Source organism: Homalodisca vitripennis, chromosome 1 (assembly GCF_021130785.1).
Source record: "Homalodisca vitripennis isolate AUS2020 chromosome 1, UT_GWSS_2.1, whole genome shotgun sequence".
Classification (NCBI taxonomy): domain Eukaryota; kingdom Metazoa; phylum Arthropoda; class Insecta; order Hemiptera; family Cicadellidae; genus Homalodisca; species Homalodisca vitripennis.
The window spans coordinates 184,376,913-184,665,270 of record NC_060207.1 but is presented as its reverse complement, the minus strand read 5'-3'; the positions used below and the strand labels follow the sequence as shown (position 1 = coordinate 184,665,270).

The following is a 288,358-nucleotide window of genomic DNA, read 5'->3' as shown; positions in this document are numbered from 1 at the left end:
GGTACATTGATAGCCAATGTTTGTGTGATATTATATATCAGTAGCCAGAGTAGGTTACGCGGTATTATGTGTCAATACCAATATCCATAATACTATCTCCGTAGCTTTGGTACACAAGATATCGGTACATTGATAGCCAATGTTTGTGTGATATTATATATCAGTAGCCAGAGTAGGTTACGCGGTATTATGTGTCAATACCAATATCCATAATACTATCTCCGTAGCTTTGGTACACAAGATATCGGTACATTGGTAGCCAACGTACGTGATATTATGCTTTAATATTTACGCAAAAGCAGCCAATTTACGCAATACTATAGATTAATAAGCCGATATAACATGTGCGCTATATAGTGTAATATAGCGCACACTATATAGATATACAAAATACAAGTAAGAGATATTATGAGTCAATACGTCAGCATCCAAAGTGCGTGATGTTATGAGTCAATACTTAAGTAAATATATCACGTAATTTAACTCTGTATCTGCTCGAGATACAATCATATGTTTTCAGTTTAACATTATATTATATACAGATCATAGCACTCGCAGTGTTACAAACTGGCATAGGCTACAACAAATTTCATCATATTTTTATTTGATTTCCTTTTAAAAATAGTTAATTGTCTTCGACTTTCTATTGTAAAACTTTCTTAAAGTATGAGAAATTAATTGTTCGTTTAAAATAGTAGTATTTTTATCCATCCTCTCATTCACCACGAGGTTGTTGGGGATTTCCAGGCGGGAAAGCTATACGCGGAAGCTCAATCCTTCAACCTCCTAACTCTCGTAGATAAAAATTGTGAGCCTATGATTTCTTCAATGTCATAAGCACAATAATCCTAATGTCTTACGACATTTTTCTTGAGCCATGTTTTATGTAACAAACGTGTATTATTGAATAAAAACTTTGCAAGAAGCATTTAATATGTTAAATGTAAGGGAAGATCTTCTCAACATTGAATTAATACTCTTTATACGATTTGTTTGGTTGCCAATAAATTTAACTACTGAAGGAAGTCAATTCTATCCTCTAGTAAAATAGAAAACGTCCTATGGTCTACGAAATTTAAATTTGTACAGCCATTTAAATATGCCTTCCTTTCACAGTCAAAACAAAGTCAGCTGCAATTTGCGGCTGTTTTCGAGACATATTAAATTAAAGCAAGGTGCCCTTGAAGTATATTTTTGGCAAGTAAGGAGCATTATTTGTTTTAGTGGTTGATTTATGCAGGGCTCTGGTTGAGAATTAATAACATAAACCTTCTGTAGTAGGTTACATTTTCAACAGCCATACTTTAGATCAACTGGCCAGAATTAGCAACAAGAACCCTTTGTAGTACCTAACGTTTTCAACAGTCATATATTTATTCAACCGGCCAGAATTAGTAACATGATCCTTCTGTAGTACATTTGTTTTCAACATCTATAATTTAGATCTACTCGCTAGAATTTGCAACAAATACCTTCTATAGTACGTTATTATTTCGACGGCCATATTTTGGATTTACTGGCTAGAATTTGCAACCAGGATGGTCTATTGTACTCATACGTTAAATTTATGACAGCCGTATTTTAGAGCAACTAATTTCTGCTCTGTTGTTCGACTTTCTAGTACTTTAATGGTTACACATTAAATGTTATAAATGGTTACTGCATATATACACCCAGTGTAGACTACTAACCAGAATTTACAACAAGAACGTTCTGTTGTACGTTACTTTACGACAGATCTATTTTAGAGCAACTGATTTCTGGACTGTTTTTTTTTTTTTACTTTCTAGTACTGTAAAGGTTACACATTAGATTTTATAAATGGTTACTGCATATATACAACCAGTGTACGGCTACTGGCCAGAATTGGCAACAAGAACGTTCTATTGTGCGTTAAATTTACGACAGCCGTATTTTAGAGCAACTGATTTATGTAGTGTCGGTTGACTTTCTTGTAACTGTTACACACTGAAGGCAGTTAACGCTGACTAAGTAAACATTTTCTTGGTTTAAAAAGAATGAATGTGGAACTTTACTTTCGAATTGAGATTTTGCTTGGTTTAACCGATGAAATCTAAACATTCGTTTTAGATTCGGTGAGATAATTTACCAGATCAAATCACAGGTGTTTGATCGCAGAAAGACATATTAAGTTTACTTTTCACACACAAGATCATTCGACGAAGTACAGAAAGCCAGTAACAATGGCATTGAAAAAAGAGAAAACATCTTCCTGAAGAAGAGTATAGAACATTATAAGTAACAGTTCAGTTATTTAATCTAAAACATGTCACTTAACTTTAAGATTTCCTCACAAGTTTTCAATTATTTATCAATATTTTTGGTGCTGTACAAATTATTTAAATATTATTTCTATCTATAGATATTCCAAATATATGTAATAATAATACAATTGGGAAACCGTTTTAACTTTTTCATGTACCTAAAAACTTTATTTTTTATTTCCTCAAAAAGGCTCTTTATTTTGCGTTACGACAGGTAGGGTGATCATTTCTAACCTATTGGTGCATGTTTCTTAATACATCCGAGTTAAAGTTTGAAAAATACAATGCTTTTATTTAAAGGCTCTTTTATATCTTCCTATGTTTAATATAATGGCAAGATTTAATTCCTTTGTTAGCCTGCGTTTAAATCATGCATTAAACTTCATACAGAATATAAGAGTTTCTAGTGTGCATATATTTTCAATTACGTTTTTAACTATTTTATAATTATGCTATTGATAGGGGTATATGAAAAACAATATAAAACTTTTTTTTTTTTTTTAGAAAATGAAACACAATTCATTAAGAACAATATTTTAATGTTCTAATCTTCATTGTATTGGATAATGGATTTTTTGGGGATTTTCTCTTTAAATTAAATTTCAAAGTTCGTGCATTCATGGTTTGTATGTACTGTTTAGAGATGACAATAATAAATACCCACGACAAATAGATGACGATTTTATAACTTATTACTCGTAGTAAAAGACAAATTTGAAGATATACTGAACAGAAAAATGTATTGTATGACATTTATAAAATAAAAGTATAATTGTTCAGTTGGTGACCGATTTTTATTGGTGACTAATATTTAGTATTTCCTTAACAAAAGCAAATTATCGTTTACATGAGATTTAAAAGGTTTAGAAAACCGACTTTGAAATGTATTTACCATTTAAAAGTTTATTTATGACTGGGAAAACTAGGAATATTACAATATACCGATAAAACCTGTGTAACGTAAATTATTATCACTATACGACGTTTATAACGGTTTAATCAATTCTAGGTATTTATCTTTCAGGTGGTGCGGTCAATTCGGCAGTGGTCAGATTTCCCTCGAGGATAGGTCACGTGATTACACGGCCTACTGATTAGAGAATAGAGCGTATCTATAGAGTATTAATTAAGTTGTACCATCGTGAATATTAATGGTTTTTTTTATAAATGGTTTGTTTTGTAATATTTCACTATTATGAATTATAAATACCATTCAAACTATTGTTACCACAGATTTATTCCCATTCTGGACACTGATTTCAAGCCTTTAAGGGTGAAGATGGGATATCAAACAATACGTGTGATTGAGTGACAATGATTTTGTCGTCTCAAATCACCTGTATCTTGGCTATAAATAAGCAGTGATCATATAAACAGGCAACGGTACGCACGCTTATCTAAATCTTACCTATCCGACGTTCTTTATTTTTCGGATGTTTGCTGCTCGTGAAGACGAAAATTTCTAAATATCGTCTTGTTTCCACTTTACTAAGCAATTAAATAGAAAATCTAATTCGAAATATAGTTTTAATTTTGTGTTTTTGTACAAAATAAAAATAAAACATTTTTTTAATAACTTTAATTTTAAGTTTCTGTGTCTGTCTGAGCCACAAATATTTCCGTTTGTATTAAATTCTGAATACCTACAATAAGTAACCATATCTAGCATAAACCAATACAAATTAACATAACAATTAACAATTTAAATTACTTTGTCTATCCTAATTAAAGCTAAAATGTATCTGATTCTTATGCAAACGGAACAAACATTACTCTTTTGCAGTTAGAATAAATCAAGATAAACATGCTATAATCATATTGTAGCAAAATTTGAAAAAAATTTAATGTTAGAAAGTCAATCCACAATTTAAAAAAATTAAATATTATAAGTCATACACTCAATATTTTTACGTTTCATTTTCCTACAAAGGATAATCTGAGGTAAAGTCATATCCATTGATATGATCCCCATATCGGCTCTACCGTATGTTTGAATGCCGCAGGACCTGTTTTAAGCTCAAAAGGACACCAATCAGAATTTTGACAGAGACACGCTAAATCCAATCTTGAAAAAACCCACATCTATACAGCTTAACCCACATATTGATCCAGGACATCCTCCAAAAAGAGAGCCACCAAAGTGACTGACATAAACTGAGAACTTGTTTTTCTATCACCATAAAAACAAAGGAAAACACGTTTTCCCAACCTACAGCTATTTGCTGTTCAACAAAAGGTTTGAAGCTGTCTTCAAAACAGACATCATCTGAAACTCTGATATTAAGGATTAAATATTCCCGATAATAATTTAAGACTAAAAAAGTTAGCCATGCTTATCCAAGAATGACCAGATACATTTTTACATATTTTACGCATAAACTCATAAAATGTAAGGTATACCTACCACACAACAACTGACTAAAATCATAGTTACCGGTACTGAAATATATAAATATCAGCTACCAGGACATCAAGGACACAGGTGCATCCTAGAGGACGATCGCTGGTATGCCGCAGGTGAATAGCGAAATGGTTCTTAGTTATCTGCGAGGTGAATAGTTGAGTGAGTGACGGTGATTGGAAGAAAGGTCAGAAACTTATTCAGACTCGTTTATATGGGAGCCTCATCTGATTATTCAGTGATTTTTAGCATTTTTACCCTAGCATTTTTGAAGTAAGTTACGGTTCTTCATATATCGAAGCCAAAGATGAAAAGTGAAATTTTACGGTACCAACATTAATTGCTATTTAAAGAAAACATCATCTGTGCAAATGATTTTTCTGGCATTATTCAGGCTTCCAAAATTAAACTACTGCTAGTAGAAGTGGAGTGAAACCCTCAGAGATTCATCGCAATCGGCCCAATAGTTTTGTAAGAATTTTTGAACAAACATAAGAAAACATAGGTACAAATCAAATAATCCCCTTTCTTTAAAGTTGACCAAAAAGTAATGATAATAATTCTTTATTGCAGTAAAAACAATTTAACAAAATTGCATTGCAAAGCGTCATTTTAACGTATTGATAAAACAATCTATAAACTAAACCTATCATTCCATAGGCACATTCAATTCCACATAATTAATGTGTGAACAATATATTGCATTTTTGCATGTTTTGGATATCAGAAAAGGATAAATAGAATAATAATAATAAAATGCTAATTTTCATTTAAAGTATAACTTTAACTAATAACTATAAACAATTATCAGCTAAAACTAAATTTAACACTGTTACAGATCGTGCAAAACTAAGAGAGTTTCTTTCAACTTTCTAAAACACAATACTTGGAACGCTACTTTGTGAACTCTAGTCGAGTTGTTGTGATCTCAAGTATCTCATTACGTATTACTTAGTTTTTTACTTAGTGAAATGTTGATTTTCGTTTCGTGTTATATCGTGAACTAAACTCTGTAGAAACAGACAAGATTGGATTGTTTCGTTGCTTGTAGTTTTCCTTATTTGAATTCACGGGCACAACGGCACGAGCATTCTGTTTGCCTATGAGCACAGAAAAGAAATCTCTAGTGCTACTTATTACACAATTAAATTAATAATAAATTAATTTGTCCTTCAAAATTTTTTAGTGGGGAGGGGGACATGATGCCCATGTCCTTATATAACACCTATGCTTGCAGTTTTGAGATACACCAAATAGCGATACTGAACGTTATAAGCTACTAATTTGAGCTACTCAGTAGTTCTTAAATATTAAAAATATACATACACAACAAAAAGTAACCATAAGTTTAATATTTAAGAACTACTGAGTAGCTCAAATTAGTAGCTACCATATTATAAAATATATCAAAAGGGTTAATCATCTGAAACAGTTACAGGTTACAGGAAAAAATAAAGGGAAAAACATTTATTAAATGACTCTGCTCATTCAAAGAGATTTCAAATTTTGAATCCTTCCCGGTGACACTGCTCCTGGACCATTCTACATGGGCTCCAACGTGGATGTCACCCGAAACTAAAATTGAGGGGGGGGGGGAATTTAGTTTCCTTCGGAGAAATCATGACAATTCATAGAAATTCTAATTTATCTCCCGGAAAATGTTTTTGTAAAAAATTAAAAAATATTTCAAAATATAAAATTTCGCTTGTTTTTCAGATTGCACATAACATTTCAGAAATGAGATGTATTATCTATTTGGCTGTGCTGGAGTATATTTATTGTTATTTACAGTACCTCCTCCTGTAAGATAATAGTTTATGAACGAATTTTTCACCTTCAAAATGCTCTTATTATTTCGAATTAATAGCAACAGATTATAACCAACATAATAATATTTACATACGTAATAATTTGTTCATTTCAATCTATACGTTTCGACTTAATAACGTTGTTTTGAAACATAAGTACAAACAATTAAATTCTAGTATCCGTTCCCTACAACTTTAACACACATTCACACGCCTTTTCTGCATTATTTTAACTATTAAAATAGATGCACACCAATCAAAACTAGTCAATAGTTAGTTATATGAATAAGATTATAAAGTATTTATATTTGTCGAAAGTACGGAATAGTACCAGATATGCAAAGAAACTTCACTCAAGATCACGTAATGCTGGAGAATCTGATCACGAATGCTTGAGAGAGGTAAACAAATTAAACTCACATAACAAACATCACTCAAGTTACTAACCCAATCACGAATCAGAGCAAAAAAGTCTGGAGAGGGTCTGATCACGAATGTTGGAGAGAAGTAACAAACATAAAATATAACACCTAATCACGCAGTAGACCAAAGTTCTGTTGGGTCTGATCACGAATGCTTCAGAGAGGTAACAAACATAACTCACATAATCACAACTTCTAAGATAAGAGCATTAACCTTTTTAGAACTGATAACGAGGTCTAAACCATAGGATTTGTTTAATACAGACTAATACAGTAAACGTTTATACTCAATTAAATTCTAATAAAATCAAAGTACTATAGTAGGCTTTCTTTGACTTATTTTGTTAGAATTGAAATTTTCAAACAGTGGTGTAATTCTTTTTGTCTCAAATCAGCGCATATAGTCACTCTTTAACATGCTAAAATAATTTGGTATAAGTATTATACTGTATTAATTAAAAATTTGTGTACTCAAAAAACTGTATTAAGTAGAATTTGTGTACTCAAAAGCAAAATTTGAAAAAAAATTTAATGTTAGAAAGTCAATCCACATTTAAAAAAATGAAATATTATAAGTCATACACTCAATATTTTTACGTTTCATTTTCCTACAAAGGATAAACTGAGGTAAAGTCATATCCATTGATATGATCCCCATATCGGCTCTACCGTATGTTTGAATGCCGCAGGACCTGTTTTAAGCTCAAAAGGACACCAATCAGAATTTTGACAGAGACACGCCTAAATCCAATCTTGAAAAAACCCACATCTATACAGCTTAACCCACATGTTGATCCAGGACATCCTCCAAAAAGAGAGCCACCAAAGTGACTGACATAAACTGAGAACTTGTTTTTCTATCACCATAAAAAACAAAGGAAAACACGTTTTCCCCAAACCTACAGCTATTTGCTGTTCAACAAAAGGTTTGAAGCTGTCTTCAAAACAGACATCATCTGAAACTCTGATATTAAGGATTAAATATTCCCGATATAATACTTTAAGACTAAAAAAGTTAGCCCATGCTTATCCAAGAATGACCAGATACATTTTTACATATTTTACGCATAAACTCATAAATGTAAGGTATACCACACAACAACTGACTAAATCATAGTTACTGAAATATATAAATATCAGCTACCAGGACATCAAGGACACAGGTGCATCCTAGAAGGACGATCGCTGGTATGCCGCAGGTGAATGGTCGAAATGGTTCTTAGTTTAAATCTGCGAGGTGAATAGTTGAGTGAGTGACGGTGATTGGAAGAAAGGTCAGAAAACTTATTCAGACTCGTTTATATTGGGAGCCTCATCTGATTATTCAGTGATTTTTAGCATTTTTTACCCGTAGCATTTTTTTAGGTTCTTCATATATCGAAGCCAAAGATGAAAAGTGAAATTTTACGGTACCAACATTAATTGCTATTTAAAGAAAACATCATCTGTGCAATGATTTTTCTAGCATTATTCAGGCTTGCAAAATAAACTATTGCTAGTAGAAGTGGAGTGAAACCCTCAAAGATTCATAGCAATCGGCCCAATAGTTTTGTAAGAATTTCTGAACAAAGACAAAAAAACATAGGTAAGCCTACAAATCAAATATTCTCCTGTCTTTAAAGTTGACAAAAAAGTAATAATAATAATTGTTTATTGCAGTAAAACAATTAACAAAATTGCATTGCAAGCGTCATTTCAACATATTGATAAAACAATCTATAAACTAAACCTATCTTTTCATAGGCACATTCAATTCCACATATTAATGTGTGAACAATATATTGTATTTTGCATGTTTTGGATATCAGAAAAGGATAAATAGGATAATAATAATAAAATGCTAATTTTCATTTAAAGTATAGCTTTAACTAATAACTAGAAACAATTATCAGCTAAAACTAAATTAACACTGTTACAGATCGTGCAAACTAAGAGAGTTCTTTCAACTTTCTAAAACACAATACTTGGAACGCTACTTTGTGAACTCTAGTCGAGTTGTTGTGATCTCAAGTATCTCATTACGTATTACTTAGTTTTACTTAGTGAAATGTTGATTTTCGTTTCGTGTATATCGTGAAGTAAACTCTGTAGAAACAGACAAGATTGGATTGTTCGTTGCTTGTAGTTTCCTTATTTGAATTCACGGGCACAACGGCACGAGCATTCTGTTTGCCTATGAGCACAGAAAAGAAATCTCTAGTGCTACTTATTACACAATTAAATTAATAATAAATTAATTTGTCCTTCAAAATTTTTTAGTGGGAGGGGGACATGATGCCCATTCCTTATATACACCTATGCTTGCAGTTTTGAGATACACCAAATAGCGATACTGAACGTTATAAGCTACTAATTTGAGCTACTCAGTAGTTCTTAAATATTAAAAATATACATACACAACAAAAAGTAACCATAAGTTTAATATTTAAGAACTACTGAGTAGCTCAAATTAGTAGCTACCATATTATAAAATATATCAAAAGGGTTAATCATCTGAAACAGTTACAGGTTACAGGAAAAAATAAGGGAAAATCTCTGAAACATTTATTAAATGACTCTGCTCATTCAAAGAGATTTCAAATTTTGAATCCTTCCCGGTGACACTGCTCCTGGACCATTCTACATGGGCTCCAACGTGGATGTCACCCGAAACCAAATTGAGGGGGGGGGGAATTTAGTTTCCTTCGGAGAAATCATGACAATTCATAGAAATTCTAATTTATCTCCCGGAAAATGTTTTTGTAAAAAATTAAAAATATTTCAAAATATAAAATTTCGCTTGTTTTTAGATTGCACATAACATTTCAGAAATGAGATGTATTATCTATTTGGCTGTGCTGGAGTATATGTATTGTTATTTACAGTACCTCCTGTAAGATAATAGTTTATGAACGAATTTGTCACCTTCAAAATGCTATTTATTTCGAATTACAGCAACAGATTATAACCAACATAATAATATTTACATACGTAATAATTTGTTCATTTCAATCTATACGTTTCGACTTAAACTTAATAACGTTGTTTTGAAACATAAGTACAACAATTAAATTCCAGTATCCGTTCCCATAACTTTAACACACATTCACACCTTTTCTGCATTATTTTAACTATTAAAATAGATGCACACCAATCAAAACTAGTCAATAGTTAGTTATATGAATAAGATTATAAAGTATTTATATTTGTCGAAAGTACGGAATAGTACCAGATATGCAAGAAACTTCACTCAAGATCACGTAATGCTGGAGAATCTGATCACGAATGCTTGAGAGAGGTAACAAATTAAACTCACATAACAAACATCACTCAAGTTAGTACCCAATCACGAAGCAGACCAAAAAAGTCTGGAGAGGGTCTGATCACGAATGTTGGAGAGAAGTAACAAACATAAAATATAACACCTAATCACGCAGTAGACCAAAGTTCTGTTGGGTCTGATCACGAATGCTTCAGAGAGGTAACAAACATAAACTCACATAATCACAACTTCTAAGATAAGAGCATTAACCTTTGAGAACTGATAACGAGGTCTAAACCATAGGATTTGTTTAATACAGACTAATACAGTAAACGTTTATTCTCAATTAAATTCTAATAAAATCAAAGTACTATAGTAGGCTTTCTTGACTTATTTTGTTAGAATTGAAATTTTCAAACAGTGTGTAATTCTTTTGTCTCAAATCAGCGCATATAGTCACTCTTAACATGCTAAAATAATTTGGTATAAGTATTATACTGTATTAATTAAAATTTGTGTACTCAAAAACTGTATTAAGTAGAATTTGTGTACTCAAAAGATAACATGTTATAAAGGTGTAGCGGAATGTAATAACTTTCCACCAGGATGTTAAAATAAGAGCAGAAAGTAACTCTCAAAACCACTGTATTACATTAAGCAGCGGCCCCACTTCTGTCGTACTCTGGGGAAATTTAATCTTCAAATTCTTTGCTTCTGTCAAATATCTGCCCAGCTCCATTAGCAGAAAGGCGTGTTGGTGAGCCTCGAGCTCGTTTCGTAAATTATTTTTCTATTAAGTTACCACATTTTACTGTTGCTAACTTAACAACAATAATGAAAGGTGTACAACTTAAGAAACTGGATAAGTTACACTAATTAATAGCTTATACAGTACATAAACATTTTTGTACAAGTAATCTTTAAAATGAGGTAAATTTGTATCGCTGTTTTGAAAGTCTTCAATACATAAATTGAAAAGTGTAAATAATAACTAACTTTAAGCCAAAACCGTATTACAGTCCAATGTTTACTGCGTATGTCTTATGAGGAGATAAAACCCATTGCTAAAATCTGGTGTGACTTGAAAAGTTGGCGTGCTCTATCTAGTGAAAAGGAAATTATGAGTATGTTACAAATAATATTGAGGAAACTCTTACATTAAATGTTCAATATTTAATACATAACAATGAGGTAACTACTACAAAATTAAATTGAATTACAATTGTAAAGAAGGTTTGTATCCCTCTCATCTCCCCTCTAGATACGCCACTGCTCGCGAGTACTTTATTAACATTTTCCTAAAAAACTCTACAAAATAATCATTGAAATAGTCCTTGAATTATATATGAAAACAGGGCACATAATAGGCCGTCTTGAACCATGAATAATTTTATATTTTAATTATTTTAAAACATTTCGACAAAAAGAAACATTATATTTATTATGTAATATATTTAAGTCACTACTGAAGTCAAAACAGGTGCGCGTGAGACTAATGATTACGTATTAATAATTAATTTAAACTCCGTTACCTAAATGTCTGTGTAGTCAACACACATATTTCCAAAAATTTATATATGTTTCAAGACAAGCCTAAAATATGTTGTTATTGTAGGATTAAAACAAGTGAGCTAAAAATGTAAGAATAGATAAAGTAGATGATAAAGAAGTAGAAACCTAACGTTATCCTTCTTATCTTCGGAAAATCACCAAAAGGGTAAAGACTAAGTTAAATACAGTCTATTCAGAATATCGTATTACTAAATAGTATATATAGAATAGAATACTAGACATTTTTTGTATACTTCCACATAAAATTTATTAAAATAGCGCTTTCGCCGGTTAAGGCATCATCAGTTTCACATTGTTTACAGAAAAAAACATATGTGTAAAATAGAATAAACATATGATAAAATAGAATAAAATTTAAAACTAACTGTAAAGACCAAAAACTAATAAAATTATAAAAGAATTATGTAGAAAAATATGGTTTGCAATTCATAATTTTGGAATGGATTTCTTTTTTCACTAATGGTAGAAAAATATCACTGAAATTTACGGAAGGTTGGGAAATACGAGTACAATTAATTATCTTTTAAAACTGTCATACACGCACTTTCAATTTTATTTCTTTTAGTCCAGGAAGTTTGTACCTGTCTCTGAAGCTTTGTGTCTGATTAGACAACGACTTTCTAATGATAACAACTTCAGTATGAGAACAACATTATCTATTAACTGTGTAATAGATGAACTTCTTACTGTATGTGTTAGCAACAACTATTTTCAGTTAAAAGATAGATTTTACAATCAAGTATCCGGTTTACCTATGGGTGGTGTTCTCAGCCCAATAATTAGCAACATATTTATGGACCACTTTGAAGACATTCCTTTTGAAAATTGGAGTATTAGACCCAAAATTTGGTTACGGTATGTTGATGATGTCTTTTGTGTGTGGGAAAATAAAATTAACATCCAAGAAGAATTTTTAAAACACATCAATTCAATTAGACCATCGATAAAATTTACTATTGAAAATGAGGTTAACAGTGAAATTCCATTTCTTGATATTTTGATAACAAAAACAAAAGAAAACACAATTAAAACAACATTATTTTACAACAAGACTTTGAGTGAACAGTACCTTAATTATAATTCAAATCATCCTCAACATGTAAAAATTGGATTAGTACAAAATTTGTTCCAGAAGATTAATAATTTGGTAACTGATAACAAAGATAAAATTTTAGGAAAAAATTATACTACAGAACTTTTGATTAAAAACAACTACCCTCCATCAATTATTGAACGAGCTAAGGCTAAAAACAAAATTTGCAAGCAAATTACCAAAACAGACAATCCTAAATATCTCACTACCGTAACTATTCCTTATGTAAGAGGAACATCAGAAAAAATTCGTAGGATAAATTATAAATTTAACATCCGCACTGTTTTTAAGTCCCAAAATAATATAAGAAGCTACTTAACAAAATTAAAACCGAAAAACAAACATCAAGAAACCAAGAATGTGATATATAAAATTGACTGTGGTTGCAACAAGACGTATATCGGCCAAACATCAAGACCTGTGGAAATTAGGGTAAAAGAACATATTTATAATTGAGGCGTTAAGAGCTCATCTGACTAACTCCATTAAAAACAGAAAATTTTCGTAAAACTAACAGTTAAAGTTACTTAAGAATTTAAAAAACTTCTCTATGGTTTTAGCACATTTTAAGTAAACTCATTCACTTTTTACTGTAAAGGGAAGCCTTTTAACAATTAATTAAAAAAAAACGAAAAAAATATTATATATTTAAAATAAAATTAAAAAATACCATTTGATATGGAGTTACATCACATTGCAACTGAAAGGGTTGGTGACAAAAAATTCTGAGTGGTTTGTATACAAGTTACTTTTTTAAACAAATACAAAAGCAAACAAATATCTGTTAAATAATCAAGTAATCAGTGTTAGATGATAACAAAAAATAGTAAGGCTGAGTTTGGAAACTAGGAAAAAATAAGTCCTAGCCTAAATACAGATAACATTTAGGTTCTTTATCATTAGTTGAGTAGGTAATGCAAGTCATCATCACTCCAGGTTCACTTTCCAGAGACACCTCTTTCAGTTTTTAAGTTTTTTATAATAGTTGTGATGAAAACTCGGAGGTATAAAACTTCAACTAGGGTCCATCATTGTCCTTCTTTTTTGCCATGGTGTACGGTCTTGATCGTGTGATAAACCAAGAACTCTTGTGGCACATTGGCTAGGTTTTTCCAAGTCCGGGACGCCTTGTTTCTTTCTTTCGGATGTTTATTTTTCCAATTGGCATGTATTGGTGAGAAAATTAACTTTATACTTTACAGCAAATGGTTCGGTCCTTCTCAATTCTGGATACCCCATTAATTTTCAGGCCGGTTAACTGGTTCACCTTCAACATTTTTTTTTCCTGTAGTGATAGATTTTTCTAAAGTCTACTGTTGAATAGAAGTCTTCATGGTTCATTTCAGGTGAGCAAATATTTGTTGTTTTCCTGAAATAGAATAATATCATTACCAATCTCTCGGTGAATAGATGTTGCTACTAGTTTATGCTCTCTTTTCAAATAAAAGAAAAATCTGTCGTTTGGACGGTCAATATGACTGTACAAGGAACTTCAAGTCAATTGTTTCCAGTAGTTGCCACGTGATTTTGCAGGTATTTTCATAAGAGATAAACAACTTTGAGATGATTGCGATTCTGACCCGCCCACAGGGTCTGAGTACATGACAATATGTTTTGCATTCATTGCACATGGATTGTCAGGTGTTTTGTAAGGCAATGAACTTATTTCCTGAGAACCCCTAGAACCTTTCGGTTACAGGCCATCATAATGTAAGGCCTTTCTTATTATTAAAAATCAGTGAAACACCAAGTCATAAACATACAGATTTACTCTTTATAGTATGCTACATAGGTAGACAGTTTTGGGGAAAAGCCAAAGCTTTCTGGAGATCGAAAGTTAAAACGTAATAGTCATCCCGAACTATGTTTTACCCTGGTCTTCCTTTAAACTGTCTCTTGCCTGTTCTGCCTTTCTTAGATGTAGCTCCTTCTCAATTTCTATAATTTCCTTAATCTTCATTTGCTAGTGTAAGTCTATTTTTAAAACAATCACACACTTGACAAGTGTTCTTTAAGTGGTGTTTTATAAATTGAAGAATTGAATTCTAGTTGAAAATTACATGATAATTCATTTTTTCTTTAAACAGGAGCGTTTTGGTTTTTCATCACACACAAGACATAAGAGTCATCACATTTTTTTAATTTTTGTTAAGTCAGGTGTTTAAATATTTTCTTTGGGGTTTGTGTGACCTTTATAGTGGCTACCGTAAGCAGGGAATGAATTTTATGGTTAACACATCGGGAAATGTCAATTTTATTTCCTCGGAAGTTACGAGTTAGGTTTTATGTTCAAGATAGTTAAAGTAGATAGTAGTAATGAGGTTATGTATTTTTTAGGGTAGTTGAACAGTTAGTTACGTTGGGTTAGGAGTGGACTCAGATTGTTAGGTTTAAGTAAGTTAACTGTTACGTTAAGGAGACTGTTGAAGAGTTGACGTAGGTTTAACAGAGTTTAGGTTGTTAGGTTAGTTGAGTTAAGTTGGTTGAATACAGGTTGACGCCGGTTGAACGTGATTGCGAGTTGGAGTTGTTGAGAAGAACGTTGAGGCTTAGTTGGTTTGCAGTGAGTAGTTGAAGTTTGGCGGGTTAGTCCGTTTTTCTGGATAGTTGACACTCTGTTGATGTTGAATATTGTAGTTGTGTAAGTTGAACATGTTGAGTCAGTTGAATTTCATAATTCCCATCTACAACACAGTTTATTTCATTCTTAACACAACAATTTGGAATTGGCCCATCACACACTTGAAAGGTTTGGTCTAAAGTATGTTTTTACAAACCCGAATGTCGACAGTTTTGACTCTGACAAAAAACGAAAAAACTATGGCTTCTTGGTGTGCTTAGGAATGATTGGTAGGTTCGACGTCTGATAATACTATTTGATTTCACACTCACAAACGTGGACTAACAATTTTTTTTGTTGGGTTTCTGATTACCTAAAACTGTAAAAAGACTTGAAAGAGGTTTCACCTGTCTTGGTGATATTTTGTCATTGAATTTTCATTGCACACACTTGCACTGTTTGTCATTAAAGACTTTTTTCAGCGATTGTATGCCCCCTCCGTGATCTAGTTTTATACTCTTTACCAGGAAAAAGAAAGTCTCTTTTTATTGGTGTTTTGTCCTCTTCCAACTTATCAGGGTCTTCTTTTACGGTTTACGCCCTTAACAGCTACAGGGCTAGGCCTAAACCTCAACATTTAAAAATACAGATTCACTGATTTCCTCACCTAACCCATCATTTGACTGGGGTGGTGAACCTCATTTGAGTCTGTACTTGAACCTTTTTAGGCTTTCAAAATTAACCGAATGAAGTATATTAAGTTTGAGTACTGTCTCTAAATATGAACCTGGTATAAAGTGGATCCGAGTCCATGTTGTCACCAAAAATGTCACTTTCACTACTGAGCTCACTCTTTGTTGGCTTTTTCTTATTGAAATAAGCTCATAATAAATCATTACAAACATAAAAAACATTGTAAAGGTGTAAAACACCGTTCATATTGCCACAAACATAACCTTTTACACAAGCAGTTCAACAATAAAACAACAATGCAATGGGACACATGGAGTTCATCACTTTGGCTTACTGAAAAACAACCAGTAAAATATTCAGTTGTCAGAGTAGATAGCGCATTCTAGCAGCAAACCATTAAAAACTGTGGAGTTAGCCATTTTGCCACTGAAAAATTATTCAGTTGACAATTTCAACCCTGTTAAACCCGAAAATTAAAAAAAAAGGGAGGGTTAGTCAGATTTGGCCTCTGAAGCCTCTATTATAAAACAAGAAAACATTGAAAAATCTAAATTAGTTGAACATACAGTAAAGGAAAATCATCATATAAATTTTGAATCGTCTAGTGTAGTGTTTAAAGAATCTTCCTGGAATCTTCAATTTTATAGGAATAAAATTGAAAGTGCGTGTATGACAGTTTTAAAAGATAATTGTACTCGTATTTCCCAACCTTCCGTAAATTTCAGTGATATTTTTCTACCATTAGTGAAAAAAGAAATCCATTCCAAAATTATGAATTGCAAACCATATTTTTCTACATAATTCTTTTATAATTTATTAGTTTTTGGTCTTTACAGTTAGTTTTAAATTTTATTCTATTTTATCATATGTTTATTCTATTTTACACATATGTTTTTTTCTGTAAACAATGTGAAACTGATGATGCCTTAACCGGCAAAAGCGCTATTTTAATAAATTTTATGTGGAAGTATACAAAAAATGTCTTTTCCATTAAAAATATATTGATGTCAACGTACAAGAAAGAAGGAAGCGTTGCTGATGATTTTGACACCTGCAGAAGATAAGAAGTAATTTCCTGGGAAGACCTCAGTACAATAGAGACGAAAAGTCGGCAAGACATAACAATTTCCTAAATGAGAAGTGAACACTTTTAATCAGAGTAGCTTCAAGTAATTCTTTTTTTATTTTATAATTTAAAAGGATTTATTGAAAATAATTTTCTCTTACTGAATATTAATATCAAATACAAAAGCAATAAATTAACACACACGAGACAATAACTTAATATTATTATCAAAACTATACAAAAACTTATTCATACATTTTGGGATGCCATCTAAATTTTATGATTAAAGATTTTATTTTTTGTTGAACGTTTTTTTACGCACGATTGATAAACTAAAAGGGTAACAGGTTTTATGAATTTTACTATCGTTAATGTAACATAAATAGAACAGTTTGTTTCGAGGTTATCTAAAGCTTTTCTTCAGATATCAAAAAAGTACTTAAAAATCAAATTTTTGTTGTTGTTATAAAATGAACTCCCTCAAATTGTACACACGGTTAAGAACAAAACAAGCTTAACGTCAAAAACTGTAGTCGAGTGTCTAGAGTGACTAGAGCAATCATGTTATTGCACATTCCTACGCACTGACAACACACACGCACACAACAGAGAAGACGAGTGATTAAAGTATGCATACACTGAAAACACCTCCGAAAACACGGCAGAAAAGAAGAAAGACCAAGGAAAGTAAAATGTGCACTTCCCATGCCAAAGCTGAATAGACACAACTTATATGAAACAAAGAGGGAATAGACGTTTCCGCCTCGTGGCGTATCAAAGCCAAAGTGGGCACGAATATGTTCTCTGTTCAGTAAAGCATTGTCATCCTTAGGCTTCATGTTGGCTTCATTAGAAATAGCCACATTGTAAAGTGTGTTATCTTTGAACGTACCTATATCCTATATCTATACTATTATACAAAAATCTAACGGTGCATGTTTGTGTGTACGATTGTGTGTGTTACTCAAACACGTAAAAACTACTGAACAGATTGTATTGAAAATTAGATGGACATTCTTAGGGTCCCTGGGACGTTCATAATACGATTAGGCATACGAGTATATCGCATTACGAACGTCCCTCTGCACTACGCCCCACTGGTCTACAAAAACTACCTTTATGGCTTAATCAGCATATATTAAATGCGTATACTTTGTAAAAAAAATGTGCCAACACAATTAATTATAAGTTTAATTAATTTAAGAACTATTTAAAATTTCTTTAAGTTTATAGTATTGTAAACATAGATTGAGCTTAAAAGTAACAACAGTTTTTATTTGAACCATTACAGGTGTTATCCATAAAGTATAAACTAAATTTTAACAAATATTAAGTATGCAATGGTTTTATCATTACTGTAATTTAGATATCAAAGACAAAGTTACTATAGAATTTTTGCCACAGATTTCACTGCTATTATAACACACATCATAGTTGTTTTTGACTAGTAGGACTTTTATACATACACAACTATGGTACCAAAAATAACTGAAACTATATGGTGTATGGTATTACTATATATGGTAATAATAAACTACAATGGCCACAGGTATACACTTTTTGACTAAAAGAGGCTTCTCAGACCTGTGTACGTGTATATAGTCTCAGTCGGGACATCAACTTCAAAATCGATTTCCGTTTCAAAATGACATAGAGCCCCTTTCTTTATTATATTACGAGTGTTCATTACATCTGAAAATGCTAAGAACTTCGATTTTAGAATTCCTCCAAAATGACCTAAAATTGTTTAATTGTTACTTAAATCATTTATCATGAAATATTGTAGAGTAATTAGAATTATTTCACGGTACTGTTTCACTCTGCGACTTTGAGGGTCCCAAATACACTGCCTTTTAATCTTAAATCTAAAATAGATCAGACGGTTGGAATATTTTCCAGTGATTATCACCTACACAGGTGTGTTTAAAATGTTATTTAAAAGGAATATGGCTACGATGTTCCTGTTTTTTAATAGGAAATTACTTGCGAAGCCGCGCGTAACTGCTACTTATACTTTGTCTGAGTCGTGTGAATTAATTGATTTACGAATGTTAATATTTCAAAATAACGGGATATAAAGCGTCATAGATCACAGAGAATTAAAATACAGAAAAGATAAAACACAGAAGTTTTACTGTAACAACATTTATTAGCGCGATCCGACCGCCAGGTCTAGTACTACCTATCCGGTGATAGGACATATAGCTCAAAACTAAAGAATTTTGTTAATTGGGTCAGTAGTAATAAAGTGTAGGTTCTGGGACAGAACCTTTGACCCCTGTTATCTCTCTGCGGGAGGTCCTTATCAGTGATAACCTTTGACATTTCCGCATATTTTAAGATAAGCACGTGCCAGATAACCTTGACCCCAATTAAAAAGCAATTGACCCCAATTAAATAACAATTAGATAAGTCTTATCTGACCCGCGAGGTCGCTACTATTGTTTACGTTTCGTTATCGGCACGCGTCGGTTCGTATCGCGCATTCTTGACCTCTAGGTCATGGACCTGATATCACTGCCAGGCGTCCGCCAACCAGTCCATCAGACCGATAAGGTTTTTTCTCTTTAAAACTAGGTGATGAATAATATAATACAACGTTATCCAAAAAACAATTCTTCTAACTATAGTACGATTGACTCGAGAGTGTTTCGAGTTATATTTTTCTGCTTACTATGCATTTTGTATGAATATAAATGCATTGACTCGCTATTGATTTATTATTATTATGTGTGTTAATCATGTCGGGAACAATGTCGTATGCAATCTTCCTTTATGTTTTGAGTGTTGTGTACAGTCAACAAAATTTCTCTTCACAACACTGGAGCAATGGAAGTACACTTGTAGCTCACGCAATATCAAACAGAACAAGGATAGATTTACATTACTCACCTAAATCTCCCCATCAAGCGTTGTTCACTTTGAACTATTTCAATGTTAGTAGCCAAGAGACAACTAGTGGATCTGATGGAGAAGAATCGTTGTCATTTTTTAATGAAGAGACTATAAATGATGCTCCCTCAGAACAAGGTGATGAAACGTTTTCTTTTGACGAAGACGGCTCTACATTTAATGAAGACAACTATAGTGATGACACGGCTACACTTGAAATTTTAAATGAAACAAATGACTGTTGTCTGCAAGCTGATGATTGCACATATGTTAAAGAATCTTTACAAAAAGACATTGAGGAATACATCGATAGAATAGGACAGTTAAATAATGAAATCTCAAGATTGAATACAACAATTCGTGTCCTAGAATATGATGCTGAATTAAGAAACAAGGAGTTGTACGAAGTGAAGTCACACAAATATAGAAGTCGAAGATGTTACTGTCGGAGAAGAAAAGGAATTTTAAGACGCGGTGTCTAAGTCTTAATAAAGTTAGAAGAGCAGAAATAATCAACAGTTCAGAAGATTTACTAGTAAAACAATTTTATATATATATATATATGTGTGTGTGTGTGTGTGTGTGTGTGTGTGTGTGTGTGTGTGTGTGTGTGTGTGTGTGTGTGTGTGTGTGTGTGTGTGTGTGTGTGTGTGTGTGTTTTAATATAAATATAATTTTTACTAAGGTATTAATTTTATTTGTGTTAACGTCCCAATAAAGATAGAAGATGATTGGTATAATATTCATTATACTAAGCTTTGATATCGATTGACCTGACCTCTGATAAATGTTTTATCTAACAACCAATTTAATTTTAAAGGAAGCGCTATTTGTCCTTTATTTACCCTTGTTTACTTAGATTTACGCTGAGAATAACAAAGCGCATAGTTCAGATTGATAAATTTTTAATTATTTGCAAACACGTGGTGACCTTTAACTGTAAACGTCAGTTCTGGATGGGTATATAGCGTTCTCCTCTTCAGAGAGTTAATCAAGTCCAAGTTTCGACTTCCAAACGTCTGCTTCTCACTTAAAAAGTAAGTAGTAATCTTTCACTTAATAGTCAGTGTGATAGAAAATGGAAACCTTGCGGTGTTAACACAAGTTTTCTATTGCACTTTAAAGAATTACAAGTCTGTAAATACTTAGTGCTGTTGAGCAGAGAACGTAAACCTTGCGGTGTTAACGTAAGTTCTCTGTTTTAACAGCTTGTTTTATGTTAAAATATTAATAAAAATTCACTTTATAGTCAGGTGTGATAGAAAATGGAAACCTTGCGGTGTTAACACAAGTTTTCCATTGCACTTTAAAGAAAATTATAAGTCTATAAGCACTTAGTGCTGTTGAGCAGAGAACGGAAACCTTGCGGTGTTAACGTAAGTTCTCTGTTTATCAGTTGTTTTATTTTAAATATTGATAAAATTCACTTTAAAGAATTACGAGTCTGTAAATACTTACTGCTGTTGAGCAGAGAACACAACACTTTCCAAAAAAAAACGTTAAAGATGTAAAATAACAACTGTTTACAATCTTACGCTTTCTAAAGTTTAAAGATTAAAAAGCAACTTTACTTAGAATAATATTTAGTGTAACACTTATTTGTTATTAATTCTTTCTTTTTTTTATTAGAGAAAAATGGATTCCGACAACGGTGAAACAGTCTACTGACGTCAGAGAACCACGTGATTTTACAGTTCATCACTAGAAGAAGATGGAGTTCATAATGGATTTTCAAGGGTTTAAAAATAGTAACAATGAATTTATAGTAAAAGAAACTGGCTCATATTTCAACTGATGCACAAATATATGGGCTCCATTTATTTCAGCCTCCATGTAATTTTCATGAACTCACACCACAAATACAAAAACAGGTGCTGTGGTTGGAGAGACAATACCATGGACTGTATTGGGGATCTGGTTTTACAGAATATAATTCAATGAAAGATATATTTTCAAATGTTAAAATAACCGGAAATGTGTATGTGAAGGGAAACGAAAAACAAAAGTTTATAACTAGTTTACTGTCAGATTTTTGTGTTAATGTTATTAATATAGAAGATCTCGGTTGTCCCAATTTGTCTATATTGAGATCTCAATTTGTACAACCGAGTTCGATGAAAGAATTTAGTTTTAATCACAGTCCACACAATTGTGCTTATATTAATGTACACGTATTGTTGCAATGGCTCAATGCACAAAAGCTTGTGGAGAACAAATGGAAAATGTCAATTTAGCCTTCAAGGAGTGTTTTCAAAAAGGATACAAAGATATGTCGGCTGGTATGGTCAAGTTTATCCCAAAACATTTCATTGTAAATCACTCTGAGGATGTGGAAAATATATATGATAAACTGCCCAGCAATTTGAAATGTGATATAGACATTGTCTTAAGCATGACATGTAAAGAACACTACCCGCATAACCTTAAGAAAAGACATTGTACGTACTGTTTAAATAAAGTTGTTACATCATTATCTGTTCAAAGTTAATAGATAACAAATGTATTTTTAATAATTGTTCTTTTGAAATAGTCTTTAGTACGCGCGCTGTTCATCAGAGTGCTAACAACAATGTCAGTAGATACCGTTAATGGGTGTTGTAACATTTTCAACTGTTCTAAAAAGGACTTAACAAACTCTGGATTTTATCGGACAAAGTATTTTGAGAATGTTATTTGCTGCGGATGCGGATGGCAGTCAGACAGCACCAGACTAACTATTAGACATTTAAACTTCGTTCATAAAATCAACAATCCAGATTGTGACCTGAGTAAATTTACAAAGGAGGATTATAACAACTATTGCAAGTACAAAAGGTCTGTTGCTGAAACTGAGAAGGTTATGAAAGAGACTTTTATGATGTGGCCTAAATCATATCCTGCAATAGAAGAAATGGTAAGCACCGGGTTTTACTACATTGGAACTGGTGATTCGACTACCTGCGTTAGCTGTGGTGTTACTTTGGATCAGTGGAGTCCAGAAGACAATCCGCAAGAAGAACACAAGAGAGCATCACCTTTTTGTGAACTTGTCAAATAAAATACTATATCATGATATATTGTTGTTTTTTATTTTTCACTACCAGAGTATAACTCATGATGAATACATTAGCTGTTAGAGCTGGTATTGCAAGAGAATTGCATAAACAAGCACGTAGGAATTTTCATACTCGTCATGTTGAACTTAAGGGTATTAATGATCTATATCAAGCAGATTTAGTGGAAATGATTCCATTGCAAAAGGAAAATAAGGGTTTTAAATATATAATGACAATTATTAATTGTTTCAGTAAATTTGCAATTGCTATACCGTTGAAGTCTAAAAGTGGGCTTGAAATTGAGAAAGCTCTAAAACCAATATTATTAAAATATCCTATGAAACATTTTCAGACTGACCAGGGAACTGAATGGTTCAATTCTAGAGTTAAATCGTTACTAAATAAGTACAATATAAATCATTATCATACATTCTCAGATAAAAAAGCGGCAATCGTTGAGAGGTTTAACCGCACACTGAAAAGTAAAATGTGGAGAGCGTTTAGTGAACAAGGTAGTTACCGCTGGCTCGGTTTATTACCAAAGCTTTTAAACGTATATAACAATACTGTTCACAGAACTATAGGAGTCAAACCTGTTGATGTAACAAATCTAAATGAGAGAGATATTTTATTAAGGATTGTTAAAACCCGTAAAACTCCTCAGTTAAAACAAAGATTCAAAGTTGGTGATCCAGTTAGAGTAAGCAAAAAATCTAAAGTGTTTACTAAAGGTTATTTTCCTCAATGGAGCAATGAAATATATACTGTATATAAAGTACAGTTAACGAAACCTATTACATATATATTAAGAGATGATAAAGGAAATGTCATTAAAGGAGGATTCTATGAAGAGGAACTAAGCAAAACCAATTACAAAGACACTTATTTAGTAGAAAAGATTGTTAGGAAAAAAGGTGATAAAGTTTTAGTGCGTTGGTTAGGATTTGATAAATCACATGACAGTTGGATTGGTAAAGTAGATTTTCTATAATGAAGTTTGAAAAACAAAAAAAATAATTTTTCTGTTATAAATTTAGATATGATAATAAAGAAGAATTCAGAATACAAAAAACATCATGGTAAATTATTACCTAATTCTATAAGATGTATAATTTGCGGTCCTTCCAACTGCGGAAAAACGAACTTAATGTTAAATTTATTATTTTCTCCGCAAGGTCTGTTTTTTGAGAATATTTATATATTCTCGAAATCATTGTATCAAAGTATGAGTTTTTGGAATGTGTGTTAAAAAAAACTTCTTGAGATTGGATACTTTTCGTTTTCAGACAACGATGAAGTCCCACACCCAAGTGAAGTGAAACCGAATTCCGTAATGATTTTTGATGATGTAGCTTGTGGTAAACAAACTAATATAAAAAATTACTTCTCCATGGGAAGACATAATGATGTTGATACGTTTTATATTTGTCAAACGTACAGTTACATTCCAAAACAGTTGGTACGTGATAATGCTAATTTTATAGTTGTTTTCAAACAAGATGATCGTAACTTGCAACATATCTACCATGATCATGTAAACCCTGACATGAGTTTCGATACATTTAAAACTATTTGCTTTAGGGTATGGGATCAAGGAAACAATAAATTTATTGTTATCGATAGAGAAAGTCAAGTTAATAAAGGACGTTATCGATCAGGATTTGATACGTTTGTAACACTATAAAGGGAGAGGTTACAAATCGTTTTGCATCTCATTTACTCCTTCAGTCGATGTTTGACGATCAAGGAGTAAAGATGGAGAGTAAAGCAACAGAGGACAATCAATGTGAACCAATTGAGAATGAAAAAATTAACAAAACAAAAGAAGGTATTATCAAAGAAATTACAGAACTCCGGAAAAATATAAAACGAAAACATAGAACACTTAAACGTGACCTTATAGAAACTGAAGATATGTGGAAAACAAATTAAAACCAATATCAGAACCGTTACAAAAACTAGTTGAGGAGGGTGAACAGCTTCAACAACAGCAAGAAGTTAAGAAAGAACTTAAGAGGAAAAGTTTAGAAGACCATGAAGAAACACCTAGGAAACGTTACTTACCTCAACATCCTCAATGAGTTAAGAGAAAGCCTCACCTAAATCTTCCAACTCAACCTGATTATGAGAGTGATTATGAATATGATGATGGTAATAGTGAAGAGCTTCCTTCTGCAAAACGATTAGCAAGTCATGATTCTTATATGGAAACTGAATTAACAAATGATAATAACGATATTGAAATGAATACACCACCGCCAAAGCAATTTGACGAGGAAATGGTATACGAGTCAACAAGTGGACAGGAATTATTAAAAACACCTCAAGGAAAAAAACTTGCAAAGGAATTTGTAGAACTTGAGTTTAAGGGGAAAATTGCTAGAGATTATTTTCTAAAACTTATACAAGGAGGTAAAACTCTAGACCATAATTATGGTATTCGTATCGATGGTGATTCTTGGATGATAGGAGACAAACGAATATATATTCATGTTGATGATATTTTAATAGATGGAAAAAGATATAAAGGTACACCCGGTCTTTATGAATTAATAGTTATGAACATTCCAAACGATTATATTTATACTGAAGAGGATTTAAATGCATATGCTAACATTTTGAGAGAAACTAACGTTTATAGAGTGAATTATTCAGCAACAGGAAAAATCAGATCTAAAAGAGGAAGTAAATATAAAAATATAATTGCTCCTCTGATTAATCGTGTACCAACACTTGAAGACCATCATATGTCAACATATTCTGATTTGGTAAATAAAGCAGCTACCGGGAGCGGTATTAATTTAACAAACACCGCACCTAATTATGTTTATTTTGACGATCCAAATGAACTTGTAGATAGATTGAGGTTATTATTAGCATCTCAACAAGCAGGGAACACAGGTCATTCAAATGAAATCAACTCAATCATTGAAGAACTACTTGAATTAGAACCTGTATTGTCAAAAAACGTTGTAGTGAAAAATAAATAAATATTGTTATCAAGTTGAATATTGTTCATTTTATTTCTATTCCTCACATGATATACATGTATCATGAGTGTTGATAAATTTGGTCACCATTCACGATCGACTAAGGTTCTTAGAGGTCCAAAAGGAGAAGGGTTCGAACTTACTACCGAAGGCAATTATGATATGCAAAATAAGAAACTGTGTAATGTCAGAGAACCTACCGAGAAGAACGATGTTGTAAATTTAAACTATATCAAAAACAATAGTCTGTTAAGGACCAAAGATGGGAGTTTGTTTAATGCAGAAAATCTAAAAATATCAAGTGTTGGAAAACCTTCAAATTTACAAGATGTAGGTTAACGTGCAATATTTAAAAGATTCCATCGAAGACTGTTTAAGGATTGAAAATGGAAAGTTTGATGCTAAAAATAAAGTTATATGTAGTGCTAGTGAACCGGTTGAGGAGTATGACATTGTAAATTTAAAATACTTCAATAAACATGCTGTTAATGTGCAATATTTAAGAGATAACACATTAATACTTAATAAAACGACTAAAGAACTTGATGCAAAGAGTGCTACCATATCAAATCTGTCTAAACCTAAGTTTCTGTACGACGCTTTGAACAAATTATATTTTCTAGAAAATATTGCCGACATAACCTACGCAATTTATTATCAAATTCACAAAAGGAGTAAGAAAAAGATGACTAAATCCGAATGGTTAAATAAAGTGTTATAAAATATAAAAACATAAATTGGCTTGATCTTTTTTTAGTTAAAGTAGAGTCCCCAGTAAGTGAAGACGTCTCTTAGATGTATTTAAGTAATGGCTGTGCGAAACAACCGCTTCAGTCGTTATTGTGGCTCTGGGCTGTTAAGTACATTTGGAAAAACTGCAAGTGCTATTATAAATCGAGGGATTGACATTTTACCTTTTGAATTCCATTTACCTGGAGGTTATCAGTACTGCGGCCTGGTACAGATTTACAAAAGAGATTAAGTAGAAACGATCCAGGAATTAACGGTTTAGACGCAGCTTGTAAGGAACATGATATACCGTACTTAAAATATCAAGATACTAATCACAGAGCATACGCTGACAGAATCTTAGCTGAAAAGGCTTGGAATAGATTTAAAGCATCAGATTCAAGTGTAGGTGAAAAAGCTGCAGCGTGGGCAGTTACAAATATTATGAAAGCGAAATCTAAATTAAGTGGTGGATCAATAAAGAAGAAGAAGAAGAAAGCAGTACAGAAGAGGAAACAGATGAAAACAAATAAAAATATAAAAAATTATAAGAAAAACAAAGACGAACAAGAACAAAACAAAGCAAATGAAAAAAACCTTAAAGGGAAAGGGGTTATATTTAAAATCGTATTCAGGTTCAGGATTAAAAAAAAAAAAAAAAACAAATATATATACTCATCGGAAATAATAGATGAGCTTCCAAGTAAACCACTATCACAGTTTGACATTCTAAAATGCGCCAACCTTCTAAAGTTACCATACTTTAGAGGGGTATTTATGAGATACCTGTTACCGCTTAAAATTAATGAGAATGAATCTGCAGTTGTTAATTTAGATAGTATAAATGGAAAAGGTACACATTGGGTATGTTATGTGAAACGTGGATATAACGTAGAATACTTTGACAGTTTTGGTAATTTAAGACCACCGACCGAGTTAGAGGATTATTTTAACAGTGGACCTCATCACGTTACAATCAAATACAATTACTTTCCGAGGCAGAAGGAAAATACTTTTAACTGCGATCATTTGTGTTTAGACTTTTTGTTCGTGAAGAAATGATTTGTGTTACAGGAAGATCGTCTGATCTCAAGTGTACGTTATTTCCTCCTTTAGATTTATCAAGATCTAATGACTGGGAAATGGGTTTTTTGGATTTAATGACTTACAATTCAATTCCCAATATTGAAGAAAATATCAATAACGTACTTTACATCGGCTCCAATACAATATCTCTTCCAACAGGATCTTATGAAATAGAAGACATTCATAAGTATATTAACAATAAATTGAAAGAAATAGATCCAACTACAACATTCAAGTTAAAAGCAAACAACAATACACTTAAAAGTGAAATATTGTGTTCTAAGAAAATAGACGTTTCGAAACCTCACAATTTAGGTTCGTTACTTGGGTTTATAGATAAAGATACCAAGATATTGGATGCAAATAAATGGCATGTATCATCAAGTCAAGTGGCCATTAACAAAGTTGATATCATACGAATCACTTGTAATATTGTAGGAGGTTCATATAGAGACGGAATCGAAGGACACGTATTACATGAATTTTATTTAGTGGTTGGACCTGGATTTAAAATTGTTAAAAGCCCTGAATCAGTACAATATCTTCCAATTTACAAACAAAATAATTTATCAGAATTTAACATAAAACTAGAAGATCAGAACGGAGATTTAATTAATTTCAGAGGTGAAAACATTAATTTACGCGTTCACATTAGAGAGAAAGCAGGAAAATAACTATGGGCTTGGTGTTTAACTCAACCTCTACATCTTCTAAAAAGTTAGTTAAAACCTTTCATACTACACCAAATGTCAGTATTCCTCGAACAGTGAAGCCGTTAACATTGAGGAACCGCATATTTCTTAACTCACTAGGAATATTTAAAACTCCTTCATCATGAACGGGATACTGGATATTGGTGAAAATGTAAATTTTGATGATTCAGTAATTAATATTGAATGTCATTCTCACAATCCATACTCTTCGAATTCATTAAAGAATAGTGATGAAATTAGAATACCAGTTCACCAACAAGATGTATACACATTACCAAGTCGAAGTTTCCTTCTGATCGAGGGAAAAATTATAAAGTCTGCAGACAATTCTGATGATATAACTACGGAGTTGGTAAGTATTGCTATGTCATTTTTGTTTGATGAAATACGATACGAACTGTGTGGTACAGAAATTGATAGAGTTAAAAATGTTGGTATTACGACTACAATGAAAAATATACTTACATCTCGCCCAAGTGATGCCAACTGGATGGAAAATGCTGGTTGGAAAATTACATCAGTAGAAAATTTAAGTGATAAAACTAACTTTTCTTTTTGTGTACCACTTAAATTGCTTCTTGGATTTGTAGAAGATTATAATCATATTTTATTAAATGTTAAACAGGAATTGGTACTTTTGAGGGCATCAAGTGATAAGAATGCCATCATTCAGAGTGGAGCTGCTTTACATGATTTTAAAATAAATTTGACAAAAGTTATTTGGAAAGTACCTTACGTACAAGTTGAAGACAATATAAAATTATCTCTTTTAAAAGTTGTAGATAAAGATCAACCCATTTCTATTCCTTTTAGAAGATGGCAATTAAACGAATATCCATCTTTACCAACCTCGCAGTTTCAAACATGGACAGTTAAAACTAGTTCAGTTATGGAAAAGCCACGCTACGTCATACTAGGTTTTCAAGCAAATCGTAAAGATAACGCTGCTAAAAATGAATCTCATTTTGATTTTTGTCATCTAGAAAATGTGAAACTGTACCTCAACAGCAAGTACTATCCATATGATAACTTGAACGGCAACAAATCATTAATGTATGACTTGTATACAAGATTCCAATCTTCTTATTATTCAGGATGTGATGACCAACCTTGCCTCGATAAAACAACATATTTAGCTAAAACTCCTTTATTTGTTATTGACTGTTCTAAGCAAGTGGAAACGTTAAAATCAGGATCACTGGATATACGACTGGAAATTCAAACTTCTGCTGCAATACCTGCTAATACAGCAGCTTATTGTTTGATCATTCATGATGCCTTAATTGAATATTTACCATTGTCTGGTATTGTTAAAAAAATTATGTAGATTTCTGTATTTATCCATAAAGGAACATGTTACTCTATTTCGATTTTTATTCTTTCCTTTTTTTCATTAGAATATTTTAATTGCTCTAATCACCTTGAAAGAAACATACAAGCGTATCTCATATATGGAAGGTTAGGAATTAAAAACAAAGTTTTTGATTAAAAAGCTGTTTATTCTCACAATAACAAGCACAAATGACAAGTCAAGAACTTACAAGCTATAATGACCATATGCCAGGGTGTTGATGTTGTTTGGACAAACATATCTCTTATCATCCTTATTACTTAAAGCTAACTTGTTAATTACTACAGTTTTTACATTGTGCTTCTTTGATTGAAAAGTTCTTACATCTCTTCTCATATTTTCATTTTTAAACAAACAATCTAAATAGTTTTGAAAAACTATAGTTTTATCCACGACAGCCTTTGAAATTGCTTTTGCTTTTTTTAATATTAGTTTATTGGATTCCTGTAAATAATCATCATTTGTTGTGCGGTAGGTATAAAGTTTAGGTCGTAAACCTACAAACTCTACAATTGGAATCCCTGTACATTCGTCTTTAAATTTACCTAATGCTTTTTTGTTAGATGCATCAAAACACTTATGATCAAAGGGATAGTTAGATAAGTCAAGGTGTTGCTTTAGAATAGGATTCTCAAAGTCTTCATACAAGTCCTCAGTAAATACTTCATAAAAAAAAGAATCTGTATCAAGATATAAAATGTTGATTTGTTTGTTACCATAAAAAGGTTTTACAATGTTGTAGTGAAAGTTATACATGTGAAGTTTGGACAACTCCAAGACAGTGAATCCTACATAAATTGGTTTGTTAAAACAAATCTTATCTTTGGATAGCTCAATAGCTGCAATATTATCACCATATATTATTCTATTCTTAAAATTAGGCTTTGAAACTAGCTTATCTACTCTTTTGCTATTAGTAACTAGTTCTAAATCAATTCTTTTCCTAATGTTTTCAATTGTTTTTCCAAACATTGCATTGTTTAGTAATTTGTAAAATTCTTTTTCAAAATCGTTTTTTGATTCTTTTCGTTTTTTAGTATTAAAATCTATGTAAGGTTTTAACCAACAACTCTGGGAAAACTTTAGAATTCTATGAATCTTTTTCAACACAAGACCGTTTTACAAAGCTTGTTTTAAGTTTAAATAATGACAAACATATTTTTTTATCCGTTAATGTTGTTAACAGCTTGATCTGTTTTGATCCTGGAGAACGTTTGTTTTCAGGGAGAAAAGGTAAATCATTATGTTCCTCATGAAGATGTTGTGGATAAGATAGATCACACTCTAGAATGTAACCATTTTCTCCTTCATCAGGCTTTGTCATAACATCAAAATGTTTTATCGCTCCCTTTTTTTAACCATCTAAAGTTTTCTTTCGGTATTGGTTTAGACATTGAGAAACCATACAAATTATTTGCATCAATGTAAGTAAGAAAACTAACGTCTTTACCAGGATCAAAAGATGATCCTAAATAAATATTGTTACCTTTTGCATAGCGTTTAACACATTGGGTAATTCCTCCTCTTATTCCCTTTTCGATAAACATATACATATCATAATCATGAATCAGCTCAAGTTCAACTTTAGTATACTTTAGCATAGCATCAAAGGTAAGACTAGGTAAGGTAAAATAATGTGCTGGATCTAATTCATAATTATTTAGACAAACTAATCTAAAGTTTTCAAATACATCACAGAGTAACAACACATCGGTTTTCAGATACAGATCGCTATAATCACCGAGGGTTTGACAGTTAAATGTATTCCATACTTTTTCAGCATGTTCATAGTCCGTGTCCGATATTTCGCTTAAACCCATACTATTGCTCTTTAGCAGGGAGTTGAGTTACATCAAGTTTCTCCCAACTATCGGTAAACTCATACGGATACACTCCTTTTCTTGTTACAAGACACAAGTCTTCGTCACGAAAAAACATTTTTGTGTTAATAAATTGATCATTTTTCAAAATTTTAACCAAAGAACTTAGACTACTTGCCATAAACCTAAAGCTATCTATGAACCTTAATTTAATACCGCTATCTGTGTGTTTTACATAAGAAATGTATTTCTCTTTGGTGTTAGGAACGACATCAACTTTATTTTGATCAAGTCCTAAATGTTTAATAATAAAATGGGTATCATAATTAGAACTACCGTGAATTATAACGGGAAGAGATTTTTGATCTTGTCTTTTTAAATTACAAGAACCACATAACACTGCTCTGAATTTACCAGTTAAGTGACAATGGTCTCTATAAGGAGCATTAAAAGCCTCACTAAATTCTGTGTTACAACATTCACAGTGGGTGGCTGACTTAAATCTATCACTTTCTTCCCTAGTAAGAGGTAACATGGGTACGTTTACATTTAACAAATCACCAATCAGATTTGATATAGATTTCATGTACTCTACAAATTTTAAACCAGCATTGGGACCTCGATAGAGATAGGGCTCATTAGGCAAACTGTTTACAATTTCTAGTGGTAACATATTTTCGTTGATAGCAAAATATGCACAGAAGCTCATTGGTTCATGTATTTCTTTTACTGTTACATGTTGAGATTGCTTGTTACATTCTTCAGAGCTAGGTTTTTTTAGAATAGACTCAAAATCACAATAACACACTATAGGTACTTTATACTTAAAATGAAAGTTATTAAAAGATAAATAAGTAGGATCATCCTCATCATCTGTAAGATGAGGCATAACAACCTTTACGGGTTTGTTAGGAACACAGTCTTTTCTATGTTTTTTTAACAGTTTTTTAGCACGTAAGCCTTGAAAATGTTTTAAACAACTTTTACAAAAAGCTGCCTTTACTTCATGTTTTGTCATTTGTACACGTACTAATCTAGAAAAATTATTAATATAACAATAGTGGCTTACTCCTACATTGTTAGAAAATAACAACAAATCTATGTGATCTTTCTTCTCAGTCGTAACCACTTTCAGAGGATACACCCCATTATTCTTGTTAAGTCCATATACGTTTATACTAACAGTTGGATTGTTTTTTTTTTCAAATTTACTGACTTCATTTAGAGGTGTTGGAAACTGAATACCGTTAAAATTAAATTTATTTTGCAGATCAAAGTATCTGTTGTTTACGCGCTCCCTGTGCACACATTTAACATAATGACATAAAATTGCCCACTTAAAGCACTCGTTATCATGTAAGTTCATTGGATTGATTACTGCTTTTTTAAGCGCTATTGCTGATGGTAAAGGTATGAAAGTACTACCTCTAAGCGGTTTGTACCTGCTGAATCGTACTATATCAAATACCATCAATATGTATAAGAGTCCACCCACTCCCTTTGCTTAACTGTTCACTCTCTTCTCTACAAATTTTTCTAAACATTTTTTGTACAACTCTGGAAATGGAAGTTTCTTCCAAAACCTTCTTGTTTCTGGTTTTGAATGCGCGAGGTGTTACCTCTTGGCTAAGAGGTTTTACATAAGTACACTCAAGCACAATATTAAACTTAATCGCATCCCTTTCAGCTATGACCCTGTTAATTAAACGTTCGAGTTTATCCTCATGTTGTTGGAGAAAATCACAAATATTTAATAAATTCAAATCACTGTTTTTAAGGAAAAAAGTTTTAAGTATTCCCTTGAAAGCAGTTTTTATCTCGATAAACTCATCAACACGAGTAACAACTTCAAGACGTCTCCGCTTAGTCAATCTTGTAGGTAGAGCATCAACTTCCATAGCCTGTTCATCACCGGCTAAACTGGAGTGTGATCTTTTAGCCATTGTGAAATTTGAATGTAAACTAATCTGAAAAAATTTTTTTTTTAATATTATTATTTATGTTTTTCCTTACTTTTTCTAAAAAGTGGTTAAGATAGAAGAAAGAAATATCACTTAACTAACCCTATTTACATAATATGTTTACTTCTTTACTTTCTGATCAATCACCGTTAATTTTGTATTTTCAATGTTTTTAACCTTCTTACCAAAAATAGTTAAAATAGAAGACAGATTTTTTAGAGCTTCCTTTTCATCACCTTTAGTGGAATCAATAAAAAAACAAGCCTTTTTTGATACCATCTGCCAATACATGCTACTTGAACTGCAATACTTTAGGTCTTTTGTTTTAGAAATTTCAATTTTTATTAAATGCGTACCCTGCTCTCCTGGAGAAGTAAACCTTAATCTTTTCTTATTTTTTAAACATTGAAATTGTTGACTTAAGACTATTGGTCCCTTCCCTTTCCTACTTCTAAAAAGACTATCAAAGTCTGATTCAGATTCCGTGTCTTCACTGCAAGAAGATGAGTCTGGTGAAGACGATGAACTAGAAGAAGATGAAGAAGAAGACGAGGAGGTTGAGGCTGATCGAGATTTCTTAAGTTTTTTGACAGATTTTTGTTTTAACTGTTTTGATCTACCTCTCTTGCTACTCTTCTTTTCTTCTTCTTCATTTTTAGACGACCCCGAAAGAATATAATTTAAACATTGAATTACAGCATTAACTATTTCAGGTGTGTATTTTTTCCCTTTCAACGGTTTTTTACTAATAATTGGTTTAAAAAAAGACATTACTTCATCGTATGTTTTAACTTCTGCAGTAAGCAACGGGACCTTTTCTTGACTAAGATCTACTGGGTTAATATGTACATTGGAATAAAAAACGTTCATAAGTTGTGTTAAGTCAAACACTAGGGCCATAGCGTCAAAGTTGTTTTTCAAAGTTTTACATTTTTTTAGTCCGTTGACTGCCTTCTCCCACATATCCAAAGAATTTAACCCAATCGTATACAAATTTTGAATTAAAACTATCAAGCTGATCAACGCACCCTCTACTTTTGAAGAAGAAGTGCTTTTCTTTGGTTGGTCAACCACGGCATCAGATCTCATGGATTCATTGTCAGAATCCACGGTTTCCACGACATGATGGGCTTGCTCCATTTTCTGCATTAAAAGAAAAAAAAGAGAATTAGTTAACCTGTTAAACGCTTGCAAAAGTTAACAAAAATACAATATTTTATTTTAACTTAAATAAATGTTAAAAGTTTATAAATATTTTAATACTGTACACCACTAGACCCAAACCCATGTGGCCCTCTCACGGTCTCTCCCACGTCAGAAAGCTCACATAACTCAGGATACAGTATTAATTCACAAATTAGTTGTGCTATCCTGTCTCCTTTTTGAATAACAAAGTCTTGATTTGAATGGTTAAATAGTACAACACCTACATTCCCTGTATAGTCCCTGTCAACTACACCTGCTCCAACATCAATGAAATGATGTAGAGCCAAACCGGATCTAGGTGCTATTCTACCATAACAGTTTTCAGGTAGTTTAATTGCTATATCTGTCTTAAATAATTGTCTGCCAAATTTCTGTACTACATAATCATAGGCACTACATAAATCAAAACCAGCAGCTGAAGGTGAGCTTCTATGTGGAGGAAAAGCGTTTTCAGTTAGACGCACGAACCCTAGTTGAGACTTCGACACTAAAAAATAATAAGTTTTACATTAATTAAAGCTGTTTATGATAATAAATTATGTATGTCTAGCTAGACAGAGAACTTACGTTAACACCGCAAGGTTTCCATTCTCTGCCCTCAAAAACTAAGTGCTTATAGACTTATAATTTTTTTTAAAGTGCAATGGAAAACTTGTGTTAACACCGCAAGGTTTCCATTTTCTATCACACTGACTATAAAGTGAATTTTTATTAATATTTTAACATAAAACAACTGTTAAACAGAGAACTTACGTTAACACCGCAAGGTTTACGTTCTCTGCTCAACAGCACTAAGTATTTACAGACTTGTAATTCTTTAAAGTGCAATAGAAAACTTGTGTTAACACCGCAAGGTTTCCATTTTCTATCACACTGACTATTAAGTGAAAGATTACTACTTACTTTTTAAGTGAGAAGCAGACGTTTGGAAGTCGAAACTTTGACTTGATTAACTCTCTGAAGAGGAGAACGCTATATACCCATCCAGAACTGACGTTTACAGTTAAAGGTCACCACGTGTTTGCAAATAATTAAAAATTTATCAATCTGAACTATGCGCTTTGTTATTCTCAGCGTAAATGTAAGTAAACAAGGGTAAATAAAGGACAAATAAAATGTGATATTATCAGGAGAGCAGAAGTTGCAAGCATGTTTCGGTGCATAATCACTGTTAGCGGTGGATCAAACAATACCGCTTCCTTTAAAATTAAATTGGTTGTTAGATAAATCATTTATCAGAGGTCAGGTCAATTGATATCAAAGCTTAGTATAATGAATTGTACCAATCATCTTCTGAACTGTTGAATCTTTCCACACTTCTATCTTTATTGGGACGTTAACACAAATAAAATTAATACCTCAGTAAAAAGTTATATATTATATATATATATATATATATATATATATATATACATAAAATTGTTTTACTAGTAAATCTTCAACAATCTTTTTTCTTTCTCTCCATTTGAAGTTTACGAATGAATTGTACCAATCATCTTCTGAACACTGTTGATTATTTCTGCTCTTCTAACTTTATTAAGGCATTAAGGGGACTGTTACCGCCTATCTTAGTCCATATAAAACTTAATGCAGGTTTCTAAAATAATGAGTCATGATAGAGCTTTGATTTTTTTTGTCTTTAAAAGCACACCTTTTTATAGTTCGTGACCAACCAAAATTACAATTTATCATCTTTTAGTATTAAAAAAATAATTTTATAAAGTTCACCTTTTTAAAACTAAAAAAATCACAAAATATATTTTATTTCTAAGATAATACTTTTTATTTTGTAAAACCCTTTGGTCAGGACCTAGATTATAGTACAAAGTACAAGTGGTAAAAATTTGAGAGGTCTGAGTTCATAAATGGCTGAGAAAACTTGCATCTAAATAGAAAAAAAACCAACTTACGGGAATCGAAGAAAATGTCTTAACTACAATAGCCTAGTAGTTTCCTGAGCTGTAGGATGGATTATCTGGGTCTTCACTTTGTGTAAACATGTCTTCAAGGCGTTTTATTTTCAAAGCTCTCTTGTTCCTTATTTTCTTTTCTAGTTCTTGAACTTTCTTGTCCGCTTCCTTCACTCGCACTATTTCTAGGCGCTTCATCGCTTTTACAAAATTTTTCCCTGGACGTAGGTTTAATGCTTCCAAAACTTGTAATTTACTAGAAAAGCCGTCACTAAAGCTACAAACTGCAGAGTAAACACCAAATTTAAGGGTAGGCAGAGTTACAAAAGTTCTTTTTGGTATTAGGGACCAAAATAACACTATTCAATGACTCATTTTGGTTTTGAGTTTTCCCTTTCAAACATCGCTCCAACAGTTTGGTTTCTGAAAGGTCTTTGAATATGGATTTTATAAGACTCATAACACACTCAGGGATGTGAAAATGTTTATCATGGTCATACATTTCATTGGTCAGTAAACTCAGGTTATATTTACACCATGTCTCATTGTCTTTAGGGCATAGCTGATGAGTAGGTTTATCATTTGATGACATCGTGTGAAAGTACACTGCCCATATTGCCTTTCTCATCTCATCTCTTCAACACTCTGCACATTTCGCCTTATAGCCAGGCCATAATAGGTCTGCAGTTTTTGAATATTAGGCTCACTTAGCCTACCCTGCACACCTAATCCCTTACCATCCTCAAGTTTTACTTTACCCGAGACAGATTTTAATTTTAAAAGCCGCTTTCCCATCCTCTTTTGACAGTAGTAACAATAATAGTAACCTGAAATAAAGATGCTAGACAGTATAGCCAACATAAAAAGTTAAATACAGCAAAACAATAAAATATATGAAAGTGTTAGCTAGTGGAACATAACTGATGTTCAGTTAGTGTCGAAAAATGACATGCAAGGGTTTCAATAATATATTTTTTTTACCAACTTATAATAATAGGAAAAAACATTACTGCAATGAAATCAAAAAAAACTAATTACAGTCCCCTTAACACAAAATAAAAAAAATATTAACTTATTAAAAGTTACATTTATATTTTCACACAAAATTATAAAATTATTTTTTTACTAGTAAATCTTCCACAATCTTTTTATTACTCTCAATTATAAGTTTATGAAAAGTTGTAACCGGTCTCAAATCTTCATCCTTAGAGCTAGCTGCTACTTGAAACTTGAGAGTCTTGTACGCAGTTGTTTGTGTCCGTTGGAAGTGAAAGCTGTGCTTTGTAATATTTTGAATCACCCCACGTCCAAGTCGAAGATGAAACGAAAGAGCTCTGAATTCGTCCACCTTCATGTCTCTCATAGAATATTTGATACCTATTTCTCAAACCTCTTAAATTGTAAGCTTTTCTTTGTTCTTGTGACATTTTAATGTTTTTCTCCGCCAAATTGGGCTGAAAGTAAACAATAATATCAACTTCCATGACCTAGAGGTCAAGAATACCAACCGGCGCGTGCCGATAACGAAACGTAAACAATAGTAGCGACCTCGCGGGTCAGATAAGACTTATCTAATTGTTATTTAATTGGGGTCAATTGCTTTTTAATTGGGGTCAAGGTTATCTGGCACTTGCTTATCTTAAAATATGCGGAAATGTCAAAGGTTATAACTGATAAGGACCTCCCGCAGAGAGATAACAAGGGTCAAAGGTTCTGTCCCAGAACCTACACTTTATTACTACTTGGGTCAGATTCCGTTATATGCCCCCAACGCCTAAACTTTTTTCAATGAACTTAGAACGTTATAATACGATGTAGTTGAGTAACAGAACTACCATTATGCCCCCAACGCTAATTTTTCATTTACGGATGATTATAATGAATTACAATTGGTTACTAGCTAAGAAAAAAGGGTACTTACGTATTATATGGACCACACCCCTACATTTCTCCAAACACAAAAATTCAACAAAAACAAACATTACCAAACAAAAACTAAACTCTTTATTGAAAAAAACACACAAAACTTGTTTTTATTCTTGATCACACTCCGCCACCCAAAATGCGAGTGCCTCGGGCCAACGAAAGAACGATGTAAACGAAAGAAAAACATCCCTCGAGATAGTACCTATCAGTAAAATATCAAATTCTAGAGGGGCTGATCAGAAATATAAATTTAATTGTAATGGAAAGGCTATATACCGTGCAAAAAAAACTTAAATAATCATGTGATGCCGGGCGGCCTGCCGTAATCGGGATTCTCGAGAAAGATAAGATAACAGCTACAACAATACCGATCGCAATACCTGGAAATGCTTTTTGATTGATGGAATGTTAGTTCTGTTACTCAACTACATCGTTTTATAGCGTTCTAAGTTAATTGAAAAGAGTTTAAGCGTTGGGGGCATATAACGTAATCTGACCGTTAATTGTCTCTAATTACTATTTTAACTTAGTCTAGTATTGAATTATTGTCTTTGATTTGTATAAATGTAAACAGAGCTTCACTGCTATCACATTACAATAATAAAATTGTACTCCAGTTCAACCTATGTTACAATGGAACATCTATTTGTATCATAGTTACAATGTAGTAGTATAATATGTTACAATGGAACAACTATTTGTATCATAGTTACAATGTAGTAGTATAATATGTTACAATGGAACAACTATTTGTATCATGTGTTTAAACGAGCAAACCATTCGTTGTAACATAGAATATTGAGCATACTCTCATACTAGACCATAACAAAGTAGTCTGAAATAAAAGTAATTAAATCAAAACATACTATTTTTAGGTTGTATATAAAATACTTATTCTAACTGACACGCTCAATTAAATAATTAAATTTATATATAAATGATATTTTCAACATATTGAGTCCGTCTTAACCTCAATATTTTCAACGTCGTAGTTGCTATTTATATTAAAATGAATAACTCTTTGATATACAAAAGTACATTTTTTTAATCTTGATGAAAGTAGAGAGATTCTTAGAAAGTGTATTTAATTCAAGATGATTAAAGTTGAAATCAACGTCAAGCTGAGAGCAAATGTTGATGTCTGAAAGTGTTTTTGACAGCAATCTCATGAAATATTTACAAAGTAAACGCTATTGCGTGCTATGTCAAAAATGTAAAGACATTGTCAGAAGCACATGTAGTCTTTCTTTACTCTGTCAGTCTTTTCCAACAGTAGACTATTTGTTTGTTTAAATGTATATTTTCATCATACAGTCAAAGAACGTGACAGCAGAAAACTGTATCAACAATATTTACGTACGCAGTATTTCTCGATTCTGTACATTAATTATAATTATGTGTGTTCGTGTATATATATATATATATATATATATATATATATATATATATATATATATGTATATTATACAATTTAGTTTTAATTCATTTTACAGTTGCTACATGTATTATTACATTTAAATTCCATCATATATGTCATTAGGTGGATTATTTATACAAAATGAACCTATTGCAATCAATTGTCGTCTTGGTAGCACTTAGCGCTACATATATGTGTATAATTAACGAGTATAATAACGAGTGTATACCTTTGACCATTGTGGTTTATTATTACCACATATATATATATAGCATTTATACAAATTTAAAATTTAATTAATGTAAATAAAAGTCGTTTGACAGGTATTTGGTCTTCCGATAATATGTTAGTTTGGTTATTTGAACGCATAGGAGACAGATACAGCCAATTACAAAATAATTAAATCGTAAAAAGTAAGGGCTCTGTGGTGTAATGGTAGCACATTCACCCGGCAAGTGAAAGATCCGGGTTCGAATCCTGGCGGGGAAAGTACTTTTTGTGATTCAATGTTTATTGAAATTATAAATATATATCACATTATATTATACATATATGTCATACTATAACCCTGCTTTTTAAAATTATAACCGTTCCCAAACAGCTCACACGAGTTGAACATTAATGCAAAAATCGATCATATAAATATCTCAGCTAAGTTCTTAGCCAGGTTGGTTCCTGATTGCGTTTCAATATGGCGGCCGTCTATTTTTTTAAATTCACAATTCCATTACTTATGAAAAACTAAAAGTGTCTGGAATGCTTATAATATTTCCTAAATATTTTGCAATAAACATTGTTATGTATCTAAAACGGATTTCGAGATATGCTGAAACAAGTTCAAACTCCGAACCTTAAAACCTTAAATTAACCTTAAAAAACGTCTCGACTATGTTCATAGACCAGCTCGATACGCAATTTAGTTTCATTACGGTGGTCGTTCATAGTTTAAAAGTATTTATAACTCCAATATTTATTAAATCAAAGAAAATTAAAAATTAAAAGTCTACTGGACTGCTTATAGAATGAATTGTTTCTAAACTTTTTGTTATAATCAATGTTTTGTATCTCGATCTATTTTCGATATATTGAGTACATGTATATCCCGTGAGACTAAATTGATATTATTTCATTTGCCACAAATCTACTTACCTTTTCCGAGTGAGCCGGAAGTTATTACATGCATTATAATTACATAACCTAGTAGGTAAGTGAAATATATAATCTACTCGTTTTAAATAGGTCCATACGCTCAGTGTTATTAATAAAATCCACATCAGCTCCAATATATATATATATGTATATATATTCAATTGATCAGAAAATTTTCATTGATCATATTTAATTTGTTGTAACATCTTAACCTTATCATTAATTTTAATTTATTATAAACAGAAATTGTATATATATATATATATATATATATATATATATATATATATATATATATATATAGTGTTTGCTTTGTTACCTCGATCAATAAAATGTATGCATATGCAGTTCTAAAATCCCCATTTCTGCAAAAAAACAAACAAAAACAACCCATCATGGTTGTTCTGTGTGTGTGTGTGTGTGTGTGTGTGTGTGTGTGTGTGTGTGTGTGTGTGTGTGTGTGTGTGTGTGTGTGTGTGTGTGTGTGTGTCTTTTTGCAGAAATATGGGGGGTAACTATATGGCAACAAAATAACTCGCAGAATATATTAATTTGTAAACTATTAAATATAATACGTTATTGCTTAATAATTGTATATATTTTACTGTATAAAATTCCACTTAATTGTTTAACTATTTGGTCCTGGGAAAATATGCAGAGTTGTAATTGGATTCTTAAGCTGTTCCCGTTCGGATTTTTATTATGAAAATTCGTTGTAATAATGGCTTCTGATTTATTATTCATACGTTTATAAATGCTACAATGAAATGTACAAGCGTTTGTATAAGTTGCTACATATATAGTAAATGTTGTATACGTCCATAATATAATGTAATTGTGGATGTATTAATTGTATAATGTAAATGTGTACTCGTATTTATGAGAGACGACAGGTTACACGCTGTCAGAGGGCCTATATGTCATCCAATCTCGCCAAGGACGTTCCAATATTGTTTACTCTGCAATATGTACGAACTGTGGGATACTTTTAAATCTGAATTTCACCTCAACGAATGGGTAAGGATGCAGCTCTATAACCGTGAGGTCACGGGTTCAAGGTCTTAGAATTCCACTAGCGTATAAAAAAACAAAACAAGTTAATCAACATATTTCTGATGTGTATTGTATCAGGTTGAGTCTTACAGTTTAGTAAACAAACTAATTTCATGCAAATTATAGTTTTTTTTAATTATCTAATTTGGTTTTTCAAATTCAAAATTAAATTCATAAAGTTTTATACATTTTTTGTCTACAAAAATGAGCTATGCACAAGTAAACATAGGAAACGTCAAATTAGAAACATTACATCTGTTGTAACAAGTCAATCATTTACAAATTCTAGTAGCTAAACTAACTCAAAATATTTGTGGCTGTGAGTGAAAAGAACCTTTAAATTACATTCTTTATACTCGTTTAAAGTTCCTCAACCGTGTAGCAGGCCGGTCAAGGAGATGGTGTTTTAGGGAACTTTGAATTGTTGTGGACTTTTGAATTTTTAGATGTGGGGGAAGCTTGCTATACAATTTCAGATCTGAGTAGTAAACTCCAGCTTCATATAAGGTTAATGGGTGGACTGGATACTGAAAGTCGTTGCGTCTTAACTGATAGTTATGTTCATACCAAGCCAAAGTTATAATTCTGAATTAAATAAAAAGGATATGCAGGGCTGCTTGTATTCATCCTGAAACATTGTCCGAATAATTCTTTTTTGAATAATGAAAATCTTATTATAGTCTACCGAATTTGCCCAGAATACCACTCCATACCAAGGTTCGAGAAGACATAGGCGTAGTAGACAGTCCATAGTAGACAGCGTAGTAGGTTGAGGCTGGAACAGAGCTTCACTCCCTGCTTTCATGATAATATAACTAAAATATATAAGACTCCTTATAGGATCTTGAAACCGTACCCATCCTGAAAAACCCCTCCACAATGAAGCCCAAAGGTCCTAGTTTGAGTGCAATGAGAAGTTTCTTCAGTTTCTTGTCGTAAGTGAACAAAAAGCCTCAGAATTAAAACCATACACTTATTGTTTAATTCGAGTCTTTCAAATTTCAGTACGTTTTATTATTTTCTTTAGTATAGAACAATATATAGTGGTATTATATTGTCAATATATTAGTAACGCAATGAGTTAAATCGGTCTGCTAACAAATAATGCTTTCACAACTATTCTATTTGCATTACTTACCTGGCTGTTATTTAAATTTTATTATAAGTACCTTACATCTTGTAAAACGTAAGTATTATTTTTTCAACTGCGTTTTCCACCATAATGTATATGATTTAAAACTTGTTGGTAAATAATAATTTGTTTTTCAGTCGAGTACTGTTTTCAAACCAAAAGAAAACCGAACAGACTGTTTATTCTCTTTACAATATAATACTTTGAATTTTTTTAGAAAACAACCATAATATATATATATATATATATATATATATATATATATATATATATACATATATATATATATATACATATATTGCATCACAAGTATATGATAAAACAAGCTGATGCTAAGTGATAAGAAAAACGAAGTGACTTTTTTCCAGAATTTCAGCCACAATTGAAGGTCTTCCGCTCTTTTGATCGTACACAGACGTACTTGGGCACAAAGCTGTTTGTCAGAGAAAATAACTCTCCATTAAAAAAAAATTAAAACTTAAAATAAATGCGTTAAGAAACATAGGGCATGGTGTATTACGTTTTAAGATTTATGTTTGAGAAAATATAGGTGTGTTAATTTTAGAATGTTATAAACTAATTTTCAAAAGACTGTATAAATATAATAAGCGTTTAGCTAATACTTATATACACATGTTTTAAGTATCGTTTTAGATCGTTTTTAAATCTAGTTTTACAATAATAAATATAATCTTCATATAAAATACTAAAAGATTGTCGGATAAAACCTTCACCATAGCCTAGAGGTAGGGCAGGGCTTTCTAACCTATGGGTAACGGATTCCAATATCAGAGAAGTGAATAAAATTTGTAATTTGGGTTTTGACGGTTTAACCGTAATAACATTAAATATGATCAGTAAAAATGTCATTGGCGTTTAAAGATCTTACTTAAAAAAGATAGAACTATGCATCGTCAATAGTCGCTTCAATACCCTCTGCATGATTTTCCAGTAAAGACTCACTTTGGGAAACATCTTACTTAAATCCTTAATATTAATCCTTATCACATCAAAATGTAAAGGATAAATTCTTTACTGCTGCTCATTTACTAATGTTCAAATTAATATACATCCAAACAATTCTTTCAAACTTTTTAAACAATTTTGGAATTAAAAAACAGCAAATGGTACTGAAACACTGTCCTCCGCAATAAATCACTCAAAATTATAAAAATTTAAACCCTTTTACAAAGTTTTATATATATATATATATATAGGTGCTCTCAAAAAGTTACAATGCCACATGTTATATGATTTTACTCATGTGTTTACAAATTTATTGATTATGCGAATTTCTTGTTGCAATCATGGTTATCAATAAGACCAATGTAAGAATGTTTGCTAAAGATCAGCCAAATTGCATGAAGTGACATGGACCATAATTAAACTCGAGGTTGCTTATATAGAAATGGAGCTACATGAAAAATTTCAAGTATACAGACCACTTTTTCTCTCTCAAGATTTCGTGTGAACGGACAACCGAACAGACCGAAATGACATTTTCCATATCATCTAATTATAAAGCTTAACTAATTATTAACAATTAAAGTAATGTAGATTAATAGTAATGTTCTGAAATTTTGTTTCGATTTATATGTAGTTACAATAAATACGAATACTCTTCATAGTTGTAATATCTACATATTATATAATATTTCAACCACTACATATACAAAATTACTACTTCTTCAAATCGTGGGTAAGCAGTGAAGCTCGTATTAATAACGAAAGAACAAAACAATAAGTAGTTGTAATCCATATACGAGTATATAATCCATAACATATATACCTGTCCATCTGCCTGATCACCTGGAGTGTCCTGTTGTATGGACTGTATTGTTGTAATCCCAATCATGTTATTTCTAATAATACAGATTATAATGCTGAACTTAACGAACAAATTTAAATATACTTCCTTATTATAACTGTTCAAGATAATTAAAGTTTTTATTAAATCATTGTATATTTTAAAGCACAATGAATAAAAACAAACAACTGTCAAAATAATAGACTAGTTCATTACACATTTAAAAGCACATACTCGAAACATCACAGTAATATAATAATAAAAAAACGAAAACAACTAGATGAGCAAACAACGGGGTACGTCCACGAAAGCAAGCTTGCTCGCAACGACTGAGGTCTGGGGTCTCTAATCGCCGAGTTGAACCTGACCTCGTAATCAGTGACCTCTGATCAGGTTATGCTTACAGTCTCACACAAGCACGTGCTTCACACTTGGGGTCTGCTTGATAATACTTACTCGGCCAGCATCCGTGGTGTACTAATGTGATCTATATACTCCTGTAAAGTTGCATATTGCTGGTTTAAAATGTTGTGTTAAAATTAGTACCTAATTATTACCAATTACCTAATTATTACCGCTCGGGAACAGGACTTTCGAACCTATTTCATTAGCACCTAATGTGTACCAAGTTATTAGAATTTCTAGTTTTCAGGAATGTTGGAGTTTTCAATTGGAAGTACATAATGGTTGAATTAGCATATATTCGATTATATTAACTTCTTTGGCTAAATATATATATATATATATATATATATATATATATATATATATATATATATATGAATGGTTTATTTGACAGAATTGCGCAGAAGATAAGTTTAAAACACCCAGTACTTCTAAGTACTCAAGAAAGAGTCGTAACAAAGGAATTTGGCTGAGTCATTGTATCACGTCACTCAGTAGGCTGACGCAATTTCTCTTTTTTTGCCGGGGTGATGTAAACTTTCATATTCTGAGGAAAAGTGAACATTGAAACTCAGTATTTGTCAGTTACATGTGCGTTACAATCCCTTTGAAATACGTCCATGAAATATTATATCACTGGTATTGAAAGAAAGGATCAAAAGCAACTCTAAACCAAAAAACAATGTTTGAATTGGAAGATACCGTAAAAACTGCGGTTTTGTAGACTTCAAGTACAGGTTCATCGCATCTGCCTTTCGTCATTTGGACCTTTGACTGTCAAACAATTCAAAGACCTCCCCTCAAGCTCATCTAGGCGCTTTGTGTCAAGCTGATGGAAACCGCGATTTCAACGTCCGTTTTCTTCTATTTAAATTAGTGAATGATGGTTTTCACAATGTCAAACACAGTGCTTTTAAAGTATTAGTTTTGGTTCGTCAACGACTTATAAAGAAATCCGTTATTTAAAACATGTAGGCATACAGTTAAAAATATTAACAAATAATGTTAGGAAATTTTTTGTTACATTGTATAAAAACTATAGTCTTATGATTCTGATAGATTAATATACTAATTTAATTTCAATTGGAATACAAATTAAGTAGTAGATAGTTTACTAGGTGAGCCAATAATGCATACATCGTCCACGAGGAACGATAAAGGTAAAGGTGAAAATTAAATCTACCAAAATTTAGAAAAAATCAAATAACATGTGTGTAATATAACTAACACTGTCAACTAGTTAGTTACAGGTAGACAAAGATTGTTGATAAATGTTAGATGAATAGAAATATCTAAATCATATTTCTGGGACTGAACATTACACATCAATTTATGATACATTGAAGTATTCGATGGCAACGAGTAAAATCAATAAATGAGTAACAACTGAGTACAATCACTATGAAATTTTATCACTGTGATATTAACAAATGTAGCTTAAATAACCCATCACTACAACTTCCTCTTTTTGGTGACATAGTGTGTAAGCAAATAGTAAAAGGAGAAGCGTGCAGACTTTTATTGTTTATTCACTACTATTCTTAAGTAATGCATGAAACTTCATTACTAAATAGACGAGAATCAGTTCTATGATGGTTCATTCCCAACCATGTAATTTGGCTGAGCGCCATTGAAGCCTATCAGTGGGCTGACGCAATTTCTATGTTGCCTAGGGTGTGTAAACATTATTTTCTGTATAATTATCTACCTGGAGGACATTTTGAGAAACAAATAAGTTATAGACTTAAAATTTTGTATGCAACCTCGGCGAAGCCTGCTAGGTGACACGTGGTATACATGCTGCAGATGGAGCTTATATTGGTTACTGTTAACTAACATTAAAACATAAAACCAATATGAATTACTTTAATTTTTTTTTGTGAGGCCTTTCGATAGCGAGGCCTCACGAAAAAAAATAAAAGTATTAAATACTGGTTTTATGTTTTAATGTAAGTTAACGTGGTATATACTTTATAGTGTTCCTTTCAATATTTATTATATTTTATTTCATTGGGTTTTTATAAACAATAATATTAATTTATCATGTTATTTATACGGTTTTATTTCTTCACTACTTGTAATTGTTCATGTACCACAAAAATAATTAAATGAAAACAATGCTTATACTTATCATGAAATATATGAAACTGTCCATTAAAAAAAATTCTAAAGATCAAGCAATGTAAAGAATCAAAACCTACTTTGGTGTGTGAAGATTATCGAGAAAGTCATTAGTATACTATTTTATTTATTATTAGCTTTTAAAGATAGATCGGTCATTATAATTTAAGCGAATGATACATATTCACTGTAATTTAATCAGATTGAGAGTTTATACAGTAAGAGATAATATTCTTAATAAATTTGTTTGAATAAAACCCTAAATTCTTTGTGACGATGTTTTATGTCTCTGGAGGAAAAGTTCCAAAGACCAATTTTTCAAATGAAATCAGCGTCTCTGTTTTCTATCTCTTTCAGTTTTACTTCAATGGGTTTGAATTATTCTGTCTCAATATACTGAATCTCTGAACCCCACTTTCGATCAGAATTTAATTTTTAGCTGGTAATTTTAAAAACTGCATGCCTTATCTTTTGTAAATATGACTAAATTATAACATAAAATGTTTATTTAATTATACCTTAGCTTATTTTAGCAACTAGTAATTACTGTCGTGTTATAATTATATACTGTATAGATATTACTATCAATTAATTAATTTCTAGACAAAAAAACTTGATCTATGTATAATATAGTATATAGTTGGCATAATCATTCAGAGTGAAGAAGACTACCATAACATTAAAAAAGAGCGATATTAAAAAAGTCATGACAATTATAGCTGTTATAAAGTGTAATTAATTTGGTTGGTTGGTCAATCTGTATTAAATATTATACACAGCCACATAATATTTTTTTCATTATTAAACTTTTCATCGGGTAATAAATAACTTGCATTCTCCCTGTTCTTAGAGACCTTTCTAAGAACCCTTCAAAGAGTAATTAAAATGTAATTTGGATTATTTTCAAATTTACTACCACTCCTAAAATAGGATTAGGGAAAATAGAATATATTGGTTTGTTTAGAGACATTAATGTATTCTTGTTCTTGATTTTCACTATAACCGAATCATATATAATATCTAGCTAAACATAAACTACCAAGCATTCAGCATAGTTAAATAATTTAATATAATTAACATACAAATTTGGCGTTGCACAAAATGCTTGCTCACCCTTAGATTAAGTTGAAGATGCGTTAGTTAAAACACAAAGGTATTTTCCCAGGGTTAGATGATGGGTCGGCGGCAATGTCGTACGGACCATGACCAAACGCTGTGACACATAGATAGAATAATGACTTCGCCCAAAAATATATGTAAACTCAAAAAATAAAGTAACATTTTTTAATGTACTTTTTAAAAACAACTGTAACCACTTATAACAAATAATTAAAGTACTTGCTCTGATTGTTCTAGCAGGAAAAACTAGTCAATACTCCTTGTCATTCTGTCGGACGCCGCGCCGTCAGTGTGTGTGGATTGGATACAAAACATTTGGATTTTATGTTCTGGAGTTTGTTTCCAGCATCAGAAATGGTCAAGTCAAAGCTAACTCGTTCGTACTAGATTCATATAACGTACAGAGTCTTAAACATCCACTGAGCCGTAGTATTGATTGTCCAATATTTGAAACTCACTTTTATTATTCTTAAAAATGAATAAACACAAATTGTATGGTGTTCATTTTGATTGTTATATCATAACTATAACAATATTTTAATGTGGCAAAATATTCGTGGCTAATTTTGTGGTAAACGATAAAGAATAATGATAGCAATGGGTTGTAAAACATACTAATATTACAATTTTTTATACAAAATTTCCACTATTTTCTATAATAATGGTGTTCTCAGATACGCTATTTTATTTTGAGGTATATGGACATATTTTAGACTGCCAAATTTGCTAAAGAAATAAATGAATACTATGATTTCTTCACAAGTCCCTACCTGTTCATTTGTAGGTTAAGGACATGAAATCGGTTTTTCTTCACGAAATTATTTTTCAGAAAACAGAAAAAGTAGACGAAAATAAAGTAGAAAATTTTACATTATGTACATAAAAATAGCCTCAGGGATTATTACTAGGGTTCTATTCAATTGTAAGTTAAGGATCTATTTTTAAATTCAGTATTTTTTATTATATTAATAAAATAGTTTAATAACTTTTTGTTAAGAATTGAATTTTTTATAAATAAAATCATATCACTCCCTACGGTTATCTTCCATTACAAACTGTTAAAAGTTCGTATCCTTAACGTTAACCAATTTTATTTGAGCCAGATCACAAGATGACCCTAATTATAGGATGATGTGTTTAAAAATGTCATCTAAAAGAGCTGACTAAATTGTTCTTTGAACTTTAAAGAAAAGTATTTTAACTGATTGCACCAACTCAATGATTATATAGGATTAATGAACCCAATTTAAATCTATTAAAAGGTCAGTTCATTCCCTATCATCAGATCTCCCGGTGATTGGCTGATAATTAAAGCTTCCTATTGGACAAAGTTTCATGGAACCTTGATGATTGATGCACTAACTAAAGTTCAATTAACAATAGATCAGAAAAATTTTCCAACTGTCGACAAGAACGTTTAATTTAGATATTTAAAATAAATATTTTATTATTTGATTGTAAAGAAGTGATAATCAAAATGTTATGATGCAGACAGGCAAAATGAAGAAGAAAAAAAGAAGAAAAAGGATAACGTGCGTTGTACAGAATTAATTTGGAGATACGACTAAATTCATACATAATACGCTGTAGCTGCCAGTATTAGCTGGACCCCTGTCACCACACGTTGGAGTCCGAAGTTTCTTATGTAGCGATCTTCTTTCGGCCACCTAAAAATCTTGTATTCTAGAGGAATTTATGTACAATTGGTAAATTGCTTATATTAAGTTTGGTTGGTTCTAGTTGTGTACCTAGTCTTCGGACCTTATCTTTTATCATCAAATAGAGGATTAAAAAGTCATTATTATTATCAAAATGAAAATGTAACCATCACTATGATGTTTTTCATCTTTGGCCAACAACTAATGAGATGGTTGGATTTACGGCCTTTATCATCCTGCTGATTTACTGGATAAGCGAAGCTGTATTGAGATTGTGGAAATCTATGAACAGTGCCAAGTTTTTTATTAAACGATTGGTTTGAATGATATTGACAATTTACTACTACGTCTTTGACGTCAAATAATCTGTTCACCTTTTCTACCTAGCCTTGTGGGTGAATTAAACAGAACTCATTGATTGGTTTGGTTACCAACTTCTATCTTCTCATCTCTTTTCTTTTCTTTCCGTATTCTCGTTCTTTCCTCGCAACGCAATAGAAGTTACGCGAAATGTACCCCTGATACTGAGAATAGTCATGGTAAGAGATTGCTGCCAGGTACTGTCAATATGACAAGATATATCTATCTTTACCTATGAGGTACTTTAATACACTTCTATTTACGTAAGGATATCAGGTGAGCTGGCTGAGACTTCTATGTGTTATCCGGAAGCTGCTAATGAGTGCAGACCATTCAAATTTGTGCCTATATGATCAATTATTGATCAAAATTAATATCATATTGGATTTTAGTTTAAGTTACAATAAAATTTAAAACATGGTAATGAATATACAGATTTAATCTTAATAAATAGTGATTTCTTGGCTATTATTCTATGGTCTAAAAACATTTTTAGAAGCTCCCACAAATTTCATTTCACATCATGTATAACCTCTCAAATGAATAACATACTCTTAATATTGAATTAATTCTTAATATTTATTAACATTTCTTTAAAACACGTGCATACAAATTCACTTCAACAGAGATTAAATTATTGTTTTGTGTAAGGACCCAATTGAAATCCTGAGCACGTCCTCAGAAACAGCGTCGCAACCAAAATTTGCAAACAAAAATATAACATCTATATAATTTTTGCACCAGTTCGTAAATATAGGCTTCAATATATTTCGGTGAATTTAATGGGAGATTTGAGAACAATTTTCTTAATGATTCTAATTTTGAGTTTCTTACAAGCTAAAATAAACAAATAGAACTTTTAGTGTTTTTTATCTATTTCAGTTGTATTTGCATTTCCTGATTGTGTAGAGGAACCAGGACAAAGGAAGAACCAAACTTATTCGAATAAGCAAAAAAAAATGAGATCTCCACTGTCACTCTGTATCGCTACATTGTTTTCATCAGTGTTTCGGAATACAGAGATCTCCTTTGTATCGGAAGAAGTGAGTGACAATCTAATTTATCGTCACAGAGACAGAGTGACTCTTATTGTCTGTCTGTTCATTGTGTCTGAAAGAAAGGGTTGACGTTGAGTGCATTTCACTCAAAATTGGCCAACAATACAACTCTCCTAATTTAAATGTTATATTCAAACCCTGTTAAAATGTCGTAGGAAACAGTTTAAATATACACTCACTAATGTTTGGAATTAAGTGTTATACAACATAAATATCCTTGGAACTTCCTTCTTAGAATTAAAACCAAATAAATTAAATTTAAAAAGTCAAATCGTCCAATTTGCCAGTAGCAGATTTTATTAAATGATGTCAGTAGTCGATGGTTTTTCTAGTACATAAAGTCATTACCAATTGCCTTACCTTGGGTAAAAATAAGGTGCACAGTTGTTACCACTGCATGACCGCCGCCAGAAGACAAAAAGTCATTAGTCCTTCCGGTTTGTTTCTATAGAGCATTGGTGGAATAAGTTCTAATTTGGCTCAAACTTCTATTAGTAATATGATATTCGTAATTAAAACTAAGTGCAAGTATTTTTCAATTGGATTGAGTTTCAAAAAATCAATGAGAAACATTGAAGACAATACATGCTTAAATGGAAACGCTTTTTGCTACAAAACGTGAAATTTGGAAAACTGTTATTTTTGAGTATCGAAAATCATAGCTACTTTTTCAAGATATGTGTTGCCACAAGAACGTACCCAAAAGGGTCCGCCCCCCCCCCCCCCAGTTTGTAATGTTTTAAATTACTTTTTTTAGTAAACTATTATTATTATTTAAATAATTTAATATTATTGATATGTACTGCTGAAGAATCATTCTCAACAAAGAAACTGGTCAAGAACTTTTAAAGGAACAAAATGGGGTCTTACTCTCTGTCCACTACGGGAGAATATCAGTTGTCTGGACATCCCCAAAACCTTTTCTCTCTATGTTCTTGTGTTGCCATATCCATAAAAATCCAAATACCCAGATTCTATCATGTATACAGGCGAGATTCTTTAAAAATGTTTATAGTCATGGTTATTTTCATCAACTACCATTTTTTAAGTAACATAAGGTTTTGGCAGATCCTCCAAACATTTATTTGTGCCAACTGTACTAAAATTTGTACATGGAATTAATATAAATTTGTTCAATATAAAGAAGCGTGGGTAGATTTTAATTCTTTATGCCTTAAGAATTGCGAAAGAAAGAACACCATCATCGACATTATGATGACAGTAACATACTTTATTACCATGAGGGTTGCATTTTCACTCATTTCACACAAGTACGTAATAGCACTATGAATGTTTCAATATCAAAATACACTTTTTAATATTTAAAGTACAGTAGTGTTGTTGATTTTACTAGAAAATTAACTCAGACTACTAAATGTTTTGACATTCTACTTGGTAATAGTTTAAAATGGCAATAGTAATTGATCATGTGAATGACTTTTTCCAGATTACTGAAAAATGCAAAGTGTTAAGTGTCTTGTTGAATTTGGAACCAAATTTTCCATCCCGGGTTCTTCCCAAGCTGCCTTATTTCGAATTGTTCGAACCCATACTTAATTTGTGCCTGGTTTTCTAGCGCTCTTGTAGCCACTTCGTAAGGCTTTTAAACCCCAGAAAAGGACACGAAGGATCGTGTAGAGCCTGGGCAGGAAAGAAAATTTCGAAGGAAATGTTTGAAAGCAAATAGCATCCATAATTTACCTTACTAATTTCTTATCTATGCTCCAAACATTAACTCTTTTTTAACTCCCAACAGTATTCATATTATTGGCCGGGAATATTTAAATTGAATTCAAACCAATTAAAAATACGTCAGATAGAGATTGAATCAGTGTACAATTCAGTGTTTTATTTTGACGCAAAACAATCAATAAGTTTACGGATTTATAAACATTCCCGGTACTAGAGGGAAAGAGTTTCATTATAGCCATCGTTGTATACAACTGACATCGTTAAAATGTTAGTTTATACATCAATGATTAGCTTACAGGATTAATTCGAAACTAATAACATTAATACGTGATATTACACTTGAATTCTATTACATGTAATTGAATTAAATTAACATTTTGATATTGTTATTTTAATGGAAATTTTATTGTACGTATAATACTTAACATGCACAATACTATTACTGTGACTTGCAAAAACAATTGTTTTTTACAATTTTGTCAATTGTACAGCTTGATATTGTATTTGCAAAGTAGCTCGCAATTACAAATATCACTGGTAGTGGAAAATATAGCGAATCATTTCTGGGCATGATTTATGATAAGGTGTGATAATAAGGAAATTCCATACTATTTATATAATGCCTATGCTGATATGTGGAGTTTGACCATGAGAACCTAATAAAAAGTAAAAATATTTTTGAAAACAAAATACTTGTTTGAGGCACACCCATTTTGTGCATTGGTAACAAACTGTAGTTTTTATAAAAGTCCATCTTTTATATAAACATTTTGTTCTTAGTTTGATGTAAAGAGTTATTCAACTCTATTATATATAAATGTGCAAAAGAAGTGCAGTAGGTAATTTCCTGTATTACACAAGTCGCCTAGCTGAGGAAACAATAGAGGTTATATTGAAGTCGTTTCCGTTTACTTTGTCCCGACAAAAAGTAATTTGAGACAAAATGAAGCTTTGTTCATTGGCCGGGACGCGTATATTGGATCCCGACGCGCCGCCACCGGAAGATTGGCTTTAAGGAGTTAATGTCTCATTAAACTTTATCTGCTTGACATCCTATTACGCGTGGGATGTTAATATTGTTACGTACTGCAATATACAGCCCACACTATACGATATTGCTGCCACGTGAACGTTAAAAGAGCATAACAGACATTTTATCGTAAAACAGTTATAACATAGAATATAATCAATGAAAAAATTGAATGTATTCTATAATAGAATATGTATGTTAGAATATGTTTAATACAAAAATTATATAAAATACGTAAGTGAAAATACAAATAATATAGTTAATTATTTACTTCTTAGGCTTTCGTTGTCGGTTTTATAACTGACACCTAAATTTGAAGGTTAACACTACGTCGAGACATTGTAGGGGAGACCGGGGCAAGTTGACGACCGGGGCAAGACGACGAATGGTTAGTTTCTCAAATTAGTTGCTAGGTAGTAGCACCGGTCGAATGTCAGTAGCGCTCCACACGGATGGCCTCTGAAATAACTGGCAGTGAAGACAAGTTCGCCATTGTGTGTGTTGTTACAGCGGCTTGTTGTTTTTGGAGTGCGTTTTTGTAACTTTCGGCCTTTGCATCGTAAGGTTTATTGAATACGCAGGTAAGATATGTTAATTTTCAATATTACCTATATTTACCTTATGTATTAGGCTACTCATAAATACCATGTTTGTTTATATTTATCTTAAACTTAATGCCAATAAAATTTACCTACTCTATTACGGCCGCTCGGGGCAAGATGACGTGGGGCAAGATGGCGTGTTCGTCATCTTGCCCCGGTTAATTTTACTGGTGCAAAGCTGAAACTTTTAAGAAGTATGGTTATGCATACAATTTTGATTTAAGTAAACTAATAACTGACGACACTGTGAGACTTAACCACTTATTTAAAAAAAATTTAATCTACACTTTTGTTTAACAATTTTACTTTAGAATTGAATTTTTATTAATTTAATATGCGGGTACAGATTTTTTAGTTTTACTTTGGTTCCAGAGATGGTGAGAAACTACAAAAAGACTTCCTCTAGAGGAGAGTGGGAAAAAACCAACATGGATACTGCTTTCACAGAGGTCAAGGAGGGAAGAATGACTTGCTTGGGAGCAGCGAGAACTTACAATGTTCCAGAGGCAACACTTCGACGCCGACTGAAAAAGAACGTTTCGGTAACTATTTTCACCTACACCTTGCACCACGTTTATATTTACAACTTGTTTTAAGTTAAATTATTTACCACCTTGTTTTTGATATTAAAACAAAATTTACTTTGGTATAACAACTTCTCACGTTACAAAGACAAGACTATAATCCGTACCCCAGCTTTTTACGCAAATACACATAACATTTTCATTTACTTCATCACAACATTTCTAAGCAACCTACAACGATTATTATTTACATTTTCCAAACCTTAAAAAGTACCAAACTTTAAAATAATGAAATAAAATAAATATAAATTTTTTACCTTTCCTGCTCCCCTTAAACAAGTTTTTTTTTTAGGATATGCCTGTCCATGGAGGAAGATATAGAGAAGTATTCAATGAAGAGCAGCTCCAAGATTTACACAACTATTTGGACGGGTAATGGACCAAATGTTTTTTGGAATGACCAAGTTGCAGTGCAGAAAAACTCGTTTTTGAATACGCAGAACACTTAGGGATTTCTCATCCGTTTAATAAAGAAACTAAAATGGCTGGTGAGGATTGGCTGGCTACCTTTATGAAAAAACACAACTTTAGTATGCGTAAAGCCAGAAGCAACATCTGTTGCAAGAGCAATGGGTTTCAACAAACCTAGTGTTGATAAATTTTTCTCCATTTTGAAGGAAGTGCGAGAAAAACACAATTTTCCGCTGCTAATATCTACAATGCAGATGAATCAGGACTATCTACTGTGCCCAATAAATTACCTAAGGTAATTTCACCAAAAGGAAGTAGAAGAGTTTCTAAAGTTGTGTCTGGGGAGAGAGGCAGGAACGTCACTATTATTTGTTGCATCAATGCTACGGGAACTTACCTACCCCTTTTTTGGTATTTGCCAGAAAGCGAATGCGACCTGAACTCATGGTGGGGTGGGGGGGGGGGGGGGTGGGGGGGGGGGGGGGTGGGGGGGGGGGGGGGTGGGGGGGGGGGGGGGTGGGGGGGGGGGGGGGTGGGGGGGGGGGGGGGCTAAAGAATGCTAGCTCGGTAAAATCACTAATAGAGATTTCTAGTAGAGAGGTTGAATAAATCTATCAGTGGTTTTGCTTTTTGTGACGATCACATTTACAAATATTAATTACAATTCAACAGTAGAGATATTTCTAAGTTTATTGTAAGTTATTCCTCACCAGAAATTGACCCCCAGGGCATTGGAATTGATATATCATCCCCGTGTTTGTTTCCCGTTACCGCTTGCGAAGAGGACTCTTTAGTATTTGTATTCATTTTTGCACAACACATACACAACACATCAACATGTAACGATCAACATTGTGTCGGCCGCACCAGATAACTGTAATTATTATTACCTCATATTTATGGCCGAGGAAGTCGACTACAGTAAATATAACGTTAAAGATAACGATCTGCTTCGAACGTGTAAATGAGACGATACCCTACAGTACAATGTTCAGTACGTTATAACTATATTTGCAATACCTTGGCTAATAAACTACTTAACCATAATGCATCAGTAGTTCTATCTAAAGGATGATGTCAAGTTATAAATAACTCGGTTAACATATTATTTGTATATATCTCCCATTATGAACAAGTCTGAATGCCACAAATTCTGGAAAAAACATTCCTCGTGATTTGGCAGACTGATGTAATTCATTTTCTGCTTTGTATCCTTGGTGGAAGTAAGTTGGTTTTAATGTAAAAGACATTTTTTGTATACTTCCACATAAAATTTATTAAAATAGCGCTTTCGCCGGTTAAGGCATCATCAGTTTGACATTGTTTACAGAAAAATCATATGTGTAAAATAGAATAAACATATGATAAAATAGAATAAAATTTAAAACTAACTGTAAAGACCAAAAACTAATAAATTATAAAAGAATTATGTAGAAAAATATGGACTACCGAAAATTCACAAAGATTTAATTCCTCTTAGGCCAATAGTAAGTTCCATTGACACTCCTGTATCAAAGATATCAAAATTTTTGTTACCTATTATTATTAGTACATTATTTGGACAAGCTAATTCTTACATCGAGAATTCAGAAGATTTTATCAATAAAATAAAAAATATTAATATTGATTACAGTGATATTATAGCCAGCTATGATGTAAATAGTCTGTTTACAAATGTACCTGTCTCTGAAGCTTTGTCTCTGATTAGACAACGACTTTCTAATGATAACAACTTCAGTATGAGAACAACATTATCTATTAACTGTGTAATGGAACTTCTTACTGTATGTGTTAGCCACAAATATTTTCAGTTAAAAGATAGATTTTACAATCAAGTATCCGGTTTACCTATGGGTGGTGTTCTCAGCCCAATAATTAGCAACATATTTATGGACCACTTTGAAGACATTGCTTTTGAAAATTGGAGTATTGAACACAAAATTTGGTTACGGTATGTTGATGATGTCTTTTGTGTATGGGAAAATAAAATTAACATCCAAGACGAATTTTTAAAACACATCAATTCAATTAGACCATCGATAAAATTTACTATTGAAAATGAGGTTAACAGTGAAATTCCATTTCTTGATATTTTGATAACAAAAACAAAAGAAAACACAATTAAAACAACATTATTTTACAAGAAAACTTTCAGTGGACAGTACCTTAATTATAATTCAAATCATCCTCAACATGTAAAAATTGGATTAGTACAAAATTTGTTCCAGAAGATTAATAATTTGGTAACTGATAACAAAGATAAAATTTTAGGAGAAAATTATACTACAGAACTTTTGATTAAAAACAACTACCCTCCATCAATTATTGAACGAGCTAAGGCTAAAAACAAAAGTTGCAAGCAAATTACCAAAACAGACAATCCTAAATATCTCACTACCGTAACTATTCCTTATGTAAAAGGAACATCAGAAAAAATTCGTAAGATAAATTATAAATTTAACATCCGCACTGTTTTTAAGTCCCAAAATAATATAAGAAGCTACTTAACAAAATTAAAACCGAAAAACAAACATCAAGAAACCAAGAATGTGGTATATAAAATTGACTGTGGTTGCAACAAGACGTATATTGGCCAAACATCAAGACCTGTGGAAATTAGGGTAAAAGAACACATTTATAATTATAAAAAGGAAAATATTGAAAAATCTAAATTAGTTGAACATGCAGTAAAGGAAAATCATCATATAAATTTTGAATCATCTAGTGTAGTGTTTAAAGAATCTTCCTGGACTAAAAGAAATAAAATTGAAAGTGCATGTATGACAGTTTTAAAAGATAATTGTATTTCCCAACCTTCCGTAAATTTCAGTCATATTTTTATACCATTAGTAAAAAAAGAAATCCATTCCAAAATTATGAATTGCAAACCATATTTTTCTACATAATTCTTTTATAATTTATTAGTTTTTGGTCTTTACAGTTAGTTTTAAATTTTATTCTATTTTATCATATGTTTATTCTATTTTACACATATGATTTTTCTGTAAACAATGTCAAACTGATGATGCCTTAACCGGCAAAAGCGCTATTTTAATAAATTTTATGTGGAAGTATACAAAAAATGTCTTTTACATTAAAAGACTGATGTAACTGAACCAGAGCCGCCCTTAGATTTAACTATGACCCCAAAAATGAAACAAACCTTTACAAACAAAATGTTTTAAATCAAATTTTGTTACCAATATCGAGTATGTTCAAACTAAAAGGAACTTGTTCATGAATCTTTTATCCATGGGAAAATTATGAAAAAATAAAATGATTTTGAAAGATTAAAAACTGATAAACAAATGTTAATAGAAAAGAAAGTAAATAGATATCTGTTTTTGTTCCAAATATGCCATTTTGGAGGATTTTATAGAATCTGCTTATTGCAATCACCACTGAGACAAAATTTTCTGGAGATTTTTTTACATTTTACTTATTATTGCCCCTAAAATCCAAATCCACCATAACCCGACAGTGTACATATCAACTATATAAGTTTCTAACTAGGTGAATTTAAATCCTTTCAAAATTATGTACCATATCTCAAAAACCATTAACCCCAAACAGGTTTACAAAAATAGTGATTGATAGCAAATTAATTAAAACCCCAATGGTATTATATTATCTAAATAGGTTGTCAAATAAATAGTTATAGCTATTTTAGTTGTTGGGTTTGTATGTATTCTTACATGTGAAAGGGGACCCATAGATCCAAGTTTTGGATTATTTTAATTAACAGTCTTTCATCATTAACATTTTTTTTTAATTAAAATAGGAAATTTCTATCCACAAAGAAATTTATTTTTTACATATAATCAAATAACTAAAATAACCGTTGCTCTTTTATTTTTCAATCAATTTACACATAAAGGATACCACTGGATTTATCACCATTTATCACCAACCACTACACTTTAAAATGTATTGTAGTACTAACGGGTTTTCAGATATTTAATTTAGAAAACTTTAAAATTTCTCCATTTTAAAAGAGAAAGTTATTTTTTATTAATGGTTTTTAATTAGTTTAACATATATGCCAAGTTTCATGTTATTTTTCAATAGCCCTTTCTAAGACATGATTTTAATAAAATAAAAAGTATATGGACAGAGTTTTTGCCTCTATTTGTGCCTACTACTATTTCCTGAAGTTGTACCAATCTCTAACAAAACATTATGTGTATCAATAGCAGTCTGCATGGTTGCTGCTAGTTCACCGACAAATTAAGTAGTAATGCCTGCTAAAAGCAGTATTTACTATAAAGGGAAATCCCAAATCCAACTATACAATCATTCATTATTCCGCACAGAACACAGGATGCTTTCAACACTCTATCTCAGCACGTGTTTGGATTGCTGATTGACTAATGCATTGTTGTTCTTTCCACTAATCAAGTTTGAATTGGAAGTACGGTAACAAAATTTACAATTTGACTGAATGAACAAAACATGGGAAATGTTAAACATATGAAGCCAGAATTAGTGTATATATATATATATATATATATATATATATATATATATATATATATATATATAAAACAGGTGTCTTAATAGTCCCACCCTAGTAAATCCATCATTAACTTTCTTATGAATAGAGGTGGAGTGATTTACTTTGGTTTACTTTGGATAAGGTTTATAAAACCAACTGAAGATTATTTTTATGTGGGAAAATTTATTCAATCCCCCCCCCCGCAAAATGGGGTATTTTTGGGTTAAGTAAAAAATTTTAAATAGGAATCCCTCAGCAAGTGACTCCTCATTTTAAAGGTATTATTAAAATAAGAAGAATGGCTCAAACTCTATGTGTCTAATCATCTTTGGTGCCCAATTAAAGTTTGAATTGTTTTATAAAACCTCCATAATTAAGTTACATTTCAAGTTATTGCAAGGCAGGCAAAACATTCACTCACTAGGTATTTAGAGAACTTATGACACTAAATCATGTGGGAGGGAGAGAGAGCGGGGAGGAAGGGGTGGGAAGGGTGGGAGGGATTGGCGAGAGATGGAAGGAGGGAGGGAGGGGTGGAGAGTTTAAATTGTACAAATCATTGTTGGTCTTTGCATAAATTAAATATTCCTTCATCGGCTTGCTTCTTTTGTATGAGAATATTGTTACAATGCTTCCAATAGTTGTACAAGAAAGAGAAATAAAAACAGTACTCTCCCTTTCTCTCGCGGATGTAGAATTAATGACAAGTAATATTTTGATAAATAGGTAATAAATTAAAAATAGTTTTTTAAGACTCTAGTGCAGGATAAAATCTGTTTATTTGATGGATTTATGTTTTCATTGTTGTCCAGAAGCTTTTGGAGTAGTAGTTTTAAAATCTGACATCTGGTGTGTTTCTTCAAGACTATCTCGTTTCTGTTTACCTGAAACAAACAAAAAATGTTCTGATAATGTTTTTTGGAGTATTTCTGAATTCATTCTTACTACATACTGAGAATAAAATCAATTATATGCAAAGAATTGTTATAATAACTAATTATGTACCGTACTAATATAAAATAAGCAGTGTTAAATGACAATGCAGCTTTTCTGATTTGAATTCAAAGTCTTCAAGAAATCAACTTGGAATAAAAAAGCTTAACTGTAATAGATGTGAAGTTTTAAAAACATTTAAATTTAGTTATAATCTTAAAGATCCAAATTAGACTACATTAGATGGACTTGTAATAGACAGCAACAACTTTTATTTCAGATGAAAAAAGTTTATCTATATGAATATAAATCATAATTGTAACTTTTAAAACAATAAAATCTCCTAGATAAATTTAAAACTGTTAATTAAATATCTAGTTATAATATAGATCAGATTAGTTATTTGATATACAACTTAGTAGCTTTGTAGGTAACTATAGAAGAGCAAAATATAAATGTATAAGCTTGAAATAAAAATTAATAATTTCAAAAAATTACCAGTTAATATCTATAAAATTTGAAAAGATAAAATGTTTTCCAAATGACAATTATAAAAGCAATAAATTTAATAATTAACAAAAGGGCAAGATATTTGACAAATTAGCCAACCGATTAATATCCACATTAATTGAAACATTACTCGGTAGTATATAGTACTTGGTGTGTATTTTAATGTAAATTTGAAAATAGATAATAGTATAGAAGGATTAATTAAAATAGCAACAGAAAACGGTCCTTTTTTTAATTTTACATTACATGGAATGGTTCTTCTACTGAAGAAATGCGTAAAAGCAATAAATTGATAAGTGGTAACAAGTGGTTATTATAGTAATCTTGTTGCTTTGCTAATACTTTAATTTGTATATTTCCTTAATAAATCTGTAAAGAATTGAAGAATTTGATCAGATGAAGTGAACATTGAAATATTTTAGTGAACATTGAAATATTTTACTTCATATGACATGAACATTGAAATAGTTTGCTTCACTGAGTAATTGATAGCTAAGAATCGCTTATGGAATTATAGTGAATTTTGTATTATATAAGCTATAATCAGCTCTCAACTCTTGTTTCACTGTACAAGGAGGAAATCACTTAGGGCTTTGCAAGTCGAATAAGATAAATCAAACAATTGTTTTCGTCAATTCAATTGAAAATACTATTTACATTTTCTCAAGAACTATAAAGCTAGAAGATGAAAAATATTGAGGAAATATTTTGGAACACGTTACTTTAAATTTTACTGTACCAGGAGATTTTGTCTATCAATACAACAAAAAATAATGTTTAGGAAGCAATTACGTCCTGATAATGAAAGTATAATGTTGAGCTAAGTTAATTTTATTTTTATGGTTACACTACCGGAATGATTAAAATGTTTCACAAAAGTGTTGTTTTTCAAAATCCCTGAGGAGGCTATGGCCCATGTCCTGGATCCGCTACCGAGCACCAGGGTTTGGAGTAAGTTAGGATTTGTAACCTCTGTGATTCAGTATCTAAGTTTATATTGTAAGAATTAAAAACAAAAATATATTACATTTTTCATTTTTATTTAATAATAATTTTAAGTAGAATTATACTTTGTCCAAGGTTTTTAGTATTTTTCTGATACGGTGTGGGGGGTTTGGCCCCTCCCCCAACCCCCTCAATACACTGCTGCCTAGGCTTAGTAACAAGTTAATCACAATATCTTAAAGTAGTATTTTTATTACCTCTCAGGAGGTGAGTCGCCAATCTACAGCAAGGTTTCTCCACTGCCAAATAGAGAACTTTAGCTAAAGTGCAACTAGTGATCAAGTCACCTCCAAGTAGATATGTCTGTGTATAACATGTCCAAGGATTAGGTACAGATTAAGTGAGCAGTGTTTTAAATACACTTACTCAATTAATTATCTGAAAATAACTGTTGACCAGCCTAGAGCCATAACTATGACTATTTTTGTCAATTCAGTCATTCAACTGAAAGTTGTAACTGGATGTTGAGAACATATTTAGATTGGTGTTGGAGGGTGGTTGATAAGGGGTTATCGATTTATCTTGCAATAACTATTGGTTACAAAGAATAAATGAATATTCAGTTTATTTTCTAGTTTTCTACTTAGCTTGTTATATTCTGATTCTTCTAGTAAAACCCTTATAGATAACAATCAGTTTCATTTTTGGGTCTTGTAGGCTGATTGTTAGATTACTTTCACTTGTGTTATTTTTAAATAAATCTTTTTTGAATAATTGAAACAGAGATTCTTATTTTAGTACCACAACTAAAATAAAACTCATATTAGTCTAATTCTTGCAGAAATTCACCTTATAGCCTCTATGGGTATGGAAATCAAATTAGCACATGATTTGATTTTAGACTAAAATAATTTAGTTATAAAACTTACAATAAGAGAAGATCATAAGTTACTAAAAATTGTCAGGTAGTATCCAATAAACATAGTCAAATAAGGGAGTTACTATACAAAACAATTCTCTTAATAATAAGTTGTACAGTACGATTGTATGGAAAATCAAGATTTTCCAATGCATCCAACTCGTTGGGTAAATAACTAACAGATTTATTCCAAATGTTATATACTCGTATTTTCACCTATAATTGCAATTTTTAAATTGGAACCTATAATCAAGCATGAAGTGTTTTTTTCATCTATATACCTACAAATTTTCATAAAATTTACTCTAGTAATTTTTAGATAGATTCAAAAATTAATTATAAGTTTTGTTCCTGTAAAGGTACCACTATGTAAAAAACGTTTTGTCCTCCAAAAAACTTTAAATTAAAATTTGCCGAAATGTCAATTCATCAATTAATTTGCCTACATTATAAATGTTGTGTTTCTAGCTCAATAACATGTCCCACACTTGTGTTAATAAGTCACTTTAGTCTTTAGCAATAAATACATATTAAGACAACAAAGCTTGAGCTTCAGTTGAGCTTTATTACAATACAACAAAGTTTGTAATAATCTATGTTTATCTAGGAAGGAGATCCATCCTCCCCTCTCAATTCTATATAAGTAGAAATAATTAATTTGAAATTTATTGGTTATAATGTATGGTGTAAATTGTTTATTACAGATGATGTAACTGTATAAGTAAAGCTTATGGAGATTTTTTACAGAATGGACTTTTAAAGGCTCCACTAATTCATCTGTTAAATTAAATTTCAAATCTTATTCTAGAATATTGTAATCCAATAAATCATTCTATTTTGCCAATAATTAATTTACATATTTGAGTGTAGTTTATTATTCTGGCTTAGATAACATCCAAACACTTTTATTCGATATTCTTATAGGTTATTTAGAAAAATCTCAAACCTTTTTGTACTTCATTCTTTAAACATTAAAAAAAAAAGCTAAAAGGCGTATCAATGCTTTATCATCATTATCTTCAAAATGAAATCTATCATAATGCTACAATCAAAACTAAGAATGTGAAAGTCCAAAAGGTTAAACATTGTTTTGATGGGGTAAAAAGCTCAAGGTCGTTTACTACACCCAGGTCTTGTCTATCAAACTTGTACTGCACCAGCTCTCCTCCTTATTCTGTTTGATAATATCCTCAGACGGATCTGAGTATGATCCTTAATGTTTGCATATGGATGGGCAAATAAGGCTAAAAAGGGATCTGCCTCTTCTTTTTTGCACAAAAATGTTTTTATTGAAGTATTAACTGCTCAGTTATATTTTCAATAACATTTTTTATATAGGATTTTTTTGACATTGAATAAAATAAAAACTTAAATATTTATTTAAATCTAGAAAGGAATCATAGCTATGAAATATTATAGACTAGTATTTTATTAAATATTTTTTGTTCTCTCAGTCTTAAAATTTATTAAACGGTGATACATGATCTATTAACTTACATAATCAATGAAGCTGAAAGAGAGTGGTACTTGCATTCCATATAACTGGTAGGCAAAACTGAAGTAGTGGATCATGTACACACTATAAGTAAGCCTGGCTAGAGGTCGAAATCCTGCCCATGACAGGAACCGATTAACGGACCCTAAAAAACACCACAATATTAAAAAAATGTTGTATTTAATATAAGGCCTTGTTTAAGTAGACATGAATAGTTCTCTAGACAACGCAAGTGTTATGTTTAGTTGGACATAAAATTAGGGATAGGCTACAATAGGCATTCACTTTTTTATTGATTAATTAATATATATTACACCTAGAATCTGTTACTTTATAAATAGTGATTCCAATTTTTAATTTTAAGTAAAAATCCCTCTTCTAAGAATTCCCACAAAGACAAACCTCCATATCCAAGCGTGCAAGCCAATATGATCCAGGATAGACTGAGACAAAATAATGGACGGGAGAGTCCCACAAACAATGGATCCAGCCAGGAGCTGTACTGGTGGTCTGGATCTACCAATATGACAGTCATTGCCACCAAGGCTGCCAATATACTAATACAAAAAACCCAGCCAACTTGCCATAGACGCTGTAAAAGAAGTAATTTCACAGGTTAGAGCAAGTTATAAAGATTACGTCCTATAATTAACAACTTAACTCCCAACATCCAGTTACTATAATGGAAACATTCTTTATCACTAAGCAGTGGCGTAACTAGGACTTGGCTTTAGGGGGGTTGGATCTGATTGAAGAGCGCACCACACAATAGGGGGTAGAAATCTGAATAAACCATAATTTGAATAAATTAGATAAGCTTAATTCAAATTTAAACATTTAACTATTGTATTTCAAACAATTTGGATGGTTGTTATGTGACTATTTTTTTAAAGGATTTTGGGAGAATTTAAACTCCCTCATCCCCCCCCCCCTTAGTTATGCCACTGTGAGATTATGGGTCTTTTAGTTCTAATATTGGAAGGGCTAAATACTAGAGATGGATTCAGAAGGACCTGGACCTGGCCCCTCTTTTTCTTAAACTTTGGTATTAAATTGTATCTTAAGAGTTTTGTCCTGGTACATTAATGTTGAATATAAGCAACCAATAAAAATCTATCTCTGAAGCAGATTTTTAGACTGTAAAAAGATAAAGTTGTCATTTATTTTCAGTTATCATGTATCATAAAAACGTACAATTATGTTGAAAGTAATATTGCCTTTTTAATACCCAAAAACTGTGTACTGGTCAGTACAGGTTCAGAAATCTGCAGTCTAGTGTAGTCATTGGTTCTAGCAGTAATTTATTATTGCTATCCTGCATATGGGAATAGGGAGGATGTTCAAAGAATTTACGTCTACAAAACCTAGTTCGCTTTTTTTTTTTTTCATTACTTAATTCTTGTGCCCTATCGATGCTATCAAAAATTTTCCCAATGGACACTATTTTTATGATTCTGACTAATTAAATGACTGTCAAAGTACTGATTCATTGGGAATCGCAGTACGGTACTTATGTGAAAAGTAAAAGTTTTAAAGTTTTGGGATGAGGTCTCAGAACGTAGCACCTGTAATGACCACTAGCTCCATTTTTCTCGTGTAAGACTTGAAGCTGGCAGGAAGGATTTCCCATACTTTGGGCCGATCATATATAATGAACTCCCTTGGTGCATTAAAATTTTTGTCCCAAGAATCTGTTGTGCGTAGGTTAAGGAAGCTTGTTAGAGATTATAATATTTTGTATCAAAATAGCAATACTTTTAGATTTAAGGGGCTAGTGCTGTTCTGAATATCAGTTGTAACTGGGAAATCCCTGCAATGAAAAGCATTTTTATTTAGTTATTCAAGCACTTACAAGATAATATTTGTAAAACCTAATTAAGCCATATTATGTTCACAGCAACAGAAATAGAATTTTCACTTTCTATTGTTTGTATCAAGAGACAGATGTAATGAAAATGACTTTAGTTTTACCCAATAAAAAACACTGATAATCTCATACACCTTTATGCCCTTACTTTTCAATCCAGGACTATGGGAAATGTCTCATTTTAAATATATTATTAATAGATATTCAAATGCTTTTTAGATCTTCTAGTAAAATTATTTTTATAAGTATATAATTGAAACAGTTCAAAATAGTTTAAGATTTCTTTACTAACCAATAAAAATGTATAAAAAATCTATAGAGGGTTTGCATATCCTTTAACATGAGACATCTCACACAAATCTATAACCAAAGTAAGGATATAAAAGTGTTTTGATATTAGTTCTAAAATTAAGATTGTCAGAAGTAGACCCACATTCTAGTATATCCAACTAGGTGAAATTTCATTATACTATCTTCTTGAAATCTATTGATCTGTAATGAAATTTAAAAACACATTATTCAGTAAATTGGTGTTTTACAAAAACTCTTTATTGACATGACAAATCCTAATTATAAACAGGTTGCGTATTCTTTTGTAGAAAATCATTAAAGTTTTGTAATGTGTTTAAATTAGCATATACCTTGTATATTTTGGAGTATGTAATAACACTAGTTATTAATATCTAGAAATTTATTTAAAGCAATTTCTTGTCATGGTACTTTATAAATAGAAGATTTTTATTACAGGGGATTCAGGAAATTACAAAGATGTGGAAATAAAATAATGTAGCAACAAGGGAGGAAATTTAAGTGAAGAGAGGGGTAAGAGAATACTAATTAAAGTACATACTTTATTGTTTATAAATAAATCGTAATGTAATGTAAATGAATGATTTGAGTTATTGCACCTTATTGAATGGTATGAAAGGTCTTTTTCCTTAAAATTTCCATACCAGTGTTTGACACTTTTTCCTTAACCAAAATTACTCTAAGGATGAATTAATGTTTTTACTACCTTGGAAACATTTTGAGTGGTTTTATTTTGCTTAACGGTGAACACCAAGTAACCTAGACAGATTCCCATTAAAAATGTGGAGAGTCTGTAATGAATTCCCTTGTGGTCCATAGGATATGACAGATCAGAGGTACGACTGGCTGAACTGAAAAAAATCAAATTATAAAAAATAAAAAGGAATTCTCACGGTATAGTATTAATTTCTTATACGTAAACTGCTTGTAAAAAGAGACTGGGCGATTATGTTACAATTAGTATAAACATCAAATAACATTCCTGACATATCTTAGGAACAAAGAGGTCAAATGATCAAATTCATCAATACATACCATACCAAAAGTGGTTTTTAAGAAGTTGTATCAAGTTTTTTATAAAAATGATCATGTTATGTAGTATAAAAGAATTTTCCATTAAAATTATTGAGACTTTATGATGTATCTTTCCTACTTACAACTCACTGAGCATGAAGCCACTGCCGAGTTCTCTCATGTAAGCATTAACAGTGGCACCCACGACAGATGCAGCAATACCAACACCCAACAGTATTAATCCAATTTTCGGTCGTCTATGGAGTGGGATCAAGAACAATGGAGCGATTATATTCAGTTGGAAGTCAGAGGCTAGGTACCAGCTTTGGCTGACACACTGGAAAGAATTGTGCAATTCAGTTATTCATGTGGTTCAAACTTTTATCAGTGCTTTATGCAACTTTTGTACATAATTAGGACACACTATGAGGTGAAGATGTAGATCAAATAATAAAACTACTTGGTTCACCGACTATCCCACAATTTCTTTTTGAATGATTCACACTAGTAGATTCATTCTAGTATGACCCTAATTACAAAAAATGATTAAATGATTAGACAACTATCTCTATAGGCAATGTAAAATTAAAGATTAAGATCAACTTTTAAAAAGAGATTGCCTTGGAATTAATTCAATGATTGAATTGAAATTAAATTGATTATTGTAGAATATTATTATGATTACTTAATTAATGAAATATTCATTGTTCATGCAAAAAGTTCAGAACTAATTGCTAAAAGCTGAGCTTTAGGAAAGACTATCACTCAAGGGGCTGGAAAAGTTTTATTTCTATTAGTTTGTCAGTCCTCATTTCTCAAAAACAAAATTTATTAATAGACTTGAAATTTTGCATGAAGCTTCATTTATATATAAGCAACATCAAGTCAGATAATGGTGCATATCCCAACATGTGATTTAGCTGAGCATTGGTGAACATTTTTACAACGGTCCAAAGAACGTAGCCAACAAGGAGGTCAAAGGGTCCAGACTCCCTCCCCCAATTTTCGATTTTCAATTACTTTTTTAGTAAATGATTATTATTATTTAAATAATTCAGTATTACTGACATGTACTGTTGAAAGATCGTTCTCAACCAAGAAATAAGTCAAGAACTTTTTAAGGAACAAAATGGTGCGTTACTCTTTGTCCACTACGGAAAAATATCAGTCGTCTGGACTCCCCAAAACTTTGTCCTGGCTACGTTCTTGATCGATCCTATTGATAACAACGAGAAAATTGCTGTATTATTAATTTGTAAACAAACTGATTACAATCATATGACATTTTAAAATGTGACATAGTAACACACTTAGTATTTTACAATTTAGTAAGCAACCTTAGCGAAGCCTGTCATACAACTCTACCTTTTTACATTTATGAGTATTTAATTGATGTTATAAAACTGTAATATAATTTGTATTGATTTCGGAAAAAATCGTAAATTAGTGTGCAAATCAAATAAATACGAGTGAACAACACCAGTATTATCATACCACCGCATCAGGATTGACATAGTTGCTGATGTGAAGCAGGCCAGTCCACCAGTAATGTTGGCAAGGTTTCTCGAAGGATCCTACCATTCTTGTCCAGATCGGTCCTTGTGTCAAATAGACAGCCAAAGTACAGCTGAACAACATGAGCAAAGCCAGCACTGCAGTCAGCCTGTGTAAATAAACAGACTATGGTGCTTACAATAGAAACTGACCATTTGTGCAGTTTGTCTTTATGTTGCGACGATCATAAATCTACTTTAGTTAGAATTCTGAATTTGAGTGTTAAAGATAATATTTGCTATTGAAAGGAACTAGATTATATGGGATTCTTTAAAAATGTGTGTTTCATAATAGATAAATAAATATTTTTGATACAAAAACTTAAATAGAGAAATATTTATAAGAATTTATTAATAAATTAAAAATAAATGTATTATAAACTAGTTCCAACATTAATGAAAGTTCACTAAATTTATTGATGGCAACATTAAACACTGTATGCATTATTAATTACATATAGAAAACTCAATCTTAAATACGAGTAATTCAATATAACTTAGGTTAATAATACATTAATATGTGTTCAAGATATGAACTTTATTTGAAAGTAGAGTTATAGAACAAATAATTGTTTCTACTGGTAGTCTTAGATAAAGTGGTTTGAGCTACATATATGCTGGTGAAGAGAAATACACTTTTGCCCTATATCTAATTAAATTTCATTTAAATGTTATAATTCAATTTAAATACCATAAATTCGAAGATTTCATTTGACATTCAGAATGACTTGTGATAGTAAAACTTAGGTTATATTGTTGTTTAGAGCACCACATTTAGTGTATGTGATCATTGAACCCTAAGATAACCTTTTACCAGTGTTAATTATTATGTATATTACTATGACTATGCACAAAAGTATTTTTTAAACTATTCATCCAATGATTTTTTATCTCAGTTAACCCCCAGCTGTTGGCTATGCTGGCTTGTCTGGGTCACTTTGGCTGTTATTCCTGCACGATGGGACCTCCCCAGGATTTGAACCCGTGATCTCTCAGAGAGATATCCACTATAGACTATATCTACTAGTCTACGGTGGAGGACATATCTAATATTTATATTGTACTGAATTTCTTCAAAATGGTGCATCAAGTATATTTCTTGCTTAGTACATTTTTAAATAGTAATTTGAAATAATTGAAAATTTACAGTTTGAATCCTGTTAAGATCATATTGGCATAGTGTGGACTGTGTTTTTTAATACCTTTTGACAGTAATCACAAAATGTTCAGCATGAAAATTATGTGCTACTCTTCTACGACTGATTTTTGTTCAGATGAGATTTAAATGTATTCTTTCCCTTATCATACACATTATTTTTGGAGGGAGACAATTAGTTTGAATATAAACATTCTTTTACCTTCTGTTTGGATAATTATGTCTTTAATATAATTACATTGGGACTATCTCTCTGTCTTAAAATCCACCCATGATACAAGACACTAATGTTAATACTAGAGAAGATGTTTTGTGCAGGATTCCAAAACCTACAATACATAAATCAAGGGATTTAAAATGCCAGCAAAGAAATCTCTAGTTTACCACTATGCTGGGAAAGAAAAAAACTTATAGTCACTTTCTTAGATTGTCAGAGTCACCACCAAAACAAAAGTACAAAAAGAGCACAGAGCATCTAGCCATTCCAACTTTGTCAACGTTACTTTTTCACAAAACTAAACCATAACAAAAGAAAGTAGAAAGGATCACATTTTAAGTGCTGTTAATGTTTGAAAGAAAATCCTCCTCATTATATTTATTATTAATGCCAAGATTTATCTTACTAGTTCTAATTTTGTTTAAAATCTATCTCCACCTAATTGAATCCTTCTTGGAAGACAGTTTCAGGTGCACGTAAGATCATCCCTGACATGGCTAATACTGTTCCTGTAAGGGTTAATTATGTGTGCTAGAACTGTTAAATATTGCAGCAGTGGTTTATGTAGAAAATTGTTTCAGAGTGGGACTTGGTGGTTTGGGTGGTACAAAATACCCTTCAAAAACAGGTGTTCAGAAATTTTCCTTCAGGAAGTTGTTGAGCTTTAAGACCTCATAAATGTGTTTTAGTTTGAAACAAACTAATAGGTAAAATTGTTGTTCGTCTTTCAAAATTTGGGATGCATAAGTCCCCCCACCCCTTATATTTGGCCATGTATTGTAGTATAACTTTTTTAAGACCATTAAAAATAACAGATACTTAATATTTTTCATCCATAGTAAATTGGAAGAGATCACACCTATACTGTACGAATTAAACTATGAAACATTGTATTATTTGTAAAAAGAATCCTTCTTACCTACACTTACCTCACATATCTGTTTATGTAGAAACTTATCACATTGAAAGGAACTCCTTTCTGTCTCTTGCAAAAGAAGCCGTAGCTCAACACTGTACCACCAATCAAAAAGAATCCATCAATAGCTTTTGGTATTACTTCAAATAAAGCAATAGTATTTGAGTCCAATGCCTACACATATAATTGACACATTGCTGCATTATATTTTTAGTAATATTACAAAACTTCCAGAATTACACCAAAAACAATTATTATTTGTTATTATAGGAAGTATACTATTATATAAATATTATGTTCTATACCAGTCTTCAAACACTAAAAATAATAAACATAAAAACAAGCATGCATGCCTCTATTCTTTATCTATGGGGCTGTTCTCAGCTTTGGTGGGCTCTGGAAAAGATATTCGTCCGGGCCCCATCATGTCACACTGCTTCACCCCCTCCCTCAAACTGTTATCACATTAACAACATCTTATTATTTTGTTAATGATAATTAATACAGAAATTCTCTAATCAGGGTTTGAACGTGATCGTAATGATTTTAAAAGTAGTAGTAATGAACAATATTACAAATTTAGTCTGTAATAGTGTTACAGTTATTAGATTGAATTATCTTGTTCGTCGACACGGTTTTTTCAAATAAACGTGTGGTGGAGCACGGCCCGGGACAAAGTAAAATTGTTAAACATTTATAATCTTGAGATATTTTGGTCTTGCTGTGACCAAAAGAAATTTGATTAGATTAGATTAAAGAGAGGGTATAAAGGACTCTTAGTTCCCAATGTGTCAACTTAAGCTTATTGCGCACCCCAAGTTCTGTTAGTAGGACCTGCTCACCCGAACTTTCAACGAGATCGAAGAGCTTCTACCTATGCTGATGTCAAATTCATCACCTGGTTGTGAGGTTCCAAATAGGATTCTTCTCATAACCTCAAGCCTCTCACAATTCAAAATATTTAGCAGTCTCTTTCTGCTGATTACATAGCCTACACTTAGGTATTCATTCAGTAGTGAGTCCTAAAGTATGCAAATGTTTTCTGAATTGAGCGTGTCTAGTAATAAGGGCAACTACCTGTATCAGAATGTCTTTGTTTACTCATCAGCCAGTTTTTAGAATGGATGTTAGTACATCTAATGAGTTATTAGTCAAATGAGTGCCCAGAGACTCTGTCTATCACTGAACCATTTCCTAATAGCTTGGTAGGCAGTTGATTTGCTTATATCACAAGCCTCCTCAACCAAAAGAAATTAAGTCAGATACTAATTCACCATCAGATGTTAAACCAGTGATGCATGTCTGTTTATATATAGTGTGTAGGATGAATGGATATATAGCTCAACGTGATTCAATAGAGCTTAACCAATCAATATGCAAAGGCAGCCAACTTTTTGATAATCTATAGCTGGTTTAACAGTTTCAATGACATATCTTATGATTAAGATGGGCCTCCACATCGAGGCAAAAGTATCTCAAGATCATTCTAGTGTTACCAATGGTGTGAACCTGAAAACTTAAATGATTTCATTGCATATAATGGAACTCTGAGAACCAATGTAATCATTTATGAGTTTTCCTCACCTCAGTGGTCTTTAGTGTACGATACATTAACTAAGTAAAACACAGTAGTCACAAAAATATTATTAAAAAAGTTAATTTGCTAATGGGACTTTAACTGTAATAGAATCAGGGAGCTGGGTGAATAACGTAACTACAATTTGAGATGGGTCCAATCAAAATATTTAGTGTGGTATAACTAATATTTTTGTACTCAATTAATTATAAACCTGGCCTTAACCAAGATGTCTGACCAATAGGGTGGCGTATCAAGAACATAGAAACAGTGTAAAACCCAATACTCTAATGAACATAGTTATATGATTTTCTAGGGTTAAACTTTTTATCAAATTTTGGAAATATTAAGAAATTCATTATTTGAAGTTTGTTTTTGATGATAGAATTATTTTAAAGGAAACAGGGTTTTTTCCGGATATTTGCCATCATCAGAAGTATAAAAATCAGTAGCACTATGTTTCAAGATCTGCAATATAATATCTTCTTCAGGTGAATAACTAACCTAACACATAACTACAATCTAGGTTAAAATAAACCTATATCAAGACCCCCTTTCAATTCATTACACTCTTCAAATGATATTTATTTGTTGCTTATAGTACTCACCGTGATAACAGACTTAAGACTGGTTGAGGGCATTAGTATATGAGAACGCATACGACTAAACATTAACACAGCGATAATGAAAATCACACGAAGTCCATTCAAACATGATATCTCAGCAGAAGGTGTCCGTGTGTCCATCAGACCTTTGAAGTTACTTGACAGTGAAAACACAGAGAGTACTAAAACAGAAAATTAACAATCAGAAGTATTAGTATTGTAAAACTTCCTAACGTAGAGGTTTTGTGTTGTAAAACCTCCTATCAAACAAATGCTAGTATTATAGAATTTAGAATCATTGAACTGCTAGTAATGTAAAACCTCCTATCATGCAAATGAATTGTAAAACTTCCTAACATGCGTAGAAGTCTGCTAATATATATGTACTGTCATAGATGTGTTGGTATTTTAAAACTTCCTATATAATATGAATAAAGTACCATAAGAAATAGGAATATTTGGACTTGGGCTTAAAAGAACATGAGTAAGTTCAAATGTATTGAAAAAAATAACTGATTACCATTTATGAGGTTAAAACGGTTTATTCTAATTTACATTAAACTAATTAATATTTCATTTAATACAATGAAATGTAAAGGCAAGACAATTTAAATACTTTACTCCACAATTATCTATAATTTTTACATCTCCACAAATCTCTAAAGCAACCATTTCTATAAAGCTAAATTAGACCAGTAGTGTTCCAGTTGTGTTTCAGTTTATCTACAATTACTGCTCTCTATTGTCCTCTCGGTGTATCTTTCTTCCATTGTGCATGTTATATGCCATTTTCAGGAATCTTTTATTATATTATATCAATGCAATTAAATGAAAATAGTTTGAATCCCCAACCACAAAGTGAAGTCCTTGTAAATTTGTTCTTTCATTGTGAGTGTTTATGTCTACACAATGACCCACATTTCTACTTGATCCTTCTGGGCTCACCATTATACTATTGAACATATCCTGCTCAGATCCTTAAGGAGAGACAAGGCACTGTCCCAGAAATGTCACCTTGGAAGAAGGGGATGCTATCTCTATTGATCTCTGCTGTCGACGTGGGCAGGGTTGGTTTCTCCTACACAGGCTCACTAAAGACTTTAGCACTAAGAGAACAATACCCACCCTAAAAATAATGCTCAACAGTAAAAAAGATCTATCAAGCAAGTTATCTCTTTACTCCACTATCTTATCATTTTTGGAAAGTAATGTGCCACTTCTGGACATCCTTAGGGTTGCACACATTCAAGTGACAATATCAACTTTAGGTGTAACCAGTGTGGGTTACCCTAGGAGGGTTCACTTCTATCTGGTTTATTCCATCTAGTTGAACCTACTCTGGGTACTGCAAAAACCAATGTGCCCCTTTAATCTGGTTACGGATGTTCAGGAGCAGCACATTACTAACCGCAACTTTCGAGATTCTGGGGTGCAAGGGTAGATCAATAGGTCTAGTCTATTGCGGGAGATGACTGTTGCAGTTGGCAAGTGTCAAAGCTTCTTGCTAGTGTGCCACCTCCTGCCTGCTTTAACTGGAGAGGCTGGCTCAGCAGGTTTCCCCTTCTTCCAAGGAGACATGACTGAGGTCAATACCCTAAATTCTTCCTCATGGATCTTGACAGGAGGTGGTCCTAACCCCAACTTTACCCATCCAGAATATCCTGTCACTCTGGAAGCAGCACAAAGATCCTTTTAGGACTATGTGCAACTTCTAATCTTCTTGCTCTAAGAGAACAAAAAAATAGATGTTCACTATCACAAGTAGAATTATTTCATAGTTCTTTTAGTTTCCCTAATAGGAATAAAAAACTTGTGAATAATTTATTATTGAAATCATGATCATTTCTAGTTAGTCGAGCTTAGTTGTGTAACTACAAGGTAAACACTTCAAAACATTACTTACCTTAGATTTGAAGTCCCTATTTCTATAAACAAATTAAAAGAAATAAGAATTGTCTAACCTGATTTTGGTCCGTAACGTCTTTCATAGATTGTGCCAGCCATAACAACCAGAACAATAACTAAAAGAATTGACCTGAAAATTATTTATGCATTAAACTTTAACATGCCAAATTAAATAATGCAATGTTATGCTACAATACAAGGGTTTAGTGTTTAGTATCTATCATCAAGTTCAAAATCAAATTCAAATTCAAATGGTTTATTGAGAATACAAAATATGTTATATACAACGTCATATTATAAATAATCTATAGCTTAATTTAAATAGCCTTACCTTCTTATCACAGTTAAAAATTCATCAACAGTGTACAAACATGAATCTACTAACATTTTCTTTACAACATTTTTAAAATTTGATCTGTTTAATAACTTGATATGATTGGGCAAAGTAGCATTGTAATATTTGAATTCCCTGATATCTAAAAACTGACTTGAGTGCTAGCAAAGTTACATTTTGGTACAACTAACATTATTTCTATTACGAGTACTATAACTATGAACATCACATTGATTAATAAATAATGATCAATTATCTCTGGACATATAACAAAAACATTTAATACATAAATAGACGGCAATGTTAATACACCTAATTTTACAAACAGTGGTTTACAGTGCTCATGACTCTGGACATTACATTAAAGCCTGACTGCTCTTTTTTGTAACACAAACAGTTTATTCGCACTCTGAGATTGCCCCACAAAGTTACTCCATATGTTAAGAAAATATGAATATAGGCATAGTACATAAAAAAGCAAGTGTTTAGCAGAAATAGTTCCATTAAGGGATCTTATAAGAAAAATACCTCGGGAAATTCGAGAAGCTACATTAATCAATATGAGTTTGCCATTTTAAGATTGGGTTGTATAAAAATGCCAAGAAAACTTAAGACTTAAGTCCTCATTATCACTAGGCCTATTAGATAAGGTAATATGCAAATCTTGAATTTTTTTATCATTTACACAGAGCTTATTTGCTGCACACCAATCATCTACAATTACGGTCTAACACTAAGTAGCCTCATTACATTCGTTCCTCGTTTTTGCGCAGACCTTGAGACCCAAGTCATCAGCAAACAAATACGTACTAACATAATTAGTCCATTTGAGATTAAAAGGCAAGTCATTTATATACAAAATAAATAGAGTAGCGTCCTAAAATGGATCCCTGAGGAACACCTAGCTTAAAACAGGCCTAGTTTCTGACATAGAGCCATTTAAATATACATATTGACACCTATTTGAGAGATATGAGTTAAAGAAACTGACAGCAAGTTGACTAAAACCATAAGACCTAAGTTTATTTAATAGAATATGATGATTTACAGTATCAAAGGCTCTGGATAAGTCATAAGATCTGAACTTGACAGATTTTTTTAGTTCCAAACCATCAAAGCAATCATTTATGAAGGACTGGACTGTGCCAACGGTACACCGCTCAGCTCGAAAACCCAAATTGACAAGTGCTGAGTAAATTATTGGTTTCGAGATAGCAAACCAACTGCTTATGAACTAGCCGCTCCAACACCTTTTGACACTGCTGTAACAATAGTTATAGGCCTATAATTACAAGGTTTGGTCCTTTGGACCCCTCTTATTTACTGGAATCACTTTGTTTATCTTTAGTACATCAGGGAAAAAATACCTGTCCTAACACTTTCATTATATAAATAAGTTAGAATTTCACAGATTGAGTTGGCAGCCATTTTCAGAATAGGAGCACTTATACCATAACAATCGAGACATGTGCTATTACTTTAAACTAAGGATAGCTGCATGAACATCTTCCACTTTAAATTCATTCAGGCAAAAGCTTTACTGTAGAGTTCCACTGAGCACAGTGCTTACCAAGGTAGAAAGAAATAGTCATTATTGCTAGGTGGAATAATTTTTTGCAAGTCTCCAAAACTGAGCCAACAAAATATGAATTAAAACTATCAGGTTCCAGTACATGAGATGAGTTAGATGACATACTATTAGCCCTGACTGATTTATTAATAATGCTCCAAGCAGCTTTACTTTTGTTAGTTGCTTTATCAAGTAAAGTGTTATTAAAGTCGAGCTTTGCTTTTTTATTTCATTTCTGTAAACATTTTTTAAGATTTCTATATTTATTTCTAATATCAATATTTTTCTCATTGCTTGTGTTTTTTTTATAATATAATAAAGTCTATCAAGCTCATGCTTTGTCTTATTTAGACCTTCATGATACCAGGCAACATTTACTTGTTTTAGATTTTAGATTTCTTATTTTTTAAAGGCATAGCACAGTTCAAGAGCCAATAAGAACTTTTCTAAAATAACTTAAACTTAAGGTTAACATTTGACTAAATAACATAAATATCATTCCAATTAGTAGGTAAGACGCAAAAAGTGAGGAGCCCAAAGTAGAAATGGGTCTAACAATAAACATTTGTGGTATAATCCTAGACATTAACATTGTCTAAAGTAGCTTTGGAAGAGGATGGCCATATGGTCTGAAGCACCAGTGTGAATGACTGAAAGATTTTCCCTTATCTTGATGAATAGTCGTCAGCAGATTATCAATACAACTACCCTTTTGTTGCATCTCCTCCAAGGGTAGGTCTTGTAACTTCAGCAAACAGTAATATTTAGTCTAAAAACTGTCAATGAGGTTGAATAGTACTTTGGCCTCTGAGTCATTTTTTGTTAATAAAATTGACATTGAAGTCACCCACAAAGACTATATTACATTTTATTATAATGCAGGGAAGGACAGAATGTCATATAAACTTATCATAGAATAGTGATAAGTTACCTGCTGGAGATCTATAGAAAGTTACCACTAGAGTTTTCCAAGTTGGCAGCATTATTGCTGCTAATTCACAAACAAGTTCCTCCGAGAAAACAAGACAATTTATCATAAGAAACAAATTCAGTTCCTTCCTTAACACAGATAAGCACACCCCCATGAATATGTTTTTATCTTGCGAAAAAGTCAGCGATAACATAGCCAGGTATCACTAAATTGTGTATATATCAAGTTGAGGACAACCAGTGTTCTGCAATACACAGTACATCTGTCTTATATTGACTATTTAAAATATCGATGAGAGGGAGTTTGTTTAGTATACTACACACATTCCAGAACATCAAATTAAAGTTAGGCTGTTCTTCTAAATAACCTGTACATGTTATGGATGGTGGTTTGAGAGCGGTTACTGTTAAGTTTTCCGAAGGTGCTAATAAAGGTTGTATTAATTCCAGTTCCTCTGTAGAGTCATCACACCCAGGCGGTAGTGGTTGCTTGATACTCTCCGCGGACCCTTGCAGATTTTCCTGCGCCAGCCAGGATCTTTGCGCAAGCATCAATTATCTTATACAAGCAAGTGACATGTATGATACAATTATACATAAATAAACGTAATCCATAATTTTTAATTTTGGAACAAATTACTTTAAACACATTAAAATTATTAGTAGTTGTCCTTTTTTGTACATTAATAATGTACCAAACAATATATAAGTATAAACGTGGTTTGACAAACTAAAATAAATTGCATCATAACCAGTGGGGGTAGTATACTCATGGGACCTGCAATGCATGAGGGTCCTGTGGGTGTAGGGCTCCCACTATAGTACTGTATATGTTTAAGGAGGGGGCCCTATGAAGAGCATTGTGGGAGGCCGCCGAATTCTTACTGCTGCCACTGCTCGAAACTTAAAAACTGTTTCCTTTTTATTTTATTTCTAATTGAATACTTCACGTTTTCTAACCCAGACCACAATTAATTTTGCTATTTAATCAAATTTGTATGATAAATAAATGGTTTATCAACGTAAGACAAATTCATTTCATATCAAAAACGTTATAAATATCAAATGATAAATGTTAACTGTTCAGTACCAAGCTACTATATATTTTCTTCAAGAGAATTTGTCAACGATTATGTCAAAACTGCTTATTTAGCCTTCTTTCAGTCCATTTTTAAGACATTCTTAAGCAGGGATTGTGTGAGGAAATGCAAACAAATTTAATTATGTACTTATACTTCAACAAAAGGCCATATGAATAATTACTAATTCTCATAGTTTAGAGGATTGTAAACTTCTTTTTAAAACTTGTGAATCTGTCATAAATCTGTATCTTTTTTATTTAATGAAATACAATTTTCAAAACCCAGATCTATTAAAACCCCGACAGAGATAATCACTTTTATAACACAAAGCATAACAATTTGGAATTATAATTATAAGGCTGGCCATACACGTAACGGTATATTGGTAAAGTCGAGAGTTCACACACGGTACAGTAAACCGGATGGGTGAAGAATTTACAGTAGAGAAATGAAGAGCAAACAAGATGACATGATTGCTTTGGTGGACTTTTTAGTGGTTATAAACAATAAAAAAGACAAAAATGCAGTACGTGGTATAAAAACTGGCTTCTAAAGAGAAGTGAGTATACTCATACAAAGTTTGTTGAAAGAATTGTGTTCAGATCCTTCAGATTATTGTAACTATTTGCTGATGAGTGAAGAAGTTTGACGAAGAATTACTCGGCACATCAGTATCTCCAAGGAGGTTGAACAGACTGTAGTACCACAATTATTTTGGTGAATACAGATCATCAGTATTCGATCTAGATTTCATTGAAACATCATATTTTTTCTTTTCCTTGTGCAAATTGCTTCTAAAATTGTTTATTTTTTTACCACTGAACTCTTATTCGTATCTGACTCAATTTCCTTTAATTTTGTAACAAGTCATGGTCTTCTTACTCCTTGCTCTTAATTTGCCACAAACAGAGTTCTGATCTGTACATTTCAATGAATTCCTCTAGAATTCGGTTCCCTTTTTGAATAGCCATTACGAAATAAGCAATACAAAACAATAAAATGTAAACAATATAGAATGGGCTTAAAGTCCAGTGGTACGCGAGTGCAGAGAATATAAATGAAGTAAGTACAGCACGAACATGGAACACAGCAACGTGAAGCTCTGTAGAGTGTTTGCCACAACTGACTCAAACCTATGCTGGTGTAACGGATGGCCCACCTGCCACGCTCGGTTAAATATACCTGGGCAGGCAAAAAAAAAATTGAAATTCGTTTCCTCTCCGGTCGCCTGCACAGTTCGTTTTACCTGTGCAGGTTTGCCAGAAGTAGCTCGCACACATGCTCCGTTATACCTGTACAGGTCACTTACACAGGTATATCTATCCGGTATACCGTAACGTGTATGGCCGGCCTAACAGATTAACCAAAACATAAAATACTCACTTCGTAATTTCTCTACCAGTATATAATCATTTGTTATTATCAGTTCAAACATACAACCAAAATGCTTCCTTAAAAAAATAGTATGTATTACTTTTAGACAACCCTTTTTATTCATTGGAAGAATTCTTTTGCACAAAATCTACAACACTCTAAATGTTATTGACCAAACAATTTTGTGAGATCGACTAATTCTACCCAATGAATAGTTTGGAATCTATTGTATTGGAACTTGAACTGTACATACCAGTATTAATGTCATCAAAGCTTTTAGCTACTCTTTTGAAATAGGAACATATTTGGCGGTAACTTCGTCAATAATCTTTGTGGTTTTATGGCAATAAAATATATTTTGACTTGATTTGCCTTTTAATTCACCTACACTCATCAGAGAGTACTTATTTAAACTCTTTTTTACTTAGCAACATATTTCCTCCCAAAAATATTGTATTGTTCATAAACTGTATCTAATATTAGTTCCACAAAACAAATATCATTATTCATCTGTAGCTGTTTGAAAGTAGAAATAAAAAAAATAATAATTACTTTGTGTACATCAACTTACATAGCAATGTAGTCCTTGATCCTGAAAGATATAGGGTCTCCTGTAGTGCAAGTGAGGTGGCTGTGGTCAACAAAACCTTTCCATTCTGGCCTGTATACTGTAACATTTATCTCTGCTAGGCTGCGGTTTACATGGAGAGTAATGTCTTCTTCGGAGCAACTTGATGGAACGCAAATGGAGAAAACTATATCCTTCTTAAAATATGGATCACCCTGAAAATGTTTCCCTCATGAAAGTATGAAGTTTGTTCCTAAATATCAAGTTAAGATATGATTTAGGGGTAGTTTTTTACTTTATACGTAAGGAGAGTATAATCTATAAAGATTATATATTATATCTGAGTGTCAGTAACACAGATTAGCACAACAGATTCACAGAATAAAAAGAATAGACAAATTCCAAACTGAACTACAAGGTTTCTTTTCTTAAAAATGTTCATCATTGATGAGTTTTAATAGTTTTAAATAAATAAATCATTACTAATTAAAATATGTTTTTGAATTGTTAAACGTTAATAAAATTAGTTTCATCAAAATTCAGTAGTAATGGGTTATCTACTGTCAAAATACTTTTCTAATTGCTAGGTTAACAAGAACAATGCATTGTCTTTATTTTTCCTGTCCCTTTATTAATATTTAAATTAGTTTCTCCTTTTTATGTATTAATCAGTAAACTTCTGCAGTCAGGGTAGAATTACCTCACCCAAACCCTCGCTGCTTATTGTTACTTTTGAGAATTATAGTATTAAAAATATTGGTTTATACTTAGATATGTCTTGAATCATCTTATTGGATTAATCTTTTCTTTTTTAGTTTATCTAGAAAATGCCCAATACAAAAGAATAACATTACATGGTCAACGGCTTTACAGTAAGAACCTTAACCTTTTTTTTATGACTGTCATCACTGGAATGTAAAACCTAATATGAGTTTATTATACAATTTTGAAATTACTTTTACTGTGCTTTCAATTGTTACTTGTAGGTAAAATTTCTTATCTTTGAGCTAGAGTTACTATTGATTTTGAGTATAGATGGTAAATTGGGAATAATTCAATTATCAATTTGACAAACAACAAAAATCATTTAAAGATCATAGATGTTAGATTCAATTACCAAAATTAACAATTCCTATAACAGCTTTAGCTTTCCAAATAAGGATTCCCAGACTCACCAAGACAAAAGTAAACCAAGTTTGGTTTAATCAACCAATTTTATGGTAAGTGAGTATAGCTTACTAACGGGTGATCTGAGTTGTTCTTCTATTTCTGGTGGCAAGAAACCGGTTGTATCCACAACACAATGTTTACCCCTGAACATTTCACCAGGCTCCACTATCCTTATACACTCTTTGTAATTTCCAAAATCATAGAAGTGACCATCCAACACTCCTGATACTAACTTGCTGCTTGCGTCAAACACTGAAACATAACACTGTACTGAACTCACTGTAAAATAATTCATACTATTAAAAGTTTATTGGGCTTCTCTACTCTAATTCAGTTACCCAAAAACATTTGATTTCATACTAATGTCCTTCAAATAACTATAGTACACATTTTCAAATCTTAAAACTATTTCTTAGAAAGAAGATTAAATACATATAATCATTTTATGTTTAGCAACCACCAGCTTAAAATTTAAAACCTTGCTGTCTTTGACAATGGTTATAGAACAATGAATAAAATTAATTCATCAATCACTATTTCATGTTCCTTCCTTCACCATCCTGGTCTGAAGAAGGTGATTCTAGAACTCGTCTAGAGGAAAGGATAATCAGGCTAATAGTCTTATCAAAATTGATGGTATGACTAAATTTCAATTAATGCTCCATGTGTAAATACTTAATGGAGGATAAAATACTTGACCTCCACAGGGTTCATACTTGAACACTTTTTATTTATAGCCAGCATAATTGATTTAACACGCAATTTTCATTGCGCATATGTTAAACAAACAATGTAAGTTTTTAAATAACTTAACGCTAGCTTTGAATGATAAAAAACATTTTTGTTCTTACTTTTTAATGCCCACATATCACCTCTGAGGAAACTTTCTAACAAGTAATTGCTATGGTCTCGACACATTTCAGACTCCGCCTGGACTGGGAAATACTGCTTGGCTGTCTTGTTAACAACTATATCAAACTGGTCATCAGGCATCGGCAAGAGGATCTTTCTTACTTCTAAAATACGCTGTACAGCTGCTTCCTCATTTTCCGTCAAAATGTCAACACCTAAAAATCAATGAAAATAATAATTATAATAAAAATAGCATTTCAGCTCATTTTGAAAAAATTTCTTTAGGAACATTGAATTTTTTTATGGAATTCACCATTGTAATTTTGACATAACATAATTAAAAGATATATTTGCATGGTATTTGAGCAAGCAAATATAATATGCTGAAATGATACATTGTTATACACAAGTAAGGATATCCCATAATCATATCATTATCAACTAGATTTTGTATTTCACTCACCATGTTTAAACGATTGGAGATGATCAGGATGGACTAACTGAAAATAAACAAAAACTAATAGTATTTCAATTGGTAGCAATTTTAAATATACAAAAAAAAAACAACAAATTGATTTGAAAAAATCACTTCCAGTAAAATACAATAGCAATATTAAATTATTGTTGTACAAAATTTAAGGAGATAATCCAAATTCAACCAAGTCTTAAAACTAAATGTTTCTCAAATAATGAAAATTGACCAACCACATTAAAATGTATTTAAATAACTATATTTTAAATCACAAGTTCTTTAGATTAAAGGCAAGATTGAAGGCTTTAGATAAATTCAGCTTCAATTTTTAAAAGTGATATGTAAAAAATATGTAATTACGACAATTTCAGTACAAATTTTTGAATAGTTTAAGCGTGAATGTGTAACAAACAAACTTACTTTCGCATTTATAATCTTAGTTAGGATTGCTTTGTTCAAATTTTTATAAAAACGTAGGAACAACGATGTCAATCTATGTAATTAAGTATATAATTGTTTACCTACAGTTCTTAATAGTAAGAAATTAATCTGTTACCATTCTTTAACTACTTAATGTTATGGCTAACATCAACAATCTGAAACTAAAATGTAAAAGAGCAGGCCCACCTTAAGGTCTGAAGAGTTTTCTTCCATTATATTTTTACTTGTGTTTGTATTTTTATGTCGTGTTTAAAGAATTTGGCTATATTCTACGCATTCTCATAAAAATTATGCCTTTCAATAAATCAATATTTGAATGACACAGTAAGGTCAGTAAATACAAGATAAAATATCCTATTTTCTACTCAAAATTACATAATTTTGTTTCATAATCTTACCAATATCACAGCCACCATGAAAACACAGACCCCCCACATTTTCCAGACTTACTGAAACAGTCTTTTCTTGCACCCACTACATGAGCATTGTGTTTACGTTTGATAAAAACTGTGCTATATCAGTGATAATGTGCCTTTATAAATCAATAGTGAGTTTAAACATTCAAGGCAATACAAGTCTTCTTAACAATTATCAGTAGTAAATATGTGTGTATTGTTTGATTTAAGTACAAAATATTCGTGTGAAATTTGGATTACATAATCCATTCTTGAGTTTATACTGAAAATTAAAAGAATTATAAACAAAAGAACATTTAAAATAAGTTGCATAAAGAAAGAACCTTCTGAATTTGAGCAGAAGATTACATTAACAAGTGCTGGTGATATCAAGGTGTGATAGAATTTCAAACCAAACTAATTTAGTTTATTTAAAACATTAAATTAATATCTTACCAATAATACATTCTATAGATGCAGAGTATGCAGTTCCTATAAATCACAAACAAAAATTCCTACAAAAATATTTTAAAACAAAAGATTCATTTATTTAGTTAATAGTCAAACCAAAAATCGAATGCCAAGCATCTTTGCAAGAACGTTGCCAGAAAAAAGGTTAGGGGGTTCCAGACATTTAATATTTACCTGTAGTGGTCAGAGATTAAGGCCCCCATTTTGTTCTTTAAAAAGTTCTTGACCCATTTCTTTGTTGCGAAGGCTCTTTCAGCAGTACATGTCAGTAATACTGAATTATTTAAATATTAATAATCGTTTACTAAAAGATAATTGAACAAATTTAAAATTTAGAGAGTTCCGGACCCCCTGACTGGCTTGCATCTTCGCCACTGAGACTTTTTCGTAAAAGCCTGAAAGCCAGTCTTTGGATTCAATTAATTCAGGAAGAAAGTTCCAGGTGAGATAGACAGTAGCAGTGAAAGAATTGTTCAAAATTTGTCTTTGGTGGGGATTAATTATTTACTTAAAGTACATAACACAAGGAAGTGTTTCAAGAGGAAGGTCTCTCAGCCATAAATTCAAATTCAGGTGAAAATTATTGAAGGAGTTCACTCTTCTGAATAAATTGAAAAAAGGCACCACTGTGTAGCCTATATCTGGTACTTGAAGAACATACAGTTATATGTAATGTGCAGTAGAATACTTGATCTAATTTCAGAAAAATGGAAAATAAGTTCAAAAGTTGTGAGCTCTTTATAGTTTGTAAGGTAATCAAAAAGCATCGTTAAAACATTGCAGAAGACAAATTCAAAACTGAAAAATGTTCACTGAAGGAGGAGTTCTTCCTTATTGGGTTTATTGTTGTATAGAGAAATCAGCCAAATTGTCTAATAATTTGAAATGTATTTCACAAGATTTTTCAACAACTATAGTGCCATCTTCACATATGAATCCAACAATTTTAAAGTAATACAAAAATGATTATAAAACAGTAAAAGGTTAACATGAGAAACTTCATTTGAAACAATAAATTAGAGTATCTGTATTTATTATAGCACATGAATAGAAGCTAAAGCCATGTCACACACCTTCACTACTACATTGGACTGATACATCAGTCCATACAAATATACTTTCTACAGTAAAAAAGTGTCCTAGAATCTTTATTTGTGTTGGGAAACTAGTGAGACAATAACATTTTGTTAAGTTTTATACGGGTTTAGGATTAGGTGGCAGTCTAAACATATTGTAATCTTGGGCTTATTAAGCAGTTGTTTAGAAGATAGTACCAGAGTTTAGCTTTACATACACACAATTTATTTGGATTTTGGCACTCATTTCATCACTGAGAATTAGGTAATTTCTTTCTTTCTTCTATTAGGTTAGTGTGTAGGTGTAAATATGAATTACAAGTGATTTCCAGGTAAAGAGAAGTTAGATGACTCCTGATAGGATATGCTGGTTCAATTATCAAGCAAAACAACAGAAACGTAACAGTCCCCACATCATCATCTATGGCATTATGCTTGAAGGTGAGCATTAGTTATGGCGTTTTCAGCTTATTTATTTTTAGCTGGTCCACCAGTTTTTAGCTTGCTCTAGCAAGACGTGTGCTTCTTGCAATACTGTAATGATATCAGTGCCCGTAATCATGGTACTTGTGTGTGTATATACATATATATATATATATATATATATATATATATATATATATATAGTTAGGAAATAGAATATGAAAAGTATTACCTAACCATTTTGTACAGTATAAAAATATAGAATAGTCAATTTCTGGCATACAGAAACTGTGTGATTTTATAAAAACTTAGGTCTTTTTAGGCTACTTTTTAATATAGCGTCTCATTAACAGTAGTTATTATATTTTTCGGAGCGCCAACATTACATATAGAGAGCGTTACTGAATCAAGCTTTATGTTGTCCGGCGGGAGAACAATATGGCAACACAGCTATCTCTGGTTGGATGTGGCTAAGTGGCAGCCTTGATCATGAATATTCTGAAAACACTCTCAACTGCCTTCTTTGCTGCACTTTTGATAATTTGTAATGTTCAATGAAGGTGCAATATTACCCCTCAGAAGTTTGAGGAGACAATAACTAGCTGAAAAGTTAGTTATGAACATTATTACGTACTATTAATAATCACCCAGCTTATTAAAAAGTACTTGAATCAAACATGTTGGTAAATCACCATCGTACTAGCAAAACAAAAAGGGCGCCTATGATTGCGCATAGTTTCAATAATATCCAAGAATATACAGCAGTACTCTAGGGATAACGAAGCACTCTCATCATTATTCAAATTAACGATCCCTATTTTTAGACAGGGCAGACATTAAAGTATTGATAACATTAAATTGTTTAAGTAGGTTTAAGTAAAAAGAACTTTAACTAAAGTTTCTGAGGCAAATTTCAATCCAAACAATAAATATAAAAATAAAGAACAATTTGCACATTTATACAGATACGTTAAAGATTGAATAACGAGTTAGAATTGTATACGATGCAAAGAACAACACGAAAATTGGCATACAATTACATTAATCAACATCAACTGCTATTGCCGAGCTATGTGCAACAAACGAAATCCTACAATATTCAAACCAGTCAGAAAACAAAATTGCCGCTCAATATTTTCTGATTCTCAAATAGGTCTACAGACAATATGAGCAACCGGAAAAAGAAAAAAAAATAAAGAATGGCTCTCCATTTCAAGTAATTCATAAATTAATTACCAGTTAAAGTGGGCTCCCAGGCAATAGATATAAAATGAAATAAAGTTTGCTGATAAAATTGCTAAAGAAGTTTAAATGAAATTAAATGAAAATATTTTCATTAAAGAGGCGGATTTAGGGCTGTAAAGCCCTCTCTACCACTCAACCTCATATCATATACAGTACATTTACAATAATTTAATACAGAAAGATGTAAACTGTTAACATTCGTATAGGTACCTACAACAAACAGGCTAACTTGGGACAGTAGGTTAACTTGGGACGTTTTGTTGTTTTGTTTATTTTTTTGTTACTGCTCCCATGTGGAGTTGAGTTAATGAGCTTTGAAGAGTTTGAGTGTGCTGTCAGTGTATTGTTACTGGTTTTTTCATCACATTCTGGACTTTTAATCATCAGGTAAGTGTCATTCAGTAACTAAAACATGTACTTATAATCTTATCATTAAAATTGAACCTTGCAAAACTTTGCTTGTACACACATTACTCTTAAATGTATTAGGGTTTGAATTGGTTCAAAACATAATCTCAAATATGTAGTACACTTTCAATGTCTTGATCTTGCAGTGCTGCCAACTTTAATTGACTAGTAAAAAAAAATCCCACAGGCACTGAGTGGTCTAACTTGGGGACAGTGTCCCCAAGTTACCCTGCTCTGTCTTTTTATGTGTATAAAAGTGTATAATAACTAATAATGTGTTTTATTGTTCCAGATTGACTAAAATGGATGGAAAAAAGAAAGAAAAGAACTTATAAAAAGAGAAAAATATAAAGACTTTGATCATGAACAAATGGAAAAAAAAGCACTTACGGAAGTTGGAAAAGGCATGTCCTTTCGTAAAGCTGCTGAAAAGTTTGGTGTGTGTCGAAGTCAACTTTAAACCGATACAAAAATGAAAAAAACACTGGGGAAGGTTGGCCGTCCATATGTGTTTGATCAAGAAAGTGAGGAAGTAATAGCAGAGTGTATAGCTTTGGCTGGAGATTGGGGATTTCCCTTTACCATTTTTGATATTCGACTAGTTGTGAAATCATTTTTGGACAGGCAAGGTGTAAGTGAAAGGCGCTTTCAGAACAACATGCCAGGCAGAGATTGGGCTATTTTCTTTTGTTAAAAAGATATTCAAATACCCTGACAAAACGCTTATGTCAAAATGTTTAAAAAGATCCAGAGCAGGTGTGAATGCTGAAACAGTGAATCAGTACTTTGATGAACTTACAACAACACTAAAAGACGTGGACCCTCATCTAATTGTTAATTATGATGAAACAAACTTGACAGATGACCCGGGAAGAAAAAATGTTAATAGTACGGCGTGGAATACGCCACCCCGAGAGGATAATTGATTCGTCAAAGTCCAGTACCTCAGTTATGTTCAGTGCGGCTTCAGATGGAAGCTTATTACCACCATACATAGTGTATAAAGCAGAGAACTTGTATAGCTCTTGGTGTGAAAATGGGCCAAAAGGTACTGTGTACAACAGATCAAAAAATGGTTGGTTCACTATGGAAATTTTTGAAGATTGGTTTAAAACAATAGTTTTACCTTACTTCAAAAACTTCAAAGACAGTCCTAAAGTTCTGATTGGAGACAAATTTGGCGAGTCCATGTTTTCGCCTTGGGTTATTGATGAGTGTGTAAAGAACAAAATAAGATTTGTTTTTCTACCACCTAACAGCACAGGTATTTGCCAGCCGCTTGACGTAGCATTTTTCAAACCCCTAAAGGTGAAGTGGAGAGAAGTTTTGGATGAATGGAAGAGCAAAAATCGTGGAGGAGTTTCAAAAGATGTTTTCCCTTGTCTACTGAATAAATGTTTAGTTTCTATGGGCCAGGAAGCAACTGTCAACAATGTTAAGTCAGGTTTCAAAGCATCAGGTGTTGTACCTTTGAACAGAGATCAGGTTTTTAAAGAGGTTGGCTAAGAAAAAAGAGCCGCAATCTAAAGACAGTGCAATAAGTGGTTCTAATCACTCTGTCATTGTAAACAGCTTTGAAGCTTACCTTGAAGAGGCACGAAAAAGTGAAACAACTCCACTAAGAAAACAAAAGAAAGAAAAAAATTGATGTTGCTCCAGGAAAAAGTGTGATCCAGGATGACTTAAATAAGAACTCTAGTGAACCTGAAACAACAGAAGCAAAAACTACTAGACCAATCAAGAGAAAAAAGCCTACAGCTGAAGAATCCAGTGACGAGGATTCGGATGGACACTATTCTCTTCATGATATGTCTGATGAGATGCACTTTTCCTCTGAGGATGAAGATGTCAGCGAAGAAAAGCAGCTTGAAAGACCAGGTTGTAGTGGTGCGCTGCCTAAAAAAAAACTGTGCAACTGCAAGATCTCACTCTTGATTCTTTCGTAGTGGTTGAAGTGTTGTATGACAAGGGAACTAAAAAGGAAAGTGTAAAAAAGTTTATTGGCAAGGTTTTATCTGTTAAAAAACTCTGATGTTGAAGTAAAGTTTTTTAGAAGATCAACCAAAGCCATGAATGTGTATATTTTTCCAGAAATCGATGACATTATGACCGTGGATTTCTCACAGATCTTGGAGGAAGTTAAGCCCATCAATGTGTCAAGGGGAAGATATATTTTTTCTATATGAAATGGACTAAGTATATAGTTTTAATTCCATGTGTACTATGGAACACTTTGTTTTTCAAATTAAAATAATTATGTATTTCACACTTGAGTCTTAATTTTATTTTTTTCCACACGTTCTTTGTTCGTTTCATTTTTTTTCCCCAATGGGGAAAATATAGTAACTTTATTATTTACACCATTAACAATACTATAAAATTGGTTGACTCAATGTCATTTTAGCATGAACAATGTTTACCACAAAGTTCTCAGTCCCAAGTTAGCCTGCAGAGACCTTAACAACTCTTTAACACAGAATTTGTATGACTGTCCCAAGTTAGCCAACCTTCAAGGGTAACTTGGGACACAATGTTTTTAATTTTTTTTTTATCAACCTGGGTAATTTAGCGAAGATTTGAAAATGTTTTTGAAAAGTTCTAACTAAGACCTAAGTTTTACACGAGAAAGCAAACTTTCCACTAAATTAAGAGTAGACATTAAAACGGCGGGAAAGTTGAAAACTGTCCCAAGTTAGCCTGTTTGACGGTACTTTATAACAAAATTTATACAAAATTGGGTAATTTACATAAATAACTTATGAACTTAAAAATGAAATTCTTAATAAAAGATAAAAAGGAAGTCAACAATGTAAATTAGGAAACAAAAAGAACAACACATTCAACCGCTCCAAACACACTATCCGACCTCACACAGTCACACACATCGCAAGAACTGGGTGTATACGCGTAAAGGTGTATATTTGAATACCTTATGATTGAAGTAATATCGTTTATGTAAAGTGGGAATAGAAGGGGTCCAAGAACGGAGCCCTGTGGAACACCCCTCGTAATATTTTTTCAGTCAGACATTTATCCCCTTCCTTCACACTTTGCTGACGTCTAGTGTGGTAAGAATCGACCTAGTTAACACAGCCATCGGAAAACCATACTTCTTTAATTTAATGAGAAAAAGAGGGTGGTATATGCAGTCGAAGGCCTTGGAAAACACAAACCGTATTAAAATTGTCACTAGTCTCTTATCCATTGCCAAACAGATATCATCGATGATTTTTCATAAAACTGTCGTAGTACTGTGATTAGATCTGAATACCGATTGGAATTTGTTCAAAATATTGTAAATATTGAAATAAGAAGAAAACTGTTGGGGAACAACTCTTTCGAGTCATTTTGAGAGACAAGTAGAATACTTATTGGGCGTAGTTCTGAAGGAGCCGGAGGATTAGAAGTTGTCTTTAATAGGCGAACTAGTGCTTATTTCCAAACATCGGGGAAAGCTCCGTCCCCGTTGCTGGTCATCCTCGTAAACGCATGCGGTACATAAGCCTTACCCACAAGTGCAAACGAGAACCCGTCGACCGTCGCGTCGCTTCCCGAGGAGTCGAGGAGTAGCCCTCAGCTCAGCTGCATAATCGCGAGCTGCAGATTGATCCACAGTGACACCATGAACTGTTGCTTAGACAGAGCACTATGATAAAATCTAATCTTGGGGTTTCTGATCTGCTGTTGCGTATGATTCCTGAAGCGTTTGTAAGTAACCCAATCGTGTGTAGATTTTTACCTCTTGGCCTTTCGGAAAGCTAAATCTCTGTAAATTTCTTATGAAACCATTTATCAAGGTGCGGGGGCTTTAGAGATTCGTTTTGTGACAATTAAGGCATATGTATCGAATAAATTTATTAGTAAAGAGTTAAATTTGATAACCCTATCATTCACATCGTTGGCGACAGTAACCTCATGCCAGGGTAGAGCAGCAGCAGCATCAGCGAGAAGAGCAGCATGATCTGTGTTCCTGTATTTTCGATAAGTGGTGAGTTTTGGTATAAATTTTAGAGTTTATAGGCGCAGTTTATAGTTTCATGCTTTTGAAAGTCCAGGGGAAGGAAGTTGTCTGTGGTGCGCCACGTTGGCCGGGTCAGAGACAGCAATGACGTCCAGCCAAGTGTCGGATGTAGCGGTATGGTGGATATGTTGAAGTCGCAGCAAAGTTAGGTTACTACATTGAAACATTGTAGTCATATTTGTTCGTGAGTAGGAGGTTCAGTCAAGTCGGAATTCAAGTCGCCCATGACGATAACGTAATTGTAACGAGCCACAAGGTTGATGAGTGTGTATTCATATTCAGCAAGGTATTTGGAGCTGTACAGCATACACTTACAAGAATATGTGTTTCATTGACAATAATGTCCAGAAACATGTATTATAGACAGACGTCCCTCCCTAGAAGTGTCGGATGAGTATATGGTAGAAGTAGGGAAGTGAGATTTGACATACGCGGCAACTCAACTACCTCGGATTATTATCATCTCAGGGAGCAAAACTTAAAATTTCTAACTGTCGCAAAAAGAAAGATGTAAAATTACAAATACAATGTGTGTGTGTGTGTGTGTGGCATGAAATAAATTTTTCCATAACTGATTTTAATGGTATAAAATTTAAAGTGCAAAATGTGGCTACTAACTGGTATTCATTATTACATTTTAAAGTAAAAATCCGCAAGGGATTGAGTGCGATAAGCGGACCTGGTTTTTATACAGCCATCGATACTTTAAATATCAAATAACATAACATTAATCGATATCAACGTATATAAAATACTAAGTTAAAGTCACATCTTTCAAATAAATATAAATAGTTTAAACAATGACTTAATATCATAAATTATAAAAAATTCATAACCATAAATCAAACGAAAAATCAATTTCAAATCAAAACGACAGGAGAAGAGAAAAATGTCATTTAAATAATAATTAAAACTTAGCAACAAAACGAACATCTTGAAGCCGAAAACAAAACTAAATAATAATTTAGTATTATCTTTTATAGGTTTCTAAATTTAACTATTTTTTATATAAATTAAGTTACTTATATAACAAATTGGGTTTAGAATATGAAAACGTGTGTACAGCTGGTGTAGACGATGTAGTTATTGTTCCAATTAACAACTATTTTGTTGATTATATCGATGGGTATAATAATAATATCGTTTGATAACTTCGATTAAAAAAACCGGGTCCGATTATCGTACGCAACCCCGCGTGGTTTCATGTTATAAATATTGAGCCAAACAAATACAACTAAACAAACACCGTAATCGTAATCGTAATCATCATAACCTGAAGCTCAGAGCTCTACAGTACAGTGTTTATTGTTTAGTGTGATAAGTGTTTGAGTTGTGTTGATTTGGATAAGAATTGAATGTGTTTTCATATGATATGAAACTTAGTGGTTATTTTAGTAAGTTTTACAAAATTTAATTTCTGAATTCTACTCTGGAATTACATAGTTTATTGAAAGTGTATTATATTTATCTTTCTATGCAATTTGATATTACTTATGAAATCGTGATAGCCCAGTACTAAAATTATTTTTCTTTCAATACAAATGACCGACTTTCCTTCTTCTAATTGTAGTAAATATTTCTTAAAAAGTCATGAACCAGCCCCATATAAATTAACACATTTAGTTGAAATTCTGTACCAAATTCAGTATGAATTGTCTTTATTACTCTCTTGTGATGACTTGTCCAAAAAACTAAATCCAGTTGTAGAGTATGTTTATAATCCTCTTCAGTATGCCAGGGATAATTATTTGGAGTTTTTGCAGACTTATATTTATTCGCAGAAGAAATTGATGTTTCTAGGTATCAACCCTGGCCCTTGGGGAATGGTACAGACTGGGGTAAGATATGTTTTGCTCTTAGGCCTACTTTGAAAATCTGGTCAGATGGGCTTGAGTTTTGCCCATAATTAAAAATAAGATTTCCACAACGTTTTAATTTATTTTAAGGGATCTGTTGGTGCGATCATCATATTATGGTTGCATAGACTAATTGCATTTCTAATCATGGAATTAAATCCAGTACCAAGGTATCAAAAGTAATTGCTTGAGATGTAAATCACAATTTCAACATTAATGTGGTCATTAATGTTGAAATTAATAATTTTTTTTTCATTAATACCAATCAGATATGGTCCTGGCTATCAGTGTGGGTTTCGGTGGCATTCCCTCAATAAAGTACCTAAATTCAAGCTAAGATCACCTGAGCGTTTGTAAATGTTTGTTTGGTACTACTAGTAACATATTTATGATAACCTAATCTAAACTTACTTAGTGGCCTATTTCTCGCCAACATCACCTCCTTTCGGGGGGGGGGGGGGGGGGGGCAGAAAACAAGAATCAATCGTCATAATGATATGTAATTTTCACAATAAGTCAAATAAAATCTGTAGTTTTTTTAGGTCACTAGTAAGAAAAACTTAAAAAAAGTTGTGGCCTCTGGATAATACTAAAGTAGCCTACTATATAAAATTAAAGCTTGACAAAAAAATAATTAAAAAGCATTTAATTACAGTAGCCACCTGATTGGGAATCCCCTGTAGAACTGGAAAAATCTCAAAAACAATTTTTCCGTTTCTACTAACTTATGAAATTAAGAAATAGCCTAATTTGAGTCTTCCTTGAATTAGCCTAGGATCTCAAAACATTGTATTTACGCGATGTGGTCTGTGAATCTGAATGAAGATCGACATATGTTCCCAAGTCTTATTTTTGGTTAGTTCTACCCCTGTGTCGTGGCAAGCCCGCAAACACTATCAATGGACAATTAAAATCGAACGACTGATCGATCGTCTCGGGCCTCGACCACTATACGAACGGTAGCTATAAGCAGCAAACTGGCAGTGGTCGTGATACAGTAAATGTTTTTGTGTCTAAGTTTTATTTAGTTACCGAAATGGGTCTCGGAACGAAGTTGGCTAACTTTTATTCTTGAGTGAAAAATATCATTTTGTAAAGATGTTTTTTTGATAGGCTAGATTGCGCAGGGACAAAATGCACAGTGTTCACCCCAAAAACAGAATCAGAATTCGGTTCAGTGAATATTATCGTTTTATAAGAGGTGCAACCGGCTTTTGTGAGTACACCAGAATATCAGTTGGATTTTTATCATAGTCGATACGATATCCTTTGGAGAAGAAAATAGTGGGTTTGCAACAACAAGTAACACTGAGAAGGGGGCGTTTGGGTCCGACATGTTGCACAGTAATAACAGAATGAGCTGAGGTCTGAGCAGCAAGAGAAAATTTTATTGTCTGGAACAGGCGGCTGATCAGCTGTACCGCGTCTTACTGCCAAGCTGCTCATGTCTGACATGATCAGAGTAAGCATTCTCATTACGTGCAGTACAAACATTAAACTTTTCTTGCCACTCTCATGCTTACATTCTTGTCGCAGCCTTAGTTGGACTGTGAGCGATTGCTCCTCACGCACATGTTACGAGACGTCAGATTACATTCGAAAACAAAGAAAGTGATGTTATGTTTTGATATTACAGTCACAGCCAAATCTTGGCTGAATTAGCTACGCTTTTTTAATTTAGAAGGAGAAAGTACAGGGTATGACTTTTAAAAATATATTCATTTCCCTGAATCTTGCGAATTCCTTTGAAGTAGCATGGCATTCTTAGGCTTGTTTTTCCCAAAAGGTCAAAGTTAAAAGTAGATTTCAAATAATAAATTTTATATATGAAACAAAAACTTTAGATTAAAATTAGCTTAGCTGTGGGACTAAATGGAAAATATTTTGTTTCCCAGATAGAACGGAATGGTCATTTTTCAAAATGTAAATAACTACCTACAATAGATTGCCAATTATTCTGATTAATTGAGACTGAACTCTTTTCCAAATTACCCTCGCTAAAATCATCCAAATTCACTCTTAATGGTTAGTGGGAAGAAAAGTGTTTGAATAGAACTAAATAATTGAGTCTAATTTTAACCTTTTTTATTACAGAAACATAATTTTTCATTTCACATTAAAACAACCAAAATTATAAAAATCTGGCTACTAAACAATAGTTTTTTTTTTTTTTTTTTTTCAAAAAAGCTTGCAAATATACAAAAATTAGGCCAGTAATTTAAGAGGTTAACATAGCAAAACAGCTACGCGACTCAAAGAGTTAAACTTATACAATAGCCTACTGTATTTACTTGGTTACTTTTTTGGTCAGAATCAAATCCAGATTATTGACGGTTAGAATTTTTCATGTCTTTTTGATTCATCCATGTTCTACTGTATTAGTAATGAATCATCAACAATTTTTAATATGCTACATATGCTACATTCACTCATTTGAGAGGTGAATTCTAATTAAAGCTAGAAAATGGCCAAAAGCACGTTAATGCCAATTTTTCGTAGGTCGATGTTTGAAAAGGGACTGAATGAAAACAAGTGAAAATTTCATAAAATTGTCTTTGTGCTAATAAGAATATCCCACACAAAAATTATAACAGAGACTCAACTGCATTTTAAATATATAGCTGTGAATTTAAAAATTGTATAAAATTTTCACTTGTTTTCATTCAGTCCCTTTCCAGATATTGACCTTTAAAATTAGCATTAACATGCTTTCGGTCATTTCTGAAAATCTGTAGAAGAAAAAGGAGTTCATTCTCAAGACTAAAACGTATGCTGCTGCTGGTATTATGAGTGCTCAACACAGAAATAAAATGTTAGTGACTCACTTCTCCTTCTTAAAAGTTATGGTCTTAAAAATTAAGTTAAATTAAGAGTTTGAACAACTTTCTTGCATGATATGGAAATAAAAAAATAACGTTTTTTTAAGGCTATTTCATGCTGAACACGCTAGTTTTCAAATCATTCTATATCTCTAAAAATGACCTCACAATTAATTTTTTTACAAATCTTGTTTTTTCATTAAATTTGCTAAACCTTCATTTTATAAATAGCTGCCAAATAAAAAATATGGCTTAAATATTTTCCCATGGATTTTTGTGAATATCTAGTCATAAGGAATCCGTGATAAAAGGATCAGGAAAATTTAAAATGTTTAGCAACAAATTATATTTACATGGGTGGTTTGAAATAGATTTTTCCTGAACAACAGTATTGAAACAGTTTTGTACAAGATCTTTCTTGCTTTGCAGGAAATTTGAAACCTTATGAACCTTTGCTATCATTGTTTAAAACCACTCCATTTTTAAGTTATCAATGTGACATTTAAGATATGATACAAATTACTTATATATAATATCTGTTGTAACCCGAGAATCCATTAACACGTTGACTGTGGCAGACGCACTAATGCGAAGTAGCCTCCAGAGACAAGACAAGAACACTCAGTATAGAGTCGCAGTGAAGGTGTTAACAACATGTATTCTAATAGGACAGTTATTGTACAGTAGTTTAACACGTTGACTGGGCCAGACGCCTGACAGTGCACATTCAGATCGACACTATTTGGTCTCACTCAGTATAAAGCCACAGTAAAGATTTTAACTTTATGTATTACACCTAGACAGTTATTATACAGTAGTTTAACACGTTGACTGCGGTAGACGCACTAATGCGAAGTAGCCTCCAGACACAAGACAAGAACACTCAGTATATATCAGCAGTGAAGGTGTTCAAATCTGGCACAACTTGAACTTCAGAATGATGCAGTTTTATTTGAAAAAATAAAAAACTGTTATATTCACATTCGTTATTGTTTTTTGGATGACACACACGTAGACTCAGTTATCTTAAAGATAATTATTTACTTTAGTCGCTTCATTATATTTGTAGTTTTTTTACAGAAAGAAAATTCTTTAAAAAATAAATTAAAAACCAACCTAACAAGTTAAAAACAATTTTAATCTTGTCAAAAGGCACTTGTAGTTAAACAGGCTTAAACAGTATTGCCTCCGACCATCGGTGTGGGTTACGGCAGCACCCTCGGCTCTGCCACGCTTATTGCGACGAAACAAAAACATCCCTCAAGATAATACAGATCAATAAATATAAAACTCAAAAAGGCTGTAATGTCCACTAAATATTTCAAATTCATCTAACCATATTAAACTCATCTCAAACAATGAAAGAACAGTGTATCCTCAGCTAGAGGACAATGATAACCATAATTGTTGCACAAAGAGCGGAATGTCAAATTCCATGTTAAACTGAAGACATCATAATATCAGAAGATCATTCTAACACAATTAAAAAAACTTCATAGAGCACCCTCTACACATATTGTCTATAGATAACACATTTTCTTCACTTTTAGAAGGTAAATCCATTGTTCTAGAAGCTTTCTATTATACAAACACAATAAAAACAAACAACCCTAATACAAAATGGCTAATGGTGATGACAAAACACAAAGAGCATCATTATTTTTAAATATATACCACAGCAAAATCTGACCTATTACAAAACAGGAATAAAAATAATTTAATAAAGAGATATGCAAACAAGACTAAGAGCACATAGGAAAAAATGACAATCAAACTTTGTCATAGAGGTAGAAACTGTTACAAAAATGACGAAAAAGAGGAAAATGTACAGAGCAATCCTTAAATTATCCTCATGTATAGTTGGTAGCCCTACTCTGACCTTTATAATTCCTTTTAATTTTCTCATGTGAGTATTGGTATCCTGGTTATCCCCTCTACCAATGCCTACTGTTTGGCTTGTTATCCCCTCCACTCAGAAATCCCGATTCCGCTCAGTCCCATAGATTGATAGACTATTATTCTGATAGACTATTATTTAGAACATAACCTAATTTTAAACATATTATTACTGTGCAATATATGAATCATGACCACCTAAAAATTCTTACTGGAAAATGGAACATACTATTTGAAAAATGAATAAAGAGGTTTTAGATTGTTATATTTAACGTCGCTAATGTAAACATCTTGGCAATTATCTCAGACCAAACACATTCTTTCTATTCTCCAAGTTATCTGTAGTTTGCATGATGCTGTGAATGAACAGATTTCTCGATTTGTTTAGACTTACTGGAAGTTTAACTTCGTTGTTTTTAATTGACGTCTTTATGTAACAATATAAAAATTATTCTTAGGGTTTCAATACAACAAGTTACTTACTATTATAGATGTCAATGTCACTAGGCTCCACTAATAGACACACAAAGAGACTGTCTAGATGGGATGGGGTTGGTGTAAGAGAGAGGGTTGGAATGGGTGAAATAAAAATAGCACCCAAACAAGCTTTTAGCACAATGCTGAATCATCATCACAGATCATAGAGCTAGTGCACGTTTCAAGGTCATGCTACCACTGATTACTTGGTTTAAATTTATGATTAGAGGCTTACTTGTCATTAAATATATAAAAGCAAACAACACTCACTTCATTGTAATTCAGTATTTCTTTATTCATTATCACACGTAATATTATTCCCTACAATGGCATACATGGGTGGGCTGAGGGAGAGTTAGCAACAGGATCCCCAATAATGAATAGTTGCCTTGTGTAAAGATAAAAAGTACTTAAGATGCTACAATTTTACTTTAAGCAGTCCTGTTAATTTAGGATTAAATTGCTTTTTCATAATGGGCTCTAAGAAAAACTACAATACTTTTTTTACGAAACAAAGAAAAGTTGGAATGTTCATCGTTGACACTTTATTGTTACCTAACTTTTAACAGATTCACTACATATTTATTTTACCTTAGCATATATGTAAAGAATATGAAAAAATATCTCTTGTAAAAAATATATAAATCTCCTATATTCCTCAAAAATGAATTAAATAAAAGAGAACATACAATATTATATTCTTGAATGCTTTTCAAAGTAACTGCAATAATTTCCAGAGCAGTAAAGCCTTTAAGTGTTTACAAATTGGATTTGTTATTATCAATTGCAATAAAATATCATCACATGTTGCTATAACCACAAACTTGCACACTATTCTACAAGTTTTCTTAACCTTAGAACTGGCGTAGGACTCGAACAGCAAGACATCAAGTAAGGATGGTTGTGTGGTGTAAGGCGTTACTTTCGGATACAGGAGTTAGTCTTGGAGGTTCAATTCCTGCACCTGACATTAGGGATTTTTGCGGTCTGCTGTACACTTATTAATGTCACTGGTCTGTTGTAAAGACGGTGGAAGGGCCCACCTTAAATTAACAGTGGTTGGCTTTGGTGGAAGTTGATGGGATTAATGATTTTCTTATATATAAGTATACTTAAAACACCTGTTTTGAATTTTTATTTGTACAATTAAAAAACAAACCCAATTGATTTATGTTATTTTATGTTCTATTATGCATTTATTAATGAACATAATAAGATCTTTTAAGATTTAAAAAAAATTATATAAAAATACATTCCAAATTGTATTATGCAAAAGTTTTTATTCACAATGGGAAAAAATTTGTCGTAAATTACAACTGCCAGTTCCAGGATTAAGCATGTATAATATCAATCATGAAGAAATCCCACCATACAGCATAAAATTTTTTTTGTAAACCCCATTACAAAAATTTTTATAAAATTAATTACATAAGGCAACAGATCAACAAGAACTTGAATTGGAGAAAGAATTAACAATGACAAAAACAAGCAAAGGTAACGCGGATTAAAACTTAACTGAGAAATCAACTAAAAGAGAAATTTATTTTTAAGAAGCTTCTCTTAGAGTGGCTGACGGCTGATCATTATGAAGGAGTTAATATCTTCTAACGAGTCGAACAGCACAGAACGGCAGCTTTCTAACACTTGCCATCACAAGTTGGAGCCGGACTAATCAGTAGGCTCCCTGAGACCATCAAACAACTCAATGAAACAAAAAATTCAAAACTTAACGAAAACATTTTCTTATGTCAAAGGCATTTTACTCAACTGATGAGTTCATGATGGGCTGTTGGGAGGAAAACTTTTGAATTAAAAACAACCACGAAACCCCCGGTTCTGATACATACAAGAATTGTATTGCATTGTATGTATTTACCTTGACCAACATCATTTATCTGATGTAGTGATGTACTTTATATAGTTACGTTGACGCATGCCATGCAATATTGTAATTGTTTCACACAATAAAGAATATTATTATTATCTCCGAGACCACTAGTAAACTCATTTCCCAATTTCTGAAGATGCACCAATGGACTGTTAGCATTATAGGTAGTAGAGTGATGCTTCCTCACAAATAAATCGTATGATCTAGTCCCTGAAGGAAGGAACCTGCCAGTTGATCTGCTTGAGAAGGAAGTGCAGTCTAAATGATCATTGAGGAGCTTAAATAACAAGACAAGATAAGTGAATCTCTGGTGACTGAAGTTCCAACATTGCCATTCAATACATTAATTTCTTTGATAGAAAACCCATCATTATTCCAACAAGCTTGCCAAATATCCCTGTGAACGCTCCAGCTTGATGAAGTGATTCTGACTCCTTCGTAATGAGTATTTCAGATTCTCTTAATAGCGTCAATAGTAAAACCTGAAGTGATTTTAATTTAGATGCTGATTAAGAAATATAACTCCAGTTGTAAATTGTAGCAATCAAGAATTGACATCTGCGTTGGTCCTTCTGAGCATGTATCTCTGATCTGAGTAAAACGCCAAGGCTGATCTCGGTAGTTAATGGTAATTACAGCATCAGATTCTGCTCTCCCCACTGTTATTGCCGACCAAAATAAACAGCTATTTTTACTTATTGACAGTGTTATTATTACAAAAGTGAATCTATGACAGAATCAGTATATAAACATGTATATGTACTGAACATAATTTTGGATCAATCAGTACGCCACTTTTGTTTTTGTAGTATTTTTTACAAATTAAATGAAGCTACTTACTTAACCTTAAAATGTTGTAAGTTAAGGGGTATTATCTATTATCTTCATTTTGGGTTGAAATTTTGCGAACGCAATTAAATTCTTGAAATATTTCTGTCTCATTGTAGAGAGGCATCTTCTGTCAATAAATGCTTTAACATTTGTTAACTTACGATATAGTATACAATACAACACAATATACTTGAGTAAGAACAAAATAAGCACTGGTATGTACCACACAGTTGTGGAAAAATTGTTCTCAGAAATGGGGTAGGGTACGATAAGCGGACCCGGTTTTTTATATCGAAATTGGCAAACGATATTACTTAATCATAACCATCGATATAATCAATCGATACTGATTAATTATTTTAAACTATTAACTTAAATAATCTATATCAACAGCTGTAAACACTCTAAAATAATACACGTAGAATAATATTTCAATTTTACATAAGTAATTCTGATTATTAAAAATGGCAGTCAATTTTATAAAACTACATGACGTTATTTTTTCCTGGCTTCAACGTGTTGGACTCGTACCGAAAAACCCATTATGTGAAATTTGTGGGGAAGAAACAACTGTAACTGTGAGAGGAGTAAATATCTCAGTCTTCGGTCTTCAGTTTTCCTAATTTTGGTTATAATAATTTGTTTGATCACTGTAAATATTAAATTCATATTTTAATTTAAAACATATGATTGTTATTGAGGACTATAGGTACTTTTATATTGATTGATAGTCTAGGATTTGAGATGCGAATATTAGGTATCGATGACAATATTCTTTGATATAAAAAACCGGGTCCGCTTATCGTACCCTACCTGAGAAATGTTTGTAGTAAATTATTCATATTTATTCTACACCCATTACATGTAACAAATGCTCCCAGCCAGTATCAGGCAGAAAAATATTGTATTTCACAAAAATATTTAAAAAACAACTGGCTTTTTCACTCATAGGACTAGATCCAGATTTGCTGCTCATATTCTTTGTCAAGTAATTATACTCCTTCGAAGAAGAAGAACAAGGAAAACTTTTAAGACATGTTACAAAAAGGCTAAGATTGTACAAAAATTAAGTACTGCGAAAAATATGTTGGCCAACTTTACTTTTGAATATAATGCTTCAAAGAAGATGGCAAATAACAAAAACCTACAGAATATTAGTTCTGTAGTGTATTTTCTTAGTGTCATTTCATCTTCTTTTATTATAAAGCTTAACTTTTTTGTAATGTCCAAATAAATGCAATATATTTATTAATATATCAAATAATAACTAATATGATTTACCTCATTATTAATTTCTCTCAAATGGAGCATGGAGATTCATACAAAAGTGAAATATAAAAATAGTGTTTTTAAATTAGGATTATTATTAATTATTATATATATAATAATTATATTATTATAAATTAATAATTTAAAATAAGATTTTATTTGTAAAATAACATTCTAACAAATAAGATTTTAATTAAACTTGGGTTGTTACTTGTGGTACACCATATAGGATGAATAAATATCGCATTTCCGGCAACTGATTTAACCAACCAAACAAAACTGTATTGCAATAAGACAATGTTCTGTGGTTGGTCTGAATGATGTACTGCATACGTAGTTCAAGAAAATGGGAAGGAGAGCAGCACTAGAATAAAACTGTCTTCATCTCAGTAGCATGTTCCATCGCTACTTTATATTTTCTTTCCTTTAATATGGTAATGTAATGCATGATGGTAAGACATCCTCGCCAAGCTTACTGAGTTTGCTAAATAACTTTGGCAATTTAAATATGGAGGGGATAAGATAAGAATATATTTAGGGGTCAATTAATTGGCAAAGAGATTTAAATCTGATGACATATCCAGATTGGTTTTTTCCTCATGCTTTTTTTAAAAGTCTTTGGCAATAACATGATTGCCTGTGGCAATAACTTTGGAGTAAACTCACGTTTCTGTCTAATAACGTGTCATTGACAGAAGTAATGTGTGATCACACACAAGGAGCATCAACGCAAAAAGGTCAAAGTGACTATTTTTATGAAAAGTGTCTTAATTATTGTAAATTTTGAATTTCTTAAAATTTTTCCATTTACTACTGTAGTGAATACATCTTAAGGCATTTCTTTACGTCTAATTTACAATTTCAAAAAGAATGTACACCCTAAAATATAAACATTTTTGCTCATAGAGATTTACCTCTTAATAATGTTGAAGATTAAATTCCAAACATAGATCTTCCACAGTAACATGCAAACTAAACAGTATTTAAGACTCAATTTAATAAAAGATTAGAGGCAAAGAGATACAAGTGTCATTTACTCCTCTGTAACTTTCACCATAATGTTGACTTCAGCACCAAGTAATAAGTGGTAAACTTACTCGACACCAGATAGCAGCACACTCCTATTAGATAATATTTTGTTCTCTATGCCACTAAACCACTGTGCATATTACTAGTTGCAATACATGTCTCATTTTACCAAAACATGCATGTCTCATTTGCTGTGACCTCTTTGCTTCTCAGCCTCTCACTTGTCATTCAGAATTGCAAACATTAAATCTTTTCAACTTGAAAATCGTTCAAGTTGAAAGAATAGTTGATTTTAAGTAAAGACAACAATTATAATATATTGTTTTTTCCTTTATAAAGTCCAGAGAATTTTACTTTCAACGACCTAGCTTATCTTGTTAGATTGGTTGTAATGAATGTGTTTATTTCAGTAATCAAAGGCCATATGTTTGTATAAATTTTCAATGAGTTTGTTTATAATGGGTGTAAGAAAATGGTTGTGACACTACAAAAAGAAGTTACACATATAAATTAAATTATTACTAAAGAAGATGTAGATCAGAGGACATTTCCCAGCATTTTTGATCTAATTCTAGATATTGCTTTTTGTTTATTTATATTTAAAATTTATTATTTTGAGTTTTAATTCATTTTTGGTTATTGTTTACAAAATATTCAGTGATAAAAATCAATTAAAATTACTATGACCATGATTTGTACTAAAAAGCCAATGATGTAGAGATCTGTGTCAAAACATTAAATTCAATACTTTTGCCATTTTGTGGAAATTAATTTATTTTGATTACAATTAAGGTATGAATAGTATATTTTTTTACAATGTATTTATCAGTTATTACAATAATGAAACTTAGACTACATGTTACCACTCTCATTTATATAAAGAGAAAAATTATTATGCATTGCAGCAGACTAAAAATATCTTCTTTTTCCAGATACCATTTGGAGAAGTAAACATAGTTCGTGATTGGTTAAAGTTGAGTGGAACTATCTTTCCACCGGAAAATCAACATCCAGCCAGACCTGTAGAAGGATTTCAATGCAAGCGAAGTGAAGTTAGTGGAAGACGTTTCTGGGCTCTTGCAAAAGAACTTTCGAGGAATGATCCAAAATTGTTCTTCAAAAATAGCTTTTTGTATAACTATTATCCATTATCTTTGCTCGCGGCTTCTGGAAAAAATATAACACCTTCAGATCTTAAGGTAAGTTTACAAAGTCATTCTTATAGATAAAAATAAAGTATCATGTACGAGTCTGTTACAACAAGTAAAAAAATATGGGTAATCCGTAAATATGTCATGCACAATGAAATCAGCACAAACGAAATGGAACTTTTTTATACTACATATTATTTGAACATAACGGTAAAAATACTGAAAGGCATATTTTTTTGGTGTTTCTTAAGTGCTTGCTTTCATAAACAGTGGAGAGAAAGCGGTCTCAAATCAAAAAAGGGGTTTCTAGGGTTTTTGTACTATAATCTATAAGAGCAATAAAAATACAAATCAGTAAACATTTCTATTTAGTATTTAATTTGAGTTTTTACACATAGCCATCATGTAGTGTCTGATATGTGATTTTCCAAATGTTTTTAAATAAACTGAGTTTGGAGCTTCATCAAAATCTTTCCTCTCTGTCTCTAATCAACATCTCAGTCTGGATCTTGAAACCTATCATTTTCCCAGATGGAGAATATCGTCTTGCTTTAGCTATATTAAAATCTTCCTTTGCTACTTGAAATGCAAGTTTTCTTCCAAAATGATGTTTTCTTGAAAGGAGAAGAGAATCTTTATGTAATCATTGCTCATCTTAAATAATGTCCATGTTTTAATTTTCCAATAATCAATATAATTCATTTACTTAAAACACTTATCTATTCCTAATTGGAATAAATGTCACCAGTTAATGCACAAGCCACATTTATTTATTATTATTAATGGTTCAGGATAATACAATATTTTTTTTTATTATAGTCTGCTACTTTTTGAAAGACTGAAGTCTTCTGAGTTTCTGAAAGTTTTATTATTTGACGAATCACTCATTGCTTAATATAAACTTTGTGCTCCTCATCTGCTGCTGGTAATTACAAAATCTTTGTTTAACTGTTAAATTTTTATTGTTAAAAAAGCAGCAGACCAATTTTTACTCCACTGTCATCAACAGCTAGAAAAGATGAGTGGAAGAAAGAATATATATCATTGATACGGTGGTTGTGTGGTGGTGACAGTCAGTGTTGTAACTGTGCTAAACAACCTCTGTGATACAATCTGCTACCAAGGAAGGTCTCTGACATTTGTCATTATTGTATGTACAGAATGTGTAATACTACACTTTAAAGATTGAAATCTACCCTCTTTCTCAGATGGAAAAGACTTAATATATAGATATCTACTAAAACTTACGATGTGCGTCAATGGACTGCCACTCAAAAAGTTTTTGTATTAAACCTTGACAACAGCTTAAAGTGCAGACTGGATAAAAATGAACCCAGACTTTGTCACTGCGCAAAAGTCAAGAGCACAAATAATATGTCACACCCAAACTAGCAAAAGTTGAACACTAACTAGAAAATCAATGTTGTCATTTCCTGTGGAATCGCAGTGCCTCATATGCAACAATAAGACAGGAAGGCGAGGACAGGAAATTGTCAGGAGGGGAATGTGTAAAGGAAGCTGCCTCCAACTTCATGTTTTCGTCCTAGGCCTTGATGTTTCTAATTGTTGCCTCAACTAATATATTCAATAATTACCCTAATTCATAAAAAAAGTTGATACCTCACCAGATAATTTCTGTCCAATGTCATTACTCTATGTTTTTCAAGTGTTCTGGAGAGATTTATTTTAAATAGATTATTATCATTTTTTATAAACACAGTATAATAAATTTGGAAAAATTTGGCTTCACTGAGAAATTATCTACTATCACTGCTATAATAAGTCTAACTGGTGTCGTGTATGGGAGTGTTTAAAGTGGAATGTCAACTGTTACCATTATTTAACCTGCCAAAGGCATTTGACATAAAGACTAGGTCAAACTTTTTAGAAATTTTGGAGTGAAATGGGATTAGAGGAGTGTTGTCCTGAATCTATCAATCTCTTACATCAGTAACAGGCATCAAAGAACAAAACTTTTAGTCCAAGGTAATGTTAATGTTTCGTCCTGGGAGAAGAGTAATGTTGGATATCTACAGGGTTCAGTATTAGGACCCATACTGTTCCTTGTTTATATGGCAGATCTTACACCTAACATTGGGCTAGCAGAAAATATCAGTAAAGTTACAGTTTTCAGATGACACGTCTGCAGTAGTTTGAGGTTTTAATTCCCAGACTCTTAAGTTATATGCCCATATAAAAGATTGCATAACCAAAAATTGCCAGATAAAAAATATATCCATTGACTAAAAATGAATGACAAGAAAACCAAGATAGTAACTTTGAAATCTGGTCTAAATCTTAGAGATTTATCAATCACTGTTGTAGTAAAATTTATATGTCTTTTTATTGGTTTAAAATTAAGCTTTACATTATGTGGAGAAACTAAATTCTGCTTGCTTTGCACTAAACGTATTTTTAGGCTGTGTGGATTTTGACACATTAAAATCTGTTTAATTTATTAATTTTCTAACGTTATGGTATTTTTATTGGCTGGCAGTCTAGGGTGGTACAACATTTTAACAGAATATGTAAAATCCAAAAATCCTTCAGAATTATCAATAAAAAAAAATGCTTATTTGAAAATTTAAAACCTTAATTAAATCTTAAAAATATCATGATTTCATCAACCTTGTATATTTTTGAGATCTGTACATTTTATTTTTAAATTAAAATATATTCCTTTTGGGTCTATAAAATGTGCATAACAGTAGACATTTTTAAGCTTTCCAAACGACAACCCTTCAAAATTTAAACACTCACCCTTAAATATGGTCTGTAAAATTATAAATAGAATTTTAAAAGTAAATTTACTGCTTAAATCTCAAAATAAAAGATTTATTATTAATAAATATTGCCTATTACACAATAACAGAGTTCTTCGAGAATGCCTTCAAATAAGTGAACCACCTCAGCGTAATCTAGATTACAGTATTGTATTAGGCAAGTAGGAAAGTTTGGGTCCAATGTATTAATTAGTACTATACTTAGATTGATTCATTTTATATTATTAAGTCCACGTTGTTTAATTTTACTATGTGCATGTTTCTTTGTGTATATTAATTTAATTTATGGAAATTATGTTAAATTATGTATGTCCACTTTTATTATGTACTTTATTTGCATGACAATTCTTGATGTACTTCAGCATGTATCTAATAGGAAATAAAGTTCTGATTCTGTTGACATGGTGTGTGTATCAATTTTATTGGTTGAGATTTGTTTGCAAAAATATGTTTTATTGGAAATAGAGTGTCTTGAGTCCTGTGTTTAATTTTTTGTTTGGTTTTTAAACTTTGTCTTAGATGTTTTTGTTCTAGAAGCAGATCTAATATTATGCTTTCTCCAGTAATCTCAGCATAGAAGGGATTGACGTGTACGTAAATGTTTCCTAGTTTTAGTTTGCTGATTCAAGGCTTTAATATTGTTTCTTTTCCTTCTATTTATGACAGACTAAGTGCATCCATTTTTTATAAGGTCTGATTCAACAATTTATTATTTTAACCCATCTTTGTCTAAGCACAAGATGCTCTCTGCTCTGTCAATCAAAGGGTATGTGACTCTTTGATACGTTTTTGATGGTTCAATTGCAAATTTAGATATTGCTTTGTGTGTTTTATTACGATGAACTGTTGTCTTAAGGACATGTCTTACCTCTTACTACACACATCCAGAAAAGTCTTCCACCTCCATGGTTAGGTGAATGGAGGGAGAAATGCTGTTTAGGTGGGACAAAAATTCATTAACTTCAGTGTTGCTATGAGGAGGAGATGACGAAATTGTCATCCACGTATCTCCACCAGATCCTCGGTTTGAACTGAGTTGAAGCCAGAGCTTTTTGCTTAAATTCTTGTATAAAGATATTGGCAAATATGGACTATAGAGGAAATTCCAATTCTGATATGCTACTGAGAGTGGAGGGGGTCATATTGAACATCTCTGAACTTGTTTTTGAGTGAAAAAAATTTTTAATACTCTTTGTAATGATGATAACAGAAGATTCTATTATGTTTCTTCCATTAAATACAAATTTTTGAAGTTGTGGTATTCTTTTTGAATCACTCTGTACTTTCAGCTATCACACTAATGCAGCATGTTTCATTGTGTTTATAATGGTTTCACAGATCCAATAAATCATTTTGGACTTCAATCCCCATTTCAATGCAAAGAGTCTTTTACAAGCCCCGAGGGTCTTTGTCGCTTTAGATATTGTGTTCGAAATATGAGGCTCCAAGCCAGCCTCCCATCCAGGACTACGCCCAGCCACTTGACTGCATAAGAGTATTTAATTCTGATACCTCCCAGAAGAGGAATTTTCTGTACTAGCTGAAACTTACTTTTCCTGGTAAAGGTAATCATACTTGTTTTTAATGGATTTCTCCATAGACCTTCCCCATGACACCAGTTGCCTATTAAGTTTTTTAAGCCTACATAAAACCGATTACGGTTTTATACCTTTATTGTTGAAAAATTCGACGGCAGATAATAAAGTCTAGAAGAAAGCCATTGTCGTGAAGGTGTTAAGTACAGTATGTTTCAGGTTACTTGGCTCAGTTTGGGTATTTAAAGTTTTAAATCTTATCTTTTCAGCACAGATTCAGAATCATTATCTCCCCCCCCCCCCCAGAAAAAATACATGTGTCAGAGTAAGAAAATTGTTTAAAAAATCAAGCATAATTATTATTTAAGCTATAAAAATAGATATAGTAAGGAAATAAAATTCCATTATCTAAAAAATCCTGAATACAATAATAAGATATCCCATTGCCTATGATGTATTATTTCTCTATTGAACTCTGCTGAATTCTTAATACATTTAAAAGACATAGTATCATAATTTAATGTTAGGTAACTACCATCCTATTTCTCTTTATAGTACTTTTTCAAAAATCCTTGAGAATTGAGAAACTAGCGTATGATAAAACTGTTGGTGCATTTAGACTAAATCTGTTTGCCAAACCAATATGGGCTTTGAACAAACTGAACAACCACTCTCACTATAGTAGGTTTTCTAAAAGAAGTTACTTTAAATCTTGAGAAATTTGATATTAAGCCTTGGGAATTTTTTGTGACTAAGGCATTTGATCGGATTGACCACAGAATCTTATGTGAAAAACTGTGGTTTGTGGTGTCCTGGACTTACCTTTATCTGGTTTACGTTGTATAAACATCATTTTATGGAGTATAAATTCCCTTTGTATGCAAAACATTCTACAAGTATAATTTCCCTTAAAAATAGGTTAAAGAACATTTCTGCTGTCAAATAGCATTTATTACATCTAATAGCAAAGATAGATATTGTACAAGTAAGATATACAATCTTATTTAAGAATGCAGCAATTAATATTAGATTTCATTAGATAATTTCCTAAAGATATACAATCCATAAAATAAATAGCAAATATTACATAATTAATGTGTTTATAGTTAAAAACTTTAATTTTGAAACTGCAGAGAGTCAATTGATATTTCTAATACACAATGTGCAATATTAGTGTGATTATGGGACTATGCTTGGTGATTTTGCTCCAAGTGCTTCATTGACTATTACCTCCTGTTTATTCACAATTTGTGTAGACTTCAGTCTTTTATTTTCTAGAATTTTATTTTTAGTTTTGTTATTTTTGTGTTACTTATTTTTTGTATTTACTTGCAGGCTGAAGATAAAATTCAACGGTAGGATAAAGTTCATGACGCCTTTTGTGGCAACTTTACTTCCTGAAGTTGAAAACATCCAGTTAAAGTAACAAACTACTCTAATATGTCTAATACAACATCTCTGTGTAATCGTGCAACTCTACGTTCTAATAACTCACATGTTGATGGCTCCTTAAAAATTACTGATTATATAAAAAAAAGGTTTGATTTACTGTTTATACAGTTAGGCAATGGAATTGTAACTGATGAGGTCTGCCAGCCAGAAACCAATAGTGCACTGTTGGGAGTAGTGGATCAGGTGGGTTGGTCGAGTGATGAGGGTTGTGAGACTGTCAAAACTAACAGTGATTCTGATTCTGTCTCCTTAAACGATAGTGGTATATCTTCTCCATCTTCAAAACAGGTGGGTGATCCGGACATTTTATTCAGGGAAATACTAGAGAAAGGAGTGGCTGAAGAGGATATTGTGTATCTTTCTATGAGCTTTGAGAATTTAGCCAGGGACAGGCAAGAAGACTGGACAGGTAAAACGAGTTGGGTTACTCCTCCAAGACCAGTGGTGAATCATTGTGATTGTGTCCCTAAAAATAGTACTGGATGTGCCAGGACCGAGGTGTACCGCAAAAGCGATGAAAGGTCTAAGCCAGGTATGATTGTAAAAAGACATATACGTAATAATAATAGACTGAAAAAGCCAGAAACTGAAAAAAGAGAACAATTCTACAATAAAAACTACAAAGTGAGAAAAATGAATATCTTCAGAGATGCCCGTAATGAACAAAGAAGATTATCTACAGCGTACCAAAAGGTTACAGCAAGTGGTCTGTTGAAGTTGAACGAACTTAAGTTTCGTAAAAAGAAATTAAAACTCGGAAAATCTGAGATCCATGGTCTGGGACTATTTGCAGCTGAACCAATACCTCCCAATGAATTCATAATTGAATATGTTGGTCAAAAAATAAGACCTATTATTGCTGATAATAGGGAGAAACAGTATAAGTCTTCAGGAATTGGTTCCTACTGCTTTAAAATGGATGAGAGTACCATTATAGATGCCACAAAGTATGGCAATCTGAACCGTTATATTAATCATAGCTGTAACCCTAATAGTTATGCAAGAATATTAAATATTGACAATCAGAAAAAAATTGTAATTTATTCAAAGAAGTTTATTAAATGCAGTGAGGAAATTACATACGATTACAAAATGCCATTGGAAGATGAAAAAGTTGTGTGTTATTGTGGGTCTCGTGGTTGTAGGAAATTTCTGAATTAATTTAATTATTCAATGTCAGCTTTAGATTTAGGTTTTTCTTATCTGTAAGTTTAATATTGTATAACTTGATTTTTTCATTTTGGAAACAACCAACATAACAATTTTATTACATATTTAAGTATAATTAAATATGATTAATATTAAATACTTAAATGACTTAAATATGACTAATATTTATTTATCACATCAAGATAAAAATGAATTGTATTCAGATTTATTAGAAAGTAATCCATAATATATTACATTTGAATGTAATGGTATAAAATGTAATTAAACATTTTTATCTTACCTAAATTAAGAGTGTACTCATAAATTACACTCAAGTTTTGTATAAGTCATAAATAATAATTGTTTATTCTTTAATGTAATACTTCTATAAATAATTTACAAAATGTCTGTATTTACTTAGTTTCCCAACTCCCTATTTCCATTTAGTACTTATTATTATTGAGCTTAACAGTACTAAAACTCCCGTCCTTGTTTGTGGATTTCCAACGGATTTAAATTTCTTGAAATAATCTAAAATAAATACAAGCTAAGTGTGGTATTTCAAACAATAGAATTGTTGTTGGGTTTTTTAGCAATGCTCTTTTATGTGGCAAGTTATTGATATAGTATTTTATAGTCCAAGCTAACATAAACTTAATTTAAACCAGTGTAGTGTGAACTAAAGGAGTTCTGCGGGAAAATGTATAATTGTTTAATATTGAAGTATTTCTACCTTTTAAGATTTAATTTAGTAGAATAAGTATAAAGAAACCATAAAACATGAGTTGATTTTTAAACTAAAATTTGTTGTGGTTATCAAAATATGATATCAATTGGAAAACCATTGAATTGTGTAAGATATGAGGATATCTTTTCTTTCATTAATTTTTATTCTGTGAAGCCTTAAAACTTGAAGTATAAAATTGTTTTTCTATTATTAAAACCTATATCCTGTTACTGTATTTAAGCTAAATTATCACTATATTCAGCTGTAATAGAAAGATTGAAAGGTTTCACCAATACATTAGTGTACTACTTTAAATACTACTTAATTATTATTTTACAAACTTAATTTCGTATTTTAATTATTAAACGAATAATAAATAATTGTGCTGAATTTTATTCGATGGGCCTACATTTAGTTATACTATTTATTGCAGGTATTAAAGTAATTGAAAACAAGGATTGCTGCTTTCATGGTACAAGTCAACACTATATTCAGCATCAAGAGATACTATTAAAGTACCTTTTCAGCTGCCAGGGTCCTGCTATTTGTAAATGTAGTATATCACGACTTCATCATAATTTTTGCCTATTTGATTATACGTTAAAACCTTAGGGATTCTCTAATGTACTCTAAAAACTTGAAACATGTCTTCTAGTTTAAATTTTTTAAGAAGTTCTATTATTGCTACATTTAGTGTAGCATTAAAGACAATGTTTTAATTTGAATTCATGTGGAAAATATCCGTTATTTGTCCCATTAATAAATTGTATGTTACTAGATGTAGGTGAATTGAGATGATAGCTTATTATTGAAGAAAACTACTGACTTACGAAATGGAAATGAAACCGTTGATTTAAGTTATTTCGCTATTGAGATTTTGTTATTTTCAACTGAGTCTTATAGATATGTTTTTATTTATTTTTTTTTGTTTTAGTTGATTTAAAAATATTATTTCTTGTTTTTACTGGGGAGAGAGCTCTGTACCGGTTCTCCTATGAACAGACAAGCCACCACTTACAAAATATTATGAAGTGGTTTGAGAATTCAAAGTAGTACATTTTGTGATAAATATTCAAGATGAAACAGTAAAGTGTGATCGGATCTCAACAGATGAAGCAGGATTCTCTTCAACAGGTATATCTCATAGAGGGTCTCAAAGGAATGTCACAAATATCTGTAGACTCTGTAAAGAAGTGTTCTGGCCCAACATGTACCATCAGATCAATAATGTCAGCAATGCAGACATTTCAAATTATCTTCTTCTATGGGGTGGCTTATTACCGTTTACTTAAGTCTCAAGGGCCTTTTGCGCACCCTGGAAGCACACCATGAGGCAAATAGTCTATGATTTCAGCTTCCACAAACCGCCGAAAACAACCTATCAGATCCTCCTGGGGAAATTCACCCACCCTTGTCTAAACTGCTTGATTATTCAGATGATCAATTATATTGCACATTGGTGCAATGAAGAGTATAATAGTTTACTTTTGGACAAACCAGAACATTACATGTAGTGAAGATGCATTAAATTTTGAAGATGAGGTAGGGAAAATAAAAATGAATATTGGCAGAGGCTAATACCAAAGTCACACACAGGCCAAGGGCCAAGGGTTGGAAGTGATTATGTAGCAATCACTGTTCAATACTACATGTCAAGCTGAGCAGAGGGAACACTTTATTAAGATATAATTAAAGTAACCAAAATTAAAAATTGTCAATAAGAAAATAAGATTAAAAGCTGGAAAAGCATGTATATTAATCAACCAAGGGTTGATTTCTTTATAAATATGTATTAATAATGTGGCATGAGGTTGTAATAATCTGTCCATAAAAATTTCACCTTCATGTTGTATCATAAAATTTCAAATATAAAATAAATATGTTTTACCATTAAATAAAATTCAGTTGTAGATTCTAAAAAATCAACAACTCAATTCAGATTTAATAATCTTCAAGAGTTTATCCCTGTAAGGTGACGAATTAACGAAATATACAGATTTATTTACATTTATTCAACTTATTACATATCTATAATGATACTTACACAAAATCACATGAGAGTATTTAATCCAAACAAGAATATTCTCTATCTTATAACCATGAAACCAGTAATAATTCTGCCTCTCTATCATTTCATTATCTCTCCAGTCTGTTATGTCATCTAAAAACTCAATTGGTCCTGACGGGACGGCAAGAATTACCAAGGATAACATTTGCAAACTTTGTCGTCATTTGGTATATAGAATCTTTGAGTCAACAGTAAAAATTATATAAACCCTCATATTATCATTGGTTTGCTTCCCCTAACTTTGAATAATATTTATCTCTGTATTCTCCGAAATAACAAATGAAACCTTCATTATATTCTTTGAAGTGTTTTATTCTGTATTTTATGTATAAGCATCACCTATTTTTGGACAGAGAAGTTACATAAATTTGATAATGCAGTGATCATTTGTATGTTTTCTTAACTCATATTTTCATTAACAATCAAATTTTAAATATATACAATTTGATCATATTAAAAGGGCTTTTAAAACTGAATAAATATAGCGAAAATTAAAATATTCCTTATTTATTTCAGGTTATTAAGCTAGGAGGTATAGATAAGTGGATTTATACTCTAGACTGTGCATCTGAACCGTACCAGCGTAACTACTTATCTTATTCAGCCTCGTTAAAACTGTTTGGGGGGACAACTAAGTAGAGTAAAATTTGTCACTGTTAACAGAATGAGTGTGTTCTGGATCTCTTGAAGTTTCAGGTCAAATTATGTCCTGTTGATTTAAATTCAATTATGAACCTCTAGTCAACAATAGTTGTAAGAGAAGAATGTTAAATAGACCTAAGTGCTGGCTGAGCTACTATATTTTTACTGCCCTGTTTTTACCCGTAATGATTTATCACCCACCATGGTGCTAAACACAATATATATAAAGATAGTGACTTTATCTGATGTTGGTTGGTTGGACCTTGGAGGAATGATTTGAAAATCTGCCATGAATCAAATGTGAGATATGGTCTGCAAAAGAAACAAACCACTGCTTAAGAATGATATGGCAGTGACGGCAAACAATGTTTTCTTGTACATCAAGTTGACGTTGTTAACGACCAGAAAGGTTAACCTGCCTTACTACTGAACGTATTCTATGGAATAGTGGTAACACCAATAGTACAAGAAATCCTGTGCAGCTTATACCAATGGTGCATCCTATCATTGCTGCCCTCCAAATATTTATTCCTGGAAACAAACAGAAAGTAATCCTTCTAACCCAAGTAGAAAGATGTAAATTTTGTGACAGCTAAAATATTGATGTGGTTTATTTTACGAATATAGGATTCCAGTTACATTTGTACTAAAATAATTTTGCAATGAATTTTTTAAAGTAAGAACGGCTGCCATATTAGAACAAAATGCCATACCATGCTGGTCAATGAAATTAGCTAAGATGATTAATTTTTAACCAAGGTCGAATTTGTTTCAGCATTTATTTTGCCATTTTTTTGGTGATTCAAATATTCTTATGGAATTATGTGTAATCAATATCTCATGATACAATAAAATTGTTTACAACAAAAAGTGTAGGAAAAATATGCATTCAGTAGTATTACTTTTTCTCTTGTGCCTTTAAAAATATGAATGGCCGCTATATTAGAACAAAATGGTATATAAAACTAGCTATTCTACTCTTTTATAAGGAGAGACTGATACCCTTTTAAGCCTTATTCTGTCTATCCTCATGGGCCACTGGCCTGTGCGAGGATCTCAGAATAAGGGGGAGAGTCGATACAGTACAAGGTTGATGGTACTGATAAGAAGTGCAACGGTCACAGACAGGATTTGAACCTGCGCTATCTCTAACTCAGACCCAAAGTCCAACGACAGACTGCTCGGCCCGGCCATCGGCACTCCCAAATGTCTACTTATTTGGACATTTTTGGGACAGATAACGTTTGTACAAGCTGCAGTGTGTATATATAATTAAATTTGTTATATCCTGATGACGGTAAAACTGAAAGATCAAGTTTTGCTATTATCTTTTTGTATTTCTTAATGTGAAGATTAATGTATATATCAACTTTGGAACAGTGAGTACTGTAGTTTTTTGTCCCTGGGGTCATGTTTGTACATTTTCCATAAGTGCTACCATAAGCACAATGTAACAGACTAATTTTGTTACAAGATCTCTCTATCTACTCTCTGACCAAAGGGTTTAGATACTCAAGTTTGAAAGATAACTTCAAACCAACAAACATTAAAGCTACAATAACAGGAATTTAGCTTGTTTATATCTGCGTTTGGACATATAAAGCAAATTATTTACAAACTACTTCAAATCCCTATGCTTCTCCAGTGTTAAGTTCATGCCAATAAGATTGTCTTATAGTTATGTTCAGTAATTGGGGTGGAATCTTGTATTCACAGAAATGATGTTTTGTATTATTTAGGCTCCAGCTCAAGACTAATGAAAAATAACATATCGAATTCTCGGAATTGGTTACCTCCATAGCTACTATACCACTTCACTAGTGAATTTTGTTAATTGGGCTTAGTTAATTAAATTAACCTCAGGGAGACATCTGTTTGGATTGTCTTTGAATTGAAAATTTGTACCTTATTTCATTTCCAAGGTCAACACAATTTTACCATACCAGTCAAAGTCAATGGCTGGTGATGAAAAACCAGCCATTTTATAAACCAACGAGTATGAAAACAACTTTTATTTGTGTAATGTTATAAAAAATGTATTTTTAAATAGCAATATAGTTAGTGCTACTAACGTTCACTCTTGAACAGTTACTTTAAAACCGGTTAATATTATTTTTCTACAGTCACTGCAAATCTTGTTTTTTTTTCAGGTGGTATAGTTGTTACTAGGACTGGCTTTGCTGATTAACTGTAAGACTTGGCAAGGTAAAAGTCATTCTTGAGGGACTGACCAGTTGATTTGAATCCAACAAATCGACAAGTTAAACAGTTAAAAGACATTTTGTATCACTACAACCAATAAGAAACTCATAGTATTCTACCATTAATACTTAAGTAGCAAAATAAAAATTATGAACCTGCGTCAACTAATATTTGGGAATGACTAAAATAAAAATAGCTGCAAAAACGGTTTTAAATTCTCTTTATTGACTCGAGTGGAAAATTTAAAACATTTATTTTAAGATTTAAAGTCATTTTTAAGAAGAATCACTACTTTGCATAAGCAAAAAATTAATACAATGTCTATGTACTCGTATTATGTACCTACTAACAATAGTTTAATTGTGCTTGGTGAGAATAAATGTTGAGAACATCAGTGCCTTTATCACAATAAAAGACATAGTAATAATCTACACACAGAAAAGGTAATACACAGTATTTTTTATTCGAACTGCTATATACAGCATGATCGATGTCCAGGCAATTGACCTTCAATGGAAGGTAAGTAGAACGACACAAGTGAATTCTGATTGATCCTACCAATAGGTACTGAAACGTCTGGGTTTGGATTGTTTTTTATTTATATTACATACACCACAGATGCACGTATTATTCGAGAAACATCTAAGTACATTGAGGGTTGGTATATTTCTAAATTCGTATTATACAAGGTATATGTTTTCCTGTATTATAAATAAATGTAATAACTGTGACTAATATAATTAATTATGTATTAACCAGTAAATATAAGCAAGATTATTTACTTTTTGTATGTCGCTTTCTAAATAACAAATTGGTAAGGGATTTATATATGGGCTGAAAGGGTTATAGCCCAGGTGGCAGATTTGGGGTCGAAAAATTGTGGGGAGGAAAGCTTAGAAATATTTAGTATTAAATAAATTTCAAAAGAAAGTTTTAAAATTGTATTGAATACAATGAGACCTGAACCATAGCGGAATATTGGTCCGAAAATGTGGGCTCTACCAGTATTATTGCTTGAATTAAAATAAATTCTTACTGCGGTTCGATATCTTTCCTTCCTCCTGCTTGTTAATTTTACTGCACAATTAATAATACAATTACAATATATTTCGTCGCCTCACTGGTGAATCAGGGAATCGGCATAACATTCATGGATGACTGATGTCACCAGTCCTGCGTTGTCTGTCACAGCTTTTTTTGCAGTGTACAGTGGATTCCAAAGAAAACGGATTTTATCATATTTTGTAACAATACACTTTTATGTCCTAAGTAATGTTTAAAGTAATGCAGTAACTGATATAAAATGTTAAAGCAGATAACTATTACGATAGTGTACTGTGTAAGAATACTGGATATTTCATTTCTAGTAACGTGTTTTTCATAGTTAATAAATTACAAATAATATTATTTTTAAATGGGCTTGTCTAAATTATGTATTATCACTTAACAGGGGCAGCTACATTTTTACAATTGAATTTTGTTTCAGCCCATGTATTCAGACTAGTATTAAACCTCCATGTAAAGGGTTAAAGAAATATATACTGATAAAACAGTAATTAGGAATTAATTGAATTATTTTCTATAATAATTTATTTCGATTAAAAAAGCAATATCGTTTTTTAATACCACGTGAATGGCAACATTTACGTACAATGTATAGGGTACAGTGTCATCTCATGTACCTTTAGAGAAATGAGTGATAGCTTTGACCTTAGATTATGTATCAGTCTATGAGAAGATAATGCATCCATTGCTAAAATCTGTTGCCACTTGAATCGTTACTGTTGTGCGCTATCTAGCCGTAAACTAAAGAAACAGTCATTATTACAGTCAATATATTGTAGAGAATAATTGTTAAATACATAACGTTATATTGAGTAAATTCTAGCAATAATAAAAAATACTCAACATTTTAATTTCAAATCATAGAAATGAGGTAGTTAATATGATATTAAAATGTGTTTTAACTCTGAACAAAACAGAGTTTTGTATATAGTGCTATCTGTACCTTTTAAGGAACAAGCCTAGCTGTATTGAACAAAATTTATCTCATACAATTCCCATATGGATGCAATGTCAAGTAGATGGGTAGTAAAATTTGATTGCTTTAACTTTAATAGAGAATTAGTAGTTTGTGTATCTATTAATTAGATAAAGTGTAGCAGAAATGTACATTAATAGTTGAGTTGGCTCTTTTTTAGATAGCTCTACTGTGTTAAACCTTTGCTAAAATTTGAATCTTCTAGTTCTGATCCAATTTTTATTAGTTACATTTAAATATTTGATATTTTAGTTAATGTTAGAGTTTACTTAATATATCATATTTGATATTTTCCTATAGTATATTTATCATTAAATTTTCTTTCATTTACCACTAGATGGTGCGTAATGCATCGTTTTGAGTAGTAACAGATTTTTGCGATTGACATCTTCTCACAGGTTATTATATATAATCAACGGTGTTAGTTTAGGGGAGTGATACGGCTGTCATCCGTTGTGACGGGAGGGGGTAGTGCTGGCGCTATCCCCATGGGCAACAGATGTCAAATCCATCTCTTTACGTGATATACATAGGTAATTAAGTCAGTGATGTTTATTTTGAGAATTACAACCTTAAAAACTAACATTGTTTCTATGTTTTCAATTTTAAAAACAAGTTAAATCGCTTGACTCAGTGAATTATAGAACTGTGTATAGAAAAATGTACATTTGAGAAACTATCATAACATGTAAATAATTACTGATGGTCTACCAAATTTAAATCAATGTTAGTTGTCTTGACTGTTTGTATAGTGCAATGAGGACACGACTTATCAGGAAATCCCACTCCCGTATTTTGATGGATGTATTTGACCAAACTCAAATTTATTAATAACTTATAGTGCAATCTACGTTGTTAGTAGCATAATTAAGTTAACCAGTATGACGATATTTTTACCTTCTTGTAACTTTTTAACTACATAAGAAATCATAATTTTAAGAGATTAAATACTGCAAAAATACATTAATAGATATTTAGTTCTTAGGTAACACAGCTTATTTCTTGAAATGTTCAGCCTAACTGTGGAGAGCCTTCTCCAGTCAACAGATGCTGTTTCTGTCAAACTCAGTTGTGGTTGACTGAAGATAACCTATTCAAAGTTAAACTGAAATATTTCAAGAATTTAACTGTTTCAACAATGTTCCAATATGGAGAGAATAAAAAAAGTTAATGATAGTCATTTATAAATACATATTAACTTCAAATTTGAAGTGAAAACTGTTATGCTCAAGTCTTCAAGTTTTAATTTTTGTGGTACTTCATAACCAAAATGTGCCTTTATCTGATAATCTAGGAAGTAAAATTTCCCAATATTCCATTCAAAAATTAAATGAAAAATGCCTTTGTTAAAGAGGCGGAGTTAGGGCTGTAAAGTCCTCTCTACCACTCAAAATGTTAAATGACTAATGAAGATATCCAAATTTATTTTTGAATAACAGGTTTTACTGAATCACATTATTTAAAAACATTATTGTAGCAAATTAATGTTTTGATTTGCAATTATATAAATGTTTCAATTGTTTTTTTCTCTATTCAGTGTTTGGTATATTTGGGCCTGGCGAGTTTCCTTCTGTGCCTCCTTGTGAAAAATAATTTTTTTGCCATTCTCTAACCTTCCAAGAGATGAAGTTCATTACCTACTGAAAATTTTTAAACTATCAAAGGGAAAGAAAAAAGTGTAATGAAACTGAAAACATGTTAGGGCCCTTCTAATTTACACAGTTACAAAACTCTTTTTTTGAATTTAATTTAATTTTGGCCAATTTATATGGATAACAGTATTGTAGACATCTACCATAAATATGATATGATAAATTTGAGAACTGATGAAGGGAAACAATTCAAGTCATATTCACATTGGCCTGAGAAATCAAAATATGAAGTGAACGTAATAAATCGTGAAGAACATTTTTAAAATTGAAATTTTCTTGTGGGATCAAAGTGCTTATAGTTAATGGTGCTATTATATGTACAGTTTTTAATTTTAATAAGGTTTTTGGAGGGTTTCATCCACTTGATAATCCTTCAGCTACGCCATTATTTGTGGTAGTGGAGGTGCAATTGGCACGGCAGACTGCACATTAATCATTGCTATTACTCATGGTAATGGAAATGCAGATGGGATGGCTGGACTGCACATTAATCATCCTGCCCTGTATACGCTATTACTTGTGGTAGTGCAGGTGCAGATGGGACGGCTGGACTGCACGTTAATCATCCTGCCCCGTATACACTATTACTTGTGGAAGTGCAGGTGCAAATGGGATGGCTGGACTGCACGTTAATCATCCTGCCCCGTATACGCTATTACTTGTGGTAGTGCAGGTGCAGATGGGATGGCTCGACTGCACGTTAATCATCCTGCCCCGTATACGCTATTACTTGAGGTAGTGCAGGTGCAGATGGGATGGCTGGACTGCACGTTAATCATCCTGCCCCGTATACGCTATTACTTGTGGTAGTGCAGGTGCAGATGGGATGGCTGGACTGCACGTTAATCATCCTGCCCCGTATACGCTATTACTTGTGGTAGTGCAGGTGCAGATGGGATGGCTGGACTGCACGTTAATCATCCTGCCCCGTATACGCTATTACTTGTGGTAGTGTAGGTGCAGATGGGATGGCTGGACTGCACATTAATCATCCTGCCCCGTATACGCTATTACTTGTGGTAGTGCAGGTGCAGATGGGATGGCTCGACTGCACATTAATCATCCTGCCCCGTATACGCTATTACTTGTGGTAGTGCAGGTGCAGATGGGACGGCTGGACTGAACATTAATCATCCTGCCCCGTATACACTATTACTTGTGGTAGTGCAGGTGCAGATGGGATGACTGGACTGCAAATTAATCATTCGCCCCTGTGTACACTATTACTTGTGGTAGTGGAGGTATGAATGGCATGGCAGGGCTGCACATTAATCATCCTGCTCCATATACGCCATTCGTGGTAGTGGAGGTGTGGATGGAACGGCTGGACTGCAAATTAATCATTTGCCCCTGTGTACGCTATTACTTGTGGTAGTGGAGATATGAATGGCATGGCAGGGTTGCACATTAATCATCCTGCTCCATATATGCCATTCGTGGTAGTGGAGGTGTGGATGGAATGGCTGGACTGCATATTAACTACACACCATTGAACCATTTAGCTTTACATCTCACAAACACACTTCAAAGGTAACCTCTTTAAGACACCAACCTAATGAACAAATTTAGATGGCTAAATTACTACACTATTAGGCATTACACATTATGGATTAAGTACATAATCATGAACGGTGGAAATATTTCATATCCCAAATTAAGTAAAGAATAAACTTCAGTAATTTTATTATAAAAAAATTTTTTTTTCCACTTACCCTTATTTACACTCTTGCTATTACATTGGCACTGCCATCTTGAGAATTCACACAGTATTCACTTTTGATTGAAACCGACACTGGATATTTTCATGTAATATTCTCGTTGTATATTGATTGATGGAGTTATTACATACTGGAGACTACATAGGTAAATTAATAGTTCTTATAATTTTGGCATGAATGGTACTTAGTTTTGGATATTGTTTGACAGTCATACATTTTTTAATAATTTGTTAAATCTAGTTAAGAAAAATAATTTGAATTTAGTTTATGAAAATTACTACTATATAGAACAATACATTTTAGTCATTGATACTATATTTGAAAATAATTATTGTTTTGGTCTCAAGTGATGAAACAATTTTTCCATGGCATAATAATATTCATATATTTGACTATTAAAAAGTTAATGAACTCCTTTCCAGATTATTTAAATGTTGTATAATGTCATAAAGTGTTTTGAAATTGAAATAAATTGTAACACTAGTATTCAAACTTTAAGCACATTAAACTGTAATACTTTTTGAGTGTTATGAGTCCCAAAAATTTGCTAGTATTTTCCTTTTTTTTACTGGAGAACTTTCTTGGACGAACCTTTACTGTCATAATTCCATAACGGTTAAATTAAATACAGTACTCATACAAATTGTTAAAAACATAAGCACACAGTTATTTTGTTTCAGAGTTCTGAACAGAAACAATTGTTTGGCCCTTGTGATGCAGCTTTGTGTAAGATTGTTCTGTTACTTCAAGTAGAGGTTGTGGTTGCCATCGGAAGATTTGCAGAAAAAAGAGCTAAAGCGGCTCTTAAAACAGAGTTTCCACATATCAGAGTAAGTTATTCATTCAGCCATAGCACTGTTCCCTTTTTTTTTAATTTTCTTTCTCTCTTTTTAGTGTTCACTTGATGGTTGTACAACCTCATTCCCCCATCTCCTCTCAAAAATCTCTATAAAACACTTTTTATGTCCATTAAAATTTACATAATGATTTATATATTTCGTAAACTTATATATTTATAATATTTCCTTCAAAATTAAAGGAATTTGTTTTTCAGATTGAGTTCATATCACACCCAAGTCCTCGTAATGTAGGGAGTAACAAGAACTGGCACGAGAATACTCTGGCTCATCTTGCGGACCTGGATCTCATCAAGTATTTCACTTGAAAACAGTAAGTTCGTTAGCTGTTTGTACCATGCTATTTGTAAAATAAATTCAGTTAGATGCCACTGAATGATAGTAGTAAGGTTGAAATTTCAATTTCCAATAATTCATCACAAAGATGGAATTTCTATTTTAAAATTTTGTGTTTGAGGATATCCTACAAAAATTTTGAATACATCAAAGAAGTAGTTCCTGTTGTACCATAATATAACCAAAGATTTTTCTGTCTGTCGTTTAAAAATTTTTGGTGGTGACCAGGGTTTTTTATCATTCTGTACATATGTGTATGCACGTTCAAAAGCACACAAGTATTATTTGAAAACCACTCTAAACACATTTTAGAGGCTAAGAAGATTGTTGTTAATTTCTTCCTTTAGGATTTGTACCACTATACGGGCATTAGTTGTATTTCTCAATGAAATTTTGATAGCAACCAAAAAATTTTGAAATACATGAACTAATGGGGATCCAAGATTTTGTTTTCAGGATTTTAACCATAAAATTGGCAAAAGACTTGTAGTGAATCATACTAACAAGGTTTTTTTAATTATCACAGTTATTAACATCTAAATACAGCTTATTATATAATTTAAATGCCATAGCACTCAGAAATATTTGTTAAGTGTTTTTTTATATAATATATTTTAGCTTTACTAAACGAATAACTACCACAAAACGTTATAAAATTTGAACGTCAGTTCTGTAGAACAAAATGAGCTGACTTTGAAAAACTGTCTTTCTGTTTATATCGATGGTGAACCAGCTATGACTAAAAGATTGAACAAATTTGTTGGTAAAGTTAAGCAACATCCTGTCCCGGAATGTGCCAAAAGTAGGCTCTAAACATGATACTCTGGTTCTTCATACAGAGATACGTTGGCTATCAAAAGGTAAAGTCCTGCAGAAGTTTTACAAAGTTAGAAAGAGCTATTAAGTCTGTTCAGTGTTGAAAATCCATAATTTACAGCTTACTTGAATGACACATTGTGGTGCGTCAAAGTAGCTTACTTAGATGATATTTTTTGTCATTTAAATTACCTAAGTGAGAGTATGCAAGGAAAGGGAGAAAATGTCCTGGTGTGAAGTGATAAACTTAAAGGGTTCTTTAGGAAACTTCAGATAGGGAAAAAGGACGTGGCAAAGAAAAATTAAAAATGTTTCCCTGACTTTTGAAGTAGACCCTCAAGATGATATAACCACTAAAATAATGTTAGACCTCATGGCTCTTGAGAACAACATAGGACAGTATTTTCTTTACATCTCTGTTGAAAAGTATGATTGGGTGCACAATCCTTTTTCTTTGGCATTTATGTCATCTGAACTGTCTCTTGAGAAAGAAGAGCAGCTTGCAGAACGTCAGACAGATCAAACATTACAACTTTTATATAAATAACTAACACTTATTGATTTTTTGATGTTGGAAAAAAAAAGAGTATCCTGTAATAGGAATGGAAGCAATAATTATTTTATTACATTATTCAACAACCTACCTATGCGAGGTAGGCTTCTCAGCATTGATTAACATAAAAACCAAAAAACAGGAGAGAACTCTCCATTGTGAGTGTGCCATTAAGGAAAGGTGTGAGCAGCAAATTTTTGTCTTTTGATAGGTATCAACTGTTTTACATTGGTTGTACTAATTTTAAAAGATACCAGCTATATTGAAGTTGTGATAAAAATTCCAACAGTACCTTTTTCATCGAAACCCATCAACGCACAAGCAAACACGACCACTTTAAAGATACACTTGCACAAGCGTACTGTTTGCACTCTCAAACATGTATCAGTTGTTTGTTTCTCCTGGCTTGTACAAGAGTATCTTAAAAGTGGTAGAGCTCGTTTATGCATTGACGGATTTTATTGAAACTAGTGCTGTTGGAATTGCAATAACATTTTCCAAATAGATGGTGTCCAATACTATTTTATAGCTATACTGGTCAACAGTTGCCATTTTCTTAATATTAAAGAAAATAAAACATTTTTTCCTCCTCCCTCTTACCTATTCAAACATATTTGGCAAATTTTGTTTCTTTAGCTTTACTGGTTTTAGGGATAATAATTTTTTAATAAACAATACATAATGGCGGCTAGCGGCTAAACAAAATGAATATTGGAAAAAAGTTATTCTACATTTTTAGCTTAGAATCACACAGAATTTTGCATATATATATATATATATATATATATATATATATATATATATATATATATGTTTGGAACCTCAGCACTTGCTGGTCCAGGAGCGTAAATCGTGCGTACCTTGTTGGTCATCGCGCCTCATGCTGGTCCGGGCCTTGAACGTGTTGGTCCGGACCCGCAAGTTACGAGGCTCTGTATAGAGCGTGTAACATCCTGGACCAAGAAGTGCTGCTTGCCTGTAAAGTTCATTTGATTGTACAGTAGCTCGCCTAGCGTGAGTATAACGAACTAAATACTCGAATGAGGGGAAATCCCCCACCATTCTCGGACCAAGATTTGCCGGGTTTCTGTACATGGCATACTGTCGAACATTGAATAAAGTGCTTTTTCAAATCAAATCAAATCAGTCTTTATTGCCTTTTAACAGCATACAATATTGTATAGAAGCAGTCTGTATTAGCCAATGCATTAGCCTATCTACTATTCACACACAATTATACACACAAAAAGTTCCTCATCCAGACAAACATGCAATAGCTAATCGGATCCTGTTAAAACGTGTTTCCATTTTAATTGTCTATTTACGGGCGGCTTTCCACGAACTCACATACCGTGTCAAAAGCACCTGACACCAATAGGCATTGAAGACGAGATTTAAATTTTTTGGTACTGCCAATGTTTTAAGATCCTCAGAGAGCCTATTAATCAACCTAACACCAGCCTGCGATGGCAAATTATGAGACGCCACCGTTCGATGTGGTTGACTGCGATAGTTGTCCCTGCCTCTTGTCTCATACTGGTGAATGTTCCTTCCCTGAGCCAATGTGCTCTTTGATTTACAGAACACAGCCACCTCGAAGATGTAGAGGCAGGGCAAGGTCAGTAAACCAAGCTCCCTGAAGGCATCCCTGCACGACTCTCTTCTCTTTAATTTAGAAATGATTCGTACACAGTTTGTTGTTTGCACAGCTACCCCAGAGTCTTACTCCATATGCAAGGTGCGGATAAACAAGGGCAAAATAAGCCATTCTCAGGATGTCGTGAGAACAGTGTTTTGCCAGATTCCGCAAAGCATACAAACCTGAAGTTACTCTGGAACAAACACTTTCAACATGATTGTCCCAGGTCAGACCTCGATCTAGGTACATCCCTAGGAATTTGATGGAGTCAGATTCCTCTAAGAGTTTGTCATCTACCAGGACAGCAGGTCGTGCACTACCTTCACGCTGTCTCAGACAAAAATCAATTGTGTTTGATTTTGAGCTATTTGTTTTCAAATTGATTTCCGAAAAATTGGATGCATGAATTCACTGTGACAAATAAATTAATTTCAAGCTTCTGCAAAGAATTTGCAGTAACGCAGAGAGTCGTATCGTCAGCATATTGAATCACCTTTCCATTCTGGACCGATGAGTTAAAATTGTTAACGTAAATAGTAAAAAGCACTGGCCATGGATCGATCCATGAGGGACGCCATTTGCCATTTTCAATTTTCCTGACAAGGCATTTGAGATCTGCACGCACTGGTCTCTATCGTTATGTAGGACGAGATCCACCTGTGTGGTAGAACCCGTATTCTTCACATGTCGCTAACTGATGCATCAGTGTCAAAAGCCTTAGAAAGATCGAGAAATATTCTGAGCACCTTATCCCGTCTCTCAAAACCATCGACAACAATATCCACAAGACTTGAAACCGCATCAATTGTTGATTTGTTTTTATGGAAGCCGAATTTTTCAGGACACAGTATGTCAAATCTTTCCAGAAAACTTTGTAGTTCATTCAAAAACGCATTTTCAAAAATTTTGCTGAAAATTGGCAAGATTGCGATTGGGCGGTAATTTTTTGTTTGATGAGGATCTTCTTTCTTCAATTAAAAGTCGGGGCAATTTTTGCTGTTTTCAAAACATCCAGGTAAACTCCAGATAGAAATGAGGAGTTTACCACTTTTTTAGTGGAATCAAGATACGCTTGGAGCATTTTTTGACTAGCCACATGGACATACCACTGTTGTTACAAGATTTCTTTTAATTTATTTTTTGCACAATACCAGCCATCTCAGCCTTATCGACAGCGGTCAAGATCATAGACGATACCGGTTCTCTACCAAGGTTGCGGGAGAGGGTTTCAGTGAAGCACTCATCACACGAACCAACTGAGGCAAAATACTATTTAAATTTGTCAGCAATTTTTTGAGGATCATCAGTTGGTTTTCAACGAGCAGTAAACATTGTTTTGATTTTTGTATTCGATGTTCTCGTTTTACGGATTAATTTTCCATGTTGTTTTTGAAAAGTTCTCGGTATTCTTTAATAGTTTGTTTAATTCATAGGCTTTAGCAGCTTTTATAACTTTCTTATATATTTTTTCTATAATTTTTGAAAAATCTTTGAAAATTTTAGTTGTTTGTATTAATAAAAATTGAGTGATAAAATTTGAGTTTTTCACGAGATGTGAGAATACCTTGTGTAACCCAAGTATTCTTATGTCGCTTACTGCGTACTTCAAATGTTCTGTAAGGACATGAAACATTAAAATAATAGAGAAAGCGTTCATTAAAAGCAGTGTAAACTTTATTTGGACACTTAATGTTATTTAAAAATTTCCAACTTTCTCGCTTAAGGTGATAAATTAACTCGTTAATATTTTGAGGGTTTAGAGCTCTTTGGACCGTATTCTCTGCAAGCCTAATCACCGGATCAAGTCCATTAATCAATCTCCTGAGCGAAGTGATCAGAGATGGCAGGATTGAACACGACAACGTCAACTTTCGGGATGTTGGTGATAACGTTGTCGATGGTTGTACTCGTCGTGGCACATACTCGTGTAGGAGAGTTCACTGACCAATTTAGACCAAAAGCTTGAAGAATATCACGCAGCCGCCGAGTGTGGGGGTTGGGGTGGTCCAGTGCGTTTATATTTAAATCGCCAATTAAGAGAAATAGTTGATTGTTTGAAAACAAAAATTGGTTAGCAGGCTCTCTGGTTTTCCAAAAAAGGATGAACTAAAACTTCGGTTGTTGTTTGGACGGTATATTTCAACAATATTAACTTTTTCGGATGAATTTAAATTTATATTATTACCAGCAGCCTCAAAATCAAATTCTAGAGTATGAATTACTTAATTTTTTTTCAAATTTCAAGGGGATTATTACAAAGATTGCCACACCACCTCCCTTAAAATTGGAACGAAGGAAAATATGTGCTAATTCATAATTTTGCATTTTTTTAAATGCTGATCGGTTGTAAAACAGTGTTCCGATATTACAATAATATCAGGTTTTCGCTCATCGCACATGAGGTCCAACTCTTCTAACTTATTGGTAGCGGATTGAGCATTTAGGTGAATAATTTTGTATTTCGAAATTTTATGAAAATTTTGAGTGGTTTTCTGAAAACGTGTTCTGAATAAATAACGGGATCTGATACCCCTCTCTCGTTTTACATTCGTCATAGGCTCTTCCTTTTTTTTTTTTTTTTTTTTTTTTTTTTGACAGGAAAGCGTAATATTGTTTTCGTCAGGTTTTACAGGCGAAGTAGCTTTGATGAAGTGTCATGCTGCATGAGACGGTTTCTGGGCAGGACTGGCGAGCGACTCACAGGTATCAGCAACAGCAGGTGAGGCAGCAGGCACTGGGCAGTGTTAGAGACAACTCAGGTGCAGCAGGCGGTCCGACAGCAGAAACCTAGCCCTCCACTATCATTTCGACCAGCAGCTCTTTACCCGGCAATTGCAGATGCATGTCATCCGTGTGAACCGTTTCTTCCGATATCATTGATATCGAGGAGCTTGAGGTTTTGAGTGTCTCACGCATAGCTCCTCAATGTAGTAGTTGGCGTGAATGGTCCGTTGGTTCACAGGATGGCTAACGAGCAGATCGTGAAGATAAGGGATCATTGCCAAGATAACATCGGCCGAACTCAGTCGAACGGTGACTCTTTCTTCCAGGCGATTATAGATGTTGTGTGACTCACCGGCAGCGATGTCGTTGGTTCTGGCGATCAGGATGAAGCAGCTAGAGGGAAGCGAGGGGCTTCTGGACGTTACATTCAGGAGTTTTGCCCCAGGCTTACATATGCCAGTCACTTTGGCAGCCGATGAGACGCGGCGCTGCACAATGCGGGCCAGGAAACGGGTGTTACTGTCACCCTCAATCACAACATTCCTGAAGGAAAGCAACTCTCTTTTAATTTTGCCTTTCAATTTTGGCCTTCATCAGGAGAAGCCTTTGGAGAAGGGTGTTGGCCGGATGGTTTATTATTGTTGCAGGTTATTGTACGGGGATATTTTTGTTGAGCTGCATTAGTGGTTGCGATGGTTTTGAGAATGGGTGGTTTTTCGTTTGTATTTTCGAGAGGTTCAAATCTATTGCTGGTCGTAATAGGAACATATTTGTTATTTTAACAGACAATCCAATCACCCGTCGCCTGAGAGTAGCCACAGGAACACCCCTGGACCTCCCTCTCGGCCCGTAGACATTCAATCTCTGCCTCGAGTACTTGAATAGTTGTCCTCAGATTGGTGACGAGGTCGCGAGTCTCGGAGCACTGTGAGACCTGACAGCAGGTGGTCACCGGTGGCTCGCACTGCACAGCGCAGTCCTCTTACAGAAGCTCCCGCTGATACTCCGGACAGCGAAGATCTCGCAACAAAAATGCCATTTGTATACCGAAGAAGCCTTGTGTCCGATTCAATGGAATGATCGACAACCCTCATCAGATCGACATTGAGCTGACTTATCTGCTCCTTTAATCTGCAGTTTTTTTGACGCAAGTTCGTCAGCATCAGAGGCTCCCGACGAGGCGACAGGCGTAGGCCCTTCGAGTGAGTTTGTAGTAGCGGCAGGTCAGGTTTTGTTGCAGCGACAGGGGTCGGTTTCTCTCCCGTAGACGCATGGAACGCAGTAGTCTCGCCCGCCGGTGAACTGATCGATGTGGAGGATCTGGATGGAGTGGCGCTCAGCGCAGGGTCCGGGGCCAGGCGTGGAGCAGGCAGGCGGCGAGTCAGATGCAGGCGGAGTAGGTGAAGCAGCGTCGGTCGCAGACCGAGTCCTGGACAGCGGTGACAAAAGCGAACGCATGGTGACTGGGTGTTCGCCGCTGTGTTTTTTATTGCAAACAGTCAGTGCCGTTATATTTGGATCAGTTTTAATCGATGCGCTGCAAATTTTTTTCGATACATCGCCAGAATACAGGGTTTCCCGGTTTTTGTTTTTTCTATTGTAAATTGCATATTTTTATCAATAATAAATTGACGAATAAATAAATAAATAGATAAAATGAAAAGTCACGATTATTAAAAGAATCTAAGTAATAAATTTATAAGAAATAAAACTTATTAGATTAACAATAAAAACAGTTTCTCTACAGGAAAAAGGTGCTTCTGTGGTGGGAATCGAACCAATGTGTACTGAGATGCTGTGCCGTAACCCCTACTGTTGCTGCCACGCAGGTAGACAAGATGTGGTAGTTACTTCTTGTTCATACGGCTCGTCGCTCTGTGGTTGTGTTAAAAATGGAGTTGCACAGTTTATTGCAAGTCTAACCTTGCTATTTTTGCGACTAGGTTTAGGGCTAAAACTTACAGATAAATAAACTATCCAACTCACTGTAAGGCGTTATTTATCGGTAACTTAAAAGTGTTCTTCAGTGACTAATTCTAACAAAACTGTGACGTAAAACCTTGCAAAATTTCGTCTATGCCAGTGCCGCGCTCGTGTGTACTTTCTTGACAGTATACTTTGATTATATACGTACAGATTCGAAGACCCTAATGTTTCATTTTATAGAGCCTAAAAGTTAGTTTTGCTTTAAAAAATTATTTTTCAAAGTTTGTTATTTCACTTTTCATTCTTCATGTATATAAAACGAGTTCAGGTACATTAAATCAGGTGTGCTGATCGTCTGATTTTAATTTCTAACATTCACTCTATTCGCAACAATTTGAGTGCAGAATTACTAAATATATACCTGAAAACTTATTTTATTTCAGTTTCTTTATTCTATACACCTATTGTTATATTCATACACGTATTTCTTATATATGTTACAACCTTTTATCATATGTACATGTTAAAAATTTTATTTCTGATGATAAATAGGCAGTTTATTAACCATATGAAATACCTTGGATAATTACCGGTTTCTCAGATCAATCTAGACCAGAAATTAGATGAGCTACCGTTTGTAAAGACAACCTTTCGACACTGCGTTGAAAACCCAATTACAAATGATCTTGACGTTTTAACAAAAAAATTAGTTCCTAAAAAATTTAGGTAATTACTGTAATAAAATCAATTACTCGAAAAATTAAAATATGTGGGAAAATATTTTAAAAGCCATGGATATAAACAAAGATAAAGAAAGGATTCCAATTAATTGATCATTTCAATCAAGGGTCAACGAAAGGTTAAAACTCTACGATGTAAAAGATGAAGCAGATTTATTCCAGAAATATTACGCGAACGTCGGGGACCGCCTAGCCCGGTCTTTCCTGTAACCTGGGTCGTCACGAAAGATACTGAGTACCTGGTGGACGCTTACTTCCGGGTAGAATCTATAACGGGCCCCGAATTCCAGCACGTATTCACGGATATGAAGGGCGGCTCGGCTCCCGGCAGTGATAACATTCTAGCTTAATTCCTTCAAATTTATTTGGCCTATTTACTTTTTCCCTTGCTTCATATAATAAATCAGAATGAGGGCATTTTCCCAATCACTTTCAAACTTGGAAAAGCAATCACGTTTTATAAAGGGTAAAGTAATGTTCATGATTTCGGGCGGACTTCCCAAGTACGTTCATTATTAACAGTAAATATTCATTAAATTTATCTAGATTAATGAATGTGATTGAATGATAACATATAAAATATATCTTCTTACTGGCCGTTCTTGTATATGTTTATTCTTTACGCCTCTGAAACTAATAAGTTGTAACGTATTGACTGTTTACATTTCTTTCAGTGGCAATCCAAAATCTACCCAAAGAATTATATTGCTTGTTTTTTTACTGTTTTTAACTATTGAATTATGGTATAAGAGCACAATCATATTTTTAAATTTTTGCTATGACCAATTTTAAAACGGCGGTTACCCATCCAAGTAGCTGCCACGCTCGGCGTTGCTTGATCCCGAACCGTTACACTGTGCCATTGGCAAGAGGAAATGTTCGCTGCCACAACTATAAAAAAACCTAAGGTTCCTATGGGCTAATAAAACAAATCATAGGATTTAGTTACAAATACTGCTTTATCTAAACAGTGGTTTGCAAGAAGACCTATAATATTTCGTGAAAAAATATCCGTATTGCTTTATAGTACCTTGAGAATGAAATTATGTTCAGATCAAATATTTCCTCTATATCTGAACTTCCTAGTTTAAATGAGGATAAATCACTATAATGGCCATAGTAGGATATTATTAGTATTTAGGAGAACATGATAATTTAGAAAACAAATTTTCCTAAACCAAGCATTTTTCAGACATAATATATTTGTATGTTAAACTTTTATTTTAACCCCTAAATAATATTTTAATGACAGGTGGATTTATTACCAAACAATACAAACTTGGAGATAACTATTTCGATATAATTTAGCGTTATGCTCCTTATAAGTATAATGTGTATTTTTGTGCATTCAATAAATTAAGGGAAATCAAGTTATATGAAATTAAAGTTTAGTTTATCCGATTTCTATACAAATATTTCAATATATTTTAATTTTAGATTGTTTTGTTCAAACGCATTTATATAGTTAAAGGACGAAACAAACACGATAATAGCACTCAAGAATCAAGTATTTAATAAAACCAATATCCGTAAAAGATTTAAGGGTATCGTAGGGGTAACACGTTCACGGTCAAAATTTGTTCAAAGGACTTTTATAATTACTTTTTTAGAAAGAGGGCTGTAGGGTGACTTGAGCAAATTAGCAGTTCTACATCAATGAACCGCAGTTTACAGAAGTTGATAATAATGAAGCAATGGGGATTTCCAAAATGGTCATTCCAATGTATGTCCGCTATATTTTTCACTAGACCAGCGGATGTGTTTTGTTATGGGTGAGAGGCATTACGGTGCAGTAACCATATTAAATAAACCCAAAGTCGCAGTTATTTCCTATGAACGATTCCCTTACGGGGAGATTTGTGTTCATGGAAGGTTTGTGAAATGGCCATATACTCATTTGATCTTTACATTCATGCAAACAATGTTTTGTATAAATAATTTACCGAGTGTTGAATGAGTAGACTGTAGAAAACAAACAACACATGGGCGTTACAATAAATATATCTATTTAAGATATAAAAACATCCTCACGACATGCACAGCACATAGAACGCCATTAAGTTTTTTAATACTTACTTATGTTAACGAAAGTGATGTATTGCATTTCTCAGTCAACATAATTTGTTTTAGATAAAATATATGTTAAGCGAAACGTACAACTTTCCTATATGACTATATGACCATTCCTATCCAAAGGAGTATCCAGGAGGCTTTTGGGGTAACCCTCCTCCCCTTATTGATACAAACATTCAAACTAGGCTTATATTTTAACTTACGTTAAACAGAATTTATACTCGTTGTCAAACAATGAATCAAACTCGTAGTTCAGTTTTGTTTTTTATTTGTTTCGATATTTTAACTATAACAGCTGACATATAGTAAAACACAGGACTTGTGCTTTATAATTTTTCTCGGAATGATAAGTCCGTCTGCTACCTCTAGGGGTTGACAAATATAATAAGACACTGTCGCTTATCAAAAGGTGTTTTATAGTTGACCAACATTTAAAAATCAAATAATGAACTTCAACCCTTTGGTAGTGACTTAAAACACACAAAAAGTTAAGTAATAACCCATGTAATTTATTTTATACCATCTTTTAATCAAATATTTACAAAAACCATTATTCCACAAACTACGTAAAGAAATATCATGTTAATCATAATATTATTGTTATCATAATATCTGACTTAAAGTTTGTATATTTTTATTTATTTAAGTTTTTATTTAAATAAAAGGACATATCTTATTTACATCAAATTCCACAAACAATATATAAATAATAGAATAATATTAACAAAATATTATCATAAAGTAAACGTGAAACTCTTAATGATATCAAAATGAACTCGAGAACTTTATGCAAACAGTAAAAAGTCTTTCCGATCAGATAACTTTTGAGTTTTGAGGCATAAATAATGTAGGACTTAAGTAAACAATTACATGTTTATAAATTTTGTAAGTTCAATTTTTTAATTTTTATATAATTCTAGTTTCTATTTATGAAGCTTTGTTCTGGACTTTCAAACATGTGTTAGTTGTGGAAAGCAATATAACTGCAATAATAAATTAATTAATAACAGAGAATTGAGATGCTATATCACGAAAAATATTCAAGTATTTAATTTTTAGAAAACATATATCAGCCTATAGACTGAAATATACTACCGTAAGTCCCCCTGAGAGTATCATGGTCGGTAACGTCAAAACCGTAATTAAACAGAACAGAGAGAAATATTATGCTCATTTCATTCAACGGCGGTAACTGCTTTTCGAACAAATAAAGAAAGGCAAAAATTGTTGAGGCATTATGAGGATTAGGATTTGAATGAACAAAATGTATTATTGTTTTTAATAAAATAGTGTTTTATGGTAATGGATTTGAATAATGTATTCTAGTCCAGTAACGTACAGTAGATTTCACGTTATTCAGAAATGAACTATGTTCTCAATATTTAAAAAATCTTATGTTATCGAGATATCAAGGTTAAAATTTAATTTTTTTAGGATTTGAAAGGCCTTGCTAATTTTAAAATCAGTTGAGAAAACACCTTACATGTTTGAGGATAGTAAAAAAAAGTCGAGTTAAGGAATAGACAAATACATGTTGTTTGACTAGAAGAAGACAAGAAGAAAGCTGGATTCTAACAATTCGATTTTGTAGAAATAAAATTAACTAAATATACTCGTATTATAATATAACAGTTAACAGATCTAGATTGAATCCTATAAGACTGACCTGTTTATCTACAAGTCTGATCTAAAATCACAACTCAGTAACTTTAAACTAATGTCACTTTTGACATAAATAGATAAGATTCTCGACAAATGTGTAAGAATTTAGTTACCGAGTTACCTAAAGCAATTTCACATTGTAGCTAACGAAAATTATGGTTTTAGAGAAGGAAAAAGTACATCTGATGCTTTAATTGGTTACTAAGTTAATTTCATATACATAAAAAAACACGTTATAGTGACATTCCTAGACCAAGATAAGGTTTTTGATTCCGTTAATAGAAGAAATCTCATTAGAAAACTGGAAATTACTGGAGTTAAGAAGAACGACGTGGAGTCTCTGCAGGAATTATTCCAGTACATTTATCTTTTTGCAATTTCTGTAAGTCAAATGTATGTATGTATTGTTTGGAAACAAATAAATGAAATGTTTACTGGAATAAAGGTAATTCGACTTATACAGGGTGAGTTTTAAGTCCCTTCCCCCCCTATTTTTTTTTAAACCGTATAAGTTAGGAGGTTTAAACTCCGTACATATTCGTTAGACCTAAATATCTTGTTTTTCATGGGTTCATTGACTCTCCACCTCCAATGGGGGACGGTCCACGAGGAGTAAGCCGAGATTCTTAAATGTAAGCATAGGTTGATATGCACATCAAATTAAAGGTCTCTGTAAGTAGAATACAATGCCGCAAACCGGACCTCAAAAGGTTCATCCTAATGAAAATTACAGGGTGTTAAAATGTACAAAATAGTAATGTGTTATTATCTGCGTTTTATCGCGCAAATTTTTAAAAGTTCATTTCAAAACAATTTTTCTATTGCTGTTTATTCTTTAAAAGAAACTTTATTTTGTTGTGTTTAATGATTTTAAGGGATCACTGGAAGTCCGAGATCTAGGAGTTAACTAAAGGATTTAATAAGAAGTCGATCATGTGTTGTGTCGCCTTGTAAGTATTTTATTTAAAGAATTGTTGTCTTACAAAGGTTTTAGACCCATTTATTTTTATTTCTACAGCGATTCCGGTTCTAATATTGTATGATTCCGATACTAGTAGGTTGTTACTTACCCTTTTATTGTAGTAGATGCTCAAACTGATTGCCTGTTACTTCCTGACAGTAGTATAGTCTGTTAACAAATTCACTCCTTACACGGGTTAGGATTTCTGGTGTTACCTTCCTGCAGGCCTCAGTAATTCTGTTCCGAAGATCTTCCACACATGCGACTGGTGTACAATAAATCACAGACTTCAAGTGTCCCCACAAAAAAAATCCAGTGGGTTCAAGTCAGGGGACCGTGCCGGCCATTCTATTGCCCCGCGTCGTCCTATCCACTTCTCACGAAAATGTACAGTAAGGTAACCACGAACATTAACATCGTAGTGTGGAGGAGCACCGTCCTGCTGGAACCTTACTTCTTCTCGATTAAACTCCCCAACATTAGTGCGAATTGTATTTTATATTAATGGATGAATATTATTTTGGAGCATATGTAAATAAATTTCTCCATTTAAATTTCCGTCAATAAACAGTGGTCCAATCACGTGGTTACCAAAGAGACCTGCCCAAACATTTACTTTCTGGGGATACTGGGTATGATGTTCTCTGTGAACATGGGGATTAGAGTTATCCCAGAATCGGCAGTTGTGTCTATTTACTAAACCATTTACGTAAAATGTACTCTCATCACTAAAGCAGATATTATTTACGGTTGTTGGATTTGCTATAATTAGTCTATCCATAGTTTCACAGAACTGCAATCTTCTGTCCGGGTCATCTTCATTTAATGCGTGATGTAGCATAATTTTGTAGGGATGAAATTTGTGCTTCTTCAGGGTAGTTATTGCTTTGCGTTGTGATACCCCGATATTGTCTGCTATTTGTCTCGAAGAGGTTTGAGGATTTTCCACGACTGTACAAAGAACCTCAAAATCAACTTCTTCTGACAAAGGAGGACGGCCTGAACGTTTTGCATCAGTAACGCTACCAGTCTCTCTAAATTTTGTTATTAACTGCCTTAAATAGGTTCTGCTAACAGGTCTTTCTGGATGTTTTACATTAAATCGTCTCATTGTTTCGTGGTAATTATTCCCAGAAGCACCAAAAATAAACACCATGTCAACTTTTTCTTGAAGAGTGCGAGACATGTTTCTAACTTTAACAGCACTAAAACTAACAAGGTCAGTAGCTACAACTGCAACTAACAAGGTCAGATACTTAATGGCCCAAGTAACTGAAACCAAACATAACATGTCTCCCAGATAACAAACAACTTTCACTTTTACAACGACACAGGGACTATGTCAAAGATTACATTTAAAAATGCAGACCCCAGATTCTGTACAAAATTATTATTAACAAAATTACGAATTATCCTTTTTTAATTCAGATTGTAGCACCGTTTCCAGCGTTAAAAGGCAATGTTAAACGACACATCACATGACCGACTTCTTATTAAATCCTTTAGTTAACTCCTAGATCTCGGACTTCCAGTGATCCCTTAAAATCATTAAACACAACAAAATAAAGTTTCTTTTAAAGAATAAACAGCAATAGAAAAATTGTTTTGAAATGAACTTTTAAAAATTTGCGCGATAAAACGCAGATAATAACACATTACTATTTTGTACATTTTAACACCCTGTAATTTTCATTAGGATGAACCTTTTGAGGTCCGGTTTGCGGCATTGTATTCTACTTACAGAGACCTTTAATTTGATGTGCATATCAACCTATGCTTACATTTAAGAATCTCGGCTTACTCCTCGTGGACCGTCCCCCATTGGAGGTGGAGAGTCAATGAACCCATGAAAAACAAGATATTTAGGTCTAACGAATATGTACGGAGTTTAAACCTCCTAACTTATACGGTTTAAAAAAAAATAGGGGGGGAAGGGACTTAAAACTCACCCTGTATGTAGCCGATCAGTCCATAAAGTTAGTATTATAGTTTTTACTGTAGAAGATTTCTTTTAGATCGTGCGAGATAAGTTCGTTGAGTTTAAATTCTTACATCTCATGTTTATATCACGAAGATTAGTAACAATTTTCCAAGTTGCACTCAAAAGGGTTCCCACCTGTCAAAATCTACTCTATGTTAGTTAAAACTTCTTTAACTGTGAATAACTATTAGTTCTATTGGGCCATTGAATTGTAAGATATAAAGTATCTTGAAGTTTTTTTTGTCTATTAATTTAAAAAATTATTAAACAAAATTAGCTTCTTACGAAGTGATAAGTGAGCTTTGTTTAAATAGTCTTTAATAGTTTCAAAGACATATTAACAATTTAACGATTTCTCTAACGATCTAACATCAATATATAGAGAACACTACTCCAATTTTTATTATGCATTGTTTTTTCGTTATTTTTCTTACTAAAAACTATCACCTTTACTTTTTCAGCGTATCAACGTTCTAAGAAACTGAAAAATAAAATGCTAATTTGCTACGAAACAGATTTACGAAAATGTTGTATATTCCGTGCCTGGGGAGGAAATACACTATCATCTCAGATCTATCTTATTGTCAGATCTCAGTTTGATGACTAATAGTTTGTCTAAAACTGTAAATACAAAGAGTATCTAATATGACATTAGAGTCTGTGGCATAATTAGAATATTGAAATTAAAATTGTCAACAAACTAAATAGATTTTTTTGTCCATTTATATTGGTATACCAGCATTAACTTTTATGGTGGTTATTTCCCTATCGCTATAATATTTTTGTGTCACACTTTGTGTGTGGACCCTAAATTTAGACAATGGAGGTCAACCACTCACATACAAGGCGGCGGAAACACATACAATTACTGATTATTTGTCTAAAAATTTGTGCAGTTGTATTTGCAGTAAATATATCCTTTATAATGCCTTCGTATTAATAGTATATCGGAGAAATTTTAAACATATATTAGTTAGAATGTAATTTAATTATACTTTATAACCTGTCCTGCTGTGATATTTGAAATTGCAGATTTGTCCTTAATTCAAAAATAGTTACCTTAGTGTGTCTTTCTCTCTATAAGGACTTCCTGATACTTGGGACTCTTTGCAAGTCACGTTAGTCCGGGCAGGTATTCCCCTCGGCGCTCGGAGTATCGATTTAAAATAGGACTCACAATGGTCAACCCAGGCGAGCCACACCGCCCGGTTCAGAAGGGCCGGTTTCGTCGTCGGCCTGTTGTAACTGACAATCAGAGCTTTGGCATTTTGGTTGATATAACCACAAACGCACTCTCATTAAAATTCAAACCATTGATATAAAAAGTACATGCACAATCAGCCAAGTTGTTAGTCTACATTTCCACGAAATGAGATCAACCCGGCGATGCCACAATTTGAAATTACTGCTGCCACGTTTAGCTTTATAGTTTGTTTATCGTATGATGGTTGTTCCAGATCAGTATTTCAAGAACGCAAATTTAATAGAATAGGCATTCCAAACTGGAAAAAGCCTTCCTCTTTTCGTTAATATGTTCAATAGACTGTAATGCATCTCATATGGAGGCTAATTTTAACATATATACTGTCTTATTGAAATAAAATAGCTGGCAAACTTAACGCGGCTACTTTCTTCAAAGGTCGCTTTCATCGGGTATCAATCCCTCTTTTAGAAAAAATATATTAAAGAACCTTCAGTTTTGTCATTAATTTATATTTGCATCTAAATAACTTCATTGCTTTAAGAAGTAATGCTAGTTGGCTTCCGGCCACGCATCTGAGTCAGATTTTGCCATGTGGCCTTGCAGATTTTGCCTTGCATGCCAATTGTATTTCTTAAGAGACCCTTACTAGTCGTATCCTGTCCGTCCACATAGGTGACCAATCAATACAAGGATCTTATGAAACAGAATAAGGAGGAAATTCGGTACAGAGAAGGACGATTGTATTAGTAAACGATGCAGCGGTCACAGAGGAGAATTGATTTTGCGCTATTATTACTTCAAAGTTTTAGGTCCGGCAACGAATGCGCTAACACTACAACTAGGTCGGGCCACCGTACTCTGCTGCATTGATATCACATTGAAACCTTATGAAAAATAAATTCCCCTTAAACTATAACTAAAAAACCCCTTTTCATATCAAAACCATGGTGTTTATATAATTTGCGGCGGTAGTCAGAATTTTAATGACGGTAAGTTTATGGCCGACCAAACTGATATAGCAAAGTGCACTGATGGTCATTCTTTACTGAACAGATGATAGCAAACCCGCATCTTCCGATCATTTATGTATACAACTACTAGATAGATAACTGAGCAATTTAAAATTTGTCTTGCCGACTGGGATCTTTGGATCTACCAGACGACAATAAGACGGCAGCTGCAGTAATTACGTATGTTGTGATCGCCTCGTTTTTTTTTGTACTTGCTCAGTCAGGTACGTAGTTATACTGAATGTATGCTTAATAATCATGTATACTTTTTACCCGGTGATAAAAGGTTTAAGAATCATGAACTGAGCATGAAGAATTAAAAATGATGAGCAAATCAAGAATTGATTTACTTCTTCTTGCTGTTTGACTCAAATGTCACACGTTTTAATGATAGAATTGTCACATCCGCTCGCAAATTGTAGAAAATTCATTGCTATTCGAGGGTAGGCATAGTTGGTACTTTTATTCTAATAATTTTTAAAATATAGGAATTCACACATTGGTAAAATCTTTTAAACTATCTGTAAATATGCTGTAGATGGAGCTTATATTGGTCACTTTTAACTTAGATGAAAAACATAAAACCAATATTTAAGACTTTTTTATTGTAAATAAAAAAGTCTTAAATATTGGTTTTATGTTTTTCATCTAAGTTATCTGTAAATAGTGATTTATTCAAAGTTTAATATTTAGTGTTAAAAACAATCGTTTTCACGGGGAAAATATTTATTTGAGATAACTACATTTTTAGTTATATATTATCCAAATACTGCTACAAATCTCGATTACATTAAATATTTGCAAAAATGGATCTTGATAAAACAGAATTATTTTCCTAACACGTAAATCCATTTTTTTTTTTAATCTAACGCATCCTTCCTAGTTTGGCAATTAACACAAACTGTGCAGGATGAACTAAAATCACTAATTCCTCTAAAAATAAAGAACGGTGAAAGAATTGCCAGATAAGTTTTTTCAATAAACCGAAATCAATCGAACATAATGTGAACACCTACCAACCACTCAGTAGCTATTCTCTTGTTATAACTATAAAGATATTGACGGTATCTAATGACCTCACTTCCATATTAAACTCCCGGGACTATGAAAGGGCTATGTTCACACAGAAGATAAACTTAAACAATTGCAGTCCTTCCAGGAACCAGGCTACTGAATCGTCCTATGCCGGCCCGAACCGAGGGGCAACTATTTATGCTCGGCGCAATCTAGCCAAATTTTACCCCCTAGAAGTTTTAAGAATGGTCTACTATGGCCTAATCCATCTTCATTTTGCGGATGGAATAAGACTTTGGGGAAGTTGTGCAAAAAACAAAATGAAGCGCGTCTTTAGACTTCAGAAAAAAGCTGTCAGAATCATTGAAAATTTGAATTACAGAGAGTCGTGTAGGGAATATTTCAGGGAGTTGAGATTGCTGGCTTTGCCCTGTCTCTATATTTTTTGAGGTGATCATGTACTGCAGATCAAGGTGCATCGTGATTCGTGGCAGGAACGGTCATCAATATGACACTAGAGGCAGGGATAACTTTCGAACTCATCAACGCAGATTGACATTAGCGCAACATCTACCGCAAGAAGTTGGTGTCAGATTAATCAACAGGCTCTCTGAAGAAATCAAAATTTCCAATAATCAAAATCGATTTAAAACGCGTCTCAATCTCCTTTTGGTGTCCAAGGCTTTCTGCTCTGTTGATAAATTCATGATAAGCCACTGGGATATTTGAGAGTGCTGGATCTGAGGTCAATGCGATTGTGTCTTGAATGATTGTTTGAATTGTAAATATGAGGTTGCGTTAATGTGTAGATAAAAATCGTGTAAATTTACTTTAACTATTGGCTATTGCGATACGATGTAAAAATTGTTAAAATAATGCAATAAAGAGATTATTATTATTATTATTTTATTAACGTTTACAGGTGTGACAAAACGGTTTTGTGAATTTTTGTGCTCTTAATTGTCTCAGCGATTCATCATAAACTCGTCAACAGAGTAAAATGCCTCTGGCACCAAAATAGTTTTGAACTGATATTTAAATTTAGTTGTTTAATACCTTCAGGGAGACTGTTATTAGTCCGACACCAACTTGAGAAGGCAAATTTCTGAAGGCATTTCTTCTGTGTTGTTGGACTCGAAAGTTATCAAGTTACCTCTACTGCCATGATGGTGAAACCCCCCCTTCCAACAAAGCGCACTTTGATCTGGAGTAAAGGATCACCTTGAGAATAGAAACAGGACAGAGTCAGTAACCCGACTTCCCTAAAAGCATCTCTGCATGACTCTCTGGCTCTCAAACCAAACATCATTCTCACAGTTCTTTTTTGGAGAATGAAGACCCGTTCCAACTTGTGTTTTGCACAGCTACCCAGAGTTTAATTCCATACCCTAGATGAGGATAGATTATGCAAAAATATGGCCGTTTTCAAGACTCCGATGGAGCAATACTGTGCCAAGTTGCGAAGAGCAAAAATTTCTGATGCAATTTCTGCACAAGCGTGGTCGATGTGATTATCCCAAGTCAAACCCCGATCTAGCTACATATAACGGAATTTCGTGGTTTGAGTTTTTATTGTTTACATGTTTTTATACTGTAAAGTTTCCATTAAATCTAGAATACAGTAAATGTTTTGTTGATAGTGCTAATATTGACAGTGTCCTGCACTGGGCGCCAAAGAAAAAATTTAACTTTTCCTGTAAAGTGACGAGATGTATAATATTTATTGAGAAATTTGTTTAAGGAAAACTGGTAATAATGATTTATTAAAATTTCCTTAATAAAAAAACAGCAAAGTATGGTATTGTTTTTTGATGGAGAAGGATAGGATTGAATTTAAAACCTTCGATAAATATTTTATAAGAATTAAATATAGAGTAATATGAGATATTATTATATTGTTTACCGAGACTCGGCCGGCAAAGCAGATTCGGGACGACTCAGACGGTTTCATATCGGTTTGCTTCCGGAGTGAAAAACTCGTAGAATCATCTATTAAAAGTCTATAGTTTTATATTTAAATACATCCATGACCTTTTTTATTGATACAAAAAGCCAATGTAGTTCCTAAATCTGGCAATAATACTAAATATGATTGTATAAAACCTCCCACATTTTTAATTTACCGTTCTATAGATCTCCCCGAGATACAAACGGAAAGACATACATTTCTGCTTTAAAGATTTAGTGATAGATTTTTATTTAATGTAACATTGTTTATGTACAATTCAAAAATTTAGTTCAAACAAATTTAAAACCTTAGAAATTTTATTAAATTAATGAATAGTGTTAGAGCTATTGGTTCAAAATTAGCCTGTAACTCGAGGGGCCGGAAAAACTTAATTTATGATTGTCTGTCTGTCTTTCCGAACGACATTCCGATAACTAAATGTGCTATTGACTTGAAATTGTGCATGAAGCTTCATATCTATTTGAGGAACACCGAGTTTCATGATGGTCTGTGTCACTCTATAGAGTTTGGTTAGGCACTAGCCAGAGAGTGGTAATAACACTAATATCTTTGATTCGTATTGCGCACAAAACTTGTATACAAAATTGTACACTATAGATTAATAATACCTCATTTTTTTCTATTGAGTAATTATTTGTGCAGGATATTCATAAAATAAATAATAACTAAAGAAGAAGTTATCAACATACACAAAGTAAATATTTGTTTCGTGAATGCTTAGCTGTTAGCTGTGATATTTTTAGGAAAGGGGTAAATTTATTTAATTAACAATAAATTCAAACATTTTCAAAAATAATATTTTGGCCTAACAAATTGCCCCCATGTGCATACTAGTATGTCTAAATTTATTTTAAATCATCAACACACTACAATGATTTTGTTATGTATCAAAGGAATTTTATATTGTGGAAAATTAGCATTTCTTTGTGAAACTCTTTATTTTTGCTCGAAAGGTTTTAACAAATACCAGACAGTTAGAAAACATTTTATAATACTCTTTTTAATAATATGCACTGTTAAGATATTATAATTGCGTTATCGTCTTCAATTCAAGAGTATTGTCTTATTTAGCTGTTCTCTCTGGAGCGGTTCCCTGATATTTATAACTCCAGGCTATCGCTTTCTAGATAATAAACGTGCCACTCAGAACACTCAACCATTGAAACCGTTGGCCTAACATAATATCAACTTACATGATGTTCCATTCCAATCGGCTAATTAGATAGCAATATAATCAAAAATCTGTCATAAAGCAATCATTTTCCAAACTCCTGCCTATCATGAAAATTTACATTGGACTAAAATCCTAGTTACAGTTAAAATATAGACATGTGTAGATTATTAACTACTTCATCATTCAGCTAACGCACTTTTTCCTGTCTACAGTGTCATTTACATCGTAAAAAAATTCAATACTCATGCGATAATTTTATGTAACGCTGTTCTAATGTATTGATTGACTTTACCTACCACGTCATTCATGAGAGGGCGCAATGAAAGCTGATTGAAAAGAGGAAGGAAATTACTTTGCTTTCTCTCAATCTGAAAGTATAGGTTAGGTTGCATCTTGAACCTAATGCATAGATGACCACTGCGGTGCTGGCTCGGTATATTCATCACTGCATGACAGATCAGGTTTCTATTACTTCGGTGCTCAGTGCACAGTTTTTCACCTCTGCGATCAGAGCAAACAGTGCATTCAGTGCAGGTGCAGGACACCGAGGAAACTCGCTTCCAGTCTTCTGTCAAGAACGGGGGCGAGTGGGCGAGAGATAGCGAGCAGTCGAATGACAAAGAATGAACATCCGCCCCGCTGACCAATATAGAACTCTTACTACCACTACCACTACGACGCGACAATAGTACTCTTGTCCTGCGTGCCGTGACCGTGGTCAGCACCCTCCTGCACTTGGTCAGGGATTCATTCATGAGTTTTTCTAAAACACTTCAATAACTAACGCTCGCGCCCACTTAACTCTGTGTTGGCAGCCGATCTTTAAGGTTGACTTTTTGATTATTCCTAATGACTGCAATTTTGGGTATTAAAAAATTGTTTAGATTCATCTCATAACCAGAACTAAAAACTGTTAATGATAAAGATATGAATTTTTAAAGTAGGTGCAAGTAGTCTGGCTGAAGAAAATGTCAGGAATTTATTTATAAAAACATTTTTTAACTATTTATATATTTTGTAAAAACATTTTTAAGCTATATTTAATCTTAACAAATTTAATTTTCTCAAATCATTAAAATTAAGAAATGTCACGTCCTGAAGTTACTATTTATCTACGTACAGTACAAAATTCACTTTTTATCATCGGCATCGGCCGTTTAATGTGGACTTCATCACAAACATTTTCTCATTTACACATATATTAATCGTAAAAATCCTGTAATATTGCTGTATTCCTATATTATTAACTTATTCCCTTACGACTTATATTGAGGTAATATGTGAAAAGCTCGTATCTATGATTTGATGTAACTCATTATGTATTGAGGAAATACTTCCTCCCATGTTTTAGTAACTTTAAATTAGTACGAGTATATAGTGGTTTCTTGCAATAGAGACGGAAACATTTATATGTTATTTGGAGAAAGGAATTCAAGTATTATCGTTGGATAACATGCAGTTAATTATAAACGAAATGGGTTCAGTGAAAGGTTAACATCAAAAGTTACAGTATGTATTTAACATTTAATGGTAAATAAGAAACAGTATTGTGCATTGGTGTCCCGTAGCGTTTTAAAATGTTGACAGAGTTTAAATCCAATCAAATAGGTCTCAGTTCCTTATAGGACATATTTGGTTAGGAATCATAAATACTATCAGACACAGAACTTTGTGACACACTTTTAAGAACGCCTTGCTTTAAGATTTATGCACCAGAATTAGTGCAAACAAATATTCTAAAACTCTAGGACGGAATCAGTAATTTAACGCGATTTACTGAAGTGTTTATCCATCGTATATACATAACAGAGATTAGGAGCATTTGATAGCGATGCTTCCTTTCCTGGGAAGGAGCGGTGGATGGATTTCCCATATGATATTTTTCTTATATGGAGTAATCTTCATTCGTTCATCATAACTGTTACAATATTTACTATATGTGCTCTATATAGGTTTATTTTGGAAAATCTGCCATTTATTCTTGGATTGGTATCCGCAAAGCAATGTTAAGCGACCATCTATCTTATCGCTGATTGCTAGGTTCACATCTTAAGGAAATTCTTTAAAGCTGAAACAATTTTATTATTTTCATTTCTCATTTTAAATACGTTAAACATTTTTTTTACTTTTGTTAACATCATGTTATTAACCTTAATTATTAAGTAAAAATAACACAAATAGGACAATATTCGTATTGTTTTTGCTAACATTAACCATAGCAAAAAACATGTTTACTTTGTAAGTGTTATTATTTTTCAGGAAAATTTTGATTTAATTAAAACAACTATATACGGAAAACTAAGGCGCGGCGTTGAAGTTTCAAAATCAAGTAACATTGGAAACCTCTTCTATATTTATCTCATAAGAGTATATTTAGCTGTTATTACTGTGTCGTGTAGTGTTTAAATCGATAAAAATATCTTGAATTGGTTTTCATGAATGTGAAAGAATTGGGGAGGAGTGCTTATTAGGCTAGCTTATTACGCTAGACCCCCCAATCAAGTGCAATGCACATATGAGTAAAGTAGCCTTATTCGGCTTAAGCATTAGGTGTGTAAAAACGTTGATACGTATTAAAAACAATATATATTTTTAAACCTTTTTATCGGTACTTTTGACGCCATTCTCTATTTGGGGCGGTTTCCTAACACAAAGAAATTTATAATGATAATCATAAAATAATCAATGTGCAAAATTCGCACCTATAATATTTTACCACAGTTGACATTTAAGAGGCTCTTTTAATTAACTAATTTTTGTAACTGTAGAGACGGAAAATGGAATTTTTAGCTATTTTATAGACCAGTAGGGCGTAGCCCGAAGAGTTTTTCGAAATAAGAATATGCATATATTCATCCAAGGAACCCTAAGAATGTCAGCGTAAAATTGCAGTACAATGGGAGTTAAAGCGTGAAAGCAAAACAAACAAACATAAGCAATTTTCCATTTATAATATTATTAATACCTTCATGTTATATCTAGGCCTAAAAATCATTGATAATAAGGATAATACATTTTACCGTACGTGCTAGAAAAGTGGCTTGTGGGAATATTTTTATTTTATTCATAATAAAATTCTTAAATTATATTTGATTTAAATATAGACATTTTTAAGATATGTGTAACTTTAAATAAGTAATTATTTATGAAAATATAATTTTTTCCTTTCCTACAGTTCTAAATTACGTACAAAAATAAAATTTTGATATCCATCCATTTTTTTGGTCCTAATTTATGAACTTGACATATATTTTCTACATTCAATGTATGTAGGTCTTAAAAGCCATTAATAATGCTTTATATCTACGAGAGTGGTCTGAAAAGTTTCCGACCTAACAAACAAGACATAATTTGTGAAATAAAAAATTAACATAGTCTCCTTGTCACTCTACACACTTCTATCAGCGGTACCATCTCTGTAACCCGTAAAAATTGTACTCGGAATATTTCTCTGAAAAAATAATTGTTCACCAAGGTGATTGCCTCTTCATTTGACGATCACATTGTCCCTCTGAGCGCAATTTTGAGATGAAGGAACGAAAAGAATTCACTTGGGACTGGATCTGGTAAGACGGATGATTAAGCAGTTAAACCCGTAATTCATGGATTTTCGCCATCATAACCGCTAAGGGACGAGAAGGTTCGTAGCCTTGGTGAAACATTATATTCTTTTTCTAGAAATGTGGGCGTTTCTTAAAAAAAATGTCTACCTTTACCTTGTCAAGTAATGATGGATAGTATGCTCCTGTAATGGTTTTTCCTTTTGAAGCTAATCTATTAAATTAAGTCTATTAATATCGCATAAACAGTCGTCATGTCTTTCCTAACCAAAGAAGCAGCATTTTTTCTTTTTTTTGACTCTGTTCCTCTTTTGTAATTCTTTTCGGGTGTATAATGGTGTAGTCAAGTTTTATCTACAGTAATTAATCAGCGCATTTGGATTATTTTACCTAAACTGCGCCAGAAGAGCGTTGGAAATGTTCATCCTCGAACCTTTATGGTATAACGTGAGCAAACGCGACATTAAACGCGCGGACAGCTTTCTCATGCCTTAATATTGATATATTTTTCATTTTAATTCGGTGGTCGTCTAGCACCATTTGGTTAACTCTGTCGATGATTTCATGGGTAGTTGCAGTTTTTGGACGTCCCGAACGTTCATCGTCCCTCAAGATCTTATGGCTATTTTTTAAATGAAGCAGCCCAAAATTGCACTGAGTTAAATGATTGTGCAGAGTTTCCATACACAGAATCCAACTCATTTTTGATTTAATAAGGCGTATTGCCTTTCAAACACAAATAGTTAATGGCAGCACGATAATCGTGTCCATATCACAAAAACACTCCCATCAACTGACTCGACTGTTACATAAAAACGGCACGTCGAAAATAGCTAAAACTTTTTTTAGTAACTGTCAACAGACGAAATTCAGTAGCTTTTGTTAACGAACCCTTCCATCTTCACGTTCAGAAAGCAAACTTTTCAGACCACCCTCGTATACTATTAACTAACTCCGATATGTTTAATACAGAATTATACAGAATTTAGAATGTGAAAAGATCTATGTTTGCTTTTATGTACCATCTTTTAAAGCAGAGTATAACGAAGAGTTGGTTTTTACCCATCTGTGAATGTAGAGTGTGAACAGACCTTAGCTATATTTTATAGTTTTTTATATTATGCTATATGGAGATATGCTTGTGTAATATCTCATTGTGTAATACCAAAAATATTTCTTCCCAAATTCAGTAACTTTAAATTAGTGCTCAGTGGTTTCTTGCAAAGAAACATTTAATATGCAATTTGAGGAAGTAAATTCTTGTATGATTGTTAAATAAAATACAACCATAACCAATATAGGCTAAAGTAGTGAAAGACTAACATCACATGTTACATTCAATATTTACAAATTAAAGGGCCAATAAAAAGGGGTAACATAAGAAACAGTATTGCGCATTGGCCCTCTGTATTCTTAAAATTGTTAAAGGTGCCCAATGACCTAAAGAATAGGCGAATTTAATAAAATAATAAAATTTGTGCGCACTTATATTTATAAAACATTTAGGAAAAAGGAATAAATTTTAAAACTTTACAATTAAGTGCAGTACCTGAGAACTAATAATATTTTACAAGATGAGCTCAAGATTTTGTCCACAATAAATTGACATGTTAAGACATTATTTGTATAAACTTGGTATAATGTTTATTTTTTAGCTTTTGGTGAATTCAACTCCCTTCAATATCACATAGTTATAATTAAATTTTTTATGGCAGATTTATTATAAAATGTACAACTTTTATTTTTCATTTCATTCCGTATTTATAATTTTAGGAGAAAAATATGTTGCTGGTTATCTTATAGTATAAATGGGTAGATGTAACTCAGCAGTTAGTATGGCATTAGTAGGCCTATACGTGTAATACAATTCCTGGTCCCTGATCATATTCGAAAATTAGTTTAATTAAAAAACAATTCTTAGATTTAAGGTTCATCATTGATGATTGGTGTATTATTTTTAAAATGATATTAATGTAGAATGTTTACATTCTTTTAGTGTGTTAGGGTGATATATGTGATGTAGATGTTTTTAAAAATTTTAAAATAAAAAATACTTTGAAGAGTGCTTTAAAGTTTTATAATGTTCTGGCAAAATAAAGCTGTTTATTTTATCTATTTCAATGCAATCCTTTCGCTGATTTGCTAGCCACACAACTACCCAGCAATAATTGAGACACTTGAGGCATAATATTCTCCGTGTGTAAAACCAGCCACTGTCAATTAACTTTTATGTTAAATTCACTATATAAACGGCGACCCATTAACAAATTAAAAAACAGTATTATGACAAAAATGCACAGCATAGATAAATCAAATCAAATCAAATTCTTTTTATTGCCGTAGACATTTGCACATGCATAGACATTGTCAATAAGCCGAAATACTATTCTTTGTCACAATATTTAGAGACAAATTATAGTTTGAGTTAACTTAAAATATACTGAGCCAGTTACAAATTACAAATTATGCCTTCCAGTTTTTTTTTTCCTTTGGGGCGGCCTACTGCCATGCACTTAAGCCTCAAGGGCCTTTTGCGCACCCCGGAACACCATGAGGCCTACCAGTCCTACAACTTCAGCAGTTCAACAAACCGCCGAAAACAACCTATCAGGTCCTCCTGGGAAAACTCACCACCCCTGTTTCAAACTACCAAAGATGGCATACCGCTCTCTTGCTATTGCAGGGCAATCAAAGAGCAGGTGCTCAGCAGTCTCCTCCTGCTCATTACACCTTCCACAGAGCGGATCCTCCTGAAGGATGCCAACTCTGTGTAGATGCTTCTTCAGGTAACCATGCCCCGTAATGAGACCAATGACCTTAGAAGACATTGATCTGTTTAATGAGAGAAGGTCCGAAGCCACCTTGGAGGAAGGTGACTGTAATACCATTCTACTCACTCTCAAACCCGGATGCAAACCTCCACCTTCTCCCATGCTCCGCGCGAATCCATTTCGAGACAACCCTAATAGGATTCCACACCTTGGAACACCGCAGAACGGTTTGAGGGCCCGTCATAATTGTTGCTGAGCCCTGGTTGGCCAGGGCATCAGCTTCTTTCGTTCCCCAGGAATCCCCTCATGACCAGGAACCCAACAAACGGTTGGGTTCAATATCGTAAATAAACTATTAAATAATCAACAAACTATTTACAATAACATATATAAATATCAAAAATATAAACATATGGTTAAAATCGAAGGGTAACAATAACAGGACAAAAAAATTACATTAAAAAGTTGTGTCAGAAAGCTCTAGGAATTCATTAAAACCATAAAAGAAAGGATTTTTTTAAAGCCAATAATTTAATTTTTTTAGGAATACCTGTTGTGGGTATTTATTTATATTGGAAACTAATTTATTATACACTTTCTTACACATTACAACATGACTTTTTAAAAACTTACTTAAACGACAGTGCTGAAAACTAATTTTATTTTTATTGCGGGTAATTGTATGAGTGTATATTTTCATTTAGGAACCATGTCAGGTAGTTTTTTCCAAGGAATAGACAGCCAGTTCAAATATGTAAAGGTTAATTACTGTATTTATTTCTAATCTTTTAAAAATAGGCTTACAATGATCAGATGGATTTGAACCGTCAATTATTCTAAACGACTTTCTTTTGCAATTTTAAATTTCTATAATTCTTGAAGAATTGCCCCACACAAGTAAGCAATACTTAATTATTGATTGGAAAAAAGCAAAGTAACCCATTCTAATATATTCAGATGTTACACAATTTTTCAATCGTCCCAACAAGTATACAACTCTAGATAGCCTAGTTTTGATATAGTCTATATGAGTACTCCATGTAAGCTGATGATCAACACTTATACATAAAAACTTAGTACTAGTAACTGTTTCCATTTCCACTAGTCCTTCATCAAACGGCCTTAAAGAAAAAAATTATATTTTTCAGTTTTATTTTTGTTTTAATAGATAACCGTTAGCTCTAAAACCATTTTCCCCGATTCTCCCATTGAGATTATTTACCAAATTTTTTTAAGATAAATATTACTTACATTAAAAACATGCGCATTACCCATATCTATTTATAATTGTAAATATAGAAATAGTTAAACTGAAAATATTTTCAATGCGTATGATTTAGAACATGTCATTCTATTGAAATATATTTTTAATATTATGAAATACAATAAATGTCTGTGGGTAATAAGGAGGCCACAGATCAGATGCAACAGCAATTTTATGTTTTAATATTAATGATTATCCAAGATATTCTGTTACTTTCACCTAAGGTAATATTATTGATTACCTTAAAATGAAGTAAAATATGTGAAATGAATGCTTTACAACTTGGAGTTTTACAAACGAAAGGCAAGTACAGGTATTTTCAATATATTACAATCAAAAGGCAGATGCAGGTCCCTTCTCCTCTTTCTCCCACCACCAACCACACGACCCGCGGATCAACATGTACCGCTTAATTGTACGGTGTATAAAAAGGACCAACATTGACCGCTCATTACACGCGGACCAGCATGTGGACAAAAGTTTTTATATATTAAAAAATATTAGCATACATTTAATCAAGCAAGTTTATAAAACATAAATGTATGCTGAGAACAAATTCTTAACACGGTTATATGAAGGTTTAAATAGGGGGCTTGATGGACCTGCATGGGTCGCTGTATAACACAGGACCATCAAGTGCCTTGTTTCCGTAAATATATATATATATATATATATATATATATATATATATATATATATATATATATATATTTTATGATACAATATTCTTAACCCCAGAACTAATAGTCAACATATTTCTGAATTTTGAATAAGTAACCAGACTTAAGTGGTAGTTTAAGATTTCCATTTTTAAATTTTTTTTTTATTTTTATATATATATATATATATATACAGGGTGATTGAAAACTAAACGGCAATCTCTCGGGAGCTTATTCTATAGCTAAAAACAAGTAAAAAAGTTCATATAACCATATGCCCGGAAACGCTTTGTTAGCGAGTTACGCCTAGCGAAAGATTTCGCCCGGATTTCAGAACCCTTGGTGAAGTCAGGCCGTATAAAAATGGTAAAGGTAGTTACAAAGATACAAATACGATTGTTTTTTTATGTTTTTATATCTGACAAATTTATTAAAATTCGTCCCAGAGCTGTAAATGCAATACTTTCAGAGAGATATCTTACGTAAAAACACAAGAATTAGTGCAAAAGAAACAACACATTTTTGTGTTTAACGTAACGATTACTTCCATAAATGTTAAATAAAGGTCATTTTTTTCTTAAACAGATTTGTAGAAACATTTAATTCTGAAAAGATTCATGTGAATTACTTTAAGAAAAAAATTAATAATAGGTATTGAAATTTAGCTTTATTTAAAAATAAAACAGACGCACAAAAATGCATATTCTTATCTGCATAAAATATTAACTAATGTTTAGGTTGTGAGTAACAGCTGATCATTTATTCTAGACTGAACATTAACATAAAATGTATTTACCTTTATAAAACTGTAATAATCACCTATAATAGTTGCTCAAAGTGTCCTCCGTTGTTAGCAATGCACGTTTTCGCACGACGAATCTACTCTTTTCTAGCGCGTTTCATAACGTTTGGAGCATTCTTGATAGTTTCTGCCGCCTCTGTAATGCGATTACGTAACTCCTCTATGGTGTTTAATCCGTTTTGAATAAACAATTTGACTTCATCCAACCCCATAAGAAAAAAGTCTGCTGGCGTGAGGTCAGGAGAACGTGGTGGCCATTTTACTGGTCCATTTCGACCAATCCATTGTCTACCGTATGTATCATTTAAATAGTTTTTTCACATCATTAGAAAAATGTGGAGGTGCTCCGTCGTGCATAAACCATGCATTTATTCTGTTTTGAACAGGAATATCTTCCAAGAGGTAGGCAGGTTTGTTCTTAAAAAATTCAAGTACGCTACTCCATTTAAGTCGATTAGGGAGGAAAAATGGACCAATCAAATTATCACCCATAACACCAAGCCATACATTGACTGAAAATGTATTTTGAAAATGCTCGTTCGTCGCAGTTTTCATGTGGGTTGTCGTACGCCCAAGTATGGTATTACGAAAATTTACCAATTCCATTTCTAGTAAAACAGGATTCATCAGTAACGAGAAATACGCCGAAGAAAATACTGATGTCGTAAACAATTTCTTCTTAACCAGCGGCAGAACATCTTCCGTTTTATTAAGATCTTGCGGTAATAAGTCTTGAACACGTGTTATATGGAATGGGTACAACTGTGCTTCATGAAGTGTCCGCCATATACGCTTGACTGGCAAATATTTAACTGACGTGATAATCGTCTGGTGCTTGTGGTTGGTGATAATTCTACAGCATTTATTATTGCTTGTTCATTATTATAGTTTCCTTGCGCTACGTTGACGACCAGTATCTATTCGCTTCGGTTTAAAGCTACCAGTTTTCTCTAAGTCGTCTCTCCACAGCTTCAAATGTTTTGCGATCAGGTGTTCTTCAATGTGGAAAAGTATCAACGATATTTCCTGAACTGCAGCTAAACCATTCTTGTTAACTTTGCCGTAAATCAGTATCATGTCCGTATACTCTTCAAACGAATACATACCATTTACATTATCTGCCATTATTTACTAAGATAATTACATACACTTTTATAAAAGTATTTAATAAAATATTTTTAAAAATAAATATTTAATAAAATATTTTATACACTTGTATAAAATATTTCCAAATAATCACAGGATCTCACAAAATACAATCTTCACACGCCACAAGACAAAAACCTCCATAAAGGTTATTCAAATATTACTTCATGAACTTAATTGTTGATCAGCTGATATTGCCAACCTTTGCAAAGAAAATATGACGATAAAAAGTGTTGAATAAAATGATCAGCTGTTACTCACAACCTAAACATTAGTTAATATTTTATGCAGATAAAAATATGCATTTTTGTGCGTCTGTTTTATTTTTAAATAAAAGCTAAATTTCAATACCTATTATTAATTTTTTTCCTAAGTAATTCACATGAATCTTTTCAGAATTAAATGTTCTAACAAATGTGTTTAAGAAAAAAAATAACCTTTATTTAACATTTATGGAAGTAATCTTACGTTAAACACAAAAATGTGTTATTTCCTTTGTACCAATTCTTGTGTTTTTACGTAAGATATATCTCTGAAAGTATTGCATTTACAGCTCTGGGACGAATTTTATTAAATTAGTCAGATATAAAAACATAAAAAACAATCGTATTTGTTATCTTTGTAACTACCTTTACCATTTTTATACGGCCTGACTTCACCAAGGGTTTCTGAAATCCGGGCGAAATCTTTCGCTAGGCGTAACTCGCTAACGAAGCGTTTCCGGGCATATGGTTATATGAACTTTTTTACTTGTTTTTAGCTATAGAATAAGCTCTCGAGAGATTGCCGTTTTAGTTTTTGAAATCACCCTGTATATATATATAAATATATATATATATTTTTATGATACAATATTCTTAACCCCAGAACTAATAGTCAACATATTTCTGAATTTGAATAAGTAACCAGACTTAAGTGGTAGTTTTAAAGATTTCCATTTTTAGGTAGAACACAAATTGCAAAAATTTTTTGTGTCTACCTAAAAATGGAAATCTTAAACTACCACTTAAGTCTGGTTACTTATTCAAATTCAGAAATATGTTGACTATTAGTTCTGAGGTTAAGAATATTTGCATCATAAAATTTTGTATCACTCTTGTTTTGTCAAATTATTTTATAATATTCTTAGATGGCAGAATACATGGAAACAGCCTTGAACCTGGCCAAGGAAGCGCTCAGGAATGGGGAGGTGCCTGTTGGATGTATTTTTATCTACAAAGGACAAGTGATTGCAAAGGGGAGCAACACTGTTAACCAAACGTGTGCAACGCGACCAGACATGCAGAGATGGACTGCATCGAGGCTATTGTCACCAAATATCCCAACTGGGAGGAGGTACTCCACAACACACAAGTGGTATGTCAGATTTAGCCTTTGTGTGGAGCAAACTAAATAACATTGCTGGTTATACTCTCCAAAGTTCTTATATTAATGTAGAATAATTGTGTTGTTAACACTAAGGAATTTATAAATATTACTATACAAATTCTTGGTTTTAATGGTAATGTTTCTGTTCTCATTATAAACAACAATTGGAGATAAAAAGTCACCAATCATCTATTTTATAAATACTATGAGTGGATATTAGAAGGTAAAATGTAAATCTTTGTTGTTGTATTTAACACTATATATTGCTTGTATAACTGGTAATATTAAATAGTGTTAAACTGCCGTAGCAGATCAGATCGAGTAGTGAGAGTGTTAAGACATTTGAGTGAGCGACAGTCAGTTTTGAGTATTGACCACAATAAAAGCTCTAACCAGTATACAAGTGAAAAATATTAAAGACAGTATACAAGCGAAAAGCATCATTTTAACTGATTGTCGTATTATTGTGAGTTGTCAGAAAACTATTACGGTTTTATTGATTAAAGAGTTTAAAAAGGGAATTAAGTTTATTTTATCTCACATTAATTAAAAGGCTATACTAATTAATCGCTATTATGGTTACGCCTGCACATTGCATGCTATCTAATTAAAATACCTAGCTAATGAGATTTTATGCATCTGACCCACAACACATATAACAATTTTATATGGATGGATTATTTATTCCAAATCACTATAACATAATTAAAAATTGTTACAATCATAACAAGCTATACAATTTGCATTATATAGAGGTCATGTTATCAATATTATTTTATATAAAAATTAGATGTTTTTGTCTTATATGTTATACGCAGGATGTGACAGTGGAACCATGTATCATGTGTGCAGCTGCTCTCCATACTGTTCGAGTGGCCTCAATCACGTATGGCTGTGCCAACGATCGATTCGTGGCTGCGTTTCTGTCCTCGACTCATCCCAAAGATGTACACTGACCCCTGTCCTGTGCGTGGTGGTGTGAGAGCTGACGAGGCTATGGACCTACTCAAAGAGTTTTACAAAGGACAAAACCCAAATGCACCAGAGTGCAAAGTTAAAATTAAAAAGCCAAAGTTATGATTCTAAAACTTTTTGATGAAATTATGTGAGTTTTATTTTCTTGAGAACAAAAGGGTGGTTTTGGGAGTCTTTATTAAATGACAGTTCGGAAAACCTTGGTGAATTCAAGGATGCTGTTTTTTACCACTTATTTTTGGTATCACTTCACATCTGTTCCACTTGTTTTGGAAGTTGAATTTCAAAATACTTTCCCATAAAACTGCAATATTGGATTTGTAAGGCTGTTATATGTATTGATTAGGTAAGCATTGGTACCTATGTCATTTATGTAACTAGAGAATGAACAGTTAATACAAGAATATTTTCTAGTAAAGTTTATAGCCTTTTGTAGCCAAAAAGAAACAATTGTACAATCCTGAATTGATGCTTCACTATAAATAAACAAGGCTGTAACTGAATGCAGCCAAAGTTGGCCATGTATATGCTGCAGTCGTAATCCTGTGGTCTTAATTGTCTTTGGCTGGACAAATAGTTAACACCTGAATATTCAATTAAAATTATTCCATATTTCCTCTTTACTGTTGTGAATGTCCTCCATGCGTAAAAGTGTGTGTGACTATTTGTTCAGTTATTAAGAGATTTGATAAATAGAATAGTAGTTCGGAGACTACTCATCTCTAGTTTGAAAAGAATTGGATCAAAAACATTATGTAACCATTTTTGTTAAGAGTTCTTGTTTCACTGCTTGTTACATGTCTCAACTAATGAAGTCACAGCTAGGAAAACCATTGATTTTTAAAATGTCTTCCATTTTATATCAACCTTTATACTGCCAGCTTAAAAAAATGTATGTCTACACAGAGGATTCCAACTGCTCAGCAAGATTGTGGTCACCACCAAATTGTTATATGTCAATATCTCACAAGCTATAAAACACAAATGTACCCTTGTACAACTCCACTCATGTTGAGATAAAGATTTACTCCTGCAAGTGCTCATCAAAAAGCATTGAAACATTTTTCCCACAATTGAAGTCTTGAAATATCTCGGCCTTGCATTGGACAACTGTTTTCAAACAACAAATATAAACTAAATTCATTGGGTGGGGGGGGGGGGGGGTGGGGGGGGGGGGGGGTGGGGGGGGGGGGGGGTGGGGGGGGGGGGGGGTGGGGGGGGGGGGGGGTGGGGGGGGGGGGGGGAACAAACTGAAACCTGTAGACCAGATGATTAATAACACAATAATGTTTCTCATAGGCTAGTGGACCTTTGTCTCTTTAAACCTTCCTGCTGACTGGAAAACACCAAGTACAGATTCATAAGTAATCAGAGAAAGTGACTCATAAGTTTTATTCATTGTAATAAAAACTGGTAAATTTGTACTAATGAAACCAGCTTAAAAATAAATTGTTTATTTTATTTTAATTGAACATTTAAAAAATGCTAAAAAGTTAGTGTAACACATTTTGTGGCAAGAACCATGTTTAAAATTACATTGTTGAACATCAGTAAATTTTCAATACTAAAAATGCTCTATTTTCTGATAGAATAATTCCTTTGAGATGCGGTTTGTGGCATTCAATTCAGTAAGCTATTACCTTTAAAATTATGTATCACAAGGTATAGGCTTCCATTAAGAATATTCACGATACCCTCGGCAAGACGTTCCCCGTTGGTTGTGACATAACAAAACATTGTTCCAAAAAGTAGATGCCCAATCTCTATCACGATTGTAAGAGGTTTCAAATTTATATTTAAATTATTAAAGGATATATTTGGGTGTTTCCAGACATAATATACACCCTGTATATATATATATATATATATATATATATATATATAGGTTTTATTATATGTACACTACATGTAGATAGATATATATATATATATATATATATATATATCTACATGTAGTGTACATATAATAAAAACTATGTTACACTACAATAATTTTTCCTTTAAATGGTTCACATATTAGTGGTCTAAAGATAAACATTATTCTAGTATTAAGAATTAAAATTGTATCAAATAAAATACATAATTTATTTAATAAAAATACATAAAACAGGAACTTAAAAAATAACTAAGTACCAACAATGTGACTAAAAGGTTTCAACATTAACGCTTAAAATTTAAAGAATTAAAATTATCACTTAAACAACATTAATAGATAAACTAAGTTGGTATTACCGTAACTTTTACAATACCTGGTAAAACACCTAACAATAATGCTCTATTCAACCAAGAAACTAAAAATGGAATGATGAAGTCACCGATTTCTTAGATTATTCCGTTGAAAACTCCTTCATAATCCTCACTACTACGAGTGCTAACAATTAATAATTTTGGCCTTTAACCTAGTTTTACAATATTTTAATTTCTTTGTTTTGTTTTTTTTTTGCAACATTTCTCATAAATATTATTACTAAAGGTTCTTTTTACTCTTACAAATCATACAGCTCCAATCGATTTCACTTAAGGTGTATTTCTGCTTTTGTTTCCTGTACTTAAAAGAACATTTTTCTCATTACAATCATTTTCCTTCCATCTCGAAAAACAAGCCATCATTATAAGAGAGATATGAGGTATGTAATAAACTTCATAGTTCTTTGTAATGTATTATTGTATATAATTGTTTTGATAAGAAATTAATAACATAATAATGGAAAGAAGCCTATTCATGAAAATCAAATATCCGCAGTGGTCGAAATGGGGTTGCAATACCTAGAAGAAATTTATTTTTTGTTTTTAAATATCTTGTTGGTCTAGAATGATGAGATTTGGAGTATATGTGCCTTATGATCGCAATAGACAAAGTGAAGATTTTTCATGAAGATCAAATATCCATTTCATTTTTCATTTATTTATTTCCAAACAATTCATGAATACAAATTGACTTATAAAATAGTAAAACGAAAATTGGAATAATACCTGCAGAGACTCCACGTCTGTGTGCAGGATTAGAGTTCTTAAGTCAGTCCAGCAGCACTAATAAACTTATTTAGTTGAACTTTGCTAGCTTACATTAACATTAAATAAATGAGCTTCTAAATGTGGTATAATTTTAAACTAAAACATTGTATACATCCTACATAATATATAAGTAAAAAAAAAAAAGTAAACACGACAATCTACGATATTCTATTAATTAATAAAGCTAAGGAGAGAGTTAATCCAAGAACTAAGAGAAAGTTATATACGTTACTGTCAGAATAATCGGAGCTAGTCCAGCCAATCATATATTATGACACAGAACAGGTGCAAGGACGCGCGTTAACGTACTTTTTGGTTTTGTGTGTGTGTGTGTGTGTGTGTGTGTGTGTGTGTGTGTGTGTGTGTGTGTGTGTGTGTGTGTGTGTGTGTGCGTGTGCGTGCGTGCGGATAATAGATGTTGAAATGGGATTACAGCCCTTGGGAGAACTAAATATGTTTTCAATATCCATGACAAGGAAAGATTAAATTTGACACAAACATATCTTATATTATAATTGATAATGTAAGGGTTTTTAATTAAGATCAAACATCCATAAGGGTTAAAATAGCATTGCACCTATAGAAAAACTATATTTTTGTGTTTTTTTAATTTTACTTTGTCGATAAACTTAAGATATTTTTATTTTATTGATACATTATAGTTATTATACTCTAAAATGAATTAAAGGACTTTATATTGAAATTTTCAAGGAATTATGATACATAAGAAAGATGCAGACACTTTTTTACCGAAGTAGACTTTTGGTCCAACATAAGTATATATATTTTTATTGATCGTAGTAACAATGCAAATAATAGAGTGGAAGTATATTATAATGGCCGGAAGTAGATATTTTTGGCTGAAGTAGGTTCTATGTTTGTATACATTTTATTGATTATTGATCTGGGCAGCAAGGTAATTCTATTATGGAGTCTGAAATATAACTAATTTGAAGTCTCATACATGTGCAAAACATGAAATAAAGGCCAGTCAAAATTTTGTTTGACTTTGGAATTTAATATACCTACTTCTGACTCAAAATAATCATAGGGCTCCATCTTATTAGATCATATAAGTATTTTCACGAAGAAAACTACTGACTTCGGATTCCTTTCCACTAACCAATAATAGAATAATAATAGTTTAAGAATAACTGGAATTATTGGTGTTGTTTATTCAAATATTATGAAATCTTGTAGAGAAATTTGAGTTATTTTATCATTACTTATATAAATTTATTCACTCTCGGACTTGAGGAAGTCAAAACACTGTTCTTTAAACTTAAAAGTTCAATTAATCTGAAATGGATCAGATGGTTGGAATATCCTCCAATTACCAATACACTTATCTTAGGAGTATTTATTATGCTATTTAAAGTGTATGCATAGAATGATGAGTTCATTATAGCCACTAATGACTTACCATATTGTCTAAGAAGTAATGTATACCTATATGCAGATGACACTACATTGCTTACATGCAATAGAGACCTAAATCAACTTGAAAACATGGCTAATCATTCACTTAAAACTGTTTCTGAGTGGTTTTCTGCAAACTCGCTCTTATTAAACGAGGAGAAAACCCAAACTATTATTTTTGGACTGAGATCAGTACCTCCAATAAATAATGTTAACACTAGCAAAGAGGTTTTTAAGTTCCTTGGAGTTTGGATTGACCAAAGTTTGAGCTGGAAAAAACAAATAGAGCATCTTTGTACTAGGCTAAGTAGATTAACATTTCTTTTTCGTAGGCTAAGTGACATTTTACCTGATAACTATGTTAAGACAGTGTACTTCTCACTCTTTCAATCTGTTCTCAGCTATGGAATTGTTTTTGGGGGAATAGCCCACACCTAAATAATGTTCTAGTCATACAAAAAAGGTGTTAAAGAGTTATAGCTAAAGTTAACCATAGAGAACACTGCAAACCTATTTTTATTAAGTTTAAGATTTTAACTGTTGTTAATTTATACATATTTAATATCCTGTTAACTAGTTTTAAGAACCCCTGCTTACATGTAAAAAGGGCTGAGGTACACAACTTCAACACCCGAAATAAAAACAATTTTGATGTACCTTTTGTTAGACTTGGAAAAAATCAATCTAGTCATAGGATAGTGGGTATAAAAATGTTAAATAAGCTGCCTAAAGAAGTGCTTAATCTTACTTTTAAACAATTTAAAATAAAAATCCAAAATTGGCTAATAAGTAATGCTTTTTATCATGTAAAAGAATTTTTTTACTTTCCTGCTGCTGAAATCTGTAAGTAATTAACCTAAGGTTTTCACTTCTCTCACTGCCTGTACATTGTTATTTAGTTCTAATTTACCAAATAATTAAGGTTGTTTTCTTAAATTTCAACCACAAAACTTTCATATTTGTGTACTTTCAATCTCAATTTTATAGTTCCTTTTGACAATTTGTTGAACAACATGTTTCCTGTTTTTTGACTATACCTCATGCATGTAAATCTGTGCCTTATGGGTAATAAAGACTGATTCTGATTCTGATACCGTCATCCAACAGGAAATCACGTGTAACCCACATGAATCTGCTAGTTTGTTTAACTAGATGCTATAGCAAGGAATAATTCCTCAAGCATTAAAAACAACAACAGTTGTGCCAATTAAAAAAAAGACTAACCCCTCAAGCTAAAGACATACTTCGTCAATCCAAAATATTAAAACAAATTGTAAATATTTTATAAAAGTTTTTATCAAAGTTTTTATCAAAATTTTACATAAAATAGTAATTGTACAGCTTGTTTTGAAATAATCTTTTTTGTCAAGTTTAAACACATTACCAGCAGTTAACACTGTAACAGAATTTTGAAAAAAAGATATATCTGCTATCTTAATTTACTTAAAGCCTTTGATTGTATTCCTCATACTCTGTTCTTTAAAAAAAGTTACATTGTAAGACATTAAAATAATGAATAAGTTATATTTTTAATATTTACAAAATAGGAGGCAGAGGATCTTACAAAATAAAGATGAGTCAGGTTTCCAAAGTCTTTTACCAGGGAGTATTAAGCCCTTTCCTGTTTGTTGCAGGAATACATGATTTTAAAATTTAATTTTTACTCTTGATTCTTGATGGAAACTGTATCCTTGATATTAAGTATACAGAACCCGTTACGCTTTTATGAATATACATGATTGCCGACTACATTGGGATGCTCATGTAAATTTCGTGTATACAATAATTAACTCGAATTACATAACTTATAAAGAATTTAAAATACAGTATCAGCAATGAAATATTGATTACAGCATATTATTCAGGTATAGTATAACACTTTAAAGAAATAGAATAGTGCTAAAACTGCATTCATTTTGCAAAAGAAACTATGTAGCCTACTTAAGAATGTTTGCAAATATTACCAACAATTTCTTACTTAGTACTTACTTGAGTCCCAATAACAAAAATTAGAATCATGACTCTCCCATCACTGTATATTTGTTTTATTTAACTTATTATTAAAGAAAATTAGGTAGTTTTATTAGTAGACAAGAAATACAAATGTATTTTACTAGAAACAAAATATGCCTGAAGAGATGAATGTTCGATTGGAGATAACCAAAGATACTTTTAGCTAAGTCCACTCAGTTGCAATTGGAGTGACATTTATGTACATGGGTTATCTCTCTTTAGCATTTGTCGGAATTGTTTTTGTTATTCTCTAAAGCTTATTGTACTGTTTTTTATTGTAAATAATTCAATTTTTCAAATTATTTCTTTTTGCTATGCATACTATTTTAATATTTGTTACTAATTTACTACTTATTTCTTGGATAAAGTTTTTTAACTATGAGCTATATTTTTGCTGACATTTTTGTTATCCACCATTGTTGAATTGTATAGTTACTATTTATCTTTAATTAACTACATGTTTATTGCTGTGAGTTACCCATCAATTTTGTAAAAATTAGATATATGTCCATTGTAAATAAAGATAATAAACAAATTGAAATGCCTGTAAACTAGATCCAAAAATGATTTGTTTATCATTCTTCTCAGAAATGAACAAGAAATAGAGTGACTCAATAAGTTATAGAGTTACTTGACCTATCTACAGAGTTTCATTCATGGTTCCCTGAAAATAAATCCAATAAGATAAAATTATAGGACTGAATAAGAAGAAACTATACATCAAACAGAATACAAACTACTACACAGATCTAGTTGTAAACTTGTCAGAAAAGTAAAAGTGTAACTCACACGACAGGACTAAGCTACTAGCTTCAATACATGCTTTACCACAAGTAGTTTACAACAAAAATACAGAAGGTAAATGAAAATAAAATCTAACAAAACTGTTATTGATATTAAATTAGGAGTGTAATTATATTCATTTCTATACAACGAAATCTCCTCCTTAAGTTACATATATTGTGTCATTCATTCATAGATTCTATCAAGATTCTTCTTCTTCATTCCAGTCATGACTTTAAGCGAGATATGAAAATACTCATGCTTTCACAAATCGGGTAAACAAGCATGTACATTCTTACCATATATGTGGTGTATCCATTTACATGCCATCTTTTGCACCAAATATGCACTTTCAAGATTATAAAATGTAAATATGTGATTCTGAGAAGGGTCAATCCATTTCAAATCACCCAATAAAAATAAAGTTTGTTGCTCAACATTTTTAATTTGCCTAATTTTTTTATTATGAGTTCCCTATGGGTAGACAATCACAAAACACTATTTGAAAAAATTTTACAAGCCATAGTTTTTTCCTGGCGGCCATTTTTAAAATGGCGGTTTTGCAGATTTTGGTAAAATACGCAGTTTGCGAAAAGTTTAATTGCCAAGCTATTTTTAAAGATATCAGAATAATCCAAAAAACCAGTGTGTTCAGCATAAAATGAACTTCAATTTGACATTATAATAATGTTTCTTTTGTGCAAGAAAGTCAGTCAAACTTGTTCTGCAAAATCTCAGAAGAAAATCATCAATTGTTACTTTTTAAGACCATAAATAGTACACATTTTAAATATATTCATGATACCAAGTTTAAAATATTCAAAAAAGACTTCTCAAGTGCGTTTTTTGTTCTAAATTTTCTTGCAACGAAACACTATTTAATTTCCACCTTTAATTCTAACTTTCATCTCCTCACTAGAAACTGGACTTCAGATTTAAAGGAGCAAGGCCTGATCTTGTAACGATTTAAAACATTATTCAATGTTTAAAATACATTTTGAGACAATAACTGTATGTTCATCACCATTGTTCTTGCTGGTGTCACTAGGCTATTCAATACATAAATTTAATAAAAACAGATGATAGTGATTAATTAAGAATATCTATAGGTCATGTGTTATATTCAATAGAATTGATAATCATGATTCGATTATGTTAATGGCTACTTATTATAATGCAGCCAACAAAACACTAATAAAAGACCTCACTTCTGGCTGGAGGCATTTTTTATCAGAACTTCTGGAAGATTCAGCTCCGTTAGTAGATAAATATGCTAAATCGAAATGTCTCATTTCTGATATCTGTAAGCTAAATTACAGTCATTTATATAATAATTAATTATTAATACATACTGTAGCCTAATACATACTATTTAAGATCATACACTTTGGAACTTTGTTTTGATTTTAGGTTAGTTTTCAAAACTTTGTTGGCTACTTTGATGCCCACAGCTGTAAACAGATTGGTGGGATAAAGGAGTTGATGATATAAAATTAGTGATGGCAATATGAGGGGGTATATAGGACACAACCCCCTGATGAAATCCACGATAAGATGACACTATTTTAGCTCAGATAAATAGATTAATCAAATTAATAAGCATATGAATTACACATAATATATTAAGTACTTGTAAATAGCATAATATAACTATTTCCCTATAGTTTCTATAATTTCTAACCTAAATCCTTGAAAGTAGGTTAATCCAAGGGAAATCTTTAGGATAACGAAGTTCACCATTTAATCCAATTTTACTTCTTGAAGTAACAAACTCAAGAATTTATTTTCACTTGAAAAACTTCCATTTTAACAAAAATAATTTTAAACAAACAAGGTGGATGATATTCACAACACTTAAACATACATAATTATATTAACTAATATTCGATCTGTAGGAGAAACAATAACTTTAAAGTACGAACCATCCGAATTACATCAATACAGTACGGTAGCGACTAGCGTACAGAGGTAGCAGACTACGACTACGTAGCGTAAATGTCAACGGTGAACACCAGCCAGACCCTTGAGTTTTGTTCCGCTCTGATAATACCACCTTGATAACACGGCCTCCGATGACGTTTGCTAATGTACAGACTGTTCAATGTGAAACTCAACATTTTTTTAGCAACATTTTATTTATTTACAATCTGTTCAATTTGAGAAGAACAATAAGTAAATATTATATAAAGAAACAACATTAAGAATTAAAATTGAGTTAGATGTTAACCATTGTTAACACTAACATAATTAATTCAAGAAACTAAAAGGTAGATCCAGGATAGCAGTTCGGTGGGTCTGTACACATTTTTAGAATTATCAAGTAGATTTATCACAAGGTGGTTTGGTTGATCTTCTAATCTTGAAAGATAAATGCGACTGAATTTGGTTATTTCTTCTTTGACAGTTGAGATGTTCAAATCTTGATGTAACGTTCTACTGGATACATACCATGGCGCTTTTGCAATGTTTCTTAACAATTTTGATTGATACTGTTGAAATATCTCCAGATTTGAGTTGCTTGCTATGCCCCATAACTGCACATCATATGTCCATACAGGTTTTAGGATAGTTTTATATAATAGTATCTTGCTCTACAAACGAGTTTTGATTTAGACTTGAGTAGCCAATTCATTTTGTTTTTAAATTTAGCTGTTGTCTCTTTGTCCAAATGTGGGATTTCCATGTAAGCCTTCTGTCTAAGCGCATGCCCAGATAATTTACTTCAGTTACTTGGGGTAAATGAACGTTATTCAATGTAATTAGAGGGCAAGAATTTTGATTTAACGTAAACGTTATGTGAGCTGGTTTATTTTCGTTAATTTTGATTCCCCATGTCTTAAACCAATTAGTAATTACATCTAAGCTCTGTTGTAAGTAATGAGATGCTCAATCTTTATGGACTGACACAATTACAGTATCATCTGCGAAAGTTGCAATTTGAGTATGTTCATTTTCTGGGTGGTCAGCGGTATATAGGAAGTATAAAAATTGACAAGTACACTTCCATGAGGAACTCCGGATTGTATTGAATGTAGCTGAGTAGCTGACATCATGGTATATTATTTGAAAAAATCGGTTTGAAAGATACTATTCTAGTAGGGACAAAATACAGTGAGGCAAAAAACGTCTTAATTTTGTATAATAGACCGATATGCCACACCTTATCAAACGCTTGACAGACATCCAAAAAGGACATTGGTTTCTTTGTGATTCTATTTCTTACATTGATCAGATTTCTTACTTTGTGGCCGTTTTCTTCAATCGTTATTTTTAGGTCTTCAATAGAAATAGAGTAATGTATATTCTCCAGTATAAACCTATATGCTCGTTCTTGCTTTAACTGGTAAGTATGAAAACTTACGTTCAAGTCTGTGAGTCCTTTGACTGTTTTCCGGTAAGCGTCAGGAGAAGATGAAAAAAGTTTAATTCTGTCTTGATTAAGATACTTATACGAGTATTCAGTTTTACTTACCATTGACTATAGGGCTTTGATCATCGGTGAAACATTTTTTACTCCTGGAAAAAATATGGGAGGTGGCTTAGAATCTTGTATTAGGTTGTTAGTGACGATATCTTCATCCATCGAATTTTCTTTGTTAGAGGATAGTAATTCATAGCTATTACTGAGTCTAATAGTGCCATCATTTCTTTGTCCAGTAGCTTTACTTAAGCTATGTCACTTGATTCCATGGTATGGCGAAGAAGTAATGTTTATTTTAGTGTTTCTTGATTAACTGTTTGCCAATCATCTAATTCATTATTAGAAATGTAACCATCCGATAATTTGTACTGACTTAATTCCGATACGTTCAAGTTCTTTCAAAATGAGGAAATGTAATTATGATCATGTTCATGAGCGTTCTGTTCCATAATGGAAGAAAGATAAACACACGAGACTATTTCCGATTATTTCTTTTTCCTAAAAAAGAATAATCGGAATATATATCAAACCAAGGAACTTTCACAATTGAAACTAAACTAACGCACTGACTTTACATGATTAATTCATCCCACTTTAACAAATCAAAACACAAATATATACAACATAAATAAAATAAAACAAGTAATTAAATGATTTTCCCAGAGAAAAATGAATGTGTATGTGTTGCTACTCTCACAACAGTTAGGATAGAAATAAACTCAACATAATATGGTAGCCTACACTAAAATCGGAATGTGTTGATTTAGTCTTTGACTGTCCTCAGTTCATTGTGACATATTACACTAAATTCGGAGCGCGTTCATTGTATCGTGTTAGTGACGTGAATTCTCCTTTCATATCTGATAACTAATTATCGAAGGGTTAATATTGTATATTCCAGAATTAATAATAGATCGTTGGTTTACTCTTAATAAGCTGAAGGCCGGCCGTTTTTAGTGCGAGATTTATTTTCCAGTGATGATTTACAGCTTAAAATATTTTAAAACACTTTGCATTATTATTTTAAAATCTTGTCAAAAAAGACCCTTAAAGTCTGCAATAAGAAGTTAAATGAATCGATCATGAACTTAAGGAATATAAAATGTGTGTGAAGAAAACTATAAAGTTTGGAAACAACATAACACTTAATATGATAAAGCAAAATTGAAGAATCTATACTTACAGAGAATATGTAAAAACTTCATCTCAAGGATTTTATCCAGACCAAGGAAGCCGTACCCATAAAAAATGGCAATTTAACATAACCAACATTCAACAGATCTACATAAACAAGCTACTGTATTGAAAAAAAAAATTATTATTAGTGGTAGTGGAGAACGCAACCCAATAATCTGTAGCAACCCATCTCAGTGGCGGAAAACGGACATGGTTTCATCAAAGTTATGTCAAGAAATATGCATTAATCGAAACAGTAGAAGACCAACTCATTTTAACTTATCCGGCCACACTTTTTATTGTGGTAAACGTTAAAAATTGTGGGAATGTAGAATTTATGATTAAAATTTCTTTATGGTCTAAAATACATGGTGTTGAAACGGTTTTTTTATTCCGAAAGCCCAACTATCAACCGCTGAGGTAAGCAGGCCTAGCTTCTATCCCACAGAAATTCACCGCAAATGTTAATACTCTCTCATTTTTTTCAGTAAAAGCTTGCGACGAACCTTTATTTAAAATAGCTGATGTTAATGCACACTGCTTAACATACAAATTTTATCTACTTTCACTATTTTGTAATGTAGCTAAATTAATGTACCGTGTACCGTACTGTATATAAGTGAAGAAAAAAGAAAATCTAGATAGTACCTAATTTTAAGGTCAGATCACGTGAGCGCTCGTTTTTGTTACATTTACATACGTACGTATGTATTTACATACTTATAGGGAAAATTAACAAATAGTATACAGAAACAGAGTGGCTTCTTTCTCGCCAACATCGCTTCCTTTTGGAAGGCAGAATTCAAGAACCGGTCGTTATAATGATGTGCAATTTTGCAGTAAGTCAAATAAAGTCTTTTCTATCTCAGAATGAAGACTTTTTAGGTCTATGAAAACTCATTCAAAAATATTGGCCTATGTATAATACCAAAGTACCGAACAAGGCTTACATTATAAGCAAGGAACTCTATCTTCGATCTACTGCATAAAGGATTCTCGTTGAGAAGGTGTTGTCATCTACATTGGTGTTGAATTCATTAGTTATCAAGCAATAATTGTTTTAATCTACAGATCACTCCAAGGCTACTTCCATCAATTTATCGAGAGAGTTGAGAATTGCCCATCTATTTTAACCATCACTAACAAGAGGGTCTTACTGGGGGTTTGATTTTATTATTCCTCCGAATCATAACAGAGACATTACAGCAAACTCGTAGCTTTAAAAATATGGATCGTTCTTACGAGATGTTTATAACCACCACACAACTAACCCGGTGCGGACGACGCCTGGGTAGTGTAATCACACACTTGGATTCCTGGAGTTACGCGGTTAGTACTTGTAGAACCGTTAATTGCTGGCCATGAATCTGAGATGATGGACATTAATTTGACACACACTCCTTTATTTTCTTGGTGTGATAAATATAATTTAAAGTTTAGGTTAGTATCAAACAACAAGCTACTCCGTTTCAGACCTGCCTTGATTTGACCATTTTGGCAATATGTTTCATGGATATTTTTCTTGAAAATCAGACATGGTATACCTCTGAGTTACAGAGGCAGTAAAACAAAGTTTCATTGTTACGAGTAAATGAAATTTATAGACCACCAAATGGCCTTGCTACTCTTTAACATTTTTACCGCGGGCATCTAGCGCTTAAGAATAGTTAAGACGTGTGGTAGGCGTTGCTTAGGAGTTGGTTAATACTCGTATCACAAAAAATGCTTAGAACCCCTGTCAAGCGGTCTTAAAACTGATAAACCCCTGTATGGATGAAACTAGATCTAACATAAAATTATGGGGAGCCCCTATGTTTTCAATAATTTTCTAAATCTAATTAACTATATGCTGTAGTTGGTTGGTGATCAAATAGATCACTGATGACATTCCATCCATAGACAATGATTCTAAGGATAGGTTTAAATTTGCTTCATCTAGAAAATTTTTAACTGGCGTATGGTAATACCTGAAGAATTTTTTTAAATTTGTCTCAAGGTTTAAGAACTCCTAAATTCCTGATGTTTACGGCACCACTATCTCGTACATCGGACCATAATCCAGGAAATCGCTGTTCCTTTGGCAACTTGTGTAGACAACTAGTTATTCAGACAGTCCAAACCACAAAATTTAAATTTAAATAGAACTTTGAACCTAATTTTAGAACGGATAAACACGCAGCAATTTAATAGCACGACTGATATTTACCTAAAGATAGAGGGGTTGAAGGAAGTTAGAGTACGAGACCGGCAATCGAATAGAAATTCCTCTTCGTCAGTACTATTCTTCCACTTTTAATTAAATATATACTTATTTTACTTTATACTTCTTACAGCATTTAACTTAATTACATTTAAAACACACAAAACAAATAATTATAAACTTTTGTATTGGTTTTAAGAAACCCTATCAATTTACTTTTTGTATTTACTTTTGTGATGTGTCTGACGAAGATAGCCTTGCTATCGAAAGGCCTCACAAAAATAAAAGTTTTTAAGTATTGGTTTTGTGTGTGTTTAATCGTAATTAACTTAATAGAAGCTCCACCTTCAACATTTCTTACAACATGTATATTAGTTTTCACCAATGTTTCAACCTTACTTGTAAAAATATTACTCTTTGTAGTTGTAAGCTCTGTCCAGCTGAGGAAAGCCTGGAGAAGTGTTTGATGTTTGTTATGCTATGAGGATTGGATTGGACCGGGTTACCCCCGGATTCGTCCGTGAGCCCCTGAGTGGCAAGAACGTACATAGAAGTTTTAGCCAATAAAAAGCTGGTTAATTAAGAAAAATTAATTTACAGCTGACATTTTCTATATCGTCATGTGTTGTTAATGATTTGTTGACAGATTTGTGCACATTGGATATGTAAAGTTTACATTTTAGAGATTTTAGTTACATATGAATTATAGTATTCTTTTGTTAGCATGAGGTGCCCTGTAAATCGGATCCATTGATTTATTTTGTGGTGAGTTAAGATTTTTAGTAGGTATTGTTAAAAGTTATGAAATCATGGTATTTTGGATAATTTTGAATCAAGATCCTAGCTAAAGAACAAATAACCAAACTTGCTTGTATGGTGGTTGAAGTAAGGGTGGTAGACAGCCTAGACACCAACATTCATTTTTAAATATTTGTTTAGTAGGCTCAAGAGGTTACCTTGGTATGCAGTTAATTAGCCCAATTATTTTTACTTATTTAGCAGATATACCTACCTCAACTGAGACAAAAAAAAGTGTTAGGTGTAATAGATCTATTAACAAATATAGCATGGTTCCATGGCATGAGAAATTTAGTTTCTTCAAATTACTGTCAGGAAATTTTTACAAGTCCCACAACACATGATTTGTTGACTTACTTTGGTTTAAAAGGATAGGCCTAGCATTATTAAAGAATGAAAGGTGAATAAGACTCAATAAAAAACCACCTGAGGGAGAAACCCCCTCAATGTAAGGAATTCTTTAACCTTCCTACCCTAAACCTAAAATATTGAGATTTCACCAATCAAAATGGGTAGACTTTCATAAGCGGCCTACAGTCTTTATTTGGTTGTTTTTATCAAATGGTCTGAATGTTTTATATGAATGAATAATTCAACATTACAGTTTATTTAACGAAACATATGATTCCTACTTATTAGTTACAGTCATTCGTCATGTAAACAATAAACATCAAGAAGTAACTAATTTGTTGAGAATTTGAAAATGACGATGAATATGAGGAAATTATGTGATAAATTTCTTGATATATGTGTGAGTTTGGATACTGCCTTCACAAAAGCGGTTTCTCATTGTTATCTGCACAATCTATAAATATTGGGTACTTTGGGATTATACCGACCACACCCAGACATGAATCGTTATTTGACACTTTACTTCTACTGATTACCAGATTAGCGTAGAACAATATTTCTTCAATATAAAACAGGAATTGTCTTATCGCAAACCCCTCCCCATCCTCAGACAGAGATAAAAGTCGAGCGGTCTAGTAGATAACGTGATTGCAGTCTCGCCGCCCGTTCAGCTGGTGCGTCGCTTTGTTGTACTTCCGTATTTTACCCCTACATTTCTCCAAACACAAAAATTCAACAAAAACAAACATTACCAAATAAAAACTAAACTCTTTCTTGAAAAAACAAAAACAATAAAAACTTGTTTTTATTCTTGATCACACTCTGCCACCCAAAATGCGAGTGCCTCCGGCCATCAGGGCGGGCTTCGGCAGCACCTTGGGTGCTGCGCCGCGCTGATGTCAACGAAAGAAAAACATCCCTCGAGATAGTACCTATCAGTAAAATATCAAATTCTAAAGGAGCAGATTAGAAATATAAATTGAATTGTAATGGAAAGGCAATTATGTACCGTGCAAAAAACTTAAATGATCATGTGATGCCGCGTGGTCTGCAGTAATCGGGATTCTCGAGAAAGATAAGATAACAGCGACAACAATACCGATCACAATACCTGGAAATGCTTGTAAGTTTGTAATTTTGTAATTAAAGAGTTGTTTTTTCGTTCTATCATGTTTATTTCTATAAATTTATATTTTTGTGTTCTTCATACTGGTGTGGTCGGTATAATCCCAAAGTACCAAATATTGTAACCTATTTCTGATCTGTAGCTCTAGGCCATAGTTGGATTTGTTATTTTCAAATGTTATTGTTAAATTTATGTTATTAAAAATTGTAATGTATTATTCTTGTTGTTAATATAATAAAATTCTTGTTTCGTACGATTAATAGCCTATATATTGAATAGTTCAATAATAACAATCTAATGAGTGTAGGCTGCTTTGACAATTTTGCTACTGAGCGTTACAGTATAAAATTATATTTTATTCATGAAACTTACAAAAACTTATGTAGTGTAACTACATGGCGAGAGCTTATTGTCCTACCCAAGGGCCTACCACCCTACCCGAGTGCCTATCACCTTAAGTATCTGAAGGCCTAGTGCCCTACCTCAGAACCAACTGTCCTACCTGAGGGCTTAACATGTGACTACCTGAGAGGGCTTTTCTCCCTTTTGGAGGAATATTTTCTTTCAATCGTTAAGCCTTTCCTCACATTGATGTAATTACTATTATTATCATAGTCACTTATTAAGCACTTTCAATTCCAAAAGCAACAAAAAATGAGATGTAAGTCTTTTAAACAAATATAATATTGTCTAAAATAGCTTAGGTTGATTGGAAAATGATGTTGGTCTGTTGATTATATATCATTCTGTCAATCCACTAACTGCTTCAAAACTATAGACAGGATTTGTTCTAACCACACATAGTTGAGATGGTTTCTAATGTCCTTAATGTAGAATTTTGGAGTTTATGTGTAGCCTAAGTATGTTATTTGGCATCAACTTAAAAGAGGTTCTGGTCAAGCAACCTAGTTTAATAAAGTAATATTTGTCTATAGTTATGTTAAGCCCAATGAAAGATTGAACCTCAACACCATTAAAATCTATCCAGTGCTACAATAATACAATACAATTTGCTTACAATAAATCCTTTCACGAAGGTATATCCTTCAATCTACACTGATATTTTATCAAGTTATTTACACATAAAAATGGACTGCTTCTACAACAGAACCCTGAGAAGTGTCTCGTCTTATGGCAGATAAGATTTTATGGAAAATATGGTACCATCTGTAGTAAGTTAGTTCTTTTACATTTCAACAAAGCAAGAACAATGTGAAAAGACATATTGCTTGTTAAATGGTAGGAATTTATTTAATTATCTAGCTTAGTTTCCACCACACAAGTTTTTTGTTTCAAACTATTTTAAAATAGGTTTTTTATTTAACTGTTTTCTGTATGTTTTAAAAAAATCAGTAATTACTCAGTGATAAAAATAGATTTAACACCAAGGAGTAGCTTTAGTAACTGCTTGGAGATTTAAAGACCATTAACAAGCTTCAACCATTGAGAAATTCTTGGACCTATTTGTAGCGTTTTTAAAGCTACATTGGTTGATTTTTTTTATTAAAACTTAAATTAAATGAAATTTTTTGGGAAACAAATATTGGGATTTAATTTTAATTAGATTGTGAAACGTAGCTTTAGTGTACAGTAGCTTTAAAAACGCTACACTATTATACTCATACAAGAAAATAAGGCAAACCTTATTAGAATTTTTCAATGTTCACCACGTTATCTCTTAAAACAGTTGGAGAAAATCAAGAGACAGAATGTTTTCTTAATAACTCATCATATTATTTTGCTATCAGAGTTTGTAAAAAAATACAATTCTTATAGACAAAAAGTGTTTGTAACTGATCTCTTGATACATAGCCTATCTCTATAAAACTGTGCATTATCATGAATTCTTTAGTGATAGATATAACATACTATTCATTAATATTTCATTGATACATATAGAGGATGTCTTAAAATGGCATTAACTTATGCATTACCAGATTTTGCAGACAAATAAAATTAATTCTGAAAATATCAGTCACAATATTTAGGAATTAAGATCATCAAAATGATTTTTTAAAGTATCTCTATATGGCTGTGGTCCCTCTATATTAATAATTTGAATCTGTGTGTAATATATCCACCTTTCTTCTAGAAATGTTTAATGCAACAGCCTAAAAATTTTAATATAATGTTTAACTTATATTAAATACTCTTTCTAGAAAAAAAACTTTCTTTCTTTGAAGTTTAGAAAAAAGGTTCTCATTGTTTTTATGTTGGGAGAATATGTTTTAAAATCCTTTATAACTTGCTTAGTTGTAACCTGTTTGTAATTGATGATATGTACACCAAACATCATAAATTATATATACATATAATAATTTATTTTAAATATTATTTAAGCATAATTTTTTTTAATTAAGTTTAACGGTATATACTGTGTACTGTATCTACAAAAACTTGTTTTTACCATTTATTTTATTGTAACTCCTTTGTATATTGTGGAGAAACAAATTTTTTTCTAAACTCCTAAAGACAATCCCTTTTTTTTAAATTGTAATCTTCCCATTTTCTATCTTTGTTAAATTTTTAATCATTAGGAAAGGAAAATAAACATTTTTTACATTTAAATTTTCAAATAAGAATCTAAGCTGTATTTCACACCAAAATCAAATCAATAAAAAACAAAATTTTTGTGATTACTTTTTTATTTCTCTTATGGTTTTAAAATGTTGAAAAGAGAACTTATCTTTAACCTCTTAATGCCCACTACATGATGCAGTATATAAAAAAAAATTATTTTATGCTAAAAGTTACTTTAAATGGTACTTAGATGACCTGTAATTTTTTTCAGAATTTTTAAATTTACTATTTAACCCAAATTTTGGGTAAGTGCCAAATCTGGCACATTGGGCAATAGAGAAAATAGTGCACTTTTAGAGAAAGTAAACAGGACATAAGAAAAAAACTAATAGTATATTGCTTCATAATTACAGTATATTTAGAATTATAAGTAAAACACATTACTACACAGTATAAGGAGCACCTTACAAGTGGAAATCCACAAAACAGTTCTTTCCTTTGTTTAGGCAGAGGTGAACTTTACACTTTCACACATAATGGATGATTTCTGCTTGCAGAAGGGATGCTTGCATCTCTGCCTATCTTCGACAACAGATGGCCAATGTCCAACTCCCATCTTTTCTAACATCTGGTATAGGGATATTGACACATGGACCTTTCTTCTTTTTCTTTGAAAATTCGTTCTCTACCCTGTCTGTTGATGGCCTTCCTCTTTTTATTGGGTCAGCTCCTAAGTTACAAAGAGACTCGGCCACCGCACACCGGAAAGCTAGCAAATCCATTACTCCCCTGCTTAGCAATTCCATTATGTTGACAGTCTCGTCTGAAGAGAAGCCATCCATTGACAATACTTACGTCAACAAAGTGGAAGAAAAACCTCAAATAAAACTTCCGAGATCTTAGATTAATTCGGTAGTAGCTGATAAGTCCATCTAGAAGGTCCACTCCCCCCATGAACTTATTGTATGTTGTAACGATTTTAGGGCAAGTGACATCAATCTGCTCACGACCTTTAGAGTCAAAGCGTTGCACAGTGTTGATAGGGCAAGCAGACTCAAAAGTTGACGCAAGAGACACCCCTCGATTGTCTAACCATTTTACAGCCCTAATTTTTTACCCCATCAATTGTTGCCTCTTTTTCCTCATAAGACCCACGGGCCTTATTCTTTTTCATTTCTTGGTCAGATGAAAACAACAAGCCTGGAAATCGTCCTAGTCGAATGGTCCCGAGGGATTGGAAAACCAATATTTGCTAGAGTCACTAAGAGAGCTGGTGATGAGTACCAGTTATCAAAATAGATTAAGAATTTGTTTTTCATTACGAGGCAAGTGTTCAACCAGTCGTAAAACAACATTTGAACTAGCTCCAATGTCAGGTAGGGAAGTAGCAGGTAGTATGCGACCAGTGTAGATCTCAAAATGTGAATCAGACCCTTGCTGTCACAAAGTACAAACAGTTTGTATCCCCACTTGTGGGGTTTCATCGGGTTGTACTGTTTTAGTAAAGATGTGCCTTTGAAGGGCACAATCTGTTCATCAACACAGAGCATTTGTTCCTCAATAGGAATGTTTTTTGAATTTGTTTTGAAGAGCATCAACTAGTTGGGCGGATTTTAAATAGCATATCTTTGTTTGGATCATTCTGTAATGGCATGTGATCATTGTTATTGAAGTGCAAGTTGGCCTTCAGTTCCTCCCATCTGTTACGTGACATAACATGTGCAACCTTTTCTACTCGTGTATTTCCATTCCAATACATCCTACTCCTAGGTAGACCATAAATGCTCATGTAGATGCAAATGCCTATAAAACTGCTCTACTTCCTTCTCTGAGGTATTCAAGGGTTTATTCGGATTTTTTTTGGACACTATACAAGTTTGACTGAGTAGCAATCAAAGTTAAAAGGTCATTGTCAAAAAAATCTTTGAAGTAGTCAACTGGAGACTGAAGATACATGTTCGTTTACTTAATTCTAGCATTGGCGGAGAAGGTTTTCTCACTGTTATCTGGATTCACTTCATTCCAAGCAGGTGCTGGTTTTTTTGGAATCTTCTTTTTTGTGGCTGTAGACGTTGAAGGGATGTTCTCTTCGTCTTCATCTGTGACATCACTGGAGCTCGCTGCATTGTTCACTGAAACAAAACAAACTCGCTGGTTGCCTTGCTTTTTTTCAAACCACAAAAAAGTATGTATTTCACACTAAAAATAAATAACATTATTGAGGTCTTTACTAGTATATAACAGCACCGCTGAAACAATTTTTCTATACAGCCTAGTGTAACATAATCTGAATTATCCTAACCGTGTGCATTAAAAATGGTGCTGTCATAACAAGAAAAGACATATAATAAACAGAACATAGCCTATTAGTATTGAATATAAATTTAGATTAGTAAGTATGAGCCTAACTAAGTTAATTATGGAATTAATGGTATAAATAAACTTACAAAATAAGGCTAACTTGTTCTTTTTTGTCACGGCCAGGGTGTAATCTGGATCCTCATCTGAGTCATCCACCAAACTGTCTTCACTGTCATCGGGGGGTAAAAGCGAAGTTGTGTTGTTATGTCTTCTTAGTCGACAATGTGACATCTGACAAAAATAAACATTGTTGTACAAAAAGCTTGTAGGTTGACTTTAATGCCCAATGTGCCATTTTTGGGACGAACTGAAAAACTGCAGTTTTACAGTTGTGCCCAATGTGACAAATTTGGCACAAACCTAAAAAGCATCATAAAACAAAAACTAGACATATTTTATGAACTAAAACTACTGTAACACACTTTCAGTTTAACTATGTAAAACTAGACCATATTTTATAAAAAAGGGTACTTACTTTTTTTCTGCTAAATACAGGTATGAAGACTTAGAGGTTATGAAGAATTTGGTGTTTACTGTGTATGGTAGATCTGCTCACTGGCTGTAGTTCACATAACTGCCACCAGGCAACAGCACAGTAACAGTAAATTATTGAAAATAGTTCCATATGTGTCACAATGGGCATTTAAGGTTGTAATTTTCATTCTGACACTATACTACATGCATAAAATGGGTATGTGACAAATTTGGCACAGTGGGCGTTAAGAGGTTAACAATAAATTATTTTATGTTATCACTTGGCATTTACAAACATAATTTGTTTTCTTTGTTTAAAGTTTGTTTTTGACAATGGAAGGTTTGACAGGATAACAGGATTTTGGACATTTGCCATCGTTATGGTTACTAAAGATATAATACAACGTTTTGACGATTGGAATCTATCCTCGAAACGTGTTATACCTTTTGATAATTTGTTTTGTTGTACCTAAGCATTTGGTCAATGTTGCAACAATACAATATATATATATATATATATATATATATATATATATATATATATATTATACAGATTTCATTAGCTATTATTCACAATTAAATACTCCGTTGTCAGTTATTAGTAGCTAAATGGCTTGTACATTGACTAAAATGACAATACTTTAATATCCTCGTCATGATCGACACTGTGCATGAGAGCAGTCACCACATAGGCAAGCTTTGGTTTGTTATTCCAACTCGGATAATAAAAAATATCTTATAGAAGAGACGAAATTCTCACATAGATGTGGGAGAAAAAGGTAGTAAAATGTTACCATAGAGCTAAGCATAATATCTATGTTCATATTATAACATGAGGTAATTTAGAGCACCATTTTAAAGGGTTTTCTTACTTTAAAAGAAATTATATATAACAAATCAGAAACATTAAAAAAAATCAAATAACATATTGATATTTTGGAAGGCATAGTTTATTGTAATTATATTTTTGTTTCAGAAATGTAAACTTCTAGTTCCAGCCCTTCGAACAGATTGCATTATAGTGGAACTGGAGCAATAATGAGCCAAGAGGAAGACAAGTCGGAGAGTAGTGATTTCAAACCGTTGAAACCATACTGGAACTGTACTGTGTGTACTTTTGAGAACAAGTCTGAGTCATTTAAGTGCAAGATGTGTCATGTGCGGAGAGGCAGTTCCAGTCGACAGTCGAGTATCAACCCGCTGCTGGCCACACAGCAGTACCGGCCTGCGGCGCACCTAAACCAGAAGAAACATCATCTGGTGAAACAGCGTGAGCCTGGTGGCAAGGGCAAGCGACAGGGTGTGAAAATGGGTCGTGCCGGCAAGCGCCGACAGGCACACGCTGCTAAAATCAGCAACATCGATAGGAAGTCAGGACGTTCGCTAGCCATAACTGTGAACAATGTGACTGTCACGTTCACCGAATACAAACTCAAACCGAAAAAGACAAATCCAAATAAAAAGAACAAGAAGAATGCATTGGACTTTTTACCTCAGTGTTTAGTTGCTAGTGAGATAGATTCGAGTTCTAAAAGTTCATTTACCTCGCAGTCTGAGTCTCTCCAGAGCTACACTGACGGCATATCGAATGACAAAATGGAGTCTAATGGAATTGACCAGTAAAATGTGGGATCTTGTTTGTGTACTGCTCAGGGATTTAATTTGATCTCAAACACTATTTTGTTTATTTGCTTGTCAGCTTGTTCAGTATTTTACATCAATTTATTTTAAAAGTGCAATCGAACATATAGGTAAGATTTGATAGAAAGACCATTCAAACTTGTATTCTGTGTAAATACAATGTTTATATTTTAAGTATGTGCAATCTCTGTTAGATCTATAAGCTTAAAAGTATTTTACTAGTTTCGTTTGTATAATAATGAATGTTTATGTACCTGTTTTTATTCTGTCTCAGTATTACCATAGACTAATTACTCATCTGAAAATATAAGCTATATTTTTTGCTGATTTTGTAAGAACAGTATAAAATCAAATCAATCAACTGAAATCTTTTATTCTATTCTTAAAAAAAGTTATTCAGAAAACTTACTTTGAAACATTGTGGGCATTGTTTTTAAAATAATGACTAAACTCTGTAAGTTACTTATAACAATATTTGGTCACACAACAGACTTGTAGAGCTGTTTTCCTTCACGTATTCATGTACTGATTTGCCTATTAAACTGTAATTAAGGCAGTAAATGATGAATATTTGATGAATGTATTTGAATGAATATATTGCAGACTTTTTTTTTTACTATACAATATATACTTATTAATTAATTGTTTAAAAATGAGTAATGTTCAATTTTTATGTATTTGTTTTCATAAGTTTATGAGGACAGTTTATACTAAATATATTTGAAATTGGGGCTAAGAGACAAATAGGTGCTTTCTAATTTTTGTATACATTTGGAAAATGATTACCGCATAAAAAATATTCAACTCTACTTAAATTTAAACAAAGTGTTGTAAAAACTCTTCCTTCTCCAATTCAATAGTATTGATGATTGTTTTATTATAGGTCTATGGTTTTACTAAGTGACATGTGCTAACTCTATTCCTAGCTAATTTAAAGTGTTGTTTTTGTAAAATGTAAGATAGCTTATAAATATTAATGATTTTTTACTCGTAAACTCTTTATTAGACTGATTTATGGTAGCTGTTATGTAGATAATTGATTTTCTGTTATTCCAACATAATAATGATATTATGAGTATCCATTCTCTCAAATGTTTGAATTAGAACTAATACATAATAATAATATTTTAGACCTTGAAAGGGCTGTCTTACTACTAGATTTGGCTTGTATGAAACAAGAGTTTTCATTTTATATTGTTTCAGATTTTTGTACTTATTTCTATTTATAGAAATTTTGACATTTTGTGATCCCAATTTTATTGATTTGTTGTAATAAATTAAGTTGCATAGTATTTATTTGCAAATGAAGCTTGAAATATCATAAAAAGCAATATTTTAATACATATACATGCCTGTGGGAGGTACTGCACTATTATTATAACATACATTGGTTGTGATGAATTTCATTGTGTATCTAACAAAAATGTGTATTATTAAGATTACGGTTTTACTTTTTTATTTCATTTTAAGTCATATTTTTCCATCACAGTACAGGTTTACAGGTAAAATAAAATCAAATATTTATCTCAATACACTGTAACTGAACATTTGTGACTATAATATGTAAAAGGTGTGAAATAATGACCAGTACCGTAGCTATGTATGAAATATATTTTTAATAAAAAGAAGAGCATTTGAATCTTAGACTTTGTAGTCTTTTATTTGATATCATATAAAAGTAGTAATTTAACTTAAAAGAAATGTGTGTTGAACAGTGTTTGTAGTGTATGTGTATAAATTATCCACTTGATGGATAGGTATTGTAGAGATGGGTAGTTCACAACAGTATTGGGAGTGCCAATGGCGGAGCGGTCTAAGACGTTGGACTTTGGGTCTGAGTTAGAGATATCGCAAGTTCAAATCCTGGCTGTGACCGTTGCACTTTTTATCAGAACCATCAACTTTGTACTGTATCTACTCTCCCTCTTATTCTGTTTAATAAGATCCTCGCTCAGGCCAGTGACCCATGAGGACGGACAGAATAAGGCTTAAAAAAATTTTTTAATATATAAAAAAAGAGCAGCATTTGAACGCCTCCTCTCTCAGACTGGGATCTCAAGCTCATTTAACAGTCTCTCTGAAACACTATATCTAGAAAACTAATCCTTGAAAGCTTAAAACCCAAGTAGAGACATTACCTTGTGTCCTGGTGCCAGTTGGTGGGTTCATAGGACACATACCACATTCAGGTTTAATACTCGCTGCAGTGCAATCCTAGGGGTTGATCATCCAAATTTTTGTATGTATGAATATGTGCTGCCGTGCAATTGTATGAAAATACCATTTAATGGGTTTGTAAGATAAATATCATAAAAGAGTGGTATTAATATTGGCTATTGTAATATATTGTCAACGCAATAAATGTTCTATTCTATTCAATATGTAGATTGTATGGTTAAAGATCTATGAGACTGTAGATTTTTAATTTATGTTGGTATTTTTTGTCTTGATAATAATGCCATTTAAAAAAAATAAATTTTAGAAACTCAATAATAGCTGCCATCGTCAAGTTTTACAAAAAGATATTAATTTGCCGTCATTTACAAATTTATAAAATGTCTTGTGGACTCGATTAAGTTATCTGTTAGATATATGAGCTCAAAGCATGAGGATACAATGGTATACTAACTATTTGAGTTAATTTTGTGGTATTGACTCACAACTTGACTATTGCTGTGTTCAGTTTGTGATGCCACTGTGATATTGATAATGCTTGGCTTTATTTAAAGCTAGTATCCCAATTCTAGAAAGAGGCCAGGCCTAACAATTTAATGATATTAAATTTTTAAGGAAAGAATAACAGAATTGCTCTAGTTACTTACTGTTTTATGTATTTGATTGAATCACATTGTTTTTTAAACTGGAATATCATATGCTCCCTTCTTCAGTTGGGTAACCTAAATTATAGCTATAATTATGCAGAGAATTTAATTTAAAAAAATGAACAAACCTTGTACGTTATAATATTTTATTGTTAAATCCATCATCTGTATGAAAAAATATGCTTAGAACAATAAGTAAATAAAAAAAACTAGTTATTTTCAAATATTTTACTTTGTATTCTTATATGCAAAATTTTTCATATTGACAACTACAGTAGTTGCAAGTAATAATGAATTAGAATTAATTAATTAAATGACAATAACGGTGAAAGACAAATCTAAGTACAGCTAATTTTTAAACTTATCAAATGTAACACAGTAATGTTCTTGGCTAGAAGACTGGAAGAATAGTTCTGTAAGATATCCGTATTTTTTTAATGTAAACCTGAATAATAAGTTATGCTATCCTGAGGCTTGCACAATAAGGTATCACAATTTGCATGGTATTGAATTTAATAATATGAAAATCTTTTCTTCTGGCCAGTAAGTAGTCTTACCATAAACAAATTAAGTTTCTTCTCATGAAGATGCTACATTGGGAATGCCTCCTTCTGGTAAGAGAGTCTATTACAAACACTCTGTGATTTAGGTAGATTTTGTATATAGAGTCTGAAACTACCCCCATTCAAAAGTTTATATATAATATTTAATAATTTTAAAATATAATCTATTATCTTTTAGCTCAAAATATCTTGTCCAACATTTTTATAATTGTTATATTCCTCCACATAATAGGTTTTCTCAAAATAGACGTTTGTTTCAGTAATGACTTCTTCATTCGACCCAAATCTCTAACCGGCCAGCCATTTTCTTAGGTTTGGAAACAGGAAATAGTCACAGGAGGCTACATCTGGAGAATATGCTGGGTGGAGTAGCAGTTCGTAATCCAGTTCATGGAGTTTTGCCATTGTGACTAAACAAGTGCGCACACGTGCATTGTCTTGGTAGAACAGCTCTTTGTTCTTCGCCAAATGCTGCCGTATTTGCTTCAAATCAACGTCGAATCTGTCTAAAAGCTCTTAATAATATTCGTCGGTGATCGTTACCCTTCTCAAGGGTAATCGATGTGAATGACACTCAGTGCATCCCAAAAAACTGTGGTCATGACCTTGTTGGCTGACAGACTCGTCTTGGCCTTTTTTGGTCCACATTCACCCCAAGCATCTCACTGTTTTGATTGTTCCTTGGTCTCCGGCATGTTGTGATGGATTCATGTTTTGTCCACAGTTACAAAACGGTGCCAAAACTTGTTTGGTTTATGGTTGAACATCGCTAAACACCATTTTGAAGTGGGTCACAGGTTGCACTTATGGTTGAGTGTAAGTGATCGTAAGATACTTTATACTTTATACACATCTCATGGAGTTTTTTCATATCCAAATATTCGTGTATAATGTGATGTACCTGTCAGTTAAGATACCGACAACATGAGCCAACTCACACAATTTTATTCTCCGATCTTCCAATATAATTCCACGGATTTTATCTACGATTTCTGGCTTGATCACTTGTTTTGGGCGACCTGAACATTTCATCGTTAGTGCTGGTACGACCACAACGGAACTCGATAAACCACTTCTTAGCCATTGAAATTGAAATTGCTGAGTCCTGATAGTATTTTAAGTCTTTCCTTAGTATCAGTGATGGATCTTTTATGTAAAAAGTAATGTTTAAATGCTGATTAAACATTAAAATTGATTTTTTTTTTCCATGTTCGTGGAAATTTACGAAGTTATCTGCTTTGAACGGCTATCAAACACCAACTGCTCAACGCAGATTGCTCAAAATCAGTGATTTATCAAACCATCCTTGTGTCTAAATCTTATTTATCTGTTCAGGCCTACTGTAGACTGACAGGTGTTTGCATAGTTTGAGAAGAGGTTTCAACCAGCATGAAGGACTTCGAACTTTTGTGGTAGGACATGTGAATCATCATGCAATTGTCAATGTCGAGTCTGAGGTAACTGACTGCTGTTCATCTTAAGATGCTTTTAAAGATGACCTTTTTTTCTTTCTTAACAAGTAAAAAAAATTGTCGTACTAATAAGGCCCTTAAGCTTATCGTGACAAAGTTTGTTTGTAAGGATGCAGTACAACTTTGTACATTTATGTGGAAAATACTTTATTTAACAGGCAAAGTTAGGGCCATAAGTGCCTTTGGTAAAAAATAATAGTAAACGTAAATGGAAAAATAACTGTATAGTTTACTTTGTCAATAAAGCTGAAGTAAAAACAGAATAAACCAGATTTCTAGACTATCTGACAAAATCTGTTACTGAATTGTTTTACTGACCAAGTTAGTTGTATAAAAATTAAACAAGGTCGGTCCCAAGCAGCGCCACTGAGGGGTGAAGTAGACCTTGCGGTCTGGCAAGAAATCCAGATATTTCACTCACCATCCTGGTAACCTGCAGCCTATCACACAGGTAAGATAACACAATACTGCAAGGCCAAAATAAATTATTTTTGCTGGTATAATTTCATGAGCTATGGGCTAATAAAGTAACAAAATGAAAAAACTACCTTTGCTACTTTTTTTAAGTTTTGTGATATAGATGGTAGATGTAACAAGAGATTATCAAGTTGGTGTAAGCTAATTTCTTTCTTTAATATCTCGTCATACTCTTATAGTCAGGTTATTTTGATTACCAAATAAATTGTTTAAGATCTGATATTACTTATAAAGTATAACCGACTACAGTAAGTCAGAAATCCAACGAACAAAAATCTCTGTTGAAAGAGTTTTGATTAGTTTATCTGCACTTCTATTTCTAGTTATAAAATTATATGTTTACTATTGGTAAAGATAGACAGGAGAATACTTTCTCAAATTATTTTAAAAATTGTTTATTAAATCACAGTCAATTAAAACTTCAAAATTAAAATTGGCATTCAATGAAGTAATCTTGACCTAATATCCAAATATTCAGTTTTAATTCACTAATTGGTTACAGGACCACTTGTTTTCCAAAAGGCTTTCTTAAGGAAGTTTTTCAAATATATTAAATTAAAAATCAATACTTCTTGACTCAAAATTTAGTTAAAAATAAATCAACTTATCCTCTCTTATGAGTGTAACTAAAAAAAATTTAGTTTAAAACTTTGTGACATGTGTTCAGCTTCCTGTTTCAGTTAGTACAGATACAAAGTTAAAACAGTAATTAGTTATACTTTATTCCTTCCAAAATTATCTTCTTAGTAATTTAGTTAAGCTTCTAATTTCCATTATCCAAATGTATTAAAATAATACAAATTCCTATAAAAAGAAAATCTTATTAGTTAACAATAATTTCTTCTACGAAAATCATAATTCAAATATAAAATTTCTACCTCCACAAAATCCTACACAGAAACATACACTAAAAATTTGAAACACAACCAAATAATACAGCAAAGACTGATAAACCTGCATAAAACACGAATCAAAGTCTAAGTATCACTCCTTCCCTAACCTACATTACTTCACAACCACCTCTGGCCTCCATCCATCCAATAACAAGGCTGAAGAAATTAATTGTTAACTGTTCTTTCCTATTGTAATCAGTTAGTGTAGTTGACTTCCAGAGAAACAGCTGTCTTTCTGTCCATTTCCTATCTTTGCGGACCCTTTCTTTAGAGTTGTTGAATCAGTGTCAGTAAAATCCGCTTTTACACTAGAATTCAAATGTAGTTATTGCCTACAGTTCCTGATTTCGTATTGTTCTTTAAAAAGTTCAATTGTTTATCAAATTGTGGTTTTGTTTATTTTCAATAAAGAATTTTATAACTTCAATTTCCATTATATTTCTACTACTATAAATTAAGTTAATTTATTTAGATTTAATATAGTCTGAAATGTGATGAAAAAACAGGACAATTTCCTTCTTTTATTCTTGTTCCGCATTCCTGTGATGTTTGGGAGGTAATATGTTTAGGCAATGATTGGGTCGCTGGTGTTTACATGGTATTTTTATTCAAAATCAAAATTAAATCCATGGCTAATATAGCTAATTAAGCAATAATAAATTGTTAGAATTAGATTTTATTGTGATTTATGAGATTAAACTTTTTTTAATTTAAATGTTTTAAGGATGCCAAATGTCATAAAAATTACATAATATTTTGTAAGGTATATTTTGTATACCAAATCAGCCTATTGCAATTGCCCTCATGGTAGCACTTAAGGAACATTTCTGCAAAACTTCACCAAACATGACTTCCAGAGCTCAAAACTACCCTCGTTCAAAAGTTTATATACATACATGTTTTGTGTTTGTGTGTATGTCACTGAACTTCTTCTAAATGGCAAAACCAATTTTAATGAAATGTTTTTTGTGTCTTCAGGTGGATTCGAGAATGATTTTGAATTCGGTCCAATTTAAATTATTTATTTAATTACTGTTTTATTTATAAATTGTTGATTATTTTACAATGTTTTACGTTGTATCTGACAGACTGCGCTAAGACACGGAATATAAAGTGATTCTTAACAACTTTTAAAATTCATCAAAGAGACAGAAACATTTGTTTATAATTAAATTTTATAAAATATTAAATTATTGTAAAGTGCTTAATCAGTAGTGTAATGCAGATTTCAAAGACAAAGTTATTATCTAATTTTAAGTTTAGATTGCACCATTGATCAATAAACTTTTTAATGCAATAGAAATACTACTTAAATGCTGTTATAAAAACTACTACCTTATTGTACAATGCTGTGAACTCTACATTAGTACTGGAAATATCTTAGACAGAAAATAAATTTAGACAGGCAAAATTTGATTTTTTATAACCAAATTAGTTTATCAAGATATCTATTTAAAGGAAGTGTTCTAAATACTTACCAATGCCTAGCAAAAACCATGATAGGTAGAGGCATGAAATATGGTAGGCCTACATACCTTCATTTTGCGTCCTAGAGGCTCACGAAGGAATGATTATCAATTATCTGAGGAGTGTTTAGAATGTGATAAAAAAAGAATACGAGAATATAGTGTCCTGTTATTAAACAGGAAATTGCGTGGGAAGCTGAGGGCAACTGCTATTATACTATATAGTGCGGCTTGTAGAAACGACAACCGTCCAAAAACAAGTTGAAACGGTACAAAAATTGGATCTTATGTATGTCTTGGCTAAATTCTTTGGCCAGCTTGGTATGCAATTTCATTTAAATATGGTGACCGTTTAAACTTAAAAATTCAACACCATTATTTATGAACCAGAGAAAAAATAAAGTTTTTATGGAACGCTCATAAGATGTACTAAAATTTTTGTAATGAGCAATTTTTTGATATCTCCAGTTTTTCAAATCTTGATTACATGTAAACCCCATTAGAACTTTTCTATTGCCAAGAACTGGTGATAGGAATGCTAAAACAAATTTAAACTTGGTGCCGGTAAAAAATGTATCTTTTGAATAACTAGTTCTTGGAAAGCTTGGTGTGCTATTTCTTTCCATTATGGCGCCTATTTAAACTGTTTTGAAATATACAACACTGTTATTTATAAGCCTAGAGAAAATAATAAAACTGTTCTGTAATGCTTATAACATTTTCTAAACTTGTTGTTATAAACTTTTAATGTATCTCTAGCAGTTACCAAGATATTGAGTACATGTAAATCCCATGAAAATAAATTAATAATATATCAAAATACACACCTACTTCTTCCGATTAAGCTGAAAGAACTAAAAACACAAATACCTTTTTGTTCAAAATGTATGTAGATATTTGTTAACTAAACCTGGATGCAAAAATTGGTCTGTTTATATGGTCATGGCTGAAGATTTTTTTTTATACGAGTATACATGTACAGATGAGCTTGTCTCAAAAACAAGGAAAATCAAACTAAATATGTAATGATTTACTACAATTATATAAGTACTTTGTAGAAAATGCACACATATCTTTTCTTTTGTTCCAGGATAAATATTACTACAAAAAAAAACAACAAATTTATATTTTTACTTAAAAAAAACAATACCATTTTTCATGCTAAGTATGACTAAGAAAATTAAAAGCAAAAGCACCGCAATTTATTACGGCAATGCATGTTAACATTGTTATGAGTTGTTATATAGTGGTTTTATTAGTTGGTGTTTTGTATTTTTTTTCTAGGTTTGGTTTTAATTGATAGGTTTTTGTCTCAATTTTGATAATTGATTCAAGTGTTCTTCGGGTTTATATTGGTTAAGTTTTATACTTTATCTAAATAATTTATTCTAGTGTTGGTGCTTAAATAAAAGGAGTTTTCAATTCCTAGAATTTATTATTATTTTTAAACAAGGGATACAAATATTTCTAAAACCCTATTATTCTTTTAAACAATCCACAATCAATACAAGAACTTAAAACAGTTAACCCTCTATTGAAATTAATTTTAAACAACAAATTATTTTCATTGAAAATTCTTTAATTTGTAATCTATTTTACAACATACTGTACTACACAAAAAGAGGTTATATTTGTGATTAAAGTAAGCCCAGAAACTGTAAAATCAACACCATCTGTGACACTTTGATGTTAGTTCTTTGAATTCATTCTTAACAGAACAAGCCACAACAATTTTAATTCCAGAGTTCATCACAACAGTAGTGCATTGAGATTACTTGTAGACTTTTTTAGGAGATGATTGAAAATTTTTGTAACTAAGGAATGCTTGGGATAAAGTTGATGTTTGTTATTTTCTCCAAGAACAAGTGAAGACATCAATAGCTAAAGGAGCTAAGAGCCAAAATTGTAAATTGTTGGTAATTAAAAAAAAACACTGCAACTTTCTTAAATAAAGTAATTTTATTTTACAAAAGTATTTTTTTACAAGTTTGAAGTAAAGTACACATCTTTGCAAACTCTTGTTACCATTAAATAAAAAGTTTCAATGTTTATTTTTTTTTTTATTTTCATTTTTTACTTAGATTGTTAATTTGTTTATTTTTAACAATTTATCGAACAAGCTGACGAAAAAAGTGTTTGTTTTTCTCATCTAGATACGGTATCATTTTGGAAAGGTCAATTTTCTTGCTTTGAGTTAGTTCAACGCCATCATCAAGTTTTCTTAGACAAAAGGATGCAATGTCTTCTATTTTGACCCAGCCTTCAAAACGTTGACTTCATTCCACGTTTGCAACTCACCGAAGTTGTTCTTGTAGTACACAGTACCTTGCTTTCTGTTGGTAAACTTCATGCTACTTATCTTAGAAATTTTCAATGCCTTTGTGTCGAGATATTCTGATGAGGCACTATCAAAATCGAAAAAAATCTCTCTTTCATGTCCAAAAAACTTTGAATGGCTTTGCTGATCTAGATGACAAAATAACTTCTTTTACCATCTTCCACAACTTGCATCTTGCACACCTTAGCCCTTTTCTCGATTATAGCAAAGTCTCTGTCTGCAGATGAAAAAACTGTGACCCACTACAAGGTAGTTATGTTGAATTGTATCAAAGAAACCTGAGTTTGTCAGCATCATGTTAAAGGAAAACAAGCATGCGATTTTTTAACTGCCCCCCACAGTTATCACTCCAAACAGTCAAATGTTTTTTTTTGGAATCCAAAGTACCAGAATTGATCGCTTCTAGCAGACATGACGCCATCTGGTTTCCACCTCTCTCTCCCGGATATGCCCTCGTGCCACAAGCACATGATACCATCTCCAGTATTGGATACGTGAATACCAAAGTTGAAGCACGAAAGCTGCCTCGAATAATACATTTCACTGTGGGTTAGTTTTGGCAATGGAAATACTTTTTGCAAATCCATTACGACATTGACTTTCGTGCTACTAGGCAAAGCACTATCCAAAGCATCTTTTTTCATTGCTTCAAATGCACTTTCAGCTTGTAAATGATGCAGTTTTAAATCTCTTTTTGCTTTATTTGCTTCCACAGCATCAAGAGATTTGGACTGAATGTTGAGCAAGTCGCATGTTTTACAAGTATCTACTCGTGGGGACCTGAAAGAGAGATTAAAAATCTTTCCTAAAGACTTTGCGATAAAACTCAATTTTAATTTGAGAGTCAGGAAATTTGATCAAGAAAGCTTTGTACATCTTAGGTACATTTAAAATCACTGCTCAAATACTCCTTATTGGACTTTTTCCCGCCCATAGTGGCTCTCATCTCTTGGAAAACTGTTTACATGAGCTCTAACAATTTTACGGTCTTGGAAAGTGTATTTGTAGGTCTTCAAACCTCCTCGATTATCTTTGAAAGTAGTTTCACCTGCTTTTTTCTTTTTTACTATATTCTCAAGCCTCTTGCTTGATTGAATACCAAATATGTTCATAAAAGTCTGTTTACATACCTTATGAAATCCTCCTTCACCGTTCGGCACTGTGTAACTTACAGTAACTTGTCTCCTACTCTGTCCAGCTTCTTCATACGTCTTAAATCTTCGTCTACCAATATGTAAAACATCAACAAGGCCGAATAAATAATTTCCTTGGGCGTTTTCCATCGAGCTGACTGAACTCTTGGTGGAGCTTTATCTTCATGTGAGAAATATCCCGGCATGATAACTTGCATTTGCATATTGTCTGGAACAAACAATAATCATTAGGCTTAATAATAATATGAAAAGTAATTTATGTGGGTACACGCTTTTATATGAGATAGAGGAAGTACGATTAAGCACTATAAAGCAACGTTAGAAGTCATAGGATTAGGCTATAACATGTTAGGCTTGAAGTAAAGTGAGGTTAGATTTAAGGTTATTGTATTTTTAAACATATAAGTTTTAAGTTATAGTTAAAAGTTATACATTATGCTTTAATAATATGTAAGCCTAAAAAGCTTCAATAATAATATCCATAATATAGTTTAAAATTTTTATAAACTAACCTCATTGGTCGGTGGCAGTCTTCCAGGCTTCAATTTCTTCTTCTGAGTTACGTATGGTTCTCCTCTTAATCTCGCTTTCCTCATCCTTTCTCTAAAAAGGAGCTGTTTTATGTTCAATCTCAAAAGCAGCTGAATCATTAGGATCAACATTCATCTTATTAAACTACAATAAGAACATCTGAGATGTAAACAAGCTCTACAATGCAACAGTGATGTCGAAATACACCACCTCAGCTGATTGGTTCTTAGATCCTTTAGCGCGCCCCAAAGCCATGGTTCTTACTGCGCATCCAGTTTGCGCACGTTGTTTCCCCTGTTTATAATGGCGTTGGACCTTAGCTCTTTTTAGCCATGCATGGGCATCCGTTCATACATCCCTTAGGTATCAATAACTCGAAAATGATAATTTTGGCTCTTAGCTCCTTTAGCTATTGATGTCTTCAAGTCTTATTTACGGATTGAATATCTGAATATGCATAATATAATGAAAGATTTCATGGAGCAAATGCAATATTATTACTAGAAATTATGAAGAACTAGCGGACCCGGCGCGCTTCGCTGCGCATTTCAATAAGTTTCCCGCGGCTTCGCACGCAATTTCCCGTTGAAAACAGTACACTATATTCACTTATTCATTTTCTATCACATTCTAAACATTGCTGAGATAATTGATAGTCGTTCCTTCGTGAGCTTCTTGGGCGCATTATGAAGGTATGTACCACATTCCTGATGCTTCTGTAAAAAAAAAAAAAAAACAACTAAGGTTGATTTTATAACATTCTTTATATTTGTAGCCAACGTAAGATAGTAATTATGATATCTGCATTGCTCTTCTGATCAAGCATGAGCATGGTTTATATTAAATAAATATTGCAGTTAAAGGTGAATTTTTACGTCAAATTTGAATTGTATTATCTGGATAGTAAAGTCTATGTTTAACAGTGATTGCAGAAACAGTTTAAAACAAAATTTGTCGTTTCTCTTAAGCTTACTCTATGCTTTAAAACTATAAGTGTAGTAATTAAATTATATATAAATATATTTTTTGTCGCATTATATATGTTTACAAAGAACAGCTGATTAAAAATTTGAAAAGACTCTTTCACTTAATAACATATGTTTGCTGCAATGCATTTCTTACGGGTATTTCTGTAACCAGTGGGGCGGAATCCTGAATCGGGAAAGGGATAAAAAGTATCCTATAACCTTCTACAGATCAAGACGAACAAATTAAAAAAAAAATTAGGCGAATCCGTCCAGCCGTTTGTGAGTGATGCTGTTACACACGAACAGTTTCATTTTTATATATATAGATGATTAGACATTAAATAACCTGATCAAATTGAAACAATAATATTAATGAAACTTCCATAAACATTTTTCTAAATGGAATATTATATTAAATTTATTTTTTAGTAGTACAAACTATTGCCATTTAAATAACTAAATACTGGAACAGATGTATAAGCTTTGATATATCCATAAGTCCGGAAGAAAAATACATTTAGTCTATGGCTGTGACTTTTTTTGAATAGTTTTAAACAGTTTTGAATCCTAATTTATATAGCATTGTTGCTGTAACCCTTCAATTTCTAGTAGTGCAATGTATTATTTTTGTAAATTTCGAAGCCATCTTATATTTTCTGTCTAAAAAAGATTTTTTTTTTATTTTGGGAAGACTAAATAAAAACTGTGTATGGATATGAAATCTCTCCAGTTTAAATAATTTAACTGGATAGTTTATGATGTGAAATAACCAAGAACAATAATTGTTATAAAGACAAACAAACACTATACAGAAATTTTTTTATGGGGAGTTTCAGACCATATGCCCATGGATGTGACAGGAAGCTGGAATTTAGTTTCATTCACCACAGAAAGAAATCTGACAATCCTTACAAGACAAGGTATACTTTGTGTCTTAAACACATAAAAGGACAAATATCTGTACAAAGGATCTTGCCAAAATCAAATCCAAACTGCCCCATCGATGTGCTTCCTTGTAAAGAATGGTTAGAGAAACAAGATCAAAGGAAGTGTTTAGGTCAAACCTTTTTTGACGCTTTCCAAGTTTTAGAATTTGGTATTTTTTAACATAAAATTCTGTTAGTTTTAAGATACAGGATTTGTAGTTTGTGTTATTTTAATGCCAAATATAAGACACTGGGAGATATGTTTTTCTATATATTGCAACCTTCATTGTTGTCAAGATATCTCAACATGTGGTTTAGAGATGTTTCAACAAAAAGTTTAAATATGTATGGAATTTGAGTAGGCCCTAACACAAATCTAAACACGTAAGTATTAAATCTATTAGGAAACTTTAAAATGGTTTCAAATTAAAATTAAGTACCATTTTCAGGCAATGCACCCACTGATATAGATCAACATTAAGTTGAAGAAAAATCAGATCTTTTATATGGTTGTGTTCAATTTTTGCTTGTGTTTATTTAAATGAAATTAATTTCAAACCTTTTGGCTATGGATTTGGTACATATTGGATAACTAAACCACAATTATCATGCTAACAATTATATTTTAATAATATACATGCAAATGGAAATTTGCTCACTTTACCTGTAATTTTAAACAGAAATAATAAAAAAATTAGCTCTTTCTTTCGAGCGTCATGTGTGCTGACTCCCTGGTTCTTTGTATAATACCAACCACTGACTATAACATTGTTATCAGTTGAAAGTTACTAATCAACAACAGGTATTATGGAACATAATCTTGTAATAAATTATGTATGGTTGATAATAAATAACAAGTTTATTACATAAGTACAAAAGCTATTTACAAAGGTCTTGAAGTCTAAATCAGTGCTCAGCGACGAAGACAGGATCAAAGCAAGCATAGCCACAGTTCGTCGGGACAACATTTCTGGAATCCAGGGCAACCGTGATCTCCAGTACAAAGGTTACCACAGAGGGAGGGAGGCTCATAGTTATTGCCTTGGTGGTAGATGTGACCACCATCCACTGCATAACCTCCCAGATGTGGGATCAACCGTTTCACGTATGGACATAAACCTCTGTGGTCACCTGTGGACAGTAATTTTAGAGTAGTGTGGCATGAGGAGGTGGTTCATGAATGTTGACCTAGCAACCTCTATCAACAGTGTAGCATCTTGGAAGGGGCTATAATAGGGCATAACTCCTTATATAACACACATATAATGCATTTTAGTACTAAGTATAGTTTAAATTACATTTACAAATATAAAAATAAGTGTATCCTTGTAGGAGTAGGTACTGACTGGATTGATGTGAATTACAATCTACTGGCTGTTACAATACTGCTTCTCTTTTGTCGTAGACAATTCCTTTATATGGCATCTCAAGCAATTCTGGAATAATTGGTGGTCATTGGAAGACGTCTCCACGTCCAAAACTACCTCCAAATCATTGAATTTCCTAAGTTTAAGAGCTATTATAAACCTGAGATCAGAGACTCAAATTGTTACTTACAGAGAAGCTATAATGTAACATGTACATAATATACTACAGCATTTGATTGAGTATTTAAGATTTCATTAGTTACTCATAAATATATAAGGCCAGTGGTTCAAAGCCTTCAGGTTTCAGACCACAGCTGATTCTATAGTATGCCTTAGATAGCAATAAAAGTAATAATAAAGATCACCAAGTCTCTCATTCTTGCAACTTGTTATGAAGCAAGAACGTAGCCAGCAAGGGGGTTCAAGGGATCCGGACCCCCTAAATTTTTAATTAATTTTTTTAGTAAACAATAATTTTATTTAAATAATTTAGTACTATTGACATGTTCTGCTGAAAGTTCATTCTCAACATAGAAACCGATCAAGAACGTTTTAAGGAACATTGGTGCCTTACTTTTTGTCCGCTATGGTAAAATATCAGTTATCTTGACCCCCCAATTTTTTTCTTTTTCTGGCTATGGTCTTGTTATCAAGTTTTGGCACATATCTTATGAACAAACCTTGTGCCAGTGGTACCAAATTAGCTATAATTAGTTCACTAACACTGTCTGAGAAGATGAAAGCATTTTAAAATGTTTGACTTACATGTTGAGTTCAACTTTATCTAACCCTCTGTGAGGATGTTTTCAATAGACCATTTTCTCTTCAATACATGTGTGTAATACAATAAATTATCTTTTACTATGTTTTGAGAAATCCGTTATACACTACATTTATATTTACACAAACTGATGTACAAGTTGTATCAAATCAATTAGGTAAAAAGAAAACAGGGGCCTTTACCAACACAGAGACATGGACGGTTTAACTGCACCTTACAGGTACAACGTACGCCATCTTAAAACCACAAAAGGTATACAAAATTAGAGTAAAGGGCGTTAAAATTGCTTATACGAGGGGTTTTTTTTTAGGCAAGCACGGTTTTGAAATCTGCTACAGGCTCATTGCAACGCTGCGGTCAGTCTTCCGCTCTTAAGTACCGTTCACCTACAACTGTTAGCAAGCCACAGACGCAGTTAGAGAAAATTCAATTGTTTTTACACGTGTTAATGCATATTTCACATGTCTCCGTCAGCTGATAATACTGTCGACAGTGAAGTAAGAGATGTTATTTGTTTTCTTGACAGGCGTAAAAGCAGCTGGGATTCACCGTCCAAGAATTGTGAAGTGAATGGACAAAACATTATGATTGATTAAATGACATTCAAATGGATAAGAGCTTAATAAAATAGCCGAATTGCTAGGGACAATTCGATAATACCACAAACAGCCCCCATATAGCATCCAGTGACTACTATTTATTATTTCATCAGAAGAAACATCTTGAAGGTAAGCACCACAAACGACGACAATAGCGGCAAAATGATCGCGTTGCCGTCGCTGTTAAATCGGAAATCTTCTAGGAATACAGTATACAAAAGGTTGTTTTTAGATATGGTAATTCTTAATACCGATAACGGTTATGTAGACATAAATAAGATAAAAGTGTGAACTTTCATATAAAAAATAAAATTAAGTTTACTTGATTTTTAGTACCAAGTATCTAGACAGTACTTACACCCTGAATAAAAACATGCCTCGCATATAAAAAAACGTGTAATTTTGGGCCTATATTTAAAAATAGTTAAGATACGATAATCACTCAAAAACGCCTCTGGCCATGTCCATTCCACTAGGTACGCGTTTTGAATATTTAGAATCCTTAAACTATCAATAATTATCACCCGTACCAGAAATTGCATTACTTATATTGTGTATTAACAGAATATTCAGAAACAAACAATATATTTTATGAAAACAAAAAATGTATCAAACAATAGATTGAACTCCACTAAAGTAGTTTTACAATTTGTAGTCATTAACTGTCAGATTTTAAAACGCAATAAAATAAAGTAAACATTAAAAGCGTAAAAACAGTAAATACATACAGTCTTTGTTGGGGTTGAAGATAGAATGGAGTAGGGAAGGGCCGTCCTGGGCGGTGACTAGGGTGGTGGTCAGGGCAAGGGCGAGCCCTATGGCCAGGAACGGAAGGACCCTTATCGTCTCACACATGGTAACTTAGTGACTGGCAAGACCTCCCCAATACCGTTATATACGCGCTACCGTTATACCGTTATACCTGTATACCAAGCATACTAGCGGGGCTTGCTTTCATTTAATAAGCCTTTGTGCCGGTACTTTTACTATTCTCTGTTGAACTGCTCTGTTTAAAAATTGTGGTTTTACACCCGAATAAAATATACAGTAAGTAGGAAATAATGTATCTCCGAAATATTCATGTCTGAAAATAAAATACCCTAAGAAAGGCCAATGAGAAATTAAATTAAATTCTCCCTTCAACTTTTCGTTACCTTCAGTAAAGCATTCGTCTTGCTAAAGTTATTTATCTCAATGACTGGTTACATTTATACGAGAATGAGTATTTAAGTCTAAAATATCCCTCATCCTCCAACGCCGTAGGACGTCGGCTATATAGAGGTTTAAGCATTAACCTCTACATAGCCGATGTGACACGACGTTCGAGGATAAGGGATGTTCTAGACTTAAATACTATATACTTTCACTCCTATAAATACTTAGCCACTGCAGTACTACCACAACAATAGTTAATTATACTACTTGATTAAAATTTTACCATTTTGCTTATCAACTAAATATATGTTTCTTTGTTATTAGTTTACGATTTTGTTATGTAGTGCAATAATACTAGTTGATATATATTATCAATTTTGTACGATCCGAGTTGAATAGTATACGTGAAGTGATGAGATTTTTTTTAAAGATCCGAAGTGTTTGTTTTTTTGTTCTCTTCAACAGAAGTTTTTGACGTAAGTAAGAATTGAATTTTAATCCAAGGAAAACTAATACGGAACTGTGGTTTGTTTGCTGGGTGTAATCAACACGTTAAATTCCGCAGTGTGGCTGAAAACGTTGATGTATTTTTATGTATATTAGGGATTTTATCTTCATGGTAGCCACACGGATTAAACTGCACGTTTGAAATTTTGAACGAACGACTCGTGATTTGGATAATAGATCTTGGAAAGGAAACCTTACTATGGTCCATTAAATTTGCGCCACTTGAAAAAATTCTTAATGAGTTGAGATTTAAAATAGCAATTATTTGCATTTACAGTTTTAAAAACACATTGTATAGCATAACACACCACTGGTTTATAACTATCATATGTAGTGCTCAGTGTATAGTTAATTAAAATAGAAAATTGAGTTATAGATTTTAAAAATGTTTAGTAACAAATTGAAAAGAAACAAATATAAGTTTCGGTAGTAATGTACCGCCAAGAACAAACAAGCACGGGTGTATTTCAAAAAGCAATGAAAAATGTATTAATTATTATACGTAGCAAAAACAACACTTCTTGAGAAATTACTTGATAACCTATTTCTAATTTGTATTTAATCATAAAGAAGTTCTGTATAAATTTTGGTATGAATGTTATCTGTCTGTGCACTTTTCAAAGAAAATACTGACAAATTCCGAAATTTGATTATATAATATTGAATGATGATATTTGTTTGAATTTTATTCAAAGTGCTAGAAAAACGGTAACTGATATTTGTATTTTAAAATAAAATGCCATATGAATTACTGTGGAATTTACAGTTTTAAACGTTTTTCTTAGAAGGTGCTGTATAAATGTGTGCAAAAAAAGAGTTTGTGATTAACGTTCGTCTTGTTGTTATGTCCACCGTGTTTTCCTCGTAATGTGCCATTACGGGTCATCAAATTGAAGAATGGAAATTCATCTGAATCAGAAGGTACTTATGAATGTGTGCGAAAAAGAGTTTGCAATGAATTTTCGTCTTTTTTTATTCCCCAACTTGTGGTCCAGTTTGTGTCGCAATATGCCATTAGGTTAATCAAATCGGAGAATGTCAGATTGATTTATTCCTAATCACAAGAATCATTCTGACAAGCCTCATTTGAGACAAGCCGTGGAAATTTATTAATAAAAGTATAATAATGGCCTATTACAACTTTTCGATTTAATCAATCTCATAATAATGTGTACATTATTAGGTGGCTTATGGCATTGTACATTTTAAATACTTTATTGGAAAGAAACTGCCTTAAATTCTTTTGCGCGCCCGTTTAATCAACACCGCCCATGAGGGAATTGTCATTCAATTTAAAATTCTATCCCATATTACATACATAATTAACAACCGACTACGATAACAGTTGCTAGAGACTCTTATCGTAGAGACTGCTAGAGACTCTTTTAATATAAGTGAAGGAAGTTGAGAGGAGTTGGAAATATGCTGAAGGAGAGATACACCTCAGCAACGGAAGAGTTTACGTTATTTGAACTAGAAGTAATGTAAAGGGCTGTAAGTAAATAAAGGACTGTATTTTTAACGAATCATTTGTGTTTTTCTTAATGAGCTGATTTATAACTATAACTATAGCTAAATTATTATTTCGGAAAATGAAAGAAATTATTATTAAATGTTATAAAAGATACAAGAGGGATTGGATAGAAGTGGGTGAGTTGTGGTAGGGTGGAGGGGTGGTGTTGGGGGTATCGAGTAGGCCGGCCTCGTGATTATATTGGCACTGAGCCCTACGATTGATAAGGGCGTCGCTGTGAAGTCTTATTAATAATGGAACATTTTCGTTTGATTCCTTTTGAGAAGGGTAATGATTTTCTCTGATATAAATATACCTATAAAATATGAATATTTGATACTAAGTAAGTATTCAACCAAAAGAATTGATTTTATTCGGGTTTTTCTTAGATTTTTCTATTTTGCGCGCTTGTCTTTATGTATTGTGGATATCAGATGTCACAAAGTATTGTATACAGCTTCTTTACAATGCACATATCCGTAAACATTATGCTATGCAATCCCTGCAATAACAGTGTAAATTAAGAAGTTTACATCTTCATTGCTGCTGTGTGCTGACTGCTGAGTGATCTAGAGTACTGTCACTCAGACTTGCTTCGTCATAACATGTCTGCTGCAGTCAACGTGTTAACATACTGTAAGTTACACTTATTACAACTGTCTAGATATAATGTATGCAGTTGAATGTTACTCATTTATTATCTGAGTTATTCATTCATATATACCTATAAATGAATGTTTGTGTGTTTGTCCTTTATGGAATCGTAAACTATTTAACCGACCATTATGAAAATTTGTACGTATATGTATTTTTCCACAGAGAAGGTTTACATACTATGCCCATTGATGTAATTCGCTACCAGGCAGTGCTGCAAAAGATACAAGTTTTCAAAGCGCCTGCACACTAAAAACTGCAATTACGAGACAGTTATGTATAGATATTAAATAACCAAACACTATATTGAAATTATGATGTATATTTGTCTTGGAGATAAATTTCTGATTGAACTTAAAGTTTGAGTTCAATAACTTTATAATAAATCACATGTAAGTGTATGATGGCTATAAACATACACAGACTTTCTTGATCGTGGCAACAAGGCAAACTCAACATCGGCACTGGAAATATAATTCACTTGAACCAGAAGTGCACATACACGGGCAAAGCTTACGAAAAGCGTGCGAAGCCGCGGGATACAGCTAGTATTGTATAAAGCAAGGCAGAAAATTTTTTGTCTCCTACATTATTGTAAACGCGTAACATTGTACGTCGGTGATCATTGTCGTCAGCAAGCTGATTGAAGGCGCCATGGTGTTACAATATACCCAAAAACATGTATTAGTCCTCTTTGCTTATGCCTAATATTGGTGATAAGATAAAACATTTGTAACTGTAAGACAGCTATTGAGAAATTCGAATAAACAAACTAAACTTGTAGCTGTTATGCTAATACTTATCCCATGGATAAAAGTAAATGCTAATAATTTTATTCATTTTTTATGCTAATAATATAATTTATAAAAATGAATAATTATTTATATGCAGGTGAATAACATTTTTGTTCATTGTAAGTTATTTTACTGTTATATCAATGTCAACGGTTAACTATTATATTTATTATACTTCACAATAAGTAAATACTGCCTTCTCACATCTGCTTTTTTGTTTGATTAAAGGAAGCTATAACCCTAAAGATACTGACTAGTTTGTTCTTTGTGCTTAATTGTGTAATAAATTAATTAAAAAGAGAGCAATCCAACTTATAAATTGAATGATCAGAAGCTCAAAATTCTGATCATACTTAGTGTTGATCAATCCCTGTGTCCTAAAAAGTAAGTAACAATTCTGAATTAAAATTAGTGTTTTATTGTCATAATTATTCTATTCTATAAACTATGTTTTCATGTGCGAGTTCCACTCCGAGAGTATGCTACTTTTATGCAAACAAATAGTTTTATTATTTTAAGAATCGTAAAAGTACTTCGGTTAATTGTTTCTCAACTTAAAAGACTATAATTATAGTTTGTGTTCTATCGACTGCCTATATATTAAATTTGTTTTTTTTATTTAATTTTGCTATTGTTCGTTGGAAAATAAATGCATGGACGAGAGTTTTTTTTATTTATTACAATATAAAAATGCATACTTAATATACTGCATAAAAATTCAGATTGTACTAAAAACCAAGCAAGAACGTAGCCAGGAAAACATTTTGGGGAGTCCAGGCAACTGATTTTTTTCGTAGTGGACTGAGTAAAGCCCCATTTTGTTCCTTAAACAGTTCTTGGCCCGTTTCTTTGTTGAGAACGATCTTTCAGCAGTACATGTCAGTAATAGTAAACATTGGGGGGGGGGGGTCCGTCCGGACCCCTTGGACCCCCTCGCTGGCTACGTCCTTGAAATCAAGGCCAGATCACTCACATTTAAGATCTGTACAATTAGTTAAGATAATAAGGCGTCTTCCCTTCATTTTAGTTCTTTAAGTAGACCTGTGTTACAAATATATGACAAGGTACCTTATACTTAAGGTACCTTTACAATGGTAAAATATTAATTTACAGTAGGCCTAATAAATAACAATAATTTTCCTAACGAATGCTCATATATTATAGATATTTGGCAGCAGATTAAACGATTTGTGGAGTTTTACTGTATAAGTGAGGCAATAAATTCAATATGAGTAAATACTCCCATTTTATTCACATAGAATTATACATTTACTTGAAAATAATTATAAGAAAAAAATGCAGTTTATTAAAAGTACTTGATATTTTCTATATATCTTTTAAAAGTAACAGATGTAGAGCTAGTACGAGTGTAACCAATAGTTTAATTGGAATATCCTAATTTCAGATAAATAAGGAATGCCTCAGGGTTCAGTCTTAGCCCCTCGTTGATGTGTTTTTTTTATTTATAAGGCCGAGTTCCATGTAAGCGTTGATTTAAAGTCTGATGTGCATAGGCTTATAAGATGCAACAAGTTGAGACGTAAACAATCATCACTCTTTGTTTGTAATTAAAAATAAACGTTAAATCTTAGAGATATTAAAATTTGTTTATTAAGATATTAGCGTAGAATTGAGCAAATGAGTGTTCCGGTTGGTGATAGGGCCGCTGTCAAGCCGAGGAAAGTCGAGCGGTATGAGGAAGCAGTACTATATGAGGGCAAGTGACTATTTCAGTACAGTATGTGTAACGGGGTGACCGCCCTACAGTATGTAACCCAGTTTGTCACAATCGCTTTCACTACCCCCATTCCAACCCTTCCTAGCTCCATACACCGTCGTTTAATAACTGTCATTGCTAAATATTTTGCGGAGGATATAGTTCGCTACCTATTACCTAATTTAGACTTTCAGTTAACGAGCACATTAAACGGTTTTAATCGAGTCTCACTTTTATTTATAACTGAACCAATAAGAGAGAAATTCGTCTGATGAATATGTGATACAAGCATACCATTTGTGAAAATTATATAAGATAATATTATACAATAGACAAGAAAAGAACATGTATCCACTAAAATATTTACTCAGTGGCTCATATTATTAGATTGAATAGAACTGGCGTGGTTCTAAACTAAACTCTTTCAAATTTGGTATGGAGATTTATTTTTATAATTATTTTGGGTCTAAAATCAATATGTTTATCATAAGGCACTTATTTACATTTCTTAGGAAAGGTTGTACTTTTAAGAGAGAGTGTTATTCTCAATATTGATAGGAAAGGGGTGAGCTTTATAATAGAGAGAGGGTATAGGCTACCATGCATAATGTTATTCTCAGAAACATTAGTTTTAGTTTGGAAGCTCCTAGTCCTTGCAGATGAATAATAAGAGAATACCTCAGGGTTCAGTCTTAGTGCTTTGCTTTTTGTTTATACATTCCCTCAACACACTGACTTACGAGTGTATATAGGTTAATATTGTCAAATTGCATTGCATTAGTTATCAAATATAGTTGTTGAAGTAATTCATCATTTAAACACAATTACTGAATAAGGCAAGTAAAAAGCTTACAGTTAATTTGAATATGTTAAACCATAAAAAGTTTAACTGTAGCCTAAAAGGACAACTTGATACCATATAAGTATCATATCCAAAATTACCATTAACTCAACATATCAATATAGGACTAATGCACTGCCTTTTAAAGTACTTTTTATGCCATCACTGACTTTAAGTGAGGACTCGTACGTATCTAGTTAATGTTTTTTGTCAAGGAAAATTAAATTGTACAATGTTATATAGGCCATTATGGCATGAAAATATGCAACACAAATGACGGTCATATCTAAATAATATGTTCCGAGCTTTCTGAGAGGCCTCTGGAAGTTATTGTATTTTGGAAAACTCCATTTGTGATACATAATTTGTTAGCTTTCGTTATCTTTAATTAATTCTTTTGAGTTCGTTTATTGATAAACCATATGAACCAAAATTGTCTGGGGCATAGTAGTAATCTTTAAAATTTTAATGGCCGCCGAGATTCGTTTGGTTTCATATTATTGCCCTGTCTCATCGAGGCCTTTAAAATGATATACAACGTGATCTTGTTTTATGTAAATATTTTCTACCGACAGTCCAGGGGCTGCCCCTCCCCCCTCCAACTGGTGATGACGAGTCGTTGACGCCAAATCAAGTGTTCTATATTAATGTTCAGAGTTTCATATGGGACTCTGCAGACTTTTGAACTTTGTACATATATTGATCTTAAATCTGCTACTTGAGTCAAAGGTTTATATAAAATTAATTTAGTTTTAATTGTATTAGATAGTGTTCTAGTAGCAGTAAGAAAACTGTATGTATGTTGCAATATCCACGCTAGGATCACGTACTGGGGTTTACTACGTGACCGAGCAATATTTCTTTGCCGAGAGATTTTGCAGGTTTGTTGTGTTAGTGTTAAATCAGCACTGGCTTAATAGCAGTAACAGAACGGTATCTCAGTCGCAATATCCACGCCAGGATCACGTACAGAGGTTAAGAACGTGACCAAGTAATATTATACCGGGTGCTTCAAAAAAATGTATACGCACTTTAAACTATCGTAGTTTTCCCGCTCTACAAGGCTAATGTTATATTTCTTCGCCAGGTGGCAGCATAATCGTCCCTTTATATTATATTGTTAGTTGGAATTTGTAATATCAACATGGCGGACGTACGTTTGAGTTTTGCGTAAGAACGTAAGCAGGTTATTAAGTGGTACTGGAAGTTTGAGAATGTAAATGAAGTTCAAAGACAGTGAAGAAGGGATTATGATACAGAACCACCTTCAAGATTAACAATTACACGCATACGAGACAAATTCGAAGTTCATGGAACAGTGTGTGATGTGCATAAAGGTCATTCAGGTCGACCTCGAACAGCTACAAGTGAGTCTTCAACGGCAGTCTTGGAACTGTTCCAACGCTCTCCTAACAAATCTTCAAGGCAAGGGGCACGTGAAAGTGATGTAACTGCTAGCAGCTTGCTACGCATTCTGAAGAGAGGCAAGTATCGTGTTTACATTCCAAGGCTGGTGCAACAGCTAAGTGACGACGATCCAGATCGAAGGTTGCAATTTTATGAATAGGTTCAGGAGATGGTGATACGTGAACCGGAATTTATGGGTAGCATCATTTGGTCGGATGAAGCCCAATTCAAACTTAATGAAACTGTCAATAGGCACAATTTTGTTTACTGGGCTGAAGACAATCCTCACATTACAATTGAAAAAGCTGTAAATTTGCCTGGTGTAAATGTGTGGTGCGGTTTGTCTTCAAGGGGACTCATTGGACCTTTTCGATTTGAAGGTACTGTAACTGGTATTAATTACCTAACAATGCTTGCTGATTCCATATTTCCTGCCATTCGTGCATTATACGGTAATGATAATTTTTATTTTCAACAAGATGGTGCCCCGCCGCACTATCACAGGGACATACGAGCTTACCTGGATCAAAATTTGCCGGGCCAGTGGATAGGACGCAGGGGGCCAATCGAGTTTCCAGCACGCTCTCCAGACCTTACACCACTGGATTTTTTCTTATGGGGCACAGTAAAATATGAGGTGTACAAATGTAAACCACGTAACCTAGACATTCTTTGGAATGAGATTCAAGCTGTGTGTAGAGAAATCTCATTGGGCGTTTTGATACGATGTACAGAATCAGTGGTGACACGTACTCGGAATTGTGTTGATGCTGCAGGTCACCAATTTGAACAGTATTAACATTTGTTATTTACGTTTCATTTACATTGGACTTTAAGCTTTCTAATTTCCTGAAATTTTACTTTGTAGAACGGTAAATAAATTTCCTACGGAAGTTCAAAGTGTGTATACATTTTTTTGAAGCACCCAGTATTACTTTGTGCTATAACAGAACTATTGTGTCAGAGTTGAAACAGTAAGCTTGGTAACTGTTCTACTGTAGCAGTAAGAGAACGGTATCTCAGTCGCAATATCCACGCCAGGATCACGTACCAGGGTTAACTACGTGACCAAGCAATATTACGTTGCCGAGCGCTTTAGCCAGCAACGTTACCTCCTTTGAATGTACTGAACGTGCAATAATATAATTAGTAGACTAAGTTTAATCGATGAAAGTTGTAGTTTTTTGTATTTGTAGTTATTTAATACTACGTGTATAGTATTCAAGGCTTTTGTATAGTATGTTATAGTAGAGTATGTTATAGGATGTTTGTATACTATGAAATATAACATTTTGACATAAAATACAATTATAATAAAAATAAACAATATGCAAACCCCCTAAATTACATATTGAATCCAATTTATGATGAAAAGATTGTGAAGGAAACACGATTGTCGGACATTTGTCATCGTTCAGTGATACAAGAAAAATTATATATCAAGTTTTGGAATCATTAAACGTAAACCTGTGACAAATAGGTACATAACAGGATAGCGGCAAGCAAAAGAAGTATGTTGGTGGCTTTATCCAAAAATATTTAACCACTTCAAAATGGTGGAACAAAATTGGGGTTTAAAAAATACTTACTATATTTTACAACTTTAAAAAATTAATATAATGAAACAAGCATATTCGTAATTGACATTTGATTTAGTTTCAAATAAAATTTCACGTGCTTATATTTACGAAATTTTTTTCCAAAAACTACATATTTTTAAAATGCGGTCCTTATTTCTTAACAATAAATAAATTTGAAATTATATTATGTTTTACGTTTGAACCTTATATCTTTAACAGTGTTTTAGTTAGAGCTATAAAACTGCTTTTATGTTAAAAAGATAAAATTAAAAAACAGTACTGTTGCTATCAGTTACAATATTACCGATAACTTAAAAAAGTAATATAAACTTTTAAATAGCGGATTAAAACCAAAACAAAATTGGGGGTTTACAAAAACTTATTACGTTATTATTAGTTTAGTAGGCAATTTTGAAACGGTATATTGTTTTAATCCAACAAAATGTTTCTTTCAACTGGTGCTTTAAAACCGTGCGTTTGGTACAAGTTTAATTTTCAAGGTTTTGCTATTTGAATTCAGGGTCTCTAATTTTTGGCTCATCTTGTACATATATCTGATTGAACTATTTTATATGGATTTCCTAAGTGTGATTTAGACTATATCGTCATCTTTCTTCCGATATACGGTTCAGACAACTTATCTTCCTAACTATGAATAAGACTTAAACTACCTCTATCATGATCGTAAATGCAAACAACATAAATCTGTTTACCAACCTACCGATATTTACAGAAAATTAAAATTAAAAAATTATCATTCATAGCGGCCCAGAACATAAAAACTTTGATAGATCCCTAATCAAGGATAACTTAGGTATTATTACCTTCATTTAATTATATTAATTAACGTGATTCAATCAACGTGAAAACTCGGTTGCTCTACCGTGTTTGGAGATCGTGTCAGAAACATCGTAGTGCATACAGTCGTGCACCAGATGAGACAATGAGACAGCCACTTCACCTATTTATGTCTCTGATGTCAAAACGACGTAACGATTCGTTTTGAGCTTCTTCGTCGCCAACTTTCTTTGGATCTCTTCAGACGAATATGACCAAGTCTGAGGCAGCGTCAAATACCAGTCGCTGCAATGAAAGGAAGGTAAAATGGAGCTAAACTCAAAATTCATGTTGACTAAAAACGGGTTTATTCCTTAACGTCTTCTATCATAGTTTTTAGGTCCTGTGGAATACTGCACTTAGTAAGTCATTGTCTCCTCTCTGTTTCTGATGTGAGCCCCTGTCACAGTTTAAGAACGAACGTCCTCCAACTAAAAAGTTACGATTAATTTCATCATACACTCCAATAGAAGTCAAATATTTCCATGAAAATAATAGAATTTTATTTTTATTTTGTCCTGAGTAGTTGTCGCTCCAAGCTGTTAGCTTGTTAGTAGACTCATTATCTTTAACCCTTGAACCGGCACGCCCGAGATATATCATACAACTCTATATAGTTTTGTGAACTACCGCCGCGCTCGAGTATTCTCGTTTTCATATTTGTCAAGCTGTTTCATTTTTGTTGTATCAGCTGTTATATTATGTTGATTGGTATTATATTATGTTAAAAATGTCTAGAAGGTAGCCGTCCAGTTGGTGCAATTTTGTAGACATATTCCTCCGTATTAACACCACTATTATCAGCCATTTTGTTATTTATAAAACACGTACAAGTTTAATGCAAACTAAAGCAGAACAAAAATTATAACCTTCAATGCAGTGCTGAAACGTATGGCAATAACTGTTATACGTTATCCTGCAAGACACATACAACTATCGCATTCTGTTGACAGTCAACAGAACGTAAAAAAAACAAGAACCGATTGTTATAATGATATATAATTTCATAGTAAGTTAAATAAGGTCTATTCTTTCTATAAAAACAGTTTTTACGGTTCCCGGTAAGAAAAACTGTTAAAAAATAATGGCCTCCAAATAATACCAATGTATACCATCCAAAGTCTAAAGTACAATGCTGATGAAAGCAAAAGCACCTACTTTTCGTGAGGGACAATACGCGGGACCCGGCCGTCTACTTAATCATAAAGCGTCGAAGTGTTGGTGAAATGATCTTCACTAGGTTAAACGAAATGATCATTAAACGACTGGAATCCAATATATTCGCTATCCCTTGCGTGGAAGTCAGGTCAGTTGGTTAAAATAGGTCAACAATGTGTACGCTCTTCGTACGTTTACTTTCTTTTAATATTTATACCCCCCTCTTTAAGTCCCTGGTTATGTGAAAATACAATAATCAATGTATAATGATTACTGAAATTTTAAGTATCATATCTATTTGATATCAAACTATATTCTAGCCGGAGCTAATGTTAACTCCTAGCCTTGCTAAAGTTATAAATATCTTGATCGCACATAGTTGCAATATCTTTCCTTTTTATTTTGCGCAGTGAAATACAAGTAAAATTAAGTAAGGGTCTACCACAAGTCACTCCGCAATGTACGTATTTTTCCAGTACCGTATTTTTAGTTGAATATGGTTGAAACTGTTCTTTGCTAGTGAAAAGAGACGGTTAAACTGTAATATCCTGAGAAACGTTAATCTATGTTTGGTCCTAGGTACAAGGCAGGAGTACGCTACACCACGTGTCACAAAACAGGCTTCGCTGATGTTGCTTGAATATTTCATACTACAGCACATTTCATTATCGAGATGCCCTGCAGACATATAGATAGACTGACAGACAGAGATAATCTTACAGAAAAGAATTTTTGGTCCCTTCAGCAGGCAATAGAGAAGTTGTGTCAGCGTACTTGGTGATAAGGTTCAATGACGCTCAGCCAAATGCTATGGTTAGACATGTACCGTCATAGAACTCATTCTTCTACAGTGTACGTAGAAAGTCTCATGGAAAATTTAGTTTACAGATAAAATCTGTTTTAAGATATCTTGCTACGTGAAACATTAACAATTTTGTCCATTAAATAAGGTTTCAAATACAAGTTACGGTGGGTAGAAAGGGTACTACAACACAAGAGTGCAATGAAATTAAATCTTGTCACCGACTCTTAATGTTGATTTTCCAATCTATTCTTATTTTACTTTTTTATCTTTGAAAAAACTGTTACATGTCAAAATTGCATATGATTGTGCTCTGCTTGTTTATAAATTGATTTACTCTGTTATTTTTTTCGTTGCCATTTTGGTTAACGATAAGACCAATGTAAAATTTGCAGAAAACTCATCCAAACCGCATTGAGTGACATGCATCATCATCGAACTCGGTGTTGCCTGGATAGAAATGAAGCTTCACGTAAAATTTCGAGTTCGTGCGGAGATTCAGACAGAAATAAAATTTTTTCAGCAACTCGAGTGATACACTTCGTTATCGCAATAACAGCAAAGAAATGATCAACCAAATCAAACAAAAAAATCTGTATTTTCATTATGTTACAAAAATGGATGAATCGCAGGAGCACAATTTTACATTAATAATATAAAATTACTTTACTAATTAAATAAATAAATAAATATATATATATATATTTATATATACAAAACTTTGTAAAAAGTTGAATATTTATGTGTATCGTACTCTAAACATTTGTGAAAATATTTCCTCACATAAGTGCATATCACCTGTGCGTGAGAGAATGACTCCCATTAATTCAAAAATAAGTTCCTTAGGGAAATAAGATGTTTAAAAATGTTGTTCACGTAACACGTAAAAAATTGCCAAAACTGGGGGGAAATGTATAAATATAGATAAATTTCACACACACACACACACACACACACACACACACACACACACACACACACACACACACACACACACACACACACACACACACACACACACACACACACACACACACACACACACACACACACACACACACACACACACACACACACACACACACACACACACACACACACACACACACACACACACACACACACACACACACACACACACACACACACACACACACACACACACACACACACTTAAACTCTTAATCAGACGTTATATCCCTTTCCGTATAATCACGACCCACACTTTTTAACCAATATCTTACTTTTATTTTATAAGTTGATAATGTATATGAAAACATATCCTTCAGAAATTCTGGTAAGTGTCTATAAATAATGTAAGAAATGTAAATGTATTTGTTTTTGAAAAGGTTCTATTAAGCCTGGGTGTAAATATGGAGGATGTAAAATTTCTTGTTGCGTAATGGTGAGTCGGAAATTCAAATATACTTCTGTAATGTTTAAAAATGTATATATAAAAATACTCTAACAAACAGTTGTCTTATATCCAAAACATTCATTTCGGCGAACAGCGCCTTCGATGCGTAGCCTAATGCCTGTTTTTTCCCAGTGCTGCTTTAAGTATTGCTTTCTGAGTTACAAACAGTGGATGTATAATACTCTACCCCACATTATGATCCCTCATCCAAAAGCTTTGAGAGCGTTTTCCTTGTAGTTTATGTAATTTGTGCCCTGACAATAGCTATAAGTATTTAAACTCACGGGTAAAACTTGAAAGTTTCGTGACAAATCAAATGCAATTTTAATAGTACCATTTAACTGTCAGCTCACGCAAGGCCGCTGTTAGGAGGAGGAGAGATAACGCCTTTTTTGCTGAAGATAACAAGAGATGATTATTGTTTACTGTTCTTCACTGAACTGAATCGGGAATTAGATAATAACAGGTTAATCGAGCGGGATACACCCCCAGTAGACATTTCTTCGGTAAGTGTCACCTGGCGTTGTTACAAGACAAAACATTGCTTTTTCAAGATGGCCAAGCTGTGGTCTATTCCGAGTTTGAGGATTAGCAGGATGTTTATTAATGCTACCGGTAACTTTTTTGAACGGAGAAGGTTTTTGTTCGATATCCACAACTTTTTCATGTTCTTCTCTGCGTTGAACGTCATGAAGAATTTAGCCTATCTGGTCATGGCGATGCAGGAGAAAGAAGAAATGTGCAAACTCGTCTTAGATCTCTTGGTATCAATTTATTGCTTTGGAATCATCGTGTTTTTCGGATCCAAACATAAAGAAGTAAGAGAGTTAATCCACGGAATCGCCAATGGACTCTCTGCCTACGCTACGTACGACGTTTGGCTTGAAGATGGGCTAAAACTGAAGAAAATACAAGGCATGATATACCTGGCTGAAAACATCATCCTGATTAACTGCGTCAAGGCGGTATCGTCTTTTATAGTCTGGCCTATTTATTCTCTATGGGAAAACGAAGTGTTAGATCCCTCATTGATCGAGCTGTCTCGCCAAGTTATGTCCTCCGTTTGCTGGTGGGGGGAATACATGTCATCGATAATAACGTGTGTGATCCTCTGTATTTACCACAACAGCTGGGAGATAATTCTAGCCAACTGCGTCTTTTGTCTAAAGGGCGAGTTGAGGATTCTGTCTGGGTCCATAGCTGCCGTGGACAAGAGGGCTGAAGACATGTTCTTTGCACTGGACAAGGACCTGAGATCCTGCAGATGGTCGGACACTCTCAGACCTGGAGTGGCTAGACACAACCAGAGAAAGCTCGACCAAAGAGACAACAAGCTGAGAGAGATTTGTATGTTTGAGTGTTTGAGGGAATGTATTCGCCACCATCAGGACATTATCAAGTAAGTATTTTAGAAACTTGAATATCTGAGTAACTGTATTTACGACAGCTTACAAGTTATGCGTTCTCCATAGCTTTAAAGTAAATACCTTACCAGTCAAAGTTAATTAAAGATTCTGGAACTATTGGCTCCGTATTGGACGCTTGGAGGTTTAAAGTTATATTACTGACAACAACTTTATTCATTTATAAAAATGAAAAGATTTGCCGATTTTTGTTCTAAAGTTCTTAGCTAGATTATGATAGAAGCCACCCACCGATCATGAAACCCAAAACCCCTGAGACAGACAATCAAATAACTCTCCCCTTTTCAAAACAGGAGAAATTGATAAAAGAGTGATTGGATGCCACTGTCTCAGTTCAGTCATCTACAACAGTCTCACCACTTATGATTTGGTCATTGTACATAGTTTCAAGGTCCCACCATTTAGGCATGTAATTTGTTATAATTTAATAAACCTTTTGTTAGCTGGTTATATTATGTATTTTCAACAAATTACGAATGAAAGCTTAAAATAGCGTAACATTGTTTTACAGAACCGTTTCAAAACTGAATGCGACGATCAGTTCGTGTATGTTTCTCTACGCCCAAATCACAGCAACCTGCTTTGCGCTTTCTATGTTCTTGGTGTTCCAGGTATTTATTAATATTTTAATTTCAAATGAATGAAGTAATACATTATATTGATTAATATTTTAATGCTCATTTCTGAGTCCTGTTTATAGGCGAAGCAGAAGTTTTCTGTTGACGTTTTCTTGGTGACACTAATTATTCTGCCTACTGTCCTCTCCGAATGGCTTCTCTGCATCCTTGGCCAGATTTTGCAAGATGAGGTGAGTTGTTGTAGAACCTTGGAAATAAACTAAGTAGGCCTACCATATTTTCAAATTATGTATAACATTCCTCCACCAAGCCACTACTAATACGTACTAATTCTACTGTATTAGCACATAGAGAATGCTGCTCCTAAACTCACGAGCACATAGGTAGGCTTCGGACAAACCCGGCATCTGTCATTACCGACTCGGGTTATCCAGTAACATCCTAGTCTCATAACCAAGAAATATTCTGTGTACTCCACGTTGTTTGGTATAATTTTCTCCTTATGGTGTTTACAATTTATATACAGTATACTAATCATTTTAGGATAAAATTACAAATAACAAAAATCTAGGTTTGATTGGGAAAGTGCAGTAGGTCACCAACAGGGCGGAATTGCGGTCGTTCCGATTCCCTGCACTTATATGTGTGGGTGTGAAAGTATCTGGGTGCAACCGCAATCCATATCTGCTAATACTGTAAACATTATGCGGAAAGTGATTTTCTCAGTAATGTAGTAATAAATATGATCTTAGTCAATTCTAAAATGATACTAACACAGTGAAACAAAATATCGTTCTAGACAATTAATTTAAAGATGAGCACTTGGGTCCTTAAAAATGGGTAGTAATATTTTTCTTAAAATAGTATTTTTAGTGATGGTATTTTTAACTACATTAGATGTAGACTAGTTTCTTTAGACATTTATAAAAGTACAATGCTTTTCTTCAAATTACACACATTGAAGTTTCATGTTTGAATATACTGACTTGAAAACATTCTAATGATCTCGGTGTATTTTTACTAGAGCGAGAAGGTGCTGCACTCTTTGTATAGATGCAACTGGCAGTCCAAGAGTAAGAGATTCATCAGCTGCCTCCGCATCATGATGTCTAGAGCTCACAAACCTCTACGCCTGACAGCTGTCATCTACAACGTCAACGTGTCCAACTACGTAGAGGTGAGACGTTGCTGGCAGAGCTACAAGTCAGATCGCTGTTTTCAGTTGGCGAGACGTCAGTTATTCCGTCCTGCGGTTATCAGTTGTAAATAATAAGAGAACATTACAATCCAGTTGAAGATTTGATCTGAACTGCGAACAAGCACTTTGTGGGCTCGATTCTTCTTCAGGCGGTGGTGTTGCCCTAAAACCATCTATGTCGTTTGCTAATCCCTGACGTGCATAGACACACTCCTATTTTTGAATTCCAACAAAGTAGTAATTAGCTATTATCTGTGTCAAACGTATAAGTTTGTTTTGAATCCCTAGTTATTGACATAAAACACTTGGTTTGAAACTTATACATTAGTCCTGTTAGCTTAATTATTATATATTGCGGGTTACTGTTACAACATTATATTTAATTACAAGTTATTTTCAACACCATACATAAATAGATTTGCTGCTTCCCAGAGATGAAACATTTATGAAAAAGCCTAAATATCCAGGTTTAAAGATTTTTCAAGCACTGACCATTAAAATGTAATCATTTTGAAGGGCCAAAGAAATTCAAATCCAGATTAAAATTTTTTTTTTGAAAACCTGATTTTTTAGTTTAAAGAATGTTTTGATACAACTAACAAGGTGCACCATCTTTTCTTTGCACTAAACTAGGAGAAGAATGTCCGATAAGGCATTTTGAAATTCCCAACGTTGCTCAGATCTATTGAACGTACCGTCAAGTATCAAATAACTAAGTGTGAAGTCAATATGAGTTTGGTGCTGGGATTACTGAAAATGAATAGTCAATGCCACATTGTTAGAGGAGGATTAAAGGTGCAATCTAATGTTGAACTAATTGTTGTTTGCCAATTGTGAAAAAAAAATGAAATAACTAGAAAACCTGAAATATCAAACAGATTAGAGATTTGTAATATACCAATCCAGAGTATCAGTATGGTTTTAAGAAGTTCTTCTAGATTGAACCAATAATAAAAAAGGTCCACTCCCGTTTCCTCTTTTTTGCCGCGACGATCGTCATTTACTATTGGCCTCTAGTCAGTTTTATGTGGTAGGTCGGTGAGTGCAGACCAATTGTGGCCTGTAATCTGTAGTTCAGTTATAATTAGTATTTTGTTATTAATAAGTGCATATTTTAGAGTTAACCTACTTGGAGTTGACACACAACATGGTTGTTATAATTCCTGACTCATGCATGTCACAACGTTCTGGTATAATTGGTTTATTTTAACATAGATTGTAGTTATACGTTAGGTTATTCACCTGAGAAAGATATCAGATTGCAGGTCTGAAACGTAGTGTTACTGACGTTTTGTATAACTGAAGTTGATAGAATAGTTTGCATTCACGATTATTTTAGGCCGCGGAAAGCTTATTTGCTTACACTCTTCATAGGCAATGCTGAATAAACCAAAGGAACGCAATTTTTTATATCAAATTTCCTTTAAGGGACGTCACAATTGCAAGAAAAACATAGTTTGGATTATTTCAAAAAAGATTTACATCTCCTGCGAAGATGGTACTCGCCACGTATTAAAACATTGTTTTTGGTCTTTTTCAGTTCTTGAAAGCTGCGTATTCTTTCCTCAACTTTCTCATCACAATGAACGCCTCCGAGGGCTCCCACAAGTGAGACCAGGCTACACACAACACCTTTCTCCTACACCGCACCGATGATGGCAGCATTAGGCTACACATTCCCTCACGCACAGTTATGTTAATTTAGCATGTTACCAGTATCAGAAAACAGGGGCGTTCCAAGCAGTAGGATGGGAACACCGCCTCGATGGAGGCCCATCTACTGTCAAAAATAAACTTATTGTAACTATTACGTGAAGGTTACTGTTTTTAAGGAAATAATGCGTGTATTCAAACCTACAAAGTAAAATAGTAACAATAAGGCACAAGTATGCATGCATCTTAGCTATAACTGTTAAGTGGTATGAGTAGGGGATGATCAACAGGGGTTAGTTACTGACCAGTATTACGCTTGGCTCGATTCAAAATAAGAGCATACACCGGTGTTATTTATAAAATGGTGAAATGAGCGTTACGACAGTTTTGACATTACAAGAGAATCTTTTATGTATTATTTATATCTTGAACTGCGTGACATTTGTTCACAAAAACCTCCACCTTTTCAAATCACATAATCACCAACACCGCCACAATTCACGTCACTCAAATATAATTACCATTCCTGTCCGTAGAACAAGTTTTTTTAAAGACCTTTATTAGTCAGCGGCATTAAACTCTATAATGCTCTCCCAGACTCTATGAGTTTGAAGAAAAAACAACAAGTCCTTTTTTGAGAGGGAGATCAAGCGGCATTTGGTACAGCGGGCTTATTACAATGTCAGGGACTTTGTTGAGTGCTCTGGTCAGACTAGTTTAATCTCAGATGAAGGGCCACCTGTATAAGTTTTAGTTTATTTTAGCATTAACAAAAACTTTAGTGCTATTTTAATTAGTTTAACTTTGTTTTTATATTTAATTGAATTAGGTTATTTTAAGTCACCTAATGTAATGAACTATTACATATTATTGTTGATGCTGTTTTGCAGTGTTAATATGTCTGCCAATAAAGAATTTCTATGTTTCAAATACACTACTAACATTTAAAATTGATATAGAAAAGTACAACAATGATTCATTTTTGTGTGTATGGTTAAGGGGGTGTGCTGTTAAGGGCATGTGTGGTTAAGGACATATACTCTTTAACTCTTTGGATGTTAGGTGGGAAACTCTGCACCTTTAGTCTCAATCTTAAACATATTTAATATAACTACCTGGTACATAAAGGGTTTAAGGGATATGTGGTTAAGGGCGTATGGAGTTAAGGAGTATGTGGTCAAGGGTGGATGTGGTTAAGTAAAGTCAAGGGCACAGATTTCCAAACGCGAATACTTAATTCAAGGTTTAAAATCACCAGGAATAGTCGCAGAATTGTAACTAAATAAATTTTAAATTATTATATAAGGATCTACTACAAAGTACACTATACTTAGTCCGTATTTCGAGTGCGTGACAGAATATACATTCAAATCAATACGTTAAATACATAAATGAAATACTAGTTTAGTTTTATATATTTCCAATATTTTACAAATGTTAAATATTTAACGTTTACTAGTGTTTTTTGTCACGTAAAGATTTAATTATGTACATTCCTGACTAAAACAATCAGTTTTTATAGGTTACTTGTGAAGGAAATAATTTACGATGGGTACTCTAAAGCAAGATTAAAGCTTGCATCGGAGAGGTTTGTTCCATCTGTAGGGCATAAGTGTACTTTGGCATTCCAATAACTGTTTGGAACATGTAATAATGCAAACATTACATTATACCTCTACATCCACTTGTTCTATACGCAGGCTTGGTTCAGCAGTCTAATACGTGTTCTACTGAAAATATTTCGTGAACAATGTCATAGTTAAGGGGTTGATCCATGTTTTTTGTTGTTTTTTTATGGAGGGAAATATCCTAAAAATTTAATATTACCTTTGCATGTTTTCTAACTTTGGGTACTTGATACAACATCATGAGTACATCGGGCACATAAAACCATGAGTACATCGGGTACATGAAATCATGAGTACATCGGGTACATAAAATCATGAGTACATCGGGTACATAAAATCATGAGTACATCGGGTACATGAAATCAGAGTACATCGGGTACATGAAAATCATGAGCACATCGGGTACATAAAGTCATGAGTACATCGGGTACATAAAGTCATTAGTATTTTGGGTACATAGAGTCAGGAGTACATCAGATAATAAAATCATGAGTACACCGGGTATTAAAATCATGAGTACACCGGGTATTAAAATCATGAGTACGACGGGTACACACAATCATGAGTACATCGGATACATAAAACCATGATTACATCGGGTACATGAGATCATGAGTACATCGGGTACATAAAATCATGAGCACATCGGGTACATAAAATCATGAGTACATCGGGTACATGAAATCAGAGTACATCGGGTACATGAAATCATGAGCACATCGGGTACATAAAGTCATGAGTACATCGGGTACATAAAGTCATTAGTATTTTGGGTACATAGAGTCAGGAGTACATCAGATAATAAAATCATGAGTACACCGGGTATTAAAATCATGAGTACACCGGGTATTAAAATCATGAGTACGACGGGTACACACAATCATGAGTACATCGGATACATAAAACCATGATTACATCGGGTACATAAAATCATGAGTACATCGGGTACATACATTCATGAGCACATGGGGTACATAAAATCATGAGTACATCGGGTACATAAAATCATGAGTACATCGGGTACATGAAATCATGAGTACATCGGGTACATGAAATCATGAGTACATCGGGTACATAAAATCATGAGTACATCGGGTACATAAAATCATGAGTACATCGGGTACATAAAATCATGAGTACATCGGGTACATAAAATCAGAGTACATCGGGTACATGAAATCATGTGTACATCGGGTACATAAAGTCACGAGTACTTCGGGTACATAAAATCATTAGTACATAGTCGGTACATCAGATAATAGTCATGAGTACATCGGGTATACATATAGTCATGAGTACATCGGGTAATAAAGTCATGAGTACATCGGGGTACATAAAATCATTAGTACATCGGGTAATAAAATCATTAGTACGTCAGGTACATAAAATAATGAGTACATCAGGTATATAAAATCGTACAGTAATTTTTAAATATGCACCAATACTGTTGACTGACCATAGAACAATACAATAAAGGCTATTTATACACACTCGCCTTCTCTCATCAATACAGATATTTGAGATAATAGTGTATGAGAATCCTATTTTATACTGTCACTTCTAAGGAATTGAAAGGAAAAGAATCATATTTTATTTCTAGTAAACTTAACCTCACTTTTTCCTGCCTCCTAAGCGAAGTAAGATAAAAATCAATAGCCTGTATTTGTTAACAAAGGTTTTTCTATCCAGTAAATTTGTTGAAAGTGCAGTTCCTTGACGTGATTTATGGCTGAGATTTTTAACCATTATTAGTATTAATGTACGAATATTGTAAACATTTCCTCTCAATTCCATGAACGATAACCCATAACTTTAACTCATACGTAATAAATTAGACACTAGTAAATGGCATATTCTTGTTTAACTTAGTTCACGTAAAAGTTATATTAGATATATACATTAGTGTTTATATGTACTTTATGATCCTCACAATCCTCACTATCTATCAGCTTGTCCTCTACACACGCCTTATCATCTCCATCCACTAGAAATACCCCAACATACTATAGTAGTCACTGATACATTTACGGTAAAGGGTTGTGGCTGTAGAATAGTTACCCACTGGTATCAAAGAATCTTGTTCAGTACATGTTTTATAAACTTAAGTATAAAACTTATATTTTAAAAATTCAGTGACTATAATGCAAAATTCAATTTGATTTCGCTTTCTATTTGATACACAACTTTGAAATTAGCTGGAATAATTAAATTCCTATTATTAAACTTACTAACCAAATTAGTGTAGAGAACTTCATTGATCACAAATATATTGTGTTGTTTCTTTCTATTCACTAACTTAATAAATACATTTTCTTTAATACATTTAATACTTTTTGTGCTTATAACCATAAACAGATTTAATTTATTTTAACAACAACGATAGTGACTGTTTGTTGTAATATTAACTCAGTAAAATAAGGCAAAATAAGGATGCAACCTCGCAATGAAAGATAATAAGCTAAAAATTTGCATACGTCTTTATTTTGATGGTATAAAACTTACCTCAAAAGTCTCATATAATCACGTGTACGCGACTTAAGATATTTAAGGTCAAACTTCACGAAAATCAGTTTTTTGCACATATATCGTTTCCCTTACGCTAAATGACTTTAAAGGTGGTTAGAGAAATTGTAGAACGAAAAATTCTCTTCAACTTTTGTCTGAAGTATTTTGATGTACGTTCAACCCTTTTTGAGATACAGCGCAAAGAGTAGGGGACCGCTTACCTGTATATACGATAATGCGAGGTCAGCCAGTAGAATACAATAAATAAATGAGTTATATTGTTAACTATTCACTTACTATTATTATTATTTAATATTTATTATTATTATTCAATATTTATTATTATTTATTATTTAATATACCATATTTATAGATATTAATTATAAATTATATATTCTCTAAATAATACTTATTTTATTTTTACAAACATACAATATTAAAAGAAATACTTTTCGTCCATATTACTATATTACTATGAAAATTATATCTCGAAATACAAATCTCTTGTTCGACGTTTGCTGTTTCTGCGAGCTGTAGCAGATGCTCCATTGTTATATATGCGTACACGTGATTATATGAGACTTTTGAGGTAAGTTTCATACCATCAAAATAAAGACGTATGCAAATTTTTAGCTTATTATCTTTCATTCCGAGGTTGCATCCTTATTTTACCGGACTATTAACAATTGGCATTATATTTCGGTAAAAACCGTCTTTAGGTGCATACATTGTATAAAATATAAAGAACATAATACAAACAAAAGTAATTTACAGTGAATAAATAATAATAAATATAGATGACATGAACTAAATAAATAATTCTTCCATATGTTGATTTCAAAGTTAGACGTTTTTGGCTAAGTTAGCTGATTTTCTGCTTTGTATCCTTGGTGGAAGTAAGTAGGTTTTAATGTAAAAGACATTTTTGATATACTTCCACATTAAATTTATTAAAATAGCGCTTTCGCCGGTTAAGGCATCATCAGTTTGACATTGTTTACAGAAAAAAACATATGTGTAAAATAGAATATACATATGATAAAATAGAATAAAATTTAAAACTAACTGTAAAGACCAAAAACTAATAAATTATAAAAGAATTATGTAGAAAAATATGGTTTGCAATTCATAATTTTGGAATGGATTTCTTTTTTCACTAATGGTATAAACATATCACTGAAATATACGGAAGGTTGGGAAATACAATTATCTTTTTTTTCCTAAAATTTTTTATACCATTAGTGAAAAAAGAAATTCATTCCAAAATTATGAATTGCAAACCATATTTTTCTACATAATTCTTTTATAATTTATTAGTTTTTGGTGTTTGTACAGTTAGTTTTAAATTTTATTCTATTTTATCATTATGTTTATTCTATTTTACACATATGTTTTTTTTCTGTAAACAATGTCAAACTGATGATGCCTTAACCGGCGAAAGCGCTATTTTAAAATAAATTTAATGTGGAAGTATATCAAAAATGTCTTTTACATTAAAACCTACTTATTTCCACCAAGGATAGAAAGCAGAAAATGAGAAACTCTTGGAAGAAAGCGACACGGGACGACTATGTGTTTTGTACAGGAACTTAAAACAAAACAAAGATTATGCACACAACATATTTGGTTCAATAACCAATGCCGTAAGTTAAATATATTTCCTAATTATATCCAAATCAAAATTAACTCTAATCTCGTTCATCAAAATCTGCCCTATATAAGGCTAAGAAAGTATGGCTAACAAAAGAGATCAAACATTGGTATCAATTGAGAGACAATGTTAGTACATATCTTAAAATTATTCATGAACTACTCATTTTGAAATTAAATCCCATTGAATTAGATATATTTCAAGCAGACTTTTTTGATATTGTCAGTTATACGATTCATAATGTTTTTACTAAACAAGTATCAAACATTGTAAGGCTTTGTAATGCCAATAAAATAATATGTCCTTTTTCTGATTCCGAATTACCTTACTCCGATAATAACCAGACAAATAATAATCAGTTTGTTCTTAATCTTTCTAACAAATCGATGACAGATTGTGAGTTAAACTTGTCGAGCAAAGGCCTAAATTTTTCAATATCAAATGGACACTTTTCATGCGTGGATATAGTTATGCCAACAGATTCAGCTGCAAATCTACGAGTATTACCTCCTGAACAGCAAGACTATTACCGGGCTTTGATCCGACAAACACTGGAAAAGCCAAATAGACCCAAAAGCAATCTTACTTTCACAGAGATTAGTGCTCTTAAATCGCTAAGAAATGATGAATCCATAGTAATTCTTCCTGCTGATAAGGGTAAAGTTACAGTTATCTTGGACAAGGAAGAGTATGATAGTAAAATTAATAAATTAGTTAACTGTGATGAATATACTTCAATAAATAAGGATCCTACAGTAAAAATTGAGAAAATTATAAAACAGACACTAAAAAACCATGAAAATGAACTAGATAAACCTCTTATTGTAAAATTAAGCCCTCAATATTCTAAGCCACCACATTTGTATGGACTACCGAAAATTCACAAAGATTTAATTCCTCTTAGGCCAATAGTAAGTTCCATTGACTCTCCTGTATCAAAGTTATCAAAATTTTTGTTACCTATTATTAGTCCATTATTTGGACAAGCTAATTCTTACATCAAGAATTCAGAAGATTTTATCAATAAAATAAAAAATATTAATATTGATTACAGTGATATTATGGTCAGCTACGACGTAAATAGTCTGTTTACAAATGTACCTGTCTCTGAAGCTTTGTGTCTGATTAGACAACGACTTTCTAATGATAACAACTTCAGTATGAGAACAACATTATCTATTAACTGTGTAATGGAACTTCTTACTGTATGTGTTAGCCACAACTATTTTCAGTTAAAAGATAGATTTTACAATCAAGTATCCGGTTTACCTATGGGTGGTGTTCTCAGCCCAATAATTAGCAACATATTTATGGACCACTTTGATGACATTGCTTTTGAAAATTGGAGTATTAAACCCAAAATTTGGTTACGGTATGTTGATGATGTCTTTTGTGTATGGGAAAATAAAATTAACATCCAAGACGAATTTTTAAAACACATCAATTCAATTAGACCATCGATAAAATTTACTATTGAAAATGAGGTTAACAGTGAAATTCCATTTCTTGATATTTTGATAACAAAAACAAAAGAAAACACAATTAAAACAACATTATTTTACAAGAAGACTTTCAGTGGACAGTACCTTAATTAAAATTCAAATCATCCTCAACATGTAAAAATTGGATTAGTACAAAGTTTGTTCCAGAAGATTAATAATTTGGTAACTGATAACAAAGATAAAATTTTAGGAGAAAATTATACTACAGAACTTTTGATTAAAAACAACTACCCTCCGTCGATTATTGAACGAGCTAAGGCTAAAAACAAAAGTTGCAAGCAAATTACCAAAAAAGACAATCCTAAATATCTCACTACCGTAACTATTCCTTATGTAAAAGTAACATCAGAAAAAATTCGTAGAATAAATTATAAATTTAACATCCGCACTGTTTTTAAGTCCCAAAATAATATAAGAAGCTACTTAACAAAATTAAAACCGAAAAACAAACATCAAGAAACCAAGAATGTGATATATAAAATTGACTGTGGTTGCAACAAGACGTATATCGGACAAACATCAAGACCTGTGGAAATTAGGGTAAAAGAACATATTTATAATTATAAAAAAGAAAACATTGAAAAACCTAAATTAGTTGAACATGCAGTAAAGGAAAATCATCATATAAATTTTGAATCGTCTAGTGTAGTGTTTAAAGAATCTTCCCGGACTAAAAAAAATAAAATTGAAAGTGCGTGTATGACAGTTATAAAAGATAATTGAATCGTTTATTGCAGAAACCACATAACCAACATTTTTTAATTTTAGGGAAATCAAAAAAAACCTAATTTCTAAAAAAGTAACAAACATTTCAATTTAGTAAGTTTTCATTGTTAACTACCAAGGTATTCAAAGTCGTGGATGTCGATCTTAATCATCAGGGTTGATATGCCACTTAAAAAAAATTTTTTTAATTGTTTCACTTATGGTGTTTCTGCAATAAAAGCTGTTTTTGTAAATCAAATTATAATTTGGTTCCTAATTTTCTGACAGATTTGCAGGTTTGGGCACAATGGAAAACAAAAATATGGTTAAGACACTTTATTCAAAGATAGAACTCATTAACTAGTATAAAAACATGAAAATATATACATTTTTCGGACTAAACCTACTCGTCATCTTCATTGGACCTCTCAATCATTTCGGCATCTGTTGTTGGCCATTGTAACAAAGCATTGTAGAAGTCTTCATACCCTGTGGTATAGTTGGTCAACTTTGTGATGTCATTGAGCTTTGCCTTTGGGATAGGTACCTGTAACCAAGAAATCAACTTGTTGATTCAGCAAAAATAAGTCGTGACTGGCTAGCATATTAAAAAAAAAAAAATTGTATACACTGTTGATATTATTTTTATTAACTAATAACATTATGTTCATTATTATTGTAAAACAAAAATAACTTCATTGTTTTCTTTTAATTGTTCCGAATAAAATTGTAGGAATTAAAAAAATGTCTTACCTGTCCTTGAGGGTAGGCAACTGCAGTTGGTAGCTCCGGTGGTTGGTTACATTTCAGGAGGGTGAATGTGGACTCACGTAAGCCATCAATGAACTCCCTCACTACTACTTTCCCTTGTGAATGTGAGGAGAAATGGAACTGTCTGTAAGTGGATATTTTAAATGGTTCTTTGTCCTTCTTCGGAATGGCTCTTCCTGCTGATTCATCAGAGGCTGAAACTGTCTTTTTGTAGTATGCAGGCCACCAGCTCTTGAAGTTTAATATTTCATGGGTTTTCACTTCATGGACTGTGAATCTACCAGAATTACTAGCCCTCAGTTTCAGTTCAATGTACTCCTGTGGTGTATAAATCCGGTCAGCTTTCCGTATTAGGCGCTTTATACAGCCAAAGTCCCTATCACAGGGGCAAAAAGAATGCCCTCGCACTGGGAAGTAGTATGTAATAGTCTTAAAATGTGAATTGTCACACAGAGCCATTAAGAATCTTATCATGGTGTGATTCTTATTTTGTCCGAAAGGACCATCACTAAACAGTACCAATTTCTTTATTGTATCAGGGACTTCAGTCTTCATGTAGTCAAAAAGAAACGAACACGCCTGATCTGGTGATTTATTTCCTACACCCTCATGGTATACATAAATTTTCGCCTTATTTGTCTTTAGGTTGTGGATACAAAAGCAGTTCACCCACAATTGCCGCATATAGAAGACTTCTTGGACAGGAATGTGCGGCAAAGGTAGATTTTGCATGAAGTCGAAACATATTGCCAGAGTTTCGTCATCTTTGTCATTACTGTAATCTTGCAATTTCTTGAAATACTTCTTAGCCCTGTTTTTATGAACCATCATCTCTGCCACAGCAGTACGTTTGGCACTTTCACACAGAAGAGGGTCTCTTAGCTTACTAGATAGACTTTCACAAGTGCAACAAACATCCACTTAAGGGGGACCAAATCTGTAGTCAAAATTCTCTTTGAAATATGTGTAGTAAAAGTTATACTTAACTACATTGGTTAGATCTGGATGTTTATCAAGAAACATTTCATACATTTTCTTAACAGTCAGTCTGGCGTCCAAATATTTTTTAGGCTTTCCTCCATAATGGGTCACTTTGACATCGTAAGAACTGACATGTTGATGAATCAGATTACAAACAGTGCCAGGTACAGAGTTCCCACTCCGGTTTTTTCCCCGTAAGTCCCTTGGACTTTTGTTCTGGAGTAAAAGGCTACAAATCCTTCTTATGCGTTCACCTGTTACTCCATGCACTTTCAAAAACACATTTTTGCATACCGGTACTAAGCACCCTTTATTTTTTATATAGTACACAAATGTGTGTTTTCTTTTATAGACTGTCTCACTACGTTCATTTTCATCTTCATCATCTAACTCATTGTCAACTGTTACCGGTGCATCATTCTTTGCAGATTTTGTACGTCTACCTACTGCTCTTGCTTCAATTAGTGATTGTAAATATGTATCTTGGCAATTTTTGGTCTCTAGGCTATAAAAATAGTCCCATATATCTGTTACTACTTCTTGATCAATCTTAGAATGACATTTAATCGGGCATTTACAAGTAACATTTTGAGGACAAACTTTGCTTTCTATTCCCTTACCTTTGTAAGTAACATAACCTTTTCCTTTGGTCCTGGATTCACGAATCACATTCCTTTTGTAAGTATTTGGATTGGTGATACCTCTTTTCCTCTTTGGTTGAGAAGGCCCATCACTATCTGAACTTTCACTCATGTCTTTATAACCAGTGCTACAACTTATACTTAACAACACATTAACAACCAAGAAATCAGCCCGGTATAAACAGTATGTAAACAAACCACCACACAGTACACCACTGACAACAGACAGGAAGTGAAGAGCACATGGCAACAAGAAAAGACACGGCTGCCAACATCGCTCAACACAAAAAATAAATTTACCCCGAGTTTGTTGCAGAAACCCCACAACTGCAGTCACTTGAGGGGTTTCTGCACTAAACGAAAGATTCGATGCCCAGTTTAAAGCCTTTAGGATGGTTGCAGTTGTGTGATTTCTGCACCAAACAATGTATTTCAATTTGTAGATTATTATTAATATACTAAAAAGTCAAAATCGAAAGAAATGTTGGTTATGGGGTTTCTGCAATAAACGATTCAATTGTATTTCCCAACCTTCCGTAAATTTCAGTGATATTTTTATACCATTAGTGAAAAAAGAAATCCATTCCAAAATTATGAATTGCAAACCATATTTTTCTACATAATTCTTTTATAATTTATTAGTTTTTGGTCTTTACAGTTAGTTTTAAATTTTATTCTATTTTATCATATGTTTATTCTATTTTATCATATGTATATTCTATTTTACACATATGTTTTTTTTCTGTAAACAATGTCAAACTGATGACGCCTTAACCGGCGAAAGCGCTATTTTAACAAATTTAATGTGGAAGTATATCAAAAATGTTTTTTACATTAAAATAAGTTAGCTGATGTTGAGTCCATGTGGATTTTTACTCTTTAAAACAAATTGGTGTGCTTGTTCTAATGTTCTGAGGAAAATTGGGTTTGAATTTTGATTCACTTGCCGAATAGATTTGATACAATCCTTTATTTCGACGAATGCCGTTCTCAAAAAAGAATAGAAATATTATGTATACAAGCAAAGAATAGAAGTTAGCATATATTGAATTGTTAGTATCAGCTGAAATGTTCTAATCTAAATTTATAGTGTAATTCAGCTGACACTAAAAACTCATTTTTTTTTATTATTTGCTTGTATACGTAATACCTTTATCCTTTTTGAGAACGAAATTCGTCGATATATTAAAAGATTGTTGTTTGAAGTGTTTTTCTTTTATTATTGTAAGAAGCCTCTGCGCATTTATTTTCTGCATACAGTACATCAAGCCCTTTGGTAAGTTAGATTTCAATCACAAGATCTTTACTGTCTAAAACAAACGGATAAACCTAGACGAAAATTCATATTCAGCGATGAAACAATTTTAATATCACTCTCTAAAAATTGTTCTACTAAACTACAAAATTATATTTATAACCTTGTTTACAAGTCGAATTGGTTCCCAACGGCTAACAGCCCAAATATCTAATATTTAGTTTTCCACCACAACTTTGAAACCAGGTTGTTGGTATGTTTCGTACTTCATTCATCATATTAATGTTGTAATCGTAACTTATATCAATTGTAACTAAGTTTTAACATCGCATTTCACGAATAACTTGGAGTCAGATAATGCGCTGGATCTACTTATATCAATTTAAACAAATCCATAGTTTTATATATTTATGAAGAAATCCATAATAAAATATACAATTTTCAAATAAAATCTTAAAAATCTCATTTGCAATATTAGGGTGTTTTTGTAGTATTTCATTTAACATTTTATATTTTTGTATAAAATTCATTATAATTATGTTTAAAATCTTTGTTCTTCAAATTTTTTCACTAATTTCTCAATAGATACATTTATAAATCTGAATATTCATTACAAATGAAAGTTTAATAAATTTCCTAGGTTTATCACATTCGAACTAGTATCCATAACTATAACTTACAGAATAATTTATGTATTTCTCATCTGTTAAATCAACCTGTCTATATTGCCTGGTCATTTATTTGATGTAAAAATGAGTATCGTATTAACAACAGTACAACAGACATTGGAATATTTTTAGGACATTTTTGATTTAAATTACGAGATATGGAAGCTGCATCTATAAATTTTCCAGTTAAACGGCTATGATCTCTAACTTATAATCTGTTTTCACTATCGAATCATTTAGTATCGTAAATATTGAAAATGTTTAATTATTTATATAATTTTCCTATTTTTCAGTAAATATTATAGACTTTTTGTTTTTAAAAATATATTTTTCGCTATGTATTTCTACAATTTATTAAACTTTCGGAATAATTTTGCTGAAGCATTTGGCAAATTTTGTTAAAATTTTTCTGAAAACATAATATGATTTTACATTCATTGTTACATTTGAAACTATATAGAGTAATACCATCTGAATCTTAGTTATCGTAGATTTTTGAGGGTTGGTTTTACAAGTCAAAATTATTTCTTAAATGCTTTAAAATCCATGTAAATTACATGCAGACCAGGAAATTTCTTTTGATGGTTGGTAAACTTAGTGGCCTGACCTGGATGGATAACACATTATTGGCCTACAAACATCGTGTTGTTTACATATATGTAAATATTCTTCTAAATCTCCAGACATAAATATGACTTAAACCTTCGACATACAGTATGTTTTATGTTAATTTTCAGATAATTGAGGGTAAACAAATTTATTTAAATCTCCCATCAAAACAAAATGAGATTTTTCTTCTTTCTTATGGAGATAAAAAAGTCAGTCAGTTTTGTTACAAAATATTGGCTGAATATTGTTAGTTGTTTAATTTTTTACAAGAAAACATAACTTTATAAAGTATATGGGTGTGTTTGGGACTAAAAATGTAACTACTCAAAGCCCTGCAAACTTGTACTTAGCAATTTGCAGAGCGTTGTTGCTTCAGACTGCATACTAAGTAGGTGTACATGTGTCTATTGTTTCATATAGCATGGTATTCATTGCTTAGTTTTGATTATTAGCCATTGGAACGTCTGATTTCATGCTGGAATGTCTCTGTGTTGCTGAATCTACTTCTACATATGTGTTTTTGTAATGCATACCGGAGACCACTATTTTTGAAAGAGTATTCTCACCGGTAAACTGAAAGAACTGTATTATTAGAAATAAAATACTTTATTTCACTTATTTATAAAACTAAATGTCATTATAACTATCGATTTTTCTTTTCTGCCTCAAAAATATAGCGATGCGGGTAGGAAGTGGCAACTCTGTCCCTGTCTACATTTGTTAGATACATTGTAAATGCATAGCTATAATGTTACCGGTACAAAAAAAAAAAAAAAAAAAAAAAAAAACCAATGAAAATAAGCAAAACATTGTTACCCCCAATTATAATAAAATAAACATAAAATTAATTACCTTACTTGGGCTTAATATAATCCAAATTATGAAATAATACGGTGAATCTGTTGTTAACCTTCATTTGAGAGTATTTGCAAATTAGTTTTTCAATCTTTAAATATAAAAAATGGATATTCCAAAAGGCGCCTAGTAGGTTTTTAAAATATCAATTTAAAAAAATACATAATACATAAAGACATTTTTGACAATGGCTATATGAGACAATGTATATATATAAATGTCTTTATGTATGATGTATTTTTTTAAATTGTTATTTTAAAAACCTACTAGGCGCCTTGTATGTATATATATATATATATATATATATATATATATATATATATATATATATATATATATATATATATATATATATATATACATACAAATATACAATATATACTTTTTGTGATTCAATGTTTATGTAAATTATATATATATATATATATATATATATATATATATATATATATATATATATATATATATATACATTCACCCGGCAAGTGAAAGATCCGGGTTCGAGTCCCGGCGGAGCAAGTACTTATTGTGATTCAATGTTTATTGAAATTAAATTAGGCTATTGCCTCTTATACAGATTATATGAATATATATATATATATATATATATATATATATATATACAGAAATGTGTTTATGTATGATTTTTTTAAATGTATATTTTATATATATATATATATATATATATAGTCTATATATATATATATATACATATATATCTATATGTTTACAAGTGGCAATTCCAGTCTTGATATATATATATATATATATATATATCTATATTAAATATAAGTATATATGTAATATATATACTTATTAAATTTTGTACACTGGAAATGTTATACCCTGTTTGTTATTTATTTTTTTAGTTTAGTACCTAGAGTAAATAAAAATATATATGTCATAAACAACCAATTGTCTTCTTGGAGTGCCGAATCCCCTTAACATATAATCAATCAATTTACTCTGCATCATAAATGTGAATTATTAAAAATTACGCGTAAAAATTAACACCCTTTTACGCGTAAAGATTTTTATGGGAGTTAGTCACTCGAGCTATGACGTCTAACAAAATCAATAAAGTATTATATTTTGATAACATCCCCAGTTACGTTTAATACATATCATAGGGGACTATCATATTATTAATTCACATAGTTCTGACTAAGTAGGTTATGTGGGGATTTTAATTTTTTAATTCGTTCAAAGCCGCTGATAAGTTTGATAAAATGTATACAAAGTGTTTACATGTATATATACTTTCTGGTACACAAACAAACTTTAGATTGTTCAGAAGACAAAACTAGTAAATAATTGACGTATTAAGTGTAAATAATAGTAAGTTATTAAGAATGTTTTTAATAGTTTTTACAAAGCATACAAATTGCCTATCTTCTTTTAATAGCCAGAGCTAGATTTAATGCCATTAAAACAATACTAAGCGGTTTCTTAGCATCAGTTCACATTTCAGTGTCATTTTGTGTTTGTTTCTCAAATAGATTACTTGCAAAATGTTTGACTTTTTCAAAAACTTTAGTTTTTACCAAATTATCGGTGGAGTTGTGGTAACTGGCGTATTGATTGGAGGTGTCATATACTGTATCTGCACAAAACGTACGAAATAAATACTATATATTAAAAGAACTCATTAGTATATTTAGGTGCTTTGGGTGCACGAATTTAAATTGGTCAGTTCTATCGAAAATTCAAATATTTTTAGTTTGTAGTGTTCATAAAACAATCATAACTTTTTGCGATACATGGCAAATATTAACATTTTGTTGTATGATTGTCAGATATAGTCGAGATGGACCTGGGCCAGACCCAACTACTGAGCCAGCCACTGATTCTCTCCATATTTTATGGATGAATAACAATTATAATTGTGAAGATTCTAAATCAAATTCAAGTGTACATCTCTTGACTGACAAACAAAATGAAATGTTAAGTGTAACCCTTAAATTTTGATACAACATCGATAGTGGCAATGGCAGGAAGTCTGGAGCGCCTTAACCAATAAATACAGGTACGATCTAATCATTTATCCCATTAAAAGTTAAGAAAATCTCACACTTTCACATTTACTCTTTCTAGATTAAATACATTCAATCCCAGCCTAAATACAGTGAATTTCCTATTTGTGGCAACTTTCCTGGACCTTTAGGATATGATTTAAATAAGAGACAGCGGATTTTGGGTTTGTTATGTATTTTATCGTTATCTAAACATTTTTCATTAAAAATTAATATCTTTTGAACTGATAACTTAAATTCACACATAATTAATTGAGACTAATGTTTATTTTTTATTTTCAGAAACACCTACTGGACTGACGTTTATTACCCTGAACATATCGATAGAACCCTGAAATTACAAAAAAACACCCGATTATGACAAAGAACCTATGGATGTGACATTTAAATCCTGATAAAGACTGTTTACCCCCTATTATGAATTAATAATAAATGAGACATATAAAAGATACATTTTGTATTTACTGACATTCATATTTTAATTTTACCAAGGCGTAACTTACGATAATGTTCAAAAGTACTTATCAGTCTCCGTGGTATGGTTTCCTCACTGAGAATTGTGTTGTTCTACTCTGCAGGAAGGAAAACTACACTCCCTGAAGAATATATTTGTAATTACTACACAACTCTACTATCTACCTACCATGAATCATAGCATGTACCATACCTGAAAGAAATTAATTTTTGTTTTTGAATGTATTGAAATAGTTAATGAAATATGCTGGTGTCATGAAAATATTCAATGGGTAAGTGCACGATGTATGAGACATGTTAAAGCATTCAAATAAGATTCTATTGTAGCCCTTTACTTTATTTGAATTTGAGCATTACTATGTTAAAGTATATCATACAAGATTTTTTTTAAATTTTGTTATGAATCCTAATGTATGTAATAAGATTAACTCAAAGTAATAAGACTTTTTAAAACTTATCAACTTACATTGGGAACACAGTAAATGACTGAAAGGGCAATGAGCGTGCGAGAGCGCGTGTTAAAAAAAAATCATAACTTTATTTGATAAATGACAAATAAAAACATTTTGCTATATGATTATCAGATATAGTGGAGATGGTCCCGGGCCAGACACAACTTTTGTGATTGCCACTGATTCTGCCTACATTTTATTCATAAATACCAGTTGGGATGCTGAAGGCTCAAAATCAAATACAAATGTACATCCCTTAATTTAAAAACAAAATAAAATTTTGAGTATAACGCCCAATTTCGATGCAGCAACAACAGTGGCCATGGCAGGCAATCTGGAGCGCCCTAACCAATAAATACAAGTTTGCAATAAATATATAAAATAATTTTCCAAATAGACCCAGCTTTTCTCTAGATCAGCGCTTGTCAACACAATTATTGTTTATAGTTTATAAGATAAACACCTTTACTTTGTAATTTTATATTAAAAAGTCTGAGAAATTCCGTCATACAACACAAGAGAACGCAAACCTATATTTTGAGTGTGCTGATGTGCCAGAGAGTATGTCAGAGAGATGGTTGTTGACGAAAAGGTCAAGCTTTTGAGATCTTTGCTGAGGCTATCTCTGAAAGAGCGATTGACTACGATACAGTAAAAAGCCACAAACGGGTTGTCCTTGTTTAGTTTGTTTACTATGTGAGCATGCTAATTTGTTTCTCCCTTTCATTAATTTATCAAATTTATTAGATAAAATACCCTTGCTAATTACAATTCAGATTTGTTTAATGCGATAACCGATGAAATACTGCCCACATTGAAATCTCTTCAAATACAATTAACTTGTTGTCGTGCTCAGGGCAATGACAATGGGTCCAACATGCGGGGTTACAATTTAGTGGTGTTCAGTTAAGGGTACTTGAAAAAAACAAGTGTCCTATTTCTTTCTCCCTGTGGAGCACATTCTCTCAATAGAGTGTTTATACCAATAAACTTAATTCTGATGTTATGACATTTTTTTGGAAACTGAAATTTTTTAATCTTCATTCTCTAGCAGCCCTAGCCGTTGGAAATTGTTTGAAACAAGTACCGTTGCTTTACAAAGCCTTTCTGTAAACTCGTAGGAGCGAAAGCTGTGCGCCCAATTGTGAAGCACTATCCATCAATCCTCAAAGTGTTAGACAAACCCCTGGAAGATAAGGTACCCACATTAACTCCATCAGCAAGAAATACCGTTTTAGCACTCAAAAAGTACTTTGGATCTTCCAAAGGCCTCTTGATGTCATCATTTTGGCTCAAGATCTTGGCTTCCATTGATTAAAATAACGTAATAATACAAAAGGAATGTATCTTCCTCAACGTCGAGACACAACTAATTAAAGATGAGATGCAGGCCCTACGATGTTCATGTGTAAACCACCTTCAATGAAGCAAAAGTAGTCGAAGACATATTAGGCATTCCACCTAAGTTTGTTGTTAAAAGGAACCCGATAAAATGACGCCTGAACCTGAACAACTCCAGCTAGCGGTATTCAATGCATTCAAATCTTCTGTTCTTTTTTTCTGTTTTGGATTCCATTATGGCTGATTTAAAACCAGGTCTGTAAGTTGTGGCCGGATATGTGAACTGTTTTAACCAGTTATTTCATTTATGGACTTGGAAAATGAGGTACTTAAAGTAAAAACAAGCGATCTTGTATCTAAATATCCTTTAGACTTTATAGATTCAGACAACTTAGCTGTGGAGGTTGTTTATATGAAGACCGTTCACAGTATTCCAATCGGAGGAAGATCCAATGAAGTTTCTCAACTCCATCTAAGAGTTCACCTTCAAACGATTTTTATAAATCTGTGTACTGCAATAAGAATTTTTAGTACAATTCCAGAAGCAATATCTAGGACTGGTAGATCTTTTAGTAGATTGGCCAACTACTTAAAAACCTGGCAGAGGAGTACAACAGGCTAAAGTCGACTAAATCATTTAGGACTTCTGTTGATTGAGAATGAGCTGGAAAAGACGATTGACTTTTCTGATGTGATTGACCTTTATAGTCAAAAGAAAGTGAGAAAACTCATTATTCAATAGAGTTATTGTAATGTAGCCCGTGTTTAATGGCATGTGAACAGCATTGACCGAGTGACCTATTGTAACTGAACTAAATATTTGTTTTAGTCTACTAGTGAGTTATACAAAAAATAAACACATGTCGTTATCATTTAAAAAAAAGTGACGTGTTGTAATTAAACTTATGATTGAACTTGTAAGATATTTATAATTATAACCTATATTTTCAGTTTGAATTAGTTATAATAATTTTATTGTATAATTTTGTAAAAATAACCACGAAATTATACTTCAGCATTGGTTTTGGGGACCAGGGCCCTTAGTCATGTGGGGCCATGTCTGATTGTCTGAACAATTAAATCAACTTGTTACCATGAAAACAGTATTTTTATATTTAAAATTATTTGATAAGTTTTTAATATCATGGAATGGCTTCCCGAGGGTAATCTGCTGAAGAAAATATGTCGCTTTACGTTACTCCAAGCTGCAAGCTGTGGCGCTGACTACCGGACATCGGACCTGCGTGACAGCTGTGTTGGTTTGGCGGGAACATTCTTCAACATGATAAGTCAAAATTATATATACGTGTATTTGATTCATTTATGTGTAGTATATAGTACGTAGTATATGCTATTTATATATTGCTGTAACAAGTATTTAGCGTGAGTGTGTAATTTGTGTAAAAATAGGACTTAAACTCTGTTGGTTGTTTTGTGTTGACTTTTGTTGACCTAATCTTAATATACGCTACTTACTGAATGTCTAGATGTGATATGTATAATTATCTCCAAAACGTTCACTTTTACTAGTGGTTGGTTGTTTTATGTAGAACTATTTTGACCTGTAATATTTGGTTCATTTTAAATAATTAGTGCTTGTTTTATTACGTAGTGCTTAAGAGGTATTGCGCATAAGTGTTGACAAACAACTGGTTTGTTGTGATTCCTGACATATGCGTGTAATAATGGTCTGGTTATTACGTTATATTTTAACGTATAGTTATGGGTTAGGCCAGTGCATTAATCCACCTAAAGAAGAGAACAGATTGCAGATCTCGAAACGTTGTATTACTGATTACTTTCATCAAAGAATGGTGGCAAATGTGTGAAAAATCATTGCACTTTAACAATCTATCCATTGTCAAAACTGAACTAAACAAGGAATGTAAAATAGCTGTAGACCATTCACTGACGTGTTATTACTAGTTACGTGTATTGCACTGAAGTATGCAATTGATAAAACTGCGCAAAACGCAAAGTTGTGTTCACTTCAACATTACACCTTACACGTCCAACCTAACATCTCTGGATTGCCCGACCTCCATTGTCTAGGTACATGTAATGTTATGATTTGTAACACTATAACCTACTCTATACTGCTATAACTCTGATGCACTGACTAGCCTACTACCTCTAGTCCCCGACTTCGTTTTCTCTAGCCGCGTTTACTATTATGGTTTGTAGTCTACTAGCAGTCGTAAACAAATTACTCCTATTTTCGTTTATAAAGATATGAGTATCTTCAAGTACTTACTTACTTGAATACTTTAACACTGCATCTTTGACCAGACTAGCTGGATAGATTGCGTCATTGGACTTAAAACTAATAAATACTATTTAAAATAAAACTCTAGGCAAGATGGCGGTACTACACGAGATTGAGTCCATTCCTCCACCTAAATAGCAAAAAAAACTCATCAATAGTGTAACGTGATTTGGAGAGTAACCATAATTTAATTTTACCTTCAAATTCATTTTTATCCAAACATTGAACGGCCTCAGGGAGTTTGTTAAACATCCTGAGTGCCAGCACTAGGAACCAGTCTCTTGTCTTACTAAGCCGGCAGTATGGTAAGTCCCTATTGTTTAAACAACGGAGGTTGTAAGAGTGTGTGTCCGCTCTAGATTAGAAAGAGTCCAAGTTCTCTCTTATAAAAACCAGGCTCTGAAGAATCTATTGGCCGAAAACAGTCTGGATCCCAAGTCTGAAAAATTGGAGCACAGTGATCTTGATAACCAGCGGATGAGATTATACGGAGTACTATCTTGGAGATGCACCAGGGTAATTCTAATGGATTTCTCTGTCCGAAAAAAGCATTGCCGGTATTAAACTTTTAGTTTTATACATGGCGAAATTATTTACAATCGGAAAATAATTTACGCTTTGACTTCATACATGGTGATTGGAATGATTTCATAGGAATTCTGAGATTTTTATTCTAGGATTTGCAAGAATAGGTAATGTGAAAGCGAGGTGAAATGGGCATGTCAGACACATATTTGCAATATGGTTAATATATTTTGCGGAGCCAAAATTTAATAAAACTAGTTTTAATAATATGTAAATGAAGATCTTGGTGTGAATAGTAATTCGTAGATTTTAGTTACGATAACGCTATTAGGCTACTAAGTGCTTTTAATTCACCGATTCAACTGACAAAAAGAGTTCTAAACTTTGTTCTCTTTAATTGTGTACCCTACATCTTCAACCTCAAATGCATATATTGTAATATCTGCATTCTCTAGGTACATTAATTATTACTTTGATAAGATATTGACTCTAGGTTCCTGAATCTCTAGCCTATTTTCTGTAGGCGCGTTTACTGTAATAATTTGTAACACTAGTTACCTACCGACTCAAATACACTGACTGTTTAAACTGCTTCCTATAGGCACACATCATATTATAGTGATTTGCAACATTGATTACCTACTGACTCTTGTCCCCTGACTGTTATTACATTATTTTAACGGGCTTTTACGGCAATAATTTATAACACTGATTACCTTCTGACTCAAAATATCCTAGCCTGCGTCTTGTATGCACGCTTACTATTATAATAATTTGTAGTAATGGGTACCTACGGACTCTAGTCCCCTAAAAGTCTAGTCTGTTATGTCGTGTAATGTAATTGTTATCTCTAACACTGAGCTACCTACTGTCTTAAACACTCTGACTGTCTAATCTGTTTCCTTTAACCATGATTTGTCTTAATTAATAGGGAATTCCTAATGCACCACCAGTGAAATTGCTGGTATGTAGGACACGCACCCACTAAAACCCCACTTCACAGGCAGCATTATCTCGGGACTGCTTTCTGAAGTACTTCAAGAAAGTGCCTACACTAGCCAACATTAGTGCTTCTACAGTATCTGGCCATCGCTTGGCCATCTTTTGCTTGTAGGAGACACTTGACATAGTGTCCGACCATATGAAGAAGCCGTACAGGAATACGGATTGCGTGACCGACACGAGCAACACGTCTGCCAACATTCTGTGTCATTTGGTTCAAAGAGGCGGTAGAAACCACCGCCTTATTTGCCGCCACAAATATATGGTCCCAGACCATGAACATCACGACAAGATATTTAACAGCGCTCTTTGTCTCAAAAACCTGGACGGCAGTGTCAATCCTCCAAACTATTGATAAGTACGATCTCAGTCTTCTCCTTTAACCTTGAGGTCGTTGGAGATGTCTAGATCGCAACTTCTGATTCCTTGGCACGATATAATATTGATAGATGCAGTGAAGTCCTCCAACACCCTTTACTCCGTGATTGTTCGTTAGAGGTTTCCCGCTGCAAAAGTAATATCCGGGATATAAAACTCACTTGCATTTCCCATTACGACTGCCGTTACGTTAAAACGCCGGCGACAATCAAGTTTCCCCCGAGGAGTGAAGTACGTTCTGAAGCTTGTACTGGAAATCGACAACATTTTCATTAAGTGTGAAATAGCATCTGACGAGAGTGACCTCATCCAAAACTTTCGTTACCAAAACCCGGCAGGCACCGTGGCTTTTAACGAACACGTTGAAACGGTGCCTAGGATATCGCGGAACCAGTACTGCTCGCTTATTGTGACAACGTTGGTTTTGCTTTCTTGGACGAGTTGCGAGAGGGGATCGTTCGCAACTCTACTTTGGTGGAGATTTCCCTGGAGAATTTCAATCCCCTAAGTTTGTATTGGCTTTTTCCAGGGCCTTTCGGATGACCGAGCAGGCCCCCGTAATAGCAGTCTTCCAGTTTTTTTTAATACTTTCAGTCCTAGACAGTGACAACAACGGGCTTCCACCATACAGTGGTTCTACCTGTGAGACGCCTCCCCACACTTGAACAAAGCCTTGACCCCTTATATAGAGCCCTCTGCAGTCCACTGGAGGTGGCCGAAACGGATGAACCGGAAGCACTTCGTCACCTCTAACCTACAGATCCTGTAATTGTTCCTGTATTGCTGCTCCATTAGGTGCACTATATCCAGTAAAGGTCGCGGATTTCTAAGGCAGACTTCGAACGGCTCCGCTTGCCTCGATCGTACCCTTCAGTGCAGCACTGAATCACGATTTGTGATTTTGCTGCCAAGTTCCAACAAGACACCTGCTGTTCTTGTCTGCCTGATGGCTCGAACCTCAGTGCTAGAGTCATCAGGTTTAATCTGAATCTCCTTTAGCAGGTCAGCATAGGTCCTACTAGCGGCTGATCTTATAAGAAACCGTCTTCGAACAAGCCTAATTTGGGGATTTTTACCTCGACGGTGTCATCTTGGGCGGCATAGTAACAAGGTGCCATAAGTTCACTTCACTTTGGCCGCCCGCTTCTCCTTTCCCGCTCTCTTCCGGTCTGCCGAAGTAAGATGTCGCGTGTATAGGCGCGTTTACTGTAATGAGTTTTAACCCTGGTGCCTACTGACTCTAGTCCCACGATTGTTTAACATATTTTTTTCATTAGCGACATTTAATGTCATGATTTGTAACTGATTACTTGCTTACTCAAATACTCTGACTTTCTAGCCTGCTTTCTATAGACGCGCTTACTATTATAACAATAATTAATTGTGATATATACGCTGTAAATAAAATGTCTAGAGATGAAACATATAATTATCTTCAAAACATACACTCTTACTGTGGTGTGTTGTTTTGTTTCATCCTTTTTTTACCTGTAATCGTTTGTTCATTTTTAATAATTATTTTTTATTTTATTAAGTACTGTTTTACAGTTAATGTGAATGGAGTTGACATAAAAGTAAACATAAAAACCGGTATAAGCCATTGCCTTCCAGAACTTTAGCTACAAATAAACCTTCTGGGTTAGTCGAAAGAAGTAGGTTTTACGACAATTGAAATATATAATAATTTTTATACAAAAATAATAATTATTCTTGTAAAATAAAGCAAGTTTTTATAATAATAACTGTGTCGTAAATGCATAGCCCTAAACCTTTTTTTTGAGACATACAGTCGTATCTGCTTAAAACAGCTGTAGAAAAGAAGAAAAAGAAAAATATCAAATGTTAATGGTCAATAAACCATGTCAAGATATGTTTTAGAACATTGAAATAGTCTTGGTAATATTTTATTGCTCATTTACGCAGTTACAGCATAAGATGTGCTGTAGGTTTCTTTGGAGGGCTCTCCTGAAAAGTTGCCATTTCGCAGTTACGACACTATGTCTCTTGCACGACGATTTATTCTCATGGGATTTTGACATTTATAATCAATATCTCTAAAACCCCTCAAGATACTAAAAATATTTTTTTTAGTTTTAAAAGTTGTTATGACCATTCCAGAACAATTCTATTTATCCCCTTGCTTCATAAATAACGGAGTTTTGAGTTTTTTAAGGTTTTAACCACCGCCATATTGAAAGGAAATGGCGTACCAAGATGACCAACGAACTTAGCTGATAAATTTATAAAATCAAAGTTTACCAATTTTAAACACGTTTAGACTTTTTGGGACAGTTATCCATTACACAAGTAGCGCAAATACATATACGCTCGGACCCATGCACAATTTCATGTTGAAAAACAGGGACACCTTGCTCATATTCTTGTTAAGTGAGAATCTTAACACTCCTGATATAAGTGATAATCACGAAAAAGATATTATTATCTCTTGAAATATCTAGATTAAAGATCAAAGAACTGTATATTTGGATCGTTAAACAGAAATCATAAGTACTTGTGAAAGAACTCCATTCCAAGTGATATTTTATAAATAACACTTTCATTGGCTATTCTAGACTTGTGTGGAGGAATCCTTACAAATCCAAAAATCCTTAGTTTTGCGGTTAACCCACTTATTATTAAATAAATGAGAATATGTAATTTAGAAACAGAAGTATGGACATTGTATGTATATATTCTTATATTTTTCTTCGTTAAAAGTTATTTATATATACTCTCAAAATTTATCTTGTAGCTATAAACCATGTAATAAATTACATTGTGGTATTTGTAACATTATGAATAAGACCAGTTAGTTCAAAAGTAGCGTCACACTAAAAACTTATCCAATACCTGGTAAATTGGACTGCACTCCAACCAATGCAACTTACCAACTACCCAGGAACTACATTGGCAAAACCTTACATTCTTTGCAGGTAAGAATAACCGGTCACGTCTTTTCAATAAATCACAAAGAAGGAAAATCGCTTTTGTTAAAGTAAATAGCATGTAAGATTTTTCCTTTGTTTCCTTTTTTCATCTTTGCTAAACAGTCCCTATAAAATTACATACCTTTTGGGCTATAATTACGTTAATTTTTTTGCCGAACACCTTGTAGACCATCCTACACGGATGTGAAGAGTCACTAACTACCTTAAAAACTATTTCTTAAGTCCAGTATTCATTTACTAAGTTTGGCTGTCACAACTTGATCTAAGACAAGAATGAACCATGTAGAACAAGACCTACATTTCATAATCTTTTGTAGGTCATATTTGTGGCATTGTACTTTACTAATAAAGACAATTAATTAGGCATATAATTCGAATTATGCTCTAATGACAACAAAATGGTAGTTATTTCAAAAAGTGGATTTATAGTTGCAGTAATGATGTACCAACTTTTATTGCTTTACTTGTAATTGTTTGGGTATTATAAAGCCTATGTGGGACTTTATTATCAGGCTATATGTACTTTTGGGCCTTGTAATATACTTCTGGTCTTAAAGTACTCCCGTTTACATAGTTGATTTAGCGTCGATGGTCCGATCAAGAAAATGTATACATACTCGTACATAGGCCTGAGAAGTCCGCGTCTGTAAAAAAATAAATAATGTGAGTTTTATCTGTAGTAAAAAGTCTATTGCTGTCCTTAATCACACTACAGACCACTGCAGCACTGCATACTTAACATTTGCTAACATTTACAGTTAAAAGTAGAGTTTTACTAAGAATTCCAATCTTGTTACCTGGTTAAACTCTGTGTTCAATGTTGAATACGGAAAAGGTAATAAGAAGTATTGTTACTTAATGATTATCCTATGATTTTATCACTATAACAGTTAAAAGTAGATTTTTACTAAGAATTCCAATCTTGTTACCTGGTTAAACTCTGTGTTCAATGTTGAATACGGAAAAGGTAATAAGAAGTATTGTTACTTAATGATTATCCTATGATTTTATCACTATAACAGTTAAAAGTAGAGTTTTACTAAGAATTCCAATATTGTTACCTGGTTAAACTCTGTGTTCAATGTTGAATACGGAAAAGGTAATAAGAAGTATCGTTACTTAATGATTATCCTATGATTTTATGACTATAAATGTAAATACATTTTAAATATTAGTTAAATTAAACGTGTCACATTGTGCTGTCATACTATAATGATCACGTAGAGCAGGTAATAGCTTATTTTCTTTCCTTCTTGGATCTCAGTATTTATACCATGAGCTAGCCTACTCGTATTTTGTGTACAAAATTTATCATTTTTACTTGAAGTATTATTACATGCATAATTTGTTAAGGAAAAGTTTATTTGCGGGCCATATACGATATACTTATATAAATATTTATATAAGATATATTTTTTGTAATTTCAAGATGTACATATCAAGTACTTTCCAGAGATGACAATTATCCATTTGAAGTCAGGTTGGTAAATGTAGTGGAGTTGTAAAATATCCTTTCCTTAATTCTTCATACGTCTTTTTCGTTCCTTAATATAGTCCATACATTGATTGAATATATGATCAATCGATTCCTCAACACCACCGTTTTCATTTAGGACTATTTAATATTTAAACAGGCACTTTCGATTAACATCATGTGTTTACACCAACGCATTTTTAATGGAATTTTCATATACTTTAGAGGTTAGTAGGGCGGAGTTCTGAGATCGGAGAGAAGAATCGTTTGTACCAAAATTTCATGTCTCTTTCTTCCAAGGTTTTCATTGGGGGGTAATGAATTAGTCAAGCAGGACATATCTCAGTGTATAAGATTATATAGTCAGTATATATATCAGTGAAAGGTCACAAATATGGAACTTTTTGAAATAAAGTTGGCAGTAGGCTCTGAAGATCAAGTTCAGTGAAGTTATGCAAAACATTTCAGTAGTGCTATAATGATGCCAATTGTAAAAAAGCTGACTTTGTATACAAAGTTTACCTAAAATCTATATATATATATATATATATATATATATATATATATATATATATATATATATATATAAATGCGAATGTTTGTTTGTATGTTCCGTTATAACTCTGGAACCAATGCACGAAACATCGTGAAATTTTGTACAGTGATTCTACACGTTCCTGGAAGTAACATAGGCATACTTTTAGAGAGGGAAACATAGATTTAATTAATCTTTTAATTATAAATTGTTGTTGATGTTGGAGTGTTTTATATTTGATCCGACAGACTGCGCTACGACACGTAATACAAAGCGAGCTGATAATTAACAGCTGTGAATACTTTCAGCTGAAGTTCATCAAAGAGGCAGAAACATTTTTTTACATTTAAAATTCCGAAAATGTTTATTGTAAAATGTTTGATCAGTAGTGTAATGCAGGTTGCATAGAGGACGTCATTGCCTAATTTTAAATTCAGATTGCACCAATGATCAATAAACTATCTAATGCAATGAAAATACTATTAAACGCTATTATGAAAATAACCTCATTGTACAAATCCGTGAATGTTTGCACATAAGGTAATCGAATTTGATTACATCGAAGTTAAATGAAAAGAGCTGAAAGAAGACACTTTATGATCGAAATTGGGTTTCTTTGATACATTTTCTTGAAGGCACACTCCTAAATAATACTGGAAATATCTTAGACAGAAAAGTAATTTTAACAGACTGAATTTGATTCTTTATAACCTAATTAGTTTACCGAGATTCATCCATATACATTTATTGTTCTGAATAACCTATCAACACCTAGCAAAAACCACGAATGATAGAGGCAGGAATATGTACCACCTTCACAATGCGCCCAAGAAGCTCACGAAGGAACGACTATCAATTATCTCAGCAATGCTTAAAATATGATAGAAAAAGAATAAGTGAATATAGTGTACTGTTTTCAACGGGAAATTGCGTGCGAAGCTGCGGGTAACTGCTAGTTTCTATTATACATATACTTAAGCCAGGTGATTCGTGATTCAGCTGGTACAGTGCCAACAAGTTTAAAAATAACGGGGTTACGAAGTTCAGCAAAAATCTACTTAAAAACTTGGCCTGTGAGCAAAACGGCCTACTTGTGTGATCGACGAAGTGGTTTTAATTTGCTCTAAGTTACACTATGTAGCAGTTTTATCAAATACATTTATAGTTCAGTAACAATATTTGAAATAACGGATATATTTATTCAACAATTAATGAATAATATATTATTTAAATTTCATTAAACACTCATGAACGACGTATAATTGTAATACAATAAATATACCACAACCTGAATTTAATAAATACTAGTATTTACAACTGTATGGAATCTATAATATATTCTACATAATTATAGTTAAGATATCATTTTGAGAGTATTCATTTCAAATATTTCGAGTAACTTCATGTCATGAAAAAGAAATAGAGTTTTTCTTTGAAACTACTATTCTATTTATTTGGAAAAGAATGAACTTTTTTACTGCTTATCAATATTTACTACGCCAAATGACTGCAAATTGTTACAGTGCTGGTATAATAATTTTACCCACAAAACTCTTGAACTGTTAATACGACGGACGGAGAATTACAGAGTAAGATTTGTGCTACAATGTTTTTGTACTTCAGATCAGACGGCGCCACAACTTACATCTGTTACTCCGACAGAGGATCCTTATTTAGCTGCAAACCCAAATGCATCTGCGAATACTATTCTATTATCATCTTCAATACAGATTCCTTCCTTGCGTTTTTCAGTAGCGTATCTTCTCATCCTTTCAATTATCCATCAAACATTATGTTTGTTGTTGAATCCCCTAATTTATTCATTTCTATGTGTTTATAGTCATCGTGCTAATGTCACAAATCTATTAGACCCCATTTCCAATTTAACAGTTTTTACAAATTCTGCAAACTTCCTTGTATACATTTCCTTTTGTTTCAACCATTCCCATTATTATCCCATCCGTCTAAATGTTGTGTTGTTTCCACCTATCAAATACACCTGTGGGGCCGGTTGTACTTCCTACGATACAATTTTATCCCCGAAATTGCTATCGTCTCAATAAATCTTTATACGTAAACACTCCTATACAATGTCGTACCCAAATAAACTTCTTATTCATTCCCTAACCACCTTTCAAAAAATTCTCTCTCCACCACTTACACATTTATCCCTCTTCTTCATACAATACTATATACCACCAAACTTTTTATTTCTTCCCATCACATATTTCTAAAATATTCCTACCACCACTTACACATTTATCCCTCATCTGCATAGACAACAACATTACAACATTACATATTCGCCATCTTCTCGGTACATTTTTATTCAAAACCGCACTCATACAGTACTATATCCCACCAAACTTTTTATTTCTTCCCATCACATATTTCTAAAATATTCCTACCACCACTTACACATTTATCCCTCATCTGCATAGACAACAACATTACAACATTACATATTCGCCATCTTCTCGGTACATTTTTATTCAAAACCGCACTCATACAGTACTATATCCCACCAAACTTTTTATTTCTTCCCATCACATATTTCTAAAATATTCCTACCACCACTTACACATTTATCCCTCATCTGCATAGACAACAACATTACAACATTACATATTCGCCATCTTCTCGGTACATTTTTATTCAAAACCGCACTCATACAGTACTATATCCCACCAACCTTTTTATTTCTTCCCATCACATATTTCTAAAATATTCCTAACACCACTTACACATTTATCCCTCATCTGCATAGACAACAACATTACAACATTACATATTCGCCATCTTCTCGGTACATTTTTATTCAAAACCGCACTCATACAGTACTATATCCCACCAACCTTTTTATTTCTTCCCATCACATATTTCTAAAATATTCCTACCACCATTTACACATTTATCCCTCATCTGCATAGACAACAACATTACAACATTACATATTCGCCATCTTCTCGGTACATTTTTATTCAAAACCGCACTCATACAGTACTATATCTCACCAACCTTCTTATTTCTTCCCATCACATATTTCTAAAATATTCCTACCACCATTTACACATTTATCCCTCATCTGCATAGACAACAACATTACAACATTACATATTCGCCATCTTCTCGGTACATTTTTATTCAAAACCGCACTCATACAGTACTATATCTCACCAAACTTTTTATTTCTTCCCATCACATATTTCTAAAATATTCCTACCACCACTTACACATTTATCCCTCATCTGCATAGACAACAACATTACAACATTACATATTCGCCATCTTCTCGGTACATTTTTATTCAAAACCGCACTCATACAGTACTATATCCCACCAACCTTCTTATTTCTTCCCATCACATATTTCTAAAATATTCCTACCACCATTTACACATTTATCCCTCATCTGCATAGACAATAACATTACAAAATTACATATTCGCCATCTTCTCGGTACATTTTTATTCAAAACCGCACTCATACAGTACTATATCTCACCAACCTTCTTATTTCTTCCCATCACATATTTCTAAAATATTTCTACCACCATTTACACATTTATCCCTCATCTGCATAGACAACAACATTACAACACTACATATTCGCCATCTTCTCGGTACATTTTTATTCAAAACCGCACTCATACAGTACTATATCTCACCAAACTTTTTATTTCTTCCCATCACATATTTCTAAAATATTCCTACCACCACTTACACATTTATCCCTCATCTGCATAGACAACAACATTACAACATTACATATTCGCCATCTTCTCGGTACATTTTAATTCTAAACCGCACTCATACAGTACTATATCTCACCAAACTTTTTATTTCTTCCCATCACATATTTCTAAAATATTCCTACCACCACTTACACATTTATCCCTCATCTGCATAGACAACAACATTACAACATTACATATTCGCCATCTTCTCGGTACATTTTTATTCAAAACCGCACTCATACAGTACTATATCCCACCAACCTTCTTATTTCTTCCCATCACATATTTCTAAAATATTCCTACCACCATTTACACATTTATCCCTCATCTGCATAGACAACAACATTACAACATTACATATTCGCCATCTTCTCGGTACATTTTTATTCAAAACCGCACTCATACAGTACTATATCTCACCAACCTTCTTATTTCTTCCCATCACATATTTCTAAAATATTCCTACCACCATTTACACATTTATCCCTCATCTGCATAGACAACAACATTACCACATTTCATATTCGCCATCTTCTCGGTACATTTTTATTCAAAACCGCACTCATACAGTACTATATCTCACCAACCTTCTTATTTCTTCCCATCACATATTTATAAAATATTCCTACCACCATTTACACATTTATCCCTCATCTGCATAGACAACAACATTACAACACTACATATTCGCCATCTTCTCGGTACATTTTTATTCAAAACCGCACTCATACAGTACTATATCTCACCAAACTTTTTATTTCTTCCCATCACATATTTCTAAAATATTCCTACCACCACTTACACATTTATCCCTCATCTGCATAGACAACAACATTACAACATTACATATTCGCCATCTTCTCGGTACATTTTTATTCAAAACCGCACTCATACAGTACTATATCTCACCAACCTTCTTATTTCTTCCCATCACATATTTCTAAAATATTCCTACCACCATTTACACATTTATCCCTCATCTGCATAGACAACAACATTACAACACTACATATTCGCCATCTTCTCGGTACATTTTTATTCAAAACCGCACTCATACAGTACTATATCTCACCAAACTTTTTATTTCTTCCCATCACATATTTCTAAAATATTCCTACCACCACTTACACAAATCCCTCATCTGCATAGACAACAACATTACAACACTACATATTCGCCTTCTTCTCGGTACATTTTTATTCAAAACCGCACTCATACAGGACTATATCCCACCAAACTTTTTATTTCTTCCCATCACATATTTCTAAAATATTCCTACCACCACTTACACATTTATCCCTCATCTGCATAGACAACAACATTACCACATTTCATATTCGCCTTCTTCTCGGTACATTTTTATTCAAAACCGCACTCATACAGTACTATATCCCACCAACCTTTTTATTTCTTCCCATCACATATTTCTAAAATATTCCTACCACCACTTACACATTTATCCCTCATCTGCATAGACAACAACATTACCACATTTCATATTCGCCTTCTTCTCGGTACATTTTTATTCAAAACCGCACTCATACAGTACTATATCTCACCAAACTTTTTATTTCTTCCCATCACATATTTCTAAAATATTCCTACCACCACTTACACATTTATCCCTCATCTGCATAGACAACAACATTACCACATTTCATATTCGCCTTCTTCTCGGTACATTTTTATTCAAATCCGCACTCATACAGTACTATATCCCACCAACCTTCTTATTTCTTCCCATCACATATTTCTAAAATATTCCTACCACCATTTATCCCTCTTCTTCATTTGTTCTTATTTCTTTCTTATTTCTTCTTATTTCCCATTCTTATTTCTACATTTTCTTATACTTCTGGCCTCTCAGTTTTACGTCTTACATTTTTATTATCACTTACCTTTATTTTCGTCGACTGTTTTTTCCTACTTGCTATTTTCCCTGTAAACCATCTTTTTGTTTATTTTATACCACTTCCATTTATTACTCTACTTTGCCTGTTGTATTGAACAGGATTTCTGTTCTGTTGTTCCTGGATTTTCAGTATACGCATAATTTCATTCTCATCCCGTTACATTTAATCCTATTCATTCCTTGAACTACTTAATATCTTCTAAGTTTTTTATTTTTTTAAATTTCCATACTTTTTAAAATTTTACTTTGTAGCCTCCTATTTAATATTCTATTCATTCGTATATTCTGTTATAAACCACATGTTTTTCCGTCCTATAACATTTTTTGTATTCCTACCACCCATTAACATCCTTTCCTTTCCAAGGATCCTAATACATTTTATAATTCTTCTTTCTGTGATCACTTATGATCCCTGTGCTGCATTTCTAAACCTTTTCAAATACTCCTCCCAACCACCTCGGATACCTTGTTTGTTTTGCTTCTCTTTATTTCAATATAGTCTTTTTAATTCTTCTAAGACACATCTTCTATTATATATTTTTGATTCCCCTTACGATACTTGCTAATTATTCTAACGTTAATAAAGTACTTCGTCCACCATTTCACATTTCTTATCATATTTATACGTCACCCCAACTCTATTTCATTACACTTCTTCTCGAAAACGTATCACTCCAACCACATCTTCGAAAGTCGCTGTCCTCCAACACATGGCCATTAAGGAGCTGTATAATTTACTCAGGTAATTGTATAATCATTTATTTTATTTTAAAGTATTTCTATTCTTATTTATGTTAACTATATAATTTCTAGTAATTCTTCGTCCGTTACTATACAGTTCAAGTTTCGTAACTAAATATTATGTAATTATTCATAAGTATGTTTATTTTATAAGTAATATTTAAGTATATAATTTATATTTAATGAGATTTTCATATAAAGATCGTGAATAAGTTCTTAAAACGGGTTTTTAAAAGTGGTATATTTATTATTAGTCCAATAATTTACGTCATATCTTTTTCTTTTTTAACTTTTTTCTGTTTTAGCTTATATTTATATGCTTCTATCTATAGAACATTTGCAATTGTCTTCATAATGTTCGAAACATGTACGACTTGCAAGGTTCCACGAGTTTTATCATACTTTCCTCATAACGTTTCTTGATTATTCCGCTACTTATGACATATTAAAAATAGACAGGATAATAAAAGATTAAATTTTTAAATTTATTGGCCGTACGGAACTAATGGTTACAGATTACTTTTGATAACTGTGGTTCAAGTGTTATCTGAAGAGGCATTAAGGATACTTCGAGATCCTTTATGTTACTAAATTTTAGTCAAAAGTAACATTCATGATCAATAAAATATGTTCACGTTACCTAACTCGTATCCGTCTCTACATTATATGGTTTGTGCTAGATTAAATTATTTGCATATATAACTTAAACAGAAACATTTATACTGAGAGTTCGACTGTTTGTCAATAAACACTTATTTACAACCTTTCTTTCTCATAATTAAATATATTAATCAAATAATTAAGGTCCATTTGTATAACTCCTGATATTCTTTAAAAGTTTGTAGCTTCTTTTTATCGAATTCCTAATATTATAATACTTTCTGATTTGAAAACATAATTTAAAATTACATAAAAATAAAAAATCAACAAATAAAATCCAAATATCGAACTAATAGAAATTTTGATCCATTTTTGTTCCACGACTCTAATTATTTGATTAAATGTAACATGGCATAATGGTACTCAACTCTAATGAACATACATAAGCGTGTTTTTAGTTATTCTCCAAATACTATATACATATGACTGATACAGATATTTGAAGAAGGTGAGGAATAAGTCATTTAGTTAACACAAGTTAAGTTTGATGTGGTAAAAACTCATTGCAATGTTTGAGAGAATAGACAGTTTAGAAGGCTCTTTGATAAGTTTCTATAACTACAACAGTCCAACTTAAAATGTTGTACATTTTCAAAAGAAGACCGGATAAGAAGTGTTTAAAACAAGCACAAGAAGTATTGTTACTTAATGATTATCCTATGATTTCATCACTATAACAGTTAAAAGTAGAGTTTTACTAAGAATTCCAATCTTGTTACCTGGTTAAACTCTGTGTTCAATGTTGAATACGGAACAGGTAATAAGAAGTATTGTTACTTAATGATTATCCTATGATTTCATCACTATAACAGTTAAAAGTAGAGTTTTACTAAGAATTCCAATCTTGTTACCTGGTTAAACTCTCTGTTCAATGTTGAATAGGTACTGAAAAGGTAATAAGAAGTATTGTTACTTAATGATTATCCTATGATTTTATGACCATAAATGTAAATACATTTTAAATGTTAGTTAAATTAAACATGTCACATTGTGCTGTCATACTATAATGATCACATAGAGCAGGTAATAGCTTATTTTCTTTCCTTCTTGGAGCTCAGTATTTATACAATGAGCTAGCCTACTCGTATTTTGTGTACAAAATTTATCATTTTTACTTGAAGTATTATTACATGCATAATTTGTTAAGGAAAAGTTTATTTGCGGGCCATATACGATATACTTATATAAATATTTATATAAGATATATTTTTTGTAATTTCAAGGTGTACATATCAAGTACTTTCCAGAGATGACAATTATCCATTTGAAGTCAGGTTGGTAAATGTAGTGGAGTTGCAAAATATCCTTTCCTTAATTCTTCATACGTCTTTTTCGTTCCTTAATATAGTCCATACATTGATTGAATATATGATCAATCGATTCCTCAACACCACCGTTTTCATTTAGGACTATTTAATATTTAAACAGACACTTTCGATTAACATCATGTGTTTACACCAATGCATTTTTAATGGAATTTTCATATACTTTAGAGATTAGTAGGGCGGAGTTCTGAGATCGGAGAGAAGAATCGTTTGTACCAAAATTTCATGTCTCCTTCTTCCAAGGTTTTCATTGGGGGGTAATGAATTAGTCAAGCAGGACATATCTGAGTATATAAGATTATATAGTCAGTATATATAACAGTGAGAGGTCACAAATATGGAACTTTTTGAAAAAAAGTTGGCAGTAGGCTCTGGAGATCAAGTTCAGTGAAGTTATGCAAAACATTTCAGTAGTGCTATAATGATGCCAATTGCAAAAAAGCTGACTTTGTATACAAAGTTTACCTAAAATCTATATATATATATATATATATATATATATATATATATATCTTATTTTATATATATAAAAATCTTGAGTCACGATGTATGTTGCCAATAAACTCCAAAACGACTGAACCAATTTCAATCAAATTTCACATGTATCCGTAATTTAGTCTAACTTAGAAGATAGGATAGTTATTATCTGAATTATTCGCTTATGTCGTGAATATAAACGAATAAAATGAAGAAAAGTTTTCAAAGCGCCTGCACATTATAACCTGCAATTACGAGATAGATACGTATATTAAACAGTGAAACACTATTTGAAGGCGCTAAGTTATGATGTATAATTGTCTAAACTAAATTTTTGGTTGAACTTAAAGGTTGAGTGGTAGACCACTTTGTAATAAAATACATTATGCATGTACAATACATTTTTGACATATTTTCTTCATCGTGACATCAAGATAAAATCTACATCGGGGTTGGAAATATAATTTACTTCAACCAGAAATGCTCATACGCGCGCAAAACTTACGAAAAGCGTGCGAAGCCGCGGGAAACAGCTAGTATATATATATATATATATAAATGCGAATGTTTGTTTGTATGTTCCGTTATTACTCTGGAACCAATGCACGAAACATCGTGAAATTTTGTACAGTGATTCTACACGTTCCTGGAAGTAACATAGGCATACTTTTAGAGAGGGAAACATAGATTTAATTAATCTTTTAATTATAAATTGTTGTTGATGTTGGAGTGTTTTATATTTGATCCGACAGACTGCGGTACGACACGTAATACAAAGCGAACTGATACTTAACAGCTGTTAATACTTTCAGCTGAAGTTCATCAAAGAGGCAGAAACATTTGTTTACATTTAAAATTCCGAAAATGTTTATTGTAAAGTGCTTGATCAGTAGTGTAATGCAGGTTGCATAGAGGACGTCATTGCCTAATTTTAAATTCAGATTGCACCAATCATTAATAAACTATCTAATTCAATGAAAATTAAACTATTACTATTACTATTAAACGCTATTATGAAAATAACCTCATTGTACAAATCCGTGAATGTTTGCACATAAGGTAATCGAATTTGGTTACATCGTAGTTAAATGAAAAGAGCTGAAAGAAGACACTTTATGATCGAAATTGGGTTTCTTTGATACATTTTCTTGAAGGCACACTCCTAAATAATACTGGAAATATCTGACAGAAAAGTAATTTTAACAGACTGAATTTGATTCTTTATAACCTAATTAGTTTACCGAGATTCATCCATATACATTTATTGTTCTGAATAACTTATCAACACCTAGCAAAAACCACGAATGATAGAGGCAGGAATATGTACCACCTTCACAATGCGCCCAAGAAGCTCACGAAGGAACGACTATCAATTATCTCAGCAATGCTTAAAATATGATAGAAAAAGAATAAGTGAATATAGTGTACTGTTTTCAACGGGAAATTGCGTGCGAAGCCGCGGGTAACTGCTAGTTTCTATTATACATATACTTAAGCCAGGTGATTCGTGATTCAGCTGGTACAGTGCCAACAAGTTTAAAAATAACGGGGTTACGAAGATCAGCAAAGATCTACTTAAAAACTTGGCCTGTGAGCAAAACGGCCTACTTGTGTGATCGACAAAGTGGTTTTAATTTGCTCTAAGTTACACTATGTAGCAGTTTTATCATATACATTTATAGTTCAGTAACAATATTTGAAATAACGGATATATTTATTCAACAATTAATGAATAATATATTATTTAAATTTCATTAAACACTCTTGAACGACGTATAATTGTAATACAATAAATATACCACAACCTGAATTTAATAAATACTAGTATTTACAACTGTATGGAATCTATAATATATTCTACATAATTATAGTTAAGATATCATTTTGAGAGTATTCATTTCAAATATTTCGAGTAACTTCATGTCATGAAAAAGAAATAGAGTTTTTCTTTGAAACTACTATTCTATTTATTTGGAAAAGAATGAACTTTTTTACTGCTTATCAATATTTACTACGCCAAATGACTGCAAATTGTTACAGTGCTGGTATAATAATTTTACCCACAAAACTCTTGAACTGTTAATACGACGGACGGAGAATTACAGAGTAAGATTTGTGCTACAATGTTTTTGTACTTCAGATCAGACGGCGCCACAACCTACATCTGTTACTCCGACAGAGGATCCTTATTTAGCTGCAAACCCAAATGCATCTGCGAATACTATTCTATTATCATCTTCAATACAGATTCCTTCCTTGCGTTTTTCAGTAGCGTATCTTCTCATCCTTTCAATTATCCATCAAACATTATGTTTGTTGTTGAATCCCCTAATTTATTCATTTCTATGTGTTTATAGTCATCGTGCTAATGTCACAAATCTATTAGACCCCATTTCCAATTTAACAGTTTTTACAAATTCTGTAAACTTCCTTGTATACATTTCCTTTTGTTTCAACCATTCCCATTATTATCCCATCCGTCTAAATGTTGTGTTGTCTCCACCTATCAAATACCCCTGTGGGGCCGGTTGTACTTCCTACGATACAATTTTATCCCCGAAATTGCCATCGTCTCAATAAATCTTTATACGTAAACACTCCTATACAATGTCGTACCCAAATAAACTTCTTATTTATTCCCTAACCACCTTTCAAAAAATTCTCTCTCCACCACTTACACCTTTATCCCTCTTCTTCATACAATACTATATCCCACCAAACTTTTTATTTCTTCCCATCACATATTTCTAAAATATTCCTACCACCACTTATTATCCCTCGTCTGCATAGCCAACAACATTACAACATTAAATATTCGCCATCTTCTCGGTACATTTTTATTCAAAACAGCACTCATACAGTACTATATCCCACCAAACTTTTTATTTCTTCCCATCACATATTTCTAAAATATTCCTACCACCACTTACACATTTATCCCTCATCTGCATAGACAACAACATTACAACATTACATATTCGCCATCTTCTCGGTACATTTTTATTCAAAACCGCACTCATACAGTACTATATCCCACCAAACTTTTTATTTCTTCCCATCACATATTTCTAAAATATTCCTACCACCACTTACACATTTATCCCTCATCTGCATAGACAACAACATTACAACATTACATATTCGCCATCTTCTCGGTACATTTTTATTCAAAACCGCACTCATACAGTACTATATCCCACCAACCTTTTTATTTCTTCCCATCACATATTTCTAAAATATTCCTAACACCACTTACACATTTATCCCTCATCTGCATAGACAACAACATTACAACATTACATATTCGCCATCTTCTCGGTACATTTTTATTCAAAACCGCACTCATACAGTACTATATCCCACCAACCTTTTTATTTCTTCCCATCACATATTTCTAAAATATTCCTACCACCATTTACACATTTATCCCTCATCTGCATAGACAACAACATTACAACATTACATATTCGCCATCTTCTCGGTACATTTTTATTCAAAACCGCACTCATACAGTACTATATCTCACCAACCTTCTTATTTCTTCCCATCACATATTTCTAAAATATTCCTACCACCATTTACACATTTATCCCTCATCTGCATAGACAACAACATTACAACATTACATATTCGCCATCTTCTCGGTACATTTTTATTCAAAACCGCACTCATACAGTACTATATCTCACCAAACTTTTTATTTCTTCCCATCACATATTTCTAAAATATTCCTACCACCACTTACACATTTATCCCTCATCTGCATAGACAACAACATTACAACATTACATATTCGCCATCTTCTCGGTACATTTTTATTCAAAACCGCACTCATACAGTACTATATCCCACCAACCTTCTTATTTCTTCCCATCACATATTTCTAAAATATTCCTACCACCATTTACACATTTATCCCTCATCTGCATAGACAATAACATTACAAAATTACATATTCGCCATCTTCTCGGTACATTTTTATTCAAAACCGCACTCATACAGTACTATATCTCACCAACCTTCTTATTTCTTCCCATCACATATTACTAAAATATTTCTACCACCATTTACACATTTATCCCTCATCTGCATAGACAACAACATTACAACACTACATATTCGCCATCTTCTCGGTACATTTTTATTCAAAACCGCACTCATACAGTACTATATCTCACCAACCTTCTTATTTCTTCCCATCACATATTTCTAAAATATTCCTACCACCATTTACACATTTATCCCTCATCTGCATAGACAACAACATTACAACACTACATATTCGCCATCTTCTCGGTACATTTTTATTCAAAACCGCACTCATACAGTACTATATCTCACCAACATTCTTATTTCTTCCCATCACATATTTCTAAAATATTCCTACCACCACTTACACATTTATCCCTCATCTGCATAGACAACAACATTACAACATTACATATTCGCCATCTTCTCGGTACATTTTTATTCAAAACCGCACTCATACAGTACTATATCTCACCAAACTTTTTATTTCTTCCCATCACATATTTCTAAAATATTCCTACCACCACTTACACATTTATCCCTCATCTGCATAGACAACAACATTACAACATTACATATTCGCCATCTTCTCGGTACATTTTTATTCAAAACCGCACTCATACAGTACTATATCTCACCAACCTTCTTATTTCTTCCCATCACATATTTCTAAAATATTCCTACCACCACTTACACATTTATCCCTCATCTGCATAGACAACAACATTACAACATTACATATTCGCCATCTTCTCGGTACATTTTTATTCAAAACCGCACTCATACAGTACTATATCTCACCAAACTTTTTATTTCTTCCCATCACATATTTCTAAAATATTCCTACCACCACTTACACATTTATCCCTCATCTGCATAGACAACAACATTACAACATTACATATTCGCCATCTTCTCGGTACATTTTTATTCAAAACCGCACTCATACAGTACTATATCTCACCAACCTTTTTATTTCTTCCCATCACATATTTCTAAAATATTCCTACCACCACTTTACACATTTATCCCTCATCTGCATAGACAACAACATTACAACATTACATATTCGCCATCTTCTCGGTACATTTTTATTCAAAACCGCACTCATACAGTACTATATCTCACCAAACTTTTTATTTCTTCCCATCACATATTTCTAAAATATTCCTACCACCACTTACACATTTATCCCTCATCTGCATAGACAACAACATTACAACATTACATATTCGCCATCTTCTCGGTACATTTTTATTCAAAACCGCACTCATACAGTACTTTACATACCTTTCATACATACCTTTTTATTTCTTCCCATCACATATTTCTAAAATATTCCTACCACCATTTACACATTTATCCCTCATCTGCATAGACAACAACATTACAACACTACATATTCGCCATCTTCTCGGTACATTTTCATTCAAAACCGCACTCATACAGTACTATATCTCACCAAACTTTTTATTTCTTCCCATCACATATTTCTAAAATATTCCTACCACCACTTACACATTTATCCCTCATCTGCATAGACAACAACATTACAACATTACATATTCGCCATCTTCTCGGTACATTTTTATTCAAAACCGCACTCATACAGTACTATATCTCACCAAACTTTTTATTTCTTCCCATCACATATTTCTAAAATATTCCTACCACCACTTACACATTTATCCCTCATCTGCATAGACAACAACATTACAACATTACATATTCGCCATCTTCTCGGTACATTTTTATTCAAAACCGCACTCATACAGTACTATATCCCACCAACCTTCTTATTTCTTCCCATCACATATTTCTAAAATATTCCTACCACCACTTACACATTTATCCCTCATCTGCATAGACAACAACATTACAACATTACATATTCGCCATCTTCTCGGTACATTTTTATTCAAAACCGCACTCATACAGTACTTTACATACCTTTCATACATACCTTTTTATTTCTTCCCATCACATATTTCTAAAATATTCCTACCACCATTTACACATTTATCCCTCATCTGCATAGACAACAACATTACAACACTACATATTCGCCATCTTCTCGGTACATTTTCATTCAAAACCGCACTCATACAGTACTATATCTCACCAAACTTTTTATTTCTTCCCATCACATATTTCTAAAATATTCCTACCACCACTTACACATTTATCCCTCATCTGCATAGACAACAACATTACAACATTACATATTCGCCATCTTCTCGGTACATTTTTATTCAAAACCGCACTCATACAGTACTATATCTCACCAAACTTTTTATTTCTTCCCATCACATATTTCTAAAATATTCCTACCACCACTTACACATTTATCCCTCATCTGCATAGACAACAACATTACAACATTACATATTCGCCATCTTCTCGGTACATTTTTATTCAAAACCGCACTCATACAGTACTATATCCCACCAACCTTCTTATTTCTTCCCATCACATATTTCTAAAATATTCCTACCACCATTTATCCCTCTTCTTCATTTGTTCTTATTTCTTTCTTATTTCTTCTTATTTCCCATTCTTATTTCTACATTTTCTTATACTTCTGGCCTCTCAGTTTTACGTCTTACATTTTTATTATTACTTACCTTTATTTTCGTCGACTGTTTTTTCCTACTTGCCATTTTCCCTGTAAACCATCTTTTTGTTTATTTTATACCACTTCCATTTATTACTCTACTTTGCCTGTTGTATTGAACAGGATTTCTGTTCTGTTGTTCCTGGATTTTCAGTATACGCATAATTTCATTCTCATCCCGTTACATTTAATCCTATTCATTCCTTGAACTACTTAATATCTTCTAAGTTTTTTCTTTTTTTAAATTTCCATACTTTTTAAAATTTTATTTTGTAGCCTCCTATTTAATATTCTGTTCATTCGTATATTCTGTTATAAACCACATGTTTTTCCGTCCCATAACATTTTTTGTATTCCTACCACCCATTAATATCCTTTCCTTTCCAAGGATCCTAATACATTTTATAATTCTTCTTTCTATGATCACTTATAATCCCTGTGCTGCATTTCTAAACCTTTTCAAATACTCCTCCCAACCACCTCGGATACCTTGTTTGTTTTGCTTCTCTTTACTTCAATATAGTCTTTTTAATTCTTCTAAGACACATCTTCTATTATACAGTGCCGCATTTCCCTATAGGCCCACTAGGCCCAGGCCTAGGGCGCAAAATTTTAGGGGGTGCATAAATTTTAAAGTACACAAAAGAAAAAAGTTGCGGCGGCGGGTGGTGTTTGCGCTCGGCAATTGGATGTTTGCCCAAAACACCAAACTTTCTTATCTTGTACAAAGTATTTATATCGAAGCTGCAAAATTAATTTTTTCATCAAATACAATATGTTTCAAATTATCTTATGTGTACTCATGTTATTATTTCTAGCTGTATTTTACGTTTTTTTTCATTTTTTGATTGAAATAAAATAAAATACTTTAAAAACTCATATGTTTTAACTTATTTTTACACCATACAAATGACCACTGTTATTATAACAATAGCTAGAATATTGTGTTGCAACTGGTTCATTGCTTTTATTTATTCAAAACACTCCTATAAAAAATATATATATATATATAAATATATATATATTTATACTATTGTAATTATATTTCATCAAAATTACGTAATTAAGAAAATTACTGGATTTCTACGTCAGTGTAATCAGAGTCCTCTGGGGGGGGGGGGGGGGGGGGGGGCGCTATTTGTCTGTAGGCCTAGGGGCGCCGAATTTGTAAATGCGGCCCTGCTATTATATATTTTTGATTCCCCTTACGATACTTGCTGATTATTCTAACTTTAATAAAGTACTTCGTCCACCATTTCACATTTCTTATCATATTTATATGTAGCCCCAACTCTTTATTTCATTACACTTCTTCTCGAAAACGTATCACTCCAACCACATCTTCGAAAGTCGCTGTCCTCCAACACATGGCCATTAAGGAGCTGTATAATTTACTCAGGTAATTGTATAATCATTTATTTTATTTTAAAGTATTTCTATTCTTATTTATGTTAACTATATAATTTCTAGTAATTCTTCGTCCGTTACTATACAGTTCAAGTTTCGTAACTAAATATTATGTAATTATTCATAAGTATGTTTATTTTATAAGTAATATTTAAGTATATAATTTATATTTAATGAGATTTTCATATAAAGATCATGTATAAGTTCTTAAAATGGGTTTTTAAAAGTGGTATATTTATTATTAGTCCAATAATTTACGTCATATCTTTTTCTTGTTTAACTTTTTTCTGTTTTAGCTTATATTTATATGCTTCTATCTATAGAACATTTGCAATTGTCTTCATAATGTTCGAAACATGTACGACTTGCAAGGTTCCACGAGTTTTATCATACTTTCCTCATAACGTTTCTTGATTATTCCCCTACTTATGACATATTAAAAATAGACAGGATAATAAAAGATTAAATTTTTAAATTTATTGGCCGTACGGAACTAATGGTTACAGATTACTTTTGATAACTGTGGTTCAAGTGTTATCTGAAGAGGCATTAAGGATACTTCGAGATCCTGTATGTTACTAAATTTTTGTCAAAAGTAACATTCATGATCAATAAAATATGTTCACGTTACCTAACTCGTATCCGTCTCTACATTATATGGTTTGTGCTAGATTAAATTATTTGCATATATAACTTAAACAGAAACATTTATACCGAGAGTTTGACTGTTTGTCAATAAACACTTTATTTACAACCTTTCATTCTCATAATTATTAAATATATTAATCAAATAATTAAGGTTCATTTGTATAACTCCTGATATTCTTTAAAAGTTTGTAACTTCTTTTTATCGAATTCCTAATATTATAATACTTTCTGATTTGAAAACATAATTTAAAATTACATAAAAATAAAAAATCAACAAATAAAATCCAAATATCAAACTAATAGAAATTTTGATCCATTTTTGTTCCACGACTCTAATTATTTGATTAAATGTAACATGGCATAATGGTACTCAACTCTAATGAACATACATAAGCGTGTTTTTAGTTATTCTCCAAATACTATATACATATGACTGATACAGATATTTGAAGAAGGTGAGGAATAAGTCATTTAGTTAACACAAGTTAAGTTTGATGTGGTAAAAACTCATTGCAATGTTTGAGAGAATAGACAGTTTAGAAGGCTCTTTGATAAGTTTCTATAACTACAACAGTCCAACTTAAAATGTTGTACATTTTCAAAAGAAGACAGGATAAGAAGTGTTTAAAACAAGCACTCTTTGCGTCTTCTAGAAGACAGGTTTGAAACAGTCTATATAAGAGAATAATAAAGTGATCTTGATCAATCTGGTAAATTTTAAAATGTTTGTGGAAGTATGATATTTATTTTAAAGGAGACTTTTCGGCGAAAAGCAAAGAGAAGCTAAATTAACAGAAACTAGCAAGTATTTTAACTAAGTTGCACAATATTAATGTTTTTAAAATTTACACCTAAATATTGTTTTGTAGAATAATTTGTAAATTATTCACCTTTGAGCAAATTAATCAAAATTCCAATCAATGCCAGTATACATAAAAATATTGTATTTTAATTATAATCCTACTATAAGCTGAAACAATAATTTATTATACTCATAAATTGAATATCAATTAACAAGTTTATCTTCCAAAAAACCTTTTACAAAAACCTCCAGTAAGTTCTAATTAATTTTAAATGTGGTAAATTAGAAATGTAAATAAGTTAAATATTAGTTAAGAAAACCTTATATCTACTATTTACCAAGGCTCTAAAACACAATAATGAATCTTAAAATTGCTTACTTGAGTTCCATGGTATGCACCAGAAATATTCACACTAATAAAGGAATTCAAATATTACTATAAATAAAAAGTGACTTTGTTACATTTGTTTTGCTTTTAACAGATTGTACTGAAATCTTATATGGTCATCCTTAGGATCTAGGTATGAATATAGGTCTATTGTTATTACGAAAATCTCTCCGGGCTACGCCCCAGTGGTTTTAAAAATCCCATCTTGGTCTACGAAATATAAATTGAAAAAGCCTGTTCAATGTAATAAGCTACAGTTTTATGACAGAACAACCGTATGTTTAATTAACTTAACCGCTATATGAAATTTGTTTCCATTTATAATGTGAAAGCATAGAGTAATGCTTGGTAGTAACAGCACTTCCTAACTCATTATCTTCTGTAACTGCAGTGAAGGTATTAAAATATAGAGGTTGGAAAATTAAAAGTTTGAGTTTTTAGATAATATTATGTATTATATATGAAAGACAAAAATACTACATGAATATTACTTAAATTTCTAGACTGTTACATGTATATATCAATGTATATATATATATATATATAATATATATATATATATATATATATATACATGTATTGTATATATTTGTATACATGTGGAACGTATATGTATACATATTTTCTTGATCAGGAAACGAGACAAAATCAACTATGAAATAAATAATTCCTAGACCAAAATACATTAAAACGACCAGAAAATATACACTTTTTGACCTATTTTCTTAATCGTGGCAACTAGGCAAACTTAATATACATTATTTCAAAAGTAGTTAGATATACATTGAAGTGACTTTAGCACCAATGTATGCGTATTGAAGAGTAAGGCAGAGCGGGAAATTGGATATTTCATTTTAACCCTTTTAAACGAAATGGAATACAAGCGCAGATGTCACTTTTTAACTGTAGTCCATGTTCGTATGTAGGCCTATACGTAAGTTCGTATGTACATATACCTATAAATTTGGCTAAAGGATTTTGTTGCAAAAACTTCTTTAAGAGTAAGAATAACTAATCATTGATTTGATACCTTTAACATAAATTCTGAGAGACTATTATCTGCATATGCAGTTTAATAAGCCAAAATAATTTCGAAATTTCCTCATCAAAATAGGAACTATTCATATATAACTTAATCGAAATATAGTTCATTTACAGAATGTTATTATGGTACATAATTTATTTTTAAAACGTAGACAACAGACGGTTTAAGTAAAAGATTATCCTCTTTTATAAATAATATTTGTTGAGACTTAAACATATACTACAAAACAGCTGATGAAAAATTTAATGTTTATGATATCCATTTGTTATTTTTATTATTTCTCTTAACCTCAAACACTGAAATACTTTATTACAAAAATTTCATAGGATTCCATCATAGTATTAGCTGTATTACAACTGGCATAATGCAAATATTGAGATTTGTTTTAAATTATTGATACTAATGTATCTTTTATTTTTAATTTTCAATAACCACATTAATATGCATAAAACTTATAAACTTAGTTAACTATATAAAAATTAGATATTTATTGTATTTTATTTATTATTATTTATAAACAGTTGTTTTACATAGTCTTGGCCTCACCAAGTTCAACAAAACTTGTCGGTGAGGTCCACTTGAAAAAGTATATAGAATACATTGATACAAATATTCAAATTTTAACTTTCTTTTAATTTACTAAACTATAAACTCAAATTCGGCGGTTTAGGGCAGGCACTAGCTTAGATATCTTGGTATGTGTGGTAAATTGATTGATCGAAACAGTACATTTAAAAAAATAAAACTTAATAGTAATAGTTAAAATTAAAAGCATATTTGAGTCCTAAAAATCCCAATTCATTTTTCCCTCAGCAACGACGAATGGCAACCCTGTCATCAGGAAATCTGACAACGCCGGCTACCGGAATTCCCAAATTTCCTTATCTCTAAACAAATAAGCAAATAAAACCTGCCCTCAGTCAAATTCCAATACGTTTCTAGAGTGGACAGTGCGATACTCAATCCGCTACTCGCTTTAACATGACTGAGGAGGTACCGAAACTCCGGCGCGCGGTACTGTGTGTGTGCTCCCCTTGTAGTGTTCACGGTGTCGGTGTTTAGTGTGCGTTAGTTATAGTGTGTGTCAATGCTAGTGTGTTTAAATTATCCAATTAGGTTAAATATGTGTGTGCGCAACACCGTGTTGTGATACTCCCCGCGAGGCTTATAGCCATTCATCGCCACTAATAACGGAGAGAGAAACAGAAACCACAAATAACATTCTTAAAAAACTAATAACAATATGAAAACTAACATGTAATTCACTTATCTTTAAAGCTAGAGTATCAACGGTACAACAGTAATATAGTATAGTCTAACACCAAGCATAAAATACAGATAAACCACCAATTAACGATTTACAATCAATATTTAACATATAAATAACAATGTCGGAATAACTTATTTATTTCTAAAACTGTGCCATCAAAGCTTTAAATATCAGTGGATTAACATTATGATATAATTCAAATAGCCATCAATATAATCTATAAATATATAACGAGTAACAATAAATTATCAGAGAAAATAACAATGTTAACCACTAATTAACGATTTACAATAAATATTTAACATATAAAATAACAATGTCAGAATAACTTATATACTTCTAAAACTGTGCCCTCAAAGCTTTAAATATCAGTGATTAACACTATAATACAATTTAAATAGCCAACAATATAGTCTATAAATAGATAACGAGTAACAATAAATTATCAGAGAAAATAACAATGTTACAATTAATATAACAATCCATTTAACTGCAGTCCCACGATACGCAGTGTTCAGTGTTCAGTGTTGTTCAGTGCGCCAGAGTGATGTCCACTGTGTATATATGCATAGGGTATATATCCAACGTGTGTCAGTGAACCAGTATTTCACAGTGATCCAAAGCAGGTTGTGTGTGTTTCATCACTATTACGCTATTACGCTATTGTGGTTTTCTTTCTCAGGTAAATCTCAGTTTAATTACATTTCTAAGTCTATAATTAACAATATACACATATATGACTATAAACATTGTTTCCCAGATATTTTAATTGCTTCTGAGATCGTGGGAGCTTTTCAATCAAAAACACGAAATTATATATAGAAATTGTGGGCAAAGCCAGGTATATGTGCTAGTAGAATAATAATTTCACAAGATAAACTTTTCATTTAATATTATGGTCCTCAACTATATAATAACTCATAAACACTTAAACAGAAAGGATTTCCACTTATTATAATAATTTTTAATAAGTATTATTTTTTTAACAATAAAGGAATTTGGATTAAATTCTTTTAAGGAAGCTCGTAACTTCTTAAATACTAGGAAGTCATGTTTTATCCTGCAAATAGCGATTGAGTGTTGACCTAAAATCAAATATAAAAATTGAATTCTCCTTTATATAAGGTCCTGAATATTTTTTTCTTGTGCCTTGTAAAAAGATTTCCTGAGGTTTTTAATCGGGAATAAATGCTACTATTACTAACAAATACGCTCTTAGCAGCATTTATACCTAAAACATATATTTGCTTAAAATTGCTTGTGGAAGTATAAAATATAACGTTACCCCAAATCTAAATCTGTTTCACCACCTGACTAATTTAGTGTACCATTTTTAGTGACTTGCAAAGAAACATTATTTCAAAAGTAATTTTAAAATATTAAAATTTCTTATTTGTTAAATTAATATTTATTTTTCGAAATTTGCTTTGCATTTCATTTTTAAAAACTTACTAATATTTAGGTAATATTGTAAATTTTATAATAAACTAGCGGGCCCGGCGCGCTTTGCTGCGCATTTCAATAATTTTTTGCAAAAGTTGCCCGCGGCTTCGCACGCAATTTCCCGTTGAAAAACAGTACACTATATTCACTTATTCTTTTTCTATCACATTCTAAACATTGCTGAGATAATTGATAGTCGTTCCATCGTGAGCCTCTTGGGCGTATTATGAAGGTATGTACCATATTCCTGCCTCTATCTAGCTGTTACCCACGGCTTCGCACGCAAATCTTAAGAACCAAAGTCCTTATATTACTTAGTAAATTTTTTTTTTTACTATAATAAATTTTAGATTAAATTAGTTATATCTCCGATGCCACGATTGAGCTTGCTTTGTTGTCTCGATCGAGAGAATATGTACACACGGAGTTTTGAGAACCATACTTCTGTCAAAAAAAACAACTAAGGTTGATTTTATATAACATTCTTTATATTTGTAGCCAACGTAAAGATAGTAATTATGATATCTGCATTACTCTTCTGATCAAGCATGAGCATGGTTTATATTAAATAAATATTGCAGTTAAAGGTGAATTTTTACGTCAAATTTGAATTGTATTATCTGGATAGTAAAGTCTATGTTTAACAGTGATTGCAAAAACAGTTTAAACAAAATTTGTCGTTTCTCTTAAGCTTACTCTATGCTTTAAAACTATAAGTGTAATATATGTTTACAAAGAACAGCTGATTAAAAATTTGAAAAGACGTTAACATATGTTTGCTGCAATGCATTTCTTATGGGTATTTCTGTAACCAGTGGGGCGGAATCCTGAATCGGGAAAGGGATGGGCATAGCTTATAAACCTTCTCCGTGGAAAAATACATATACGTACAAATTTTCATCATGATCGGTCCAATAGTTCACGATTCCATAAAGGACAAACATACAAACATTCATTTTTATATATATAGATATACTCAGTAATGCAAGTAGTTAACAACATGTTTAGTAACACTTCAATGAAAAAATCGAGAGATGAAAGGCGAGGTACAAAACATAACTCCATATTTCATAATTTAACGTAACACATCTATAATTGTTTAGCAACATTTACTTGGGCTTTTGCGTATTTCGCACTCCACCAACGACTTTATCGCAGCACTGTTAGAGCGTTTATAAGTGTCATGCAATTTATAGAATTATATAATTTTTAAGATTTGGTATGGAAAAAAGTAATGTTTAGATGAGTTCATCCAACGAAAAATAAACCTAATGTAAAGTCTGCTTGGGTTCACTGTTGGAAAACAATGATTAATCGGAATATATATTTATTTACATAAATGCATGCGATGCTATGAGTATTAATAACTACTATATTAATAAATATTCTTATTTTTATTAATAAATTAATAAGAATCAATATACAATAAATGGGCTTTTCTGCTAGTAGAATATAATATTACGAAATGCCGATTTATTTATCCACATTTCATCACATTTCAACAAATCTAAAAAGTAAACTTAGTTAGAAACATTAATATTACCATCGTAAGTTACTGAGACGGTTTATATTTGTTTCCCTTTTGTGCAAACCTTAAGGTAATAATATATATTGCATTGGCTGAGAGGACGCATAGGGAAATGACGTATGTGAAGTACTTTGCCCCGTGATCGTCTTCTTCTATTAACGATGAAAATTGCGAATAAAGAAATAAAATACTTTTTAGTCAATTAAATTAAATTTTCATAACCAAACTTTCACAAATAATTACAATTGGACCAAAAATCTTGGGGACATAATGTTTATCATAAGTTATGGTCATATTAATGTTGAACCATCATTGTTATGGTCAATAATAAAGGATAAGTGCAGGTGATAACAAGGTCGTCAGTTCATGTTGTAACACTAAGCACATTTGAGTTCTAATTGACAATTACGAACAAATACAAAGTATGAGCTTTTATCCATTATAACACATTTAAGATGTGATATTGTGATTAGCCTCATAACAGTGTTAAGCTAGTAAAACTAATTTGAGAAAAACAGCGTAACGAAACCTTTTCAAGCAGCCGGAAGAACTATGCTATATAAAACAAACATGTCAATGGTGTAGTTGTTAGTGTACTTTCAACTGTAAAAAATTTACTTTTAGAAAATTTTAAACATTTTATTTAAAAACAAATTTACTCTTAAACTTTTCCTATAAATTAAAACATTGTTATAAAACCCGTCTTACTTGTGTTTTGAATGAAGTTGGCTTCTATGATCTATGATACGTATGTTTCTTGTTAGTGTATTGTTTAGTTTGTATTTACAAGTGTGATTCATTAATTTATTTGTGGTGTGTTTAGCTAAAGGGGCTTATAACTATCGTCTAAATTTAAGTAGGATCTACAGGTATTTTACTATCATTATTCTTAATGAAGTTTACTTATAATGTAGGATTAGTTTGATAAATGTATGTACCTTTTGTTGACACGTTTCTGCGTTGAATGACTTACTTAGATATACGAGTACTTACTTTAACACTTATAATGTGTCTGCTATTAAATGGTGTAATAAAAATTCAACATTTAAGTTTTGTGTTATTTGTTTCACCGGTACTACCGTTTATATTGCCTCCTTTACGTAGATTTCAAGAAATCGCGAAAGACTTTCCGGAAAATATTTCAACTCCAATCACCTTTTGAATATATAAAAATTGAAATTTCAACTAACTCATAAACCTTATTGTAACGGGTATTCCAAACTGCTTATCTTATTGCACCAAATTTATTATATGGAAATAAATATTTTATGCAGGTCTAGGAGGAAAATTGTTTTAAATTCTTTAGCGATTCTATTCCTAGACGAGAACTCTGTGTCGTACAGCTGAAATAACGCCTGAAAGTTAATAATGCAATATCGTTACTTAAATGCAGAGCTTATTGCTTAAAAATATAAGAAGGCGTTACATAAATAACACTAGCTCAAGTTTCTCCTTGCTTTAAGAATACTAATTCATTTGCCATTATTTGATGTTGTTATAGACATTCTTTTATTATATAGGACTCTCATTTACAACTGCACCACGAAGATTCTCCCATCAGTCAACTACACCTAATTTGTAGAACTCTCGAAAATCCCTCCAAACTCACGAAACACTTCCGGAAGCAATGATTTAAATGATATAGTGTGAGTTATTAGTCACACAGTCACAACTCAAAGTCAATTTTCATACTACGTAAAATTTTACAACTTTGACATGAAATAAATCCAAATTGGAAAATTGCTTGCGAAGTTAATATTCTGAATACATTATCGTGTCACAAATCCCGAAGTTGGGACTAATGTATTAGTTGATCTCCTATAAACATCGACTCCATCCGGTACTAGAGACTTTGGAACCCTCTAGAAAAGTAATTTATTCTGCACAGCCTACAACACCTTTGGTATCCCTGCTCATGTCCAGGAGATTTATAGAATATCCAAGGTGGCTTCGAACTAAGGATGGATGAATGAAAGAGCTCTTTCTTTTTATATTCATATGAGTCAGTTCAGAATTAGAAATGATTATTTATTATTTAAAATACGGGTGATTTATATAATAATACCCAGCTATGCTTGTCTAATTGTAGAATGCGTATCTGATATCTGATAAATCAGCCTGACCTCATCCATCAACTGCAATACCAGTGATTGCAAAAACAGCGACAGACTTGTGGCAGTTAAGCGATTTATCTTTTCACTCCAGCACGGCTAGCGCGGAGAGATAAGATGACAGACTCTTCTAAATAAAGCCGCACAGGATCTCATCGAATATATTTAGTGCATTCTCAAGAATGTTATCTGTCTTAAGCTAGTGACAGTTTGGATATTTCTTTTGAAATCGGGGTGACTACAGCTATCTTCCAAAGGAAGGGAAAAACTCACGAGGACAAAGCACAATACCATTGATAATAAATGCAGGAATGTGCCAATGTGCTGAGCGAATTGTTGATTGGACAGTTTCTACCGAAAAGAATAAATATTTGACAAACTGACATGTTAAGATACGTCTACTGTCTCAGGTCGCAGAATTATCTATAATAATTGTTTAACGGAGTAGAAATATCATAACATTCGAGTCTCCAAACTTTGAGCATACCATAATGGCATGTTTGTCAATGTTCCCTCGATACTGGTAAATGGCACTAAAGGACATTTCGGAATTATTTCAGAATTGTTGTTTCCAAAACTTGGTAGGCTGAAGTTTTTTTATTTTTTGCGGTCACTTCTTTTCACCATTGTAGCATTATCGCCTTTGCAGCTATCAAATTCCAAATTCATCTCTATCCTCAGGGCACAATATCTTCATAATCATAAGCAGAGACCAGTTAAATTTCATATGAGCCAAATTATACTTAGAAGCAAAGTCGTTAAGTTAGCAAGTTGTAAAAGAAAAACTATCTGAGTAAACAATATTTCCCGTGTATAAAAAAAATTCGAGTTGGTTGTATGTGAGATTTATTCACACAACTAACATCATCGATGGACAACTCAATAACACCAACATAGAGCTAGTATCCTAAATAGCTCTAAAACATTCTGGCCTCGATGTAACTGTAGAAGACCCAAAAGACTCGTGATTGTTAAAAGGGAATCTATTCTAGCCCACGAGTTATAATAAAGTCAGGAGGAAAGAGTTACCCCACCAACTTACGGCCGGAACATTAAAGTCATCCCACATTAGTGTGTAATATTTCACGAAGTCAATCTTCCTAAAGTGCTGAAAGGTAGATGTTGAGTACATTAGGATGAACTTAGGTGGATAAATAACTGCAAAAGAACATAATGTACTGTACTTCTAGACGCATTAGCCTTGACCCAGACACTAACTGCAAAAACATTCAGCTCTTCTGAATCTTTCGTAACATCAGTACATCGCCCCCTTTAATGCATTTGGTATCGTACATTCAATCAGATTTGTAAGTATTAATGTGAGCATTAATGGCCTGATCTTAACTGTACTTCGAACTGAGCCATAATGCTTGAGCTTATAGCAATCAACAGGACCTCATAAAATTTAGTCCAAAACTCACGTACAAGATAGTAAAGTCCATCATTTTTATTCGTGTTTGAATTTTCACACAACGTTGTGTTCTACAAATCGACAATTATTTATTATCGCGAAACTTGCACATTTTTAAACAACACATCAATGTTGGATGAATGATATTTTTTTTATACATCACCATTTTGGTTGCCTCGTTTCTTCTCGTTGTCACACTTGGGCTTTTTTATTTGGGTACTCTTCTCAACTACAGAGACCACCCAGCAGGGCCACAACCTGACTCCTAGATTAGAATCCCAATAGGTGCATCCCCGGCCACTCTGACATCGGCTCACTACTGATTCCTAGACCACAATCAAAGTAGGCGCACCCCTGGCCACTCGGACATCGGCTTACTACTGACTCCTAGACCACAATCTCAGTAGGTACTCCCCCGGCCACTCGGACATCGGCTTACTACTGATTCCTAGACCACAATCAAAGTAGGCGCACCCCCGGCCACTCGGACATCGGCTTACTACTGACTCCTATACTACAATCCCAGTAGGCGCACCTCGGCCACTCGGACATCGGCTTACTATTGACTTCTAGACTACAATCCTAGTAGGTGCACCCCCGGCCACTCGGACATCGGCATACTATTTACTCCTAGACCACAATCCTAGTACGAGCAATTCTGGCCACATGGACATCGGCTTACTACTGGCTCCTAGACCACAATCCCAGTAGGCGCACCCTCGGCCACTCGGACATCGGGTTACTACTGACTCCTAGACCACAATCTCAGTAGGTGTTACCCCCGGCCACTCGGACATCGGCTTACTATTGACTCCTAGACCACAATCCCAGTAGGTGCTCCCCCGGCCACTCGGACATCGGCTTACTACTGACTCCTAGACCACAACCCCAGTAGGCGCACCCCCGGCCACTCGGACATCGGCTTACTATTGACTCCTAGACCACAATCCTAGTACGAGCAATTCTGGCCACATGAACATCGGCTTACTACTGACTCCTAGACTGCAATTCCATAGGTGCTCCCCCGGCCACTCGGACATCGGCTTACTACTGACTCCTAGACCACAATCCCAGTAGGCGCACCCTCGGCCACTCGGACATCGGCTTACTACTGACTCCTAGACCACAATCCCAGTAGGCGTAATCCTCGGCCACTCGGACATCGGCTTACTACTGACTCCTAGACCACAATCCTAGTACGAGCAATTCTGGAAACATGGACATCGGCTTACTACTGACTCCTAGACTGCAATTCCATAGGTGCTCCCCCGGCCACTCGGACATCGGGTTACTACTGACTCCTAGACCACAATCTCAGTAGGTGTTCCCCGGCCACTCGGACATCGGCTTACTACTGACTCCTAGACCACAATCCCAGTAGGCGCACCCCCGGCCACTCGGACATCGGCTTACTATTTACTCCTAGACGACAATCCTAGTACGAGCAATTCAGGAAACATGGACATCGGCTTACTACTGACTCCTAGACTGCAATTCCAGCAGGTGCTCCCCCGGCCACTCGGACATCGGCTTACTACTGACTCCTAGACCACAATCCTAGTACGAGCAATTCTGGCCACATGGACATCGGCTTACTACTGGCTCCTAGACCACAATCCCAGTAGGCGCACCCCCGGCCACTTGGACATCGGCTTACTATGGACTCCTAGACCACAATTCCAGTAGGCGCACCCTCGGCCACTCGGACATCGGCTTAATACCGACTCGTAGACCACAATCCCAGTAGGCACACCCCCGGCCACTCGGACATCGGCTTACTACTGACTCCTAGACCACAATCCCAGTAGGCGCACCCTCGGCCACTCGGACATCGGCTTACTACTGACTCCTAGACCACAATCCCAGTAGGCGTACCCTCGGCCACTCGGACATCGGCTTACTACTGACTCCTAGACCACAATCCCAGTAGGCGCACCCCCGGCCACTCGGACATCGGCTTACTATTTACTCCTAGACGACAATCCTAGTACGAGCAATTCTGGAAACATGGACATCGGCTTACTACTGACTCCTAGACTGCAATTCCAGCAGGTGCTCCCCCGGCCACTCGGACATCGGCTTACTACTGACTCCTAGACCACAATCCTAGTACGAGCAATCCTGGCCACATGTACATCGGCTTACTACTGGCTCCTAGACCACAATCCCAGTAGGCGCACCCCCGGCCACTCGGACATCGGCTTACTATGGACCCCTAGACCACAATTCCAGTAGGCGCACCCTCGGCCACTTGGACATCGTCTTACTACTGACTCCTAGACTGCAATTTCAGTAGGTGTTCCCCTGGCCACTCGGACATCGGCTTACTACCGACTCCTAGACCACAATCCCAGTAGGCGCACCCACGGCCACTCGGACATCGGCTTACTATTGACTCCTAGACCACAATTCCAGTAGGCGCACCCTCAGCCACTCGGACATCGGCTTAATACCGACTCCTAGACTGCAATTCCAGTAGGTGCTACCCCGGCCACTCGGACATCGGCTTACTACTGACTCCTAGACCACAATCCCAGTAGGCGCAATCCCTCGGCCACTTGGACATCGTCTTACTACTGACTCATAGACTGCAATTCCAGTAGGTGCTACCCCGGCCACTCGGACATCGGCTTACTACTGACTCCTAGACCACAATCCTAGTACGAGCAATTCTGGCCACATGGACATCGGCTTACTACTGGCTCCTAGACCACAATCCCAGTAGGCGCACCCTCGGCCACATGGACATCGGCTTACTACTGACTCCTGGACCACAATCCCAGTAGGTGCTCCCCCGGCCACTCGGACATCGGCTTACTACTGACTTCCTAGGGCCTTAGATCACAATCCGCTTTCCAGCAATCTTTGTTCCTTACTAGTCCTGATGAATGTTTTGGAGGTGGAAAAAGGCAGCTGGGGAGATTGACGCACTGCTTCGACTCTATAACTGTGTATTGCAGATCAGTAATTAAATATATGTCGGTACTTAGCAAAATTTGAGAATTTACACACACAAAAAACAACTGTACCTTTTTAACTAATCTTTAACTACTTTCCGCACAGCAGTCTCTCCCGTGTTACGTTGGCTGCCATTAATTTTTTTAGTCTGCAATTACGTGTCATAGTTGACCTTTTTATACAATCAGCTACGTTTTCTGCATATGTAAACCCCAGATATTACCGCTCTCTTCAGGCGATGGTTATGTTGAACATTAAGTATCCTTTCTTGTTATTGATTTTGGTGTTGATTTATACCCTTTGAAAATTTACAAACGATTGATCTCAAACCATTAGTTTGTAAAAACTGGTTTATTTAGGACGAAGTACAATTCTCTATTACTTAAGACATATGTATTTATTTTAATGACCTAATAATTAGTAGTAGTATTTATACATCCTCTATTTTTATTTTATATTCATTGTCATAGGGTTTAAATACTATTAGTTATATTTTAAATACTGGATTTTTAAAATTAAAAAGTCCTTTTCATCTTGTATTTTCTTACACATTATTCTCGGTTTATTTATTTGTGTTATAATTATGGGGGTGGGGGGGGGGGGGGGTGGGGGGGGGGGGGGGTGGGGGGGGGGGGGGGTGGGGGGGGGGGGGGGTGGGGGGGGGGGGGGGTGGGGGGGGGGGGGAAATTGATTATAAGGAATCTCTGTCAAATTGATTAGTCAATTAATATTGGGGAAGCAATAAATGCGCTACCTGTAAATTATTCAAATATCAAATATAAAGATTTTATAAGGTCATGATAAAGGAATTTAAACATTAGTGGAAACGTTTCGGTCGCAAACACCGGACTACAATTGGAAATTTGTATGGTATCTCTGGTATATTAAACTAATATAGCTTTGGAAAGTTTAAAAACCTACACACTGATGCTGAAAATTGTATAAATCCCTATTTTGACTATCGGGCCGTACATTTTTCCCGTGTCACACCGCAATAAAGTGTTAAGAGCTTGTTCTATGTGACGCAAAACAAAGTATGCCTTATCGTCCTTAAAATTGTGAGTCTACCAAGTATAAATCTGAACTCACGAAAAAGATGATTTGTACTGCCTAAATTGCTTAACCGGTTAAAAAACGTAAACATAAGTTTGTATGTTGAAAAACTACAAATATTTTGGGTTTTCTGAAAATTGTTCATCGATTAATTTTTTTAACAGCATATGGCGTTTTTAGTAAGTTATCTATACTTTTAAAAACGCGACTCCGCATATATCGTAGGGTTGAATTTAAAGGGCTTTATCCCCCTCAACTCAATGGTAAAATCCATTACTCTTTATAAACTAAATCGTTTTACTGGACTGCTATAAGAGACTGAAAGCCGTTTACAATGCCATGAGTCAATTTAAGTATTAATCAAAGTCCTTTGGTCTTTGAGCATGAGCTATTTTGCAAACCTAAATTATTTAGTAGGTTAGTTTTGACGTATACATAATACAAATCCCAAGTATGTTTTTTGCAACTGTATTTCCAATATAAGGCAACAGGGGACCACTGAGAGCCATTGATGAGCAGATTGCCAAAATATCAAAACATCAGTTGTACATTGACAGCTGTGATTACTTACGACAAATAAAATATTGTATTAGTTAAATAGTCGAATCTAATTTAGTTCGAGAACAACCAATACTTATTAATTCTATGTTGTTCTGTATGTGTTTCTGTATTTCGTGTAGTAGCTTGTATTTTGTTTAGAATATAAAGAACACATCGTTAATGTTATATATATATATATATGAATAATATAGATATATAGTTTATAGACTATATATGTTATATATTTTATTTAGTTCATATTATTATAGTGTAGAAAGAAATATATATGATTATCACATACTTTTTCCTGTAAGATAAATTTTAATGCTCAAGTTATTTTTTGGGCCATTTATATAAAAACTGTTTAAAATTTAAAAACTAAACCCTGATATAAAAAAATTTAAGAGTCGTCAAGGTAATTTACCCACAGCGAACACCTTAGCAAAGGGGCCCAAATAAAAAAGAAAAAAAATAAAATAAAGAGGCCCTAACATATATATTAACAATATCTGACTCTTTTAAAACGTGTTAGACATTATGGCAAAACCATTAAAGTATTAACTTGCTTCGGATCTTTCGGCTCATTGTGCAAAGTCTAGATCATCAACATTTTCTAGTCCCTTTGGCGTTGGTCCTTCCTCCGGAGATTTGTAATTACTCCGGCTCCTCACCAAAGGGACCAAGAGTCTCTACTTTCAAGTGTCTCCCTTCAACGGACCCTCGCATCACGTGTAGATACGAAGGGGTTTTCAGGAGCTACCAAAAAGTTTCTGCTTTGGGGAATGTCTCATCTTTGAAAAATAAAACCTGGATGCCCTTTTCGTTTGTATTAGTTGCCCGTTTACCGGTTCCATAAATTGTTCCTAGAATGAAAATGGGTTTTGGAGGGGTGTTACTGTCCAAAAGTAAAGATAACGATAATATTTTAATGTTGAAATAATACATTGTGTGAAATTCACTATTCCCCCCCCTTTCAATCCTAAATTAGGTCTCGCTTTCAACAAGGACGGACAATATCACTCTTTCTCAAGGACCTAGGTGCTGTCCACATACAGTATTCAGAAAGCATGAATTGGACTGGCCGAATATATATTACTTCCACATTGAGGGGAAAGGGAGAATCAGCACTACATCACCATGCTAATCCTTAGAATAAGGGGAAAGAAATTCGTTTCCAAATCCTCTCAATTTCAATCATACAGGGGATGCTCTCTGTCACGTGAAAAGGCTTGCTAAACCTTCAAAACCTCAAGAGGGCCCCCCCCACCCTCCACGCGACTCCACCATTCATTCTCCACACAGTAAACAATACTATCGATCATGTTATCCCGTTACAAGGCTCAACAAGCTGGTCGTGGACGCAGCAAAAATTCAAGCAGGTTTGTCGCTAGAAATGTTGTGGGACATACAGTATTTTTTAAATTTGTTTGTCCCAGTTAAGTCTACTGCACTTTTAAAAAACTGTGCAAAACGGAAGTCTTTCCGGATGTCATAAACTTTGCTACTGTTTGTAATAACGTTGATATCCCTTTTGACAACTAAAAACCTCTTGGCAACACGCGCATTACGAAGTTGAAATAAATTCAGATCTTACTCAGATAATACTTAATAAATGATTTGTTAAATATTCAAGTACCGATTAAAAGTAACACACTCTTGTACAGTAAATTCGTAAACGCTCCCTAGATAGGCTATCTATCTGACGTGGACCATACAAATCGTATAGTGAGTTCCATTCTACAAAAATTTTTTTGTCTAGTTTTCTAGACTGCTTTTGTGTTCTTGGTAGTATAAACTAAAACACTAACTACACTGAATAGGTCATTATACTTAATATGTAGACGCGTACATATTTGATTCTCTTTGCGTATGTGACAGTTGGACATTCCTCATAGTGCACTACATAAATGAGTATCATAAAATTTTTTCTGTAATACGATAATTTTTCGTTTTTAAACACAAACAATCTCCCACTCAAATTTATAGCTTAAATTTCCAGGGGCTTCACTAGTATTGCTTTTCCACCTTAGCGTGACTGCACTGTACTGTATTAGCTCATTCTCGATTTTTAAATTTCAAAAATTTATAAACGCCAAATTATTGAAGAAAAAGCTCTAGTGATTTCTCATTCGTGTGAACCTGGCCACAGATCGCTTCAATTAAGAAATATGGTAATTGTAAAACGTGTTTGTGATTGATCTCAACCCCTAACTAAAATAGTTTAACGAAATAAAAGCTATTTCAGATAAATTTGATCGAAGCAAGTTAGGAAAGCCACAGATTATGCAAATTGGTATATTTTCCTTAAAATTTCGTTCCGAATAAAGAGATGACAGTGTTTGGGGTACTAAATAATAATAGTGTTTACTAGACACTTAAACTAATATAATGTGTATAAATTTCATAACAGCTTTTGAATCAGAAAAATAACCTTAGATCCAACCTCCTAAATAAAAAATTTGATTATATAGGTTCAGTTCCTTATAGGGCATCCAATATTTTCAAACATCCAAAATATTGCTCTTCCCTAACATTGCTTTTCCTGTGGGGTTTTTACAAGCAATAATAGATAATATCTTATGCTTAAAACGGCTCCCCTTATAAAAAACTTTTAAATTCAATTAAATTTTTAAATAATTATCTAAATTATCCCAAAAACGAATGAAGTAGAGCTCAGTAATAAAATAAATAGGTGAAATACTTATATTTAGATAAAGAGGGGGCCCACTTGGGTTTTAAAAGATCAAATTTTTAAATAGTTTGATAAGTAAAATCTCAGTTCATGGTCTTGTAAACCACTGCTATACGTTTTACAATTTTTGTTAAAGATATTGTAATTATAAAAAATAAAATGTGTAGATGTGTACGAAATAGCAAGAGTGGTATATAAGTTATTTCGGTGTGGCTTCTATTTTTTGTTGTCTTTGCTAGCCTAATTATAATAAATTGACTTTCTCTGCAATCATGAAAGTCCATTCTCCGCTTCAGCGTATAAATAATAAGACTGGCATTCAATGAATAGTTAACGAATCATGCGGCCCTCCAGGGGTTTACAATGATATACACCTGTTATTTCATAGTTGCATCAAGCATATCTTTTATTTTTGTGCCCATGTGCCTTTGATTGAACTAGCTAATAACATTCTCTCTCCTCCATTATGATACACATTAACGTTTAAATTTTGGGTAAGAAATATCAGCAACTTTCAATTTGTCATTGAAAACAATGTCATTATTTTTACACCGTCTCACAAACATATTTAAAACAATTTCCCGGGTAAAAATGGTGAGATGAGTAAAAAGGGAAAGACTTTATAACCTATCTCAAATATAATTCAAGGTCTTCCACGTTTTTTCATGAATAGGTGTTTAAAAATTATCTTAATATAAATTTTGGCATCATAGTTTATTCGTATAAGTATTTACTGTAAATAACAACTCGTTGCACCAGGACTCATTTTAAACTGTCGAAAATATTCTTTAAATACGCGCAATCGTGAAACTACCCTCTAAGGAGGGAAAATAAACCCCTCAAACCATCCCCATTCTTGTATCGTCACTAACCTCTTGGACGCTTGTCCAATATGACTGGACTTTTATAAGCACTTATATTGGTCTCTGGTGCACGACTCGCCACCACTGAGTCGTCCCTAAAAAACTTCCAACACTCCTCACCAACATGTTTTTTTTTTCTATTGTTACGGTGTTGGGGTTTTTCCAGGGATATTTAAAAAAATTTTAAATGATTTGATTTTCCCTACCGGGTCGATTTTTAAGCGTGCGTCAGTACCTTAACGGGTTTCCCTTTAGCAAACAAGTGTAAATTTTAGGAGAAACCCTTTTTCGTTTAAATTAAACATTATATCAGTACTACTTATAAAATTTGTGGTGTTGGTTTGTGTGGGTTGTGTGGGTTTTTGGGTTGTGTGTGTGGAGTGCGGCCGCGCGCCCGTGTGTGTGTGTGTGTTTGTGTGTTGTGATTGTGGGTGGGTGTTGTGTGTGTGTGTTTGTGGGTGTGTATTGTGTGTGTTGTGTTTATTATTCGAAGATCGTTACTGTCAATAACAAGATCGATTCCATTTTATTCAAACTGATCTCATGTTCATAATAGTAATCAACGAACGGCTATTAAGGTTGTTTAACTAAATCACTCTAAGATGGAGTACATAATGCTTTAGAGATAATAGTCATGGGATTTTTGTACTGACCCGAGCGCTCCGCTCCAACAAGCCACCCATTCACTAACTACGCTCGGACTCAAAAAATTAAGGTACCACTGAGTTTGAACATTAACACTCAAAATAACCAGTACAACCACAAAGAGGGAGTTACATAAAATATTTGGGGCTTGTTTTATTTCCTGAGTGATAGACTTGTAAACAGAATTTATTTACAACATACGAATAACCTCGACTTTTTATAACATCGATTATTTCGATAACAAACGAGTACAGTACATATTGTTTGTGTTGGTACTTTATAATAGGAAACTAGTGATCCAAATTAAAACCCAAAAAAATTTTGATACAAAAAATTTTTAAAAAGGGACTAATTTTTGAGTATGTATTTTAGTATATTATATAAAAAATTTGTTATGAAAGTGAATGAATTAACGTGTTCTGAACCGCCCAATCTATACCGGGGTTCACACGGGTACGATACTTTTTATCCGAGGTAGCCTTATTTTAACTCCTAGAGGGTTCTCTTCTTCTTCGAGTTTAACCTTATAGTTTTAACTTACATCAGGTAACATCAAATAACTAATGTGCCTCTGATACCATGCAATTCCCCCCCCCGAAGGATAGTCCAGATACGGCGTAATCCACTACCCAACCGTAAATGCCGCTAGATATTGGCGTGAAAAGGGGGGTATCGACCATCTATCTACCCGGCGGTATGTCTAAAAGGAGTAGTGTTCCCTTCTGTTAAATCTGTTGTTAACCTAGACAAGAAGAATGTTTTTTCCCTGTTCACTTTGACGGAGATCACCGAATACAGGACTGGCCTTTTTCCCTTGCGTCAAGAACATAGTGAATATACACAGTTCCCTCCCTAATCCCGGCAGAAGCGGCCTCTTCCCCAACCGTATCAAATCCTAATATGCCTTTCACTCGGAATTCAACCGCAAATTCATTTAGAAACTATATATAAGAGTTTTTTCAACCCTTCTCGTCTAAAGTTAAAAAACAAAAATAACGATGTTTTCGAGCATTGAAGAAATCAGCTGGATCTTATACTAATGGACGCAGGTTCTACTTTTACACCTACCAGGGTCATAGGGTTCACAACCGACCATAGCACTTTGGACTAGCCTTGTTTAATCAGCAACCAGCCCCTTTTTGTAAGTAAAAAATAAGTTATAAATTTTGGTTGGAAGTTACAAACTCAGCGTCCCATGGAGAAAAACCTCGCGCATTGTTTGGCTACTCATACGTGAATGACTTGTGTGGCAGTTTAAATAAGGTCAAAAACGTAAATTTCCTTGATAGTGTTTATCCCGTCAAGTTCGATCGGCTAAGACTACGGAGTAAATTTTAAAAAAACCCTGTTTTTGTATTAAAAAAATTGTCGACTATAACTACACACAGATGGTTTAGGTTAAATTTGTACTTAGTTTAAGTATCATTTATTTCTGCCCATCCTTGAACGATTACAATATAACATACCCAAAAAGCACAGCCCACCAACAGGGCTTTATGTGTCAACAACCAACATGAAGAAGGGCCCAATGGTATAGGAGTCAGTTGATATATTTACTTAATAAATTAAACAGGACCTTATCGCAAAGTACAAATAGATATTGTTAGTCAGTACTTAGCTGTGTTACCGCACTTGTTTAAATAGTGACAGCACGACTTATGTATAGCTTAGACACAGAGTCCACAAGGGCAGATAAAAATCGACGTATTCCTTTAACACTACAAAATCAAGGGTTGGTCCCTTTTGACTTAGTGTCTCTTGCACTCTTTCCGCATTAAATCCTATAGGAACCGTGAAATTTTCTACCGGCCTTTTGCTATGGTTCTCACGGCTTTAGATGGTTGTTTCCTTATCTTCCGAAAGTAGAAATGACACTTTACTGAATGCCGTTATATACAGTAAAAAATACGTCTGGTCTGAAGTAACAATAATTACGTTAAAGGGAAAAATCGTGAGAAGAATTTTAAAAGGGGAAAATGAATAAACCAAATATCATCATCAAAATACAGATATAAAAAATATAGAAAACACTTCTCTGAGATACATAGTAGTTTTATTAATGATTTGTTTTCTAACTGTTCGATGCATATTACTCATATTATTACGGACAAAGTTTACCTAATATCGCATAGTCTGGATCTATTCCTGCTTCTCAACTGTCCTTTTGGTTACGGGGAATTTTTCAGGGGTTTAGGGTTTTTACTTCATATCTCAATTTCCAAAACTGTTAAAATTGTACCAAATCAAGTGAATACTCCTAGTAGACTGTTTGGCTAAACACCCATTAACATCCTCCAACGGCCAAACCCAAATTCATTGCAAACAAAATAATAAAATACTGTTTTGAATTTATCTAACGTATACAAATTTATTTATTAATAAAATTATTACTATAATTTAAATTAACTTCCTCGGCATCATTTTAATAGCAGTATTTCAAGTTCATTGTGAATAATAAAGTGAATTTCAGCTTGGTTATATTTAAAATTGCCTTGTTCCAATGTCTCTACCAGATACTCGTCCTGAACATGAGTTTTAAAAAAAGTTCAAACAATAAATTTGATTAGATCGTTGTCTAACCTAACAGATTAAGGTATAACTATTTGAAATTGCTGGAGTTTTAAAATGTGTTTTTTTTTCCGCTGATGACAATTTTGTTATATCTTTCGACTCAATTCATAGGGCTTTTTATCTTACATTTGATTAAAAAATGAATTTTGTATTTAACAAAGTTTTAATAGAAATGTTGCTGAAGAAACGTCAAACCTAGTTAATTGGCTTTTGTTTAATAAAAGGGATAAAAAATTTATGCTGTTGATTACAAACGTAGTTAGCAAGATTTTTATTCCATGAATTTTTTTATGTTCTTATTTCAGTTGTAATAAACCCATAATTTCTTTTTTAGAATATAATGGCAATTATAAATGAAGTAATTAATGTCAGATATACAAGATTGAATGTGAAAAAGATACTGATCATAATGATAGAAAACTAATGTTGATATTCATTGTAATAACAGGAAATGTAAAAAAATATTACAAAAATATTTATAACATTAATAGAAAAATAGAAAATCCTTGTTATGTTCAAGAAGTGAGTGTCCCCAATATATTATTTTAAAAAATAGATGCAGTGTTTGACAACATATTTTTAAGACTATATTTTTATTTCAGAATTTTGTAGTTCTTATTTAAGTTTGTATAAACTCTTATAGTCCATTTTTAGTATTACAATGACAATGAAGATGAAAGTAATTATTTCAAATAGTACAAGATCAAATGAAAATTAGTACAGACAAAAATTATAGAAACTTCAAGATCAAAATGATCATTGTAAATAGATAAAATGTAAAAAATTAAAAATATTATAGAATTAATAGAAAAATATAAAAACCTTTCGTATGTCAAAGAATAGGGTCTCATATTAGTGTTAAAATATAAAAAATAATGCAAATTTAAAATAATTGTCAGCAAACGAAATTTATTAGAAGATATATTTTCACAGGACGATATAAGAATAGAGGCACATCTGTTGGTCAGGTCCCGCGACTGCCTTTACAGTTTTTTTATCATCATAAAACATACTAGTTTTCATCTTTAAAAAAGGTAGTTGTGTTTTAAATTAATTACTCGTCTGCAATTTTCCTAAATAATGTCTATATGCAGTTGGTTTACGCTTGTTCGTTTAATGTTTTGGTAGAAAATAGTTTTCTCTGTCCCGTAATATTAAAAAAATTTTCCGTTTTAATTGATACAAATGTGTAAAATTTAACTTGCCAATATTTATGAACATTCGTATGATGCATGAAGTAACGTTCAACAATTATTACTCGTACTTTTTAGTTTGTAATTTGAGGAGCGAAACAATTTACGGTTGTCAACAGCACATTAACATCCTTTTAACAATTTTGGTAAAGTTTTTCTAAATTATGTAAATGTATGTAAAATAAAAACCTGAAACTGATTTTAAAATAAACAACATTCATAAGCTATCTTTAAGAAGGCTAGAACACTAATGGGGAAACACAGGAGAGTATTTATAAATTGAATTGCTAGAAGACGAACATCAGATGTGATCACAATGAACGATTAACTGTCTTTGTACACATTGAGGTGCCAAATGGTGTTCAACCTGGTCATTGTAGCATCACCTCCCTCCCCCCCTCATACGTGCACGCCCTTCCACCCCTCACCTCGTAAGCTCTTTCCCGCGATCCTTCACCGCTACAACCAGGTCAATGACGGTTTGGAATCTGTTCAGTTTGTATAACAAAGTTAAAATTATGAAGAAATTTTTCCGTTAAGCTGTCTTTGAAAGCATTAAAATTCCAGTACCATTATTTAACTTAAATACATTCTCCAGCAGATATCGATCATTTTTTGCCGTTTACAAATCGTTTTCACATTTTTAACCGTGATACTACGACATAGAGTGCTGTTGTATATGATGATAGGGGGGGTGTTTTTAGAGGAATTAAGCATTTGTCAAATAACCAATACGTAATCCCTTAGTTTTCCCCTTGGCCACTCGGTGAGGCATCTAAGAATGAGTCTGCCGTAATACTAAAAAATACTACATAGCAACCCACACTCATGCTCCTCAGGCAACTTATATTCTCGTGACTTGAAATTTTGTGACTTCAAAGACAGAATAAAAAGACACTAGCCAGTACTGCGATATTTTTTGCTGAAAACAATCCCAAATCGTTCAGTTAATCATTGCACACCTTATAATACCAAACAATCTGACAGCATATCTTCAAATGTGTAGTTTCCTTTCTTGGGTAATGTTGCTTGGAAAATTTAAAATTTGGCCTCCTCGGCATTCATATACGAGCAGTTATTTGCGTATTCGCTGTTATCACTTATATACGGCTGAACAACTATTATTGTACGGACGAACCCCGTGGTTTTTATACCTCTTGGGGAAAGCTGTTAAACTGCTGAATAACCCACTTATTTTTTTTTATCAACATGTTGACAAGCTGTTAACGTGATTTTTCAGTTAAATTCCGTGCGAAGTTAAACAAACTGAATTTTCGTAACGCTTGCTCCTTGACAACAACTGTTTTGAGGTATACATATAGTGTTTAGTCATTTTTCCCTTTATTGATATAGTTATAATAAATCTCAAGTGTATTTGTAGAGTAAGTGATGTGGTATTATCATATTTAGATGCTAACTATTTAGTTCCATGATAACGAAGGAGTTTTAGTTACTATTTCCCCCAAATTAGTTACTTATAAGTCGAATTTTTATTTTTAAAAAATAATATAAATCATCACTTCACTTAAAATTTATAACAGTTGATAAGGTTTTGGGTTGGGTTTACATTTTCACATACTATCTTCAAAAGGACATCCTCATACCCCTTTTTTATCAACCCGGCGGTTAGAATTTCCATTTAAACCCAACCTAAAAAGGTATATTTAGTTTTATTAGTTTAAATTTAGTATAAAGACTGTATTCGCTACTTCATTTGGGGAAAATTACTCGTACGTTATAGTTAAACTTTAAAAAACGCCCTTTAAACGTAACCAACATGGGGTGGGCTCAGATTGTAACCCTCATCATCTGACCAGCCACTCCTAAAGAAGGGGTATTAGTGGGGGAGTAAAATTGCGGTTGTTGGGGTTTCTAAATATTTCGCCCGAAAACTCCATCTGCGGGTCTTGGGGATAAATCACCGGTCTTGTAATGCAACTGGGTTTAACTTGTTATGAACTTGGTTGAAGACTCGGTCGGAGGCCGGTGTGTGCTCTAGTCATGCTGGACTACTCCCAGCTTTGACCATTCAGCCTGTTTCTTTGTATGCTTGGCAAAGAGGTAGGTCGGTTGTTTCGGGTTTAATCACTAAACTGGTTTTGAGGGCATTTCGTGGAATGTAGGGCATTCCGTGGACGTGATGGGGGTCGATGGTCTGCGGCTCCTCGTGTAAACCTGGGGCTCCCGCATGGAAGTTGGTCTACCTCGGACTTGTCAACATTGACATCATCAAT

General features: G+C 32.8%; 4 protein-coding genes, 1 long non-coding RNA gene and 1 pseudogene across 7 annotated transcripts; 4 read left to right on the top strand and 2 right to left on the bottom strand.

The window, feature by feature from the left end:
- Positions 1–61,613: 61,613 nt before the first annotated feature.
- Positions 61,614–100,757, bottom strand: LOC124352876 (nose resistant to fluoxetine protein 6-like). 2 transcript variants are annotated; one of them, XM_046802593.1, is made up of 15 exons: positions 100,660–100,757; positions 85,117–85,153; positions 84,653–84,868; positions 83,875–84,053; positions 82,635–82,846; positions 76,830–76,903; positions 74,872–75,050; positions 72,701–72,861; positions 70,340–70,508; positions 68,989–69,182; positions 68,538–68,682; positions 66,058–66,247; positions 65,658–65,800; positions 63,499–63,604; positions 61,614–61,737 (listed from the first exon to the last, which is right to left on the bottom strand). In XM_046802593.1, exons 3-15 carry the CDS (start codon positions 84,792–84,794, stop codon positions 61,652–61,654), a joined length of 1,980 nt encoding a protein of 659 aa, XP_046658549.1. In that variant the 5' UTR covers positions 84,795–84,868; positions 85,117–85,153; positions 100,660–100,757; the 3' UTR covers positions 61,614–61,651. The 2 variants fall into 2 exon arrangements, with proteins under 2 accessions (XP_046658549.1, XP_046658548.1); XM_046802592.1 differs by lacking the exon at positions 100,660–100,757 and adding an exon at positions 85,965–86,069.
- On the top strand, positions 94,825–120,125 carry LOC124352877 (single-strand selective monofunctional uracil DNA glycosylase). 2 transcript variants are annotated; one of them, XM_046802594.1, is made up of 3 exons: positions 95,006–95,443; positions 106,603–106,869; positions 119,328–120,125. In XM_046802594.1, the coding sequence occupies exons 1-3, from the start codon at positions 95,147–95,149 to the stop codon at positions 119,334–119,336; spliced, it is 573 nt and encodes a 190-aa protein (XP_046658550.1). In that variant the 5' UTR covers positions 95,006–95,146; the 3' UTR covers positions 119,337–120,125. The 2 variants fall into 2 exon arrangements, 1 of the variants encoding a protein (XP_046658550.1); XR_006921542.1 differs by lacking the exons at positions 95,006–95,443; positions 119,328–120,125 and adding an exon at positions 94,825–94,999 and having other exon boundaries at positions 106,603–106,742.
- Positions 120,126–125,604: 5,479 nt separating this feature from the next.
- Positions 125,605–160,267, top strand: LOC124352878 (annotated as a pseudogene).
- Positions 160,268–174,493: 14,226 nt separating this feature from the next.
- Positions 174,494–184,916, top strand: LOC124352875 (YY1-associated factor 2-like). Its single transcript, XM_046802591.1, has 2 exons — positions 174,494–174,766; positions 182,608–184,916. Exon 2 carries the CDS (start codon positions 182,670–182,672, stop codon positions 183,252–183,254), a length of 585 nt encoding a protein of 194 aa, XP_046658547.1. The 5' UTR covers positions 174,494–174,766; positions 182,608–182,669; the 3' UTR covers positions 183,255–184,916.
- Positions 180,759–181,530, bottom strand: LOC124354205. Its single transcript, XM_046804491.1, has 2 exons — positions 181,244–181,530; positions 180,759–180,928 (listed from the first exon to the last, which is right to left on the bottom strand). Exons 1-2 carry the CDS (start codon positions 181,386–181,388, stop codon positions 180,759–180,761), a joined length of 315 nt encoding a protein of 104 aa, XP_046660447.1. The 5' UTR covers positions 181,389–181,530.
- Positions 184,917–230,389: 45,473 nt separating the features above from the next.
- On the top strand, positions 230,390–235,099 carry LOC124355817. The gene is made up of 3 exons (XR_006921772.1): positions 230,390–230,524; positions 234,432–234,661; positions 234,951–235,099. It is a non-coding gene; the product is annotated as an uncharacterized LOC124355817 (long non-coding RNA).
- The last annotated feature ends 53,259 nt before the right edge of the window (positions 235,100–288,358 follow it).

Excerpts from the sequence above, each read along its gene's own strand:
- LOC124352876 (XM_046802592.1), bottom strand. The coding sequence starts at position 86,003 with ATGTGGGGGGTCTGTGTTTTCATGGTGGCTGTGATATTG. Across the intron at positions 70,509-72,700 it reads TACATAAACAGATATGTGAG|GCTGACTGCAGTGCTGGCTT; the intron begins GTAAGTGTAGGT and ends TTATTTACACAG. Across the intron at positions 68,683-68,988 it reads GGCTTCATGCTCAGTGAGTT|TTCAGCCAGTCGTACCTCTG; the intron begins GTAAGTAGGAAA and ends GATTTTTTTCAG.
- LOC124352877 (XM_046802594.1), top strand. The coding sequence starts at position 95,147 with ATGACCGACTTTCCTTCTTCTAATTGTAGTAAATATTTCTTAAAAAGT. Across the intron at positions 95,444-106,602 it reads GGGGAATGGTACAGACTGGG|ATACCATTTGGAGAAGTAAA; the intron begins GTAAGATATGTT and ends TTCTTTTTCCAG.
- LOC124354205 (XM_046804491.1), bottom strand. The coding sequence starts at position 181,388 with ATGTCACATTGTCGACTAAGAAGACATAACAACACAACTTCGCTTTTA. Across the intron at positions 180,929-181,243 it reads GAACAAGTTAGCCTTATTTT|TGAACAATGCAGCGAGCTCC; the intron begins GTAAGTTTATTT and ends GTTTTGTTTCAG.
- LOC124352875 (XM_046802591.1), top strand. The coding sequence starts at position 182,670 with ATGAGCCAAGAGGAAGACAAGTCGGAGAGTAGTGATTTCAAACCGTTG.